Genomic DNA, 219996 nt, shown 5'->3' on the forward strand with positions numbered 1-219996 from the left:
TAGTCGCCATGCGAGCCGCCGTCTAAGAACAACGCGCCCGGTCCCAGCCTTCTACGTCAACGCGAAAGTGTTCAAAAGCGGGAAACGAGGTCCCCACGTTAACCGTATGGGAGGGCCCAGGTGACAGCCGGTGACGTAAAGTGACGTCATATCGGTCTGAAGTAAGAACGTAGTCGCCATGCGAGCCGCCGTCTAAGAACAACGCGCGCGGTCCCAGCCTTCTACGTCAACGCGAAAGTGTTCAAAAGCGGGAAACGAGGTCCCCACGTTAACCGTATGGGAGGGCCCAGGTGACAGCCGGTGACGTAAAGTGACGTCATGTCGGTCAGAAGTAAGAACGTAGTCGCCATGCGAGCCGCCGTCTAAGAACAACGCGCCCGGTCCCAGCCTTCTACGTCAACGCGAAAGGGTTCAAAAGCGGGAAACGAGGTCCCCACGTTAACCGTATGGGAGGGCCCAGGTGACAGCCGGTGACGTAAAGTGACGTCATATCGGTCTGAAGTAAGAACGTAGTCGCCATGCGAGCCGCCGTCTAAGAACAACGCGCGCGGTCCCAGCCTTCTACGTCAACGCGAAAGGGTTCAAAAGCGGGAAACGAGGTCCCCACGTTAACCGTATGGGAGGGCCCAGGTGACAGCCGGTGACGTAAAGTGACGTCATGTCGGTCAGAAGTAAGAACGTAGTCGCCATGCGAGCCGCCGTCTAAGAACAACGCGCCCGGTCCCAGCCTTCTACGTCAACGCGAAAGTGTTCAAAAGCGGGAAACGAGGTCCCCACGTTAACCGTATGGGAGGGCCCAGGTGACAGCCGGTGACGTAAAGTGACGTCATATCGGTCTGAAGTAAGAACGTAGTCGCCATGCGAGCCGCCGTCTAAGAACAACGCGCGCGGTCCCAGCCTTCTACGTCAACGCGAAAGGGTTCAAAAGCGGGAAACGAGGTCCCCACGTTAACCGTATGGGAGGGCCCAGGTGACAGCCGGTGACGTAAAGTGACGTCATGTCGGTCTGAAGTAAGAACGTAGTCGCCATGCGAGCCGCCCGTCTAAGAACAACGCGCCCGGTCCCAGCCTTCTACGTCAACGCGAAAGGGTTCAAAAGCGGGAAACGAGGTCCCCACGTTAACCGTATGGGAGGGCCCAGGTGACAGCCGGTGACGTAAAGTGACGTCATATCGGTCTGAAGTAAGAACGTAGTCGCCATGCGAGCCGCCGTCTAAGAACAACGCGCGCGGTCCCAGCCTTCTACGTCAACGCGAAAGTGTTCAAAAGCGGGAAACGAGGTCCCCACGTTAACCGTATGGGAGGGCCCAGGTGACAGCCGGTGACGTAAAGTGACGTCATGTCGGTCTGAAGTAAGAACGTAGTCGCCATGCGAGCCGCCGTCTAAGAACAACGCGCCCGGTCCCAGCCTTCTACGTCAACGCGAAAGGGTTCAAAAGCGGGAAACGAGGTCCCCACGTTAACCGTATGGGAGGGCCCAGGTGACAGCCGGTGACGTAAAGTGACGTCATATCGGTCTGAAGTAAGAACGTAGTCGCCATGCGAGCCGCCGTCTAAGAACAACGCGCGCGGTCCCAGCCTTCTACGTCAACGCGAAAGGGTTCAAAAGCGGGAAACGAGGTCCCCACGTTAACCGTATGGGAGGGCCCAGGTGACAGCCGGTGACGTAAAGTGACGTCATGTCGGTCTGAAGTAAGAACGTAGTCGCCATGCGAGCCGCCGTCTAAGAACAACGCGCCCGGTCCCAGCCTTCTACGTCAACGCGAAAGGGTTCAAAAGCGGGAAACGAGGTCCCCACGTTAACCGTATGGGAGGGCCCAGGTGACAGCCGGTGACGTAAAGTGACGTCATATCGGTCTGAAGTAAGAACGTAGTCGCCATGCGAGCCGCCGTCTAAGAACAACGCGCGCGGTCCCAGCCTTCTACGTCAACGCGAAAGGGTTCAAAAGCGGGAAACGAGGTCCCCACGTTAACCGTATGGGAGGGCCCAGGTGACAGCCGGTGACGTAAAGTGACGTCATGTCGGTCTGAAGTAAGAACGTAGTCGCCATGCGAGCCGCCGTCTAAGAACAACGCGCCCGGTCCCAGCCTTCTACGTCAACGCGAAAGTGTTCAAAAGCGGGAAACGAGGTCCCCACGTTAACCGTATGGGAGGGCCCAGGTGACAGCCGGTGACGTAAAGTGACGTCATATCGGTCTGAAGTAAGAACGTAGTCGCCATGCGAGCCGCCGTCTAAGAACAACGCGCGCGGTCCCAGCCTTCTACGTCAACGCGAAAGGGTTCAAAAGCGGGAAACGAGGTCCCCACGTTAACCGTATGGGAGGGCCCAGGTGACAGCCGGTGACGTAAAGTGACGTCATGTCGGTCTGAAGTAAGAACGTAGTCGCCATGCGAGCCGCCGTCTAAGAACAACGCGCCCGGTCCCAGCCTTCTACGTCAACGCGAAAGGGTTCAAAAGCGGGAAACGAGGTCCCCACGTTAACCGTATGGGAGGGCCCAGGTGACAGCCGGTGACGTAAAGTGACGTCATATCGGTCTGAAGTAAGAACGTAGTCGCCATGCGAGCCGCCGTCTAAGAACAACGCGCGCGGTCCCAGCCTTCTACGTCAACGCGAAAGGGTTCAAAAGCGGGAAACGAGGTCCCCACGTTAACCGTATGGGAGGGCCCAGGTGACAGCCGGTGACGTAAAGTGACGTCATGTCGGTCTGAAGTAAGAACGTAGTCGCCATGCGAGCCGCCGTCTAAGAACAACGCGCCCGGTCCCAGCCTTCTACGTCAACGCGAAAGGGTTCAAAAGCGGGAAACGAGGTCCCCACGTTAACCGTATGGGAGGGCCCAGGTGACAGCCGGTGACGTAAAGTGACGTCATATCGGTCTGAAGTAAGAACGTAGTCGCCATGCGAGCCGCCGTCTAAGAACAACGCGCGCGGTCCCAGCCTTCTACGTCAACGCGAAAGGGTTCAAAAGCGGGAAACGAGGTCCCCACGTTAACCGTATGGGAGGGCCCAGGTGACAGCCGGTGACGTAAAGTGACGTCATGTCGGTCTGAAGTAAGAACGTAGTCGCCATGCGAGCCGCCGTCTAAGAACAACGCGCCCGGTCCCAGCCTTCTACGTCAACGCGAAAGGGTTCAAAAGCGGGAAACGAGGTCCCCACGTTAACCGTATGGGAGGGCCCAGGTGACAGCCGGTGACGTAAAGTGACGTCATATCGGTCTGAAGTAAGAACGTAGTCGCCATGCGAGCCGCCGTCTAAGAACAACGCGCGCGGTCCCAGCCTTCTACGTCAACGCGAAAGGGTTCAAAAGCGGGAAACGAGGTCCCCACGTTAACCGTATGGGAGGGCCCAGGTGACAGCCGGTGACGTAAAGTGACGTCATGTCGGTCTGAAGTAAGAACGTAGTCGCCATGCGAGCCGCCGTCTAAGAACAACGCGCCCGGTCCCAGCCTTCTACGTCAACGCGAAAGGGTTCAAAAGCGGGAAACGAGGTCCCCACGTTAACCGTATGGGAGGGCCCAGGTGACAGCCGGTGACGTAAAGTGACGTCATATCGGTCTGAAGTAAGAACGTAGTCGCCATGCGAGCCGCCGTCTAAGAACAACGCGCGCGGTCCCAGCCTTCTACGTCAACGCGAAAGTGTTCAAAAGCGGGAAACGAGGTCCCCACGTTAACCGTATGGGAGGGCCCAGGTGACAGCCGGTGACGTAAAGTGACGTCATGTCGGTCTGAAGTAAGAACGTAGTCGCCATGCGAGCCGCCGTCTAAGAACAACGCGCCCGGTCCCAGCCTTCTACGTCAACGCGAAAGGGTTCAAAAGCGGGAAACGAGGTCCCCACGTTAACCGTATGGGAGGGCCCAGGTGACAGCCGGTGACGTAAAGTGACGTCATATCGGTCTGAAGTAAGAACGTAGTCGCCATGCGAGCCGCCGTCTAAGAACAACGCGCGCGGTCCCAGCCTTCTACGTCAACGCGAAAGGGTTCAAAAGCGGGAAACGAGGTCCCCACGTTAACCGTATGGGAGGGCCCAGGTGACAGCCGGTGACGTAAAGTGACGTCATGTCGGTCTGAAGTAAGAACGTAGTCGCCATGCGAGCCGCCGTCTAAGAACAACGCGCCCGGTCCCAGCCTTCTACGTCAACGCGAAAGGGTTCAAAAGCGGGAAACGAGGTCCCCACGTTAACCGTATGGGAGGGCCCAGGTGACAGCCGGTGACGTAAAGTGACGTCATATCGGTCTGAAGTAAGAACGTAGTCGCCATGCGAGCCGCCGTCTAAGAACAACGCGCGCGGTCCCAGCCTTCTACGTCAACGCGAAAGGGTTCAAAAGCGGGAAACGAGGTCCCCACGTTAACCGTATGGGAGGGCCCAGGTGACAGCCGGTGACGTAAAGTGACGTCATGTCGGTCTGAAGTAAGAACGTAGTCGCCATGCGAGCCGCCGTCTAAGAACAACGCGCCCGGTCCCAGCCTTCTACGTCAACGCGAAAGGGTTCAAAAGCGGGAAACGAGGTCCCCACGTTAACCGTATGGGAGGGCCCAGGTGACAGCCGGTGACGTAAAGTGACGTCATATCGGTCTGAAGTAAGAACGTAGTCGCCATGCGAGCCGCCGTCTAAGAACAACGCGCGCGGTCCCAGCCTTCTACGTCAACGCGAAAGGGTTCAAAAGCGGGAAACGAGGTCCCCACGTTAACCGTATGGGAGGGCCCAGGTGACAGCCGGTGACGTAAAGTGACGTCATGTCGGTCTGAAGTAAGAACGTAGTCGCCATGCGAGCCGCCGTCTAAGAACAACGCGCCCGGTCCCAGCCTTCTACGTCAACGCGAAAGGGTTCAAAAGCGGGAAACGAGGTCCCCACGTTAACCGTATGGGAGGGCCCAGGTGACAGCCGGTGACGTAAAGTGACGTCATGTCGGTCTGAAGTAAGAACGTAGTCGCCATGCGAGCCGCCGTCTAAGAACAACGCGCCCGGTCCCAGCCTTCTACGTCAACGCGAAAGGGTTCAAAAGCGGGAAACGAGGTCCCCACGTTAACCGTATGGGAGGGCCCAGGTGACAGCCGGTGACGTAAAGTGACGTCATATCGGTCTGAAGTAAGAACGTAGTCGCCATGCGAGCCGCCGTCTAAGAACAACGCGCGCGGTCCCAGCCTTCTACGTCAACGCGAAAGGGTTCAAAAGCGGGAAACGAGGTCCCCACGTTAACCGTATGGGAGGGCCCAGGTGACAGCCGGTGACGTAAAGTGACGTCATGTCGGTCTGAAGTAAGAACGTAGTCGCCATGCGAGCCGCCGTCTAAGAACAACGCGCCCGGTCCCAGCCTTCTACGTCAACGCGAAAGGGTTCAAAAGCGGGAAACGAGGTCCCCACGTTAACCGTATGGGAGGGCCCAGGTGACAGCCGGTGACGTAAAGTGACGTCATATCGGTCTGAAGTAAGAACGTAGTCGCCATGCGAGCCGCCGTCTAAGAACAACGCGCGCGGTCCCAGCCTTCTACGTCAACGCGAAAGGGTTCAAAAGCGGGAAACGAGGTCCCCACGTTAACCGTATGGGAGGGCCCAGGTGACAGCCGGTGACGTAAAGTGACGTCATGTCGGTCTGAAGTAAGAACGTAGTCGCCATGCGAGCCGCCGTCTAAGAACAACGCGCCCGGTCCCAGCCTTCTACGTCAACGCGAAAGGGTTCAAAAGCGGGAAACGAGGTCCCCACGTTAACCGTATGGGAGGGCCCAGGTGACAGCCGGTGACGTAAAGTGACGTCATATCGGTCTGAAGTAAGAACGTAGTCGCCATGCGAGCCGCCGTCTAAGAACAACGCGCGCGGTCCCAGCCTTCTACGTCAACGCGAAAGTGTTCAAAAGCGGGAAACGAGGTCCCCACGTTAACCGTATGGGAGGGCCCAGGTGACAGCCGGTGACGTAAAGTGACGTCATGTCGGTCAGAAGTAAGAACGTAGTCGCCATGCGAGCCGCCGTCTAAGAACAACGCGCCCGGTCCCAGCCTTCTACGTCAACGCAAAAGGGTTCAAAAGCGGGAAACGAGGTCCCCACGTTAACCGTATGGGAGGGCCCAGGTGACAGCCGGTGACGTAAAGTGACGTCATATCGGTCTGAAGTAAGAACGTAGTCGCCATGCGAGCCGCCGTCTAAGAACAACGCGCGCGGTCCCAGCCTTCTACGTCAACGCGAAAGGGTTCAAAAGCGGGAAACGAGGTCCCCACGTTAACCGTATGGGAGGGCCCAGGTGACAGCCGGTGACGTAAAGTGACGTCATATCGGTCTGAAGTAAGAACGTAGTCGCCATGCGAGCCGCCGTCTAAGAACAACGCGCGCGGTCCCAGCCTTCTACGTCAACGCGAAAGGGTTCAAAAGCGGGAAACGAGGTCCCCACGTTAACCGTATGGGAGGGCCCAGGTGACAGCCGGTGACGTAAAGTGACGTCATGTCGGTCTGAAGTAAGAACGTAGTCGCCATGCGAGCCGCCGTCTAAGAACAACGCGCCCGGTCCCAGCCTTCTACGTCAACGCGAAAGGGTTCAAAAGCGGGAAACGAGGTCCCCACGTTAACCGTATGGGAGGGCCCAGGTGACAGCCGGTGACGTAAAGTGACGTCATATCGGTCTGAAGTAAGAACGTAGTCGCCATGCGAGCCGCCGTCTAAGAACAACGCGCGCGGTCCCAGCCTTCTACGTCAACGCGAAAGTGTTCAAAAGCGGGAAACGAGGTCCCCACGTTAACCGTATGGGAGGGCCCAGGTGACAGCCGGTGACGTAAAGTGACGTCATGTCGGTCTGAAGTAAGAACGTAGTCGCCATGCGAGCCGCCGTCTAAGAACAACGCGCGCGGTCCCAATCCTTCTACGTCAACGCGAAAGGGTTCAAAAGCGGGAAACGAGGTCCCCACGTTAACCGTATGGGAGGGCCCAGGTGACAGCCGGTGACGTAAAGTGACGTCATGTCGGTCTGAAGTAAGAACGTAGTCGCCATGCGAGCCGCCGTCTAAGAACAACGCGCCCGGTCCCAGCCTTCTACGTCAACGCGAAAGTGTTCAAAAGCGGGAAACGAGGTCCCCACGTTAACCGTATGGGAGGGCCCAGGTGACAGCCGGTGACGTAAAGTGACGTCATATCGGTCTGAAGTAAGAACGTAGTCGCCATGCGAGCCGCCGTCTAAGAACAACGCGCGCGGTCCCAGCCTTCTACGTCAACGCGAAAGTGTTCAAAAGCGGGAAACGAGGTCCCCACGTTAACCGTATGGGAGGGCCCAGGTGACAGCCGGTGACGTAAAGTGACGTCATGTCGGTCTGAAGTAAGAACGTAGTCGCCATGCGAGCCGCCGTCTAAGAACAACGCGCCCGGTCCCAGCCTTCTACGTCAACGCGAAAGGGTTCAAAAGCGGGAAACGAGGTCCCCACGTTAACCGTATGGGAGGGCCCAGGTGACAGCCGGTGACGTAAAGTGACGTCATATCGGTCTGAAGTAAGAACGTAGTCGCCATGCGAGCCGCCGTCTAAGAACAACGCGCGCGGTCCCAGCCTTCTACGTCAACGCGAAAGGGTTCAAAAGCGGGAAACGAGGTCCCCACGTTAACCGTATGGGAGGGCCCAGGTGACAGCCGGTGACGTAAAGTGACGTCATAGTCGGTCTGAAGTAAGAACGTAGTCGCCATGCGAGCCGCCGTCTAAGAACAACGCGCCCGGTCCCAGCCTTCTACGTCAACGCGAAAGGGTTCAAAAGCGGGAAACGAGGTCCCCACGTTAACCGTATGGGAGGGCCCAGGTGACAGCCGGTGACGTAAAGTGACGTCATATCGGTCTGAAGTAAGAACGTAGTCGCCATGCGAGCCGCCGTCTAAGAACAACGCGCGCGGTCCCAGCCTTCTACGTCAACGCGAAAAGGGTTCAAAAGCGGGAAACGAGGTCCCCACGTTAACCGTATGGGAGGGCCCAGGTGACAGCCGGTGACGTAAAGTGACGTCATGTCGGTCTGAAGTAAGAACGTAGTCGCCATGCGAGCCGCCGTCTAAGAACAACGCGCCCGGTCCCAGCCTTCTACGTCAACGCAAAAGGGTTCAAAAGCGGGAAACGAGGTCCCCACGTTAACCGTATGGGAGGGCCCAGGTGACAGCCGGTGACGTAAAGTGACGTCATATCGGTCTGAAGTAAGAACGTAGTCGCCATGCGAGCCGCCGTCTAAGAACAACGCGCGCGGTCCCAGCCTTCTACGTCAACGCGAAAGTGTTCAAAAGCGGGAAACGAGGTCCCCACGTTAACCGTATGGGAGGGCCCAGGTGACAGCCGGTGACGTAAAGTGACGTCATGTCGGTCTGAAGTAAGAACGTAGTCGCCATGCGAGCCGCCGTCTAAGAACAACGCGCCCGGTCCCAGCCTTCTACGTCAACGCGAAAGGGTTCAAAAGCGGGAAACGAGGTCCCCACGTTAACCGTATGGGAGGGCCCAGGTGACAGCCGGTGACGTAAAGTGACGTCATATCGGTCTGAAGTAAGAACGTAGTCGCCATGCGAGCCGCCGTCTAAGAACAACGCGCGCGGTCCCAGCCTTCTACGTCAACGCGAAAGGGTTCAAAAGCGGGAAACGAGGTCCCCACGTTAACCGTATGGGAGGGCCCAGGTGACAGCCGGTGACGTAAAGTGACGTCATGTCGGTCTGAAGTAAGAACGTAGTCGCCATGCGAGCCGCCGTCTAAGAACAACGCGCCCGGTCCCAGCCTTCTACGTCAACGCGAAAGGGTTCAAAAGCGGGAAACGAGGTCCCCACGTTAACCGTATGGGAGGGCCCAGGTGACAGCCGGTGACGTAAAGTGACGTCATATCGGTCTGAAGTAAGAACGTAGTCGCCATGCGAGCCGCCGTCTAAGAACAACGCGCGCGGTCCCAGCCTTCTACGTCAACGCGAAAGGGTTCAAAAGCGGGAAACGAGGTCCCCACGTTAACCGTATGGGAGGGCCCAGGTGACAGCCGGTGACGTAAAGTGACGTCATGTCGGTCTGAAGTAAGAACGTAGTCGCCATGCGAGCCGCCGTCTAAGAACAACGCGCCCGGTCCCAGCCTTCTACGTCAACGCGAAAGGGTTCAAAAGCGGGAAACGAGGTCCCCACGTTAACCGTATGGGAGGGCCCAGGTGACAGCCGGTGACGTAAAGTGACGTCATATCGGTCTGAAGTAAGAACGTAGTCGCCATGCGAGCCGCCGTCTAAGAACAACGCGCGCGGTCCCAGCCTTCTACGTCAACGCGAAAGGGTTCAAAAGCGGGAAACGAGGTCCCCACGTTAACCGTATGGGAGGGCCCAGGTGACAGCCGGTGACGTAAAGTGACGTCATGTCGGTCTGAAGTAAGAACGTAGTCGCCATGCGAGCCGCCGTCTAAGAACAACGCGCCCGGTCCCAGCCTTCTACGTCAACGCGAAAGGGTTCAAAAGCGGGAAACGAGGTCCCCACGTTAACCGTATGGGAGGGCCCAGGTGACAGCCGGTGACGTAAAGTGACGTCATATCGGTCTGAAGTAAGAACGTAGTCGCCATGCGAGCCGCCGTCTAAGAACAACGCGCGCGGTCCCAGCCTTCTACGTCAACGCGAAAGGGTTCAAAAGCGGGAAACGAGGTCCCCACGTTAACCGTATGGGAGGGCCCAGGTGACAGCCGGTGACGTAAAGTGACGTCATGTCGGTCTGAAGTAAGAACGTAGTCGCCATGCGAGCCGCCGTCTAAGAACAACGCGCCCGGTCCCAGCCTTCTACGTCAACGCGAAAGGGTTCAAAAGCGGGAAACGAGGTCCCCACGTTAACCGTATGGGAGGGCCCAGGTGACAGCCGGTGACGTAAAGTGACGTCATATCGGTCTGAAGTAAGAACGTAGTCGCCATGCGAGCCGCCGTCTAAGAACAACGCGCGCGGTCCCAGCCTTCTACGTCAACGCGAAAGGGTTCAAAAGCGGGAAACGAGGTCCCCACGTTAACCGTATGGGAGGGCCCAGGTGACAGCCGGTGACGTAAAGTGACGTCATGTCGGTCAGAAGTAAGAACGTAGTCGCCATGCGAGCCGCCGTCTAAGAACAACGCGCCCGGTCCCAGCCTTCTACGTCAACGCGAAAGGGTTCAAAAGCGGGAAACGAGGTCCCCACGTTAACCGTATGGGAGGGCCCAGGTGACAGCCGGTGACGTAAAGTGACGTCATATCGGTCTGAAGTAAGAACGTAGTCGCCATGCGAGCCGCCGTCTAAGAACAACGCGCGCGGTCCCAGCCTTCTACGTCAACGCGAAAGGGTTCAAAAGCGGGAAACGAGGTCCCCACGTTAACCGTATGGGAGGGCCCAGGTGACAGCCGGTGACGTAAAGTGACGTCATGTCAGTCTGAAGTAAGAACGTAGTCGCCATGCGAGCCGCCGTCTAAGAACAACGCACCCGGTCCCAGCCTTCTACGTCAACGCAAAAGGGTTCAAAAGCGGGAAACGAGGTCCCCACGTTAACCGTATGGGAGGGCCCAGGTGACAGCCGGTGACGTAAAGTGACGTCATATCGGTCTGAAGTAAGAACGTAGTCGCCATGCGAGCCGCCGTCTAAGAACAACGCGCGCGGTCCCAGCCTTCTACGTCAACGCGAAAGTGTTCAAAAGCGGGAAACGAGGTCCCCACGTTAACCGTATGGGAGGGCCCAGGTGACAGCCGGTGACGTAAAGTGACGTCATGTCGGTCAGAAGTAAGAACGTAGTCGCCATGCGAGCCGCCGTCTAAGAACAACGCGCCCGGTCCCAGCCTTCTACGTCAACGCGAAAGGGTTCAAAAGCGGGAAACGAGGTCCCCACGTTAACCGTATGGGAGGGCCCAGGTGACAGCCGGTGACGTAAAGTGACGTCATATCGGTCTGAAGTAAGAACGTAGTCGCCATGCGAGCCGCCGTCTAAGAACAACGCGCGCGGTCCCAGCCTTCTACGTCAACGCGAAAGGGTTCAAAAGCGGGAAACGAGGTCCCCACGTTAACCGTATGGGAGGGCCCAGGTGACAGCCGGTGACGTAAAGTGACGTCATGTCGGTCTGAAGTAAGAACGTAGTCGCCATGCGAGCCGCCGTCTAAGAACAACGCGCCCGGTCCCAGCCTTCTACGTCAACGCGAAAGGGTTCAAAAGCGGGAAACGAGGTCCCCACGTTAACCGTATGGGAGGGCCCAGGTGACAGCCGGTGACGTAAAGTGACGTCATATCGGTCTGAAGTAAGAACGTAGTCGCCATGCGAGCCGCCGTCTAAGAACAACGCGCGCGGTCCCAGCCTTCTACGTCAACGCGAAAGGGTTCAAAAGCGGGAAACGAGGTCCCCACGTTAACCGTATGGGAGGGCCCAGGTGACAGCCGGTGACGTAAAGTGACGTCATGTCGGTCTGAAGTAAGAACGTAGTCGCCATGCGAGCCGCCGTCTAAGAACAACGCGCCCGGTCCCAGCCTTCTACGTCAACGCGAAAGGGTTCAAAAGCGGGAAACGAGGTCCCCACGTTAACCGTATGGGAGGGCCCAGGTGACAGCCGGTGACGTAAAGTGACGTCATATCGGTCTGAAGTAAGAACGTAGTCGCCATGCGAGCCGCCGTCTAAGAACAACGCGCGCGGTCCCAGCCTTCTACGTCAACGCGAAAGGGTTCAAAAGCGGGAAACGAGGTCCCCACGTTAACCGTATGGGAGGGCCCAGGTGACAGCCGGTGACGTAAAGTGACGTCATGTCGGTCTGAAGTAAGAACGTAGTCGCCATGCGAGCCGCCGTCTAAGAACAACGCGCCCGGTCCCAGCCTTCTACGTCAACGCGAAAGGGTTCAAAAGCGGGAAACGAGGTCCCCACGTTAACCGTATGGGAGGGCCCAGGTGACAGCCGGTGACGTAAAGTGACGTCATATCGGTCTGAAGTAAGAACGTAGTCGCCATGCGAGCCGCCGTCTAAGAACAACGCGCGCGGTCCCAGCCTTCTACGTCAACGCGAAAGTGTTCAAAAGCGGGAAACGAGGTCCCCACGTTAACCGTATGGGAGGGCCCAGGTGACAGCCGGTGACGTAAAGTGACGTCATGTCGGTCTGAAGTAAGAACGTAGTCGCCATGCGAGCCGCCGTCTAAGAACAACGCGCCCGGTCCCAGCCTTCTACGTCAACGCGAAAGGGTTCAAAAGCGGGAAACGAGGTCCCCACGTTAACCGTATGGGAGGGCCCAGGTGACAGCCGGTGACGTAAAGTGACGTCATATCGGTCTGAAGTAAGAACGTAGTCGCCATGCGAGCCGCCGTCTAAGAACAACGCGCGCGGTCCCAGCCTTCTACGTCAACGCGAAAGGGTTCAAAAGCGGGAAACGAGGTCCCCACGTTAACCGTATGGGAGGGCCCAGGTGACAGCCGGTGACGTAAAGTGACGTCATGTCGGTCTGAAGTAAGAACGTAGTCGCCATGCGAGCCGCCGTCTAAGAACAACGCGCCCGGTCCCAGCCTTCTACGTCAACGCGAAAGGGTTCAAAAGCGGGAAACGAGGTCCCCACGTTAACCGTATGGGAGGGCCCAGGTGACAGCCGGTGACGTAAAGTGACGTCATATCGGTCTGAAGTAAGAACGTAGTCGCCATGCGAGCCGCCGTCTAAGAACAACGCGCGCGGTCCCAGCCTTCTACGTCAACGCGAAAGGGTTCAAAAGCGGGAAACGAGGTCCCCACGTTAACCGTATGGGAGGGCCCAGGTGACAGCCGGTGACGTAAAGTGACGTCATGTCGGTCTGAAGTAAGAACGTAGTCGCCATGCGAGCCGCCGTCTAAGAACAACGCGCCCGGTCCCAGCCTTCTACGTCAACGCGAAAGGGTTCAAAAGCGGGAAACGAGGTCCCCACGTTAACCGTATGGGAGGGCCCAGGTGACAGCCGGTGACGTAAAGTGACGTCATATCGGTCTGAAGTAAGAACGTAGTCGCCATGCGAGCCGCCGTCTAAGAACAACGCGCGCGGTCCCAGCCTTCTACGTCAACGCGAAAGGGTTCAAAAGCGGGAAACGAGGTCCCCACGTTAACCGTATGGGAGGGCCCAGGTGACAGCCGGTGACGTAAAGTGACGTCATGTCGGTCTGAAGTAAGAACGTAGTCGCCATGCGAGCCGCCGTCTAAGAACAACGCGCCCGGTCCCAGCCTTCTACGTCAACGCGAAAGGGTTCAAAAGCGGGAAACGAGGTCCCCACGTTAACCGTATGGGAGGGCCCAGGTGACAGCCGGTGACGTAAAGTGACGTCATATCGGTCTGAAGTAAGAACGTAGTCGCCATGCGAGCCGCCGTCTAAGAACAACGCGCGCGGTCCCAGCCTTCTACGTCAACGCGAAAGGGTTCAAAAGCGGGAAACGAGGTCCCCACGTTAACCGTATGGGAGGGCCCAGGTGACAGCCGGTGACGTAAAGTGACGTCATGTCGGTCTGAAGTAAGAACGTAGTCGCCATGCGAGCCGCCGTCTAAGAACAACGCGCCCGGTCCCAGCCTTCTACGTCAACGCGAAAGGGTTCAAAAGCGGGAAACGAGGTCCCCACGTTAACCGTATGGGAGGGCCCAGGTGACAGCCGGTGACGTAAAGTGACGTCATATCGGTCTGAAGTAAGAACGTAGTCGCCATGCGAGCCGCCGTCTAAGAACAACGCGCGCGGTCCCAGCCTTCTACGTCAACGCGAAAGGGTTCAAAAGCGGGAAACGAGGTCCCCACGTTAACCGTATGGGAGGGCCCAGGTGACAGCCGGTGACGTAAAGTGACGTCATGTCGGTCAGAAGTAAGAACGTAGTCGCCATGCGAGCCGCCGTCTAAGAACAACGCGCCCGGTCCCAGCCTTCTACGTCAACGCGAAAGGGTTCAAAAGCGGGAAACGAGGTCCCCACGTTAACCGTATGGGAGGGCCCAGGTGACAGCCGGTGACGTAAAGTGACGTCATATCGGTCTGAAGTAAGAACGTAGTCGCCATGCGAGCCGCCGTCTAAGAACAACGCGCGCGGTCCCAGCCTTCTACGTCAACGCGAAAGGGTTCAAAAGCGGGAAACGAGGTCCCCACGTTAACCGTATGGGAGGGCCCAGGTGACAGCCGGTGACGTAAAGTGACGTCATGTCGGTCTGAAGTAAGAACGTAGTCGCCATGCGAGCCGCCGTCTAAGAACAACGCGCCCGGTCCCAGCCTTCTACGTCAACGCGAAAGGGTTCAAAAGCGGGAAACGAGGTCCCCACGTTAACCGTATGGGAGGGCCCAGGTGACAGCCGGTGACGTAAAGTGACGTCATATCGGTCTGAAGTAAGAACGTAGTCGCCATGCGAGCCGCCGTCTAAGAACAACGCGCGCGGTCCCAGCCTTCTACGTCAACGCGAAAGTGTTCAAAAGCGGGAAACGAGGTCCCCACGTTAACCGTATGGGAGGGCCCAGGTGACAGCCGGTGACGTAAAGTGACGTCATGTCGGTCTGAAGTAAGAACGTAGTCGCCATGCGAGCCGCCGTCTAAGAACAACGCGCCCGGTCCCAGCCTTCTACGTCAACGCGAAAGTGTTCAAAAGCGGGAAACGAGGTCCCCACGTTAACCGTATGGGAGGGCCCAGGTGACAGCCGGTGACGTAAAGTGACGTCATATCGGTCTGAAGTAAGAACGTAGTCGCCATGCGAGCCGCCGTCTAAGAACAACGCGCGCGGTCCCAGCCTTCTACGTCAACGCGAAAGTGTTCAAAAGCGGGAAACGAGGTCCCCACGTTAACCGTATGGGAGGGCCCAGGTGACAGCCGGTGACGTAAAGTGACGTCATGTCGGTCAGAAGTAAGAACGTAGTCGCCATGCGAGCCGCCGTCTAAGAACAACGCGCCCGGTCCCAGCCTTCTACGTCAACGCAAAAGTGTTCAAAAGCGGGAAACGAGGTCCCCACGTTAACCGTATGGGAGGGCCCAGGTGACAGCCGGTGACGTAAAGTGACGTCATATCGGTCTGAAGTAAGAACGTAGTCGCCATGCGAGCCGCCGTCTAAGAACAACGCGCGCGGTCCCAGCCTTCTACGTCAACGCGAAAGTGTTCAAAAGCGGGAAACGAGGTCCCCACGTTAACCGTATGGGAGGGCCCAGGTGACAGCCGGTGACGTAAAGTGACGTCATGTCGGTCTGAAGTAAGAACGTAGTCGCCATGCGAGCCGCCGTCTAAGAACAACGCGCGCGGTCCCAGCCTTCTACGTCAACGCGAAAGTGTTCAAAAGCGGGAAACGAGGTCCCCACGTTAACCGTATGGGAGGGCCCAGGTGACAGCCGGTGACGTAAAGTGACGTCATGTCGGTCAGAAGTAAGAACGTAGTCGCCATGCGAGCCGCCGTCTAAGAACAACGCGCCCGGTCCCAGCCTTCTACGTCAACGCGAAAGTGTTCAAAAGCGGGAAACGAGGTCCCCACGTTAACCGTATGGGAGGGCCCAGGTGACAGCCGGTGACGTAAAGTGACGTCATATCGGTCTGAAGTAAGAACGTAGTCGCCATGCGAGCCGCCGTCTAAGAACAACGCGCGCGGTCCCAGCCTTCTACGTCAACGCGAAAGTGTTCAAAAGCGGGAAACGAGGTCCCCACGTTAACCGTATGGGAGGGCCCAGGTGACAGCCGGTGACGTAAAGTGACGTCATGTCGGTCTGAAGTAAGAACGTAGTCGCCATGCGAGCCGCCGTCTAAGAACAACGCGCCCGGTCCCAGCCTTCTACGTCAACGCGAAAGGGTTCAAAAGCGCGAAACGAGGTCCCCACGTTAACCGTATGGGAGGGCCCAGGTGACAGCCGGTGACGTAAAGTGACGTCATATCGGTCTGAAGTAAGAACGTAGTCGCCATGCGAGCCGCCGTCTAAGAACAACGCGCGCGGTCCCAGCCTTCTACGTCAACGCGAAAGTGTTCAAAAGCGGGAAACGAGGTCCCCACGTTAACCGTATGGGAGGGCCCAGGTGACAGCCGGTGACGTAAAGTGACGTCATGTCGGTCAGAAGTAAGAACGTAGTCGCCATGCGAGCCGCCGTCTAAGAACAACGCGCCCGGTCCCAGCCTTCTACGTCAACGCGAAAGTGTTCAAAAGCGGGAAACGAGGTCCCCACGTTAACCGTATGGGAGGGCCCAGGTGACAGCCGGTGACGTAAAGTGACGTCATATCGGTCTGAAGTAAGAACGTAGTCGCCATGCGAGCCGCCGTCTAAGAACAACGCGCGCGGTCCCAGCCTTCTACGTCAACGCGAAAGGGTTCAAAAGCGGGAAACGAGGTCCCCACGTTAACCGTATGGGAGGGCCCAGGTGACAGCCGGTGACGTAAAGTGACGTCATGTCGGTCTGAAGTAAGAACGTAGTCGCCATGCGAGCCGCCGTCTAAGAACAACGCGCGCGGTCCCAGCCTTCTACGTCAACGCGAAAGTGTTCAAAAGCGGGAAACGAGGTCCCCACGTTAACCGTATGGGAGGGCCCAGGTGACAGCCGGTGACGTAAAGTGACGTCATGTCGGTCAGAAGTAAGAACGTAGTCGCCATGCGAGCCGCCGTCTAAGAACAACGCGCCCGGTCCCAGCCTTCTACGTCAACGCGAAAGTGTTCAAAAGCGGGAAACGAGGTCCCCACGTTAACCGTATGGGAGGGCCCAGGTGACAGCCGGTGACGTAAAGTGACGTCATATCGGTCTGAAGTAAGAACGTAGTCGCCATGCGAGCCGCCGTCTAAGAACAACGCGCGCGGTCCCAGCCTTCTACGTCAACGCGAAAGTGTTCAAAAGCGGGAAACGAGGTCCCCACGTTAACCGTATGGGAGGGCCCAGGTGACAGCCGGTGACGTAAAGTGACGTCATGTCGGTCAGAAGTAAGAACGTAGTCGCCATGCGAGCCGCCGTCTAAGAACAACGCGCCCGGTCCCAGCCTTCTACGTCAACGCGAAAGTGTTCAAAAGCGGGAAACGAGGTCCCCACGTTAACCGTATGGGAGGGCCCAGGTGACAGCCGGTGACGTAAAGTGACGTCATATCGGTCTGAAGTAAGAACGTAGTCGCCATGCGAGCCGCCGTCTAAGAACAACGCGCGCGGTCCCAGCCTTCTACGTCAACGCGAAAGGGTTCAAAAGCGGGAAACGAGGTCCCCACGTTAACCGTATGGGAGGGCCCAGGTGACAGCCGGTGACGTAAAGTGACGTCATGTCGGTCTGAAGTAAGAACGTAGTCGCCATGCGAGCCGCCGTCTAAGAACAACGCGCCCGGTCCCAGCCTTCTACGTCAACGCGAAAGGGTTCAAAAGCGGGAAACGATGTCCCCACGTTAACCGTATGGGAGGGCCCAGGTGACAGCCGGTGACGTAAAGTGACGTCATATCGGTCTGAAGTAAGAACGTAGTCGCCATGCGAGCCGCCGTCTAAGAACAACGCGCGCGGTCCCAGCCTTCTACGTCAACGCGAAAGGGTTCAAAAGCGGGAAACGAGGTCCCCACGTTAACCGTATGGGAGGGCCCAGGTGACAGCCGGTGACGTAAAGTGACGTCATGTCGGTCTGAAGTAAGAACGTAGTCGCCATGCGAGCCGCCGTCTAAGAACAACGCGCCCGGTCCCAGCCTTCTACGTCAACGCGAAAGGGTTCAAAAGCGGGAAACGAGGTCCCCACGTTAACCGTATGGGAGGGCCCAGGTGACAGCCGGTGACGTAAAGTGACGTCATATCGGTCTGAAGTAAGAACGTAGTCGCCATGCGAGCCGCCGTCTAAGAACAACGCGCGCGGTCCCAGCCTTCTACGTCAACGCGAAAGTGTTCAAAAGCGGGAAACGAGGTCCCCACGTTAACCGTATGGGAGGGCCCAGGTGACAGCCGGTGACGTAAAGTGACGTCATGTCGGTCTGAAGTAAGAACGTAGTCGCCATGCGAGCCGCCGTCTAAGAACAACGCGCCCGGTCCCAGCCTTCTACGTCAACGCGAAAGGGTTCAAAAGCGGGAAACGAGGTCCCCACGTTAACCGTATGGGAGGGCCCAGGTGACAGCCGGTGACGTAAAGTGACGTCATATCGGTCTGAAGTAAGAACGTAGTCGCCATGCGAGCCGCCGTCTAAGAACAACGCGCGCGGTCCCAGCCTTCTACGTCAACGCGAAAGTGTTCAAAAGCGGGAAACGAGGTCCCCACGTTAACCGTATGGGAGGGCCCAGGTGACAGCCGGTGACGTAAAGTGACGTCATGTCGGTCAGAAGTAAGAACGTAGTCGCCATGCGAGCCGCCGTCTAAGAACAACGCGCCCGGTCCCAGCCTTCTACGTCAACGCGAAAGGGTTCAAAAGCGGGAAACGAGGTCCCCACGTTAACCGTATGGGAGGGCCCAGGTGACAGCCGGTGACGTAAAGTGACGTCATATCGGTCTGAAGTAAGAACGTAGTCGCCATGCGAGCCGCCGTCTAAGAACAACGCGCGCGGTCCCAGCCTTCTACGTCAACGCGAAAGTGTTCAAAAGCGGGAAACGAGGTCCCCACGTTAACCGTATGGGAGGGCCCAGGTGACAGCCGGTGACGTAAAGTGACGTCATGTCGGTCAGAAGTAAGAACGTAGTCGCCATGCGAGCCGCCGTCTAAGAACAACGCGCCCGGTCCCAGCCTTCTACGTCAACGCGAAAGGGTTCAAAAGCGGGAAACGAGGTCCCCACGTTAACCGTATGGGAGGGCCCAGGTGACAGCCGGTGACGTAAAGTGACGTCATATCGGTCTGAAGTAAGAACGTAGTCGCCATGCGAGCCGCCGTCTAAGAACAACGCGCGCGGTCCCAGCCTTCTACGTCAACGCGAAAGTGTTCAAAAGCGGGAAACGAGGTCCCCACGTTAACCGTATGGGAGGGCCCAGGTGACAGCCGGTGACGTAAAGTGACGTCATGTCGGTCAGAAGTAAGAACGTAGTCGCCATGCGAGCCGCCGTCTAAGAACAACGCGCCCGGTCCCAGCCTTCTACGTCAACGCGAAAGGGTTCAAAAGCGGGAAACGAGGTCCCCACGTTAACCGTATGGGAGGGCCCAGGTGACAGCCGGTGACGTAAAGTGACGTCATATCGGTCTGAAGTAAGAACGTAGTCGCCATGCGAGCCGCCGTCTAAGAACAACGCGCGCGGTCCCAGCCTTCTACGTCAACGCGAAAGGGTTCAAAAGCGGGAAACGAGGTCCCCACGTTAACCGTATGGGAGGGCCCAGGTGACAGCCGGTGACGTAAAGTGACGTCATATCGGTCTGAAGTAAGAACGTAGTCGCCATGCGAGCCGCCGTCTAAGAACAACGCGCCCGGTCCCAGCCTTCTACGTCAACGCGAAAGGGTTCAAAAGCGGGAAACGAGGTCCCCACGTTAACCGTATGGGAGGGCCCAGGTGACAGCCGGTGACGTAAAGTGACGTCATATCGGTCTGAAGTAAGAACGTAGTCGCCATGCGAGCCGCCGTCTAAGAACAACGACTGTTGAACCTCGGTAACTGAGCGTTCTGACAATTTGCAAACCGATCTATTGTGTGACGACCGTACAATTTGTCTATGTAACCGAACATGGCTGGATGCAACATCCAATTGTGCTTGTCTGGCGTTCTCGACCAAAAATCGGCTTGACCATTCTGTACTCCTGCGATATGAGCACAACGTAACGTGATTCCATGATCGAACGCTTCCGCCCAAATTGCTAATGCCAGCCTTGACAGTTTTTGGCTCGGGCCCCCCATATGGTTTATATAAGTCATTGCAGAAATATTGTCGGTTAGTACTTGCACTACTAACCCGCGTAACAGCTTCGCGAAGGCCTTGATGGCCATCAATATGGCCAACATTTCTCTTTCGTTCGAGGTGAGATACGAGACGCGGCGGTTCCAGTCGTCCGATGCAACATGGCTGCCGTACGTTGCTCCCCAGCCTAGACCACTGGCATCGGTGACCACCTGAGCCTGTATTGTCTCGGAACATATCTCGCGTGAGTTCCAGTAATCTACTGAATTTAACCACCACTGTAGTTCTTCTGCAACTTCCGGTGTTATAATTAAGCTATCCGACCACGATTTACGCGCACTAAGTAATTTATACGAATTTCTCAGAAAAAGTTTGCCAGGTGTGACGGCCCAGGCAACTGACACACACTGCCCCAATACTTTCGCTAACTGACGGGCAGCTGCCAGCCCTTGACCAAGAACTCTCCGAATAGACCTCTTAAGCCTGGCCACGCGAATCAACTGCACTTTTACGATTATTCTGCTGTCGGCAGTACATATTGTATATCCAATATATGCAATACGCTGTGTTGGCACTAGGTTTGATTTCTCAAAATTCACTTCAAACCCTAACTCGTCTAATGTATGCAGTAACTGATCTTTGTGATCTGTTATATTTGACACAGTTGCACAAAGTAGAAAATCGTCAACAAAAACTGTAATTCTCAACCCTACAGACCGTAAATACGTTATAACATGCCTCAAAATCTTATTGAAAAAATATGGTGAACAGCATAAACCAAATACTTACACATTCCACACATAATAAACTCCATCCCATTTAAATCCTAAGAATTTTCTGTGTGATACATGAACAGGTATATGTAAAAATCCGTCTTTGATATCAGTCGTAATAAACCTGTCTTCGGGTTCTATTAACTTCACAGCATCTCGAATGTCTTCATTTCTGTACTTTGGAACATTACAATTATCATTAAAGCTTCCTTAAATCCGTGATAAGACGTAACTTATTGTTCTTTTTAGGCACAACCCCTAAAGGGCTCACACAAACTGGTTTTTCTTCCCTAGGTTCTATGTATCCGAGTAATAACAACCTATGTAATTCCTGATTAACAAACTGACACTGTTTTGCACTAAGATCGTGATTCTTTAACTCGAAAGGCTGTACTTGTGTCGCAAAGGGAATAGGAATACCATTAGTAATCCAATCAATTATGTGATCGGGTGCATCAATCTGTTTCCATGCAGATATATTTCGTTGGAGATTAGAAATACACATTGAAACAAAATTTTAATTAAGTGAAATCTGAATGAAAACAACGCTTAATGTAAGCACACAATGCGTAACTAATCGTCCTTATCGTATGTGTTTGGTGCACCCTCGTCCTTCTGGTGACTGTTGCGGTATCTCGACGACGGGAACTGGCGCGACGCGAAGCTATTGAAAACGTCTCCCCGACGACCTCCGCGTTGACCTCCACGATAACCGCCACGTCCCGACTCGTACGATGATGTTGACGCACCACGTGCTGGTGCTGTCGTACGTCTGGCCGCCGATAAGGTGGCTGCAGACCTTAAAGTATCGAGCGAGTCTGCGTTTAACCCGGATGTGTTCTTTTGTAACGCACGAAATATCCTTGATGTTGATTGGTCAAACTGTCCATTTACAAGAATAGCCGCATACTCGTCCTGAACATATTTATACTGGGCATGACAAATATGAAACAACTGGTCCAATGTTTCTTGGGTTACACTAGATCCTGGTTCAATTGTCGATAGGAGTTTTGCCGTGGTTTCACTGTAACGGCTACACTTTGAAAGAATGTTCAATACAGGAACATCCGAACGCTTGATTCCTTGACGGGATTCGTTGAGTTGTAGCTCTGTCGGCAGCTTAATCCGTGCCAAACTGTCCTTCAGTGCGGAAAAATCCCCCTGGATATCAGAATTAGACCCGGTGGCAGTTAGAGCTGCGGTACCGGGAGCCAACACGTGGCTTCTTTCTGGGTGGTCGTTTACCGAGAAGCACCCTTCACGTGGTGAATTTACAAATCCGGAGGAAATATCAAGTTTCTGAATCACTGTCTGTAGATTTCGTTCTACGCCGATAATCCTTTCGTTCACAGAGTCTTTAAACTCCTGAAACAGTTCCTCCATCTGAATAATTGTCTATAAAATAAACTTATTTTCCTGACTGAACAAATACACGTCCTCTCTCGAGAGTGAACAAGATGAGAACATTATTACGTCATAAATGACTGTATTATGACGTAATTGTATGTCGCGTGACTACTATTATATATCCTTAAATATCAATGTTCAATCTTGAAAACAATTCTTTCAAACCTTTGCTTATATTCAAGATAAATTATCTAAATACAAACAATCTTAAAATGGAATTTCGCGTTACTATTTTAAGATAACAGCAAAGGAAGTAGCCGCTGTGTGTGATTCCATTTCAAACTAATGGTGGTATGTAACCATAGTCTAAAATCAGTTCGTACTCAATCTAGTTCATACCTTACAAAGTTAATGCAAGTCATGTCGACTTTGTAAACAATAATATAAAATCAATATGTTCGTCCCGGCAGAAAAAAGTAAACTGAACTTCAAAGGGTATACATTGATATATGTAAGTTACTATTTCAAGTATCTAACTGACTACGTTAAATAGAAACAACTTTGTAATATATTTTCGCGATATATTGACATGTAAACAAATAGAACAAACCCAGTTATCCCAGCACGAACCATGAGATGGATGTCAAATAACTCTCGGGAATGATGGCTTTACCTAACAATCTGCTTAGTGTACGCCGCACTGGAAATTAACTTAGACTTTGTTTCTTGGCCCTGGGTTGTCGGGCCATAAAGGTCTGGGTCTCCCAAAGGTTCTTTACTAGAGAGGTCTGGTCCATAGAGGGTAAGGGAAGTCTGACATGTATATGCTATGCAAACCTTGAACCATGATCTCAATAGAACTGTTTAGAGGGATTATAATCATGTTTTATGTTCAAAATTAAATTTCAATTCCTGGACGTATGGTCATCAAACTTCACATGAAGGTTGGGCCTGACAAGTAGATGACCTCTATTGATTTTAGGGCTCATTGGGTCAAAGGTCAAGGTCACAGTGACCTTTAATGGTAAAATAATTTTAAAGCTTGTCTGAGTGATAACTCAATAATGCCTAGACCTATGGTCATCACACTTGATATGGAAGTTGGGCCTGACCAGTAGATGACCCCTATTGTTTTTGGGGGTCATCGTGCCAAAGGTCAAGGTCACAGTGACCTTGAATGGTAAAAGGTTGTCCGAGTGATAACTCGACAATGTCTGCACCCATGGTACTCAAACTTGACTTGGAGGTTGGGCCTGACCAGTAGCTGACCCCTATTGTTTTTGGGGCGCATCGGGTCAAAGTGACCTTGAATGGTAAAAGGTGTCGAGTGATAACACACTCTATCCTCAAACTTTGAATGGTCATACTCTTAAAACTGCCTCAACGGCATCCAATGTCAGTGACAAATCAGCTGTCATTTCGGTCCATGCATATTTCATTCAATTGTCCATATAATCCTGACAACATGGTGCTCAGGGGGGGCATAATGTTTGACAAACATCTCTTGTTTAATATTAGACTTTCAAATGTAATTGACACACAAGTTAATATCCCAGCAACAACCTGATATATTACATTGATACAATCAAGTATAATAACTCCATCTTGCATGTGATGCAATTTTTGGCTCTTTATTATTTGACTCTGAAATTCTGGTAAGGGTTTTGCATGTAATCATACAGTGACCTATGCATTTTTCACCAAAATTTTGCAATCCTTATACTTAAAAGCAGTGTAATAGTCAAGAACACTTTCTCTATGACAGCTCTATTGAGTCAGTCAGGGTATTGTGATGGTGTTAGTATCATTTTGATCTGCCTCATTTTGCAAATTTTTATAACTGGCTTCAATAAATGTTGTTTGAATGGAAAAAAAACAATAATTGATGGCTTCTGTATCTTGAAGCTCATGTTAATATCTCGTGATATGCTTTGAAATTCATCAGGATTGAACATACCCTGCTGAACAATGATGCTATCTAGGTATACATACTATACAATGTTACTAAAATGGTAATGGCTATTTTTCAGCCTGCAGTGTCAGTGGGAAATGTTGCCCAGTTGATGGCCGATCTTCTCATCTCCACCCTCACATTGCACCGGGCTGGATACATTCAGCACCCAAGTATTGTGCCTATGGTGGGAAACGATCCGTTCGCATATAAGGATTCGAGTAGCTGTAAAATTGTCACATGCTGTGAAGGTTTGTTTTCTTGGTGAATCAGTTTTATGCCACTAGTCCATTAAAGAAAAGTCGGGTATATAGATTTGCTCATGTCCATTTATCTGTCTGCCTAAGACTTCATATCCCTTTCGTTACAAAATTTCGCTTTTTTTGTTCTTCCGTCACACCCTTGTCCGTAAAAAAACTCAAAACTACTGATGGGCTTGAAATATAGGTAGATGGCAATGAGAGGAAGTGCAGTTCACAGTGAAATATAGGTAGATGGCAACGAGAGGAAGTGCAGTTCACAGTGGAATATAGGTAGATGGCAACGAGAGGAAGTGCAGTTCACAGTGAAATATAGGTAGATGGCAACGAGAGGAAGTGCAGTTCACAGTGAAATATAGGTAGATGGCAACGAGAGGAAGTGCAGTTCACAGTGAAATATAGGTAGATGGCAATGAGAGGAAGTGCAGTTCACAGTGGAATATAGGTAGATGGCAATGAGAGGAAGTGCAGTTCACAGTGGAATATAGGTAGATGGCAATGAGAGGAAGTGCAGTTCACAGTGGAATATAGGTAGTTGGCAATGAGAGGAAGTGCAGTTCACAGTGGAATATAGGTAGATGGCAATGAGAGGAAGTGCAGTTCACAGTGGAATATAGGTAGATGGCAATGAGAGGAAGTGCAGTTCACAGTGAAATATAGGTAGATGGCAATGAGAGGAAGTGCAGTTCACAGTGAAATATAGGTAGATGGCAATGAGAGGAAACACAGTTCACAGTGAAATATAGGTAGATGGCAATGAGAGGAAACACAGTTCACAGTGAAATATAGGTAGATGGCAATGAGAGGAAGTGCAGTTCACAGTGAAATATAGGTAGATGGCAATGAGAGGAAGTGCAGTTCACAGTGAAATATAGGTAGATGGCAATGAGAGGAAGCACAGTTCACAGTGAAATATAGGTAGATGGCAACGAGAGGAAGTGCAGTTCACAGTGAAATATAGGTAGATGGCAACGAGAGGAAGTGCAGTTCACAGTGGAATATAGGTAGATGGCAACGAGAGGAAGTGCAGTTCACAGTGAAATATAGGTAGATGGCAATGAGAGGAAGTGCAGTTCACAGTGAAATATAGGTAGATGGCAATGAGAGGAAGTGCAGTTCACAGTGAAATATAGGTAGATGGCAATGAGAGGAAGTGCAGTTCACAGTGGAATATAGGTAGATGGCAATGAGAGGAAGTGCAGTTCACAGTGGAATATAGGTAGATGGCAATGAGAGGAAGTGCAGTTCACAGTGGAATATAGGTAGATGGCAATGAGAGGAAGTGCAGTTCACAGTGAAATATAGGTAGATGGCAATGAGAGGAAGTGCAGTTCACAGTGAAATATAGGTAGATGGCAATGAGAGGAAGCGCAGTTCACAGTGAAATATAGGTAGATGGCAATGAGAGGAAACACAGTTCACAGTGAAATATAGGTAGATGGCAATGAGAGGAAGCGCAGTTCACAGTGAAATATAGGTAGATGGCAATGAGAGGAAGTGCAGTTCACAGTGAAATATAGGTAGATGGCAATGAGAGGAAGTGCAGTTCACAGTGGAATATAGGTAGATGGCAATGAGAGGAAACGCAGTTCACAGTGAAATATAGGTAGATGGCAATGAGAGGAAACACAGTTCACAGTGAAATATAGGTAGATGGCAATGAGAGGAAGTGCAGTTCACAGTGAAATATAGGTCAATGGCAATGAGAGGAAGTGCAGTTCACAGTGAAATATAGGTAGATGGCAATGAGGGAAAGTGCAGTGCACAGTGAAATATAGGTAGATGGCAATGAGGGGGGTGCAGTGCACAAGAACCATAATCATTTTCTGCATATTGTTGTAGTTATTTCCCCTTAACCTAATATTATTTCGATAATGCCTCCCTGTCCATTCTTCTTCTACATAATTTTACATGTTTGAAATTTTTCAACTTGTGTGCAATAATGCTTCAATCATTCATCTTTTACCAGCACATGGTATTATGATTTCTGCCTTTTCATAGAAAATGGGCATATGGGGAGCATCCATCCCCTCCAGCAATTGTTTATATCATTTGTTCAAATAAAATAGACTTTGTAATGCAATGGTATGAAGATTTATTTCAAGGTGGAAATTTTGATACTGCCTGTTTTTAGTGTCCCCTATCTTTTATTGTGAAGCTGGTAATTTTGATGCACAGTCATCCATTACGAGCAGAGAAACGCCCCTTGTTTTTGTGACAAAGGAACTGGGGGCATCTCATTTGTGTCCTATGTACACATTGCTTTTTAAAAAATTGTTAATGTTCATGGTACTATAGTGTTCTATTCTTTACTTTTTAATAAGATTGCATCAAGAAGACTAGAACATTTCTTAAACACTTTCCATTAAATGTCATTTTTTTTTTACGTTAATTTTTTTTAAAACATAATACCATTTTTGTTATGACATACAAAAAAGTAATTGTTCATGCATTATTATAAACAATACAATTATCTTGGTAACTATTTGTTTCAGTGTACGAGAGCGTTGAACACAATTTCGTTATTGTACAACAGAGAGCGCCATTTGTCAGGGTAATCAGCTGATATAATATTTCATATATATACGTTCAGAACAAAATACTTGCACCTTGAATCATATTTTATATCATATTTATATTTATAATTTCTACATGCAGGGCTTTTTCTAAAGTACCCACGGGTCTGACTATGGGACCCATTCCCAAAGCAAAATATCCGATATTTTTCCCAATCTTCAGAAAAAAATCCCAATCAAAAATTAATTATTTGTTTTTTTTTAGAAAGTCTTTTTACCTGTACTGGTTCATTTCAACATCCTAATAAATTGTGTCATGTAAAGTTTTTTAGATAATTGAACTCGGAAATCATTGATTTTCATCACATTCAGAGATCAGTATGAAATATTATCTGTCATAATTTATTGCAATAGATATTTACACCCCAAGGATTGATATTTTTTGGATCTTTTAAAGGGAGAATAAACTAATATTATATCATTTCTTAATTCACAGGAGACTAGATAGCTTTTTTTTTAACTGTGAAATTTCCCAATTTCAGCATTTTCACGACGCAAAATTTCCCAAAATGTCTAGGGTCTTTTTCCCAAAATGGGCAGAAAAAGTCCTGACATGATGAATACAATTCTGAACAAGTTCCATAATAAATTTAGTTCATAATATTGTAGCTGCATGACAACATTTCTTGTATTAATTATTCATGCACTAAAAAATAATGTATAACATTTGATTGGTGCAGGGAAAACAAGGGTTGTACCGAAAATGGTTGGTGGAGTGGATTAAGGAATGCCAGTTCAAGAAGGTTGTCATAGCAACCAGTAGCAGTTCTGAAGAAAGATTAGACATCCAAATCTCAGGGTGGGTTTGCAAAGTGTTTGTATTCAAATATGTATAAAAAAAAAAAAAAATTGTCTGTTGGTGAAGCTAGAATATTTTTTTAGTAATACAATCTTTGATTGTCGCATCAGGAGAACTACAGGGCACCATCGCCTTTGAGCCTAAAATCAATAGGGGTCTTTTACTGACCATGACCAATGTGTGTTCTAAGTTTAAAGACTCCACAAGTCAATCAAACAGTTAAATATCCAATGTATAGCAAATCCCTCTGGTAAGGAAGAAAAGGGAAAAAGTGTAGGCACCAGCTCACAGTTCTCTTGTAAAAAAAACTTAAAAGTTGATGTTTAACATGACAAAGAGAGTGGTCTAGAAGTATAGAGGCCCACCTCTCACCCTAGAGGTTGTGGTTGCAATCCCAACTAGGGGAACATACTCTTGGTCTCACAAAAAGGATACAGTACTGGTTACTGCACAGGCTATTGCCCAGGAAACATGTTCATTTGTGTCAGTTTTCAGCTACATGTACAATCTATATTAGTATAAACTAAACATTGCAAAAAACATCTTTTTAGACCCCAGTTCAGGTTTGTACTGTCTCCAACCCTGGATGAAGACTTTGGTGACATGTTCCGCAACTTCTATGGGTGGGAGGATCTAGAACGCAGACAGAGCTTCCCAGCGCCCCCGGTAACGGACAGTGGAGACAAAGAGGAGGGACAACTCTACATTCCCGGGGGAGGAATCGCAAAGAGACTGTTTGAAGACTTGTAAGATTATTATTATCTGTCAAAATGAAATTAATGTCTGTGAAAGTATTACAGTTGAACCACTACCCCTATTTCAAAAGAATAATAATAATAAAAAACACCTTAAGGTAAGGCATATTGATTTGTGAGAATAGGACTTAAATGAATTCTTTATACATGAACTTATCATTTATCATGAACATGTACCTGTTCATTTAAGATCATATGATGCCCAATTTAAAAAAAAAAATACGTCAAGTTATGAATGGAAATACAAAACATTAAGTCACTTCAGAAAAATATTTTCGATATTAAATTATACCCCTAAAATTAAGCTGATTGCATTAATAGAAATTAATTTTATTTCAAATTTTTTTTGGGGGGGGGGGTCTTAGGGGGAAAAAGTGTGTCCTATACATAGTGATTTATGGTAGTTTCATTATCATAATGATAGAAATAACCTAATTATTGCACCTAGACCTTGACTAAGAAGGCCTTTTTTTGCAGGTCACCAACTTGTCCAGTGGCAGTGCTGCTGATGTTTTGTTCAGAAGGTGACAATGTGGCTGAAGCAATTGATCTTACGAACAGAATCAACAGGTGGCTCGGACTGGTACTCTTCCATGTAAGTTGAGACTTGTAGAACCTAGCATTTAACTATAGACGACAGCTTGCTCGGACTGGTACTCACCATGTCAATTGGTAAACCTTACATTTAATGATAGACAACAGTTGGCTTGGTCGGTACTCTTCCATTTAAGTAGGGAAACTTATATATCACCAAGCATTTAATGAAGGATTAATTTATTACTTAAGTGTTGTTAAATGTTAACCATGCTGTCAGTTACAGTTACAGCAGCCATCTTATCAACACGGGTTTCATTTAAAGATATTTCTACGTAGTTATACTAAGTGTTACTTTGTATTGCATTTTTTTTTTATTTGTCAGTAAAGGAAATGTTGATTTGATTTTGCAAGGAAAACATTTAAATGAGTTTGTGATACTCACTTCATAATATTTTACCCTAATTCTAACAATATTGTTTTGCATCTTTGTCACTTAAGCTCCATTTGAATTAGAGCTGTTTTAAATGGAAGTTTGGTATATAAGCATTTAGCGTCTTGTAATAATTGAGTCTCAAAAGTTGAGCTTTGCATTGTCATGAATGTACCAAACCTTTAACCTTGGCCCATAATTAACTAAAAAAAGATTAAAGATATTCGAATGAAACTTGGCAGAAATGTTGCCAAAGACATTAAACAAATATGCAGCAAGGCCCATAACTTTGGTTTAAACTATTGGTGAGTTATGCCCCTTTTTCCACTGTAAAACTACAGACAGTTGGCATTTTTTCTGTGCAATCTTAATTTACTTTATACTGCATGCTTAATAAATATTTGAGACAAATTATAATATTCTATTCAATTTTCCATTATTATTATTATTATTCTAAGTTTTACCCTAATCATTAACATTATTATATTATTTACTGTTTTTTTTACATTGTTATGTTACTTATTGTTTCAGTCACGGTCCATTGGCAATGCCTTTGAAGAAGCTGTGGTGAAATACACTCAGTGGAAAATCCCCTCTTCTTGGAAACTGTTTTTCGGAAGTCGTGTAGATCAGTCTCTTTTCCACTGAAAACATTCATTAAACAGATCCTGATGGTATATTTTTTTATTTTAATGAGTACCAATCATAACCTCCTCTGTGGCTTGGAACACTATCATCTTTATCCATGATGATTACTCACTGATCTAAGGCCATTTAGCAGTTATTTTTTTAAACTCTGTTCCTGTGCTTACCGTGTTCCACAGCCTCTTTAGTATATGGGATGATAGCACTGTCTTATATGGCAGCTCACTGTATGATGTGTGTGTTCACTAAGTGCTGTGAGTATCTCATGGTAGACTGGATGCTGTTGATATTTTGTGGAGGACAGTTCACTTAGTGCTGTGAACTTTTCACCAAAAGCCATACCGTACATGTATGCTAACTGATGACTGGCTATTTTAAAGATTGTCAAAGGGAAGTTCTCTGAGTTGTTTCAGTATTATACTGGAACCTGTGTTTGCATGTAAATTCTTCTCTGTGGATATTTTCAAAAGACATACCCCTGGATAATGTGTGCTTAACAAATAATTCAAAGAAGATACCACTGAAAGCTCTGTATTGGATACTGTGAATAATTCCGAAGACGATTGAAGTTAACAAGAAGTACTGTAGTTGAAATTTGCACACACAGTTCACGATATGTTGTGAACATTAACACAGGAAATTTTACAGATTGAAGGGGGGGGGGATGATTTTCAAATGGAACCAGATATTTCTTTTATAAAATGCTGTAATTGTTTGTTTTCATGTGTATTTAAGAAACAAATAGTTACTATGATTTCAAGCAATTAAAAAACTTGCTTGTTCTTTCATTCCTTCTTATTGTATTTGTATTGATATGGTGAGGATACTATTGAAGAATAAATATTTTAATGAAATGTATTCATTTGTTTTATTATTGAACCATTTTTACTAAAAAGTAAAATGTAGGCCTCCCTGTCCATAGATCTTTTATGAACTTTAAAGAAGAAAAGCAATGTGAAGAAATCAGGTTTTTCGCTTGGGCAAACGGAAAATTGTAGCAAATTAACGTGTTGGTTGTCTTCAGAAAGAAAAGAAGAAACTTAAATCTTAGTTTTTTAGCTCACCAGAGCACAAAGTGCTCAAGGTGAGCTATTGTGATTGGTCTTTGTCTGTCGTCTGTCCTTCAGTCAGTCCGGCCGTCCGTTAACAATTGCTAAAAAAATATCTCCTCTGAAACTACTTGGCCAAATTCAATGAATCTTCACAGGAAACTTCCTTGGGTGTCCCTCTACAAAAATACATCAAGGGGTCACGATTGATCAACAACAACAACAAAATGGCCGACTTTCCTGTTTTGCTTTAAAAAGCATCTCCTCTTACAATACCACTCCAAATTCAATTAAACTTTACAGGAAGCTTCCTTGGGTGACCCTCTACAAAAATTCAACAAGGGGTCATGATTGATTAACAGCAACAACAACAAAATGACTGACTTCCTGTTTTGCTTTAAAAAACATGTCCTCTGAAACTACCACTCCAAATTCAATGAAACTTTACGGGAAGCTTCCTTGGGAGACCCTCTACAAAAATACAACAAGGGGTCACGATTGATCAACAACAGCAACAACATCAACAAAATGGCCAACTTTCTGTTTTGCTTTAAAAAACATATCGTCTAAAACTACTAGTCCAAATTCAATTAAATTTTACAGGAAGCTTCAGTGGGTGACCCTCTACAAAAACGCAGCAAGGGGTCACGATTAATCAACAACAACAACAAAATGACCGACTTCCTGTTTTGCTTTAAAAAACATCTCTTAAACTACCGCTCAAAATTCAATGAAACTTTACAGGAAGCTTCCTTGGGTGACCCTCTTCAAAAAATACAAGGGGTCGCAACAACAACAACAATCTGGCCAACTTTCTGTTTTGCTTTAAAAAACATCCCTGAAACTACCAGTCCAAATTAACTGAAACTTGACAGGAAGCTTCATTGCATGACCCTCTACAAAAATACAAAAAGGCATTGAGATTGATCAACAACAACAACAATAAAATGGCCGACTTACTGTTTTGCTTTAAAAAAAATCTCTGAAACTAGCTGGCCAAATTAAATGAAACTATACATGTAGCTTCATTGCATGACCCTTTACAAATATTAAACAAGGTATCGTCATCAGTAAAGATATGTTTAAATTGCAACATATGTATTAATGCTTTATCACAGAGTTGCGGCCCTTTGATCAGGTGAGCGTTTTAGGGCCATCATGGCCCTCTTGTTTAGAACAACCCCAAATTATAAAATAACATTTATTTACATGAGCTTCTTTCTTGACTTTATTACTATATGTCATTCTTAACTGCAGTTATTGAGACGAAAAAGTTTGTCTAGAAACAATGCCCTTGATAAATTCGGCCGAAACGCAATCACAAGATACCTTACCACATAGCAAGATTCAACTCAACTCACTTTCATTTTCATCATTCATTGTGATATTTAGATCATGTACAAATGCGATACGTCTCCACGTGAGCTTATTACATACCATCATTCCAGATATTTCCGTTGGTCTGGTCCGGCCAGTCTTTTATTCCCAACCTCATTTCACACTATTCCGGGCTCGATTATTGAGCAGAAACTGTTCTCAATGTTTTGGTAAACGCATTGTTTACATTAACCGCAAATGCAATCCCAATATACATCTCTATAATAGATTGGAATAAACCAAGTTTCATCAGCATAACTATCTTAAGTTATTGAACATAACCCATTTTTTCTCTATGATCGGAAATAGCTACAATATACTCTGACCCGAAATAAAATACCAACGTATATCGATATTTACTAGAGTTTGTTGAACACCAAGAGTCATCCCTTCACCATTCAGAATTTAAGTTATTGGGACGAAATCATTGTTCTATTTCAAGTAACATAACAGTGACCTTGACCAATATATAACCCAAATGCAATTCCAAGTACGTCTCTACGTTTGCTTGATACATACCAAGTTTGATCACCATACACAACTCCTAACAAAATTTATTGAGCGGATGCATTTTTTTTTAATTTTAGTAACAGTGACCTAGACCAACATTCCAAATGTGGTTCTATTTACGTACCCATATGGACTTAACAAGTTTTTAATCCCAATACATCACTTCTTACTGAAAGTGATGGAGCGGCAATCGTTGCTTTTTTCTATTTTTATTATCAGTAACCGTGATGCTAAATGCAATCCCACGGTACGTGTCTTCACGGGCGGTTGCTACATACAAAGTTTCATCACGATAAGTCAGTCCTAACTTAAATAGTTTTTTATCTATGTTTAATAAAAGTGATTTTGTTCCTTGACCCCGTACATACCAAATGCAATCCGATGGTACATCTCCACGTGAGAAAGCTACATACACATTATCATCACTAAACTTCAATACTAACTAAGGCGTATAATCCGTATTTTAGAAAAATACGGTCAAAACTATGGGATAGGTACATGTAGGTCTCGCTTGTTTTAAGAAAGTTGTGTCTAATACCATTTTCTCGCTAAATGAACTTCGCGATTATGGTCGGAGGCCATTAACGTGTCTTTCTCGAGCAAGGAACTATTTGACGGAAACCAAAAGATTGACCCCCGCCCAACGGCATACTCTTTCTCATAACCAGGTTTTCTTTGTTAACCAGGTTTTCTTTGATAACCTAGTTCAAAAAGGTAAAATACTTGAACTAATAGATGTAATTTACTTCTAGCGGCGTGCTGTGCATATTATTCAATTAAGGTTGAACTCACACGTTCAGAACAGCAGTCGGATCTGTTCATAATTTGTTTGAATAATTTTAATCTAATTTTAACTTATTTTACAATATAAAAGCATTGAGATTAAGTCCAGACTAAAAATCTATATCACATCGTTGAAACGGTAAGATCAATATAATTATGTTTCTTTGTGCCAGCTTCACATCCGACTAAGTCTTGAAATTCTAAAAGGGTTTCAAAATAATTTAACACAGACGTTTGGCTTCTAGGTCCAGATCACACTAAGGAAACAGTAACATAAAAAATGTTCTCTTGCGCCAAACGCTATTTTGTTGTTGCCACCGGATATTTGTTTCTAGCTATTTTTTTCTCATTTGGGGTATATCTTTTCGATAGAAAGACACGGTAATGTACTGCTTTTATAGAGAAGTCTGGACAGCTAACAATTACCCAGACACAATGAAGAATTTAAGTGTGACATGATATCCAGACACAACTATGCCAAAACAAAACAAACAAAAAAAACTTGACATACCGACCATAATTTTGTGATAGTTTAATCGGAAACAATCGTGTGTGTCGAACGTCAACTGTAACCCTAGCTACTGGAATTGTTTCATATACTTTAAATACTGCATTTCTTCTGCAAGCCAAGATGGGACGAAATGTTTGTGCTGCGTCATAGATTAGGAAAAAATAAATTTCAAAACACTGCCGTCGCCGCCACCCAAACACACCCGTCTTTGGTGTGGAGTCGGTAGAGTGGTTTCGCTCATACCTAACCGACAGAAAACAGTCAGTTCATGTTAACAATACCAGATCTTGATCAAGTTGTTTGTGGTGTACCTCAATGAAGTATATTAGGTCCTCTGCTATTTTTATGCTACATTAATGACATGATTATAAGCATCAGTTCTAAATGCAAACTTATACTTTATGCTGATGACAACGCTATCTTATTTTCTTATAAAGACCCTGATATTATTAGACAAGTTCTTGGTCAAGAATTGCAAAACATGTGGTTAATGTGGTTAACTGATAACAAATTATCCCTTCATCTTGGAAAGACCGAATGCATTATTTTTTTGGCTCCAAACGTAAACTTGGAAAAATAGGGGATTTCAGCATTCAATGTAATGGCCATGAAATCAAGTCTCAAGATTCAGTCAAATATCTTGGGTCAATTTTGGACTCTGATTTGTCAGGTACATCTACTGTAAACAATATTGTTAAGAAGGTTAACACTAGAATCAAAATTTTATATAGACAACGTGAATTTTTAAACAAATCTCTTAGGAAAACCCTTTGTAATGCATTAGTTCAATGTCATCTTGACTATGCTTCATCATCTTGGTACTGTGGCCTTACCATGAAGTCTGAAAATAGACTCCAGGTGGCACAAAATAAAATTGTTCGTTTTATTAAATTCATTGTACATAGAACCTCGCTTTCAGTGGCAAGTTTTGCTGATCTTGGTTTTTTAAATGTCGAACAAAGATGTAGACAACTTAATTAGGCTAAATCATGTACACAAAATATTTTATGACAAACGTCCAAGTTATATGAAGGATAATTTTGCCAAATGTAACGAAGTTTACTCATATGGCAGTAGATCCAACTTAAAATTTTATGTCCCACATAATGGTGGTTATACAGTAGCTTCTTTTTATTTTAATGGTATACGGGATTGGAACATGGCTCCAAATAACATCAAAGACACAGAATAAAAGTATGTTTTTAAGAAATTAGTCAAAACTCACCTCTTAAAGGAGATGGAGAAGTTTGAAAAGTCTGTGTTTTTGTATTCATATTTTTTATGCATTATAAATGTAAGTGCGCTTTCTAAGAATACGCACAATTTTTATATAGTTGCTTTTGGTAATTTTTAAATATTCCTTAACTATTTGTATAATTGTGTGGTATTTTATATAATTATGTGATACTGATAGTAGTTTATTTGTGATGAATGTCATATATTAATTTAATTAATATGAGTATATGATATAATATTATATAATACTTGTCACTTAATCATTTAATACCTTAGACATGGACCCCGCTGGAAATAAGCTTTTGTACTTGTGCAAATCTTAACGGGTTATCCTGTGCAATGTCATTTATTATGTTAAACTTTATTTGGTAAAACTTTATTTGGTTATAAATTAGATAGCTTTATCATTAACACCAGAAGTAATACTTGTTTTAGTAGATCTAGTATTATGTATTTCATGTTAAACTTTCTGTGATATAACTTATTAGGACTCTAAATATCATGCAAATACAATATGTGGTATATCTTATATTGATGTAAAATGTACTATTATTGACATAATGCACGAATAAAACTATTACTACAACTACTGCTGCTGCTGCTGCTGCTGCTACTGCTGCTACTGCTACTGCTACTGCTACTGCTACTACTACTACTACTACTACTACTACTACCCATGCCATTATATACCGCCTCCCCGATGTTGCGGAATATATATATATATATATATTTATGAATTACAACACTCTTTTTTAAATAATAAAAGAAATGTTTTCGAATGGTTTTGGTTCGCTGGTACCCAATAATAGTGCATTGGTTTAAAACTGGGACGTTTTGACTCTATATCATAAACCGGAAGCTGATCAATGTTTATTTTCTCTTCCTTGTTTACAAACGATGGCGAAGTTTCTGTTGCTTTTGGGACTTTTCGCATTAACACATAAAGCTGAGTTGTTTGACATATCAAACATATCAAAGAAACTGTATATAGCCAGTCACTTGCGAGAAAACGGATTGACATCAGGCACACGGACCGTCGCTGTTGATTTAAAACACAGCGTGCAGAAGGCAGAAGACACTTTGGAAAATGCAGTAAAAAGTGCTCTGCGCGATAGACTAAATCAAAGAAGTCGCAGAGATGTCAGTGAGGGCCAACACCTGCCTACAAAAAAAGAAGTTAGTTTCTTTTATATATATTTGGTGTATTGCGTAATATAAGTTCAGGAAGTTTTCACGTGCACTAGCAGTCAATGCGAATGTCCATCGGAGAGACGAACATGTCTGGTAACTTTCCTTTTTTACTGATGAAACTTCTGTTTTTGTCGGTCACAATGTCTGGTGAAAAATTTCAGCCAGCATCTTCTAATTTTCGGAAAATTTACCTTCAGTTTCTATAAATGTTACAGTTCAGTGTTATTTATAGCTATCACATCATGATTATTCAGCGTGGTTAATTTCTGTAGCACTATTTGTAAATTTCGTTTTGCACACGATTTCATAAAAGCCGAAAAGTCACGAAAGGTTCTGATTTAAGCCCGTACTCTAATACTTATTTATAGATAGAATTTTACGGAAAGGTTTGGATTTTTTTTGTATTTTTTCGGCGAAGTGGTTCCTGGCAATCATGTGACTATATATGATTATGAATATACCATGGGTTATGCAAACGGAAGACGACTAACAGTTTTTTGGAAGGCAAGGGAGGATGAAAAATGATGACTTTAGGATCAAGGCTTTAATTGTTAAACTTTCTCCAACTTTTTATGCATAAAATTCATGTATTTTATTTTTGCTGTTTTGTATTTCAGTATGCATTCAACGACAGCCATACTCAGATGATTATACACTGGGCAGGAGATGATAGTGATGTTGTTATTGCCCTCACTAAAGGTATTTTTAAGTTGCATCACTGTAATGTTTTAACCTTTCTCATGGTATATCCTTGACAGTCTTTAACTTTCTCTGGACTTTCAGTTAAATCAAGGGGCTGAGAAGTTACATGTACCTACAGACAAAAAGAGAGCCAAATTTACACTGCATCTTGTTTTTGAATATTTATCATTCATGAATCAATTTAAAAGAAAAGTACAAACATTCTTGAAATAAAAGAAATGTAGGACAATACAACAAACATTCTCTTTTTCTGGAAGGCTTCCCATCGGATTTTGATCAGAAAAACAAAGGAAAGTATTGAGTATATAAGTTGCACGAAAATGTTAAGCTCAAAACAAACTAGCTAGACTTATACTTCATTTTTCCCAGTCACAAAAATACATCCTTTATATTTTATTTTGCAGGATATCCATCTTAGGAGATGTGGTTGAAATTTAGTATCAGTGTTAAAGAGATTAGAGTCAGTGAATAATAATGCTATGCCAGAAAAAAGTGATAAACTTTAAATTGAAAATACAAGTACTTATACTTACCTTCCTTGTGAAAGTTGTGCATGTTTTTTTATTGCAGGCCCAGAGATCAGTGGTAGACGTTCTGCAGGGGAAAATAGCAATGTGTTCATATCAAACGACTATGGAAAATCATTCCATTCCATCAGGGATAAATTGAAGACATTAGATGGGCGTAATGCAACTATTTCCCAGTTCATTAGCAACCCAGTCTACAAAAGCCATGTAAGTTTTTTTTTACTTTTAGTGCTTGTTTAAGGCTCTATTACCCAGTGTGTTAGCAACCCAGTCTACAAAACAATTGTAAATTGTTATTGAAAGTTCAGGGTACTAATTGTCAGAATCTTAACAGGAGAATGAAATACATTCCGCAAAATTTCAACACAAATGCTATTTATTTAATCATACCTGTGAAACCTCTTGATCAGCATCAACATATCCTTTACTGGAAGTATTCCAATGGAATAGACAAATGTACCTACATTTTTATGCCCCCATTATTTCTGATTGGAGCAAACAGATTTGCCCTTGTCCTTTTAGCTGTCCTTTTTGTCCATCCATGACAAAATTTGATAAATGTTTCAGGTACAGTAGTTATATTAACAATTTATTTATATAACAAATTCAAAAGCACACAAATGGTGGTCGACATAAATATGCCTCTGCTTATGTTAACATTTGATTTACTGTATTAAGTTTTACAATATTTATATTGAGTGAGTTTAAACCCAGTCTTCCTGACATTGTACGTTTTTTGCCTGCCCGAACAAACATGTTATTAAAATTACATACTTGTAGTTTACAAATTAGGTGTTGACAATTTTGAACTGACCTTGTTGGAAAACCAACTACAAATCAAAAAAGTTGTTGTAAAATGCCATCACGGATGCATCATATATACTCGGCTATCTCCCACAAGCATCATTATGATTACACTTCAGAAATGGCTGACATTTGGCGATTCTTTTATGACATCAACTAATGTGGGATCGACTAACTACTGCTAAGGCAATTAAACTACAAAAATACAGAAGTTTTCTCAAACATATCCTTTTAGGTTCTTTTTCGCTATTTATTCATCTTCAAACATGCCGGTCATCCGGACAATCATTTACAAAAGAGCTGCTTGACTTGTACAAAACTTTCCGGACATGTCTGACGGACCGGCACATGTCAAAAATACTTTTTAATCTGAATAAATATCAATCAAAACATCAATCAATAAATAACTTATCATCACTGATCCAATATTTATATATATATATTATAATATATAGTTGCCCAATTTTGTTGCAAAATGTAAAAGAAATTACTAAATTTGGCACAAAGTTACCAACCTTACACAATGGACTTTTAATATGGAAGTTTTTGTGAAATACCCACAATGCCGATAAAATCTGATTCTGGCCTTTAAGCATTAATGCAGTCCAACAGGGTTTTATTGTTCTGATTGTTTTGGCGTGTAAATTTGTTTATACTTCAGGCACAATTTTTGGCAAACATGTGCTTAATAAAGGTTACCTTTGAAGACTAATTTAAAGGTTGTTATATAAGCTTGTCTGGCTGGAGTCTTGTACTTTTAGCTACATGCACATAGATAAATAGAACTTCTAGTCACTAGTAAATTCTTGCACATAGACAAGTAGAACTTTGAGTTACTAGCAAATTCTCACACAGACAACTTGTAGAACTTTGAGTCACTAGCAAATTCACGCCCATAGATATCAGGGTTTGAATTTAACTATGAGGAGCACTCGCCAAATTTAGCGAGTGCTTTTTGAAGCAACTCGCAAAATGAAAAATGAAAAATCAACTTGCAATTTTATTATTTGCTTTATTCCCTTATAATATTGTCTAATTACAGTAGAAATTTACACATAAGACATATTATGAATATTAAAAAGTATCTCTTGAGTGACTCAACTACTAGAACTTTAAGATGGCTTATTCTTTTTGGGGGGTCAGAAAGACTCATCAGATGCTGGCCGTGTTTTTAAAACAAAGCTGTCCAATAATTTGACATTGTTCTCTTTGTAAAACCAATTTGGCAAGCACACTACAGATTTCATTAAGTCTATAAGTATTAAAAACAATAACATAATAAATTTAAAAGAAATAAAAGCAACAGTAAATGTAGCGTGGATGCTTTGGACCATGAAATATATCGATCGACGAAGTCTATTCACTTTGACAGTTGGGCGGAAATATATTCAAAGGTTGATCGGGTTTACATATAGTGCGCGAAAGCGCTAAATTTAGCCTATGATGGAGCTAGGTGATTATGTCATTTGTATTCACTATGTATTATGCACGCCTCGGAGCATCCCTGAAAGATTCGAGATAAAACTCGGCCTTTTCCGTATTTGTTCTATTTGCGAAAACTTACTAGAGCCTGACTTTGTACTGTCTTCTTTATACTGGTAGTGTTAACATGCCACTTATAGGCTGTTTACACTCGACTACGTAGCGGAGGTACGTTCATGTTTATTCTACATTCCTTTTAACATTTTGTGGTCTAAAAAAAGCCACTCGCAGAATTTTGTGAGCTTGAATAAAAGTCACTTGCAATTTGCAAATGTGGCTCGCATTTTGCAAGTATGCGAGTCTTAATTCTAACCCTGAACTTCAATTCACTAGCAAATTCTCACGCATAGACAAGTAGAACTTTGAGTCACTAGCAAATTCTCACACATAGACAAGGATTATGACGCATTTTGCAAGTATGCGAGTCTTAATTCTAACCCTGGACAAGTAGAACTTTGAGTCACTAGCAAATTCTCACGCATAGACAAGTAGAACTTCAAGTCACTAGCAAATTCTCACACATAGACAAGTAGAACTTCAAGTCACTAGCAAATTCTCACACATAGACAAGTAGAACTTCAAGTCACTAGCAAATTCTCACACATAGACAAGTAGAACTTCAAGTCACTAGCAAATTCTCACACATAGACAAGTAGAACTTCAAGTCACTAGCAAATTCTCACGCATAGACAAGTAGAACTTTGAGTCACTAGCAAATTCTGGCTCAGACAAGTAGAACTTCAAGTCACTAGCAAATTCTCACACATAGACAAGTAGAACTTCAAGTCACTAGCAAATTCTCACGCATAGACAAGTAGAACTTCAAGTCACCAGCAAATTCTCACGCATAGACAAGTAGAACTTTGAGTCACTAGCAAATTCTCACACATAGACAAGTAGAACTTTGAGTCACTAGCAAATTCTCACGCATAGACAAGTAGAACTTCAAGTCACTAGCAAATTCTCACGCATAGACAAGTAGAACTTCAAGTCACTAGCAAATTCTCACACATAGACAAGTAGAACTTCAAGTCACTAGCAAATTCTCACGCATAGACAAGTAGAACTTCAAGTCACTAGCAAATTCTCACGCATAGACAAGTAGAACTTCAAGTCACTAGCAAATTCTCACGCATAGACAAGTAGAACTTCAAGTCACTAGCAAATTCTCACGCATAGACAAGTAGAACTTCAAGTCACTAGCAAATTCTCACCCATAGACATGAAGAACTTCAAGTCACCAGCAAATTCTCACCCATAGACATGAAGAACTTCAAGTCACCAGCAAATTCTCACCCATAGACATGAAGAACTTCAAGTCACCAGCAAATTCTCACCCATAGACAAGTAGAACTTCAAGTCACCAGCAAATTCTCATCCATAGACATGAAGAACTTTAAGTCACCAGCAAGTTCTCACCCATAGACATGAAGAATTTCAAGTCACCAGCAAATTCTCACCCATAGACATGAAGAATTTCAAGTCACCAGCAAATTCTCACCCATAGACATGAAGAATTTCAAGTCACCAGCAAATGCTCACCCATAGACAAGTAGAACTTCAAGTCACCAGCAAATTCTCACCCATAGACATGAAGAATTTCAAGTCACCAGCAAATTCTCACCCATAGACAAGTAGAACTTTGAGTCACTAGCAAATTCTCACCCATAGACATGAAGAACTTCAAGTCACCAGCAAATTCTCACCCATAGACATGAAGAATTTCAAGTCACCAGCAAATTCTCACACATAGACAAGTAGAACTTCAAGTCACCAGCAAGTTCTCACCCATAGACATGAAGAACTTTAAGTCACCAGCAAGTTCTCACACATAGACAAGTAGAACTTCAAGTCACTAGCAAATTCTCACACATAGACAAGTAGAACTTCAATTCACTAGCAAATTCTCACGCATAGACAAGTAGAACTTCAATTCACTTGCAAATTCTCACACATAGACAAGTAGAACTTCAATTAACTAGCAAATTCTTGCACATAGACAAGTAGAACTTCGAGTCACTAGCAAATTCTCGCCCATAGACATGAAGAACTTCAATTCACTAGCAAATTCTTGCACATAGACAAGTAGAACTTCGAGTCACTAGCAAATTCTCACACATAGACAAGTAGAACTTTAAGTCACTAGCAAATTCTCTCTTTAACAGTGATGATTATGACTAGGACGAATATGATGACCTAATAATGGTCAATTTTTTAGTTAATTTTTAATCTATGTACATGTCTCTTCAATGGATTTATTGGATGAAATCAGGGATTATAGTTTGTCAAAAAAATTTAGTCAAAGTTGCGTAATCAAATGGATTGCTTTGATCACCTCTTACAATCTCTGATGCATGACCAGACATAGCGAGACTCCAATTTGCATCATGTTAGTTATGTAAAAAAATGGTACACAAATATACATAAACGTAACTGAATGCATGATTATTGCATGATCAATTTCCACACAAATTACATGTCATTACCATTCAGCTATTTATATAATTATTTTATGTACTGGTAATATGATTATGTTAAGTCACTAATAAGTATGCTTCTCCATATCATGGGTGAAATGTATCTAATGTTATAACATGTGTTGAATATATATGACAATTTCTATCATTTTTGTTTTTTTGCCTACCTTCTTAGATGCAAAGTGTATAAAATAATGTCCTTTAAATTCTATACAAACTTGCTATAATTTGAAGAGCTGATAAAACATTGGAAACAGATAAAGTTTATTGGACTATTTTTCCCCTGCCATGTCAATTACTATGAACAATATCATCATAATATTATAACTACACTTTGATCATATCTGTAACACTGTATCAATGCTTGAGGCACAGGTTATAATCAATAAGATAATATTTAATATTCCAGACATGTTCCTGGCCTATTCACTAGTTGAAAATTACCCCACTCTCGCTTAATAATATTACATCAATGTGCATTTATACATTAATGTTTATTGAATTGTGTTTATCAAAAAATGAAATTATGAAGATGTTATAATGCATGAGTAATGTAACCACGCCCCCCCCCCCCCAAGGTCTGGGGTATACCGGTATAGCGGGGGAAATGAGCGGTGTTTTCACCTTCCAGGTGGCCCGATGGTTTTGTTCTCGCACCGAAATGAAAGCTTGGGATGGGCCTTACCTAGGATGTCCACGTGGTGTGGGGATTTTACCAGCAATTGTCCCCAGGAATTTTGCAAGGGATTGGCTGGACTGTTAGTCAAAGTCCCCGCTATTCCGGGGACCTGGGGAGGGGGGGGGTGTGTGATTACAATTGACTGGTGCATAAGTGAATATGCGAAGTTGCTCTAAAACTTGAACATGACTCAATGACCCTAAAACTAAGCTGTAAGCATCAATCAGGGGCCATAATTTGGAGTTATGTAACCTCATTGTGTGATGGTCCTGAACAACTGTGTGAAGTAGTGAAGTATTAAGTGAATTGAATGAAGGGTCTAGGAGTAATATAAGTGAAAATGCCCGAAGTATTAAATAAATATTACATTGATGTATATTTATTCATTAATGTGCATTTAATTAAGTTTATCGTAAAATGAAATACAAATATTAGAACAAGTACATTTTACAAGTTTGTCACCTTAGTTTATTATACTGTGCTTTTGAATTGAGAATTTTATTCTTAAAGAAATATGATATTACCGTAATGTTTTTATCAATGTAAGTACATATAAATCATGTTGATGTTTGCATCCTGTTTACTCAGTTGAGATATGATACATGTAATTTTGCACGGATATTTCAAAACTAGATGTTTTGTTACAAACCAAACCATAATGCAGTATTGCTGTAGCAACGGTATTTAATTTCAAAAGATAGTTCAGTGTCACACTGTCTGTACCTTTTATATAAAAAAAAGCCATAAAATGGTTCACCCTTAAGAGAGCCCATTAGTGACTTCAAAATGTAGGACATTTTCTGATACGATCATAGTAAAACATTGTCTTTAGTAATTGGTTAAAAGGCCTTATAGCTATGAAAAATGATTAAATATTTTTCAGTTATAAAACAAAATATATTAAAAAGTTAGAAACTATAATCAAAATGATATTATTGTTTGATCATAAGGCTTTAAACTGGTGATAGATTTCATTATATTTTGAGACATTTACATGTAGAAAGCTATAGAGGACACTTATATAAAACTATAAAACATGCTCCACAAGTTCTAATTGATTACTGGTATTGATAGGTAATAGTATTTTTTTTTTACTTTAATTCAGAAACCGCCTGAAGTAAAGCAAAAATAGATAACTTAATTAGTGTCATCCTGGATGCCTCTGTACTTAATGACTAAATGGATATTTAGCAATTGTATTGTGAGAGGCTATTTATGATTAAATCAGAACTTGTCAGGTGAGAATGAGGGTAGACATTTTAAGTGAGTGACTGATCTTCCACTGCGTAAATCAATGTTGAAACAGTTCCTGTAATATTATGCAATTGATGGGACATATTGTTGTAATATTATTCGAACTAGGCACCCAGACACAATGTTATTTGAACAGTAGCAGAATGAATACCAAGTTTTTGGAAAAAAAAATATTAAAACATAAAAAAATACTTGGGTAAATACAGTGCTACTCTCGACTTTGGCAAGTGTATTTGATTAAATATTTACTAAAGAACAATAAATATCAGGAAGAATTTTCATCCTCAATGTTTTTATTTTTTATTTCCCTACTAACTGGTAGCAAAATGAGTCAACACAATTGATACCATTGTTCTTATTAAAGTATTTTAAAGTCACCTAAGCAATAAACACAATCTTTTACTGGTAAATGTTGACGATTTTCATTTTGATGTTCCATACAAGTCTAGCTGTGAAATAAAAGCATTTATCTACCATGGTGCAGCGGATAAGGGGGCCATTTTATGAGCGTAAAAACAATTTGTTAGATCAAGATGTTCATTAACACATATTGCCTATGTCGCAGATCAAATTGAAAGTTGAACCTGCAAATTGAAATAAGGCCTTACAAAGAAATTGTTTGTTTAGGGAAACTGGACCCTACCTAATAAAAGCTGACAGTCCTCCTGCAGATGAACACAATTTTGTTTAAACATAAACTCAATCATTAATTTATGACAGCTCCATAACAAAAGCAATATATGAGTGACATTTGCAAGAAATAGCACTATTTGTTAGTAAAAGATCTTGACAAAGTATATTTCGAAAAAAATAAATACCTACCTACCCTACCATATAATTTTGGAAATGTTCCCCTAATTTTGTTTTTTTTCAGGCCTAAGGCCTAAAAAAAAAAATTGTTTGGTTAGGGTTACATCCTTAAAAAAAATAGGTAGGGTAGGTAGGCTTTTTAATTTTTTTTATTTTATTTTTTTATTAGGTTTTATATAAGAAAATAATTTTCATCATTGGAGAATGGTGTTAAAGCTATCTTCTGTATAAGCATTTAAGGTTAAAACTTAATATTAAAAAGCAATTTAAAAAAAAAACAAGATTTTTTTTTTTAATTTTTAATTTTTTTTTTTCAAACTGACTATAAAAACGGTAGGGTCGGCGCCTATTCCGTAGGTAGGGTCGGGTAACCCGAACCAAATGTATTTTTTTTTTAGGCTTAAGCTGTCTCTTTACTGACCAATAAGGCTGTTAGATTCTAAAAAGTTATTATAGTTTCTCAGAAATATTGATTAGAAGAAGGGATTGTACGATAAATGAGTTGAAAAGGTTGCCCCAAAGTCAGTGACTGCGATCCAAGCAGACCTTAGTTAAAATTCTGCGGCCAGCAATTTAAAAAAAATGTTTACCTTTATATTAATATTATTCATTTTATATCTGCACCTCTGTAACCTTGATTTGTTTTTCAAAATTCTCAGAAATATTTTAGATTTGGTTACAAGAAAATGATAGCTATGGTAATTAATTGATGCATATCAATTAAATGAAATATATTAATAAGATTAACATTTTTTGTATGCATTATAGTGAATCATAATATATCATAAAATGTAAAGAAGATAAAAAAATTAATTAATGATAATCTCACGACTCATTAAATGATGTTTCTGACTGATTCATTTACTGTACTATTGATGTTTTACTCCATTTGTTAAACTGAATTGTCCAAATAGTTTGAAAAAGTACTCTTAAAATTTAACCCCAAAACTGAATGAAAAGGCTTTTTTTTCCAACAAAAAGGGAAAGGGTGTCTTCCCCATAACTTGTAAAAAGACCATGCTGTTAAATCAAGGTACATTGTATTGTCAATGGTATCGACATAGGTGTTTTTGTATGCATTCTTGCCAATCGAAGAGTTTAATGTTGGCTATAAGCCAACAACAGTTTAATTAGTATGGCTAGAAACTTGCATCATATGCTCACTCAATAGTCTATTTCATTACATTTGAAGCCATACACATGACTGTGGCTAAAGTATTTGTCAAGTCATCCATCTTGATTAACTGGAAAAAAACCCATATAGTTGGCATCTGCTTGACAGAATGAAGCTGCTGAAACAGGTTTAAGATTGTGAGAGAAATCAGACAGAGAGGCAGTGTGTGTAAGCTTATTTATACTTATACTCAGGCAAGGCCCATCTGGCGAATGCTACGATAAGCTTATTAGTCATTTTAGGTTTTTGGAGCATAGTGCACAGACAGATTGTAACTCTGGTTAAAGCTACCTTGGCTCTTTAACATATAGAACTGTCACACGGAACATCCATTTAACATCCCTCACGGAAGACGATCAGTATTTTTAGTGATGTGATGGGGAATCGAACCTGCGAGCCCTTGATTGACAGTCAAGTGTGTAACCACTAGAACACGGATCCGCCAGAGAGGCAATATCTTATCTTTCCTTGTCCTAAGACACGCCTGAATGATTCCATTGAGGCCAGCTATTTTAACAGTCCAAAAAACTCTTGGAATCTAATCTTAAACTTATGAAATCTAAGGCTGTAATTGAATACAGCCCAAGGTCATTGAATATATTGTACATTTTTTACATATATTATCCGCATTATACATCATGTATATAAAGTATTTTTCTTGTTCTTCAGTACTTCTTCCTAGATGATGTCAACCAGTATATATTTACCACATATGACTATGGGTCAAGTATTTGGCGGCAGCGTGTGGATTTTAAACCGACCAAAATACTCTTTCATCGATCAAACTACAACTTTGCTCTGGCTTTGAATGATGGGAAAAAGGTATGTGGAGTTGCTTTGGATAATGGGAAAAAGGTATGTGGGCTTGCTTTGAATGATGGGAAAAAGGTATGTGGAGTTGCTTTGGATAATGGGAAAAAGGTATGTGGAGTTGCTTTGGATGATGGGAAAAAAGTATGAAAGGTTGCTTTGGATGATGGGAAAAAGGTATGTGGAGTTGCTTTGGATGATGGGAAAAAGGTATGAAAGGTTGCTTTGGATGATGGGAAAAAGGTATGTGGAGTTGCTTTGGATGATGGGAAAAAGGTATGTGGAGTTGCTTTGGATGATGGGAAAAAAGTATGAAAGGTTGCTTTGGATGATGGCAAAAAGGTATGTGGAGTTGCTTTGGATGATGGGAAAAAAGTATGAAAGGTTGCTTTGGATGATGGCAAAAAGGTATGTGGAGTTGCTTTGGATGATGGCAAAAAGTTATGTGAGGCTGCTTTGGATGATGGCAAATAGGTACGTGACGCTGCTTTGGATAATGGCAAAAAGGTATGAGAGGTTGCTTTGGATGCTGGCAAAAGGTATGTTGGGTTGCATTTGATGATGACAAAAAGGTATGTGGGGTTGCATTGGATGATGGCAAAAAGGTATGTGGGGTTGCATTGGATGATGGCAAAAAGGTATGTGGGGTTGCATTGGATAATGGCAAAAAGGTATGTTGGGTTGCATTGGATGATGGCAAAAAGGTATGTGGGGTTGCATTGGATGATGGCAAAAAGGTATGTGGGGTTGCATTGGATGCTGGCAAAAGGTATGTGGGGTTGCATTGGATAATGGCAAAAAGGTATGTGGGGTTGCATTGGATAATGGCAAAAAGGTATGTGGGGTTGCATTGGATGATGGCAAAAAGGTATGTGGGGTTGCATTGGATGATGGCAAAAAGGTGTGTAAGGTTGCAGCTGACATTCTTTAAAGCACCTGTCAGACTGTTGCAACTTTTTTCGTGACTTCGTAACTATTTTAAAAAGTTTTATTTGGAAAATGAGTTAACTTCTATACCTTAGTACTTCCAGATGTCTTAATACCGACACTTCAAACTGGATGGTGTAATAATTATTTACTTGAAGAGTTCACTAGATTGATCAAGCTGCTAGTGGTTATAATTTAAATGTAACATTTGAATTAAAATCATTTTTATCTCATCTGATTTTTGAAGAAAAGAAGTCTACCAAGTAGATATTGTGCATTCATTAGCCTGGATGTAGGCATTGCTGTGCAAAAACTTTATTCTTGGCCATAGCACAACTACTGTTCAAGAGATTGAAAACCATGGCCTGTTACTCCTGTTTAAACTTAAAAAACAACAACAGACAAGCCTTGGCATTTGTTTTTATCTATTTTCAGTTGTTCCTGACTCAGGACTTTGGTCAAAACTGGCACTACATTGCTAGTGATGTAAAGTCCTTCTACTGGTTAGTGCACTTAACCATTTTGTGGGGTATTAAGGTTGCAATCTTAAAGAGAAACAGAGATGAGCTTTTACTTTGTGTTAATGTTTGTTGTTTTTGAAATTACAAAGCTGGGTGTCATTTAATCATTCAATGGACCACTGATGTTGGGATTAAAATCATTATATTTTGTCAATAATTTATAGGCAGACGTCATAGCAATACCTGACAAGTGACAAGGCAGAGCAATGCTCCAATTCTCATTATGTTATTTCCACAGAATTGATATGGAAAGATTATGAGCATAAAGTGTGTGACTGTATTTACTTTTTTATGTAAAAAAAAATGTTTACGCAAGTATGTTATGAAAGAAATGGAGCTATTTAATATCTGAAAATATACCATTTTAAACTCATTATGCTACTTGCTGCAATGAAAAAGGAGTAAACTGTTTCCATGCAGAAACTAGGTGATGCCTAAATCATGGTGCATGCCTTACAATTTACACTAAATTTGAGAGACTTTGTAATTTTCATTGATTTCAATCATGTATCTTTTAATGTTCTTATATATTTAGGGAAGACTCTCGTTATGGTAATAACGACAACTGTATTTACGTACACCGAGTCACAAATGAGGAAGTTGGAAGTGTAAATAGGGCCTGTAACTATGGTGTACACGGGACACCAAACTTTAACGAGGAGACCATTATCTCGCACGCTCACGATTTCGAGATTCAGGGCCCATACATGTTTGTCACCAAACGACAGGTAATTAAGTTTATATGTTGTGAAGATTGTTTGATTTTATTTATATCATATGAGAATTTCGAATCCTTTGTTTTAAAGCAAAAGTTTTTTCATAAATTATAACAATACAATATTTTATGTTAATGTTGAAATATTTAAAAACTCCTTAAGATGCTACTGTAATAAGGCCTTACTGCTGAACTACTTTAAAACTTATGATTTCCATGGTTGATTTTATTTTTCCTGTGAAATAGTGTGTTTAAACATGTTTAAATTATATGTCACTTGCAACTTCACGTTGTCTGAAATGAGGAAAATCTTGTTGTTGCATACAAGTTGTGTGAATATATTTAATCAATGCAATTTGAGGGATGAAAGTGAAAAGGTTCTACCTTCTTCATTATTTATTAGAACCTTTTTTGCATTCACCACCCGATTTATTGTATGTGGCAATTACTCTTAGTGACAGTTCTTTGGCTTGTTGATGTATAGAAAATCTATCCATTAATTACTTGATAGAAGTTTATAGCATAACTTAATGATTTTGTTCTGTTTTAAGCAACTGTTGGGCGGCACTAACTACACCCACCAGTTTTACGTATCATACTACAGACAGGCCTTCGAGATGGCACGCTTTGACCACAACCTCAAACATCTGGTAATTATGTGTGCTTGTTTATACCCCCACGCCCCATCCCCGACCCAACATACATACATGAACAACACACACTTTCTGGTGGTGCAATAGCAATGAATTGGGAACACAATTTGCTGTCAGAGGTAACTGCTAGGGGGTGCCTTTCAAAAGCCTGAATATGGTGAATGCAGCATATTTGACCTTTGGGATGTCTAGTTAAGAGCTTGAATAGCGTGAAATATGGGACCAAATATATGACACTGGTGATGCCTAGTAAAGGGCTTGGAGAGGTTGGAGTCAGAACTTTTAACCTTTGGGATGTCCAAAAGGGGCTTGAATGGGGTTTTGGTCAGAATACTTTACCCTTGGGATGCTTAGAAAAAGTCCTCAATTGGATGGGGTCAGATTATTTTACTCTGGGGATGCCTTGAAAATGGTCCTGAATAAGTTGGGGTCAGATTATTTTACTCTTGGGGTGCCTTGAAAATGGTCCTGAATAGGGTGGGGTCAGATTATTTTACTCTGGGGATGCCTTAAAAATGGTCCTGAATAGGATGGGGACAGATTATTTTACTCTTGGGATGCCTTGAAAATGGTACTGAATAGGGTGGGGTCAGATTATTTGAACCAAGGCAGACTCAAAGCAAGGACCAATTTGGGTTTACGCAGACTGATGCCTAACCCCTTGACCCATACGCTCCTTTGGTTTTTATTATAAATTCGGGGTTTTGGTATTTTAAAACATTTGACCTGTCAAATTTTCACTACGCAACTGCTTACTTGCGTACAGTCAGCTAGGCGCCTGCAAGGGATGCCTATAAAAAAGGACTCAAACAGAGTTGGGTCTTGTGCTTAGAAGAATAGGTTTGTCCTCATGTTTTTAATGCGTATCATTTATGTTAGCTCGACTTACCAGTTTGATCTGATAACTTTGAGTAAAACAATCATACAACATAGTCATTAAGTGTTTTTTTTCGAATTATGATACACTTCTATTATCGTAGTTAATGCATAGAATTTACATCAGTAAATATATATTACATTGAGCGTTTTTTCAACCACCGATGATCTTTCACAGGATTACTATGTAGTAGACACCACAGAAGATCAGATCCTACTATGTGTGAACCACGGGGAGGGTTCCACACACCTGTATGTGTCCGATGTTAATGGCACGCGGTTCTCCCTTGCACTGGACGATGTACTGTACTTCCACCCCAATGGCTCAAACAAGGATTCGTGGCTAAAGTAAGGACTTTGTTATACCAGACATGTTTTGCTGTAATTAAAATGGATACCTATAAGAAAGACCTTTGTCACCGACAGAACATTTGCAATCTTTGATGGTCTAAGTATTTGTTTCCTTCTTTGCAATTCTGTAACTATTATGATACGGTAAGTATAGTATGGAAAACAACAGGGACTTAATTAACAATTCTGTATAATTATTCTTTACTCTGTGTGTAATTAATGTATGTATTAGATGAGCATGTTGGTTCAGCTTCAATATCCTTTGATCAGGAGACGATGTACAGCTTTATCCAACTAGGAAAGCACATTTGAAACACATTGAGTAAGGGTGAAAGTAGTGGTCTAGTGGTGTTATTGTCTGCCCCTCACCCAGAGGATCATTCCCCTGGGGGCTGTTTCAATGTGGGATTTTATTTTTAGCTCGACTATTCGAAGAATATGTGGGCTATACTACTCGCCCCAGCTTGGGATTTTCACTTATAAGTCCAATGCCCTTCATTCAATTGACTAAATACTTCACACAGTGTTCAAGGCTATCACATGATGAGGTTAAATAACTCCATATTATTCTTTACACAGATTATGGCCCCTGATTGACTATGGAACTTAGGTTAAAGTTTTAGGGCAGGTTGGGATATTTATTAATAACTTCTATACCCTTTGTTCAATGGACTTAATACTTCACACAGTTGTTCAGGACCATCACACAATGAGGATACATAACTCCATATTATCCTTAATACAAGTTTTGGCCCCTGATTGACTTAGGTTAAAGTTTTAGGGCAAGTTGGGATTTTCTCTTCAAACTCCAATACCATTCATTCAATTGACTAAATACTTCACACAGTTGTTCAGAGCCATCACATAATGAGGTTAGATAACTCCATATTATCTCTTATACAAATGACTTGCGTCATTGTTTGGGTGGCTGGTGGGAGGGCAGCATCAAAGTCACCTTATGTATCGAATAATTTTAGTTAGGTTTGACATAAAGAGACCAAACTTGGTAATATTACATCGTTATTGCATTCACTGTTAAGTCAAAGCGGCGTAGTCGAGCGCGCTGTCTTACGACAGCTCTTGTTAACTACAATAATTTCAAATCTGTATAAATTAGGGATGTAAACGAATATTCGAATATTCCATCAAACGTTTGGTATTCGAATGTCAAAATCGGTATTCGAATATTCGAAAAAATAGTGCAAAGAAGAGAATAAAAAACCTTTTGCCTACAACACTATTTGTGTTTATAAAGCTCGCTTGTCTTGTTTTTACAAAGATAGATCCCTAATGCCAGAGGTGTGAATGTGATGACAATACACTCAACACGCGTCATATGTCATTTAGGGACATATCGTCCGGTACTATAAAGAGTCCCCTTGATTTTACAATAACTGGCTTTCTTACACGTAAATGTTTTTTAAGAGGTAATGCAATATCAAATTTACAACTGTATTTAAGACTAGAGAAATGAAACCATATCCAATATTTAGAGCTGTGGGACCTCTCTAGATGTCATTCATCGCAGGTTTCGTGGCATTCTGGGTACAAAATTACTCCTTTGACGAATATCCCATCAACCGATGGGGGTAAAACTCCTCCTTGGGCTTCAAAATTTTGTTTAAGTCACACTTGGGGATGTGACGGGGTCAAGCCATAATGCAGCCATTATAGGGCGCCGGCAGACCTTTATAAACTCAACAACAACAATAACTGACTAGGAATCAGCTTTAACACCAATGTGTTGACTTGGCTGCAAATTAAGTTGTGCATCATAGCTCAAATCGCTGTGACGATATAAATGTGCTGACATACATGTGGTTTAAACGGTTTTCCATGTTTCCAGCATTGAACTGTAAATGTAAAATGTAGCGTTTTAGGATACATTTCCTACATCGTTGTACAATAGATGAGTCAAATCCACATTTGTTTTCGTTTTATTATTTTTACTAGTTACCGAGTTGGTTTGGGTTCTCTATAGTTATATTTAGTTAATTTAGAGGTCAATCTCAGAACGAGGCTGCTCGTCCTACGGAAAGACCCTCCATTGGTGCAAAACGCTATTTGACTAGGAATCCATCTAATTTCACATTGTTTAGAAATATAAAGGCTTCGAAATAGTATTTTTTTCGATTATGTTGTTTGTTTGTTCATAATGAATTGCTTTTTTTCTTCATGATAATGAAAAAAAAATCAAAGGCTCATTTGGGGAAAATCAGAATCTGCCGCGCGTACTAGCTACGACAAAGTAGGGTAAAAAAGCCCCGGCTATTACTTTAGCGAATATTTTATAGTAGTTAACTACATCTCCTAAAATATGTATTTGGGTAATCGAATATTCGATCGAAAGAATTACCGAATATTCGAATATCATTTTTGCTATTCGTTTGCATCCCTAGTATAAACATTACAAATGGCAACACATTGACTTTTTTATTTATTTTGTGCTCATTTTAAATACTTGCTTAAGTTCGAAACACTCAAATATGTATCAAAATAATGGAACTTTGGTAAGATAATACCAATTTACGACTAAAATTTGCTATGATCTTTATTTGAAACAGTCCCGAGACCTCTAAAATAGAACACTGTACTGGGTTCTGCACCAGAAACAGACTTAAGAGTGTTCCATTTCTGCATTCAGAATTGAGTTAAAATAAATGACTACAAACTCCACTAAATACAAATAAAGCAGATTTATGAAAATAACATTCATCACCAGGTACTACTTGAATGAACCGTTTGCGGATGTGACGAAGGTAGCTGGTCTGCGTGGAGTTTACATCGCCACCCAGCTGACCAACCAAACCCTGACAGCAAGCAACCAGCGTACACTGATCACGTATGATAAGGGTGGGGAATGGCAGTTGATCGAGGCCCCAGAGTATGGTACCAACGGGGATAGGCTGGCATGTTCTACGGTATGTTAGTTGGCTGAGTTTATGAGTTCATAAAAAAGTTAAGTGTTCTTAGATTATTTTATCTGATTTGTTAAAACTGCAACTGTTAGCGTATATAAATCTTGCCGAATGTTTCAGTGCCATTGATAATAGCTCCTGAAATATAAGAATGTAAATATTCTAATAAGATAAACTAAAAAAGAATTCAAGGTCATTTTAGCACAATCAATAATTATTACAGGCAAAGCCTGTCACCACTATATAACAAAACAAAACTATATGATTATATCAGTTTTCATGATCATTTTTTTAATGTTACAATTTTAACCTGAAAATAGCTGCGCCCAAAATGATTGCGCTATTAAATTAGAAGTTAATGTGCTTCAGAGGCATACAAAGAGCTTATAAAATTTTTTTTTTGGCAATGCTTAAATTAGGTGACTTGTCTAATCGCACCTCCATTTAGCATGCACCTATATGATTATATCAGTTTTCATGATCATTTATGAAATCTTTTGTGTACAAATTTATAATTTCTTCCCTGCTAATGCTTTCATAAAGGAGAGTGAAGACCAGGTAATGTGTGATAAAAAGATGAGCATTTAAAAAGATTTAATATCAATTTCATATTTACTTGAATGAACTAGCCCAGTCTCTTGCACTACTTTTTGATTTTAAAATGTAACAAGCCCTGTGATCTAATATTTTGACTTGAGCAAGTCGGACAAACATTTAAATCCAGTGCAGGGCTTGTAAGCTACTGCTTATTTTTATGTTATATGACCCAAAACAGATGAGTAACTTGCTCATACAGCTCCAGAATATGATTTCACTTGTTTTTGTTAAAATAGCTAGAAGTGTGAATTCACTTTATACTAACAATTCAATTCTTTTTACTGGTTTTCTTTTATCACAGTGCTTTTAGAGTTCACATTATGTTTGTTGCTAAACATTTATTGTGGTTAAATGCCATTAGTTATGAAGTATGTGTTTTGTTGTCATGTACTTTCTTTTTTAAAGACAATAAAATTTATTGAAAAATTAAAGTATGATTATAGAATCACACAGATTCCAGGTCAAACCATTTAAATGATCATGATGTAATACAATTATGTATGATAAGAATGTATTCCCAAATGATATTAAGAACTTTTTATTATTGTCCGATTGTATATCTAAATGCATGGTCCGATTCAGTTTGATTTTCAATAGCAAATGATGTCAGATTTTAAACACTTTTGTTGATTGTTTTTTCTGTAAAGCAAGGCAGACATATTGTATGGATTACTATGTCTAGCATTTTCATCGTCCAAATAAATGACTTGTTGCAGTAATTTTAAACTTGGTATGCAATTTGTCATTGTCAGTTTATGAGCCCACTTGATTTTGGGGTCAATAGGTCAAACATCAAAGTCATGGTGAACATAACCAGGGAAGTGATGGGCACTTCCCACAGGTTATTATATCAGGCCCCAATATTTTGAAAATTCTTATGCTTAACAGGCCTAAGTAGCTTATTTCAATTAGTCAATATACTTAAATTGAATTTTGAAAAACGAAAAATGGTTTATTGTGATTATCATAAAGATAATGCCTTTCTAAAGTATAAAAAACTCTTAAAGAAGTAAATATTATGCAAATTATTGAAAAACAAGAGTTGTGAGCTTAGCTTAATTCTGTTATAAGAGACTTAAGAGGTTTCAAGAAATTTGGGCCTGATTTGCGCATTTCTAGTGATAAACTGTATATTCTGTACCTTAAAGCATTATTTGAATAAATGGTAGAATAGCTTAAATGTATAAAATTTAACAAGTTTTGTCAGCCTTTTTTATATAAAAGAAACAGCGAAGGAGTAACTTCTCTCTCTCTCCATGTTTAGGCAAGCAACTGTTCCCTGCACCTGTCCCAGAAATATGACCGTCTGTACGCAGGAAGCCGTACATCACCAATACTCTCTGTCAGCTCAGCCCCGGCAATCGTGCTTGGCTCCGGGAATGTAGGTCAGAAGAAATACATGGATGACACTCTTGGACTGTATGTGTCGGCTGATGCAGGAATTACTTGGAATCAGGTTAGATATCTTTACCTGAATATTATTTAAAATAGCTGTGCCAGCTGACTCGGTAGTTCCATGGAGTCAGGAAAGTTGAGTTCATCATAACTTTCCTTACTTTAGGACACCTCTGCTTTAAATTAAACTCTGTTTTTTGTTCGTAAGTGTTGGATAAGGAAATTAATAGGTAATTTTGTATGTCCCTTTTTTTGTACAAAGAATCTTAAACACTGACTACTATTTGGCTGTCGCAGTTGAAAGATTTGAAATATAATGGAAGAGAGGTAAAAAGAGTACTACCGGTAAGCTGATGTTCAGCAAATTACATATGTATTTCAGGCGTTACTAGGGAAGTACCTGTTTGCCATGTTAGACCACGGAGGCATACTAGTAGCTGTGAGATACCAGACCACTACTAACCAGCTACTGTAAGTAACTATAAAGATGTATTTAATATATTTGCATGAACTTTAATAATAAAAATTCCTGGGGCAGTATTTTATATGATTCTTTCCCTTAGGTACGCCTCAGTGATTCCATTCAGTCTATTGGCCAGTTATTTTTGCAGTCCACTCGGACTCTACATTGAAACTTAAGTTAAGATATATCTTGGTTAATCTATAAGGCCCAGATCATGAAAATCTTTGTGTGAATATAATCCAGTGTTTTTTCTCCCCAATTTGGCCCTATTTGGATTTTAAGCATTGACCTCTAAACATATATATTGATAGGTTTGTTGAATAAAACCTTTGGAAACAAGTTGAACATTTTATAAATCATCTCAGTTTTTTCCCCCATTTGGCAAAACAACACTATTTTCTCCCCTATCAAAGGGTCCCGCCACCATTCCCTTGAAAGTGGAAATAAACACTGATATCTTATTACTTCCTTTGGTGGATTTAGAAAAAAATACGCTTTCTTCTAGATATGCAGAATTGTCATCCGTTTGCAGACACAGCTTAAAACCCCAATGAGCTGATTGTCCAGAGCTTTGTTAAAGTTAGCAACATGGTTATCGTCACCATTGTTAACATTCAACTTGTTACTGCTCTGCCAGTTTCATGGATAGACTTGTGCACTGCTGTGTTTCTAACTAGATTTGAGACTTCCTTTTCAGCTGTACTTGTTTATATTTAAATATGTGAGCACATTATCAAATAGTTCATGTTTAAAAGTTAACAATCATGTCGCTTTTCACGTTGTTAACTTTAATAAAGTTCTGAATGATCATCCCATTGTGTAACATCTTTTCAGATATTCGACAGATGAGGGTCAACAGTGGCACAGGTACAATTTCTCAGACTACAAGATTCTCGTGCACGGCCTGCTCACTGAGCCAGGGGAGAAAACTACGCAGCTTTTCCTGTTTGGCTCAAACAGTACAGAACACTCATGGAAAGTGGTAGCAGTCAACATGTCTTCTGTGTTTAGTAAGTTTGTGCTGGTTTATAAATTAAGTTTGTATGCAGTACTAATGAATTAAAACATTTCATTTATTCAATTTATTGTATTTAGTTTTAACAATGATATATATCAACCATGTGGTGGTGGGGTCTATATGGAAACCTCTGTCCATCCTGAGACATTGGTACAAATCCTCTCCTCTCCATAACTTCATATGTTTTAGAGGAATTGACTTAAAATTTTATACCCATATTGACAGTTGAGGAGAAACACTGTGGAAGATAATCATTATTTTGTGTATTGCGCTTTTAGAGTTATTGCCTTTTGATTATTTTTAACCAGGTTTCCAACGAAAACCAGGTTATTAGAATGAGGTTGTCGTTGGGCGGGCGGGCGGGCGGACAGGCGGGCATCAAACATTGGTTTCTGTTCAATAACTTTAGTTGGCATTGATAGATATTGATGGAACTTGGTGTGTAGGTAGCTTATGGGAAGAGCTAGCTTGGGATTGCTTTTGATGGGGGTGGGGTAAAGGTCAAGGTCACTGTTACTAAAAATAGAAAAATGGTTTCTGCTCAATAACTTTAGTTAGCATTGATAGATATTGACGAAACTTGGTGTGTAAGTTGCTTATGTGAAGAGCTAGCTTGGGATTGCTTTTGAGTGGGGAGGGGCTATGGTCAAGGTCACTATTACTTAAAATAGAAAAATGGTCAAGGTCACTGTTACTTAAAATAGAAAAATGGTTTCTGCCCAATAACTTTAGTTGGCATTGACAGATATTGATGAAACTTGGTGTGTAGGTAGCTTATGTGAAGAGCTAGCTTGGGATTGCTTTTGAGGGGGGTGAAGCTAAGGTCGAGGTCGCCTGTTACTAAAAAAAGAAAAATGGTTCCTGCCCTTTAGTTAGGATTGATAGATATTGACGAAAGTTGGTGTGTAGGTAGCTTATGTGAAGAGCTAGCTTGGGATTGCTATTGAGGGGGGAGGGGCTAAGGTCAAGGTCACTGTTACTTGAAATAGAAAAATGGTTTCTGCCCAATAACTTTAGTTAGCATTGACCAATATTGATGAAACTTGATGTGTAAGTTGCTTATGTGAAGAGCTAGCTTGGGATTACCTTTGAGTGGGGAGGGGCTAAGGTCAAGGTCACTATTACTTATAATAGAAAAATGGTCAAGGTCACTGTTACTTAAAATAGAAAAATGGTTTCTGCCCAATAACTTTAGTTAGCATTGACCGATATAGATGAAACTTGGTGTGTAGGTAGCTTATGTACAGAGTTAGCTTGGGATTGCTTTTGAGGGGGGTGGGGCTACGGTCAAGGTTGCCTATTACTAAAAATAGAAAAATGGTTTCTGCCCAATAACATAAGTTAGCATTGATAGATATTGATGAAACTTAGTGTGTAGGTAGCTTATGTGAAGAGCTAGCTTGGAATTGCTTTTGAGTGGGGTGGAGCTAAGGTCAAGGTCACTGTTACTAAAAATAGAAAAATGGTTTCTGCCCAATAACTTTAGTTAGGATTGATAGATATTGACGAAATTTTGTGTGTAGGTACTAGTAGCTTATGTGAAGAGCAAGCTTGGAATTTCTTTTGAAGGGGGTGGGGTCAAGGTCACTGTTGCTAAAAATAGAAAAATGGTTTCTGCCCAATAACTTTAGTTAGCATTGATAGATATTGATGAAACTCAGAGCGAAGGTAGCTTATGTGAAGAGCTAGCTTGGGAGGTGGGGTCAAGGTCACTGTTCCTAAAAATAGTAAAATGTTTTTCTGCCCAACAACTTAGTTAGAATTGATGGATGGTGATGAATCTTAGTGTGAATATAGCTTATATGAAGCTGCAGATTGAACTTGCTCATACAACAAATTAATTGGCTATAATTTCTGATTGCCCATAACAAAAACCTGGTTTCTTCGCATTGTGGCGCTTTTAGTTATACTTTCTATTTATTACTTCTCTTCATAACTTTATATGTTTTGAGGTATTGACTTAAACTGTACAAAAGAATCATTTGGACCAAGAATTGATCTTAAAATTAAGAATTACAATTTTTTTCGAGTGAAAAACATCAACATTTAAATAAAACAGAAAACCTCTAGCCTAGGCCATAACAAATAAAGCATTCAAGATATTCATATGAAACTTGTTTTTACCTTCTCCAAGATACAATAGACACATGTACAGCAAGGCGGGCAATTCTGGTTTAAATTGTAGTCCAGTTATTCCCCCTTGGTAAATACATGTACATCATTGTTATGTTGTTTGTTTCCAGATTACATGTGTTCTAGTAATGACTACAAGAATTGGTCGCTACCTGACAACACCAAGCTTCATGGTAAGTTTTGAATGCGACCATGGTGATCCCTCTGCTGTAATGGAGTCAGGTCATGGTCGTATCAGAGGGAGAGATATGGCCCAAAACTCATTATAAAGACAACAAACAGCTCTTGTCAAGGTTTATGGTGGATCAGTCGTGTAGTGGTAACACACTTGACTATCAATCCAGGGATCGCAGGTTTGATTACCCACCACATCGCTAATAAATCTAATCATCTTCGGGGAGGAATGTTAAATGGGGGTCCAGTGTGACAGTGCTTTTCAATGATGCACGTTAAAGAACCAGTGTAGCTCTTACCAGGGATACATTCTGTCTGTACACTGTACTCCAAAAATCTAAAATGACTATCAATGTTATCAGAGCACTTACCGAAAGGGCGTTGCCCGATTACAGTTATAAATAAGCTTAGAAGTGGGAATAACAACATCATTATTTTAAAAAATAATTAAATTGGAATAAATGATTTCGTCTTCACCCTCTGCTTCTTTAAAAGAAACAGAAAAATATCTTTATATTTTCATTTTGCTTGGTCATTCCAGTTTTAAGCAGTGAAAATCCGAAACACAAAATAAAGAAATCTCTTTGTTTTTACACAGGCTGCCTGCTTGGTCGTAAGCTGCAGATTCAGAGACGTGTCCCGCACTCTAACTGCTATAATGGCGAAGATTACACTCATGTAACGACCCTGAATAACTGCTCCTGCACTCGAGAGGACTTTGAATGGTAGTGTTCATTAAATTTTAATCTATAACAGAATCTTTCAATTTTTAAAGTATAAATGTTATTTACTGAACTTGAAAATGTAATACATGCAAATTCTTCTAATTTTGAAATCACTTTGTTGACCAATATTGCTTAGTGCTTCATACTAACTTAAACGTTAGAGGCCTTCTTTAATTGTATTTAGTGTTATATGCAGGACCTCTAAAAGTTTGGAACCTCAATCGGTCCGGACCCCCCCCCCCCCCCCCCCCTCGCAGATTAACAATGACAATTGCATTTATCTTTAAAACCCTTTTTAACCAGCAATGCTTCTTTATTACAATTCAAATTTAACGGTTTGGTAATCAACAAACAGATATATCATGTAATGATCCACAGTGACATAGCATATGGCCATGTGAAAATATGGACCGATTTTAACACTCAATCAAGCTAGCTGCAAACACATTATTAACACATAGTTTGTTTGTCTGCAACCTACCAATACACATGATTGGACCGATTGCAAGGATCTGCTAATTAAAAGATAGGCTGTAGAGTGTTCAGCGTAGAGGAAGAAGCAGCTGGTTGCATTGTTCTGATGGTAACTAGGACCCTTTATTGGGGGTAATTTTGAATGTGTTAATGACCCAAGGATGTTTGTGTATTACAATTTTTACTGCCTTAGTCGTTTTGGACTGAAATTATAAAAAAAATGAGAACATTTCGGCCCGATTTTTTTTACACTTTTTGAAACTGAAATCGGTCTGGCTTGGTCAAAATCGGTCCAGACCGGCAAATTGCCGGTTTTTAGAAGCCCCGTTATATGGATTGATTATAGGTTTAATTAAGAATACAAAAACTGAAAGAATTTGCATTTGTGTAAGTTTTGAAATATTTGGTACGAAAAATCATTAATTGAGGATTTTCACAAGGTCAGGAAATTGTGAATTAGTTTGATTTAAAGGTACAAAACTAATAGACTCACAAAATAAAAGTATTAATTTTAATGCATTATTATGTTTAACTCATATGTCTATTATGTAAAAAAAAGAATGAGCATATGATCTGTGTACAGTTTTAAAAAATGTTAATGATATTTTGGCACTATTTTTAACTGGGGATTTTGTGGCCTTGTGATTATTTATTGAAAACCCCATTTATAAAGGCTTCTTTTATCTGTACAATACTTTTCTTTTGTGCACCAATGTTTTGTACCTTTAACAAAAAAGTGATGTTGTAAACATATTTCTTTTTTTGATCCAGTGATTATGGCTACAAGTCCATGAGTGAGATATGGGACCCTACGCTGGTGTCATGTATTTATGACAACGAGTCTGCCGCTGAGCAAAACCCCCACCAACCCCGTCCCTGCCCCGCAGGGACCTTCTACCCATATACCCGTGGGTACAGGAAAATCCCAGGGGATACTTGCACTGGTGGAGAGGAACATCGATATTCACCCTTACAGTATGCCTGTCGGGTTGTTGGTGAGTGAGTTGGAAGGCTTAAAGGTTTTTGCTCTGAAATAAAAGAAAAGCTTTTCTATTTTATCATTGCTGTGTGTGTCAGTGGTTCAAACAGACAAAGCTGAAGGCTTAAAGGTTCTTGCTCAGAAATAAAATAAAAAAATTCTATTTTATCATTGCTGTGTGTCAGTGGTTCAAACAGCCAAAGTTTTCAGCATCAGACCAACTTTGAAAAACGCAGTAGGCATTAAATCATGTAATATGATTATTTGAATTATAACAAATTGTCTTGAAACCAGATTTGTTGTTTTGAAAGTGCTATGACATGAAAACTATAAGTTAAAAATTCCTGAGTTGTATTTCATTCCCACATTTCAGATCTTGACGAGGTGCTGCTGTTTGCCACACCAACCTCTGTTAAGCGCTTAGTTCTCCCTGCATCAGCTGATGACAACCCGTCAACGCTTTTTTCACTCGCACGTAACATCTCTGCCATCTCCTATCAGTACTCACAAAATGGCTGTCTCTTCTGGGCAGATAATGCACAAAGGGCAATTCAGGTAAGAGAGTAATAGTTTCCAAACAGGAAAAAAAAGAGGCTGTCTCATCTTTCTATCCTCGTTATTTATTGTTTCAGAGAATAGTTTACCCGTCATTATCTATTGTCCCTGAGAATTGTGTTCCCCTTCTTATACCAGCTTTACAAAATGAAATGGGAGCTATATGGGAATATGCTATCTATTATACTTTAGAATTGTAAACCCCTAGTTTTTTAAAGTCCATAAAAATTGTTTACCACTCATTATCTATTATTCATAAGAATTGTTTATTCCATGTTTGTCTCTTAGAATTGTTTAACCCTAGTTTTCAATTGTTCATAAGAATTGTTTACCCCTCATTATCTATTGTCCCTTAGTATTGTTTACCCCTCATTATCTATTGTCCCTAATAATTGTTTACCCCTCATTATCTATTGTCCCTTAGTATTGTTTACCCCTCATTATCTATTATCCCTAATAATTGTCTACCCCTCATTATCTATTGTCCCTAATAATTGTTTACCCCTCATTATCTATTGTCCCTTAGTATTGTTTACCCCTCATTATCTATTGTCCCTTAGTATTGTTTACCCCTCATTATCTATTATCCCTAATAATTGTCTACCCCTCATTATCTATTGTCCCTAATAATTGTTTACCCCTCATTATCTATTGTCCCTTAGTATTGTTTACCCCTCATTATCTATTGTCCCTTAGTATTGTTTACCCCTCTTTATCTATTGTCCCTTAGTATTGTTTACCCCTCATTATCTATTGTCCCTAATAATTGTTTACCCCTCATTATCTATTGTCCCTTAGTATTGTTTACCCCTCATTATCTATTGTCCCTTAGTATTGTTTACCCCTCATTATCTATTATCCCTAATAATTGTTTACCCCTCATTATCTATTGTCCCTTAGTATTGTTTACCCCTCATTATCTATTGTCCCTTAGTATTGTTTACCCCTCATTATCTATTGTCCCTTAGTATTGTTTACCCCTCATTATCCATTATCCCTAATAATTGTCTTCCCCTCATTATCTATTGTCCCTAATAATTGTTTACCCCTCATTATCTATTATCCCTAATTATTGTCTACCCCTCATTATCTATTGTCCCTAATAATTGTTTACCCCTCATTATCTATTGTCCCTTAGTATTGTTTACCCCTCATTATCTATTGTCCCTTAGTATTGTTTACCCCTCATTATCTATTATCCCTAATAATTGTCTACCCCTCATTATCTATTGTCCCTAATAATTGTTTACCCCTCATTATCTATTGTCCCTTAGTATTGTTTACCCCTCATTATCTATTGTCCCTTAGTATTGTTTACTCCTCGTTATCTATTGTCCCTTAGTATTGTTTACCCCTCTTTATCTATTGTCCCTTAGTATTGTTTACCCCTCATTATCTATTATCCCTAATAATTGTCTACCCCTCATTATCTATTGTCCCTAATAATTGTTTACCCCTCATTATCTATTGTCCGATAGTATTGTTTACCCCTCATTATCTATTGTCCCTTAGTATTGTTTACTCCTCATTATCTATTGTCCCTTAGTATTGTTTACCCCTCTTTATCTATTGTCCCTTAGTATTGTTTACCCCTCATTATCTATTGTCCCTAATAATTGTTTACCCCTCATTATATATTGTCCCCTAGTATTGTTTACCCCTCATTATCTATTGTCCCTTAGTATTGTTTACCCCTCATTATCTATTGTCCCTAATAATTGTTTACCCCTCATTATCTATTGTCCCTTAGTATTGTTTACCCCTCATTATCTATTGTCCCTTAGTATTGTTTACCCCTCATTATCTATTGTCCCTTAGTATTGTTTACCCCTCATTATCTATTATCCCTAATAATTGTCTACCCCTCATTATCTATTGTCCCTTAGTATTGTTTACCCCTCATTATCTATTATCCCTAATAATTGTCTACCCCTCATTATCTATTGTCCCTAATAATTGTTTACCCCTCATTATCTATTGTCCCTTAGTATTGTTTACCCCTTATTATCTATTGTCCCTTAGTATTGTTTACCCTCATTATCTATTATCCCTAATAATTGTCTACCCCTCATTATCTATTGTCCCTAATAATTGTTTACCCCTCATTATCTATTGTCCCTTAGTATTGTTTACCCCTTATTATCTATTGTCCTTTAGTATTGTTTACTCCTCGTTATCTATTGTCCCTTAGTATTGTTTACCCCTCATTATCTATTGTCCATAATAAGTGTTTACCCCTCGTTTTCTATTGTCCCTTAGTATTGTTTACCACTCATTATCTATTATCCCTAATAATTGTTTACCCCTCATTATCTATTGTCCCTTAGTATTGTTTACCCCTCATTATCTATTGTCCCTTAGTTTACACGATATCTATTGCCATTCAGGCTGGCGTCAAGGCAGGTGGGTGGGAGATCTGTGACAAACTTAACTTTGTTACAAAATCATTTTAATAAGGTTAGACACTTAGTGACCAAACTTGTTATATAGGAAGAGTTTATGCAGACTTTTTAAAGATAACTATAAAGAAATCACCAAATTAAAAAAATAAAATAATAAAGTATAATAAATTCCAGGCAAACGCACTGAGGCATAGACCTCAGTGTAAACCAGCATATACCGCCCCCATCCCTGATGGTGGTGGTTTAGGGAACTAGCTAGTGTGAAATCCGTCATTTAAAAAAAATACTTTCAAACTAGCTAGTTGATATAATGCCAAGGATGCGTTGTATCTAAACATTTATTCTTGTAGACTATTTTAAAATTTAGACATCTTCTTTATATAAATTTAGGCTGAGCCTAAAATGTTTGTATAGTATAATTTCCATTTATGTATTTGAAGTGTTCGATTTTAATATGTATGTGATAGATTTTTAAGACATTATTTAAATATTGAATTTTTAACCATAGATTTTTACTTATTGTGAAGAATATAACCTATATATATATATATAGTCCAAAGCATCCACGCTACGATCAAAGAGGAGAAAAATGTTATTAAAATCTGTAGAAATATTGTAAAAAAAGGTATAACCCGATGGCGAGGGTATATAAGCTCCCCCCCACACACCTTTTATGGGATTGCATTTGGGGCTCCTAGGGTCAAGGTCACTGTTAACAAAAAAAAAGAAAAATGGTTGTTACTGAATAACTAAGTTAATGCTGACATATTGCAAGCAAATTTGGTATAAATGAAGAGTTTATGGAGACCTTTCATAAGAATGTGTTAATCCTAGAAACTCCTAGAGTCAAGGTCTTTGTTACTAAAAATTAAAGAACAGTTGAAACTGAATCTCACAATAAGGGCTTAAATACTTTAGTAAATTATTGAAAACCTGGTTTTATCGCATTGCGGCATCTTTTGTTATCTATTGTCCCTAAAAATTGTGAACCCCTTGTTATCTAATTTTGTCAAAATCAGTGCTCCAGCTAGCCCGTTTTTTAATGGTGCAGCGCCCGTGCCCCTTTTCTTACTGCCCTGCCCCTTTTTTGAGTAGTGCCCTTTTCACAAATACTCTATTAGGGCCAATTATTCCGTTAGTGCCCTTTTTACTATTGAAATCATTATGAAAGAGCAGCAGCCCTTAATCTGCTGTCACAATTTAGACAAATTATGTAATACTTATGATAATAGTGTTCCCCCTAGGTGTCACCATGCCCCCATTGTCTGCTTAAAATATGCCGTACTGCCCTTTCATCTTCCCATGTGCCTTGTCTAAGTCATATGACAGCTAAGTTTGTATTTGTGTAGTGTGCAGACGACCTGTGTATTCATAATCGGTCATCTTCTAATCCAATAATTAGGAAGAGCCAAATACAGAAACATCGGCAGGAGGCGGGGCTATTGAATGTCAGCCAATCAGAATTACATTGAGAACTCGTTCATTCAATCATGAAAGTTCGTAAAATGCCATAGAAAATGTTATGGGATGGTGAAAAAAAGTTGTCGAGCACAAATCTTTAAAAATAATTGTTAATTGTATTGTACTGACGAAACTCGCCATTTTAATTAAAAATTGTTGATTTGAAGCAGACGGTCACTGATGATTTGTAAACATAAAAAAGGTGGCGCTGAAACAATCAAATACATCACCTTTTCAGTAAAAGTTTTGAAAGTTTATTTGTAAAATATTCATGATGAACATTCCTTTGTTACCCACAAAAATATGTAGATGTTTTATGTAGCATTTATCTATCATGTCCACAATCTTGTCAAAATTCGCTGAAACCGCCATTTTGTCAGAACGATTTTCGGAGTTATTTTATCAATGCGCTATGTTTTATAAGTGATTTTTTTAAACCAGGGAAGTGATTTTTACTGTCATTTTATTCTAAAACATCAGCATATTAAACATTATTTTACCAAAGACAATTAAATAACAGCCAGGCTAAATGTAACATTCGTACCCAATCCCGATCGTACCAAACTAAGATTTTTCCCCTACATATTTGTTTTTTTTGTGTATCTATTTATTTGATTGCTTCAAATGTTTAACTGTGTTTGTTTTTTTTCTTCATTTTACATACTTTTTAGGAGAAATATGTGACATACACTAAAGAAAACTCCAGACAAGTACAATCATACTACCACAGACAAAAAGACAAATTTTAATTTTGATATTAAAGAGAAAAAACAACACCATTTTGTATAAGTCTGAAAATCATGGAAAATGATTTAAATTGAGTATGTAAACAAAACAAATTCTAGGGGGAGACCCCCCCCCCCAAAAAAAAAACAAAAAACAACAACAACAAACAAACAACAACACCTTGTGACAGGGCTGGACCCTCCCACGACCACCCCCAATCGCCCCTACACGACTCATGTAGCTAATGCCTTTTTCAAAACTCCACCCTGCCCTTTTCAAATCCTGGCTGGAGCACTGTTGTTACATATTAACCCCTCTATTTGAAAGAAAGAAATAACAGAAGTGGATGAAGAAGCCCATATTAATGTTGGGGAAATCGGAAGTTACGTGTTTAGGTCTTTATCATCTTAGAATGACTGACATTTTCAGAAATTATGTGAAGATGGAAAATCAAGAATTCAGGTGCTTCACAACACAAGTATTGGAGAAATTACCTCCCTTGCATATGACTGGAGCGGTCAGAATCTGTTCTGGATTGACCGCAGGGATCGTGTCCTAGAGGTATCACGTCAAGATGGCCGCTTCCGGCGGGAACTCATCAAGGGCCTTTATATGGATAACCCACATTCACTCGTGCTGGATCCGCGACATGGGTATTGTTCTTTTTATACAGTGTTCAACTTGAATTTTAGGAAGCCATTTTGAAGCTGCACTCTCACAGATTAACCATTTTTACAAAAAAAAAAAAATTGTCTTGGAAAGAGCAATTTTTTGCTTAAATATCTGCAAACCAATGATATAAGATTGCTGACAAAAAGTCAGATCATGGATTTTCATATTTCCGTTTGAAAATATTTTATTGCTTAAATCGTTACTAACGGTTTAAGAAAAATGCATAAAACATCAGTTTTTGAATTTAAATATTAAAATCTGCGATCTAATTTTTTGTCAGCAGTCTTATATCACTGGTTTCCATGAATTTTCGCAAAAATTGGCTTGTTCCAAGATAAAAAAAGTTGTCAATTTACCGTTCAATCTGTGACAGTGCAGCTTTAATAATATTGTTCATATTCATAGGGTTGGATTTTTTAAAAACTTTTGGGCATTGCAAATATAGCCAAATAATGACCGCTCTCCCTAGATATTAATAAGATTACAGATTTGAGGGTCATAAGTGACCCTCTTATTTAAAATCAATACATACACATGTATAACAAACTTAAATTTTGAGTGATAAACCTTTCACTACTTATACTAAATAATGCATTAATGGAAAATATTCTTTACTGATAACTGATACTGTTACCATGTATTTAATAGCTGAAAATGCACAAATATTAAATGACTGGTGAGTCCTTATAGGTTTACAGTGATCAACTACCTTCACATAAGGTAGAAATACCTTGTTTGCTGCACCTTTCTTTTAAATTAAATACGGTATCCTCTATAAGAACCATTGTTTTTAATATTTATTTATCCTTTTCTGTAAATTGAATCAATTGAATTAATTCTGGTACATCTTATTTCGGAGTAAGAGTGAATCTTTAAGTCTCAGAAAGAGAGTCCCTGCTACATTATTTAAACAACATGTTTGTGTTCCTGTAGCATGATGTACTGGGTAGATGGCGCCCAAATAATACAATCCTGGATGGATGGCACAAACTCCTCTGTGAAATCGTTTTACCAGATGTCGGGCGGCTCGATAACCTCTCTCGCCCTGGACGAAGTGGAGGAGAAACTGTACTGGTTTGAGGAAGGGTTCTTACATCGTGTAATGTCCTCCAGACTTGACAGTTCTTCACCAAATTTGGTCAAGAGCATGTCAAGTAGAGTCTCTGCATTAGCTGTTTTCAAGGTATATGTGTGTGGTTTGTTTAAATAGGGTTATTATAGAGTTAATCAATCAATCTCTTCAGGCTGAATTAAAATTTAAAAGCTAATATTATATAATAATGATATTTGCTGCTGTACATTTAATGAGTCTTAGGTTCAAAATATCTGCGACATAGCATAAGCACATGCTGTTGGATAAGCTCTAAAACATAATTAGTAATTACTGTTTTCAGAGTTTAGAAACTATTGGTTTACTCTGCGTCCATATTAGAGCTATTTTCATGAAACTTGATATGTCCTTCAGATATTTTGCCTGTCTCTAATTTTTTTGTCAGACAAAACATGGTTTCTACGATATCAAAAAAATTTGTATGTCACCTCCCATGTGGAAAAATGTCTCCTGTTATAACTAGAATTAGGTCAACTAGGAATAAACAACTTGTGTACTAGTGGTTAGTGCCAATAAGGGAATTATTTGCATCATTTTAAAGTAGTTTTACTATGGCAAAAAACAACAACAGGGAATTGCTAGCAATACACAGTGACCTGTTATTAATGCATTTTGATCTTGGAGATTGTATTTGAGAAATTTGTCAAGTACAACCTCCCTGATTAAAAATCAGTACTAATAATATTCTGTATATTTTTATTGTGTAAGATTGTTCATAGTTACATGTTTCATTTTATTATTATAACACACAAGTTCATATTTTGCCCAATGATACTAGTTATGACATGACGTCAGCAGATCTCAGCACTGCCAAATTGCAATAGGTGAAATACAGACATGGGTCTTTTGCTGTTTGTTTTTCTTGCAGTAATCCATATCCATGTAAATTTAGTTTTCATTTTGAGGACCATTCCTTTTAGCTCCCCTCATGCGTAAAGCAGCAACGTTTTATGAGTTGGAATGATTAAACAGCCCATCCATTTGTTGCTCCTTTTTTAAATGCCTGTATGGCCACACCAAATTAATGTTTAGTTCCTCGGATTTTTGCCAAAAAAAATTGGAGCGAGCGAGCGAAAAAGAAATAAAAATAAAAGTTTGTCAGTTTTCATAAAAACCGAAGCGAGCGAAGAGCGAAAAATATATTTTCCTTATATTCAATATAAATAAGAAAGATTGTTCAAAATAATTGCCCTTAAACCCATTTTAATGCCATCTTGAACTGAACCTCTAATGGACATTGGGAAAATGTCAGAAAACATACTATTTATTCATCCGTGTTTAGTACAAACATTATATGGATAAATCTAATTTCTTATATAATAATTAAAACGTACTTTAATATGACGATCATTCATAATAGTAAATAACCCTGCTTTTAGTAAAAAGTTTGAAATGACTTATATAAATCTACCTGAATCAGTTTAACATCAAATTATGCTGTCACAGGCAATGCAATGACATGTGCTTATTAAAACAAAAAGAACAAGGGTATTTTTCAGAGTACTTTTTTATTATTTAGATGTTTTTATGCACCAGCCAATTGTATATGCCCCCCCCCCCACTAAGTCCGGAAGAGCGGGGACTTTGACTTCCGGTCTCTCAAAACCCGGGTAAAATACCCGACCTGCAGGGACACACTGATGGTAAAATCCCTTCCAAATGGCCCCGCAACCCCGAATACCTATGTGAGGCCCATTCCCGACTAATTTCAATATGAAGACAAAATCACATTCACTAGGCACTGCAGGGCCACCTGAAAGGTCAAAACACAGCCCATTGCCTCTGTTGTCCCCGGTATACTCCTGAAACAAGGGCAAGGGGTGGGCGGGGCAGTGGTTACAATTGACAAGTGCATTACAATCACAGATTATGCTGCAAATAAAAACAAAATATAAGAAGATAAACTTAGGCTTACTTATGTTGAGGTATATCCAGACCAGTGTTTATATCGCTATTTGTGAAAAGATATTTGTTCAAAACTGTTGTTTTGTCAGAAATTGATAAAAAATGAGCTTGATACATCAATTTGGACCAAACAATGACTCATGTTACAGTTAAGTTGACCTGTCCGATTTCCATTCAAAACGAGTCACTAATTACGCAATACAATCGCTACCAGTCTCAGAAACACATGCTTTATTGCATAATGATTGCTTTAAATAATGATCCTTTAGTGCATGAGACGATAAACAATGACTTCAAGCATGCTCAAAACATATTTATTGTCAAAAATAAGATTTAATTTCCAAAATTCGAGCCACATTGTTTATACCGGAAGCCGCCATTTTGATTGAAACCCATGCTAAACCGATCGATATACAGTATAAAAACACTACGCATCGGTAACTTCCCTTTACAAAAACACGAAAACTAGCGTAGAAAAATTATACTTGATTATTTTTAGCCTTTTAATAAATTATTACCTGAAAAAAATCTGCTTGGCGATCAAAATGAAGGTGCGGGCGCACAAAAAAAATAAAAATATTTTTTTTACATTTTCAAAAAAATAGGAGTGGTAAATCCGCGGAACGAAATATCAATTTGGTGTGGCCTATATAGAAAATTATAACGCTTATTTTAAAAATACTTATACTAATATTTTAATTTGACTATGAACATTTCAAGAAATCAACTTAAATTAAGGATGTTTTAAAAATAAAGGCCATGAGCTGTATATGTTCAATGATTGATATATATTGAGTTTCGGTAAGACTTTAATTATTAATGTTAATTTAACATCTATTACCCCAATTTAGACTGTGAATGCTGCATACATGTTGATGTAACAGATGGATTAAATGTTATCTTACAGAGTAATCTGATTTATGCAACATCGTCCAGCATCTCCAGCTGTGACAAACATTCATGCATGAGGAGTGACCTCGTCCAGTCGTTCATTTACAACACCCGTAGCCTCATGGTGATGGACAGTACCACACAGAATTGTGAGTGAAACTCTTGTTTCAGGCAGACTGACAAATATGATATCTAAAATCATTTTGTAGGGTGACAGTATCATACAGACTTGAGAGATTAGACATTGTCCTGTTATTAACTTGGCAAGGATGGAATCCTTTTTTTAATGGGGAAGGGGGGTGAAATGCTTGATCTATTTTATATAGGAAATGACCCAACAAATTATTAAACAAGGCTTACAGTTATATGTAGGAGAAATATTACACTGCTGTCTTAATATTTCAGGGTATCTCCTATGAAATACTTCATATGAAAACATGATTATTATTCCACAACTTTACAAATTAAATGTGGTGCTATAAAGGAATTACGTTTGTTCTGACATCGGTCGGTCTCTATGTCGTTCTTTTATGTTTTTGTCCAGTCCATAACTTTCTCATTCATGGTTGGATTTTAAAATTATTTGGCAGAAGTGACCACCATAGCTTGAGTATGTTAATCGCACAAGACATGTGTTCTTTACTTCAAGGTCAGTGTCACAACAATTATCTGAATTTAGTATCTTTTGCTATATAAGCCTTACTGAGAATAGTTTGTGTCCCGTCTGTTCTAATTCATGGTCAGGTTTAAAAATAATTTGTCTTTAGTGACCACCATAGTACGAGGATGTGTACCTTTGAGGTCAAGGTCATAGCAACCTTCTAAACTTAGAATGTTTTGCCATATAATCCTTACTGGTGATAGTTGGCGGAACATTACATTACCAATATTTTACAATCTTACTCATGTCTCTGCATTATTAACAACTTCTGTGACACGTTTACCTTCAGTGAAATACTTTCCTATTGATTTCTTAGATTATTCTGTCCAAGGAGTATTTTAGTATGCTTCGGCATGCCAGGGTATTAATCACATTCTGTGATAGCTCTAGTTTGATATTTAACAACTGATTTTTAAACTGAATAGTTTAAAGCTACAAGCTTACTCTACATTTGATTTGTTTTGCCATAAAAGTAATGAACCACCAAGCGGTATAGTTTTAAAATTTGACAACATGAGAAAAATGTTTAATGACGTCAAATATGATGTAATAGGATATAAGGTACACCAAAAAGAATACAACCGAGTTAATATTGTTTTAAGTCAAATATGTTTCTGTATTTATAAAACATAATTCATATGAGACCGGAGAATGAAGCCCATAAATATATTGACTTTATATTATGATCAGATTGTTTTACAAACATATTTACGAACAAAAATGTAAATTATCGATTTTTGAATGACTTTATAAAAAACCTTAAGTGCATACAATATATACTTTGAATAAAATTTTTTTAATCTTTGTCTATGTATTTCTTTATTGCATGTGACATTGGCTTTTATGATCCAATAAATGGACAGTTATTCTTAAGCAGTTCCAAAAAGAAAAAGAATAATTTGACAATATTAGGATATTCATGATTAACCTTACTTATCAATATTACAGTGAACAACACCGCATGCAAAGAAAATGGAGCATGTTCCGAGTTGTGTCTGCTGAAACCATCGGGTGGGGGCAGTTCAACCTTGACACCGTCACGTACCTGCCGATGTGGAACCAACACAACCCTTGCTGTGTTCGCTGGGGGCAGCAATGAACAGTGCTGTGATAAGGGATTCTCTCATAACGCTTCAGGGAAGTGTGCCCCGCAGGCTTGCGCAGAAAATGAGTTTCAGTGTAGCAATTTGCGCTGCGTAAATAGTCTGTGGAAATGTGATGGGGATAATGACTGCGGAGATTTCTCCGATGAAATGGATTGTCGTGAGTATTACTGGCCCTTTAATGTTTTCGATATTATTATATATTTTGTTAAAAAAACACACAACTATTTCAGTCACTTTCTAAAGGTTTTGAATGGCAAAAAATAAATAGACATTTGTTACCGTCATCATGTATTAGTCATAGATATGCATACTGTCGAGCCCCATTGGCTCGAACTCACAGGGACTGTCAAAAGTACTTCCAGCTTTGGAAATTGGAGCCAAGCGGGAATGCTTACCTTCATGATATAGAAATCGCGCTTTTACATCCAGTTTGACCCAACGAGCAATTCAAGCCAAACAAGTTCAAGCCAGCAGGGTTCGACTGTATTAATTTGTAGGTACCAATCTTGGAACTTATGTAACAGGTGCTAAAGGTTACTTTACAAAATGTAGTAGCCTGTGTATTAACAGCTGGTGGAAATGTTATGACATAGATTAAAAATTTAATGAACATATTGCGCACACTATAACCTGAGTATTGTATTGGTTATTACATTGATACAGCCAAGGTGACATGTGAGGCAGACTATTTCACGTGTGGTAACGGTCTATGTATTCCCGGAATGTGGAAATGTGACGGCGATAATGACTGTCCGGACAGCTCAGATGAAGGATCAGCGTCAAACTGCAGTAAGTCTGCAGCTTAGTTTTCTTCTCCAGTTCCGGTTTTGTTATATCACTAATCAATTATATTTTTTGCTCTACCATAAATTTTGTGCTGTTAAGGATAGGTTTCGACTTTGATTGTGTCCGAAAACATGGAATTTAATATTTCAGTTCTGGCATGGCATATGCATTATTATCTCCACAATGAAATGCATAGAATTTTTTCACACTCCTATTATGGCTTCTGTTTTTAATATTAACTTTCTGACATGCATAAATGTTGTATTAGTCAGCCACATCTACATACTTAATTTTATGTTTGATCGAAGATGCCTGGCATTTCAGGGACAGAAAAATAAATGACATAACCGATGCGTTTTCATAAATGTCTTAAACCGATTTACACTTACATTCATTGCCATTATCAGTTTATCCGACATGTGGTGCGGACAAGTTCTCGTGCAGCGGTGGCCACTGTATCAACAAGAACTGGGTTTGTGATATGGAGGAGGACTGTTCGGATGGCAGTGATGAACGTAACTGCAGCAGGCATATCAGTAAAGAACCTTTTATTTTAGTATTGTAGTAAACATTGTTGAAATACTTGAGACCACACAATCTTCATAATCCTTAGCCATAAACCTTCAAGATGAGTTTATGAAATTTAGAACACAATTGTTTCCAGAGACAATTGTAACATGTGTAGCAAGTCCCATAACTGACGCTTTAAAAAAAATAGAGTTATGCCCCTTTTGACTAAAAAACCCAAAATAGGCTTGGCATCCACTTGCAGTGGCTTGGTTAATGTCCGTAGCCTTCTGGGAATACCTCCATCCTCAATATGGCAAAAAACATTTCTGCTTCATGGATTGGATAAAGATCAGGAAAGTTTCTTTGTCATAAGCCTGTATGTGTGCGGCTTAATACCCAACCGCATGACCTTTCCAGGCAGACCTGACATTGAATGGAGCATATTTCTAGTCTATCAAGAAAGTAATACAAACAAGTTTTACTCATGCTTTACAGCTTGTTCAGGATGCACTTTTCTTTTAGCAGTATTCATTTCAATATAACATTTTTATAAGATATAATAAGGAATAAATGGGGCAATAATAGTACAGCAGATACGTAATATGCACAATACAAAATAATCACAACAGAATAGAGATGGAAGGTTTGAAGATTATGCTTTGACTAGCTTCTGCACCGTGATCTACTTGAAACAACGAATTAACGTGGACAGCAACCTTTTATCCTCCAATTGTGTTTATTACAGATTGCACGGAAAATGAGTTCAGTTGTCCCTCAGGCTTCCCACACTGTATTTTGCGAGACAACATTTGTGACGGCGTACAAAATTGTGCTGGCGGCGCTGATGAAGCCAACTGTACAAAAATAATTTGCCCGTCATACAAGTGGCAGTGTTTGAACTCGACTTCCTGTATCTACCCTTCATGGATCTGTGACGGGGATAACGATTGCCCCGATAGAAGTGATGAGCGGAACTGTAATTCAACCACAAGTGTGTAAAAATAATTCAACATACATTTTTAGCTCGACTATTCGAAGAATAAGGAGAGCTATACTACTCACCCTGGCGTCGGGGGCGGCGTCACACTTTGGTTAAGGTTTTGCATGTAAGCACCTTTAAGTCATTATCTCAGTAAATACATCAGTTATTGCATTGAAAGTTTGGATATGTATTCCCAACTATCGTACATACTAAATTAATGAAGTTAGATAACAATTATTTGAATATAATGCAAATAATAGGCCTTTATTATTCGACCTAGAAATTCTGGTTAAGGTTTTGCGTGGAAGCACACATATGTTAATATCTCTGCAACTACTTGAGGTATTGCATTGTTACTTGATACAATGATATTCACTCATTTCTTTCAAATTAAACTCGGAATCCTTCATAAGAACCATTGTTTACGACATGTATTCATCCTTTCTGGTATATCTTAACAATTGTATAAATTGTGGTAAATCTTATTTGGGAGTAAGAGTGCATCTTTTATCATTGGCATTAGGAATTAATGCATTATGGCCTTTGAACCCCTGAGAAAATCAGATGAGCATTGACTCAAGTATTCATACGTTGTAACATCCCCATATCTCACCACCACTGTTCCCTGTGAGTTACTCATGGTAATGACCAAGTGTATTTCATAGCTTAATCATTGTAACAGTTCTAATGAATTATTAATAAATGCTTTCGTATATCTTCTGCCTTGTATCCAACTACCTTCATGTTATTATGAATGTGCTAATAGCTGTGTATGTATTCTGTAGAATGAACAGGGTGATGGTTTTAGTGATAAAATGATACTTAACAATGCTGTATATATTCACAGCTCCCGCATATCCCACCACCAAACCAACATGTGATTTCCACTGTGCGAACGGCCATGTCTGTATTCCAAGGCATGAACAATGCGATGGTTTTGATGACTGTGGAGACTATAGTGATGAAATTGGCTGCTGTAAGTGTTTGAATGAGTGCTTTGCTTGACATAATGAGCTAAGTTTTTCCCATGTGTTAGCTAGTCTATTTTGGGGGGAGAAAAAGTTGAGGTATTTTTGTTGCTTTGATGTCGTTGTAGGCATCATTGTGCAAAAACCTTAGCAATAGCTCAAAAAATGTATTCAAGATGTTGAAATGAAACTTGGTAAACATTTTGTAAAAACGCACATATATAACTAGTTCCATACCTCTGGCAATAATAACTTTCAGGCTATTAAGAAAAGGACATGATTGTTGGTGTGGGCTCTGCAATGTTTTTTAACCAGGTTTTTAACAAATACCAGGTTATGAGAATGGGAATGACGTTGGGCGGGCGGATGGGCATCAAACATTGGTTTCTGCCTAATAACTTAAGCTAGCATCGATGGATAGTAATGAAAGTTGGTGTGTAGGTACTTCATGTGAAGAGCCAGCTTGGGATTGCTTTTGAAGGGGGGTTGTGTCAAGGTCACTTTAGAAATATAAAAATGGTTTACTGGTCAACAATTTTATTTAGAATTGATGGAAACAAAACACGTGAGATTCTTTACTAAAGTAAAATACTCATCCAAGAAATCAATTGGCTATAATTTGCCCATATTAAAACCTGATTTTGTTGCATTGAGAATTAATGGGAATTTGAATTAACAAAGGCACTGTAAGATAAGTGAAAATATCATTTCTTTAAATCATAATTACGCATTTAGATTAAAATAAATGCAACAAACTTTTCAAATTTTGGATCATGTTCAATTACATTATTACAATTATTAAAGGGACTCGCTCATGTTTTGTAAAAGAATAATTTTATAACGAAATATAGTGTGGCAAATGGTTAGGAGTGTTAAAACTAAGATACTGATGGCTGGAACCTGTCAACTAATGTTGAAATATGCTCAAATTTTGTCTCTGTAAGTCGAAGATTTTGTAACAAAAGGCATAATGGTTAAATTATCCCCCAGCTTATGTAAGAGTCAATGTGGGCGAGTGGTTTTATGCCAGTGTTCTATTGTTTTCCTCACTAAGACCAGGTTGTTTTCAAACACTTTAATAATTTATTGTTTTTTTGTGCAGTTTCGGTATCAGTGACTAAAATAATCATAAAATAAGTGTTTTTTTTAGATTTTGGTCCAAAAACTGGAGCTGGTCCCTTTAAGGGCATTGGTTAAATCTTTATCTACTAATGGAGCGTGTGTAATCCAAATTTTAGACACAACATTTTCTTATAATTTATTTCTTCTTTATCAAGAAATCTTCCTTAATTTGTTTTTACAAATCTCATGAGATTAACAAATTATTTCAGCTCAGAACAACTGTTCAACACGCGATTTCAAGTGTAGAAACAATCGCTGTATTCCATTGTGGCAACGATGTAATGGACGAAACGAGTGTGACGACTGGTCAGATGAACTCAATTGTCGTAAGTAAATAACAGAAGTAAATAACACGAGCTTTGGTGCTTCAACACAAATACATTTACAGAATCATACCAACAAATAAATTCTTATATAAATGTAAACTTTTACTTTTCCTTTTCTGCAATTGCGGTCCGGTATATATCATAATGAAGGAACATCTGTCTAAATAATCATGACAACATGGCACTCAGGGGGGCATTATGTTTGACAAATATCTATTGTTGTAAAAAAAATATCTCTTTATTCTAAACCACTTTCTTTGCAAAAAATATAATTGTAATACCATCTAGTGCTGCAAAAAACATTTGGCTACCGGTATACCTAACTTCATTTGTAAAGTAACTTTAAACTTTTGGGAACTATTTTTTTTAAACTTATTACTTTTTATTGACAAAGAAAATTATAAGTGCCCACATTACAGCCATGATAAAAAACAACGAAATACCAACTTTTCAGAAACGTCAACCACAATAAACCCATTCTGCAGATTTGACGAGTTTGCTTGCACGGAGAGCAGGCACCAGTGTATTCAACGTGGCCTTGTTTGTGACGGGAAACCAGACTGTCATAATGGAGAGGATGAGAATAACTGTCAAGGTAGGGCAACTTGAATTAGATGGTTTTGAGCTCATCTGATATGTTCAAGGGCTGTCTGGAAAGTTTGAGACCCAGCTTATGCTTAACAAACTTGTAATGGTGAGCAATTAAGTGTCTGCAGATATACAATATTTGGTTTTAATTGCTGAAATTTAAGGCTTAAATTACTGATTTTTAAATTGATTACATTAGTAACAAGGGTCTAAGTTGCTACTGTGACTACTAAAATGTAGCAGTTGGTGGTGGTTTAGAAAATAATGATTTCTGAAGGCTGATTACCATTAGTAATACAGTCATGGTTGAGTACTAATTCCCTTATTGAAGCACTTAAAATACTGATGATAGGTTGGGTCTGTTTTAACTGTGTTAGGTCTCAACTTCTTCTAATAAACAATTGCAAAATTAAAATGAATCAACGAAGTGCTTTAAAATGATAGCCAAAAGACCATTATCAGTGTCATTTACGGAGCATGTACAGGCCACATTGCAGTTTTGGGGTGCTTTCCTAGTGTTAGAAAAACAACAATATACAGTTAAAACTTACATTTTTATACTTCCTATGTTGATGGAATAAAACAAATCAGTAATGTAAACAATAATAAATATTATGGAAGGCAATATGGGATTTTATGCCATTGGTAGGTGATCAAAAGATTTTGGCATTAAGAGCCCATTGATAAAAGACAAACACAGAACGATGGCTAAAAGATGGTGAAATTGCATTTGATTATACTGTAAGACATTTTATCATTTAGAAGTAAAATGTTATAAGAGGTAATAATTTGTGCTTCGTTTATGTCTCAAAATCAATACATGAAAATTTGTAGCAAGTCCCTATACTCTGGCTAGTGAGCATGTGAATGCTTTGACAGTGATTACTACATTTGCCATAGAAAAAAACAACTTCTTTATTGATTTTTTTATAAAAACTTTTTTTCTTTTTTTATCTTTCTAAAATTCTGATTTGGAGTCTTAGATTGTGTAGCATGGATCATTTTCAGTAGTGAAAAGGGCAGCACAGTGCAACACTGTGGTCAAAAGGCCTAGATGGAACCCTACTGTATTTTTATAGCAGGGTGGGGCATCCTGTTGCCCTTCTCCAGCACCCTGCTGCCGCTTCACTACATGCTGCTGTGTCATTTGTTTGACAGAGTCTGTTTTCAGAAATAAGTATAAAATACTGAATAGACATAATTTTGACACTAAAGTAAAGACGACAGCTAAGGTATTCATAACAAATTGAAAGTATCGAAAGTAGTACACTCACACACAAGAAGAATTGATCATTGGCCCTTACAAGTGCCCAATTATGGCTCATTGGATGCACATGAAAAGGGCCCTTTCTGGCCTAGCACCCTGCCTTTTTTAAATCCTGGCTGGAGCACTGTCAGATGTGATGATGATCTTATTTTCATATAAACTTAAATATATAGAGGTACAAAGCTAAATGTTACAAGTGACACTAGACAAAGAAGCATTTAGAACCTTCTAGCATTCACTCATCAACATGTACTTTTGTAATCAATAGGTGCATCATGTGATCCAGAGCACTATTTCCGCTGTGACAGATCGTCAGGCTGTATCATGCTGCGGGACAAATGCAACGGCCAGTGGAACTGCCCAAAAGGGGAAGATGAAGTGAACTGCAACTCTACAGGTTGGGTATATTTAATGCAATCACCCCTGTTGGTTCGGTGCATAAGGGATATGGTAGATGACCCCTATTGATTTTTGAGATCGGTCATGACTAATAGATGACTCCTATTAATTTTGAGATCAGTAGGTCAAAGGTCAAGGTCACCGTGACCTTGAGGCGAAGAAACAGTTTCTGCTCAATAACTAAAGAACACTTGCACCCAGGATCTTGGTTTTCTCCTTGGACATGACTAGTAGATGACCCCTTTTGATTTTGAGATTAGTAGGTCAAAGGTCAAAGTTGCCATGACCTTGAGGTGAAGAAGCTGTTACCGCTCAGTTTCTAAAGAACGCTTGCACCCAGGATGTTATGCAGTAGATGTTCACTATTTAATACGGTTGAATAAACCAAACTTCACTGTTGGTTCGTCTCCATTCCATAATTACAAATTCAATGTCCATCATTTATTTTTTCTCAGCTATGACCACACAATCTGGGAGAGAAGTGCTTTTTCAAAAAAGCAATCTCTAGTTTTCTTTGTTTGTACAGCCGTATGTTTTCTGAACTCAGTCTATCGTAATGGCTTATGATAGTTTGAGTAACTGGCCACTGGTATCAGCGGTGTCAGTGAAAAGTTTATTCTGTTAAGATTTGGCATCAGGACTTACTGTAAATTGATGTGTATATGATGCATTAAAAAAAAAGAGAGAAAAATTGTGAAAATTGTAAAAATACTATAGATAGGACGGAGTTAAAAAAAAAAAAATTCTTTCATTTATTTCTTTATTGAAATAATTTTGGCCAGAAATGGATTTTTTTTTATCAGAAGCCTGAAACTATAAATAAGATGCAGGCTTTTGTGATTTGTAATTCTGGGGGAAAAAAAGTGTCATATACACAGTGATTTCAGTAAATGATACCTTGTTTTAGTGTATGATTTTAGAGAAATGTCTATCATTCCATAATTGAATGACTGAGGTTTCCCACAATTTCAGAGCTCAAACCTAGGACAAAAGTGTGCCCCGACCAGCGACTGTTTCCGTGCAAGTATGACGACATGTGTTTGCCGTATCTGATGGTGTGTGACGGAAAGATGCAATGTCCTCATTCCTCTGACGAGAATCTGCCTTGGTGCTTCAGTATGTACACTGATTTTTGATTTTTAAGTGGTCTTTTCATAGGGATTGTATTGTAAAGCATCTTTATAAAATTTGGAATATTTCACTCAAAGGCATGCCATACATAGCACATGGCAAACTGTTTCCAGTGCTGTTAATAATAAAATTACAAAGTTTTTTTATTTCACCATAGGTGGCCCTGTCCATCCATCCGTTTGGTTTTCTGTGTCTTGGCTGTAACCTGTAGCAATGTCATGCATGGAAGTTTTTAAAATTACTTGGCACATGTGTTCGGTACATTGAAGCAATATGTGTAAGATCCACATCCCTACCTGAAAGGTCAAGGTTACCGTTACAGGCTAATCAGTATTGGTTGCAGTATACATATGCTCATAGAGGAAGTCGTTGGTCTCTAGGCTGAAATTTTCTTTGTGATTAGGTTATGCCCCTTAACATGTTCATAATAGAATCATACAGTCGGTCCATCTGTGCATGTGTCCGATTGTTGTTCTGCTTAAATAACTTTGCACATGTCTTCAGTACATAAAGAGGACATGTGGGGTGCACAGGACCATCTCAAAGTGTCACATGCAAGACCCAGGTCCCTTATTACTCTTACTTTTTAACTCCTCTACATCTTTAGTCAACCATCATGGAGTCTTTCATGTACCTATAGTTTATGATACCTGCTCCTGAATGTAGGCTTATAAGTACTGGCATAATTCATTGTAGTAGATGGCACTCCAGGGGCATTCATCACTTACTGTGACATCTCTAGTTCAAACCCTTTTCTTTGCTGTAACGCTGTATTGGATCATTTGTTTCTGGTTACACTGTGTACTCATCTCTCAGACTGTATGATGGAGATTTTATCTAATTTTGAGCATTCAAAATGAAAGGAATCTGCAGCCAATTATATTAAACTTTGGTTTGGTCAAATTTAGTCAAAACAATTATTTAACCATTTATTACTAATAACCAATCAAATAATTTTATGGGTGGAAAAAGGATTTGACCTTTTGAGTGGAATAGAAGTGTAACTCAAGTCTTAAATTTGCAAAAATGACCTGTGGACAACTTATCACAGTATTATGCAACTGCTGGAGGCCAAGTTGGATAAGTGTAGTTTTCTGTTTCAGACAATGTTGCCAGTGACGGCCATGTATCGGTGAAGATTGAAAGTGCCACAGAGGCAAGTGTGTTCTGGTCCCAATATAACAGGACGTCAGAATACATAGTATCATATGCGTGAGTCTACTTCAAATATCACAAATATATTTAGGCTTTCCGGTGGTTTATTGAATTTTATTAATGAGATACTATGAGATGTATAATCTTTATGTCACTATAAAAACAATAATACCGTAAATGACTGGGTATAAGACGATAGGGGGTATTAGAAGCAGGGAAAAAAATCTGTGAAAAATCCGAGAAAAAAACTTTTAATCTGTTTTTGGTGAAAAGACCCATAGAAAAAATGTCAAAATCGTCCGGCATTTTCAGCCACCATGTTTGTTGACAGTGACAAAAAAAAATCTTTTTCGTGAAAATGGCGATGGTTATCTTTAAATCCATACAACCATATTGTCGAGAATGAAAAGTTGTTATGCAAAAAATATTTTGACAGTGCCCAACTTTGCTTTTTTATATGTAAGTTTGAATATAGTTTAATTCAATTTATTATTCAAAATAATATTGAATACCGTAATTCACAAGAGTTCGGACACCATAAATTAATTATTTTTTTCTCTCTCCGAATACATACAAAATTATCATTTTTACATTTTATTTACATGTTTGTTTAACCTGCCTTTTTTCTTCATGTTTGCTTTTTACCACTTATTAATTTATCCGTAGTAATCAATGGTCATAAACTTATTTATTACGCCTATAAGTGTAAATCCTTCATGAAGTTAATTAAAACACCATTTTATACATGCACTGAACTGAATAAACACATTCTATCGGCTTCAGATCAAAGAGTCACACTGTGTGACGTCACATAACTTACAGTTATACCCACGAGGATCTCGTGGAGAGCATGGACATTGCTATGCAGGATTAATGTATAACTGTACGATTATTGCTTCATATAGTCGTGTGGTACAAGTTTGAAAGCTTATTGGCAGATCGTTTTACAAACATGCCATGTCGATGTTTTCTTAATCCCTTGATTGCCCTTGTTGTTTGTTTAATCCTCAAATAAATATATCACACTTCCTTTTCAACAGGCAATAAATCGTTTAGGATGGGTAGTAACTAATTAAATTGTCACAGTGGTGTATACGGTTAGGTAATCTAGCCAGGCATTGATAAAAATCAATAATCTTCGTCTGTGAAACTTGGTAACTATGAAAGTTATGATTGATGTCCTTTGGGTGTCCGAAAATTAAGTACGCAAAATAAATTATTTTGGGAAATAATTATGGGTGTCCAAATATTTAGAGTGTCTGAACTCTTAGGTGAATTACGGTAACTTTAATCGAAAAATATTTTTGTTGAAATTATAAACGTCTTATGATATACCGTATCCCGATCTTCAACTGCCGTTTTAACCCGTATATACTCGATCAATTTGACGCGAGTAACATCCCTTTCTACATAAATCTAAACAAACTCTCGGCTTGAAATTGACCCCAGAAAAAAAGTTCAAAAAATTGTTACTGGGTATTATACGCAGGCATTTTTTTGCATCAAAATCTGAGGGAAAAATAGTGCGTCTAATACCCAGTCATTTACGGTATAAAGTTTTGATGTCATACAGTATTTTTGCCACAAGTAAAAGAAATAAAAAAAAATATTATCAAAATGGTATGACATTTGTCTGGCTTTTCTTACTGCATACTATTAAATGCCAAAAATTATTTGTTTGGTGTTACTCGACCCCCTTTTTGAGCAATAGGCTGCTTCATTTGGTTATATTTTTCAACCCTAGGAAGAAATGTTATTAAGACAAAAATAAAATAATCTCAACAGAGAAAATGGGGTCACAAGTATTTTTTGTGGGTTGTGTATGGCCAAACAAATCATGTAATAAATGTTGCCTGGCTGTGCAAATTTGTAAAGTGCATGGGATACAATGATGGGACTTGAATAGTACTTGAATTTTAGGGCGCTGGATGAAAAAACCTTTAAGGTGCAAAATTCTCCTTAATCTACTTGATTTTTGTTTTATTTTGCCTTGAAAACTGGATTAAAAGTGCTTGCTTTTTCAGACACAGTCCTGAAATTTCCTTGTTCTGCTCCAAATAATCATGCCTGTTATAAAAAAGGTCCATCTTTACAAAAAAAAGTTTTGCTAGTAACAAACTCTTTGCTATCTGAATCTGTTGGTGTTTGTGTAATGGTAAGGCTATGGTACAGGTTTTAAACTCCAGTGGTACAATCAGTATGAGAAGCTGTTAAGTCTTTTTCAGTTTCCAGTTTTGATTTTGCTGTGAATGTCTTTCATGTTCAGCAAAAAGAGTTTTTTGCTTATCCTTGGCTGGTTGATGATGACAATAATCACAAAGCAATGTGAAAACATTGCATAAGGGTTATTGACATCAGTTCAATGGGCGAGTCTGCCCTGAATTCCCATGTAAAGTCCCAAAACCCTTATTTCATAGCTGCATATAAATAAAAGTCCTTGAAAATATGGGTAATGTTATTTATAAAAGATAGTTAAATAAAGGCCTTGAATTCTTCTCGAATAAAGGCCTTGAATTCTTCTCGAAGAAAGGCCTTGAATTCTTCTCGAATAAAGGCCTTGAATTCTTCTTGAAGAAAGGCCTTGAATTCTTCTCGAATAAAGGCCTTGAATTCTTCTTGAATAAAGGCCTTGAATTCTACTTGAAATCTCCTTAATTTGATTGCCAGTCTGGCTGTATAAACCCTGAATGATATCATAAATTGACTGTTTGTTATTTGGTTAGTTACTGCTAAAAGTCTTATTACCAATAATATGTGACATCATCAGTGAAAAGGAAGCCTGATGAGGCTAGTCCCACTATGAACACAAAACGTGAAATATTCAAGTGATCAGAGAAAAAAGACATCTGATCACAATGTGTAGAGTTGAATAAGAGATAAATTTCAAATGTATTTGAAAGTAGGAATGGTTCACATGACGCACATTACATCAAAACTTAATTAAAACTTTGCATTTACCTCAGCAGAACTCATTATTGCAAGCGATGTCATGTATGTAAACACTATATCTATAACATTTGGAATATTTATTAGTTTTAAAAAATACATTAAACTCCTTTCTAGCTACCTGATGCAACAAAACTGGCATTCCTTCAACAAGACAGGAGGTCATCACAACTCCTTGAAGTTGACGGGCCTGCATCCTGCTGAGCACTACTCCTTCACAGTGTACGCTATTCTGGGGAACGGTCGGGTCATGAAATATCCCACAATACAGGAGACAACCAAGGATGGAGGTTTGTGATTAATTAATTGATGTTTATTGAAATGAGAGCTCTGAACTGTGTATTTTATCAACCTACCTGTTAACTTAAAGGAATTGTCAAAACTTTGTCCAAACAATAAAATGAACACAGTTTGACCTAGATCCATAAATCTGTTTTGGTATGTTGCCCATGAGCAATTGATGACCCCTATTGTTTTGGGGGTCAGTATGTCCAAGGTGAAGGTCACTGTCAGCGTTATTATGAAAACTTTGTCTGTGCAATAAATTGAGAACAGTATGACTGAGTATCATGAAACAGTGGTTGGTTGCATTTGACCAGTTGATGATCACTATTCTCTTTGGGATCAAGAGCTCAAAGGAAATATCGCATTCAACAATTTTCTTATCTGGAGCATAAATTAAAAACTCTTGGATTGATTTATTGAAACTTCATAACGTGGTGTAGGACAAAAAGAGGAAATACTGTGAACAAGAACCATAACTCTATTTCAGCAATTTACAGAGGAATTGTCCTTTGTTACTTTTTTTTTTGCGTCTGGACCATAACTTGAAAGCTAAAAATTAAATTAAACTTCATACAATGGTTAAGGACCAGGAAAGAAAGTGTATAAGAACATAAGAAGTGTATTTCAGCTAATTACTGAGTTATTGCCCTTTGTTTTGTTTTCTTGTCCAGAGCATAACCTGAAAACTATTGGATGGAATTTAATCAAACTTCATTCAAAAGTAAAATGTTTTGTAAAGATCACTTGCTGAGAGAAGTTTTGTGATGTGATTGAGTTGTTGTAACTCATGAATGTTAAAGCTTTAACTTAAAAAACTAATGGGTTAACTTTAATCTCAATTTTGTTGTTGTTTTATTGTTTAGTGCCCGACCCACCATCAAGCGTGCACCTGGAGTTCAAAGAGGAACTTGAGCTGGATGTAACTTATTTTTCTCCCATTCTTACAAATGGAAATATCATCAGCTATGAGGTAAATGAGTATTATCATTATCAGCAGTTGCAGCATCATCATCAGCATTGCCATCAACATCATCAGCAGTTATAGCAGCATCATTAGCATCAACATCAGCATCATCATCAATATCAGCAACAGTAGCAGCAGCATCATTACCATCAACATCAGGAGCAGTTGCAGCATCACATCAGCATCATCATCAACATCAGCAGCAGTTATAGCAGCATCATTAGCATCAACATCAGCATCATCATCAATATCAGCAACAGTAGCAGCAGCATCATTACCATCAACATTAGCAGCAGTGGCAGCAGTATCATCAGCACCGTCCACTACATTATCGTCTACTTCGGCTTCTATATCATCTTGATCATCAGAATCAACAACTCTTATAAACCCTTTATATAAGTATTAACGCATATGGAGTATTCTGGCTTACATTGAGTGACGTACGGCTACACCTAAAAGAATAGACAGACATATGGGAACAAAAAATTAGGGATGCAAACGAATATTCGAATATTCGAATATTCGATCAAACGTTTAGTATTCGAATGTCAAAATCGGTATTCGAATATTCGATGTTTTGTTCTTGAATAAATATAATAATAATTATTTTGCCAACGGTTGTAGTGTTTTAGATTCGTTTGTCTTGTTTTTACAACGATTGGCCCATAATGCCAGACGTGTGAATGTGATGACAATACACTAAACACGCGTCATGTGTCATTAAGGGACATATCGTCGGGTCCCGGCGATAAAAAGGCGCCGTAATTTTACAATAATTGGCTGAAAGACAAGTGAGACAAAAAAATATTTTCGGTAGATTGCCTCTACCAATTAAGAATTTCTGAAATAAACTAGTTCCCAAGTTGGTTTGGTTGTTCCATTTTTTTGTAGTGGTCAATCCCAGAACGAGGCTGCTCGTCCTACGGAAAGACCCTCCATTGGCACATAACAACAATTGACCAGAAATCCATCCAAGTTCCCGTTGTTTACAAATATAAAGGCAGAGGATTATAAATTAAAAGTTTTTGTTTCTATCTTTGATCATAAAGTACTATTTTTTGTCTTTCTAAAATGAAGAATTTCAGAGGCTCATTTGGTGAAATTCAGTGTCCGCCGCGCGTAGTGGTTACGACACAGTAGAGCTTAAATGCACCGGCAATTACTTTAGCGAATATTGTAAAAGTTTACTACAACTTTTAAAAGATGTATTTTGGTAATCGAATATTCGAATATTCGTTCGAAAGAATTACCGAATATTCGAATATCAATTTTGCCATTCGTTTGCATCCCTACAAAAAATATATAATTCAACCTTTAAAGAAAAACAGTAAAGAATTTAAACATTTTTGCTTTTTTAAAGAATAATAAATTTATCACCTTACCCGCACCATGTTCTTCCCTTAAAACTTGGATGGTAATATAAATCCTCTCTTGCCTAAGGTATAGGTTCCTAAGATATCCTCTTCTGTTTGCAGGTGTGTCTGAGGGATGATCCAAAAACATTCCAGGTTTGTGAGACTGAAGATGGAGGAAAGCGCAGACATGTCTTTTACAACTCTGGCTCGGTCAAGTTCCAAGATAAGAAAGTCTATGTAGTTCAGGTGAGCAAACCTTTTCTGTTGCATATATTTGGCATCACTTTTAGAGCAATGCAAGCCTATATCAAAGGTGTGAGTCTCATATGTATATTGTTTACCATGGACAATTAGTTCAAAAATGGCCTGCCTATCATATCTGACCCCCCCCCCCCCCCCCCCCCTCCCCTTCATCCCAGCCGGTTTACTCTGTTTTTTTACTTACAGGTTGCTGCAAGCACCATTGGAGGAAAGAGTGGTTATAAATCAAGCAACATCACGTTCGGTCTACAAAAGATAACATCCTACGTTGGAAACATTAATGTTGAAAAAGTGGACACTAACGGGCTTAAAGTTACCTGGACTAAACCAACGTCACCTGTCCCCATTGACAACTACGTAGTACAAATACAGAGCTCCACATATACAGAATCTGTCACAATAACAGAGACTGAACATACATGTAAGTTCTGTCCATTTGAATCAGTTTTAAGTAATGATACATTTTAATGTGTTCTAAAGTCTCATATAACATGCATTAGAGTTTGGATGCTAGAAATTAATCCACAATTGTGCTTTAGTAGACCTGCATTGTATGTTTAGCACATGTTCCTTATGAAATTAAAATTTGTTTTTTTTTTCCAATCCATATTTAATAATTTAAAATATGTATGTCTATTTTAAAATATTTATGATTTTATATTATTTGATAGTTCTTGCTTAAAATACGTATATGAACATTGGACACTTTTCCTTAAAATGTACTGGTGTTATCAAATTAAACGGTTGATAATGCACTAGGATAGATAAAATGCTGGTATAGATAATACACTAGAATAAATAATGCTCTAAGATAGATAATACACTAGGATAGATAATACACTAGGATAGATAATACACTAGGATAGATAATACTCGAGGATAGATAATACACTAGGATAGATAATACACTAGGATAGATAATACACTAGGATAGATAATACACTAGGATAGATAATACTCGAGGATGGATAATACACTAGGATAGATAATACTCGAGGATGGATAATACACTAGGATAGATAATACACTAGGATAGATAATACTCAAGGATAGATAATACACTAGGATATATAATACACTAGGATAGATAATACTCAAGGATAGATAATACACTAGGATATAAAATACACTAGGATAGATAATACTCGAGGATAGATAATGGACTAGGATAGATAATACACTAGGTTAGATAATACATTAGGATAGATAATACTTGAGGATAGATAATACACTAGGATATATAATACACTAGGATAGATAATACTCGAGGATAGATAATACACTAGGATAGATAATACTCTAGGATAGATAATACACTAGGATAGATAATACTCGAGGATAGATAATACACTAGGATAGATAATACTCGAGGATAGATAATACACTAGGATAGATAATACACTATGTAAATACTAAGCTAGCATAGGTTAAATGCTAGGATAGATAATACACTATGTAAATACTATGCTAGCATAGGTTAAATCCTAGGATAGATAATGCACTTGGATAGATATTAGTCTAGGATAGAGAATATTCTATGTAGATACTATGCTAGGATAGGTTGTATGCAAGGATAGATAATACGCTAGGATAAATTTTACGTAATACGCTTGGGTAGATAATATACTGGAATAGATAATACACTTGAATAGGTAATACACTTGGATAGATAATACACAATGTTGATACTATGCTAGGATAGGTTATACACTAGAATGGATAATACACTAGGATAAATAATACACTAAGATAGATAATATTCTGGAATAAATAATACACTAGGATCAGGGCTTCTAAAAAATTCCCCACCTCCCCCCCCCCCCCCCCCCCCCCCTAAAAAAACCTGTTCAAAAGTCTGATTATATAGATGTGTATTCTGTCAATGTTTTTTCCTGATGTGGCAATGTGGCCGGCGGGAGGCGGTCAGACGACAAAAAGTGAAACAGTATTATGATTTATTTACTTAATGCTTCTACAGTGGGTCAACATTCAACTGATAATCTTGAATAATAAAAAAATATATATATATATTTATAATCAGGGCTTCAAGCTATAAGTTTGATATCGACAACAAATTTTTCGTTACTGTGAACTAAAATGATGTAAGCGGCGCACTCAGCTTTTAGACGCTGTAGTTAATCAAGCGTGTCGCTGTTCATATCTTATATATGACTAGGTTAATTAATTCGGGTTTTTAATGCTTTCGTGCATTAACAATGACAATTGTATTTATCTTTAAAAATGTTTTTAACCAGCAATGCTTCTTTATTACAATTTAAATTGAACAGTTTGGTTATCAACAAACGGATAAATCATATAATGATCGACCAAGATGACATAGCATATTGCCATGTGAAAATATGGGCCCATTTTAACACTTGATCAGGATAGCTGCATGCACATAATTAACACATAATTTGTTTAATTGTGTCTTCTGCGACCTACACGTGATTGGACCGATTGCAATCGTCTGCTAATTAACTGATATCGAGTGTTCAGAGTAGCGGAAAAAGCAGCTGGTCACATTGGTCTGATGGTAACTAGGACACTTTTATTGGGGGTAATTTTGAATGTGTGAATGACCCAAGAATGTTTGTGTATTACAATTTTTACTAATTTAGTCTATTTGGAACGAAATTATAAAAAAATGAGAAAATTTTGGACTAATATTATTACACTTTTTGAAACTGAAATCAGTCTGGCTTGGTCAAAATCGGTCCAGACCGGCAAATTGCCGGCTTTTAAGGAGCCCTGACTAGGATAGATAATACACTAGGATAGATAATACGTTGGGGTAGATAAAAATGCTAGGATAGATAAAACGCTTGGATAGATAATATGCTGTGTAGATACTATGCTAGTATTGGTTATACACTAGGATAGATAATACACTAGGATAGATAATACGTTGGGGTAGATAAAAATGCTAGGATAGATAAAACGCTTGGATAGATAATATGCTGTGTAGATACTATATATGCTAGTATTGGTTATACACTAGGATAGATAATAAACTGGAATGGATACACTTGGAAAGTTATTTACATCCATGAATATAATCTTTAGTACGCAGGCAATAATTTTAATTATATTCTAGAGAGAATAACTGGAAGTATTATAAAATTCTGTAAGAATGATGATTTGATATTGCAGTTACCGACTTGTGTCCGGCCACATGGTACATGGTTGCCGTGGCAGCCAACAACAAGGAATCTGGATCTGGCCCTGAAATCAGCACGAGCAGTCAAACAGCAGGTAGGCAGCTGTTGACAAGTTGTCCATGATTATAAAACATAAATAAGTTCAGTTGTATTAAAGAAGGCCAAGCATAACACTACCACATTCATGTATTTCGCAAGTTTGTGTTTTTAATTTTCCAGAATTTGATATTCAGGCAGTTGCAGAACTCTTGTAAACATTAAAATTGGATTTCAATTGTAATTAACATAACTGTCTCCACCCATATTAACATGATATTTGACAGTGTAGCAGGTGTCTGTTTAATATTGAACAACCCCTACCCCATGGACAGCATATAATTCTCTACCTTGCAAAATTCTTAACATCACTTGTTTGCCTTTATTCACTTTCAAGTGACATTAGATGGATTAATCAGGGTCTATTTTACATTTGATACCTGTCCCCTTCTTACAACATCTAATGCTCTTTCTTGCAGATCTCAATTTGAAAATTGTGTTTTATTTCATTTGAAACTGTTATAACTGCCTCCACCCACAGTGAGATTCAATGATGTTACCCATGTTCTTATATGTAGAGTATCACATATTATCATATTATGCACCACTTCCCATCACTGTTGTTAACCATTAAATTTCATTTCTCTAGGTTTGGACGTACCAGTCCCCACACACATTAATGTGACCTTAGATGGTGTTACCAGTGTACGTGTTACATGGAATGCCTCAGACAATTACACAGGGGTATGTAACCATTGATGAAAAACTTCATAGACTCCTTAAAGTAGTCATAGTTGTTGAAATGTTTACATTTACGTGGCATATTTCTCGAAGAGTGTTAAAACATTTTTGTTAATTGTTAACTTCCAGAAAGCAACATTTTAATACACAAAAGTGACATGTAGCTCATATCAGTTATATGTTGTAGTTGCTATGTACAAGTCAAATACATACATGGGGGTTGATTCAGAATTATGTAGACTTTTTGCATCAAATTATAATTAAACATGTATCTCTGGCCCCCATTTCTCGAAATATCTCAGGTTCATTATAACAGAAATAAGCTCATTAGTTTTATGTTTGTATGGTGTGTTTAATTTGAAAGAGTTTTGAGACTATAAAAGGAACTTATTTTTAAGAAGATCATGATGAACTTCATTTGATTCTGAAAAATCAAGTTTAAGCAAGAAAGGTTGAATGATACGAGAGACATAAAGCTGTTATGCTACAGATACTTGGGAAGTTTGAGATACATGAAGCTGTTATGCTTAAGATACTTTGAGAAGTTTGAGAGACATAAAACTGTTATGCTTAAGATACTTTGAGAAGTTTGAGAAACATAAAGCTGTTACGCTTAGATATATTGAGAAGTTTGAGAGACATAAAGCTGTTACGCTTAGATACATTGAGATGTTTGAGAGACATAAAGCTGTTACGCTTAGATACATTGAGATGTTTGAGAGACATAAAGCTGTTATGCTTAGATACATTGAGATGTTTGAGAGACTTAAAGCTGTTACGCTTAGATACATTGAGATGTTTGAGAGACATAAAGCTGTTACGCTTAAATACATTGAGATGTTTGAGAGACATAAAGCTGTTATGCTTAGATACTTTGAGATGTTTGAGAGACATAAAGCTGTTACGCTTAGATACATTGAGATGTTTGAGAGACATAAAGCTGTTACGCTTAGATACATTGAGATGTTTGAGAGACATAAAGCTGTTATGCTTAGATACATTGAGATGTTTGAGAGACATAAAGCTGTTACGCTTAGATACATTGAGATGTTTGAGAGACATAAAGCTGTTATGCTTAGATACATTGAGATGTTTGAGAGACATAAAGCTGTTATGCTTAGATACTTTGAGATGTTTGAGAGACATAAAGCTGTTACGCTTAGATACATTGAGATGTTTGAGAGACATAAAACTGTTATGCTTAAGATACTTTGAGAAGTTTGAGAAACATAAAGCTGTTACGCTTAGATACATTGAGATGTTTGAGAAACATAAAGCTGTTACGCTTAGATACATTGAGATGTTTGAGAGACATAAAGCTGTTACGCTTAGATACATTGAGATGTTTGAGAGACATAAAGCTGTTATGCTTAGATACATTGAGATGTTTGAGAGACATAAAGCTGTTACGCTTAGATACATTGAGATGTTTGAGAGACATAAAGCTGTTATGCTTAGATACATTGAGATGTTTGAGAGACATAAAGCTGTTATGCTTAGATACTTTGAGATGTTTGAGAGACATAAAGCTGTTACGCTTAGATACATTGAGATGTTTGAGAGACATAAAACTGTTATGCTTAAGATACTTTGAGAAGTTTGAGAAACATAAAGCTGTTACGCTTAGATATATTGAGAAGTTTGAGAGACATAAAGCTGTTACGCTTAGATACATTGAGATGTTTGAGAGACATAAAGCTGTTACGCTTAGATACATTGAGATGTTTGAGAGACATAAAGCTGTTATGCTTAGATACTTTGAGATGTTTGAGAGACATAAAGCTGTTATGCTTAGATACTTTGAGATGTTTGAGAGACATAAAGCTGTTACGCTTAGATACATTGAGATGTTTGAGAGACATAAAGCTGTTATGCTTAGATACTTTGAGATGTTTGAAAAACAAAAAGCTGTTACGCATTGATACATAGAGATGTTTGAGAAACATAAAATTTGACTGTTTGCTAGAAATTGACTTACTTTTCAGGACTATATTGTGTATTATGACTACAAAGCCACTGAGCTGTACTCCCACAAGGTTCAGGACTTCGCCTTTAAAAAACCCGTCCCTAGCAGTAAAAATTCCAACTTAAATCCTACCACCAAGTTGACGGACCTACGACCTTGCGAGGTGTACTATTTTAGGGTCGGACACAGCTGTCAGGGGAGTGACCTTTCACAAGCAGTTTCCATAGAAACGGGTGCAGGTATTTGACCTTTGATCTACATTAATATTTGACTTACAGCTAAAATGTTGGGGGGAGGGAAAATGTCGTTGCTTAAGTTTAGTATGACACTTTGTACACGTATTACCGCAAAACACATTAAAACTTTGTGTGTGATTGAATCTTTCCAATTAATACTAAATTAAATATAACGTCTTATTACATTCAAACATACATCTATTTGACTACTAGTAGCTAACTGTACATCTATTTCAGATTTAAATGCCCCACCGAAAGACGTCAGATTTGAGTTCAACAAAATGTCCAAAACCGATGGTCAGCTGCTCTGGAGTGTTTGTAGTAAAGGTCTTCCAGCTGTAAGTCAATGGTCATTGTGGGGAGTGTTTGTAGTAAAGGTCTTCCAGCTGTAAGTCAATGGTCATTGTGGGGAGTGTTTGTAGTAAAGGTCTTCCAGCTGTAAGTCAATGGTCATTGTGATGAGTGTTTGTAGTAAAGGTCTTCCAGCTGTAAGTCAATGGTCATTGTGGGGAGTGTATGTAGTAAAGGTCTTCCAGCTGTAAGTCAATGGTCATTGTGGGGAGTGTTTGTAGTAAAGGTCTTCCAGCTGTAAGTCAATGGTCATTGTGGGGAGTGTTTGTAGTAAAGGTCTTCCAACTGTAAGTCAATGGTCATTGTGGGGAGTGCTTGTAGTAAAGGTCTTCCAGCTGAAAGTCAATGGTCATTGTGATAAGTGTTTGTAGTAAAGGTCTTCCAACTGTAAGTCAATGGTCATTGTGGGGAATGCTTGTAGTAAAGGTCTTCCAACTGTAAGTCAATGGTCATTGTGGGGAGTGCTTGTAGTAAAGGTCTTCCAACTGTAAGTCAATGGTCATTGTGGGGAGTGTTTGTAGTAAAGGTCTTCCAACTGTAAGTCAATGGTCATTGTGGGGAGTGTTTGTAGTAAAGGTCTTCCAACTGTAAGTCAATGGTCATTGTGGGGAGTGTTTGTAGTAAAGGTCTTCCAACTGTAAGTCAATGGTCATTGTGGGGAGTGCTTGTAGTAAAGGTCTTCCAACTGTAAGTCAATGGTCATTGTGGGGAGTGCTTGTAGTAAAGGTCTTCCAGCTGTAAGTCAATGGTCATTGTGATAAGTGTTTGTAGTAAAGGTCTTCCAACTGTAAGTCAATGGTCATTGTGGGGAGTGCTTGTAGTAAAGGTCTTCCAACTGTAAGTCAATGGTCATTGTGTGGAGTGCTTGTAGTAAAGGTCTTCCAACTGTAAGTCAATGGTCATTGTGATGAGTGTTTGTAGTAAAGGTCTTCCAGCTGTAAGTCAATGGTCATTGTGGGGAGTGTTTGTAGTAAAGGTCTTCCAACTGTAAGTCAATGGTCATTGTGGGGAGTGTATGTAGTAAAGGTCTTCCAGCTGTAAGTCAATGGTCATTGTGGGGAGTGTTTGTAGTAAAGGTCTTCCAGCTGTAAGTCAATGGTCATTGTGATGAGTGTTTGTAGTAAAGGTCTTCCAGCTGTAAGTCAATGGTCATTGTGATGAGTGTTTGTAGTAAAGGTCTTCCAGCTGTAAGTCAATGGTCATTGTGAGGAGTGTTTGTAGTAAAGGTCTTCCAGCTGTAAGTAATGGTCATTGTGATGAGTGTTTGGAGTAAAGGTCTTCCAGCTGTAAGTCAATGGTCATTGTGGGGAGTGTTTGTAGTAAAGGTCTTCCAACTGTAAGTCAATGGTCATTGTGGGGAGTGTATGTAGTAAAGGTCTTCCAACTGTAAGTCAATGGTCATTGTGGGGAGTGTATGTAGTAAAGGTCTTCCAGCTGTAAGTCAATGGTCATTGTGGGGAGTGTATGTAGTAAAGGTCTTCCAACTGTAAGTCAATGGTCATTGTGGGGAGTGTATGTAGTAAAGGTCTTCCAGCTGTAAGTCAATGGTCATTGTGGGGAGTGTATGTAGTAAAGGTCTTCCAACTGTAAGTCAATGGTCATTGTGATGAGTGTTTGTAGTAAAGGTCTTCCAGCTGTAAGTCAATGGTCATTGTGGGGAGTGTTTGTAGTAAAGGTCTTCCAGCTGTAAGTCAATGGTCATTGTGGGGAGTGTTTGTAGTAAAGGTCTTCCAGCTGTAAGTCAATGGTCATTGTGGGGAGTGTTTGTAGTAAAGGTCTTCCAGCTGTAAGTCAATGGTCATTGTGGGGAGTGTATGTAGTAAAGGTCTTCCAACTGTAAGTCAATGGTCATTGTGGGGAGTGTATGTAGTAAAGGTCTTCCAACTGTAAGTCAATGGTCATTGTGATGAGTGTTTGTAGTAAAGGTCTTCCAGCTGTAAGTCAATGGTCATTGTGGGGAGTGTATGTAGTAAAGGTCTTCCAGCTGTAAGTCAATGGTCATTGTGGGGAGTGTATGTAGTAAAGGTCTTCCAGCTGTAAGTCAATGGTCATTGTGGGGAGTGTTTGTAGTAAAGGTCTTCCAGCTGTAAGTCAATGGTCATTGTGGGGAGTGTATGTAGTAAAGGTCTTCCAACTGTAAGTCAATGGTCATTGTGGGGAGTGTATGTAGTAAAGGTCTTCCAGCTGTAAGTCAATGGTCATTGTGGGGAGTGTTTGTAGTAAAGGTCTTCCAGCTGTAAGTCAATGGTCATTGTGGGGAGTGTATGTAGTAAAGGTCTTCCAGCTGTAAGTCAGTGGTCATTGTGGGGAGTGTATGTAGTAAAGGTCATCTGTTGATTATATCTCCTTATAATAAAAGTGCTGCTTTGATTCTTGATAAATCAGCCTTAGTGTTTCTTTCCCACAACATACTTGTTTTATAAGCTATTGGATATCCTCACATTTAAACACTAAATTAATTTATATATATTAAGCTTTTGTAATTTATTTGTTGTCCAAAATTATTTTTAGCTCTACTGGCCAAAGGCCAGAAGAGCTTATGCAGCTCTACTGGCCAAAGGCCAGAAGAGCTTATGTAATGGTAATGTGTACGTAGTATGTGCATCTGTGCGTCCATGTGTCCGTGCGTCTGTAAACAATTGCTTGTGAACACGATACAGTCTTCAGTTTTGATTGTATCTCGATGAAACTTGTACAGTATCTAGATATCCATTAGAGCTCAGTTCCTTTTGAAAACCAGCCAGATCTGCCCATGCATGCCTAGAATATGGCCCTTGATAGTATAGAAAAATGCTATTGTGTAAACAATTGGTTGTGAACATGATACAGTCTTCATTTTTGATTGTATCTCGATGAAACTTGTACAGTATCTAGATATCCATTAGAGCTCAGTTCCTTTCAAAAACCAGCTAGATCCGCCCATGCATGCCTAGATTATGGCCCTTGATAGTATAAAAAAATGCTATTATGTAAACACTAGCTTGTGAACATGAAACAGTCTTCAGTTTAAATTGTATCTCGATGAAACTTGTACAGTATCTAGATAACCATTAGAGCTCGGTTCCTTTCGAAAACCAGCCAGATCTAACCATGCATGCCTAGATTACGGGCCTTGAAAGTATTAAAAAAACAGTTTGTCTGTAAACAATTGCTTTTGAACATGATACACTCACTGTCTTCAGTTTTGATTGTATCTTGATGAAACAGTATTTAGATATCCATTAGAACTTGGTTCCTTTTGAAAACCAGCCAGATCCGCCTATGCATGCCTGGATTATGGGTCTTGAAAGTATAAAAAATGCTATTTTAAGCTAAGTCTATTTTTGGCCAAGTCTACATGAGCGAAGTCTATTTTTAGCCAAGTTTACATGTAAAGTCACAATCGCTTGTGAAGGTTTGATTAAATTATGCCCCTGGGATCAGTACTGCCCCCCCCCCCCCACGGAGATTGTCCCGCAAGGGACCAGTGCGGCAAATGCAAACAACCTTGTTGACGGAGGCCCAGGGAAGAGTTCTCTTTTCTTTGTAAGGGACAGACCCCCCCACGCCCCCCCCTGTTAAATTGGGAAATGTTAAAAACCTTTTTGTCTGAAACCTCTATGCAAATCCATGCTATTTTGAACAAATATTAAGTGGTCCACTACCATGGTTGTTCAAATTATGCCCCTTGGGTCAAAACTGGCACTGCCCTGGGTGTAACAATTTTCCTAGAGACTTATTTAAGAAATATTTTCAAAATCTTCTTGTTTCAAACCACAAGGCCCATACCTTTGATATTTGTTGTGGAGCATCATATGATGCAATTGAAAACATTTGACATAATGCCCCTTGGGCAAAAGCTGGCCCCACCCCTTTTGACTTACTTATTAATTTTTAAAGCTACAGTAATGAAATTTTGACCATGTGTACAGTTTTGCAAACAAGCATTAATGTTGTCCTCGGATGTTCTTGACTTTGACCTTTGACCGCTTTTTAAAGCTACAGAAATGAAATTTTGACGAGTACAGTTTTGAAAGCAAATATTTTTTACCCTCAGATTACCTTTACTTGGCACATATTAAAATAGTTCATGATTACAACACTTCCTGTCCTCAGACGTTGAACGAGCAGCCTTTTCAGCTAACCCAAACACTAAAAGTGAACTATATATTTGTTGCCTATTACTTAAACGTACATGCTCTGGATTGAAAATGACCACAAGACCCATGCCAGTAGAGCATAGGCCCTTTGGGGCCTCTTGTTCATTCTGCTGGCTGATTTGCTTACCAATTCACTAGTGTCTATTGCACAAAAAAGTGCGTATGAAAAATAGAAATTAGGAACATGTTTTTCTCTGGTTAATATTTCATATTATGATTTGGTACATCTCAATTGTCTACAGGCACAAAAATGTCACAATATAAAAAAATTCTTCACATGTTTCTAGCTTCATTGTCTTGTTCTTTATTCTTCACATGTTTCTAGCTTCATTGTCTTGTTCTTTATTCTTCACGTGTTTCTAGCTTCATTGTCTTGTTCTTTATTCTAGGGTTACATGGTAAAGTACCAGGAAACAAGTTCCAACAAGACCGCGCGCTACATGAAACCCATTCTGGAGAACCCGGAAGCCCAGTTCCAATCCACTGAGATAAAGGGTCTCCTACGGGGAGCAAGGTACCAGATAATGGTCCGCATGAACTCGACTGGGGCTCAGTGGTCAGAGATGTATGACTTCTTAGTGGGTAAGCACATGTATCTCTCTTGTATTCAATTTTAGCCAAAGAAAAGATTTTAAGTTTTACTTTTTAAAAAGGGTAAAAAACTGTTGTTTTTCTTGATGAGGGTGAGTGAACTGATAGTGATAAAACATATTTGTCCAATTCAATTTTAGTTTTAGTTATTTTCTTTCTACTTACCTGAGTTTAATTTACAAAAATTAATGCTTTCACGGATTAACAATGACAAATGCATTGATCTTTAAAAGTGTTTTTAACCAGCAATAGTTCTTTATTACAATTTTAATTTAACTGGATGGGATATCAACAAACCGATATATCATGTAATGATCGACTACGACATAGCATATTGCCATGTGATAATATGGACCGATTTTATAACTTAATCAGGATAGCTGCAAGCACATAATTAACACATAGTTTGTTTAATTGTGTCTTCAATACCAAAACACGTGATTGGACTGATTGCAAGCATCTGCTAATTAACAGATAGGCTATAGAGTGATCAGTGTAGCAGAAAAAGCAGCTGGTCGCATCGGTCTCATGGTAACTAAGACACTTTTATAACCTATTGGGGGTAGTTTTGAATGTGTGAATGACCCATGAATGTTTGTGTATTACAATTTCTACAACTTTTACTGACTAAGTTGTTTGAAATGAGAACATTTCGGACCACATGTTTTTTTACACTTTTTGAAATCGAAATCTGTCTGGCTTGGTCAAAATCGGTCCAGACCGGCAAATTGCCGTTTTTTTGAAGCCCTGTATACCACATATATATATACATATATTTGTTTGAGCCATAAACCACATATATACATATACTACATATATATATACATAATTTGTATGTGCCAATAACAAAATATATACATATACCACATATATACATATATTTTGTATGAGCCATAAACAACATATATTTTGTATTAGCCATTAACCACATATATACATATATTTCAGAACCCTATGCAGCCCCTACAGACGTTGTGTTCTATCTGACGTCAGTAACCATTGACACTGGTGAAATACATTGGAAGGCCCCTAAAGATTTACCCCCCAAGACTAAGCTCTCTGTAAGTCTTACCCCCCAACACTAAGTTTTCTGTAAGTCTTACCCCGAAGAAAAAGGTCTCTGTTAGTCTTACCCACCAAGCCTAAGGTCTCTGTTAGTCTTACCCCCTTAGAATAAGGTCTCTGTTAGTCTTACCCCCCAACACTAAGGTTTCTGTAAGTCTTACCCCCTCAGAATAAGGTCTCTGTTAGTCTTACCCACCAAGACTAAGGTTTCTATAAGTCTTACCCCCTCAGAATAAGGTCACTGTTAGTCTTACCCACCAAGACTAAGGTTTCTGTAAGTCTTACCCCCTCAGAATAAGGTCACTGTTAGTCTTACCCACCAAGACTAAGGTTTCTGTAAGTCTTACCCCCCCCAGAATAAGGTCACTGTTAGTCTTACCCACCAAGACTAAGGTTTCTGTAAGTCTTACCCCCTCAGAATAAGGTCTCTGTTAGTCTTACCCACCAAGACTAAGGTTTCTGTAAGTCTTACCGCCCCAGAATAAGGTCTCTGTTAGTCTTACCCACCAAGACTAAGGTTTCTGTAAGTCTTACCCCCTCAGAATAAGGTCACTGTTAGTCTTACCCACCAAGACTAAGGTTTCTGTAAGTCTTACCCCCCCAGAATAAGGTCTCTGTTAGTCTTACCCACCAAGACTAAGGTTTCTATAAGTCTTACCCCCTCAGAATAAGGTCTCTGTTAGTCTTACCCACCAAGACTAAGGTCGTAAGTCTTACCCCCCCAGAATAAGGTCACTGTTAGTCTTACCCACCAAGACTAAGGTTTCTGTAAGTCTTACCCCCTCAGAATAAGGTCACTGTTAGTCTTACCCACCAAGACTAAGGTCGTAAGTCTTACCCCCTCAGAATAAGGTCACTGTTAGTCTTACCCACCAAGACTAAGGTTTCTGTAAGTCTTACCCCCTCAGAATAAGGTCACTGTTAGTCTTACCCACCAAGACTAAGGTTTCTGTAAGTCTTACCCCCTCAGAATAAGGTCACTGTTAGTCTTACCCACCAAGACTAAGGTTTCTGTAAGTCTTACCCCCTCAGAATAAGGTCACTGTTAGTCTTACCCACCAAGACTAAGGTTTCTGTAAGTCTTACCCCCTCAGAATAAGGTCACTGTTAGTCTTACCCACCAAGACTAAGGTTTCTGTAAGTCTTACCCCCTCAGAATAAGGTCACTGTTAGTCTTACCCACCAAGACTAAGGTTTCTGTAAGTCTTACCCCCTCAGAATAAGGTCACTGTTAGTCTTACCCACCAAGACTAAGGTTTCTATAAGTCTTACCCCCTCAGAATAAGGTCTCTGTTAGTCTTACCCACCAAGACTAAGGTCGTAAGTCTTACCACCTCAGAATAAGGTCTCTGTTAGTCTTACCCACCAAGACTAAGGTTTCTGTAAGTCTTACCCCCTCAGAATAAGGTCTCTGTTAGTCTTACCCACCAAGACTAAGGTCTCTGTAAGTCTTAGCCCCTCAGAATAAGGTCTCTGTTAGTCTTACCCACCAAGACTAAGGTCCTAAGTCTTACCCCCTCAGAATAAGGTCTCTGTTAGTCTTACCCACCAAGACTAAGGTTTCTGTAAGTCTTACCCCCTCAGAATAAGGTCTCTGTTAGTCTTACCCACCAAGACTAAGGTCTCTGTAAGTCTTAGCCCCTCAGAATAAGGTCTCTGTTAGTCTTACCCACCAAGACTAAGGTTTCTTAAGTCTTACCCCCTCAGAATAAGGTCTCTGTTAGTCTTACCCACCAAGACTAAGGTCTCTGTTAGTCTTAACCCCTCAGAATAAGGTCTCTGTTAGTCTTACCCACCAAGACTAAGGTTTCTGTAAGTCTTACCCCCTCAGAATAAGGTCTCTGTTAGTCTTACCCACCAAGACTAAGGTCTCTGTAAGTCTTAGCCCCTCAGAATAAGGTCTCTGTTAGTCTTACCCACCAAGACTAAGGTCTCTGTTAGTCTTACCCCCTCAGAATAAGGTCTCTGTTAGTCTTACCCACCAAGACTAAGGTCTCCGTAAGTCTTAACCCCTCAGAATAAGGTCTCTGTTAGTCTTACCCACCAAGACTAAGGTTTCTGTTAGTCTTACCCCCTCAGAATAAGGTCTCTGTTAGTCTTACCCACCAAGACTAAGGTCTCTGTAAGTCTTACCCCCTCAGAATAAGGTCTCTGTTAGTCTTACCCACCAAGACTAAGGTCTCTGTAAGTCTTACCCCCTCAGAATAAGGTCTCTGTTAGTCTTACCCACCAAGACTAAGGTTTCTGTAAGTCTTACCCCCTCAGAATAAGGTCTCTGTTAGTCTTACCCACCAAGACTAAGGTCTCTGTAAGTCTTAGCCCCTCAGAATAAGGTCTCTGTTAGTCTTACCCACCAAGACTAAGGTCTCTGTTAGTCTTACCCCCTCAGAATAAGGTCTCTGTTAGTCTTACCCACCAAGATTAAGTTCTCTGTAAGTATTACCCCCCAAGACTAAGTTCTCTGTAAGTCTTACCCCCCAAGACTAAGTTCTTTGTAACTTATGAAACTTCATAGGAATGTTCGCAAGCATCAGCATTTGTGCAATGGCAATCTTTGTGACAATTTCTTCTACAAAGTGCTGCTTGTAATCAAATTTATTCCTTGTGTCAGTTTTATGGAATTGCTGCTGTTTATAACCTAAAAAAAGTCTTAAAAGAGAGGTGCTTGTCTTAAAGCTATTTTCATTTTAATATGAGTTTTGTGGCTTTTTTAGAAGTTTTTGCTGTAAATAAAAACTTTTTGTAGATATTTTATTCATTTATCTTTTTTTTTTCCTGTTGTAAGTACTACAATTTGAAATGCATTCGTATAAACCTATATATATATATATATATGAGAAGATGTAAGTGGAGAAGCAAGCCATGGTCGCTATGGAAACTTGAGTAAAAGAATCAAATAAATTATGCACTACTGACACACTTTCAGAGAAAAAAAATGTTATTTTTGGCATTTTTCATTATGATCATTTGATTGTAATAACTATGTCACAAGCCCAAAAGTTACCAGAACAGGCTCATATATGAGAATATATTCTTAACTTTCACATGCTTGTCCAGGGGTACCAAGTGCTGATGTATGCACAGCCACCATCCAGTGGTCAACAGAAGTGTCCCCAGTTGGACAAGTTTAAAGAAGTAATTGTCACTATGAAGAAGCAGGCAATGATCCGTAAACTGCCTCCTGGTCAATTGGTCTGTGTAGCAGTCAGGTTGAACAAGGTGGATGGATATTATGGGGCAGTCAGTGACATGTTGGAGACCGGTAAGTGTTGTGTTAAACTCACACTTATTCATAAACAATACATACACATGTATAACAAACATAAATTTTATATGATAAACCTTACTTACTAAATAATGCCTTTATGGAAAATATTGATTACTGATTCCAAAATTGTAACCGTGCATTTAATAGCTGAATACGCACTAATATTAAATGAAAAGTGAGTGCTAAAAGATTTTACTGTGATCTTCTTTTGTCTCATAAAGTAGTTATACCATGTTTTCTGCACATTTAAAAACATAAATAAACTGGGAATCATTCATAAGAACTATTATTTTCGACATTTATTTATCCTTTTTGTTATATTAAAACAATTTGATTAATTGTGGAATATCTTATTTTGGAGCAAGAGTGTATCTTAAAATGGGATATTAAGAGAAGTTTCATTTTCAACTGGTCTGTATTTTGAAGGTGACAATCTATGAATTGTCATAGCCATGGTGTTGTCATTGTCATTATAAGGGCATCAATATTGTGCAAAACATTTAATATTGGCCATTCTGAAGAACTGTTATACAACATCTAAAAAGATATTCAAAAGAATGTTGATAGGTATAATGTTGCCATAAACAATGTACACATATATAGAAAGTGCCTTACTCTGGCTTAAGTTATATATTTTACAATGATACAATGTCTCTCTTGTTGGCACAATGTTGTGCGAGAGTGTGGTCTTGTGTTATGGGGGAAACCAGAGTACCCGGAGAAAACCCACTTTTCCGGCTTGCTGATCACTAACCAAACTCACTAGTGCCCAGGCCTTGAATCAAACCTGGATGGCTTTGGTGAGCGCTAAAGACTGCGTTAACCAGACAAGGTCTGGCTTTAATAATGGTTGTGTAATGCATCTTATTAACTGGGGGAAAAAAGATGATTGTTAGTTTTTGCCTTGCTTATTTTTTTGTTGATATATTTTTGGATTAAGTTTTCTGATGAACTAAAGATAACAAAAGATATTTATAATTGTTCACTATTGTGCAAATATCTTAAGTTTGGCCATTACTCAAAAAAAGTATTAAAAATGAAATAAAAATATTGACATGGAATTTATAACATATGTTGCCAGTGACAATATACACACAATTAAGTAAAGCATAACTGTGAATTTAATTGTTGCAGAGTTATGTCCCTGGATTTTTCGAAAATAAAATAAAGGTCATAGCCAAAGTGTTGATAAAGCATCTGCGTCACTTTTGTCATGCAGAAGCTAACATTGGGCATTATTCTAAAACAGTCAAGATATTTAAATGGAAATCAGACATGTTTAGCAAGACCCATAACTCTGGCTTTTATATGTGTTAAGTTAAGACGCTTTTCGACTGGAAACCCCCCAGAGTGTTGTGTTTTCTTCACAGCCCTCGTATTCATTTGAACATTCTATTTATTTCAAAAAGGTGTACCAGGAATCTACCAACCACCTGCAGCTAACACGGACAGTATTGCTCTGAGCCGAACCAATGTGATAGCCATAGGCGTGTCTGTTGGCGTGGTGATAGTTGCCTTGGTTACCGTGATTGTATGCTTCATCACACGTCACCGACGGTTACAGAACTCATTCAGATCTTTTGCCAGCAGTCACTACGAGGCCAGGTCTGGCACGACAACATTCACAGGTGCAGATGAATTAGGTAAGACACAGAAAATAATGATGTTAGCAAGCATGTCCTCCTCAATCATGAACATATGAAAAATCAAATGTGGTGGTGTTAGTAGTTTATACTCCCGGTCCCGGCGTGAGCACATTGAAGGGTCCCAGAGTGACAGTTCAACCACCGCACACCTATCCTGGGCGGTGAACCAGTACTAGGTGCCTTCACTTCTGCAAGGAACTGACAACTTCTGTACATGCCAGGGGCAGTGGTACAGTGCGAATGGTCGTAGAAAGAATTTCATAACCAATCACAACAGAAGTAACCTGGTCCGCCCGGGAATCGAACCCGGGTTGTCCGATTAACAGTCCAACGCTCTACCGACTGAGCTAACCGGGCGGACATGAAAAATTGTGATTAATCCTTATATGTACTATTTAAATTAGTATTTATCATGAATGTATTGTAAAAAGGGTAGTCGTCAACACTTTTGATCATTGATCATTGATTTATTGTTTACCATTGGTTAAATGAAGCCGCTTGTCCAATCAGAGTGCAATATTGAAATAAATAATGATATTCATAAACGAAATACTATAGGAATGCTTATATCATAATATGCTGTTTTAACAATATTTTGTTATGAAGAGAAATATACAGTTTAACTTGCTAAAAAAGACAGACTAGTGTGAGCAATATGTCATTCACTGATGAGCACATTTTGAGCTGCTGCAGATGCGAAATACTGAATTGAATTAAACAAAATTACTCTTATTTTAACAGATGACGGTGATTCCCCATTAATCCGAGGATTCTCCGACGATGAACCGCTTGTGATTGCATAGTGATTTGAGATAGAAATAACGGGGCTTTCACTGTAATGAAGGCATTTTGAAACAGTTGAATCCCCAAAGGGACGTCTGCTGGCAGGCTATGCTCTGAAATCTCTTTATGAAAATTATTGAAGACTGTTCTTTCCTCATGTCAACTGCTACAAGCAATAAAAATGATGCTGAGCCTCCATTGTTTGAATATTTAAACAAGTTAAGCCAATAAAAAGACAATGTCAAATAAATAACTGAACATGCATAATTATATACAGTTTTTGCAGTGCGTTTGTTCTTTATTTCAATTGAAATTGGACACAAAATGACATATTTTGCAATCTTCAAAGACCAAAAAGTATTGTTTTGATATTGTTTTAGTATATTTTTGTATTTAATAAGAAAACAAATCTTTACTTTTGATTCAAAAATAAAGTATTTGAGGACAACGTACCATAAAATGTGAATTATTGTTGTGCTTTTTTCAGAGGATTTGATTACATGTTTTGGATAAAAAAATGTTGAATTATGATGTTGAGGGGTAGAAGGTAAAAGGCTCTAAATAATGTTTTTAATAAATGTCACTTACAACCTTTTACCTTTCATCCCTAAATATGTTATTATATAGATGTAAATGATTGGTTTTGAACCATAGAACTATTATTTCATTGTAACCAGATAAAATCTGTATGTATTAATATTCTCAGCTAATATCTGCTATTTGCTACTCAAAGGGAAAACTAACATATCAGAGGACGTTTTTATGTCATTGTGGTTTGGTTATTTGTTTAATGTTTGTATTATGATTTCTTATGTAAATGATGCAATAATAGGAGAGCTTGGCGCAAAACAGATGTACCTTCATATACAAATAGGAGGTGGTACTTCAGTCATGCGCTTAGCCCTCAAATAGTTCTCACAATGGTATGTGTCAAGTAGGGTTTTAGCCAGGATTGAAAATGGCAGAGTGCTGCAGAAGGGAGACAACTGTTCCTAAGGGTGATTAGGGCGCTATGTATTGGGCTGTGATGAATTTGAATATAATGAATTTGGACAAAAAAGGATAGGAAATGTGTTTAATGGTGAAGTTTTGGGTTTCAACAGCTAAATACATTAAGTTTTTATGTACAAATTTATAAACATGTAAAGTTTTTAAACAAAGCAAATGTTTCAGTATCTGTATCATTGAATTCTATGAAGGCAGAAGAGTGCACTGGCTGGTCTCCATAAATTATGGACAGAAGAATGTTAACAAAAAGACAAGGGGCTGAACCCTTCCATAACTCTAGCTAAAACCCTATGTGTGATGATAGAAAACATTTTAAGTATGAGTGTGATCGTGATTTTGTAATATACAAAGTATCACCATGTTTGTTACAATAATTACAACTATTTTTTGTTATTTGATAACATGTTTCTTATCTGCTTGTTTAATTCCTGCATTCTAAAGTTTTACAGCTCTGATCAAATAAGCATAAGCCCACTTAATGTTTTGGATTTTGTTAAATTTTGTTTAAATTTTTGGCTTGTTTAAGAAATATTTGATTTTGATGACAGTTACAGTGTTATTCAACCCACTGTTGTTTGATTTTAGAAGTCAAATTACGAACATCTGAATACAAAAGGTCTGATTTACAGCAATCTCTTATGGTTTACACCATTCTTGTGAAGAATTTCAGTCAGCTGATTTAATGCATTGGAATCTCTGTTCTACCTATATATTTCGCTCATTTGCTGTACATTTTCTGTCCGGTTAATTTTTGTTTTGTTTTTCTTCCATTTATGTTTTTCTTTTGATATTCATTTTACACATATCTGCTTTAATATTTTAAGAGATTACTCTTATTAATTTTGTTTTTTGTTCTGTTCACTTTTCAGTTCATACTGTTCTGTACAGTACTGTTTTCAGTTCACATTGTTCTGTACAGTACTGTTTTCAGTTCACATTGTTCTGTACAGTACTGTTTTCAGTTCACATTGTTCTGTACAGTACTGTTTTCAGTTCACATTGTTCTGTACAGTACTGTTTTCAGTTCACATTGTTCTGTACAGCACTGTTTTCAGTTCACATTGTTCTGTACAGTACTGTTTTCAGTTCACATTGTTCTGTACAGTACTGTTTTCAGTTCACATTATTCTGTACAATTTTCATTGAAACATATTTCATATGATGTAAATCTTACTGTGTGTTTTTACAAGTCCATGTGCTTTAAGCAAATGTTTTCTTTATCTTTATCTGTACATATCAACTAAACTATCCTTTGCACCATAAACTTACATGTTTGTCTTCTCATATATAATATTACAATGTGTGTGTGTTAAAATTGAAGAAATTTTACGCTCATTTTACCATCATTAAGTTCTATTTCTTTGGCCTGCATTTGTAGGTATAAAACAATAACCTTCACATGCAAGAGACAAATAGTTTATTTGGAAAAAAAGATCACATTATGTATTTAAAAATTGCGAATTGTTTGCTTATACTTTGTTATCATATCACACTGTTATGTAAATTTAGTCGACCTCTTATTGACATGTTGATATAATTAAGCAAAATGGAATCTGAAAAAAGTTTGTAACTATTGTAAGAAATGAACCAATAACAAAGCAACTCGGTATACCAGCGGAAATGAGATATTTGAGCTATTGGCGATAATAATATTGTCTTCTTAATGTTACTGTGTAGTTTAATATGTTATCACAATAATATCTGTAGCAGGGTGAGGAACAATTCTCTTGCCCTCTCTTGAAGGATACAGTATTGGTTTCTTCCTAGGAAACAGACTCTGGAGTGATTCAGATCAGCTCTCATCTGTCTTCTCTATAAAGCTAAATAAACTACTATAAACTAACATAATTATTTCCTGGGTGCCATGATAAACAAACATCATTTCTCTGGGGGGTTTTCAAATTTCCTTTGTCAAAGCAGGAAAATAATGAATTTTATATCTGGACTTTCTAATGGTGTGTTATCAAGCCATTGTAATATTTTTAAAATACTATCTTATGAATAATCAATATAACCACTTACTGTATATAGTTTATAGTTTCTTTTTTTTATTGCATTTGTTTAACATTCAAAAGTTCAAAGCAAAGAATGCTCAATTGTTGCTTAATTTGCCGACTGGCCTCATTGATGGTAATGATTGTATGTTGGTGGAACCATTTTCAGGAATGTTAAGTTCATCTCGTTGTAATGTGATTGTTATTACAGTTGACCCCCGTTGGCTCGAATTCGCTTGGCTCGAATTCATTGTTGGCTCGAACTGGATGTAAAGGACCGATTTATTTATACTTAATATAAGCTTTCCAGCTTGGCTCAAAATTTTCGAGGCTCGAGGTATTTTCGCCAGGCCGTGGGAGTTTTAGCCAATGAGGTTCGACTGTATATTAAAGATTATTTGACTGAAGTATACATGTACTGTGTTTGAATTCTGTTTGTACTCATTTTGTGCAATAGTTCAATGCCGTTTGACCTAAAACACCGTTTTATCTACCATACATCGTTATGTTTAATACATATGCTATTTTAATATATTAGATCTTATATCTAAAGGAATTGTATTAATGCCTTGAGTGTATTTAATGGTATATACATAGTAACCAGGTACTATAAACTGACATTCCAAATAATGATCCATTCTGATGCCTTTAATTACATGTATGATTAAAACTAGACCAAGAGAAGCTTGCTATGTTTCTAAAAACTGATTGGATTTTTTCTGTTAAGTATAATTGTACAAGTACATAAAATGATAAAAAAATATGGTTTACAAATTTAACTATGTTTCAACCAAATTTCTGTCAACACGAAAAAGGTCACGGTAGAATTATTCATTTGAAGTGAGAAAGTTTCTTGTTAATAATTGTTTATAATTATGCACCAAAGAACTGGTTAATGAGTGTACATACAATTGTGTAGTATGTTGTTCTTACAATTGCCATGTTACTAGTTTACATTCCATGTCTATAGCGGGAAGTTTTAATGGTTCTGGGTTATACGTACCAAAATAATGGACCTGGAGAGGAGTGTCGCAGACATTTAGCCAATTAGTTTGGTAAATGGATTAACCAGATTAGTGTTTGAAATTATATTTTTTCTTTAAATATTCACCTAATCAAAATTAACAAAGGATACCTGCTGATTTACCCCAAATAAAAAGATAAAAGTACTGCAATTTGGAAATACTGCCATCCCATTAGAAAAAAATGTAATTTTGAACACTAAAGATAGTAAAAGATTTTAGTTGTGTTGAGTGCTACCATACTTGTAGTGTCTTATAATGGTGTACATATTGTTCTGTTTTCACTGGTTATACTATGTTTTTGTTTGAATTAAACCTTTTCGCTTTTGAGTTTGGTGTTGTTACGTTGTAAATTAACGTCGTGATATTGAAATGATATGAAAGTCTGTCCTTTTTCATTGTCCACTTTTGTATTACGGAGAAATATGCCTTGAGGTTGTTTTTTCTTCTATATGAAATGAAAAGGAGGTATCAATACACCGTAGTTTGCAAGATTAGATTCACAAGTACATGATCGTCATTGCAGCACACTTTGTGAGGCCCATATAAAATCTATTTGAAGATTAACTCATTTGAAATTCATTGGCAGTACACTGTATCAATTGTTTAATAAAAAGATATCTTGATAAATTAGCTATGAGGGCCTCAAATATTTATGTCAGTTTTGGCTGGAGCTAAACAAATTGAGAACTAAAGCTAGACTGTTAAGCAATTGTTCATGAATACTTCGTAGCTTACGATGAACATTAAAATTTTATGAGTTACGTGAAATTGAGGAACATGCAAGAACAGTAGAAGGTTTGAAAGCTATATACATAAAAGATTTGTCACAAGCTGTCATAATTCAATTTTATTCAACAAGATAAGGAAATTTGTTGGAATGTTCTTGCATGTTCCTCAATTTCACTTTACTCATAAAATTTTAATGTTCATCGTTTTTAATGTTTTTATTTCATGTTATAAATTCAATAGTTTGTTATTGAATTGTTTTGAAACATGGTCAGAATACTTATGTGTATGTTGTCTTGAACACAGATGAATATGAATCACCTCAGATCAAAAAGATCTTATCAGAGGAAAAAAATCCCAGTCATAATTTCAGTAGTTTTTATCAAATTGTTATGAAACTTGGTCAGAATATCTGTCTGCATATTGTCTTTACTGAATATTTGTATGGGTCACCCCAGCAGTGAACACAAAATGAGTTCCAGGAGGGAAGTGTGATACCATTCAGTATCACTATCTATCTTTGTAGATCATGCTGTTTCAGTTTGCCTATTTAAATAGTCCCATCTCCATTGTTTAAATCTACACCAGTACGCCAAACTTGACAACTCTAACATTCCTCATATCAGTTAGTAGAAACTAATGGCTATTTCCAAGTTCCGTTTGAAGCAGCTGTGTGGTATGTTTATACCTGTTCTGGGAGTCAAGCACGTAGCTGTGCCCAGCACGTAGTCATTTGTGGAGAGGTGGATCGTTGAGAGAAAGCCAGGGGTCACAATACTGCTCTCTGGGAGACATCGGCACAAGGCGGAAAACACATGCAGTTCTGCCCTTACGAAATAGTGATCAACATTCCATAGAAGGTCTCTGGTGAGGTACGCGGTCGAAAGCTGGGGTCGATAATAGCAATGACCGTCTTGACCACTTAGCAAGAGATGGTACAAGCACATGTACAGGCGTTTGTCGGTTTGACTTTGCCATCTTGGTAAGTATATCATGTGTTTTTGTGTGGCTGACAATTACATGTCCGTTTACATTTGTACTTACGCAATAACCACTTAGTAAATGGGTTCTTTGTACAGAGCCCTCAATTTTGAATATACATGTATGTATGTTTGTCGGACTGCACTATATACCATTCCATACCATATTCATAAAAAAAGTTTGACTAATTGAGTTACTAAAGTTACCAACAGCATGTAAAAGGTGCACTCCATCAAAATGTCAGGCCCATGCCACATCATTCATATCTACAACATCTAGAGCAATAATATTAATTTAATAAATAATTGTTTATACTAGGAGACTGCGTTGCAAATTATGAAAACGACACGATCGAAAAAGCAGATGTTTGTAAAACAGTATGCTTTGATGGTTTTGTTAAAACCATACCCTGGCCCCAATATCACGAAAATACTAAAGTCTCAATTTTAACTCAATTTACAACTTTAAAGCATGGTATGATTCAAAATCTTGTTTATTTTTATACTTTTTGAAAACGTATTTTCTCATAGAATATGCCATTGAAAGATGCTGACAATATTTCAAAGAAAACTAATTCTAGAGCAAAATTTATACTTGAGACGTTGAGTATAGTCTCTATTACGTTAAAAGGCAATGAATTGTACATTTTTGGCTGTGGAAAAGTTTTCCATTGGAATCTAGACCAAAGGTTTTAATCAACATATTCAATAATAGAATGCGGTTTTAAAATGTGTAAAAGCATGTGAAAATAGAGTATTGTTTGTTTAATTTCATACAGATCAACACATACGTCTTATTTTCTAAATAATGCATAATACCAATTCTATACATTATCATCAGTATTTTTAAGCGCACACGCACGCACACACACACACACGCACACACACACACGCACACGTACGCACGCGCACACACGCACGCTGTGTTATGGATAAATTGCCAACTTTGGAGCTTATCAGGGTAACGACGGTCTCTATCGATTTCTCCTCTCATTGAATAGTAGCGTTCAGATACGCTGGATTAGCACTTATTTATCTTCTGGACGCAGTGTAAGATTAAGGCAGATAAGAAATACAGAATTTATGAGGGTCATAAAGTTGACCCGTCCTTTTTTTATAAGTTGCAATAGAAAATTTCAGTTTTGGACGATTTTAGATTTAGCCATATTTAGGTAGAGATGTCCTATAGGGGGAATTATTATCTTTGAATACCCTTATTTATTATGTTTCATAGCCCATATGTATTTACAAAATTGCCAATGAAACTTGAAACAAGTATATATTAGAAAAGTGTTACGTTTTAACTGTCTGTAATAGTTATTGCTATTAAAAATGGGAATATTTTTTGCTAAAGATATTACTTTTTTTACACGAAAACAATATATGACATTTCTTAACTACTAATAATACTAAATGAATAATTGAGTATCATATATAATTTCAATTAAATAATAATGATAAAAGAGGGGAAAATTCAAAAATCTGTGCAAAAGCGCCATGATGTCCCTTAATCGCTCACCTAGAAGTGAAAGTCAAAACCTTTGCTTTTTATGAGAATGAATGAGTTTATTGGTTTGCCGCAATGCAATAAGGGATTGTTTTGTTAGCGGCTTCAGATAAGAAGATTTTCTTATTTTAGTCTACCGCAAACGTGTGACCTCCGTAGCTGGCCAAGTTTTGACATAACGGGCAAGATTTAAACAAACTTGATTGAAGACTACTGTTTTATGATACATATGGAACTATTTTAAACCGACGCATTCTTTAAACATGTCATGTCGAAAAGTAGATCTCACGATACCTGATTTTGACTTGCTGTACTAAAGTCTGTAGGCCTCAATGATAATGAAAAACAATAGTTATTGTCAAGATCCGAATGTAACAGCTAGTGCGCATGTTCAGACCTGATCTGCTGCGGAGAGGCGAGTCTTGAAGAATATAAGTATCTATCATATGTTTCCAGTACGGATAGAAAAATCCGACCCGAGGGCATGCGCGTAAGCCGGTAACGAGGCTTGCCGAGTAACCGGCCACGCAGCGTGCCCGAGGGTCGATTTTTTTATCCGGACCGGAAAAACATGAATATTTTTTCTTGCATATCTAAAAACTCTAAAATTGTGGAAAAATTGACGTAGAAAACACACTTTTGTACATTTCACCAAAAAGCGCGTGCGACGTTGTTTTCTGACGTCATAAGGCGCAGTAATTTAATCACTATTGACGTCAAATAGTTCCTCTAAAATCGTGTTTTTACGATTATTTATTTTCAATTTTGATTAAAAGTCTTGCATACTTATATATTTGATTGCGCTTGATTGAAATGGCAAAATATAATTTTCATATTAAAGCCATACAATAAAAGAAATAAAAAGTGGCGCATTATTGCGCGTGACTCATCTTACATGGGGGTGTAAGACGGGTTTTTCTAGCACTGGTCACATGACCGGAAACACACGTATGCAAGAAAACGCCAAGAAACAATAGGGTCCCAATACTGTTCCCTGAGAAACCGCATACAACTGGGACATCGTTAACTAACTGACCATGTAAAAGTGCTGTCAGTTTACTACAAGGAGGAATCACCTGCATTTCTGCCCTCGTTTGAAATGGTGATCAACATTCTTAAGAAGCCTTATGCGAGATGCCCATTCGAAGATTTTTCTAAGGTCAAGAATAACTAAGACCCTATGGACCTTTTACCAAGAGGTGCTGCAAGTATATGTACAATAGTATGGAGATGCGTTTGTCAGTTCATCTTTGCCCTGAAGGCATCTTGGTAGTCATACGACAAATTGACATGTCAAAGTAACATAAAGGACAATCTTATGTGGCAGAAGGGGCTTTAAGCGGCGTCCCACATCGCATCATTTTTGTAACTGGCTGTGGCGTTTGTCTATTTTTTAGTTACATAGCTTTGTCTAATAGAAAGTTTGTATTAATCATGGAAAAGACCGGAGCCAAATAAATTATCAACGTCCACTGTATCAATGCAGACGTATTGTCAGAGAACCTGAAGCATTTTATGGGTTTAAAGGTTATGTTGTATACCAAGTTCAATATGTTGTGTTTTGTTTTTGTCAAAATCTTGTTCATTCCAAAGGAGGGTTGTCTTGTTCCGTGATTTACAATATTTAGTAGAATTAGTAGAAAAGAGTAGTTGGCTTTTCCTTCTAGTACCCTGTGATGTTTCTTAGCATTTCTGTTAACAGAGATTTGGATCTTTTTGTGTCAATCATTGACATTTGTTTCATATAGCCAATCACGGCGCTGTTTGAGTAAACTAATTCACTGAATAAAATGCGTCTTAAAATACTTCACTGTGGACACTTAGGTATTCATCCTGCAGTTATTTACGTAGATAGCATAAGCAATACAAGCTTATATAGCTCATTACAAAATCCAAACCTCGTCTCTTCCGACTCCCCTAAAGCAGGCTTTCAAAGTACATTCTACACATTCCTTTAAATCTTTTAAGCATTTTTCGAGCATTTTCTTTTTCAATTATGCCGTTTATTGCGTAAACGTTCACAATTAATAATATGCCACATAATTTACACCCATAACTGTCATCATTGTAATCGTTTTCGTAATTGTCATTACTTAATGTCTGTATATCATATCCTACACACGATTTGACATTTTGTTTTTGTACATCATGATTTATGGCTTGCATGTCCGGTTAAATTAGATTGCGGTATAAATGTTATAAATGTAAATAAGTAGTAGATGAGACTATTTAGGGTGGAGATTGAACATAGTTTAATAATTGGCGGTATCAAGGCGGTAATAGACGATGCTTTTAAACATACGAAAAACCGTATACGCAGTGATATTATTATTTCTTGTCTACTTGTGAATGTATAAATTCGGGTTTATGTATACTCCTGGACATAATGTATATTTGTATTGTTAATACACTGTCTATATGAACATATGAATGCACTGGTGTTGTATTCTTGTATATAAATATAAAAAAATATTTTTCTTGCGACAATTTATGGTCAAATTGCCAAAACACTAAACAGAGCTTTTGCCGCGGACTAAAGTCAAACGCGAATTCAACCAAAAATTCAAAACAACCCATGAATTTAATGAACAATTAACTTTGCTTGACTTAGTATTTAGCAGTAATAACTACTTAACAGTAATTGTTTTCTCTGAAAGTAGACCTCCTTTCAGGTTTCCGTTTTCTGAGCTGAACTATACCTGGCTCATAATGTAGTTGCACTAATTGAATTACCGAAGTTATAATACTATTATAAGGTGCAATCCATCAAAATATGATGTTTATGTCATCTTAAGGACGCTTCTTTAACATCTCGTATAATAATTGTTATTTATTAGATATTTGCTAATTTTGTGAAATTACAATGAGAATATTGCAGACAGACACACTGATATTATCCAGCGAAAAAGCAACGACAACACATTGGAAAGTATAGAAAACGTGCATTAAAAAGATCAAATTTATACTATTGAAACCACAACCTGGAGCAAATGAATAATTAAGGAATGAAATGCGGGGTTGGTGTCATTATCGGAGTATGAACTCAGTTGGGTTGGTTAAACTTTTACCAGCCCTACTGCGTTCATATCCCGGTAATGACATCTATCCCTCAATTATTACTTATATTTACACCAAAAGTTCATTATCTCTCATTCAAAAATTGTTGAAAAAATAACTTCATTTTATTTAAGGAAACCTTACAGTAATTCTTTCTCACCTTTTCCGTAAATAGAACGACCCGACCTTAATCGGAAACAGTTTATCAAATGACGTCAAAATAACGCGGGAAAAGATCAACCACTTGAAATCACATTAAACCGTAAAGATGAAACACTAATGACCACAATACAATTAACATGTCATAAATTTGCACATGTTGATTTAAGTTTTTCGGGGCCTCCCGACACAATACAAACATTTTTCATATTTATTGTTATGCGACGATTTGCGATCTGAACATATCCGAAGATACAGAGTTCATCGGATGATAACCACAATTTCCGAAAGGCAGTTTATTTAAGGAATTGAAGTTGAGGTGTAAATATTACAGTGTAAACTACGTAGACAAGCCAAGGAGCCAAACATTTAGCGAAGACCTTGTTTAGAGGCACACTATTAATTCCTTACATACACTTAACGGTAAACGTCACAAACAGACTACAACTGCAAAGAGACATGTGCAACAATACAACACATTGCTTTATTAACAATCTAACGCCTCAAGAAAGGGGAGAAAAAAGGGTCACCGGAATCAAGTCATATTCAAGTAAAAACAGTCACACCAAATTCATCCAAATAACATACATACTAAACTATAAAACTGTTCTTAGTGTCCTATGACTGTCGGTAATCATGAATACGCTTGAAAATACAGATCGTCTGAAACCACTAAGGGTCAACTTAGACCTGTGGTTAGGAAAAATGAAGTAATGATTACTTACAATGTATTCTGATATATTACATGTTTACATAACGTATATCACCGAGCTATGTTGAATACGTTTAAAATATGAACACAATTTGGATCATTTATCTCATACACAAATAACTATGTTGACTTGACCTACTTTTCACTATAATAAAATTGTATACGCAAACATAATTATATGGCGAAAGGAAATTTAAAAAATGCATAAATTGAAAACTTTATTTTATTTATTTGTAACCTTGCAGTCAGACGTATTGGGAATTTAAATAAAGACATTAATTGGAAATTTTGAATTTCGTTCTTTCACCGTGGGAACCAAGTAAGATGTCATTGTATTTCACGCATTTCTTGTAGTCTGAAATGTTGATAAACTGTGACTTTGCCCACGATTTACTCTTTTTTGACGAGTTTGACTTGTTTCACTATTCAGACTGTCGCCGTTAAGTCAGCACTAGAGGAACCACCCCTGTTTTAATACTCATTACGCTATTTTACTTTCATTAAGTTTTTTCTTCATTCGAATTAGTGATTTAATTTCAACTGAATTATACATATTTTGGCCATAAAAATGATATAAATTATAAATTTATATAAAACCATTACAAGAACACTTAAGTTTGTTTTTTCATTTTTCGAATTTGGAATTCAATTTCATTTTATTAATACTTATATTGGTCATAAATGATGCTAAATATATATTAATATAAAACCTTTGGCCATTACAAGAACACTAAGTGTTTGTTAGCTGATGGTATGCGGATCTTGGTTTTACTTCCGCATATCTCATTACTCGAAGTAGTTCTATACATTAGCTATGACCAACAGACACACATACATAATTACTTTATGCCCTCAACAGTGCAAAACCATACCCTTGACTGTCTCCATTGTCCACGAATTTTCCGTTGAAAGTGTTCAGAAAACTCCTAAATGTCATAACTGTATATTAATTAACCTCATTTTTAAATACTGCTTTACATCAAGCATACAAGCGGCTGAATCCGAATCGTTGAAACATTGTCTCTTTATACTCTAAAATTGACATACAAACATTTATATTAATGATTAAGTTAAATGTTTCATACTAATCTTTAAAGTCGGATTCAATATAAACTGTTCCATTTTTTAAATATAACCCCCATTTGTCTCAAGCGGAATGATTGATTTTCAGGAAATATATCTATATATGCGCAGTCATTGTCTATAGAAAACAACAACAAGATTTTGACTTAAGACACAAGACATTGTATCAGCCTCAGAAACAGACAATTTTGGAGGCTCTTTTAAGGTCCTCCATATTGTTAAAACTTGCATTTCAAATGAAAAGTGTAAGTCACGAGAACCAATGGTAAATATTTTTAAAAACAAACAAAACACGTATTGCACATCAGATGAGACGTTAAAATAACTTGGTTCTTAGGTATGTTAAACATACAACAGTTTTCAGAGCACAATGTGTTATTGTGACGCTATCTCGATGCGAACCAACCCTACCAGCCTGATGTCGCTTTACCTGTCAACGATATGACATGCGCCCCTCACTTCTGAATTAATTACCGGTACTTAAAGAGAACTACCAAATGCAGCCGTCCATGAACTGAAAGAATAAGAAGAAAAGTTAGCAAGACAGGAGACGACGACGGACTTGTTTTAATGTGAAACCTTTTCGGATTGATACCAAAATTTTCTGGAGAGAAGTTATGTGCTCGACGTTCTCCATTCTTGTTCTTTCCATCTGTGTTGGTGAGTGGAGAGCCTTCATTCTCGATTCTTTGAGATAGGAAACGAAAATGACTTTTATTTTTAAACTTTGGACCTTTTTATGCCATTTACACGCTAGTAAACGTCTGTTTGTTTGGATTGAAAAAAGAAACATAAGTAGTGTATGATGGTTTCAATATAATTTGATTTAATGAAAAACTTTGTGTAAACATATTTAACTGGATGTGTATTTTTGTATAAAAATGATTTTTTAATGTATGTTGCAATAGTTTCATGTTCAGTCCTTTGTATGTGTATGTGTATGTGTATGTGTGACAATTGTAAGTATTTAAAATTAAAGACTCTTTTAAGTTGTAATATCAGTTCGGCTTTAAAACATTGTTGTACCTTTTTCAAATCGGTTGTGATATCTGGCAATGGAAAATTTCATAAGATACAATAAATGAAACCTAACCAAAATATGAGCATATATGACACTGAGTGCTATTTTTGAACTAACTCGTAAACGTCACTGTCGGAACGTCCGAAGTTATTTGTCCTTGCCTAAACAGGACATATTAACGTGACGAAAATGACATTATCCTCATACCATTCGTTCACGTACACTTATTCACGTCGATCTGTGCTGAGGTTGTTGCAAATTAAGTACGGATTATGATATAAAAAGTGACGTTTTTATTGAAAACGCGCAATATAGTCCGCAAACGCTTTGCTCAAAAAAGATAAACAGTGATAGAAAATTAGATGGCTTACTTATTGTTAAAACAATAGAATAGTTTCTACTAAGAAAAAAAATCAATGTGTAGGAGGTAGACTTAACACCTGATTGCAACCTTCACAATGTATATTTTAGTTTTAATTGCATAATTTCTTTTATTTAAGTTTTATATACATAATTTATTTATTCAACATCCAATTTTATGTTACTTTTATTCGAACCGTTCTGATGTCCAATTGTATGCGTAAGTTGCTTCAATGCCGTTATTACATTAATTTACCATTTCATTTGTCATTTCTGACAGACGTTAAGAGGTAATGCACGATCTAGGAAATAACAGTTTAAATATAAACGTTTAAGTTTATGCAAAAAAAACTGCATTTAACAGACACTAGAAACAAAGAAAACACAACCTTATAATTTTTTTATAAAACTCCGAACCTCTGACAAAATGTGATACAAAATTAAAATTGCAAAATGCCTTATTTTGAGGCTGGAGGTACAATAAGTTATGTGAACGTGCATACTTAATAGAATATAATGTTAAAAAATGTCACCCGGTCCCGTGTGAAATAAACGATGTGTGGAACACCTCTACCCTTGGGAATCCTAGACATGCGCAAAGCATTTGACTAAGTAAAGCATTTTTTTGTGTAATAAGTAATTATTGGTGTATGTTTATAACACAATTTTAGGTTGCATTTTTTAACTTTTAAACACAAAGCTATCTGCACTTAATCATGTATCAAAGGGATCCTTTCTGGCTGCATTTTCATGCGCAACTGTTTTCCACAAGGTGCTGTGAGCTGTGATATGCTCACTTTTATTCAATGATTTTAATCAAAATTTCATGAAAAATTGTGGAGAAAGTATGTAAATAAGGACAGTAGAGTAGAGTGAGGAAAAATAGAATGGAGGTGAGTCCAGTCGAGTAAGTAATAAAAAAGAAAAGAGCTTATTATACTGACATGTTTTACATGACACAATACATTGAAATCAAAAATATTTTTGACAAACGAACAGTCGGCCCTATAAGTATAAGTCACATATAAGTTCAAAGTGAATGATAAATTTCATTATACAACTGATCACTTTTAACAAGATAAAAAAACAAAATATTAATATGACAAATAAAAACTTTTAATAAATTTTCCAATGAAATTAACTCTTAATATGATGCCTTTACATATGCCTCTAAGTCTAACAAAAATAAATAAAAAATACATTTAATGCCCGATTTTTATAATGTGTCGCAAATCAGTGTAACCTTTTGTTGTTATTTTTTATAACCAATGGGAATCGAAAAAGTATATTTAAAAGTCGCTATTTTATAAGACTAACATAGTGGCCAAAAACATTGATAAAAATTAAAACACAACACCAAAATTATTGCAAGTAGTACAAACGATGCAAATCATTTACAATGAATAATAGTAACGCGATTGAAATCTTGGAGCATGTAAAAGTTGCGTTGTTCATGTATCAGATGAATTTCATTTTTTTTAATTTTCCACATTTGAATTAACTGTTTTAATATAGTTTGCAGAAAAAAACATAGAGGCTTATTAATCTTTACACCTTAACTTCCATTCATTCAATCAACGGCCTTTCGTCAATTGCTAATACTTTCCGATGATCGCAACAGCCTCGGATATGTTTGGATCACGAATCATCGCGTATTGATATAAATAGCGTACATTTGTTTTTTTTGTGTCCGCAGGCCGAAAGCAGTTAAGCAACATGTTTAAACGTGTCAAATTATCATTTGTTAAATGTAAAAATATTTTATTTTGGGGCTTTTTGCCCGTTATCTAAAATGTGCAAACTGGTCGGTACGTTCAATCTATAGCATGCATTAAAAGGAATTCATGTAAGGTTTTCTTAAATGAAATTAATTATTTTATTTACAATTTTGAAAAATAATAATGAAGTATTGGTGTAAATATCAGTAATGAATTGCGTGATTGATGATATTATCGAGGATATGAACGCAGTCGTGCTGGTTAAAGTAAGCGCAAAGTCTTTCGGACTCCACACTCTTTAACCAGCCCAACTGCATTCATACCCCGATAAGTACATCAATCACGCAATTTAATCCTTTAATACTACTTCTCTTTTATTTCAATAGTCAACGTCTCTGTCAACCTTAACATTTCTAAAGTCTCATTTTGTGTTTATTATACCATTTATCGTTCCACTCAAAGCAATATTCATTAACTTGTTTTGTTTCTGCCTTGACGTATAGACTTTTAATCCTTTCGAACTTATAAAAAAATGAAATGCCTGGTACGCATTTGACGCCATCAAAATAAAATAAAAATATACCAGTTTTTATTAATAAATCACCTTCCTTTGACCGATTACGTTTTGTATTGGACTTAATATTAATAATAATCATAATGATGTCATTAGAAGTGGTGCCGTTAATATGATGCAGAAAACTATTCCCCAATTTATACCCTTGTCGTCAATCAGTGTAAGGATATGTGGCTACGGACACTGATTGATCTGAAAGGTTAGCCGTAGTCATTGCAACAACAACAGTTTGTGTGTTTGATGAACAATGAATGCTAATAGAAAACTATATATTGCACGTGCCTCTGATAATAAATGACATTTCAACAAAATAATATCTCTCAGTACCACTGTCATTTATTATTAAATCAGAATAACTCAGTTAAATTCACATTAAGAACTTGAGTCAAAACTCCATCAAAATCACAAGGTACTGTAATTATATTATAGACATCGACGCTTTTGTTTTCATGGAGCTCACAGCAAAACATCTATAAAGTCATCGTTTAAAAAAACGGACCATGGATATTTTAAAATGATTTAATGGATATATGTAAACGATTTGTTTATTTATACACGCCCCTGCAAATGCTCTTGCCTTTTATTTCGTTTCGAAAGGCCACTTGCATTATGTTTCACGTGTTTGCTTGTTGTTCTTTTTTAGCTTACTACACTAGCGCGCAAATGCATTTATTGGTAAAATTGTGTTTTTACTCCATTTATTTACTTTATTCGTATTTTCCATAACCAATTACTGCGTTAAAGTATATCTTATATATTTAAAGAAGGAAAAATAACGATCTTGAGTTGAGTTGAGTTAAAATGAGTTGAGCTCTTGTGAACTCATTACTACAGTCGCTCCCTTGGAATAAATTCGTCTAAACATTGTGATACGTGCTCTATCCAAATATTAAAGGCCTAATTTAAGGAATGTTTGGCATGACAATCCCGTGCTGTGCATCTCTTGCTTATTGCACTGATGTCACGGTAGGGGCCAATTTCCGGTTGATTTGTTTATTGGCTCAGGGCCATTGTTTGTTTGCTTATTTTTTGGTGGGGGTGGGGGTCACTTACAGAAGGATAAACTAGGCCTTTGATAACAACCAATTTAGCTGTTTGACTTACAAATTAAGATATTTTTAGAGTAAAGAGATCAGTCAAATACCTTGTTTCAAAGTTAATCTATCATCACTACTCGAAAGTGCGGTTGTATGATATGTTGTTGATTAATTCCGGTCTAAGCAACGGGGCAATGTCTGAGCACGATCTATATACATCCGCCACAATACAAATGTTTTAAAAAGCTCATAAATAATTCAAAGACACGTTGACAGAAAGTCATGTTAAACCTTGTAAATAACGTCGATATTCTTCATTAGCCGTGATAATGACGTTGTCAGACTAACAAGCGCGTTAAATAACAGCCATCATCCTTCAAAATCAGCACGTTTTTGATCTTGTTAGATAACAATTAGTTTGTTTTTCCATGTAAAGGTCACATGCTAAGCGATCCTTTGAACTGCCTATTAGTCATAAATCATCTGGTGAGTGATCTTAGTTTGCTTTTTAATATGAATTGGGAAAATGACATTTCTTGAAAAATAATAAGCAGAAAAAAATATGATTGAACCGATTTTTTATTCCAAGAGAGCATCGGTATATTTCCATTACAATCAGAATAAGTAGATATGACAGGCTCGCCTATTTATTCTTCATTTAGTGTAAGAGAAAACATGGGTATGGATCAAAGTGTCGTCACTGATTCATTTAACACTAGATCCCAATATCACAAAGTCAAAGCACTGCTTAAAGCTGGCATCAGTTAAATAGGTTAAATGTCTTTTTTAAAGATGTATGACAATGTTTTGGGACAACAACCGACACGTAAAGGGTATCACTAGATCTTAGTGTATTTCTTTGATAAGAATGAGACAATAAAAACACAGAAAAAGACAGAAATGCATGCGATAGAAATTTTATTGAAAAAGTTGCAACTGTTTTCCGGAGATTTTCAATTGAAGAATGTAAAACATAATGGGTTTAAACAATGCTTTACTCAGATAGTCCGTAACTGCTCAGCCATTTTTTTGTATTGGCTCTGTTTTCAAATTGGCCATATTGTCATAGACATTGTCATTGCGATTGACAGATGCACACATATTCGGTCTAATATGATTTAGTTATTTAGATATTACACATCACGAAAACAACATATTGAAAAGATGTTTTGAAGTAAGTAATTTTAGTTTTCAGCATATTTTCGATGGCTAGCTTCTTCTTACTCGTAGAAGATAACTATATAATAATTTTGATTTATTGATATTTTTTATATTGATGCTTACAGTTTTTGCTCGATCTGATAAGTGGTATTCTTTGCTTCTTGTTGACTCCGGGGCTAACTATTTCAAATGAATTTGTCTATTTTTCAGCATTGACGGTCGACTATGCCGGAGGCATGACCACGGGTGAGACATAATTTAAGGGTGAAGGTAACAGGGTACTGTCCAAACAAACAAAGGAAAACTTCACGTATGGTATACTATTCCATCGTCAATCGTTTGACATTAAACGGAGTGTCACTGTTAAAAGGCTGACCTATTTATTTTCTAATTTGAGAAATACACATTCCCTACACGTAGTAAATTATTTGATATAATTATGAATCTGAGCATCTTTGAGCTAGATATCGGACCAACAACACCTGCGCTGCCTCATTTGTAAAGAGTCTCATTTGCGTAAATGATTCATAACTTTTTATATTTTCCCATTCATTTTACTTCCCATGAACAACGAAATAAGACTTGAGTTTTTTTATTTGTTTCGGATATTTGGTTTTCCATTTTATTATTTACACGGCAACATCTGTTCACGGTCTTCACGTACAGAATGTACTTTTGTTATAAGATAATCCATGTTAATTTCAAAAACCAATGCAGCTGTAACATCTAATTCAAGATAAGTATTATTCTCTCTCAACACAAGTCTTATTGAGTTACATAAATAAATAATTTTACCTAAAAAAGCATTGATTTTCTTGACATTCGAATCCATTTATTTCGCATTGGTCAAGATTTTAAACCAATCAAACATCGTAGTTTTAGTATTGGTATTGGGCTTTTTTCTTCGATTCCGGTATTCATTGCCCGTGAAGTATGTACTTAAAATCGGGCATGCAATTTTTCTTTTCCGTTGTAAATGCCGTTGCTTCTTTGCAATAGTCATAACCTGTCTTACCAAGGCCAATTAACGGTTTGTCTTTGTATCAAAAATATTTTATGCCATTTATAACAATGACAAGAGGAAATCCAAGTTTAGATTTAAAACAACAGTCTACTGTCTACAGATGTTGTAAGATTTAAACAAGGTTGCATATAAAAGACAAAATTGTCAGTAAATAAAATAAATAACATTCCACAATCTTCAGAAAATGCGGTTAAAGGATGAACTGTTAAAAGGATGATACAAAAACTGTACTTCTGAATTTGTGAAGTTTTCCATTGTTCATCAGCGTTTTCATCCATGCACACATTTCATTTCAAATGATAGATTGTATTTTTCCAGATATCACTTTTGCTAATGCTTTATTTCTAAAAACAATTATATTATAAGTCAAGAATGATATGAGTAAAACGCTGGCTGTATTTGGACTTTGACAGAGTGGTGGTTTATTAATTTAAAACGCATGCACCGTATCTTAGGTTATAACTGGTGGTGGTGTCATATAATACCGTGTAGCTTTGTATGTGTTTTTTTTTCCAATGTATTTTAACATTTGGATCACATATGTTGGCTGATTTGTGCCATTTCGTATTTTCATCTTACCACATGGCGTATTTCCTCCCCGCCAAATGTCGTACTTTCGAATTTTTGCCCTGACATTTGGCGTTAATTCGCCTGCGACATGGCGTTTTTTCTCCCTGCTACTTGGCGTAGTGTTGTACTTTCGAATTCTTGCCCTGCCTTTTTGCGTATTTTCGCCCGCGACATGGCGTTTTTTCTCACTGCTACTTGGCGTAGTGTCGTACTTTCTAATTCTTACCCTGCCATTTTGCGTGTTTGTTTTTGCCCGTGACATGGCGTATTTTTTCCCTGCTACTTGAATATTTACCCTGCCATTTGGTGTATTTTTCCGCGACATGGTGTATTTCTACCTCGCCACATGGCGTATTGTCGTTCTTTCGAATTTTCGCATGCCATTTGGCGTAATTTCGCCCGCGACATGGTGGATTTTTTCCCCGCGGCATGGCGTACTGTCGTACTGTAGAATTTTAGTCCTGCCATTTGACATATATTCAACCCGCCACATGGCGTATGTTTTCCCGCCATTTGGCGTATTTTCGTGTATTCGAAATGTCAAAAATAAGAAAAGGCAGAAATCAGAACCCATTTATTTTAACTTTTAGGCTCGTTTCAATACGAATCTAAGTTGTAACTTCACAAATCGTAAGTGAACAGAAATGAAACAGATGACAACCCATTATTTCATTACGTTTTCTCAACTTACTCAACAAAGGTCAGTTTCATAAAAAATGTATCACAATTACCAAGAATTTTACACTTGGGGTGTTTTTGTTGATACCAAACTAGTTTCAGTTTTGGTATCAAGTGTTTCGACGGTTTGGAAACCTAATTCGAAAGTTTTGCTTGAAGTAACAAACAAATGGTGTTTTTGTACAGTTTCAACAACATTGTGGGGCCTTTGCATGTAGCAAATATTTCTGAATGTCTTCAAAACAATGATACCGCAGATGGTGTCTAACTGTTTTAACTAAATTATGTTTCAACACACGTGTTGTATCATTGTCCGCCATGTTGTTGTTTTTCCTAATCATTTAGTTTTTTGATGGAACGAAACGACGGAACTGCCTTCGAAGTGGGTTTTGATAGTTTCAAAAACCTATTTCGGTGTTCCGACATCAAACAATAAAACTAGTTTTCATTTTAATTGAAACTTTTACAACAAAATCACAGTTCGTGCAACCGATATAAAACCAAAAGTAGTATATTACCAAATAAACGCACTAAGAGTATTTCACTTTACATCTCAGATCTTGAATGAAACGTGTCCCTGTTGTTCATTTCTATATAAAGATCATAGAAGTACTGTATATTTTTCGTTTAAACAATTAAATTCAAAGTAAATTTAAATGTTTATACTTTAAACATTTAAATTTACTTTGAATTTAATTGTTTTTTTGACAATGCTTTGTAATCATGGCGTTCAAGCGTTTTTATAATTCTTAAATTTTAGGTGAAATGCTATTACATTTACCAAAAAGAAATGTTTGTTACTAAATAGCATTCATCAAGTATAAAACAATTTTTTATATAGATTTCAAAGGACTTGATATGTTGTCATTCAACTTCTTTTATTTACTAATATACACATTGCTTTTATATGAATATATAACATGTATAACCTTTCGAAAAAAATCACCAATGATTTACTGTTGCTTCCTTTACAAAAAATATTGGATGAGCGCGACGTCATTTGACAAAAAAAAACTTTCAACTATCAGGTGTTCCTTTTCACAGACGTGAAACGCCAATTTTTTTTATATTGTATTGCATGTAAGTATAATGATTGAATCGTTTTTTTTTGCGCGTTCATAGTATTGATGGGCAGGGAGGGTCAAAAATCTAATCCGCGTATTCCTTAAATAACTCTTTACCATGTAACATGAAAAAAGCATTTTAGTTTAATTGCATTTGCATCTGAATCATTAACACTACCGTTGTATGCGAATATGCCTTGACCAATATGTTTAGTTCAAATAGCCAATACACAAGCAGCATAACAAAACTGTTGGCGCTTTATTGAAAATACGTATGCTATATCTTGATGATATCTACAACAGTTTGAGTTTGAATCAAAATTCACATGGTACATGGCAAAACGTTAATGTTTTGAAAAAAAAATACTCATATTCATCATGATCAATACCATTGAGTTTAAATACAAATAATCATGTAACGTGGCCAATATCTTTGAGATTTGATACAAATTCACATAAAACATGGCCAAAATCTTTCAGTTCGAATACAAATTCACATGTAACATGGTCAATATCTTTGAGTTCGAATACAAATTCACATGTAACATGGTCAATATCTTTGAGTTCGAATACAAATTCACATGTAACATGGCCAATATCTTTGAGTTCGAATACAAATTCACACGTAACATGGTCAATATCTTTGAGTTCGAATACAAATTCACACGTAACATTGCCAATATCTTTGAGTTTGAAAACAAATTCACACGTAACATGGCCAATATCTTTGAGTTTGAAAACAAATTCACACGTAACATGGCCAATATCTTTGAGTTTGAAAACAAATTCACACGTAACATTGCCAATATCTTTGAGTTTGAAAACAAATCCACACGTAACATTGCCAATATCTTTGAGTTTGAAAACAAATTCACACGTAACATGGCCAATATCTTTGAGTTTGAATACAAATTCACACGTAACATTGCCAATATATTTGAGTTTGAAAACAAATTCACACGTTACATTGCCAATATCTTTGAGTCTTTAATACAAATTCACACGTAACATTGCCAATATCTTTGAGTTTGAAAACAAATTCACACGTAACATTGCCAATATCTTTGAGTTTGAATACAAATTCACACGTAACATTGCCAATATCTTTGAGTTTGAATACAAATTCACACGTAACATTGCCAATATCTTTGAGTTTGAAAACAAATTCACACGTAACATTGCCAATATCTTTGAGTTTGAATACAAATTCACACGTAACATTGCCAATATCTTTGAGTTTGATTAAACTATTCATATTTATCACTAACAATATCATTGAGTTGAAATGTAAATAAACATGGTCAACATAGTTGAATTTAAATAGCCTGACCAATATTCTTGAGCGCTTATTTTATGACCAATGCCTTCAAGTATAATCAAATTGTTCACCTGTAGCATGACATATACCTTGAGTTTAGATGCACTTTCAAATGTACGTAACATTGCCACATATATCTTTAGTATACACTGTTCTTATATTAATCAGTTACAATGCGGTCATAATATCTAATTGGCTTATTTTAGAATATCTCTAAGATATTTATCTTGACGACATTGAAGCATTGTAGTCTCTAAGCAATATATGGCTGACATTCCAAAGTTATACTATCAATATATACAACTATATAATGCGTAAAAGACCTCAATAAGTAGCAAATTATTGTGTTTGCGCGCAAAAGGTCCGCCAGTTGGAGGCGCGGGCACTACGGGTGGTATGGCAATGACAACAGCTGCCGGTGCAGCCGCCGAAGCCGCGGAGCCACTGGAGATGGAGGAAGTATTTACCACAACGGCTTCAACAACCACGACGACGAAGAAGCCGCCCTGTAAAGGCAGGGGCAAAGGCAGGGGCCGCTGCAAGGGGCGGCGAAGGGGACGTCCAAAGAACCTCAAACCAAAACCGGGATCTGTGAAGCCGAAACCAAAACCAACACCTGTGACGCAAGGTAGGTTACAATAAGTGAATGGATTCTAAGAAAGTGTTTGTGTAGTTTAAAATTTGTTTGAACACAACCTCATTTTATCAAAAATAATGCATGAGGATAAGCGTATCAAAAGGAAATTCGGCGTTAATGTTTAAACTCTAAAACATTGCATATATCATATGCAAATATGTGTATTCTTTGTTTAAAGTCATAATGAAATAAATGGCGTACGTCTTATTTTAACAGCACCTACACCAGCACCCACCCCAGCGCCAACTCCCGCGCCCACTGCCGCCCCTACCCAGGCGCCTACCTACGCACCAGGTATTAAATTATGTTCAACTATGGTGTACAATAAGGGTCAAACACTCATAAGTTGGAATTCTCTTTACATGTAGAATTAACAATAGCTTTGAGTTGAAATGGAAATGAAAACGAACGCATTATGGTTACATTGCACCTTAATGCCGATATTTAGAAATAAATCGTGTCAATCTTTATTTTCTCTCGAAACGTCATACTTTGGTAACATATTTAACGCCAGCCATGAAGTACCAGCAGTGACACAGATATGCAGTTGTGTTCATAAGTTTCACAATGGTGTAGTTTCCATGTCATATTCTTTTAACACTTGCGCAACATGCAAGTCACATTAGTTCCACAGCGGCGCTACTACTATATGTTATATAATGATGCCCTCGGCTGCAACCTAGTGAACTCATGTTTGCTGGCCGTTCCAAGATGGTGACCTCAATGTTTATTGATATATATATATATATATATATATATATATATATATATATATATATATATATATATATATATATAGATGCAACTATGGTCTCCCTGTATTGTTAATACGCTGTGTGTCTGTTAGGCCTTATCATTACCCTTCAAACAGGGTCTTTGTTAAATCATTGGCTTCTATGTTGTTTTTCTTATGTCTTCCCTTCGACATATTGCTTTTAGCATGGTTGTCTGCATGTTCGTCGGTCAGTCTGTCTATCTGTCCGCCCGTCACAGAATCTTTTGCCGCGCGAATCTCAATAAGTATAATAGCCAGAGTGATTAAACCGAACAGGGTGTTAAGCAACATGTGAAGATGTCCAACCGGGGTTTGTTTGTTTGCATTCAGTTAGAGCAGAGTTACGGCCCTTGACTGAGTACAAACAGCCTAAAGAGCATGCATGTTGCATGTTGTCGCACGTGTCTCCAAAAATGCATTAGCAAGAGTCACAAGATTTATGTTAAAGGACTGTGAACAAGCATGTAAAGTTATGAACATATTGCTGTATGTGTTGCTTTGCATAATAAGTACAGATAAATGGCACATGACTTAGTTGAAAATATAGCTTATAGAGCACGCAATCAGTCACATATCTCCGGTATTTGAGCTACTGACATGTTAGTTTACAGGAATGTTTATCAGCATTTGGTGTGTACCTGGGGTTCTGTTTGTTGCAAGTCCCAGAAACAACAGAGTTATGAGCCTTGTCTTCGTTGAAATTGTCATAAATTGGTGTGAATTTTGTTTCGTGTGGATCTCCGCAACGTATTTAAGCTACAACCATGAACTTTAAGACTAGCGTTATTCGGCACATAAAGTTGTGTGCACCTGGTGTTTTGTTTGAGGGGAAGCCCAAATACAGCAGAGTCATGGGCCTCTCAAAGTCAAAATTTAAAAAAAGTTGTGTGAATTTTGTGATGTGCTTTAATTGTTGAAATCATTTCAATTATGTGTTCTGATGAAATCATTTTTATTATTTATGTTTTGGTATATGTAGTTTAAAATACATCATGTGTTTGTACACTAATAGCATATGGTAGTAGGTTCATACAATCATTCTGCAAACACATATATAAGACAAATAATTTCACGTCGAAAACCAACCTCTAGATGAATTATTGAATTTATGGTACCATTGTCCCTATTTCACACATTGTTCTTCACCATCTGTTTCAACTCACAGATATCTTATTAATCGGTTCAGCACGTTTGTCACAAAAGTATTCATTTCAACTAATGTAAAATCAAGTATGTATTATAAATTTATACAATATGAGCAATGTTGTATTTTTCATTTAATTAAAGGAAATCGAAATAAATATAGAAAGTGCTATAAATAACTTATTCACTGACATATTGATGAAGCGACGTCTGACGAATATTGAACATTTAACTATTGCAGGCATAATACTCATTTTACAACATTGTCAACTTACAATGCCTGCTTGTTCGTTTTCGACGGAAGTCCCGAGGCGGCATTTTGACTTCGCGATTTAAATCTCATGAATTCATTATGCTTACTTCACGAAATCACAATTTCACAATTGCAACTTAACGATTTCACGATATCAACTCAATCATTCACGGAGTTGAAATCGTGAAGATGAAATCGTGACAGCTGAAAATCTTAAATTAATGAAGTTAAAACACCTAAAGAATGGTTCAAACGCACACATGCAAGAACACTTAACGTTTAGCAACACCTGCCTATGAATTACAATCGGCATTGACATAATATCTCAAAACAAGATTATAGGATAAGTTTGCATTATCCCAACTGTACTGACAGCTTCTCTTATTTCTCATGTGATGCTCTACTTCTACTTTGATAATAACATAACGGCATATACGTGCTAGCTAATCTATACATTTACGCATTGTACATTGTTGCATTTTGTCCTTCGCTGCAAAAATGCAAAAACACAGAATGGCAAAAATCGTCCACCATAAACATATGTTGGTATGCATTTAGTAATGCTTATTATTTGAGTGCATGTACTAGTAAAAAAAACTTGTGTTTAAACACGATCACCTCACCGCATTGTATTTGTTTGTGAATGAAAAATAATCTTCTACACATGATATTTCACATACTTATGTCATGGCTGAACCGCTTTGACAATAGACGTACAAAAATATGCTTGATTTTGTTTTACCTACCAATCCGCAAAAATGATGATTGTGTATGCACTTGTCATTCATTGTTTTTTTCTGAGTTATTTGGCATGAATGGGGCATGAAATAAAAACCATACATGTGATACGCTTAATACTCCTTTGTGGTGTATATATCGAAGGGTGGTGCAAAATGGTTCTAAGTGACATTAAATAAAGAAGCAGATAGAATCTTTTCGCTGTCACCCCTCGATATACTGTTCAAGATTTAGACATGCACCGTCCTTGAACGTATATTTATAAACGTCGCCGTAAACATATCAACAAAAGAATTAAAGGGCAGTATTTCTGTTCGGCCATGTACTCTTACTGAAATATGGAGTATAAGCACACTGTATGTACGTCTGTTCAATTGGTATGAATGTCAGCTTCTATTTTGTGATTGTTTGCAATGGGTTTCGGTATGTATGCACATGTATAATTCAGTCGCTTTGTGTATCAGTCTATTTACACGTGTGTTCCCATTGCATGTATTTATATACCCATTTGTGTATAGGAAGATGAAAACTACCATGAGATCAGTTAAGGCTATCTGAATCGCTCAAGAAGGCTGACGTCAGAGAGTTCGTTTCCCGCCTGTAGTGTGTGCGCTTAACAAAATAAAACAATTTCATTACCTGAGCGACTGTTAGTAGGAATTGAACATGGAATATGCTGTGGAAATCCTCAGATTTATGCAAATGCAATAAGTCGTGCAGCATAATAAACCTTAAAACTAAGGTTGAAATTCAAATTTACGAAATGGTAATCCAAATTCTTGGAACAATTAGATATACTAGTAATCTTCATAAACAATATATTAATATTTTGCGGTAAATATTATTAAAGTCTAAAATGTCAAAAATTAAGACATGATACATAACCTTACTGATTACTTACACAAAAAACAAGCCTATTTATTCATTCCTGATATCAAACAATTTTAAAAATCTAAACATTCTAAATTATTGTTTTCATACCTTAGTTAATTCACGTGATTTAGTTTAAGAATGATCTTGAATTGTGAATATAGACTTAGTATTATTTTACCTTAAACAATCTCAGTGCAGTTAAAACAAGCTCATCGTTATCATTATTAATCAAACAAATCACTCTTTGTATTTTAAACAAGCTCTTTGTTCTATAAGATCGCAAACAAAGCGCTCTGTGCATTGCTCGATGTAGTTTAGATAAGGTCTTCGTTTCTAGTTGCTATATATTTTTAAACACCCGATTCAACTAAAACAGCTTGCTTTCCTCAAAAACAATAAAGCATTCAAAATAATGTATGCTTGTACATAATGTGACAAGAAACGTGTTTTTCATTTGTATGAGAAAACACAGTGTTATATAAATATGATAGATAATACATACAAACACCCAAGCATCATTGCATTTGGCTCATGATGTTCGTGTTATTGAAAATATTAGAGTAATACTTCAGCAAGTCTTATTTATTTCTTACCTTCTTGTATACCTCTTATTACAACAACTACGGTATTAGATATGACAGTAATTTAGCCATATATGTACACCGTAAATACTCTTTAATATGGACAATTGTTTCAGATATCAATTAAACAAATATCAAGTATCTCTTCTCTCAACTACAGCGCCAGTTTACAACCAACCGGCAGCACACGCGGGCGGAGTCGGAACTGTAGGAGCAGCAGGTGGGGCCCATGGAGGAATGGTTGGTCCTAGTGTGCACGTGGTCCCCCAGATGAACCCCTACCCCAACAATGTTGTTACCCCAACCCCCACAACCAAACGACCTAACCAGTACCTGTACGAACCCCACTCCTGCCCCAAGATGGACGTAGCCACATGGGAAAACGAGGTCGTCATTTATGACAATAAAAACTGTGCAATGTAAGTATATGATCTACTTCGTGTCCATTGATATTCTTTATTTAGGACAAAAGTGTTTATTATTTAAGCTTGCTATGAAAAGTTTTATTTTGTTATCACTTACAATTACGTTCAACAGTTGTGAAGTTTGGGGGCTTATGTCAGGTATAACCAGTATCGATGGAGATCACGCCATCATGTAATTTACAGGAAAAGTTTTCAATATTTATAACATTCCAAGACGTTGCCTTAACCTGAATGTTTTGTTTTAAAAATGAATGAATTTAGGTGCTCCGAAGTATTTAAAATATCACAACCATATAAAAACAAAACAAACATGCCTATTCTTGAAAAATCGGACGCTTTGTAACCGTTATTTTATGGATTTTGGAACGAAATTGATAATGACAATGAAATCGTTTTTCTCAAAGGTTTGATTTAAATGTTACAATTTATATGACAAGGGATTCTTTATACGACCAACGACCGGAAATTTTACAAGCTTTTAAAATCGCAAAGTTAACCAAATTAATTTTATCTTAGACAGGTAGTGAACTTAAACGCCATTGTTGGTGTATTTTTAGATACGTTTTTTTCATTAAACTGTTTTATGTGCCAAATTAATCTAGCATAAGCACCAGTTTGTTTCAATATACTACTAACAGATAGATTCCCTTGACATGTCGTGTCATATTCTTACCGAAAAGGTGTATATCAAACATTCTTTGGGACAAATTACGTGCATAACGAACGTTATAAAGCGTTAAACAGACAATTTTATTGCAAACGAATATACAAAGACTAGATGGATAGTGTAACTCTGTCTGTTATACTTTACGAATATGCAATTCAATGCCTAAAATACAAACGTTTTAAACTTGTTTGACAAGTTAATTGCAAACAAAAAGTGAACATAGCAAGTACTTTGCTGACCCTACATTTTCTTTCCTGGTAATTGAATATCTGTCAAATGCATTCAAATTCATGACAAGAAAACCATTGATGCAAAGGGCGCCGTGAACGTGCTTGTAGTACAACAGGATATGAAACATCACATATTACAATGATCTTGTTAAGTGAATGACATAAATAAATCCCCCCGGATTTGTTTTAATAAAATACACTTCCAAAATAAGTTGTGTGATTATTTTGAACTGTTATTAGAAAATGCTGATAGCGAGCTTTAAAGTGCTACTGATAGAATTGACATACGTGAACTTTATTTTCTTTAATGGAGAAAACAGTTTGAAATTGGTAATAGGTAATAACGTTTTTAACAACACACAGTTATAAATACTTCATTAAGTTTGCATTAAATATTTGTTCACTACTGGATGTTGTACGTTGTATACAAACATTTTTTACCATTGCATAAACTGTCAAGCTGGGACTATAGATTTCATCATAGTATAGAAAAATTATATTGAAAATACATATTTTCAGATCGATTTGCAGAGTTCGACTTATGACAATTTAAGGTCTAAGTCGTGTGTGCAATATTTAATAAAACATACATGTATGCAATATTGCAATTATAATATATTAGAGATTTAAAAAAAAGTTTATCAATTTTACATAGATCGATTCTGACGAATGCATAAAACTAGTTTCAACGAGTATATTTCAGTCAGTCTTTATCCATCAATGCTTACTTGTTAAACTAGTGTCAGTAGGGAAAGGAAGTACATAGTTGGTGTTTGCATTTTTGTGTGGGCCAATTACAATCGAGGGTTTTTCAAATTTTGTGTGCATTATTTTAACGTAGATCGATTCTGCGAATCCACCAACAAACATCAAATAAGTAAACGTTCAATTTTGGCGATCTATAGAGAAAAGAGCGAGCGTACCTCGGCCCGCCCGGTCCATTTTCTCTAGATTGTTAAAGTTGAGCCCTAACATAATAGCTCTACCTTGCTATAATAAAATTTAAAGACAGTGGAGATACAATAATAAGGGTATATATCTACATAGGCAATTATCTTGATTTCAAACAGTTTCCTACTTCTATCATTACCCATTTTGAAGTTAACATCCACACATTAAAACGCACACGGAGGTTTAAAAAAAACATTCAGCGTATTTCTGCTCTGTGTCATGCGCCAATACATATCCAAATATATTCCCTAAAATTGTTCCTAGTCGCTGCTTATTTTAGAACATGGTTTATCCTAAAATTAACAGGGACTTGGACGGAAATCATCATGTAAATTTACAAAGAGTGCGAAAAAACAAACAATCCAAAAAGCACATTAAGTAATCATATCCATTATAAAAATATGACTGCAGCAATATTTTAAAATGACAGTAAAGCCATGAATTACAATTACATAATAACCCCTCCTAACGTGGTCAGAAAAATATTATCGTGTCATGAGGCGCGCCCACATCATTGTAGTTCATCAAGTAAGCAACAAAGGTGCGAACTGATTGGTTGTAGTCTCATCGTATGGTAGTGACGCAATGCTGACGTCATTCATTTGCTTCCTTATTGAAAAGTTTATTCTGATGTTTACAAACATGTCCAGCTTACTATCAATATTTTCAAACATACAAATATGTAAATGGTAAATGGTGTTGCGTCATTTATGTTGGAGGCGTGATATATAAGTATATAATAACATTAATATTAATACAAGCATAGAATGCAAAATAATAAGTGATATTTGAGAGTGTATTTATAACCCGTATTATAATATATTACACAGGAATGTTGATTGCAGAGTTTCATTCTTTATTTTCCTCAATCAAATAGGTTGCTATTTTGTGTAGTTCGTGTTTTCGTAGTATTTTGCAGATTTACAAATTTGACCATATTTGGTCTTCTCTGATTTTTAACCTGAATTTAAAGTGTGTACGGCAGTGTCGGCTGCCATTTTTTGAACTTCAAACATTTAATAAATATATATCAGATATATTTATACACAAATATGTTCAACATTAAAAAAAGGAAAATGATTAAAACGTCAAACGTGTTTACTGTTTGGTGTACGGCGCCCTTGGTTTTAATAGCCCTTCATAAAACATTGTTTTGACTCTAATTGTTTGTAATTCGCATGCTGTTTAACAGTATTCACACCACATTTGAGACAGTTTTTAAGTATATTTATTATCAATGTCTCCAACAATCTAATAATTTATTCAGTACTTCCAACGACTGTGGTACATTTTAAATGCCCGGATACGGTGTTGTATAAACTTGATTTGATTTAAAGTAATTTATCTTGGACTTCATAAATAGGTAATGCTGACAAGACGATATTAACGACCTACCTAATTTGTTTTCGCAGTTTTTTCGTATTTTTCCATTAAAAATGATTACTTGCAGTAGGTATGTCTACGTAGTAGAATTCATTGCTTATGCGTGATTGGCTAGTTGATGTTAGCACGTTATATTATCAAGTTAGGTATATAGCTTAACTATTCCAACTCTTTTGGGTAAGCCTTCGTAGCACAGTGGATACAACAATGGACTGCATTTTTTTCAAATTATGATAGCAAAGAATAAAACATTTTATTATATAATTGTTCTGAGATTCGTAAAAAACTTTTTTTGGTGCCAATCTGGTGTACAGTCCCTTTAAGATGCACAGCATATTCGCTGCATAATGAATATATCTATTCTGTATAAATTCAGGATGGTCGAAATAGGAAACCCTTCGCCTATATGTTACGTAATTATTGTTCTTATCGTGGACAAATGACCGTCTATTTTTGCTAAGCTCATTATCACTCAAGATCGAATCTGATGTTAGAGATCAGAGTTGCAGTATTTGGAACTGCTGGGCAATTTTTATCGAAAACAACTTCGGATGTATTTGGACGGTTTACCGAAAAGCGGTCCGCTTAAGTCCGCTGCAAGTAGATCGCGTAGTAATTTTATTTAGCAGTAAACTTTATGACTTAACTCTTGGGAATCTTAATTCATCTTAAACCATCCAAATACATCCGAGGTTGTTTTTGAAAAGAAATGGCCGAGGAGTTCCGAATGCACGTAAACTGTTATTGCAATTGTTATATATCGAAAACATATAACGACATTAGTTCATGCTGGTGACGTCATTTGTGATAGATGTTCTACATCATAAATTTAAAAATCTCTTCCAAATATGGATACTGTAATTTGATTTAACTACCATTTTACCTTTTATTTCAGAATTATTCGAATGAACCCAAAACTAAGGTAAGATGATTTATATACTTATGATACATCTTTAATACCGATTTGTGGCTAATGAAACAATGGAAACTGCAGAAACAAGCCTTAACAGTGACCGAGATACCCTATAAATGCACAAAGATCGAGGCCAAACTCACTCAACAAACCCTCAGTAAACAATATGTACAGTTTTTAACGGGCGCTCTTACTCACGCTTGCCCCAATAAGCAACGCGTCTTCCGTTGTAGTGTCAATGAGTGGAAATGGACGTAAACAGTTTTCATTTTTAGAAGTTTATAAGATGAACTGAAAAAAAAATCGAGGAATGTAGTTCCACACAATATTGACTATGTGTTGTGTAAAATGTAAAAGTTCTGAACAAAAAACCCAGATCTGATCGTCTAGAACTTGCATTATTAGTGCTTGATGTTGACAACGTAAACTTCTGGATGTTCATGAAAAGAGGTATCGTTATTTTAGGTTATAGCAATTTATATAGTTCTAGCTTTTTATTGACACAAGGCTGCCTCCTTACAAATTCAATTTGAGCACCACAACCAATGCTGTGACACAACGACGTTCATTTCGAGCCTATGGCTTCATGTTAAGCAAATTATGTTCTAATATCAAGGAGGCAGCCTTTTGTCAAACATAGCTATTCAGAAGAGTCAAGGATGTGCTCTATTGGTAATAATTCGGTTGAAATAGAAGAACACGTGTTGTTTTAGTGTCATGTATACCAGGCCTTAAGACAATAACTATTTTCCGAAGCAAATTAATAAGATACATTTAAATCTATTACTGCTGAGAAAACCTGCTGTGATATCCAAAATCTTAAATATGATACGATATATATGTGAAAAGAGAATTGATGATAGAAAGTTCTACTAACTTTAAGATATTAAAGAAGTTATAAGATATAAACATTCTATGTCATTCTTAAACCTTTATTTATGAAAACCCTGAAAAATGTAGTGGTTACATGTAGTAGTACAAATACCTATTTTAAACTTTATGTTCACAAAAACATGAATTTCCTGAATTTTACCTAGAATAATGATTGTATAAATTTAAAAAAAGTTATTTATATAATATTAGTACACTTATATTAAATAAAAACTAATACTTTTGAAAGGAAATGACAGTTAAATGTATTTTGTGATTTTATACATTGTATATATGACATATACTACATTTAAGAGTTTAATTATACTTTGTATAATTTATAAAAGTCTCCTATAACTCAATTTGAGTGGCAATACTATTTATTACCGTTTTAATATTGGAAATGATGTATGTATGTATTTGTGAGACTGTTATAAAATATGCCGAAAAGCTTGAAGGGAGAAGCTTAAACCTTAGAAAAGATTACACTCTTGAAAACCAGATATTTGCGTTATCAACATCAAGCACCAGCAAGTTCTGCAAGGTCTAGACGATCAGATTTTGATTTTTGTTCAGAACGTTTACCTTTATCACAACCCATTGTAAATCCTACGTGGGAAAACATTCACGATTCTTTTTTTCATTTTTCCCTTATCATTCTCTATTATTGAAAATTAAGAAACAACACTCAATGTTTACTTCCATTTCCACTCATTGGTTTTACAAAAGAAGACGCGTTGGAGCATTTTCAACGAAGAAACAAAACACATGGCTCCAATGAATGGATTGACCGCCATGCAATGTTATGTTATAAAATGGTTTAAAATCAATATATTCAAGTTTATGACATTTATTTATGGCGAAATTTTGATATCAAAAACATGCAAAAAGATTGCATTCTAAATATATCAATGCAACAATTGAAGTTCATTAGCATAATTTATATCAAGGGTCAAACGCAAGCAAATATATTCATGAATGAATGAATAAAATACCATATTTGCAACCATAATTCTTCTTTTTAAATTTACAGCATTGGTTCGGAAATCATTAACGAATACTTTTAGTAGACAGAGTGGATAATGTCAAATTTTAACATTTGCAATTAGCATATTGACAGGCGGCTTCCTTATATCATTGTCTTTTGACATAAAGCATGCCTTCATCACGTTGTCAACCCGCTCAATGTCAATGTGATATAGCTGTAAATTAACATCTGCTTAAATTAAACGATTTTTTATCAATAAGAATTAATTAAAAATTAATAAAGTATCCATCATTTTATACAGGTGTTACTAACATGATGAAATGGCACTCGATGCATTTGACATACTTGTTACAGGATTTCCTTGTCGCGTAATTGTGCAATGAATTAAACAGCATAAAGGTCATGTCGAAGTTATACGGAGTGGCGGATCCGTGGTCTAGTGGTAACATACATGACTGTCAATCCACGTGTCACAGGTTCGCATTCCCCGCTGCACCACTTATACAATTACTTATCGTCTTCCGGGAGGGACGTGAAATGTGGGTCCCGTGTGGCAGTGCTATACACTGGTTCACGTTAAAGAACAAGGGTGGCTGTAACCAGGGTGACATTCTGTCTGTGCAGTATGCTCCAAAAACAATTTTATCGGAGCACTCACCGAATGGGCATTGCCCGAATGCGAGTATAAATAAACTTAGACACCACCAACATAATTGCTTATTGCATAACTTGTTAGAACTTAATATAGTAAAATTTGTTCATCCTCTGATTTATTTAGATTTAATTTCGAACTTGTAACAATATAAGCATATGTGTTGTTGACGATGAACAATGTACAAGTCGCAATAAACTGTCTGTATGTCCTTTATAAACTGTGGTTTCATTACATTTTTCCCACCCATAGGTTATTCATGCGTACAGTCTGTCTTAATTGTTTGCGACGTGTTGTAGGTATTGGCCCTGGGCTGGTCCCTGTAGTTTCCATTGTATTATTATAACGACATACTATTTCCATGCATTGCCATGACCACACGGACATTTCTAATCTGTAATTATGCATGTGATAGTTTATCAACGAAGTCCCGGTAACATGTGTTAATGAATGTTTAAATTAAATAAGATTTAACTGCGTCTGTCATATGAACTCAACCGATCTGAAAAGCCGATTGTCTCTAATGTCATATGCTTTTTACGCGTTGTGTTATGTGTTATGTGTTGTTTTACAGCATTTAATGTTTCATTTTTTATATTATTATATTTTACAGACGACCCACGGTAACATTCCAAGCTCCTTACTGGTGATTCCAGGGACTGAGGCAGCAGGGCGGGGACACTTCGCCTGCTTTTGAACACTCTAGATAGCGCAGAGTCAGTATATGAGATGTACAAACTCATTCATCGGTCCCATGGAAATCCCCAATATTCACATCAAAAACAAGAACTTAAACATTGTAGTGTACACGCATGCACGCTTGTGTCACATGATGATGACGTCAATATTATCGTAGTTAAAAATAAACTGACTCACGTGCTATCTGCGCGAAAGATATTGTTATTATATTGTATCGTATTTATGTGTCGCTCGCAAGCATCGGCTGTTAGCGCTTTTAGTAATAAATGTACGTGGACAAGCTTGTATTTGCTATTCTATCCAAAAGACCTGAAACAGAAGGACAACTTAGTATCTGGTTTAATACAACTATCATGAATATTTATTTATAACTCCGCAAGTTTGAAAATAGTTTTATTGGAAACAAAAAAGGCTTACTTGGTAATATTCTAGAAAAGCATTTCGTAAACATATTTCTGACCTTGTTTTGATAATAAATATCTATTTGAATAGTAGTTAATTTTCATTTACACCATAACTGAAAAATGAGCTATTTCCCCTTATTTATAGTCAACGTTCTTAAAACCTTCGCCACTTTCTGTATCTAAACAGGACATGACATCCTGAGCATAGCTACAAAATTATACGTCATCAAACCGGGTGTTACGTCACAGTTTAAAAGAGGCCAATTTCGTTAAGAGTTTATCGTTTTGATTCTTACTGGATATCATCTCAATATTCTAACTTATGATGGAGATTTAAAGGCTCGGAGTAATATTTTGTTTTAAATCATTCTGCGTACTACAGTTCTGCAATGATTGTAGTTTGCTGTATTCTGCTCATCATCAGCGCATGTGAAACAGGTAATTTATTGTTACTTATTGTAAGAAAAAGGCATGTCACAAACCAATCTGACACTTGTCATCATATAATACACAATTTTATTAAACTTACCGAAGGCTCGCTCACACACAAATTTTCTGACCACGTTGAATAAAATTGTGTAATATATAACGACTCGTGACATATTATTTATCATCGAGAAAGAACATTAATTATGTAGTATGTGTGGGCAAGCTAAAGTCAAACAAAAATACATCAAAATATGAGCAATACAATGAACTGGATTTGATCGAGGTTATACATTGACAGCAATGGTCAAGGCAGACAAGAAAAGACATTTATTATGTGATTTAGGTTCCAGCCAGCGACACAATTAACATTTAAACTGACGAATGTATAAAACATGTATACACATTAAGTACAGTTTTTTTGCAACAAACAATTAGCACATATATAAACATATATGGGTCATTCTATTATTTTTTAAAAACATCTAGGCAAGTAGGAATACGTTATGTATAATAGAAGATGTACCCAAATCCACAGTTTTAAGTTTTTACTAACATGCCCCGTGCAGACAGTATATTCAACAACGAGAAAATGGCAACTTCCAGATAAAATTTCATAACTTTTTATTGGACAACAAGATAAAAATATCATTTCCGTAATTTAATTTAGAATCTGAATTACACCAATACTATTATTACAGTTGATTGCAAACAATAGATTTTAGGTAAAATCTTTTCTACTGAATTCAATTTTATGATATAAAATATATCCTTAATATTTTTAAATCACTAAAATTTGCAATATTTTTGAAGAATGGTCATTTTTTTAAAAAACGTTTACAAAATGTGTCTTTAATTAAAAACAAGTGCGATGAAATGGTCCAAATCAGAACCAATTGTTAAAACTAATTTGAAAGTAGCAAAATGACATATAAGGTGTGAATAATATTCCTAAATGATACTAACAACACTCATAAAACGTCATGTTACGGAACTGATAATGCGTAATGGGAATGATAGGCATATTACGGAGTTGATAAACACATAAATTTTCAATGTAAAATCACCAAAAACTATTTCATTTATCTAACAAATCAAAAATATATACCTTTAAGTGTATTATATGCAATACGTGGATAAATATTTAAAACATAACTGTATTTGACATTTTTTGTTACGGAAATGACAAAACACAATAAACATATGAACTGGAACGCAGTTATAACTATTCTCCAAGAACCATCATGAATATTAAACACAAAGAACATATTTCATCTTTTCATAAGTCTAGAATGTCTTCGATTTGGTGCCAAACGTCGTCATTTAAAAATTCCGCCCAGGCACACTCTCGGGAGCACCGTCCAATAATGACCACAGTCATTTATTCATAAGTCCAGAATGTCTTCAATTTGGTCCCAAACATCCCATGTATGGCAATTAATTAAAACCTTAAGTATTATTTCTATAATAAAACCTCCAGAACTGCACAGCAGGACATCCAGATCTAACATCTGATAAACAGCAGACGGCAATAAAGATTAAGATTAATACACGGAAGTTGTGTAGTATACACGGATTTAGCGGGAAAGGGAGTGGGGGGGGGCAGTTATAGAAAGGCTTAAACTAACCTTTAAGCAATTATCAGAAATTAATGACCATTCGTTTACTAACATTTTCCATTAAGATTGAGTGCCAAGAAAACAACTTAAGTTATAAGCTAGTTGTAATATTGATACGTAATTTTTGCACGTCATTTCATTAACGAACTTTCGTAAGTACTTGTGCGTGGCGTCATATTTAGCATTCAAATGCGCAATACATGGTCTCACGTTTAGGCAAGCAATATAAATAATATCATCATGAACTTTTCAAATACCCCAAAAATAATAAGAGCAAGTATATGTCCGGAACCCCAAAGTCGCGCGGTGCGGCTCATATGATCATTAAGCGACATTGACTTTATTTTTCAACAAATATTTACGTTTGAATAATAACAGAAAATGTTTTTTTTATGTTTTCCATCGCATTGACTATGTGCTGTCCGTTTGTTTTTCTGTCCTGCTGCAAGCTTAACTCCACCGCCATCAATTAAATAACACAAAGCCAATACATTGCCAGCAATGGGCTCTTCTAAAAAAGTTAATGAGGCCAAAGGTCTTAGATCAGAGGTCGTTTCGTCAAGGAACTTATTGTAAAATGGCCATTCAATGTTTTTATTCAATTTCATATATACCACAGGGGCAGAGTGCGTTGTTATGCCACATCCCACATCCCATGCCCCAATCATCAAATACCAAAAAGTCAAAAATATTTCCAGGTTTAGAAATAACGATTTGGGAACTGTAACAAATATTAAATCATAAGAATTTTATTCTTATACTATTATTCAAAACTCTATTTAAAGGGAGTCGACTTGCCCCTGTATTTCCCTATAGCTGATGAGATAACCATGCTCAAGAATCTATAACTTTGTCAAATGTTAACCAAACTCAACCATTTGGGACTTTCCATGGAAAATCACTATGAATATTTAAGGAAATTTACACATTTACCGATCATTATTATACTACCTTGTTTATCAGTAATGCATACTGTTAGGTTAGTTACGTATATAACACAATGCTGCATAATAGTCACACGCATTGTCTGACAAATAGCGTTCATTCAATTGACTTATTACCTCACAAGGATAAAACAATTAACAGGCACATGCTTATATTTCATCCTGTCCCTTGCGTTCAAGTCAGTCCAATAACAAGGTGCCGGTAAATTTTAGTTTATTAGGTTAGATGACCACGTGATGTTTGTCTACAGTCAGTTGGTCAAGTGACCGTGAAACGGACTTTTTTCTATTGTGAAATGTCAGAGGAAAAGCACAAATTATGCTTCAGTGCCTTATTAATAGTCCACCAACAATCACTCGCCCAGACAAATCCGTCACTCTGCATTGCAATGACACTGGCAAAGAAAATCGTTCAAAATATCTACATGTGAGCTTAACCCACCCGTAATGCTGAACAATGTATAACATTTAAAGGTATTTAATTCCATTTCTGTGGCAAATGACATAAACTCACTTACAACATCAATGAATTATCTATTTTCCGGTGCAGCTCTGAACATCCAACACGTTTTTCGTTAACATAAACATGAATTAAATCCTTTAAACATGTGCCGTTTATTTCTAAGCACACGTGATCTTAAAACGAAGACCTGCGTAGTTTGTGACCTGCGGAATAATTGTTACATCATTTGATACTGTTTGGTGACTGATCCAATGTTTATGCACTTTAACAATCCTTCAAGTTTTGCATTGATATTGACGAATCAAAATGCAATCACCTTTAATTTAAACGTATCGAATATAATTGAACAGTTTTGAGAACTATTTTTGTCACATTTAAACAAGGGTACCTAGTGTGCCAATTTCAACAGAGAAAAACAGCTGTCCCCCTTTTAACTTTTCAATGTATTTTTTGATAAACAAAGTAACATGATTAATAGAATAAAACTTCCTCCATCCATGACACTAACTTTATATTCAATATATGCGACTCTTTTTTCTGGAATTCATGGCAATGTATGCTTACCGTAAAATGTCAGGCTGAAGGAAATAAATGGTTACGACCAAAACACCTGTCTACAACTACGAACATGGACCAGAAGCTTTTATATTAATATTAATCTTGAATATTATTATTATCATCATCATCATCATGTTTCATGTATCATCGATGACTTCAAATAGTTATATCGAAGTGGACCCCTAGTAGATAATGGTTTAAATGGACTCGTGATGTTTCTAACGCAGAGCGTCCACTTTTGGTGCGAAAGGTCGCTGGTTCAAACCGAAACACGATAAAATATGAAACCATGCCGTAGCTCCCTTGCCTAACGCTCGATATTGAAAGTGTAGTTCTTAATAAATGGTATATCCGGTATTTGTTTAACCAATGAGTAACTCTCATACCTCCACAAAGTACTAACGGAGCAAAGCTCCCTACTGTTTTCAATGTCTATTGACTTGAGCTACCACGCCTGTTTCTTGAGCGCCCAGGCAAACATCTGTTTGAAATTGTTTGTAAATACCTTATACCACTTTACACTTGTTTAAAGAAGTAATCAATAATTGAATTTTCAAGCATTTCGTAGAATGGTGAAGAAAATATTGTCTTATGCGGTACAGTATTATAATGATAAGTTTTATGCACGAGGATTACGTGCGGGTATGATACTGGCTATTGTTAGTTCTACCGGACGACTTTCTTACAGCTCTCATCAACTTTTTCATTTTTATGTATTTTTCATAAATTACATGTAGACACTAATCTTGTATGTCGGATAGTTCATTTCGGTCATATTATTCACATATTCTGCAAGAAAGGCCGACATGCGTACTTGAAACCTTTTACCGGCGGAATGGGACAAACGGGCACACGTTTCCAGAGTGACTTTCATAAAGCCATTTTTATCTCTGGAATTTCGTGGGCGATTCGAGTCACAGCTGAATATTTTTTGTTTTCATTCTCATTGATTCTTGTAACTAGCTCAATTGGTTAAATAAAAACGTATACTTTTATGAGATTTCGTATACATTTCTGTACAACAAGTACATATACATTACTATCTGTTATTTTGTACATGCCGGTATTGGCACAATAACACGTCTGGTGAAAGCATTTTGTCTTGTTTCTTTTTCTTTAGATAAGTATTTGAGTAGAGCTTAGACTTTACCAAGTATGCTTTCTCTGCGTACGAAGTTTCAAAAACTAATGCGTTTTTGGTTCATGAGGTATTATTTTGCTGCCCTGTCAAACAAAACAATTAGAATGTGCATAATCTCCAAATGGTCAGCTATCCACATATCACGTTTCATGCATATATCTTTGATTTTCTCGTAGTTGTGGCCAGATTAAGTTAAATGGGTATTTTCTCCAATTCCGTTGTCAAAGCAAAAAGAAGTGAAAAGTTTACAAATAACATATATCCAAGAACCTAGTTTCATCAATGTGGCTTTCATTAATTTTAAATAATATAGAAATCGTGTCAAATATTGCTATTTTACTATTTTCGTTGTCATAGAAACCAAATTGTTGGCCCGACAAAAATATAACAAGTATAATTAACCTACTGACCAGTTTCCACATAGCATGTTTCATTAAGGTACATTCCATCCATTTTTAGACCTATAAGATACATTCAAAAAGTATTTCACTATTCACTATTTTTGTTTGCACAGAAACAGCCGTTTTGTCAGAAAACAAGGAATGTGCATACTGTACTGAGGGTCTCTATCAAATTAACGGATCGTCAGACAAAATACGTGAAAGGGTGTGCGTAATTTACTTATTGCCTTTAAAATTAACAATCAAGTTACACAATCCTAGCTTGCCCATTTCTTGAGATCAAGTAAGCAGGTCCCGGATCAAGACATTCACACAGCGTATGTTACCATAGCTGTTTGTTTGATTATTTGAGGTTATCAAGGTCTGCCCGCGCCAATTGGCCGCATTATGGCTTGACCCCGCCGTGACGCCATCGCGACTTATATTGTGTTTAAATGCCATAACACGGCCTCTAAACGCCAGCTCCACCACTTTACGGTGGTGCAAAGAAAAAGAGTTGTCGACACTTCCGTGGTGGCGCTGTGCCCTATGTTTACATGAACAAACGTGAGTATGATTTATATTTTATTTGATAATTTCATTTAACGGACATATTTCGAAAATCGGAGAATGTGGTGAAGTAAACGTTGCCATTTCGTCTTCTTTTCAATCATCAAACTCAATTAAATGCATATTGATACACATATGTTAAAGTGAACGAGCCAATTTTTGCGAAACTCAATGGAAACCAGTTATATAAGACTGCTGACGAAAAAGATCGCAGATTTTTATATTTAAGTTCAAATAATGATGTTTAAGGCATTTTTCTTAAACCGTTAGTAATGGTTTAAGCCATAAAACATTAACTGTTGAACGGAAATATGATAATCTACGGTCTGATTTTTTGTCAGCAATCTTTTATCATTGGTTTGCAGATATTTATGAAAAAAAATGGTCTTTCACAGACAAAATGTATATCTGTGAGAGTGCAGCTTTAACATACGTTTATAAATATGCTTTTAATCAAGTTTGATAATGAAAAAATACAAAATTGCAACGTTTACGTCAATGAACGTTTGTTTAAGTTACATTTAATTGTTATAAGAGTTTTAATTGAAACACAATTAAGGTGAACTAGATGCACTTCAAACTATTTTTAACAAAGTACACCGCACATTGTGTCAGGGCCACATCTATCCAAGCAATAAACAACAGCGACTTTGAAGCTCGTCATATAATGTTAATGTCCGAGCACAGAAATGAGGCGTCAATACAGTCATATTGTAGAGCACCCAGCAACGTCCAGAAGAAAGAGCTCAGTTCAACACTAATCTTCTCACGCACTCTGGCTCTACTTCCGCAAAAGCTCCCATTGCTAAACACGTTACCCCACCCACCGCCACAATCGTTTCAACCGATGTTAAATTCCAAACAAATGACAATACACTTGCTAATTTGTCCAACACCGTATTCCAACATGGTTCATACACCAACTGCTCCTTCAAAATAACGCTAAACAAGTAAATTGACTGGAATTTATCTTCAATTTGACAACTCGTGACTAACAAATGCTTTTATCGCGATTTATCGCGAGATAAAATGAGAACTTTGCATGTGGCGATATTATTGCCGTTTTCTGTTATTGTAAATGTTTCATGACCCCAGTTGTATTTTTCTAGTTGTTATACAGTTATAATACGTATATAATACGTATATATAATATATTTTTTCTTGAAATATAGAAATTAAACCTATAAATAAGGAACTATTTTAACTGCGCATACATTGTTGTATAACATTAGGTTAAGGTAGCTGTTTTAATTTTCCCATCGATGAATACATCGACAGAAAGAAAAAAAATGAAAATGCTCTAAAATGAACATTTAAATTAATGTAGATATAAGTATTAAAATTCGACATTTTGCATTTTATTGGGGTATTGTATGCAATTAGGATGTTCAAAATAGTGGCTTGGGACTCCACCATTTTGAACAGCCCAATTGCAAACCATACCCCAATAAAATGCAAAATGTCGAATTTTTATCCTTGAAGAAAGTCAATAATGTTTTATTTACCTTTATATCAAAGCCATCGCTTTAGAAGCAGTTCATTTTTTGTAAGTTCAGTAAAACATCCTTAATACACACTCATAATCTCTGTTTTAATTAGGTCTGAACTATCTGAACTATAAATGTTGAACATTTTATAACGATTTTTATATACCAGCAGGCAATAACATTTCAGACAGCAGTAGTTTTCGAACAATCGCCAAATTGGACTTATTTTGGATATAAAATATTAAGAGTCTGGTCAATCATGTTCTTAAAACATCTCAACAGTTATACCCATTTCATCAGACAATGCTTATTTGAACATACATATCAGGTTTACTGCTGCGGTTATTGACTATTTATTTTGAAAAAGTGTGTTCGCTTAAGATACTATATGAAAGTATTACTACGTGGTATCTAAAAGTTAAGAGTCGCTTTTGAATCAATCATTCAGAAAACAATAAACGTGCTATAGACACAATGGCTACCGGGACGCGACTTGTGATAGCAAATCTTAAAACAAACCAATCGCGATAAATACAGAATACTTTTGTTGGGACGCTAGCACACTTTGCACACACCGTTTGCTGCTTGTGAGGCACAGTGAAATACTTCTTTGATAAGGGCTCATACATGGAGGACATGTACACAAAATATGCCAATGGCCGACCTATATGTTCCGATTGTAGAACGAAGGGCATGGAGGTAAAACCATGTGGAAAGAAGTTTGTAGAAGAGAAGAGTGTGAACTTTATATCAAACGTGTAAACATACGTTTTCGTGTTGAAAAACCTCATGTGGCTGATATGATTGTAACAGAAACGATTTCTTACAAAGTAACATATTTTAATTATTTCCTTCAGATGATATAGTATAAAATGTTGATCTAAAACAGTTCCTTTTGCTCTTTCTGGTACATATATAAAACATATAAACTTTTCAGGTCATTTTTTAAATACATAAGTGCCATTTAACTACATGTCATTCTGTGATTTAAAAATCTGAAATTTCTGAACGGGAGAAAGTAAAAATGTCCGTTTAGATGATTATTTTACCAAATAGAAAATGAGGATGTTATGTTTTCCATTTTACAACTTTTAAACACTATTAACATATAAACATACCAAACATAAATAGTCAATGTTTTTTAAACTATCTTTCCTTCAACTGAACACATACCAACATTTACGGGAAATACGAAGTGTTCGTCGGCTGCCACATGGGATTATGTTTACAAATTTGGATTACTAAAATCACCAGGGACAAGCCGATTTTTGGAAACATTTCTTACAACAGGTGATAGATTTTGAAAGTTTGTATTACATGCTGTATATACATAGTATACATTCCTGCTTTTGAAGTGTGAATAAAAGTTAGTGTTGCTGCAAATGGTGGCATACAATTTGTCAGTATTCTGAATTGGCTTTCTTAAACCGGACTTCAGCACTTACCGTTAAAATGGGACATACCTCTGGAGATTCATGATTCAACAACAAAGTGTAGTTTAAAAAAACTGTTGATTTTTTCTTTCAATTTGACATACTAACCATATCAACAGACCAATGTAACTGCTAGTCAAAGTGTAACCTTGTAACCTACTAATAAAGTGCACTGGACTTACTATAATAAAATTAGATCGACTGATATCCCTTTCAAAAACAAAAATAGGGATCATTTTCTGATCAAATTGTGTTGTCAAAAGTGTTATTTTATGGTTCTACATTAAAATTTAGTTACATTCTTGTGAGATGGGCATATACCGCTAAAAGGTATCCTACCACTGAATGTCCTTTGGACAAAAACAACCCGTTCATTGAGGTACAAATCTTTCATAAACAGTCGACATTGTTCTTACATTATGACACACTCAGAATGCAGAAACATATGTTTTCTGGACCTAGTACAAGGAACGTTCGTCCTATTGAGTAGGTCGTTTTCAGAGTTCGTACACTTTTATATTTTAAACAAAACGCTTTTCGTTGATTATGGTAAGAATATTACCTGGAGGTCTTTGTAACTTTCTTTCGCCATGGATGCTGAAAAAGATACATGGATCGTTGTTTTAACTGATTTGTAATATGAAATAAGTAATGGCTTTGTATTAACTATCCACTTTTCTCTTATTAACAATTAATCAAAATATATTTATAACAGAATTCGTTCAATCAGTATTTGCTTTTATAAAACATTGCATTTTCGTGGTTCGTCAGACCATTTGTTTTCTTTTCGAATTCCGTGATTCGTAGTTGTATGGTACTCAAGTCATTAACATTCTAAGATTCTATTATTTTATTTCATTTCATAAGGTATCTTAGAAAGCAAGAATTAACTCTCCCATACTACATCCTAAACCCTTGACAACTCTCTTTAACACCAAATTCTTAGATAAAAAATAATGAAAATTATAAAACGTGTGACATTGCTGAAACATACTGACAATAGTCTAGACTGTCTTAAGTTTGACAAAAAAATCAAATACTTAGTACCAGTTTTTGAGCAATACTATAAGACGCATAACGTACCACTGCGATGACCGGCCAGTTATCCAACGACGGTGTATGTGACCTGAAGTGGTGAGTTATGTTTCATATATCGGGCTTAACATTTTATGATATTGCCATTCATATTATATTATTCGTATTATTAATTATTAATTAAATCACAACTTCTGACCACGTTAAAATCCGCCAATTCACGTTGATGTCATTTAAAATATTTTTTTAGTAAAACAAATAATGATGGATGGAACATTTGAAGAACTATTAAAAGATAATGATATCGACTTATTTCGGAATTTGGAATTGACATTTTGTGATTTTAAAGCATCTGAAAATTTAACAAAACATGAAATCAAGGAATTGAAACAAGAACAGAAGGAAGACGGTGAACTGGAGGAAGGACAAGAAGATTTTACTAGGTTTAGAAGGGTTGGCGAGGAAGACATAACGGTTTTTGAAGAGTTCAGCAGTCAAAGAGAACTAGAGAAAACACAAAAGGGGCAGTAAAGCTATTTCAAGGTATGAAAGTGTTGGGGTCTTTTCATCTTATGTGAACATTCAGTGTTAAAAACTTAATTTTGATTCACCAATTGCTGCATAGATAAAACAAATTAATTTTAACACATAAAAAATGAACAAAAACAGTGTTTAAAACTTAAACATTTACAATAAAAAGATATTTTAACACGAAAATAAAAATATAAACAAAATTCATTTAACAGGAAAACGTAATTCTAAACATCTATTGTAATAACATTATTAACACTAATTATTTTAGAAAAATGTGTTCAAAAATGCATTTTCTAACTCCAGATTGGCACAGAGCTAGGTATGCTGAGCCTCTTAACATGTCTTCTGTGTCAGAAGAGTTACTTGGCCAGATTTTGCTACTGCGAAGTCTTCCCGCAGCCATCACAAAGGCACTCAATTGTTTTCGGAGTTGGGTCTAAGGTTTGCTACAAGAATAGTTTGAAGAACATACGATCTGGTCTGAACAGACATCTGACCGACCTCGCAAAATGGACATTGTTCATCGCACATCATTTAAGGCTGCAAAACGTTCACTTGATGGGTTCATGAAAGAACCGGACTTTCCCGACCCTGACATCACAATACTATCAGCGAGGAAAGTTTTCTGAAGATCATGACGGAATTGAGTTTGTCACCCTGAAGCACGACACGCAGCAAAAAAAAAACTGCCAAGGTGGGCTTACCAAGGATGAGGCTCCATCTGACCAAAGAATGTATACGACAGGAGGCCGGTGTTGTCCTGTAGCAATGATGAAGTTACTCATTAGTAAAACCGACAAATCTGCATCGATGATGTTCAATGCCTGCTTCAAGGATGCCATCACAAGACCTGTAGCAAAAATTACATTGAGTTAATCAATGCGCCTCTAGTACAAGCATTATATAACATAACCTCACTGAAATTGCAACATACTACCTTTCAACGGGTTTATCTTCATTACTATGTCTTATATAACATACCAAAAAGTCCTAAGGAATCCAAGTGGTGGAAAATATTGAAAAGTACGGAAATCGGTGCTGGTATTTTTCCCAGTATCACCCATGTTAAAAGAAGTTATTTGTGCATGTCAGCTTGGCTGATGCCCACATAAATGGTTCAGTGCTATCAACAATCTACCAGAAAACTTTGGATAATATGCAATATGAAATTGGATGCAGTACAGTGCATGTCCCGGTTTTATTTTCATTCTTTTACACTAGTCTGATTTATTAAAAAAAATAATAGCACGAGAAATAAGATTTTCATAGCACTTTTAATAGGCAGCAATGTTAAGTTCATATTTCCTGCATTTAATACATAAAACTGTTGTTACAATATGTTTCTAGCTATTTTCATTGCATTAAGTTGTAAAAGGTAGATGAGTCGTTACAACACATTGTATTTGTTGTGTTCGTTTATTTGGATAGCCATACTTTTCGAATACATTTTTAATAGTAGCTTCTTGTACAGTTTCAATGTTACATTGTCTTTTATATACAATTTTATATTTTTTATTGCACCATTCACAAAATTCATTTTGGATGATGGCAATACCTGGCAACTCAACAAGTAATTCGAGAAATAAACTTAGTAACTGTATGAATAATCATCCTTTTCTACTCAGATCTATGTGCAGCAAATGTCCAAGCTTCAGGTGGAACATTCAAATGTCTACCAGAGATTTGAAGAGGGAAACCATGTGGTCAGGATAAGCGATCGCCTTTGGTCTGGCATCTCAGTTAATCTCCCAAGAGGGCGAGGGATGACAGAGCAGCAGCTTGTAACATGGCTCCTCGCTATGCCAGCTTGTGCTGACGTCAAAAATAACACGTCAGAGCTAAATTCAGGAGTCAAGTACAATACTGATAAACAAGGACATGACAGATGCATGACTAAAACGAGACATGAAGGACATACACATAGTTCAGAACCCTCGCATTGAAAGAAACCCCTTCTGCCCAAATCCAAGCTTGCGAAGTAGTGTCTAGACTGGCTGGAGTCCATGCACAACTTAGTGTGAATGTATTAAAATCAAAGACCATCGGGAACACCATCTTGGCTAGCATGTATTGAAAATCTACTGCTTAAAACACATTCAAGAAAAAGAATAAGGCAACCACCTTTAACACTCAATCCTCAGTGATGATTGTTGGCGAAGCAGTTCAGGTGGATGCTCAATTTCTTTTCCAGCGACTCAAAGTTACTGAGAAAAAATCAAGAGATCTGGCATCAGTGTTCAAGAATGAGCTGTGCAGTCACCCACCAACACTGCTTGACACCTAACTGCTACTTCGATAGCCACAGAAACCAGTGCTAGCAGATGCCATGTAGTCCCTCCTCACATCTGACCTTCCAGAGCTCACAGGCCAAGTTATATATGTGCTGAATGGAGGAGCACTTGTTCGGCGCATCCCATGGAAACGTGGATCCACATGCAATTATAAATGAATGTTGTTCACTGATTACGTCACAAGAAGTATGGAGAGGCACTTGTTGTGTTTGATGGTTATGAGGACACATCCATGAAGGTCATGACAAACCAGAGAAGAGCAGGTGGAAGGACTGGATCAACCGTGACTTTTGAAGATGACATGCCTGTTACAATATAGAAAGATGAGTCCCAGAAATAACACAAACAAGCAACAGTTCATCAACATGCTCAATGGCCACCTGTCGGACCTTTTATGCCCTCTTCTCCAAACTGAGCCAAAGAAGAGCAGAAAGAATCGATGTGTCTGGAACATCAAAGTTTTCAAGCAGCAGTTGCGTGAGTATGCACTCACATCCTCTTCATGCATGCGATCCTTTGGTGTGACACGACACAACATCCCGCCTGTATGGCATTGGTAAAGAAGCCTCCCTCAAGAAATTCATAACCGTAGACTTCCATGAGCAAGCTACAGTGTTTGGCACACTGTCAGCATCCACAGCAAATGTTGTGACAGCAGGAAAGAATGCGTTGGTGTGTTTGTATAATGGGAAGCCTTTGGACTCAACTTACTACGGTTAAACCGTGTTTGTGAGGACGTGGCTACTAGCATTTTTCATGTACAGCCACAGAGCCTACCACCTACCTCAGCAGCAGAAAAAATGTCACAGTCTCCGTGTGTACTACCAAGTGCAGCAGTAGAAGGGAACCGTTGATGACCTCCTGCCACAGGACTTGGGATAGAAAAAGAGTGATGGGTTGATTTTTCCTGTCCAAACTGACTTACCACCAGCTCCTGCAGGTCATTAGATGCAGATGCAAGACAGATTGCAGCAGCCTGAGGTGCTCATGCAAGAAGCATAACATTGGGTGCTCTGTTGTATGTAGCAACTGCAACGGATCAGGGTGTGCTAATTCATTTCAAGAGGCTGAACGTGTAAACGGTGAATTTGATGATCATGAAAACAGCAACCAGACAATGTCTGACATCTTAACAATTTATGTTGCGCTATTAATATAATCTTTCTTCATGTCATTTTCGTCCATTTTGATACATTTGTACTCAGTGTTTGCTCTGCTATCATATGTATAGTAAGCGCAATAGTGATGTTTCTTTAAAGTATTGTTTTAGGAATAAACAACTTCTTATCGTTATGCATTATCATTTTTGTTGAACATCAGGCCCCAATTACTAAAAACGTCTTATATCCCTTATAACAGGATTTCGCTTATTTTGTGTTTCAATATTTTGCTTAATGTTTTCTTCTATTTAGACTTTAAATAGCAAAATTCCAAAGAACAACTTTCTATTATCAAAATAAAACTGAAGTATGTGTTAAGGCGCTAATTGAAATTACCTACTTAAGACTGTTAAGATTAAGAAGTTTCGAGAAATTTGGGCCAGTGCATGTACTATGGAAGTATATGGCAGGCCATTATAAGTGAATGAAGGTCATCAAAATATCTTATCTGAAGGTAATGATCATCTCACCTGATCTTCCTATGAACATATGTGTTTAGCTATAAATATATTGTCAGAAAGTCCCTAAATATCCAATTATAAAGTACCAAAGTAGGGTTAAGATTTTGTTTGAAATACTTTCCACCTCTTGGAATCCTTAGGACTTTTTTTGGTTATAGATGACACTTTTATGAGTAATGAACACTTGTCAGATGCTAGGTTGCAATTTGTTGTAGGTTCGGCCCTCATTTGTCACAAAATGACTGTACTAATTCCCGGCCATTATAAGCCGTATACTGGAGGCGAAGGTTAAGTGCGCCTGATTCCCGGCCATTTTAGCGGTATCCTGGGGACCGAGATAAGGTTCAACGGATTCCCGGCCATTTAAGCGGTATCCTTGAGGTAAGTTACGACTAATTCTTGGCCATTATCAGCGTAATCCTTTAAGCCGAGGTTAGGTAGCCTGATTCCCCGCCATAATAAGCGGTATACTGGAGGCTAAGGTTAGGCTAAGGCCTATTTCTCGGCCATTTTGGCGGTATGCTAGAGGCCGAGGTTAAGTACGCCTAATTTCCGCCCCTATTTAGCGGTGTCCTGGAACAATATAGAGATTTTTCGTTAAAGTGTCTTTATATATAGAAAACATTACATTTACTTGTTTTCGTTTACAATTATCATTAAACCATAAGGTAAGCATTTTGACATTGAGAGTTTGACCAATTTGCACAATTGCTTGTTTGAACTATTTATGAGACATATTGCTGATTCTGTGACATACTTGTATTTAAACATCAAACATTCCAACTGTTTGATAATTTGCTCTGAAGAAAAATTAGTCAATAAAAACATAACTACTTTTATAATTGTATTAAAACATCCAACAGTCTGGGTGTTTTATATTTTGCTCTCAAGAAAGAATCAGTAAATATCGTGTTGAACTAAACACTCAATACACCAATATCAGTTACAAAGTGAACATGCTTTTTATCCTTTACCTCGTGAAGTGGTTTATAGTTCCTTATAATATCATTCCTTACTATGTGATATTACCTTATGTCTTGTAGTTGGATTAGTTTAAATGTATTTATTTGTCACAAGAAACTATGCAGGTTACGTGAATAAAAAGCATGTATAACTAACAAAATGACTCTGCGTTTGTATTCTAATAACTTTTCCTTGACTGATTTGTTTGAAAAATATTTTTTATGTTACATTTACAAATTAAAGCGTGCTTTGAAGTTTATTAATGCTACTTGCAAGTCGAGGGGTGAAAGCGAAAAGGTTCTATCTGCTTCTTTATTTAATGTCACTTAGAACCTTTTCGCTTTCACCTCTCGAAGTGGAGCAGTGCGTTTAAGTTCAGCCCTAATAAATAGGTCTTTAAATCGATATCATAAATCATGTTGCAAAAAAACAGAAGATATTAAAGGTAAGTGAATACGAATATGGTCAAACTTTGACGTTCATGTTTTTCATTACTTTTTTTTATCAGTGTTACACGAATCTCTACTTTTTTTGGTCATTTTGTTCATAATTATTACGTATGAAATGCATTTGGCTTCAAACAAAATAGCCTTTTTTCCACAGCTTTGTTCAATAAAGTGAGGTATATGCTATAAACACTATTTTTTGTATGACAAAACTTTCATTAACTGGTATCTGCACCAATTGTAAGAATCTCCGGTTGTCGATTGGCGCATTGACGGCAGGTCTTTATTGCGGAGCATTCGATTGCTGACTGACCGTGGCTTTCTCGGACTCGCCGAAGACATGGTTCTAGGTTTAAGAGGGAAATCATGTTTTGCCTAGCGTTGTCGATATAGTGGCGAAATCAACGGTCATGAGTGATCTGGTTAACTTCACCATTTCTATAATCCATTAACAGCGTGTTGTTACTTTTTGTGAAGTAGCGAGAATGGCCGTTTGCAAAATCGTCTTAAGCTTATTGTTGTACATCTTGTTCATTTTGTTCGGCACTTTGAGTGGTTTTGACATTACAGTAAGTCTGTTCATATTACAACAATTGGTATATTTGCTTTTTCTGAAATAAATAACACGAAGGCAAATTGGTTCTCATGATTGATTTCACTTCAAAGAAATAATATACATTTTTAACAAACGGATATATTTACTTTGAATATAACGTGTGTTCATCCAACTACATTAAACCTGGATTTCATTTTTCTGCCATATTTGAACTTCTCTGTTTAAGGCATAGGCCTCTTTCTCACACACTGCCAACACCTTTTCTAGACATTTCACGCACACTGGGTAACTATTCAATGCTGAAATCATACTTCCAAAAAATGGAATAGATATTTTAATCACCGATTCATCAGCTTCTGATGCCAAAAATATCGCTAGAAATTTCACCAATGATTGTGTTGATGCAAACAATATGTTGGACTTGATGTCTGCGTTCTGTCTTAACTTTTTCAAGTCCACACCTATATTTTTTGCCAATTCTTCCAAACTTTTGTCATCAATTTGAAGCTGCCTTCGATAGAACTGGGTTTCTTTGTAAATTGCCATAATTTCGACTGCTCCTCCTATTCCTGGAATTGGCACAAGTGAACCAAAGGATCCAACCAACGCTGTTCTGTTTATCCGCTGTCTTAATGCTAGAACCTTCGTTTGGATGATTTCATCTGAACGAGAAAATAATGCAAATATGGCGGCTTCCCGTTTAATGTCAGGAGCATTTTTTATTAATTCATTCATCAAATTTGAAAAATCATGTTCGTGTTTGTTGTGACTATTTACGAGTGCTATGAGTATTTTCTCCTCATTCAACCCGGCTTTGAGTAAATTGTTTTTTATATCTTCGCGTATTTCAGCTATTAATTTTTGATGATTGTGCGTTTGTGGGTGAGCTTTTTTGTCATCTTCAATGTCGTGGTCAATACATGTTCTTACAAAATAAAAATGCAAGTTTTTCTCTTGTATCTTTGTTGCAAACCATTTGTCGTTTTCTCTGAATCTCCTCTGTGAAACTATCAGGAAAAAGTCATACATGTCAAAATCAATTTTTTTTAAGTACTCATCTTTCGGGAAGTTTGGCGTACCTATGCCAGGCAAATCGTAAAATACCACGTTTTCGTGTTCAGGTAGAACATACTTTTTAACTTCTATGGTAGTTTCTTTACTCCCTACTTTTGCTGCTCCATTGTCGTCGGCTGTCAGGCCAAGAATAGCATTGATTAAGGATGACATCCCAGAACCCGCCTCGCCGATCAATGCCACTTTTAACTCCATATGCTTCCAACTATCCAAATCCTTTTGAAGTGCGCTCTGCATGTACTTTATTCCCTCATTTTTGTATATTGTTATGTACCGCATCACGTCTTCCATCGATTGACGATTATAGATGGATATCTGATTTAAAAATAAAACGACCAGTTTAAAGAAGCAGCATTATTAAAATGATAACAGTAGTTCAGGATATTAATTCACTAAAATGCGGCTTTTTATTCTAACACTATGATATGACTTTGGTGACAACCGATTAAATACTTGTATCAACATCCTCCTGAGTATTAAATCAACATCTTATGTCGCTTTAAGTGAAAGGAAAATGGCAACTGTAATATTCTTATTAATATTACAACTAAATCAGATAGATGACTTTTGAAGGTCCTTTTAATCAGCGTTTGGACTGTTAAACTAGCTTAAATGCCAAAAGTTCAATACTTACGTCTGGAATTGTTCCGCGTAACCAATTTGGTGTACCTAAAATGTAGAATATTTCTATTATCACCTCATAGTATACAGATTTACCTTCCTGGTTGGGTCATCTGAAAGGTATTGAAAAGACAATGCATGGATGAGTCGCAAGTTCAACAAAGACAAGAGTGCTGCTTTTGATGAAAGATAATACTATTTTAATAACATGAGCATTGACAGCAGCGAGTGGTTCATAAAAGGGGACTTTAATCAAACTAGCGTGCGGCAAATATGCATGAAGCATATCGATTTCTCAATGTCAGACTTAATGTTGGACATTTATCAAGGGATTATTACAAAATTCAGAGAAATAATTTTTTTGAAGACATGTACAAACACACAGGTCAGGTGTGTGTATGATCTTCTCGGGAAGAGCATAGTTGCATGCACATATAAAAACAAAGGGATGCAAGTCAAAATCAGTTTAAATAAGATTCTAGTGTCTAAAGTAGACGGCAAGCATGTAGAACACTGGTTTCAGGCTAAAGTTTAACCTTGGTAGTAGATTACATAATAAGTTTTCATTCAAGGTGCCAGCCTATTTTGCACTCCTGTCTTTAGGCTTCTCTTCCCTAGGTGGCGGAACAATAGTATATACATTGAGCGAAAAAGTACCAAATTCTATCCACACAAACGCATATGTCGTCCTGCAGGTATAGAAAATACATTTTAATACTGTACCAGAAAGTTATACCGAGATTGTCATAAATAAACGGCTATGGGTTTGGGCTGCAGATTAGATCAATTAAGAATATTATTTACAAAAAATACATTATCATAACACATGTAATAATAGACTATATATATCCACATTATTTAGAACATTATAAATTAAGATTGAAAATGTAGTGCAATATATAATCATACCTTACATTAATATTGTGTCTTTTTAAAGTCCATGTGCATAACTGTAATTCGTCAATATTTAGAAAAGCTTGAGTCGAGACTTTCAACGACTCGTTTTGATTGCAAAATATTTACGCTAAGGTATTACAGTTTCAAAGTGAGTAGTGCACATAATGAAATGTTGCACACAGTGTTGCGACTTTTACTCTTTGCGATGATCTAAAAAACAACAACATTATTTCATTTCTAAACATGTAATATGTGTCGTAAAATCTTAAGCATAGTGAAAATGAAACCAATGCATATAAGTCATTTTTTGCAAACAGCGTTTTGATTCACCGCCGAAATATGATTGATACACTATTTTACACTTTTAATTGCTGTTTTTTGTGCGTGCTTAATATGGTTAATAACAATACTAACAGGAGGTGAGGTGAACAGACATATATGTTTCGCTTTGGGATGTTCTTTACGACGAACACATGATGGACTGATTGTCTTTGATTGTCTGCGTCAGAATAATTTGTTCCTGCATTTGTCAATGAAGTATTGCGATTGTGCTTGTCCTTGCAATTTCCGTTAAACTATTGCAATTGATATACTTACCAACTGCGTTGAACGTTTGTTGCTTACGTCCTCCTGACACTGCGGAATCTTCATCCTATAATTGATATAACGAATTGGTTTGTGAAATGCGTATTATACAAATTTATAAATTTCAATATTCGAAAAACCATTATCCAATCCTTTGTAGTTGTTTAAATCTTATCAAAAATTACTAAAATTGAGGTTTGTCATTGATAAATGTGGTGATTGATTGCAAATATGTATTATCACATTCGATGTACATTCTTTAACTTTGTTATTGTGTTTAAGTTGCTAATAATAAACACTTAAATATTAATAAAATGAATGAAGATGACAAATGCGTAGATTTATTGAAATATAAGAATTGAAAACCTCTGAAAAGCTCTCAAGTCGGCGTCCTGTCACTTCATCACTTTGAATGCCTAAAACAACCGGTGAACGTTTAATGTGAAACTACCATATTTAAGTATTTTCTTTGCAAATGTCAACAAATTGTTTTACACTTTTAATTGCTGTATTTACACAGTTGCATACTATGTATTTTGTGCGTGCTTAACATGGTTAATAACAATACTAACAGGAGGTGAGGTGTACAGACATTTATGTTTTGAAAAATAAAAGAAACACTACACACCGCTTTGGGATGTACTTTACGACGAACACAAGATGGACTGGTTGTCTTTGATTGTCTGCGTCAAAATGATTTGTTCTTGTATGTGTCAATGTAGTATTGCAATTGTGCTTGTCCTTGCAATTTCCGTTAAACTATTGCAATTGATATACTTACCAACTGCGTTGAACGTTTGTTGCTTACGTCCTCCTGACACTGCGGAATCTTCATCCTATAATTGATATAACGAATTGGTTTGTGATATGCGTATTATACAAATTTATAAATTTCAATATTCGAAAAACCCTTATCCAATCCTTTGTAGTTGTTTAAATCTTATCAAAAATTAATAAAACTGAGGTTTGTCATTGATAAATGTGGTGATTGATTGCAAATATGTATTATCACATTCGATGTACATTCTTTAACTTTGTTATTGTGATTAAGTTGATAATGATTAACACTTGAGTGTAAATACAATGAATCTAGATGAAAAATGCAAAGATTTATTGAAATATAAGAATTGAAAACCTCTGAAAAGCTCTCAAGTCGGCGTCCTGTCACTTCATCACTTTGAATGCCTAAAACAACCGGTGAACGTTTAATGTGAAACTACCATATTTAAGTATTTTCTTTGCAAATGTCAACAAATTGTTTTACACTTTTAATTGCTGTATTTACACAGTTGCATACTATGTATTTTGTGCGTGCTTAACATGGTTAATAACAATACTAACAGGAGGTAAGGTGTACAGACATTTATGTTTCGAAAAAATAAAAGAAACACTTCACACCGCTTTGGAATGTTCTTTACGACGAACACATGATGGACTGATTACCTTTGATTGTCTGCGTCAGAATAATTTGTTCCTGTATTTGTTTATGTAGTATTGCAATTGTGCTTGTACTTGCAATTGATATACTTACCAACTGCGTGGAGCGTGTGTGGCTCACGTCCTCCTGACACTGCGGAATCTTCTTCCTAAAATTGATATAGCGAATTGGTTTGTGATATGCGTATTATACAAATGAATGAATTACAATATTCGAAAAAACCTTATCCAATCCTTTGTAGTTGTTTTTTATTATAAAAAAGATACTAAAATTGTGCTTTGTCGTTGATAAATGTGGTGATTGACTGCAACTCACCGTTGGTGTACATTATTTAACTTTGTTATTATGTTTATGTTGCTAATGATAAACACCTAAATGTAAATAAAATGAATGTAGATAAAAAAAATGCGTAGATTTATTGAAATATAAGAATTGAAAACCTCTGAAAAGCTCTCAAGTCGGCGTCCTGTCACTTCATCACTTTGAATGCCTAAAACAAACGGTGAACGTTTAATGTGAAACAACCATATTTTAGTATTTTCTTTGCAAATGTCAACAAATTGTTTTACACTTTTAATTGCTGTATTTACACAGTTGCATACTATGTATTTTGTGCGTGCTTAACATGGTTAATAACAATCCTAACAGGAGGTGAGGTGTACAGACATTTATGTTTCGAAAAAATAAAAGAAACACTTCACACCGCTTTGGAATGTTCTTTACGACAAACACATGATGGACTGGTTGTCTTTGATTGTCTGCGTCAAAATGATTTGTTCTTGTATGTGTCAATGTAGTATTGCAATTGTGCTTGTACTTGCAATTGATATACTTACCAACTGCGTGGAACGTGTGTGGCTCACGTCCTCCTGACACTGTGGAATCTTCTTCCTAAAATTGATATAGCGAATTGGTTTGTGATATGCGTATTATACAAATGAATGAATTACAATATTCGAAAAATTGTGCTTTGTCATTGATAAATGTGGTGATTGATTGCAAATATGTATTATCACATTCGATGTACATTCTTTAACTTTGTTATTGTGTTTATGTTGATAATGATTAACACTTGAGTGTAAATACAATGAATCTAGATGAAAAATGCAAAGATTTATTGAAATATAAAAATTTAAAACCTCTGAAAAGCTCTCAAGTCGGCGTCCAGGCACTTCATCACTTTCAATGCCTAAAACAAACGGTGAACGTTTAATGTGAAACTACCATATTTAAGTATTTTCTTTGCAAATGTAAACATAATAGCTTTATGTACTTTATCAGAACCGTGTACGAATGTTAAACAGAATCTAACAGAATAAACATTCTTTGGAATATATGAGCATTACTGTAATTGTCTTACCTAAATAGGTTTATATCAACACGCTACATATCTAATACACATACCAACTAATTCTATCCAATATGTTAGCATGTTTTCCAACATGTTATTGGAATTCACAAGAGAGTGACCATTCAAATTATTCAAAGACATGATACGTCTTATTACATGATAAATAAAATCATTAGGGTAGCAGCTACAAACTTGGTATATATATACAATTTCCAAAGACATAGTTGAATCGGAACAAAGAAATGAGGCCAAAATTGAATTTTCTTTGCTTGAATGCCTGTATATTTGGTAACCTTGTTGTGGTCTTTGTGGATTGTGATTACCTTCAACCTTTCTATCAAGCGACTCTAAAGCACGAAGATCCTGAATAGTGTCGGCGCCTCTGGGACTGAACTTTAATTCGGCTGGCTGCACAATATTCGCCATGTCAACGTCATCAAGTTGCCGGCGTAGCTCCTCGATCTCTTTCTGTAGTCTACGTGTTTCCGCCATCTTGCGACGCTCATCAACCAGCTTTTGAAGTCGCGCTCGCTCACGCAAAAGTTCATCATGATCTTGAATGTGTGAAGCCCTTTGCGCCATATTTTCTTTGGGACGGGCCCCAGTATCTGCCAATTTATCTACAAACAAAGAAAACGAACATCTGATCCGGATTTAAACTCAAGAACGAATGAAAAGTTGCCAAAACGGGAGGTCAAATTAATAGTGAGTAGTCCAACAGAATGCTCTCCCCTGATGACTATTTTTGTTTTAATTGTGTTAAAATGACCTTGAAAGCATAGTGCAATCCAAGTCATATCAGTACAGTAAGTGCTCCATTAAACTTTTAGTGAAGAGTTAAAACATTATAGTGTCCGAATGTTAGACAGAACTATAACAAAACGACTCTTTGAAATATATGACATTTCTATCATTGTTGGTTGATATTTTCTGTAGAAGGAAGGGTTTTATCAACACGCTACATGTATATTACACATAAATAGTAAGTCAGCAATAAAATACTATTTCAGTCTTACAGCCAGCTTGTCTATATGTTGTTAGTGCTCACGAGAGTTGGCACTGATCATTTGAATGCGTGTGACAAGATGCATCATGTATATTGTTGAGTAAAAACAGTTGGTTCCTCAATGATCGCTACATTAAGAACTGGGGAATTGTACAAAGATATAAGCCATATTTTTGAAACTCACTACGTGTATAAAAGTATGCTTGGCTGAAATTAAATCCTATCTATATTTGTGTAACGTATAAGAAAGATACATATATGGAATGACTTATCTTAATGCGGCGCTGATTCGGTAAATACATCCTTTATAAAGAACATAAATCTAGAAATGACACAACTGTGGGTTCAATAGAATATAAAGTTTGCTGTTCAATATCTAGCGATTACATTTTCTTTGTTGCAATTCAACCGGTTATTCCAAGATGTGTCTTGGCATACATTATCTTGTCACATACAAGCAACAAAGAAGCATAAAAGTGTCCGAATGGGAGACATTTCCTACAACAGAAAAATAAACATTAAACTATATGACCTTTACTTTCATTGTCGGTTGACAATCTATGTTGCTGCCCATCATGACTGTCCATTGTATCAATTGAGTCACTTGTGTCACCAGTCACTACACCTTTTCTACCAGATATACTTTATCTTCCCCGTGTGCGGCATTTGCATTGGCCAACATTTCTCTGGTTTTCCTTCCATATCTTTATCTGAATAAAAACAAATGAAATAAAGGACAACGAACTAAGGTTTATTGCTAGTAAAACTAAAATACCAATCCTATTTAAATGAGGTGTTCATGATCATCAAAAATACGTCAATATGGTTTTCATGATCTGATTATCAATACTTCTTCTACATCTACAATTCTGACTTCAGCTCAGCTAGCACTGTTGCTTCTTCTTGATTATTTCGTTTGTATGGGTCGTTAAGTACTTGAAATTACTTGATCAGTTTAATTGTTATTCTTCTTCATTTTGTCACGTTGAAGATTGCTTTGATAAGGTTTATACTTGTAATTTTGTTATAATTGATAAATGTAATGGCATACCCCATAATATTTTTGTATCTAAGGGATATTATTTCATTTGAATTTATCGTCAACAGTGTATCGTACGCTGTTGTTTTATATCATAAATGAGGGCGTCGTTCATAACCAATACCGCCGTTTATAACGATCCCAACGAAAAATCTTTCTAATGGGAAGCTAGCATGCTTCGGGCAATCTTGTCACGTGCCCTCCTGTATTTTAACAGCATTGACACATGACAAAATGTGAATCATCCTTACATAAAATTCTTCATAATGTAGAAATATATAAATTACTGTATTGATAAATGTAGTAATACATATAGCTATTGGGTTATGTACTGCAAACAGAATAACACAGTTATGCCTGTCTTAGTTAATTAAATAAAAGAATTGTATTCCCAACAGTTTGGTCATTGATTAAAAAATGATACTTTGCTAACAGAGACTAGCAAAGCATCGTCCGATACTTTCGTATCCATTCAGATCGCATTAAATGAGATCTGACAACAATTGTTTGCATGTTTGACAAGTATAATTAAGGCTTATCTACATTTTTGCATACCAAATATCTTATTTCATATCAAGTTTCAAATTTCAAGTTTATCTAATACTACTCATGTTCTAATTCATGACAGAACACACAATATTGAGAACATTTGCATAAAATAAATAACAGTAATTGCACTGATAGCTTGGAACAGAACGATTCTACGATTTAAAACTTGTTACATGTATAATACGCATCAAAATAGTTAGGCATGTATGGTAATAAGTATCTTCCATGGCCGAGAGTGTAAGATAGGTTCATTCCGACACGAGCGTAGGGTGTTTTGCGGAAACGAGGTTTACCGAGTTTCCGCAAAACACCCTGCGCGAGGGTCGGGATGAAACTATCTTACACGAGCGGCTATGGTAGATGCTTTTTCTCCCACCTCAGTTAAACAAAATTAAGTAAAAATGTATTTTTTGTTAGAACTATTTTGTGCTTAGTGAAAATAATTGCGTATGGATATGCGATAGCACGAAAGATAACATATTTATTTGAGTCAACACACAGTTTGGATATGATATTTTCTTGATTGATTTACCAAAATCATTGCTAAAACAACAACAACTAGTAAATTGTTCGTGTTCGCTCGATGTAATAAAGCGTTATCTTACGGTAAAACGAATAGGTATTCCTAATGTGAGCTATTAATCCCTCGGGAATAATTAAATACTTCTTAATCCATCCTTCTCATTATTAGGTTTATCACAGACTGCGCACTATGCTACAATTTTGTCCAATACACATGCGTGACACTACCGAGTGGAAATAAAACTTCAAACTTTAGAACAATGCGCTTTGATACCGTCTGCTGAATACACCGATTCTTAATCTTTGAAATCATTGATTTGCCAATTAGGCATTTTATCGTAACAGATCAGTATTACTTCTAATAATTTGTTATTGCGTATAAACGAATCAGTATAATCTTTGTTACATGAATAAGTTTATTTCTAGGCCAAGTTATAGTGATTTGAAATCAATTAATAACGGCCATACGTATGAATTAGGGATGGCAACGAGTACCCGAGTACTCGAGCACTCGATCAATCATGCGAGTACCCGAGTATCAAAACAATACTCGAGTACTCGAAAAAAATATTTATTTATTTTTTTATAAAATTCACCAAGATCACAATTACCGTAATAAACGTAAATATAAGATATTTTGTGTTTCCAATTTACGGCCCTTTTAATCCCCGCTATGTACACACTTGACCCTTATAAATTATTTGACAGTTGTGACTTTTTATCTTGGAATATTCAGGGTTTAATTTCAAAATAAAATGATGCAGATTTTCTAAACTTTATATACTCTTATGATGTGTTAATATTTTCAGAAACTTGGTCTTCTAAAACTACTAATCTCAACTTTTTGAAAGCTTTTCATGTCCTCGTCCAAAATCGAAAGGCTAAACGTAACAGTGGCGGGTTATTATTTATTACAAGAAATCATATTCGAAGGGAATAGAACTTGTTAAACTAAATAACAAAGGTATTATATGGTTTAAACTCAAAAAGACTTTTTTTGGGACGGATAATGATATATTTGTCTGTGCATGCTATATACCACCAACTGATTCAAATGTTTATACGAACGAAAACTCTCTTTTATTTGAATTTGATTTCTATGAACAACTTGCTGTCGATATAAGATGTTATAGTCAGATGGGTGATATAATGTTAACAGGTGATCTGAATTCAAGGGTAGGTCAACGATCAGATATAATTGAGAATATTAATCTTAATCGATATGTTGATATGCCGGAGTACGATGCTCCGCTTGACGTACTACCGCCCGCTCGTCTTTCGATGACCAGGCTAATCCTTTTGGTAACAAATTATTATCACTTTGTAAAGAAAATAGTATATTTATCGTCAATGGTAGATTAGAGCCAGGTCATTTTACATGTCATAACTTTATTAGAAACACATTCGCTTCTAGTGTTGTTGACTATGTGATAATTTACTTGCTTAGATAGTTTTAAAGTTCTAGACTCTACAGAGTTTTCCGACCATTGCCCGATTGATTTTTCTTTGAATTGTAATACTCTTTATAATGATACAAACTTGAATTCTACTTATGATAAGATTATTTGGGATACCTGCGATGCCAATGTGTTACAACATGCGTTAGACGGTAAAAAACGATTATTTGATGAAATTACCAATAATTTATTACATGACAATGTGGACTTTGATGTATGTATAAATAAACTGTGTGATCTTATTTATGATATATCTTTTCAGCTGAATGGAAAGTCTTTTAATGTAAACCCTCTACGTAAATGCAACACTAGAAAATCATTGTGGTTTGATGTAACTTGCAAAGATCATAAAAATATATTTTATCGTTGCAAAAGGGTATTTAAATATTCACCTACGAATGAAAATCGTTTAGCTTTTTTAAATGCTAGAGCTAGCTTTTGTGATGTTAAACGCAAAGCAAAGCGTGTTTTTATACTAAGAAACGTAATACATTATGTACATTAGTAAGTCTAGCCCAAGAAAGTTCTGGAAATATATAAACAAATATAAGGCTAAACCTATTTCTAGTAGTCACCATGTCAATATTGATGATTTTATCAAACATTTTAAGGATATATCAAATACTCCGCACTTCAGCTCATTCGACAACGACGATTTTTTAACCAGAGAGGAACCAATAAATGTTGATGATTTAGACTGCCCTTTTACGATCACAGAAATTTTAAAAACTATTTCAAATTTAAAAAGACATAAAAGTCCTGATATGCAAAATAATGTTGCTGAGTTTTTCGTTGATTCTAAGCGTTTTATTTCTCCCTATCTTGTTAAGATTTTTAATTTTATCTTTGACAAAGGAATTTATCCTGAGGCTTGATGTAAAGGCGTCATAGTTCCTATCTTTAAGAAAGGTGATCGTTCTTGTGCTGCTAACTATAGAGGGATAACTTTAATAAATGTTATTGCTAAAATATTTTCAATTACCTTACGGAATAGAATAAACGAGTGGTGTGAACGTGAACATATATTAAACTCATCTCAATTTGGGTTTAGAGATAGCCGTAGCACAACTGATTGTATTTTTATATAACATACTATTATTCAGAATGTTATTAATAATAAATCCAAGTTGTATTGTGCCTGTATAGACTACGAAAAAGCGTTTGATACTGTCATGCATGAAGCGCTTTGGATTAAACTTTTGAAATCTGGTATGAGTTGCAAAATGCTTAAAATGATTCAAGCTATTTATCTCAATGTTAAGTCTTGTATTAAAGATTCTGCTTGTATGTCATATTCTGAAATGTTTAATGTTACTCTTGGTGTTAAGCAGGGCGAACCCTTGTCTCCATTTTTGTTTATATTATTTATAAATGACATTAAAGATTGTATAGATTTTATCAACCTTACGGAAAAAGATTTACGCCTGCTATCCATATTTATGCTACTATTTGCTGACGATATTGCGTTGTTCACTACCAGTGCAGATAGTTTACAATTACAACTGGACACTATATATCAATATTCATGCGAATGAGGCTCAAAGATAAATGTAAATAAAACTAAACTTTGTGTTTTTGAGAAAAGAAAAAGCAATTGTACATTCAATTGGTCTATCAATGGTGACATTATTGAAATTGTCAGTTAATTCTGTTACCTAGGTATTAAGTTTTATTACACTGGTAATTTATCACGGGTAATAAATACTTTAAATGAGCAAGCTTTGAAAGCATATAACCATTTATTATCGATATTTAGTCGTGTCAGTATAGATGTTAAAACAAAACTCTCATTGTTTGGTGCGCTTGTTGTACCAATTATTCTATATTGCTCTGAGGTATGGGGGATTTACAACACAAATAACGTCGACAAGTTGCACTCAAAAATTTTTAAATTGCTGTTAGGAGTACGCCCCCAGACTTCAAATGCAGCTGTTTTTGGTGAGTTGGGTAGACTCCCATTGTCTGTCATATGCAAACAAAGAGCTTTACTGGGGTAAGGTTATAAATAAGCCAGATTCACTTATGTTTAACGTTTTTACTGAACAATGTAATTTATATAATGGTTTAAATAGAAATATCGCTAATAACTCATATATAAACCTATGGTGTATATCAGTCAAACGGGTGTTAGATAATCTCGGTCATGGTAATATTTTCTTTGAATTTAATGCTGATATCAATTATATACCAAATTTGGTGCAAAGACTGAGAGATCAATACGTACAACAATGGAGTGATATATTGTCTAATCAACCCAAAATGGAATACTATAAAACATTTAAATGCGAATTTAAATACGAAAAATACTTAGATTGTGTTTATAATACAAAATTTAGACAAAAGTTGTCACAATTTCGATTATCTTCACATAATTTGGAAATGAAAGAGGTAGATTTAATAATGTTATTAGGGCAGAACGTAAATGTAAATTATGTGCACAGAATACTGTTGTGTCAGAATTTCACTTTCTACTATGTTATTCCGCTTATAGTGATATACGAAGAAAACATGGAATAAAATCACACTGGCCTAGCTTACTTAAATTTAAGAATTTATTATCCTGTCAAAATGTTAAGGTTATTAACAATGTTGCTAGTTTTATTTCCGATGCAATGAAATTTCGAGAGGAAAAACTCCAATTTTTGGCTGCTTCTTATTTTACTTAAATAATAATAATAGTAATGTCAAAAATATTGATTATAATTATAGTTATTATGAAAATGACAGAAATGACAATAATTAATCATGATAAAGTTTGTATAACACGTTAATTACTTAGCATATTGATTATTTCAATTGTCAATATATATACATTTTCATATGCATTTTATATTATATTTGTAATATTTGTTCATGTACGTTTGTGTCTTGGCCATATCGATATTTATGCAATGTGTAAATGGCCAAAGGCAAGATGCCGATTTGCCAATAAAAACTTGTAAAAACTTGTATTGAAAAATGAATATTAATAAGGAAAACAACACTATTTCAGTATGAAAAACTTTTAATTTAAATAGTATTTCGTAGAGTAACCAACTGTCACAGGGTGAGAAAAGTGTGCAGCCAGACCGGGGCTCGAACCCGGGACCCCTGGCTATCAGGGCGAGCTACCGGACCGCTTACACACTTCCTCACCACTTGTGTAGGTATCGGTACCGTGACATAATTTCCCGCAAACTGGAAATTCGTCCTCGAATTTGAGGAACACCAGTGCTAAGGAATTCACATAATTAACACTGAGAGCGCGTTATGCTGCCAAACAGTTCTGCCACGGTCCCTCGTTGGGCGCCAAATGTCACACGGTGAGAAAATCCCACGTAATTATTAAAGAAAACACGCAAATTCTTACTTCTTTATATAAACTGAATGACCTCAATAAAAATAAAACAACAAAACAAACATATTTAATACCGACGATCCTGGCGATGAATCTATGTCTTTTTTGCGTTGTACTTTTCGCGTGTTTTGTCGTTTTCACCATCACCATCGGAAAATAGCGGGTTATTTGAAAGTATATAATTTTACAAGGTGGAAATACCATGTGTTTTTTAATTCGTTTGTTCCTTTAAAACACAAAACACAATGTTACCCCAATTCGGGGTTGTGGCACGTAGGATGATTTCATTTTTTTCTAGTTGATATCAATAATGTCTTGTTTGACGCGGGAAAAGCAAGAAACATAACCAATGTTCCTACCAATTAATTTCAACACATGACTCAAAAAGTCATCATTGGAAAATATGCGACGACACAGACAAATATCATATCGATCATATTTCAATAGAAGCGTTGTGCAATAATGAACGGAAAGATACGATCAATAATTAATTACATGTGTTTGAAAAGGGCATTCATTTTGTCACTTTAATCTCTTAAATAGGTACTTGTTATACAAAAGCGTTTTAAATGACGAACATGTTTTGCAATCAAATATCATGTTATAGTTTAACGCTCAATATCGACAGACTAATGTTCTCGTTCCACCATTCTTTTGTCTACAATACGTTGATCTTGATACCAAGGACTGCCATTTTAATTGTAAACAATGGCATCGAGAAAAGTTCAAGATTTAGGAACACATAAAATGCTTTGGTTGGCTTTTTACCACAATCATTATTCATTTAACTGTTTAAACTATGTTTAATAACGCGTTACCTGTGTTATAGAGCGACGATACATTGTTTTAGCATACCATACCTTTTAAACCGTCTGGTCAGGAAAAACAACAACAACAACAACAACAACAACAACCAAACATCAAGATAGATAAGATATAGCACACATTTTGAATTAAACATTTTTTATTCATTCGCGTATACAAACATAACATTAAGGCAAGATACACATGCATAATCTAGAGAAAAGGATTTGAACGAAATATGAAAATATATTTTACTAATCTCTTTTATAAACTTCAGCAAAAGTTTGCTTTCAGAAATCGAAAACAAAATACGTCGTTTTGGTTCAAGAACGGAATAAGAAAGTAAAACATTGAGCACACTGTTAAAAACGCAAGCGATGAAATAAAATCAATTGACGATATATGAAACTGTTCTGCTGACATATTCGAACGAAGGACGGACGGACAAACAGACAATATAATAACACAAACAGAAATAAACAGAAACAGTCAATACTATTACTAAAAGACAAAACGAGCTTAAGAAAATAGCGTACGCCATAAAGACATGTCTCTTCATAACACAATAGATATAATATAGAAAATCAATCTGGTGATATCATGATAAATCGGTTTTGAGGTGTATTGGTATACAATTATCGACTGATGTTGAGATAAATGGTTACACAATTATCGACTGATATTGAGTCGCATAGTTATCGACTGATGTTGAAGTGAATGGTTATACGATTATCGATTGATGTTAAGGTGAATGGTTATACGATTATCGACTGATGTTGAGGTGAATGGTTATACGAATGTCGACTGGTTTGAGTTGTATGGCTATAAAATATTGACTGGTGTTGAGTTGTATGCTTAAACGATTGTCGATTGATGTTAAGGTGTATGGTTATACGATTGTCGACTGGTATTGAGGTGTAAGGTTATACGATTGTCGACTGGTGTTGAGTTGTATGGTTAAACGAGTGTAGACTGGTGTTGATGTGTATGACTATACGATTATCGACTGGTGTTGATGTGTATGGTTATACAATAGCCGACTTGTGTTGAGGTGGTTGCTTTTACGATTGGCGAATGGTCTTGAGGTGTATGATTATACAATATTCGACTAGTGTTGGGTTGTCGACTGGAGCTACGATATATAATTTTAAGATTGTCGATTGGTGTTGATTTGTATGGTTATTTGATTTTCGATTGTTATTGAGGACTATGGATATACGATTGTCGACTGGTATTGAGGTGTATGATTATACGAGTGTCAATAAGTGTGGGTTTGTATGGTTATAATCTTGTCGACTGGTGTTGAGGTGTACTGTTAAACAAGGGTGCACTGGTGTTGAGGTGTATTATTAAACGATTGCCGAGTGACGATGAGTTGTATGGTTTAAGGATTGTCGACTAGTGTGGGGTTGTATGGTTATACGATTGTCGAATGGTGTTGAGGTGTATGGTTATACGATTGTCGACTAGTGTGGGGTTGTTTGGTTTAAGGATTGTCGAATGGTGTAAAGGTGTATGGTTATACGATTGTCGACTAGTGTGGGGTTGTTTGGTTTAAGGATTGTCGAATGGTGTAAAGGTGTATGGTTATACGATTGTCGACTAGTGTAGGGTTGTTTGTTTTAAGGATTGTCGAATGGTGTAAAGGTGTATGGTTATACGATTGTCGACTAGTGTGGGGTTGTATGGTTTAAGGATTGTCGAATGGTGTAAAGGTGTATGGTTATACGATTGTCGACTAGTGTGGGGTTGTTTGGTTTAAGGATTGTCGAATGGTGTAAAGGTGTATGGTTATACAATTGTCGACTAGTGTAGGGTTGTTTGGTTTAAGGATTGTCGAATGGTGTAAAGGTGTATGGTTATACGATTGTCGACTAGTGTAGGGTTGTTTGTTTTAAGGATTGTCAAATGGTGTTGAGGTATATGGTTATACGATTGTCGACTAGTGTGGGGTTGTTTGGTTTAAGGATTGTCGAATGGTGTAAAGGTGTATGGTTATACGATTGTCGACTAGTGTGGGGTTGTTTGGTTTAAGGATTGTCGAATAGTGTTGAGGTGTATGGTTATACGATTGTCGACTAGTGTGGGGTTGTTTGGTTTAAGGATTGTCGAATGATGTAAAGGTGTATGGTTATACGATTGTCGACTAGTGTGGGGTTGTTTGGTTTAAGGATTGTCGAATAGTGTTGAGGTGTATGGTTATACGATTGTCGACTAGTGTGGGGTTGTTTGGTTTAAGGATTGTCGAATAGTGTTGAGGTGTATGGTTATACGATTGTCGACTAGTGTAGGGTTGTTTGGTTTAAGGATTGTCGAATGATGTAAAGGTGTATGGTTATACGATTGTCGACTAATGTAGGGTTGTTTGTTTTAAGGATTGTCGAATGGTGTAAAGGTGTATGGTTATACGATTGTCGACTAGTGTGGGGTTAACTGGTTAAAGGATTGTCGAATGGTGTGGGGTTGTATGGTTAAACGATTGTCGAATGGTGTTGGGGTGTATGGTTATAGATTGTCGAATGGTGTGGGGTTGTATGGTTACACGATTGTCGAATGGTGTGGGGTTGTATGGTTACACGATTGTTGAATGGTGTGGGGTTGTATGGTTACACGATTGTCGACTAGTGTGGGGTTGTATGGTTACACGATTGTTGAATGGTGTGGGGTTGTATGGTTACACGATTGTCGAATGGTGTTGGGGTGTATGGTTATACAATTGTCGACTAGTGTGGGGTTGTATGGTTACACGATTGTCGACAAGTGTGGGGTTGTATGGTTAAAGGATTGTCGAATGGTGTGGGGTTGTATGGTTATACGATTGTCGACTAGTGTGGGGTTGTATGGTTACACGATTGTCGACAAGTGTGGGGTTGTATGGTTAAAGGATTGTCGAATGGTGTGGGGTTGTATGGTTACACGATTGTTGAATGGTGTGGGTTGTATGGTTACACGATTGTCGAATGGTGTGGAGGTGTATGGTTATACAATTGTCGACTAGTGTGGGGTTGTATGGTTACACGATTGTCGACAAGTGTGGGGTTGTATGGTTAAAGGATTGTCGAATGGTGTGGGGTTGTATGGTTATACGATTGTCGAATGGTGTTGGGGTGTATGGTTATACGATTGTCGAATGGTGTTGGGGTGTATGGTTATACAATTGTCGACTAGTGTGGGGTTGTATGGTTACACGATTGTCGACTAGTGTGGAGGTGTATGGTTACACGATTGTCAAATGGTGTGGAGGTGTATGGTTATACAATTGTCGACTAGTGTGGGGTTGTATGGTTACACGATTGTCGAATGGTGTAAAGGTGTATGGTTATACGATTGTCAAATGGTGTTGGGGTGTATGGTTAAACGATTGTCGAATGGTGTGGAGGTGTATGGTTATAGATTGTCGACTAGTGTGGTGTTGTATGGTTACACGATTGTTGAATGGTGTGGGGTTGTATGGTTATACAATTGTCGACTAGTGTGGGGTTGTATGGTTACACGATTGTCGAATGGTGTGGGGTTGTTTGTTTTAAGGATTGTCGAATGGTGTGGAGTTGTATGGTTATACGATTGTCGATAAGTGTGGGGTTGTATGGTTACACGATTGTCGAGTAGTGTGGGGTTGTATGGTTAAACGATTGTCGAATGGTGTGGAGGTGTATGGTTATAGATTGTCGACTAGTGTGGGGTTGTATGGTTATACGATTGTTGAATGGTGCGGAGGTGTATGGTTATACGATTGTCGGCTAGTGTAGAGCTGTATGCTTACACGATTGTCGAATGGTGTTCAGGTGTATGGTTATACAATTGTCGACTAGTGTGGGGTTGTATGGTTACACGATTGTTGAATGGTGTGGAGGTGTATGGTTATACGATTGTCGGCTAGTGTAGAGCTGTATGCTTACACGATTGTCGAATGGTGTTGGGGTGTATGGTTATACAATTGTCGACAAGTGTGGTGTTGTATGGTTATACGATTGTCGACTAGTGTGGGGTTGTATGGTTACACGATTGTCGAATGGTGTTGAGGTGTATGGTTACACGATTGTCGAATGGTGTAAAGGTGTATGGTTATACGATTGTCGACTAGTGTAGGGTTGTTTGTTTTAAGGATTGTCGAATGGTGTGAAGGTGTATGGTTATACGATTGTCGACTAGTGTGGGGTTGTATGGTTACACGATTGTCGAATGGTGTTGGGGTGTATGGTTATACAATTGTCGACTAGTGTGGGGTTGTATGCTACACGATTGTCGAAAGGTGTGGAGTTGTACGGTTATACGATTGTCGACTAGTGTGGGGTTGTCTGGTTATACGATTGTCGACTAGTGTGGGGTTGTATGGTTACACGATTGTCGACTAGTGTGGGGTTGTCTGGTTATACGATTGTCGACTAGTGTGGGGTTGTATGGTTACACGATTGTTGAATGGTGTGGAGGTGTATGGTTATACGATTGTCGACTAGTGTGGGGTTGTATGCTACACGATTGTCGAATGGTGTGGAGTTGTATGGTTATACGATTGTCGACTAGTGTGGGGTTGTATGGTTACACGATTGTCGAATGGTGTTGGGGTTGTCTGGTTATACGATTGTCGACTAGTGTGGGGTTGTATGGTTAAACGATTGTCGAATGGTGTGGAGGTGTATGGTTATACGATTGTCGACAAGTGTGGGGTTGTATGGTTACACGATTGTTGAATGGTGTGGAGGTGTATGGTTATACGATTATCGGCTAGTGTAGAGTTGTATGGTTACACGATTGACGAATAGTGTGGAGGTGTATGGTTATACAATTGTCGACTAGTATATGGTTGTATGGTTAGACGATTGTCGAATGGTGTGGAGGTGTATGGTTATACGATTGTCGACTAGTGTGGGGTGGTATGGTTACACGATTGTCGAATGGTGTGGAGGTGTATGGTTATACGATTGTCGACTAGTGTGGTGTTGTATGGTTACACGATTGTCGAATGGTGTGGAGGTGTATGGTTATACGATTGTCGACTAGTGTGGTGTTGTATGGTTACACGATTGTTGAATGGTGTGGAGGTGTATGGTTATACGATTGTCGACTAGTGTGGTGTTGTATGGTTACACGATTGTCGAATGGTGTGGAGGTGTATGGTTATACGATTGTCGACTAGTGTGGTGTTGTATGGTTACACGATTGTTGAATGGTGTGGAGGTGTATGGTTATACGATTGTCGACTAGTGTGGTGTTGTATGGTTACACGATTGTTGAATGGTGTGGAGGTGTATGGTTATACGATTGTCGACTAGTGTGGTGTTGTATGGTTACACGATTGTTGAATGGTGTGGAGGTGTATGGTTATACGATTGTCGACTAGTGTGGGGTTGTATGGTTAAACGATTGTCGAATGGTGTGGAGGTGTATGGTTATACGATTGTCGACAAGTGTGGGGTTGTATGGTTACACGATTGTTGAATGGTGTGGAGGTGTATGGTTATACGATTATCGGCTAGTGTAGAGTTGTATGGTTACACGATTGACGAATGGTGTGGAGGTGTATGGTTATACGATTGTCGACTAGTGTGGGGTTGTATGGTTAGACGATTGTCGAATGGTGTGGAGGTGTATGGTTATACGATTGTCGACTAGTGTGGTGTTGTATGGTTACACGATTGTCGAATGGTGTGGAGGTGTATGGTTATACGATTGTCGACTAGTGTGGTGTTGTATGGTTACACGATTGTTGAATGGTGTGGAGGTGTATGGTTATACGATTGTCGACTAGTGTGGGGTTGTATGGTTACACGATTGTCGAATGGTGTGGAGGTGTATGGTTATACGATTGTCGACTAGTGTGGTGTTGTATGGTTACACGATTGTCGAATGGTGTGGAGGTGTATGGTTATACGATTGTCGACTAGTGTGGTGTTGTATGGTTACACGATTGTCGAATGGTGTGGAGGTGTATGGTTATACGATTGTCGACTAGTGTGGTGTTGTATGGTTACACGATTGTCGAATGGTGTGGAGGTGTATGGTTATACGATTGTCGACTAGTGTGGTGTTGTATGGTTACACGATTGTTGAATGGTGTGGAGGTGTATGGTTATACGATTGTCGACTAGTGTGGGGTTGTATGGTTACACGATTGTCGAATGGTGTAAAGGTGTGTGGTTAATCGATTGTCGACTGGTGTTGTGGCTATTTATGGCTTTATGATATTTGACTGTTTTTGAGGTGTATAATTTTGTAAAAGTTTTGTATAAAGATTTTGGTGTTGATTTGCATGATTATACGATTGCCGATTGGTGTGGAGGTTTATGAGTATACATTTGTCCACTAGTGTGGGATGGTATGGTTATTCGATTGTCGACTGGTGTTGAGGTGTAAGATTTTTATTGAGATATAATATTTTTGGAGATATATTATTTTACGGTTGTCGACTGGTGGTGAGATGTATGGTTATACGATTGTCGACTGGTATTGAGGTGTATGGTAATACGATTGTCGACTGGTGTAAAGTTGTATGTCTCTACGATTTTCGAATGGTGTTGAGGTGTATGGTTTTAACATTGTAAACTGGTGTTGAGTTGTATGGTTATATGATAATCGACTGGTGTTAAAGTGTATGGTTATACGATTGTCGACTTTAATTGGGTTGTATAGTTATACCATTGACGACTGATGTTGGGTTTTACGGTCATACGATTGCTGACTGGTGTTGAGGTGCATGGTTATGCGATCGTCCTCGTGTGTACTTTTAAACGATTGTGCGTTGGTGTTGCGGTATATCGTTTAACAATTGCCGATTGATGTTGAGTTGGTTGGTTATACGATCTTACACAGGTGTAAAGGTGTATGGTTATTCATATGCCGACTAGTGTTGATGTGTATGGTTATATGATTGTCCACTGGTGTTGAGGTGTGTGGTTTTACGAGTGTCGACAGGTGTTAAGGTGTATAGTTACACGATTGGCGACTGGTGTTGAGGTGTATGGTTATACGATTGGCGACTGGTGTTGAGGTGTATGGTTATACGATTGGCGACTGGTGTTGAGGTGTATGGTTATACGATTGGCGACTGGTGTTGAGGTGTATGGTTATACGATTGGCGACTGGTGGTGAGGTGTATGGTTATACGATTGTCCACTTGTGTTGAGGTGTATGGTTATACGATCGTCCACTGGTGTTGAGGTGTATGGTTTTACGAATGTCGACAGGTGTTAAGGTGAATAGCTGTACCATTGCCGACTGGTGTTGAGGTGTATGATTATACGATTTTCGCCTGTTGTTGAGGTGTTTGAGGGGTATGGTACACGATTTTCGAGGTGTTTGGTTGTACGATTGTCGCCTGGTGTTAAGGTGTATGGTTATAAGATTGTCGGCTGGTGTTGAAGGGTATTGTTAAACGATTGTTCACTTGCGCTAGGTTGTATGGTTATACTATTGCCACGGTGTGATAAGGTATATGGTAACACGATTGTCGTCTGGTGTTGAGGTGTATGGTTATAAGATTGTCGACTGGTGTTGAGGTGGTTGAGGTGTATCGCACACGGTTTTCGAGTGGTGTTGAGATGTTTGACTGTACGATTTCCGACTGGTGTAGAGGTGTATGGTTATACGAGTTTCGACTAGTGTTGAGGGGTATGGTTACACGATTGTCGTCTCTAGTTGAGGTATATGGTTATGCGATTGTCGACTGGAGTTGAGGGGTATGGTTATAAGATTGTCGACTGGTGTATAGGTGTATTTTAAAACGATTGTCGACTGGTGTTTATGTGTTTGGCTATATGATTGTACACTTGTGTTGAGGTGTATGGTTATACATTTCTGGACTAGTGTTGATGTGTATTGTAAAACGATTGTCGACTGGTGTTGATCTGTTTGGCTTCACGATTGCCGACTTTTGTTGGGGTGTATGGTTATATGATTGTCGACTGTCGTTGGTTTGCATGGCTAAACGATTGTCGACTGGTGTTGAGCTGTTTTGATTCACGATTGCCGACTTTTGTTGGGGTGTATCGTTATGTGATTGTCAACTGTCTTTGGTTTGCATGGCTAAACGATTGTCAACTGGTTGTATGGTTATACGATTGTCGCCTGGTGTTGAGGAGTATTGTTATACGATTGTCGACTTGTGATGAGTTGTATGGATATACGATTGTCGACTTGTGATGAGTTGTAGGGATATACGATTGTTTACTTGTGATGAGTTGAATGGATATACGATTGTCGACTTGTGATGAGTTGAATGGATATACGATTGTTTACTTGTGATGAGTTGAATGGATATACGATTGTCGACTTGTGATGAGTTGAATGGATATACGATTGTTTACTTGTGATGAGTTGAATGGATATACGATTGTCGACTTGTGATGAGTTGAATGGATATACGATTGTTTGCTTGTGATGAGTTGAATGGATATACGATTGTCGACTTGTGATGAGTTGAATGGATATACGATTGTCGACTTGTGATGAGTTGAATGGATATACGATTGTTTACTTATGATGAGTTGTATGGATATACGATTGTCGACTTGTGATGAGTTGAATGGATATACGATTGTCGACCTGTGATAAATTGTATGGATATACGGCTGTCGACTGGTGCTGTATGGATATACGATTGCCGACTGGTATTGTATGGATATACGATTGTCGACTGGTGTTGTATGGCCCTACGATTGTCAACTGATGTTAAGGTAAATGGTTTTACGATTGTCGACTAGTGTTGAGGTGCATAATTATACGATAGTCAAATTGTCTTTGTTTATATGATTATACACTTGTCGATTGAAGACTGGCTTAAAGGTGTAAGTTTATGCATGTGCCGACTGGTGTTTAGGTGTAACGTTATACGATTGTCGACTTGCGTTGAGTTGTATTGTAATATTATTGTCGACTGGTGTTGAGGTGTATAGCTTTACGATGGTCGACTACTATTGAGGTGTATGAATGTCAAATGGTGTTGAGGTGTATGGATATAGGATTATCAACTGATGTTGAGGTGTATGATTATACGCTTGTCGACTGGTGTTGGGTGGTACGGCCATATGATTGTCGACTGGTCTTGAGGTGTTTGATTGTACGTTTGTCGATTGGTGTTGAGGGTATCGTTATATGACTGTCAACTGGTTTTTAGCTGTATGGCTTTACGATTGTTGACTTGTGTTGTGGTGTATGGTTATATAACTCTTGACTGGTATTCTGGTGTATGATTATAGGATTGTCGACTGGTATTGGGCTGTATGGCTATATAATTGTCGACTGGTGTTGAGGGTGTTGTATGGCCCTACGGTTGTCGACTGGTGTTGAGAATTATGGTTATACGATTGTCGACTGGTGTTGAGGTGAATGATTTAAAGTTGTCGACAGGTGTTTAGGTGTATGATTATAAGATTGTTGACTGGTGTTAGGTTGTTTGGCTATACGATTTTCGTCTGGTGTTGAGGTGAATGGTTAAACGACTGTCGACTTGTGTTGAAGTGTATGGTTTGTTAATAAATGAAATAACTGACACAAGACAAAATGAACAGCCGAACGCAAGAAACAACTTCTAAGACAACAAATATGGATAACCTAGATGTTTATACAAGCAACGGAGAGATATACATCTTTAAAATACTATAAATGTGGATCACCTATTTCTGAATATTTATGCGAAAAGCTACAGAAACAAGCTCAGTAGCAAACAGTTTAGACATAAACCCAGTTTAATGTGTCTGGGTAAACGCCAAAGACATAGGACATAAACACAAAAAATCACAAACAAGAAAGATGAAAGAACAGTACAAAACTCCACAAACAGCACAATACATAAATACTGTATATATATATATATATATATATATATATATATATATATATATATATATATATATATATATATATATATATATATATATATATATATATATATATATATATAAAACTAGGTATGTGTATCAAGGATTGTAAGGTAGCGCCTTGGAACGGTCAGTAAAATGTTACTGGGGGTTTTAACCAGTTAAAGTGCACAAACCTCACACTTATCCCAACATTCCTACATAAAGAAAAAACGCAAACGGTAAATCTTATCAAAGTATGCATTAACAAGAGGAAACTTTACAATACAATTAATAATAAATAACTTATAGGTAAACCCCAAGTACTTCTATGATCAGAGATCCCAACTCTTATCTGCAGACGGACGAATACAATTCAGAGCACCTACTGCAAAAAACTCAAAGATACGGTGCAGTCATTGTTTGAAACTAAGACCATTACACACAGTCTGCCTTAAAATAAAATGTTTAAAACTGTGTGCTAATGGAGTTTCATAATGAAAAGCATCATTGTTTTAAAACTGGGAACAAAATAAAGAAAACATTATTAAGAATAAAACGACTTGTTTTAGCTTATCTTTTCTTCCAAATGATTACCCATGTAAAATATTTGAAGAAATGACGTCACATGCCAAAACAATCCGAGTCAGCCAGAAAAGGTTTTAAAGACAACATAAATTAGCAACATTTTCTTAAAAGCAAAGGACTGAAAGCTTAGTTATGTAAGGATGCTATATTCACATATGCATACCATGTTTATACTACTGCATGAGAAATTCAACAGATCGCAATACAACCGAACGAGGGATACACAACTTTACAAGACAACGAATAGAGACAACCTAGATATTTAAACCGCCAACGTTTGCCCCTCAATTTCACAATAGCACAATCAGAGATAACGTTGAAGTGAATTCAATCGAACTGGAAACAGACAATTTCGCAAGACAACAAACATATGTATATAAAAACAATCAATGAAATTATAGTTAAACCCCATAATGTTTAAAAGTACTTCCAAATGACCTTGACCTTGAACAATAATGCAAGAATACCTTACATCATTCATGTAGAGCGCCCATCGTCACTGCAGTTTGCTTTACACATGAATATCTTAATTGCCTATATACTTTATGGCTTTAAACAGTAATAAATTTCAAATTCAAACTAAGAAGTAATTGTTTTTGATGTTTTTTTTAAAGAAATAATAATATTTTAACTATGTTTTATACAACATTCGATTTTAAGGCTAAACTATATAAATTTGAAGAAGGGGAGGGGAGGGGGGTGTTAATAGGACACAGAACAGAACAGAACAGATTTTATTTTCACTTAAACTTATACAGTTTTACGTGATAAACATACATATTGCATACAAATACATAAATTGTATACAAATACATGAATTGTACAATTATACACACATAGTTGTGACGGATAAAATAGGGTTTTATTGCTTAACAACATTGATATTTTTTCATTCGAAAATGCTTGCGTCAAATTTATTTTAAAAAAGGAGCATAATATCCCAAATGTGAAATGTAATAAGAAAAAGTTTGGTATTTTTTCCAGTTCCTTGTGAAAATAACACCGAGTCTTCTGTTTAGGCCGAAATAGACAACTATGTACTTTTTACAAGATATATGCTCCGCCTTTAATAGCATATAGTGACTCAGTGGTCAGTTTAGGTTTACGTTGGACATTTTAATACATTTCTGTATAATTGAATATAAAGTGACCTCGCGGTTTTATCAGACATTAACTAAGACTCTATGATAGCTTTATAAGCTTATAATTCTTGTCTTTCCATTACACAAAATAACAGGGTTATCTACTTTGAATGTAGGCCAATCGTGACATCTAAGCTACCCAAGCCCACACTAACTTTTAATGTCAACCTATATATAACTGTGCAGTTGTACACAATCAGTTGACAGAAACATGCGCATAAGTGGACAATAACATATTAGTCAAATATGCCCTACAATAATTAAAAAGGTGTTAAAAATGGAAAACAAATTCATTTTATAAACATCCAATTGTTTCGTAAAAGTAACGATAACTCTCTCGTTACGTTACAGTGAGTAAGATGCTCAAACAAATACGGACACAATGTTGTAATTATTTTTTTCTGTGAAATGTTAATTTTATTGCATCTATATTGGTTGCCGTATTGGTTAAGAAAGTAGCCTAGCATTCACTAAACAGGGTTAAACTGAAGTCATCTTATGTGTATTTCACAGGCCCAGTTTCCTGACTGCTTTATGTTTGTTTCGAGGAACCTCACAGCATTTGTAAAGGTCGAATAGTGCAACGAAAACTACAGGGAAAAGCCCAGTAACCTTGGGAAACCCTGTTTAGATGCACAGATACGGGCCCAAACAACAATGAACTAGAGACACAAACGTATAAACATCACATACACAAAAACAGTTACAACAGACAGATACTTTTTTTCGATCAATGATGGGCTTACCGCCTTGAACAGTGAGTGCGAGTTATGGACAACTGAACCTGAAAGAATGAAACTTGGGATCGTGAACTTTTCAAATGACGTTCATTTTAGCTGACAATACTTCGCAATGTAATGGGCGCATACTCGCCACAATCCTTGTTTTTGTGTGTCAGGAAAAAATATTCCACCTTACAGATGTCCTCCCTTAAGTATAATTTCCGCGCATTGCCAGTAGCTTTTTCCCGTCCATTAGATTGACGTCAGTTATGGTCTGAGACGTAAGACTAATGCTTTCGACGATTTGTGTTTCCATTTGGGGCTTCCCCGTCGTCATCTCTTATTCGGCGAACAATTTAAGTCCGATATAACGCCACTGATCCGGGAAAGCCTGAAACGGACAACTAAACATTGAAAAGAAGTGTAGTAGTAGTAGTAGTAGTAGTCGTAGTCGTAGTCGTAGTCGTAGTCGTCGTCGTGGTCGTGGTAGTGGTAGTGGTAGTGGTAATAGTAGTTAGCGGTAGCGGTAGCGGCAGCGGCAGCGGCAGCGGCAGTGGTAGTGGATGTGGTAATAGTAGTAGTTAATGTGTTGTTGTGACGAGTTTCAAATTGATTCAAAGATAATCCTCTAACCACATACATTTAAACAGATATTTCTAGAGTATGTATAATATATTGGGGATATTACGAAAGGACGCTTTTCTGGTGACCTGTATCACGTCGAGTTCGGTGTGTTAACACGTATCCGTCTAAACCGCAGGTCGATACGGATACGTGTTTACACGCCGAACTCGACATGAAACAGGTTATTAAATGTCACAGCACAAAAGAATAACAACAACAAAACGGTACTTATTTTACGAGTATACACTAATCGTCATTTCCTGTAGACGTAACGCGGCCATTTTTAACAAAGTAAATATTCGTGGGATTTTTTGACGATCATAATATGCAGAATTGAGGGAAGTTCGTGAGTCAATCGCTATTTCTTTCGATGACGCGAAATCGCCTTCTTCTTTTTATTGACGAGCTGCTCATATTTATGATAGTAAACATGAATAATGCAACAATTTATGAATTTCGAAATGGCAAACAACTAGTTCACTGAAGTAGCTGTCTAGATAGATTTGAAGTGTTCTCTGCTTCATGCTTATCCTCATGTTGTTTTGAAGAACATGAGAACCATGAATATTTACATGCTTCTGGAGCGTTTGTAAAGTTAGATAATTTTTATGTATTTTAAAGTTGACAGGTTTTACCAGTGTTTCTGGTCACGCAATTTTTAGTTATGCGAAAGTAGTTCCGAGATTACACACGGTACTCGCATGATACGGACTCAGAAAACGACAGTATCATGATACGGATTTTTCAATACGGCGTGATGTATTTTCACTGTTGGATTTGGAAAAGGAATTTGATAAGCATATAATAAATGATTGTATTGAAAGCATTTAAAGTCCGCCAGTATACCTTTGTGTTATTTAAATATATTCAAAAGTATGTGTATTCATTAAACACCCTACTTGAATTCAACTCTTCCTGATTAACACAGTAGTTTAATGCTCAAGTAGTTTGGAGGATATATTTGCTATCAATATCGTACAAATATGCAGCTATGTTTAATGTAAACTTTCGGTGCATCTTTATGATAAGGTTAATGATTTGGACATATACAGGTGAGTTTAAGAACATATATGTGTACAAATTCTCTACTTATACTGCATTAAAGACGCTGATCACTCTGACTCATTATCTGCTGCAAGCAGGGGTGGCTCAATGATTGAAGATTAGAGGGAGCGCTAACTAATAATTTATAAGAAATTACGTTAAATAACTTAATGAATAAATAAACACGTGAGTTAAAAATGAAACATTTAGAGGCAAATGAAGGTCTTAAATCAACAGCCACTGTCTCTGTACCCAAACATGCGGTTAATTGAACGTCATGGAGATTGACATTGACACATTCACACTCTTCTGCTAGTCCATATAAACAGCCGCTTCAGAGTCTTTGGCGATTTTTGTTTGTTTTCCTAGCCAAGAATGACAGATTCCAGCGCTAAGTATATTGAGATGAATGATAACGGGCACCTGCTAGAAAGTTAAAAAATGACGATGCTTTGTTGACACATCGATCTGAATTTGCGTTTCATAAAACACTTAAGTGTAATAAGAGAAAGGTATTGGCTAAAAATAAATTATATTTAACTTTTGTGTTTTTATATAACAAACAGTGTTAAATATTGTAGAGTTACAGTTGAAGAATATATTATACATTGTTATGAATCAGTCGACTTGTGGCATTTAGGGAAGAAAATGAATACCCAAATGTAAAAAATGTCCCTATAAGCGCTTTATTTTGGCTTACTCTTCTTCTTGAATAAGGACAATGGTTCCTTAGAAGTCTTCGTAAAAAAAGGCGGATTACCTGCTTGTATAAGAGTTTGAACAGCTCCTGTATTTCTTAGCATAGTAAAAGCGGTGAAAGTGTCACCCTTAAGTGTCAAAAAACATCGAAGAGGAATGGTCATAACATAATCAGACTTTTGCTATTTGATCAGCGTAAAGCACTCAGACACGACGGTATCTTTTTTTCAAAAAATAAGTGGTTTAAGATAGGATTTTTATTTCTATAATAAAAAACACAATAATGCATGTACCTATTTTAGCTATTTATTTAAACATAAAGAACCCCGTAAAGTGCCCACTTGAAGTGTACCAGCCGTCGAAAAGAAAAGATGCATTTTTTTTTTATAAAATAGGTACAAGAATGGTACCCTTTGACTTAAACCACACTTTCAAGGCATTCAATTTTCTATTTTCACTTTGTAAACAAGCGATCGTTCAGCATATACTTTCAAAAACATTTTTGTTAAGACATCCAGAAACATAGGTTAAAAATCCCGAGAGAAGCTTACACGTCTGGCCTCCGGGTTGGCGTATTTACATTGCGATCAAAGTGATATAAACTTACTTAACCAGGTCAAAACATCCTCCGAAAACACCAAAATACTTGAAAATATCACCAGTTTGTTCCGCATCTTACATTTCATTCACTTAAGATTCCGATAAAAAAAAACGTTGGACCCCCCTGGGTATCAAACATAAACCTACGTAGAATTGCACAATTTATAATATGGTGATTTATTTTTTTTGTGGATTACTACGCTTTATTTTTGTTACATTTTAATTTTACCTTGTAGATAGTGTCACTGACTTATTTAAAGAAACATGGGTACAGGGACACCGTCTATTTTTCAAATGATAATCAATCACCTTTATCCAGGTTCCGGTAATACATATGTGCACTTTTAGTGTTTTTGTCATACTGGCACAACCTTTAGTTGCATTTATTTTAACAGGACCGGTCTTAACTGAAATATTCTTAAAATTTATTAATTGAATGTATCATTTCATGTAATGTATAATTTTCTTTAAGACATACATAAGTTAATAGAATAAATCCCAAATATGCATTGTAAAATTAAATTGCAGGTACCGAAGCCCAGGTGGTCACGTTGTCTCCGACCTCTCCCACCGTGACACAGTACAGTCCTCTGACACTGACCTGTGAGACACAGAGCACAAACACCGAGTATATAATATGGGTTAAGCTTGTAGGGAATGGTGTTTTCGCCGTCGGAACCTTGATCATTAAAGGGGTCAACGACTGTTATCCTCCATTTGTTGGTTTTGAACCGAACTCCACATTGTACACCTACGCTTGCCCAGCTACAAACAGACTGACACTAACAATAAAAAACGTGTCGAGAACAGATAACGGAAGCAGATGGAAATGCCAAGTTCAAGTCGACGGGAAACAAGAAAGCAGTCAGGTGGAAGCGATTACAGTGCATGGTACTTCTTTTTAGATTCGTTTATGCCATTCATCTTATTGTCAGTATAAATAACTATACGTTTCATACATGAACATTGTTTAATCAATGTTGTATATAGATATAAATTGAAGGTAGGTTTTTCAGGTAAAACACTGATCACGCAAATCACAGTTTCATTTTAGTTCATGATATGTCCAGCACAATTGCAATTAAAGGCTTGACCGTGTCTCGAAATACTATTTAACAGCAAAAATAGAATGACAGTTATACTTCTAGTAGAGAGTTTTGAGGTGACCATTCGTATACGTGTTATAGTACACATATATGGATTAGGAATAACAATCGACGCTTTTTTAATCGTTATTTTAGTGTGCCATAGATTTACCAGATTTGGGAGAAACCTGAGTTCTAAAATGTAAAGAATGTACCACTAAGCATTTTTTAAATGTGCCGAATTATCTCCAAAACTTGCGATCTGCACTCTGAAAACATTAACAATACAATGAACAAGGCATTGGATTAGATTTGCAGGAAAAGAGAAACGGTTTAAAGTCGTAGTTTTTCAGAATAAAGTGCATTGGGTGAGTCGGTAAGCCTAGTAATTAGGGATGAAAATCGGATAGCAAATTGGTATTCGGATATTCGTATCAACTATCCGAATACTATCCGGATACTCGTATGAAATTGTTGTCTAAGAATGTGTACACCTTGTTATATAACGTTTACCCTCTACTATGTACACCCTTTATCATATCATATGAAATAATAGTACACTTCAGTTGGTATCCGTCGTAAGCTTGATGTGTTTTTACTAATCTGTTTTACGTCATTATCGTTTTAAGTCGTAAACAAATACGTTACATCCATTGTGCGTCATATAAATGTGTCAAAAGGAATGTGGAAGGCAGTCACGTACGACCCAGTCCGTCACCGCTCGGGTAATCCTCTCCGTCGTGGCAGCCTGCATCCTCGGAGGGGTGGAAACGGTGACGTCAAGTGTCGTCTGCACCAGGGGGGTCTTAGACGGAGTTGATGGCGGACTGCACACAGGATGCTTCTTCATGTGATTCCTTAGATTTGAAGTCCCGCCACAATACACAAGTTTCACACTACACAAGTTACACACAACACTTTTACCATCCTCAGTTTTAGTGAAATACTTCCAAACACTAGAAGTCACTTTCGGAGGCATAGTTCCAGTTTTGACAAGATTGCTCAATTGATAAACTTTAAAACGATGTTAACTGATTGGGAATAAAATAGAAATGAAACGATTTTTTTCTAATAATTTTATTCAGACATCAATACTTGATTTATGCATATTCATTAAGATAATTGATTGGTTAATAATCTACTGATTGCATGACGTTACTTTGTGATTGGACAGTTAAATCGTATGGATTAATGCACATATCATATACGTCATCATTGATGTCAACTACTGCCAATTAGTGCCAATTAGCCACTTCAGAGACCATAAACAACACTTGTTTTCATAAACAGGACCATGGACCCTTCAAAAAATGCAATCTCGCGCCTTGTGCAAACAACCAATTAATAGCAGACGGTTTATGACACCCATCACGCTTCGCCAATCAGTCTGTGCAGCACCTGAAACAGTCTAAACGCTAAGATGTTTAAGACCTACACTAATTAATCGACCATTTTAACCGCATAATTTATACAAAAAATATTAAGAAAATTATACGAATATCCGAATACCAATATTAGTATCCGAATACTAATCTAATATCCGGATATTCGGATATTCGCTTCCATCCCTACTAGTAATAGATGCATTGTTTTCATGAGATATTTAATACAAATATGAATTGCATCTAAAACAATCAATTTCTCTTCATTCGGTGCACAAAGTCGTTTTTAAAAAATACCATTGAAACATGTAGAAAACACTGTTTATACTCACGGAATCGAAGACGATTTTCATCTCAAACAATGAACCAGAAAACCTGGACGCACCATACATTACTGCCCTTGTAAACGTTCAGTTTCGATAACGAACGGATGCCGATTCTACATTTAGAATACGAGAAGTATAACATATTTGATGCATACCTGATAAGGTTTACCTACATAGATACTGATTTCTTCAATAATTGCACCTGTAGCTTAGCCATTCCATGCAGAAACTCAAAGGCTGATATGTTCATGTATTTCATTCAACACAAAATGTTGTTTGTTTTGAAATTCAAGCATAATAAAAGCTGTTAAAATGTTGAATAATTCTAAATTGTTCAGACATGTATTACCTTATAATACGTTAAGGATACGAAGCAATTTAGATACAAAAGAGAGATTGTAACCAGAATTTTTCATTTAACTGTCATAATTTTTTAAATAAGGCAGCGAACTACATGTGTTTCATTAGCGGAGAGGCATAAAACAATAAAGTACCAGCTACAAGGCTTGGATAAGGGTGTAACGCTATATGAGCCCCTTCACGATCGGTTAACTAAACGCAGATTTTTACTCGAATGAAACAATAAACAAAATGCAAATATAATGATTGAATTTAATTTCGACGGCATTTATTCGATCTAGAATGCCCAACCCCAAGGTCAAACTGACAACTCTCCTAAGAAGCGCCACATGGGAGTTGGCGGTTTGACATAGGGTATTGGAAGATCACATGAATGCAGCCGAAATTAATTTCAATCCTGAAATATGCATTTCACAGCATGTCAGTTTGTTAGCCTGAGAGTAGACTATGTTATGAAAAAATGTTCTCTCTGTTATTCAGAAGAAATCTTTATTACAATATATTTCCATGAAATAAAGATAGTTTAAGTTATTTCTTTGAAATAATGATATTTCAAACAATGGCGTGTTTACGATCGATTATATTTTTTTCGGAGTCGCAGTATCGGAAGTGAGATGTCCTTGTTTTAATAAAATAGGAAATTGTATTACAATCAATAATCATATTAAGTTAATAGGGAATAAAAAAACAAGATAAATTACCTATGTACATTATGTTATAAGGTTACTTGTTTCTTTAATGATCGTTTCAGAAACTTGCATTGGTATTAAAACATCAGCATTTTACACTTAAAGCAAGGGTTCGAACATAAGCCATGTTAGTTGATTTATATGTTAACACAGTGTACCAATCAGTATATGCACTCGTCGGGCATGTGAATATGAGTATCTTGGAAAGCAAGGGTGATTTAAGGCATTTTTAAGAAATGTACAACCATTTGCGCTGTAGATGACAAGCAGTTTAGCTTATGAAAGTTCTAAATGGAAGTTTTACTATGATTTTATCATAAGCATGGGGTTTCATGTAAATAATCATAAACTGCTTATGATAAAATCATAGTAAATCTGTCATTTAGATCCTTTATAGAAATACAATACTTACATAGACCTGTGCCTTTTAAATGGCTTAACATGAACATTAACTCAATTCATATTGCACTAATGAACTAACTAGTTTTTTATCATGTGCATAGGGTAGGTTAAAAAATTTGATTTCTCCAAAACTGGTTACTTTTTCTAATCACGGTTTTCGCCCAAATATTCCACGTGCATCCAAACACTTCAATGCAAATAAACATGCATGAACGTGCCAATTAACTTTGTTTGATAACATATTATTGAAAATTCCATGCGTATTGGGGCGAGGTGGCATACTTGTTTCAAAAGTTACTTAATCGACCGTCTCTGACTGATACGAACACATATGATCCCACAAGTATAGTCATACTGTTTATGCAAAATACCATTAATTCTAATCCATTGTCTACACAGATATGAAACCGGCTGGAACTCTTGGAAGGCTTTTTCATCAATTGAAGAGTAAAGACTTTAACGTTATTAATATAAACGCTACTTGCAATATATTCAAACATATCCTATGGAAGTATCATTAGTTACATAGCTATTGACCGACCAAAACGAAACATCATTAAGCGCAAAAAATTAAAATTGTTTATTAGGTTATCTTATTTGCAGTTGATGAAGTTTGGATTGTTAACATAGTGTTTGATAGGGAAGCTATTGAATACTGTACTGATTGTACTAAGATCGCAACAACATACTCTATAACATAGGGAAAATGGCATACTATCGTTTAAGGTTAGTTCAAGTGCAATATTTGACTAATATTCTGTGCATAAAAGCCTTTTAAACGAACATAGATACAATATGAATGTGTCTTCAAAAACATTTTAAACTATAAGCATCTGCTTTTATCTGGTAAGTTCTAACTCAGGAAGCTTGAATTGATCAATCATGATATAAACATTATGAGAAAATCATTTCCCACCTAATTGATTGTTTTAAACGTCCGAAAACACATACCTCCAGGAGAATAAAGTCTTACCAGTAGAAACCTCTATGCAAAGCTTATGTTTTGCAGTTGGTATCACCACAGTGACATTATCTCCCGACGCCGACCCTATCAACGTGAGAGAGAATACCCAAACGACACTGCAGTGCCGAACATCGGGCGGGATACCGGCTGCCAAGGTCAATTGGTTTATCCAAAGGTCAGGACAGGTGCAAGACGTAACGTCGCTTTCCACGAACACGTACCAAGAGGAGGGAGACCTCAACGTGACGTTGAGCACACTTAACTTCACCCCGTTAAAGTTTGATCAGAGTGGCCAGATATACTGCTCAGCAAACAATGTGGGAGTGGATAGGATTTCCACAAAGCCATCTATCAATGTATTATGTGAGTAACATGAATAAGGCATGGCCTTTATAAGACAAAACGTATTCGATTTATTATCATCTAACACACGAGATTTAAGAACATTTTAGAGACATACTAGTGATTGTTGCACACCGAACTCGGAACGGTATTTAGACTTCAATCTGATCATTGAGCATCACCGGCTCAAAACACAGTTTTTATTTCCATATCTACCAGTATTATGTACTGGTTCGTTATTGCAAACAAGGGGCTAAACAAAAACCACGGTTTCACGAACATGTTCGTAGGATATCAACAATTTATTTATATATCCATATACAAATATAGTTTTTTTCGAATACTTATCAGGATATTAACACATCGCTATTATGCGTTATAGAATTAAAACAATACAAGCAATTTATACTAATACACATCTCTCGAACTAAGAGAACTAACAGTAATATCAATAATTCAAACGAAACCCAAATTTCGTTCAAATATATGCACGTAAAATAAAGCTCAGAATTAGTAGGAAATATCGTTAAATATGCCGATTTGTAAAGAAAAATACCAGTTGATGTGAAAAACGAAATATCAAACTGAGGTATTCGATCTTTATGGGATGCCGATCGATCTAGTGGATCGATCAGCAATAATGTGAAAAAGAATACATTGCCAAAAGTTTTAATTTATTTGATATATATGTAAAACGCATCATCTCGTTGAATGTACACATAATCAGCGATTCGTATTAGAATGGGTATATCTGTTGTTACTTGTCCTTACGTATAAATTATCTGTTATATTTTAGTAACATTTTATTTATTTTTTTATTAAGCATGTAACATATAACGATAAGATGCACATAATTCAAATACTAATTCGGCTGCATTTATTTCACTTTTTAGAATATGTATTGTTGACGCATTTCACACATAAATAAATCCCGTATGTTTCATTTTAAAGTACATCCAATACAGTTTGGATTTAATTACACTATCTTGATCTGATCATGTGTTCAATTTAAATTATAATTCGGAAGGGGACCGTTTGTTTCTCAGATCCACCTCTTTTACCTTCATTCAAATATGGAACTACCACTGGCCCAATCATTACCAACAACAACATTGCCATTGTCCTGGGAGACGGACCTTTAGTGGGTGGTGAAGCCGACGCCAACCTGGCTCCTCATACCTACACCTGGTCTGGTCTGTATTATTAACCATGTTTTGGCTTTAGGACCTCCGTATGATGTTACATTACGATACTATTATGGTGTTACTGGATCCATGAGTATAACAGAAGAACTGAAGATACTAGCCGGCGAGGCCTTTTGATTGTCTTGCACGGCGGATAGTTCTCCGCCATCTACGTACTCATGGTCTGGCCATCCTTTGTAACGGTTTGATGGAGTGCTGAAAGCATTCTCATACCGAAGGTTAAAAAAGATTTTCCTAAAGCCTTTGGACGGATGTAATTTTTATTCTTATCTGTGTGTGCAGGTATTCGTTGAATATTTCAGATGGTCCGAAAACGGGAATATTGCAGAACGTTAGTAAAGTCCGCGGGGAAAACCTTGTTTACCAGTGTTTGTACACACCGGGAAACCCTCCAACTGTTGACTTTGAGTGGACGAGGTCCGGAACAGATAATTCCTGGGTCAAACAGAATACACAGAACTTGACCATTCCAAACGTACAGCGAAGTGATGAGGCCAGTTACACTTGTAACGTGTCCAGCCTTCTCCGGCCCACTTTGATATCAGCGATGATCACACAGTATGATACTGCAACATTTCATCTGGATATTCTTTGTGAGTTTATTTTGTAAGCAACACAAACATAAAAAATAACGACATTGAAACTATTGTCCAATCTGGTAAAAACAAATATTAGTGACTGCGAATCGGGCGAACTGATTGTATTCATTATTTATTTTTTTATTCAGAAACAATTTATAACAATGCACTAACTCAAGATACTGTACTAGTGAAATTATAATCGTGAAGAACGAAAGGGGATTGGGGTGGCCATCAAGAGTTTAAAAACAAACAAACTATTTTTATGTAAAACTGTGGACCACTAAAAAGTTAAATAATGTTTCTGTTTTTCATGAAGATATACGTAAATCTTAGGCATTCCTGAAATAACATACGAACAAAACATGTATTAAATATGTTTTGAGAAACATCCGATTTCGTGTTAATATGACCGTTGATTGCGCAGCATATTTAGTAGTAAAACTTAACAAGTTGTTGCACAGAATAACGATACGCTCAAGCATAATTGAGATTGAAAATGAGTAAAGAACAAACTGATTCCTTCAACTGCTATTGGGTCTTAACTTATAAAAATACACCAACATTTCAGACTTAAAAAATGTAAATGATATATAACAGAGGAAGACGGGTTTTAAATTTGTTACACACCGCAAAATAAGGGAATTTGAGGCAGCATGGTGTTTTCTTTTTTCTATTCACTCAAATACAAAAATATAAGATTCAGGCACTTTACTTTGATGGTATGCTTATTATTTCGCAAAATGGTATACGAGACACTTAGTTGGAGGATTTCAAGATCTTTTTAAAATGGCCTTTTCTTAATTTTACTGTAACTGAACTGTTTATATACATTCTGATTTCTGAGTTTCTCGCTTTCCCTTTTTTACTTTTTCATAATACAAGTTCTTGTTTAAGGTTTCAACACTGTTATTTAGTCTTATAGTCATATACTTAGACAAACCAAAGTTATTATAAATTGAATAAAACAAGCTTTTATTCTGAACACAGACACATTAAGCACATGCCACTTTAGCCTCACATTAAATGCAATATACACAATCAAACGGTATATGAAAAAGAGTGATGTAGAACTTTATACTGTCCATTTTAAGTAGTTCATTTTAAAAGTCATGTGAAACATCATAGTATAAACAGTCAACATATTGTTTGTCAACTGTTATTTATTTTTAGATGGGGCGGAAAATTTGATGTTACAACTCAACAACGTATCCCACGCATCTGTAGAAGTTGATGAACATTCATTAAACCATATGCAATGTTCTCTAGAAAGTGATCCCGTTTCGTATATGACGTTAACAAAAGACGGTAAAATAATCATTGCAAGATCTGGTGTACACCAACTTATATATGTACTACGGGCTGAATGTTCGGACGCTGGAGTGTATACATGTTCAGGATACAACCAGTATGGAGAGGCGAAAAACGCGTCGGTGCGCTTATTTGTAAAATGTAAGTTTACAAGTTTACAAGTTTATTGGTACACTTAGCACATACATACATGTGATAAAAGGTTATACAACAATATACTAATAACTACAATAACCAGGCTGTGGGTTGTTACTATCAGATGGAAGAAATAATGCGGAAAAGTAGCTACACATTTATAAAAAAGGGAAAAACATGCTTCTATGATTATCTTACGTTTTGTGTGTTTGGAATGCCAGGTGGGTTTTTAAAACGATTTAATATAAAAGCCAAAAATTTGCCTAATTGACGAAGTGTTTGTTCATTGTTTTCATTCATAAGAGATTCGAAATTAAGACAATTTGTGTTTCTTTGGAATCGCTCTGGAATTTGTTTTTTTTCGTAATTGATTAAAAAAAACTACATTTGAATAAGTAATGAAATTCGTCTCCGACCTCTCCAGAATGACAAACATTGCAAATCCTATCGTAACGTTGGACATTTGCCCATCTAAGTTTTTCAATAGGAAGATGGTTGTTACACATTCTAAAATTAACTAGTTGTTGTACAAGGTAGGGTGACAATTTATCAAAATACTGTTCATATTTATGTTCGTGTTTGTACATACGGTAATTAAGGCATTTACTGGAATCAAAGACCTTGCTATGCCATATTTGTGAGTACTGATTTTGAAGACTTGATTCTGTTTTCTTTAACAACATATCTCTAGAACCATCAAACATTTGGTTTATCCATACATAGCTTAAACCACATTCATCTAGAATAGACTCCACAAATGTTAACCATTTTAGAATTATGAACATAGTCTGAGTACATGAATTTATAAAACAACGAAGAAAGTTTATTAGTATTTAATATCATATTATACCAAAAGCCAATAATTCGTTTCTTGATAACAATAGAAATGGGATATCTCCCAAGGTCTCCATATAGCATAATATGAGGAGTACTACGTTTAACATGTAATATATTTTTCATAAAGTCTGTATGCACTTTTTCTAACAGGTTAACGTCTGAATACCCCCAAAGTTCGCATCCATAAGTAGGAATTGGAAGAATAGTTGAATCGAACAGTTTGAGTTGGCAATCCATAGATAAATCTAGATTTCTTATTTTTTTGTATAGACTAATTAAGCCTTTCCTTGCCTGTTCAGCTATATGTTTTTTAGCAGATGTAAACTGTCTTTTTTTTCGAGAAAAGAATTCCAAGATATTTAAATGTATCCACCACCTCGATTTGGTGGTTATTTATGATAAAGTTTCTTTTTCTACGGAAACGATCTCTAATTACCATTATCTTAGTTTTGTCAAAATTTATATCTAATTTCCACTGTGTGCAATATTCGTTAAAAGTATTAAGCACTGAAGTCAGATCCTCCTCTGTGTTTACAAAAAGTACTGTGTCATCAGCATATAATATAACAATCAGTTTTATATATATGTCGAAATTGACATCAGCTAAGACTAAACTTATGTCATTTTTTGTCAATAAGTAATTCTCTAGATCATTTAAAAACAGAGAAAAAAGTATCGGTGAAAGATTTTCGCCTTGGCGTACACCTCTAGCACGGGGAAAAAAGTTTGACATCTTATTATTAACAGAAATACAAGATTTGATACCACTATACATATTTTTTATAATAGCTAACATTTTTCCATTTATATTATAACACATTAATTTACTCCAAAGGCCGGTTCTCCATACAGAGTCAAAAGCTTTCTGGAAATCAATAAAACAACAGAACAACTTTTTATTTTTACGTTTACAAATTTCCGCTAATGTATGTAGTACAAAAATGTGGTCTTCTGTAGAGTGATTTTTTTGTAAAACCCGCTTGATTTTCATTTAGAATATTATAGCATTCTAAGTATTTAGTTAGCCTATTGTTTAACACAGCAGTAAATACTTTTCCAACACAGCTTAAAATTGTGATAGGTCAATAGTTTAGGGGATCATCTTTATCTCCTTTATTTTTATAAATTGGTTTAATGGAGCCAATTAGCCAAGATTCAGGGATACAACCCGTGTCAAAGACTATGTTAAATAACTTATGGTACAGGGGCATTAAAAGATCACAAGACGCTTTAATATATTCATTTGGTACCCTATCAAGACCCGTAGCCTTGCCAGACTTTAATTTGTTTATACAAACTATAATTTCATCAATTGTAATTTCATTGTTAAGATTATGGTCTATGCTCACATTTGGAAATTCCGCTTCAACATGCTCATTTGCATCAACGTTATTAGCATTTAAGCTTTTAAAGAAATCAAAAAAATCGTCAAGGTTAACATCATCAGTCTTATTTCTAGTGTTTAAACTGTTTATGTAATTCCAATAATCTTTAGGAGATTTACTACGCATAGATCGGATTTTTCTCCGCATGTCTCTTTTATGTGCTACTACAGATTTTCTAATGATAGCCTTGTATGTTTTGGATGACTGGACTAGATCATGTTTTGTATTAGTATTCTTTCTATGACTATATATACGTTTACAGGCATGGAACTTATTTCTAGATGATCTACATTCATTATTAAACCATACTTTATTATTTCTACTAGTATTCTTACTTGTATGTGGGTAAGTTTTATACACCCCGAATGTGGTTCTGGCAGACTCTACTAAGGCGCTTTCAACAGAATTTACTATTTCATATAATTTAGTTTTATCTAGATTGCCATCATTTTTAGATAGATTCTCCAAAGCATCGTCTATAGTATGCATATTGATATTATTAATAAATTGTTGCTTTTTGTCGCCATCCCATTTACGACTTTTTTCTCCATTTGCATCGTTATCAGATGAGTTTAATTTTCTGTGACTAGTTTAAAGTTGAGACAGCAATGAACATCAGAGAGAAGGGGACAATATTCACTTACACTAAAATCTTGAAAAAACGAAAGTAAATCGCGCGATGCGATTACATAGTCAATAACCGATATATCATTGCATGTATAATGACCACTTTTGTCATTGAAAGCTTTGCCATTGATAATAACAAGGTCGTTAGTTCGACAAAAGTCAATCAGCTGTCTACCTAGACGATTTACAATGTCATCTTTAGAACAACGTTCAAAATTCATATTGCTGGTTCTAAGCTTTTCTCTCAAATTACTATCAAAAACATCCGACGTGTCAATATTTACATAATCAAAAAGGTGCTGATCTACATCTGTAATATCCATTAAATTAGAAGTTCTAGCATTAAAATCACCCAACAGTATCACATATTTGTTATTACAATTAAACTGTTCTATTTCAGTATAAAAGCAGCAAGTAATGTTTGATTAAAATATTTTGAACTATCCGGTGGTACATTCACTGGACCAAATATAACATCTTTATCAGATGTGAAAACAGATTTCGAAAGCTTAAACCATTGTATATACTCACAAGCTGTAGGTATTATTGAGAAATAATTTGAAATATCTTTTTTAATAAAGGTAGCTATTCCACAAGACTTTTTCAGTGTTTTTTGGGAACGATTCTTAAGAAAACAATCATAGTCCTCAATCTTGATTAAATCAAACTCGTCACAATGGGTTTCGAAACAAGAAAATATATCGACGGACTTAATATGATTAACTAATTCAGAGATATTTAGTTTTGAAGTTAAACCACAAACATTTAGACAAGAAAATGAAAGTCCACCACGGCATCCCTACAGGTGCGTGGATTCGGTGTCATATCCGGCGCCGATCGGTCGTCAGTATGCGGGATTGTTAGCTCGTCCTCTTAGGGACTGTGTATAATTCCCACGTTGGTGTTGGTAACGTGCGCCTCCACAGCCACGGATGCCACTTCCGGTCGGTAGCCCATGGTCTCCCCTTCGGTCCTGCGATGTATCGATTTCCCCGGCTCTTACTTCCCTACCGTCGACAAACAGTCTGTCACGCACAAGAACAGTATGCCTTTTCTGGGCCCTGAAGTGCCTCACAAGGGGATACAGTTCGCGGCACTTCATCTCAATCTCCTCTGGGAATTATTTACTTATACCAAAAGTTGTCCCTTTAAGCATGTACCCGGAGCGACGGACTTCCTCCCGTTCCTTGAAAAAGGAGAATTTGGCAACTATTGGACGGGGTGTATTTCGCTGTGGGTCGCGATTCGATGGCATTCTGTGAACACGCTCAAATTTTATTGAGTGTAGATTTAATTGTAGACAAAAACTCAGTTAAAACAGTTTCAGTGTCTTCGTACAATTTACCAGTGGAACCGGTTTTCATGACTTCTGCTATGTTGGTGAATACCAAATTGTCTCTCATCTCTCTACACTTGCTGTCAAGAAGTTGGGCCTGAAGACCTGAGTGTAGCTCTCTGATATCGTTGAGTGAGTTATTTAAGTTTTTATTTTCAGATGTGAGAAAATTGATAGTTTTGTTATGTTCATCCAATGTCTTTTGGTGAGTATTTTTGTTTTGCATTTAGTGTATCATATCCTGAACTGATGAAATCAGCAGTTTGTTGAGCTCTATTCCATTCGTTTCTACAGCGCAGAGCCTTCGTTCCATGTCGTACAACTTAAGGTTCAGATCATTAACATTTGTCTAGCTTGTCAAGTTTATTGAGACACTTGTCTAGTTTATCACATTTATCAAAATTTTGCTGGATTTTATCAATTTTGCTCACTAGATTGTCAAACTCTGATAACGACAGCTTTACTCCGTCTTCTTCACGAGCGGCTGAGAGTATATTTCAAGTATCCAAATAAAGATATGACAGGTCACCGACAGAGGATTCAGAGCCGGGTTTTCGGACCTTTGAACGTTTAACGCCTCGCCTCATAACGCCCCAGTTTGAGGGGGTCCTGGGGTCTTCCGCTTGGTCCGGTCTGGGTTCCATATCTGAAAGGTACTGAGAGAAACACACAGAAAAACGCAAAGACAGTAAAGCTTCAAAATAACACCGGGAAAAATCAGTAGCAATATTTGTACTAATTAAACTAATATAATCACATCTAACTAGGCTGTCTCGTGTGCTTTGGCTCTCTCTCTGTTACTTTATATATATGTATATAAACTTTTGCGTCTAATTCTATTACATGAATTCAGTTCTGTAAACCTTATACAAAGAGATGCAGTCTTAACCTCTGAAGACCGGGCAGTAACTGAGTTCACATAAATCTAAAAGGCTGTGTTTAGCCTTAAACAGAATGAAGAAAAAATAATTGAACGAAATAAAACTGTCGAAAAGAAAATAATATCACTCTGCTAAGTACCGCTAGACGCACAAGCTTTCCTCGAGGAAATTAGTTTATACCCTGAATGATTGACAATAGGGATACGATATGTGGTCACTGGACTGTGGTAAAATGTAAACAATAATGGCCGATATCGGCAACTTATGTTGTCACAATGGGAAAAAGAATCTTGGACCAAAAAGCCTTTTCTAGTTCAAGATATCTACGTGTTGACAAATACTAAAAACAATACAATATGTGTTTATGTTTTGGTCATTTTAGAAAGTAAACTCAAAGAGATAGATTGAAAAAAACAATGAAAAGTTGAGAGCCAAAATAAACGTGACCAACCTCACAGCCTCTGTCTGTTATGTTAATATCTGGTGTGCAGACAGTTTAACCCACTGCATTGTGTTTGGATTGTTCTGCACGTCGTGTAATCAAGATGATTTATACAATTGAAAGTGTATGTCCGAACAATCTGACCTGATTTTATGGTTTCCGTTGGGTGGCTAGCATATTGATGACGAACTATTTCATTTTATTACGTTTAACAAATATGTCTGAATATTTCGCCCTGCAACTGGTATCAAACCCTGGATCCAAACCTAGTTTTTTCGTCTTTTTTTTAAAACAGGTACGGAACACTGTTGCCATAACTGGTTTCAACATAAATCAAAGCAACAAATGCTTGATTTGGTAATATGTTAAGGCGTTCCTTTTTTGTTTATTAGAGTTGTAAATCAGATATGTATCAGTTTTCAATGATGAAATTTGAAGTACATTGTGTGCAAAGGTGCTCGTCACATTGCCTTGATACAGTAATACATTTATTTTAAAAAAAATTCATTTTTTTTTTATTATTATTTTTTTTGTCAAAATAGTGAATATATGTCATTTCAAAAATTATTCCACAATTGTTCATGAACGAAAATTAGTATAATATATAAATAAATATAAGGTGAACATGTGCAAAAATTCATTTAAAACAATTTACAAACGAACTATCGCATGTGACAGAATATAAGATACACATTCAGGTAGTACTGCAGTCATCGTAAGGTTAATGAATTTCTAATTTATTCGAAATATTATCATCAATTGTTTAGATTAGATTTGATAATGTTTGATAAAAACATCAATATCGATTCAAACTGATTTTCTTTCTTTTTTAATGCGTAAATGTTAAATTCTTGAAATAAAACTTAAACATTTAAAACAATAAGGTTAGATAAAAGTATATTTTATATGTGTAACATTTGTTGGTTCATAGTTTTTCATAACAAAGCCATGTTTAACAATAATGCTGATGCTTGTCAAAGTGTATTTAATTTGCATTATGATTTTAAACTAAATAGTTTACTGTTTGATATGACGACTCGTGACGGATTCTTGTTATCTCATGCTTTTAACAGGTAAAATATAACAGAAAAGGCATACCTGTTTCACCTGCACTAATGAAAACACAAATGCCACATACTGACAAAACAGTCCCATTTCCCACGCCAAAGGCATTTCAGAAATGTAGCATTATTTATAACTAAACATATTTCAGATCTTTTAATACCGTTAATGGATAGATACTTTGATGATATCCAATCAGAATCACAACAAAAACACTTCACTCGAAATTTGATTATGGTGACGTCACACCAGGATAAATGACTTTATAATTATGTTATATATTCATGACGTTATTTACGGTTTAAATACAAAAAGTGACGAACGTGTTAAGAATGTTTTTCATGAAATCAAGAGCATATATGCTTTTATTTATTTCTTTGTTTGAATTAATAGTATGTTATTCAAAATAGATACATTTTGAGATAGTACAACCTTTTCAAAAGACAGTGTCATCATAACCATCCATCCGTTCTGGTTTCTTGTCTCGCCCATGACTTTGTCATTCATGGTGAGATTTTGAAATAATCTGGCTTAGGTGGCTCCGCTAAGATGATGACTTGTCGCGCGTATAATTTATCCGCTTTAGGTCGAGGATGCGTCTCAGAACTGTGTCTGTTTGCTATAAACGTCTACCTGTTTGTATTAGCTCGTGTTCAGTTTAAACATCCTCGTAATTCATGGTGAGATTTCGGGAAAAATGCATTTGTGACGAACATAAGATGACTACATGTCGCGATTCGTAAACTAGTTTCAAAATCAGGTCACTGCGCAACTCTTAACATTGTCAGTTTTTCTATATAAGCCTTATTTCGATTCCGGTCCATAACTGTCATGCAACCTTAAATTCCGAAACAATTTGGCTAAAGTGACCACCAAAAGAAGACAACATCGGGTTCTCAAGCTATAGGGTCAAGGTCACTCCCATGAGTCAAAGTCTCTGTGCTTGTTTGTGTTATATGTCCTTGAACATAACTTCGACAATTTTCCTTTATTGAAGTTTTTAGATTAATATTGTGGCATATATGAATTGTTTTCCTTCATATTAGAAGTCCGGTAATAACATCCTGTGTCAGGACGGCGTGCGGAAGTAGTCATCAATTCTGTTAAAGCTCTAGTTAATCTTATTCGTAATCTATTGTTTCATCTGCATATCAAAGTATATAAGCATTTTATAGATGCATATATTTCAAAATTCATCTGTACTGTAGACTACTGTCTACGCCTTCTACGCGCACTTTAAGCAGGGATATGGCTTAACTTTAGAATGCTAGGCCTGTTCCAGAAGTATTCGTTGTATAATCAGTGCTGTCACTCAGGTATGTTTGCTCTGTAGAACCGTACATTCGGAACAAAATGGTACAAATGTACGTTTTTGCTTTAACGTTATGCATGTATGAGAAGGCTCGTATACACAAAACGACTTTTAAAGAAAGGCTTAATTCTTTATTTTACACCTCTAAGCAGGATTATGTTATATTTTTTGACAACCTGACTTGTCCTTGTACTTTTCATTGTACTATGGTACAAGGAGAAACGTAAGTAGTGTTCGCAGTCCCTCTATTATTTCAACAGTTTAAGCATCTGGGCTTATTCTCGTAGCTTCTGTTATATCTCTACTTCTTAGAAGTCTTACACGAAATCAGGTTTCAAAAATAAATTGCTGCTTTTATATTCAAAATAATTAGCTCGGAATCAACGAAAAGTTTGTTTATGTTTATTAAAATTATGGTCTTTTTGATACTTGGGTTCATTACGCACAAGAGCTATGACTGTAAACTGGTCATCAATCGGATGTATTCGGAATACTTATTGTTAAAAGTGAAACGAACGGTATTGCCTGTCTTTAGTTCAACCAAATGTACGTTATTCTTTCAGGTTCCGCGAGGCGACCCCCTGGAGTGGAGGTACAGCTTAATTTCACTGCACGCCAACGTGAGAATGCAGCTCTAGTCTACCAAATAGTCGCCTACCCTACGCCCAAAACTTCACAATTTGTTTGGAAGAGGTGTTCGAATCGTAGTTCTTGTGTATCTTTGCCGTATGAAATTAACAAATATCAAATTAACACTGAAGGTCTATCAAGTAACTTATCGATTATGGATGTTCAGATTCAAGATTACGGAATGTACCAATTGTCAGTATCGAACGGAATCGGTGATTCACTAGTCGAATGGTTATACCTGAGACCCATCGGTATTTATATATTTTCAAATGTTACTCAATGTATATCAATGTATACACGATTAGTCATGTTGTGTTTATATATACGTGAATATCCTGATTCATTCGTTTTCGCTGTTTCTGTTGGTTTGTGATATGTTTTTATTGAAGCACTATTACATTTACACGTGTATGACAACTACACATATATTATCATATATAGCGCGTATTATAGACACAGAGTGTCGTAATTATTATTTCATTAAGTTCAACAAAATTTATATATAAAACAATAATTATGAGCATGTGTTATACCAGGGTTACAACGAAAACCGTTAATGTAAGACTAAAATCGTTGAGTGAGCGGGTGCATATCAAATTCATTTCGCTCAACAAAGTTGAGTTTATATTGAATTGTTGTGATGATGGTGACAAGCTCATACAACTTATATTTACACCTCAACTTCAATTCCTTAAATGAACTGCCTTTCGCCAATTGCGTGAACGCAACATTTTTGGATATATTCGGATCGCAATTCATCGCATAACAATATAATGAAAACTATTGATCTTGCTATTGTTTGTATTGTGTCAGCCGGTCCCATAAAATATAGATCAACATCTTAGAAAATCCTAAGTTATTATATTTTAAACGTTTTGTTGATAAAAGTGTTTCAATTTTACGTTTAAAAGTGATTTCAAGTGGTTGATCTTTCCCCGCGTTATTGTGACGTCATTTGAAAAAAATGTTTCCGGTAACAGTCGGGTCGTCCTATTTACAGAATGGGTAAGAAATGATTACTGAAAGGTAATCCGAAATGAAATGAAGTAATTTTTAAAAAACAATAAAAATAATGAACTATTGGTGTAAATATAAGGAATTAATGGCGGGGTTGATGTCATTATCGGGGATATGAACGCAATTGGGCTGGTCAACGCACGCTTGCAGTCCTTCGGACTCCACACACTTAGACCAGCCCAATTGCGTTCATACCCCGATAATGACATCAACCCCGCAATTCATTCCTTAACCCATTTCATTCTGAGACCCAGTTAGATATGATACCTTGAATATCTGGGCATTTTCCAATAACTGATAAGCCATCTGGCAGTTTATGACCCATGTGTTGTATAAACACTGATAAAATCTTTATTACTGGTAAAATACCCAATAAAGTATACATTTTTAGAAAGGAAATAAAAATCTGCACAGATTTATGTAAATTTTATTTGCAAGTTATTTTAAATAATAAAGTAATTGGAAGTTGAACATGTGACAATGGATGAAAAAAAATAAAAAAAATAAATAAATAAATATTTCAAAGCAAAATATCACACATAATTACAACATAAAAGGCACATGTATGATGAGGGAAATATTTTAAATTCATTTATCTTCATTATGCAGAAAAAATTATGAAAATATTTAAAATACGACAAAAGTTATGACAATTTATATCAACTGTGTCGGATTTTTTTTTCTTCTGAATTTGACAAAAAAAAATAAAAAAAATGTTGGGGTAAAATTTAGTCAATTGAATATATTTAATTGTCTATGAACATAGTATTTTTCATGAATTATGCAAAGTAAAGATAGATCATCTCAAAAATATTTAAAAAAAAATTAAAAAAGGAAAACTTAGAAAATTATTAACTGTTTTAGACTTTTATAAAAATAAACCATTATGTACAAACATTTCTATAAAACACAAACTAAATCAGTTCTCCACATGAATATTTACAGCACTATTACACACGCTGAACATGTCTCGCCACACAGTCCTTACACACAGGCACATTACATGTTGAGCATCCGCTCTGTGTAGCTCGTACGCGGATACCGACGGCTGCCCTTGAGCGACATTCCATGCAGGACTTTTTCTTTTCAAACAGTTTTGATTTGATTTCATGTTGTTCCCGTGGAACAGGTGGCAAGTTTTCAATGTTCGTCAATGGGGCTGCACGAGAAGCCTTATAATTTCCTATCAAGTCCTCGGCAAGGTCTTCCACGAAATCCTGGAACTGAGGCCATTCCCGCTGAATGACCTCAGGATTGCTATCATGTGCAATGATGTAGGCGTTATGTGCAGCAGACATCTGCATGTGGTGAAACAGACGCCGCCACCACTTCCGTGATCGATGGTTGGGCATATAGTATCCCACCATCTGATCAAACAGATCCACCCCTTTCATGTGTCGCTGGTAGTCCTCGATGGCCTTTGGAACCCGCACACGCTGTTGTTGTGGATTCCCCGATCTTCGATTGACGGTCCCAACAGCATCTGGATCATGGAATGAAGAGAGCACCATCACTGGCTTGGTGTCCTGCCAGCAGCAAGCCATAACATCATCCTTCTGGGCCACTTTGAACTCATGCTTGGGAAGTTTGACATTCTTGGGGAGGAGTTGTGGAGGCAGACCTTTCCGATTGGAACGTACCGTCCCACATGCATAAATTCCAACATTCAACAGTGAAGTAAACAAGTCGGGACTTGAGTAGAAGTTGTCCATGAAAACACGTACATTAGAAAACCTAAGATGGCTTGTGAGTTCATGAACTACTCTGTGGGAGAGCCCTTTCCCCTGCACACCTTCTTCTCTCCCTGTGTATATCTGGAATCTGTGGAGGTAGCCAGTGGTACTCTCTGCCAGGGCCCAAAGTTTAATTCCCCACTTGATTGGCTTTGACGGAAGGTACTGGCGAAACCCCAAACGTCCCTTGAACTTGACCATACTCTCATCAACTGTCACATTTCCATAGGGTGTGTATGCATTCATGAATTTGTCGTTTAGGTAGGTCATCATTGGTCTTATCTTTCGCAGTTTGTCAGGAGTTTCTTGTGGTTGCTGGTTGTCCGTCAGGTGAAGGTAGCGCCAGATGAGGTTGAAGCGATCCCTCGGCATGATGCTGTTGAAAGAGGTTGTAAACATTATCTTGCTAGTTCGCCAGTAGTCATTCCTTGCTGGCAGCCTTAGGATGCCCATTACAAATGTCAAGCCAACAAATGCCTTCATGGTGGGTCTGTCAACTGGTGTCCACTTTGGTGCAAACCTGGATGGGGGATTTTCAGCTCGCTGTTGGTCGGCGTAGCGGTTAGTTTCCTCAACCAATAAGTCCCAGAAATCTTGGCCCCATAACAAGTCAAAGTAGTGTGCTGGCCTGGCTTCCTCAGGGTGAAGTTCTGCTGGACCACCACGCTTAGTATACCCGTTGGGCAACCTTGGGCTGAACATCTCCGTCACCCAATCATTTTGAAACCCCTCGAAATCATCCTGGTAGTCTTGATCGTCATCAAAAAACCTCAACCAAATGTCATCATTCAATGTTTCGTTGTTGTTACGATCTCTATCGACGTCTTCCAGGTTTGTACCTAACAAGTTCACATCATCTGCATCACTATCAACTTCTATGTCACTACCATCACTCAAGTCTAAAGTCCTATTCATTTCCACCCGCAAATCGCAACGAAATCGTAAAAAAACAGCTTTAATTTAAGTCAATTTCTAATTTTTTCGATCACTTCCGCATTATAATTTTCTGCGCATCTTGCTGCGCATAACTTCCGCTAATACCGGAATACGTTTAAACCGGAAACAATTAATCGAAAGTGAAAGTAAATGAACTTGAAGTTGAGTACGTCAAAAACTACGCCTTTTGGTGTATCCCGAATGTAAAGGGTAACTACACCAAAAGGTGTATCCCGAATGAAATGGGTTAAATAAAACATTGGGATGGCATTTGGGGTAAGTAGGGTAATGTCATGGTCGCTTATAGTAAAATGAGTTCTCCTCAATGAGTTAAGGATAAAAACACAATTCTGAAACTTGGTATGCAGCAATGGAATGTGAAGATGTATCTTTTGATTGTATTTGGGGTTCGTCGGTGTATTATCTCTGTATTATGTAGCAGCCAGCTCGTCTGTGTGATTGAAAATAGTGTAACACTGCTCCCACTAAATTTTTAAAATTGCACAAGCACAACTTAGCCAATATGTGCCGAACCTGGTTAAGCTGTATTCAATGGTATAACACATCGGAATCGTATGACTAAGTTCCTGACTATGTGAATTTTGACTTTTAACTGTCAATATTGGAACGATTAGACCTTGTTCACTCTCAAACCCCAACGTTCTTTGTCCAATATCTAAAATATATAGGACGAGCCTTATTACAACGTTCAATCCAGAATTGTGTTGTTTTACCAACTGTCGAAATTGGATTTGTTTACCAACTGTCGAAATTGGATTTGTTTTGGTGAGAAATCGCAACCTCTTACAAACTTTTACTGAACGAAAATCTCAACAGTATTTCTATCAAACTTTTAACTTGTAATTATAGATCTTCTGTTCTCATCAATTGCAGGAAGACCGGAGTCGACAATGGACTTTCACGTTATTCAAGATACAATACGGGAGACAAGTGCTGTATTGACCTGGATTCCCGGATTTGACAACGGATCTCCCCAGGAATTTCATATTTCCTATAGAAAACTGTTTGGTGTCACCGGTTTTATTACACAAACAGTAACACATGACAATAAAAATGAGATGAATTACACAGTTGTAAATTTAGAACCTGGAATCGAGTACTTTGTTTCACTATTTGCTGCAAATGAAGTGGGTTCTTCTGCATCGGTGAATGCCACTTTTAAAACTCTTGACCGTATTGAAGGTGAGTGCAATAACTTATTTTGTTCAACATTTTACAACCACCTTCTAAGATCAATGTATGGAAACATGCTGGAACACAGAAACACTAAATAACAAATATGTAAGATGTTTGCATGTTTCCCTTTCTTGATAACAAAACAAAACTAAATAACTTTTTTGAAAGAAAAGAAATGAAAATTTTAAAATGCAATCCATGGCCAAAATTTCAACATAACAATCTTATGCAGAACGATGGAACGCTGAAAATTTGGCCAAGGATATCCTACTTCCCCTTATAGCAAACGCTATTCTCTGATTCAAATTGTCCGGCTTCGCGCATTTGTTCAAATATGTAGGGTTTTTTTTTCATTCTTATGGAAAGCGAAACTCAAATTAATGAACTTTACACCATCGAAAACTTCTATTTTTATAAATATAAAACATTGTATATAATTTCAGATCATACTGACCCTAGTCCAAATATTGGTGCTGTTGTTGGCGGGGCGGTTGGAGGTACTGCTGTAGCGATCGTGGCAATAGTTGTCGTGGTTTTCATTCTAAGGCGGAACTACGCTCTCATTTGCAATGTTGCCCTAATAAAGAAAAGTGGTTTGTATAGTCTTGCTCATTTAAACAAATTAAGAAGACGTCGCTTCCGCCACACCGCCAATTTTTATTCATTGAGATTTTAATTCATGTCATCCAACTATTACACAATTAAAGCAGTCACTTTCTCTATACGTTGAATGTTGAATTACTGTAAATCCGATATCTTATACTGTAATTTCGATTCAAAATATTCCGTCTGTAGCTGTCGATTGTCCTTCGTTACCGAATTGTATTTATTTTGCCTGACCTGTTAAATTTATACTGCTTTAGGAACAATGTTTTATAAGCTTTTTATCATTACTCTTATATGGCAGTCACAATTATGTTTTAGTTGTATCAAGTTAGTACATAGACGAATACAGTTGGTTGTTTCTTTTTGACAATATTAATTTATATATTAATAAAAACATTTTGACGATATTCCTTAAGTCATAAACTAATTAAACAGAAAACTTAGCGTAGCTTTAATTTTTAGTCTCGCAATAAGGCACCCAATACGATTAATATTTCAACTGTTGTCAAAGTTGTTTTTCATTGTCCTTCAACCGTATTCTTGATTTCAGCTGATCCTGCTGAGCGATCCATGTGAGTCTTTACATACATATACAAACTCATCAGACACTAGCTGCCTCATTTCAGTTATTGAAGCCAAAATGAAAACTGGCGCCATAGTTCTACATTTTAGTAGATTTTACATGTATATTTTTAGTGGAAAGTATTGTTTTCCTTTATTTTATATAACACTTTACATACTTATAAGTATGGAATTAACGGCGTAACAAATATTACATTGTGAAAATAAACGTGTGTATATATCAAATTCACAACAGATTTATTGAATAAAATATTACTTCAACATTGTATGGGGTTTATGTTGAGGCTTTTGACTTATGAACTTGTTTCTGTATTTTTCATATAATAATTGTTGCTGTTTACCATGTTTAGATTAAAAATAAAAAGTAAAATGATTGGCACAAGAGTTTATTTCATGTTAGACCTGGTAAAGACAACCCCGGATATAACGCAGCCCAGACATACGAGGACATGTCCATGACACCAGATACATCGGTCTACGATACTCTTAGTTAGTAATACAATTTAGTTTGATAATTTAGTTTTTTTTCAATCTTTGATAAGTGTGTCACTTTTCTGTAATCAGTATTTAATCTGGGCATTATAAGTATTGACATGGTATTCTGAAAATCATATACAAATATATATTGAGATTGTAGTTATTCTTAAACACTGATATACATGTATGACTTCGTTATTTACTCTCCATCGTGTAACCTTTCAGAATCTGGAGACAATGGGTAAGTTAAAAACATGAAAATAGTATATTGAAACTGTCATACGTAATAACTTGATTACATTAGGTATATTTATAATACATATGAATTCTAATGGTCAGCATCCAATATTATACACGTTTTATAAGTTGTCCACAGGTTAATTTTTTTATAAGTTTTCTCATTGAAATATTTTGACAGGTAAGTTGTTATCATAGGATTACTTTGACGGCGACCTTTACAACTTTACAATTGTATGTGTACATTTTGGTAATACATCATGTTCTTGTCATTTTTGTTTCTCACATTTATTTTATTTTGACTAATCTTTAATATACCTATTCACCATGAATGACATTGTTGGTAAAATACAGGTTACGTTATTTTTCAGACCTGATAATTTACACGTGTACACGCCGTTGGACGAGTTAAATTCAAAGTCGCACGTGTACTATGAAAATACCAAGAAAGGTATAAACAATGTATACATTATAACAGACGGCGGTGTGTTCCTGCATATTTGAGTAATCTGTCTATGACTGTATAACAATCAAATTATGCAAACGAATCAAAACGACATATAGTTACATGTATGATATAGTTATAACAAACACGTTTGTCTTGAGCTTTAATGGTGACAAAGTATTAATCACACACTACTTTGTATATATTGTAACGTACGTTTAATGTGATATTACCATTATTTTGGGTCTAAAGCACAATCAAAATCACCATATCTTTATTAAAATTCATGTGATTAACTAACTGACATCTTTTTTTCCTTAATCCTTTCCATTTGCTTGCAGAAGATCACGTTTACAACAATACGGTACTGAATAATCCGGTACAGACAGGGCTCTAAGTGGATAATTGCAACTGTAAACATGACAACAAGACGCCGCAAGAGGATGTGAAAACTTTTAACAATACCAATTTAATAACATATTCAATGATTTTGTTTCCCCAATACAGTCTGTGAACTAGCGATTAATCGACGGACAAAGTATTGCAATTTGAGAAGAAATGAAAGGACATTTTCTGTGTTCATATAAAAGATGTATAAACATAAAAATATCGCCATAATGTGTTGGGATTAGATATATTAATAAGAAGTCACATGAGGAACAAGACATTGTGACATGATTACATTAAGGTGACGTTGAACTGATACTTGTATCGGAATTAAAATTAACTGAGTAGAAAGTTAAATTACACTAGTATATATTCAATTAATAAAGATTATTAGCATTTTAAAAGTTTGGTCCGTAAAGCATTAAGCATATGACTTTATGATTAATAGAAACATTTCACAACCCAAAGCAAAACAAGTATATTTAAAAAGCATGTTATAAAACCTACCTAGATAATTATTTAATTTACAATTACGCGACATTTCAAGGATATATTCATTGTATAATTTCTGTTTTGTTCTAAACAAACCTATATTGGTCTGTTGAAGGTGCAAAAACAGCAGGGAGATGTTTTTGCTTCAAATGTTTAAATGAAGAAAAGAACCAAACATCCGAAGAACCATTATCTACCTCTAAAGGAGAGCATAAATTATTGTCATTACCTAAACCTCAAATATATATATTCTGAGACAGAATATAGGTTTTGTTATACAATTACTTCTCTATATATACATAAACAGGTTAAAATCACGCCTGAAACTATCATCGCATACATAGAAATGTAATGGTGTTGTTATGATAGGTAAGTAAAAACAATTATCTATCCTGACTAAGCACACTTTTTATCAATATATTCTGACAAATCAACTTTATATAACCAGACTTATCGCATTTAATGCAAAAGGTAAGTTTTTACCCACAAATAGTATCCTTATTTCAGCGTGTATTTCAGACATTAAAAGATTGTCAAAACACAATCCAGCTTGGAAATTAATCAAACTTCTATATAGCATAAAAGCTTCCTGGCAGGGTAAAATATACAGAGATGTTGTATATTATTTTAGGAAATATTTGAGATTGTTTAAAGCAACTTTGTTGTTGTTTTTTAAATTTCTGGACATGATCACCTTGTCTAATGCTTATTATATATCATCATTATAAAAGTTGTTGTTTTTTAGTAAAACTCGGGCTTATATATATATAGCTTATATTGGGAAATAAACTACCTGAGATTAAAATAATAAAGAGTGCACATGCGACACTATTGTCATTTTATTTAAAAAATGGTCGTCATAAATAACCGATAACGATTAGAATGATACATAGGGAAACAGCAAAGACAAGCCGAAATGCAAAAAAAAGAGACAGAAAGGGTCTCATGCTAAACGAGAGACACAAAACGCCACAAAATAATCAAGTGAGACACTTCAAATATCTTTTCCTGAGTTTCAAAACGAAACACCTCTTCTTGTTTGCACAGACACCTCTGCCTGACACAGTTTCCGATTTCATCACATTTGCTGTTCAAGAAAATTGTTCCTGTATCGTGAGTATGGAAGCAAAGTTGGAAAATCATAAGGTAATAGTTGACTGGTCAAATGACTGTTCTTAACTTTAGTTGGAGATAACGTTGTGTTTTAATCTAATTACGTTATTAATATCATATCGCAAAATAGCTTAACCATCAAGCAATAACGTATATATACGATATATATGACTCGTGCAATAAGTTCTAACTTGACGTTTTCAATGAATAACGTTGAAAAATATATGATTAAGCATTGTTTATACATTGAACCCTAAAATTCATAAAATACTCGCTTTGATAAATATCAGAACACTAATAAATTCCGTATTGAATAACCACTTCTATGATATCCGCTATTTCTCATTCAGATGTGAGAAAATTGTTTCCTGCTATATTGTTTTATACAGGGGATTGGCTTGTACTTTCCTGGTGACAATCAGACAATGAAGATGGGTATGGTTTCCGTACGATCCTCCACAGATCAAAGTGCCAAACACTTTTTAAAAATAATGCTGCACTTTGAACTCGAAAGAGAGGTGATATTTAAGATTGGTTTAAAAAATGATATGCAATATTAATTGTTTATTGCGTATATCAAAAAACAAATATAGCATATAGAGGTTAGCAACATCAACAGCAACAACACAGTGTGCCAAAATAACCTTTTTACCCTGGTAGCTACATACTTTGAGATTTCTGTAGCCCGAGCCAGATTTCCGTAGTCAATCTTTTACATATTTTTCGGTAACAACGTATTTAAAGTCCTTTTTAAAAATCAAAACCACATCAAATCTTGAATATCTCTCAAAAACAATATTGATAGTCAGAAGTATTATTTTCCCAAACATAATTATATTCAAGCTTGACCAGGTAGATCACTGTTTCAGAAATTATCCGTAGCGATGAGAAATTATCCGAAAGTCAGTAAACGGTGTCGAGGTAAACATTGTCAACACCAATGTCACATCCACAATGAACACAACCAACTACACTACCCTCACTACCATCAACAACAACATCATAATCATCATCACCACCACCAAAAACTACCTTTAAATCATTGTAAAGCATTGCCTGTAAATATTATGTTTTCGTTGGAATTTAGACCAAGAAAGGTATGATAATTCCACACTATAAGTACCTTGACTTGGATACAACACTAAATGTTCTAGGTCGACAGAAAACATTGTTGCCTTCATCAAAGAATTTGAAGAATCATCAAAATCATCTCACCTAAAGCACAGATACTCTTACATTGTCTGTCCATACAAACTTTGATTTGGCTCCCGTTCTTCTTCAAATGGTATCGTTGTGTAATTATTAAGAATAAGTTTGGTATCACAACAAAGAAAATATCTCTGAAATACAAAGCTACGCTGTCTTAAGTATAACAAATATAAAAAAGAGAATTGTGCGTAATTCGAATATTGATTGGTATAGAAAAAATGTAAATTAACCATCCAAAAATACAAAGTAGATAAACGAAGAGATAACGTTTTATTTCTGTTATCTTTGATACCACTTTTGACACGACCATTTTAACAGGAACGGTGCGGGTAAGAGCGGCCTTTTCTGTGTTGTCTCCACAGTACTTGAAACATTGCGTGAAGATAATGAAGTCAGTGTGTCAATGCGGTGAAGACAGTCAGAGCTAGACGACCGCTCGCTCCTCCAAATAAGGTAATTTAAAACTAAAGTCCTCTATAAATGGGTTAGATTGTATATGTAGACAACGCTGCTGAGTAATACTGTTTTACAATGGTACAATAGAAACCACAGGGACAGACTAAGTAGCGAAACAATTAACATTCACCATGTAAAAAGGCATAAGGTGAAAGGCCCAATACTCATTAAACGAAATACTCAATAATGCCATTTATGACGTCGGTTATTCAGCTGTTCTATTTATCTCTCACCTGATAAAGACTGATTGAAGTAAAATAGTGTTTTGATATTTTGGGTTTGACTTGCTTTTGTATATTGTAAGAAGTATTATAATGATTATAAATATTGCATTTTAGTATTATTTTATCTCTTAGGAACAGTTTTACTTCTGTCACGAGTGTATTCTTCATTCAATGAACGTAACAGATGACGCTTGATTTAACAACACACTTGGAGATATCCTTAGATAATAAACAGTTCTGTATAAATTGGAGCAATAAAACAAACACATGAAGATATACATTTGACAGATATATGATGATATGTTAAGTTATGTTTTCATAATTTGCAGACACTGTGACAATTACACATTAAGCATGAGTGCAGGTCTGCATAATCCTTATCCACAGAACTTCAAATGTTAATTTAAACGTTTTTTTGTTTTTTAATCTTTGTAAATAATTTCATCACTTATAGTTTTTCTATTCTTTATACCATATATAGTGTTTTATTATACCTGAACGATATCCAAGAGGGAAGGCCTAACATGCAAGCGTACCATGCGATAAAAACAGTTGATAATTAACAGCAATAGTTCAATATATATTCGCCAATAGCTGCATGTTAAGCATGCCGAAATGATACAGAAATTGTATAACAAATATGTTACCGATCGTTTGTGATTAAAATTGTTTGGCCGTCTACGCTCGTTGGTATAATTTGAATTGTGTAATGGATGTTATGGATGCAAAATATATTTTCATGATTTTTTATGAACGCATTTTTCTGTATCATTATTATTCAATATATATCAATATTATTATAACTAACTCATTGTGTATGAGTATGTTCTAGAGACCTTTGTAGAAAGCAATTGCTAAACAAAAAGATTTGATATGTCTATGAAAATGCATTAAAGATAAAACGTGTTTGTGTTGGGTTTGTTTATAAAAAATTGCTGTAATTAATCGAGCCTTAATGTACTTTCTAGTGTTATGGGCTTTGTTAAGTATGTCGATAACGACATGTATTGGACGAGAAGATCCATTTATTTGCACGTGAGGTTATAATAAACCATTTTTTGCTATTAATTTATCATGTAAGGGGTGCATTGTTTGAATATGCAAACGCAAAATACAAATTTAATAATAATACGTGTTGAATCACCAGAACTAGATGCGATGCAGGCAACCAAACGCTTCCTATTGTAATAGTACTTTTATTATACACCTTCTCATAATTTATTTTATATTTTTCGATTTAAACTTTATTAGAACTGATCGCTATCTGTTATGTGTCCATATGTGTAATAGCTGGCGCGTATGAATATGATATGTAACTTTGTTTTTAGAAAGGAGGCTACTTAAGTGATTCGGCGAAACCAGTGAGTAGAACCAATTTATTGAACGAGTGGGATGACTACACTCTGGCTGGAGTAAGATGAGTACACTCTAGCTGGAGTAAGATGAACACACTCTGGCTGGAGAGAAATGATACCACACTGGCTGGAGTAAGATGAACACACTCTGGCTGGAGTAAGATGATAATACATGTATTATGGCTGGAGTGATCGAAATGATAAACCTCAATTGGAATGAGATGATAACATCTGGCTCGAGTGAAATTAGAACACTCTGGCCCGGAAGAGATGATAACACTCTGGCTTGAGTGAAATTAGAACACTCTGGCCGGAAAGAGATGATAAAACTCTGGCTTGAGTGAGATGATAACACTCTGGCTTGAGTGAAATTAGAACACTCTGGCCGGAAAGAGATGATAAAACTCTGGCTTGAGTGAGATGATAACACTCTGGCTTGAGTGAAATTAGAACACTCTGGCCGGGAAGAGATGATAACACTCTGGCTTGAGTGAGATGATAACACTTTGGCTGAAGTGAAATGATTACACTCTGGCTTAAGTGGAGTAAGATAAACTCACCCTGGCTGGGATGAGATGCTAACACTCTGGATTGAGTGAGCTGGTAATACTGACTGAAGTGAAACGATAACACACTGGCTGGATCAAAATGATAATGCTATGGTTGGAGTGAGATGATAACATTCTGGTCGAAAAAGATGATATCTCACTTACATGAGTGAGATCATAAGACACTAGGTGGAAGAAGAGATGATAAACTCTAACTTATGTGAGAGTATAACAATCTGGCTGGAGTGGGATGATTACACTCTGGCTGGCGTGGGATGATAAGATAACTCTCTGCCTGGAGTGAGATTATATCATTCACTCTGGAGTGATATGTTAAGACACTGCCAGGAGTTAGACGATTCCACTCTGACTGCAGTGAGATGGTATCACTCTGAATGGAGTGAGATAATACCACTCTGGTTGGAGTGTGATGATAATACTTTTGCTGGAGTGAAATGAGAACATTCTTGCTGGAGTACGATGGTAACACTCTGGCTGGAGTGAGATAATTACACGCGGGCTAGAGTAAGATGATAATACACTTGTTGGAGTGAAATGATAACACTGTGACTGGGGTAAGATGATAACACTCTGGCTTGAGTGATATTATAACACTCGAACTGTAGTGAGATAATATTACACTGGCTGTAGTTAGATGATAGCCCTTTGGCTGGAGTGAGATAGTTACACTCGTGCTTGAGAGAAATGATATCACTCTGGTTTGAGTGAGATGATAACACTCTTGCTGATGTGAAATGAGAACATTCTTGCTGGAGTAAGATGGTAACACTCTGGCTTGAGTGAGATAGT

The 219996-nt window shown here is 37.2% G+C and overlaps 6 protein-coding genes across 8 annotated transcripts; 5 read left to right on the forward strand and 1 right to left on the reverse strand.

The window, feature by feature from the left end:
* Window positions 1-22179: 22179 nt before the first annotated feature.
* Window positions 22180-30608, forward strand: LOC128234803 (proteasome assembly chaperone 2-like). Its single transcript, XM_052949323.1, has 7 exons — window positions 22180-22308; window positions 23828-23999; window positions 26504-26562; window positions 27265-27383; window positions 27935-28129; window positions 28616-28733; window positions 29637-30608. Exons 1-7 carry the CDS (start codon window positions 22252-22254, stop codon window positions 29751-29753), a joined length of 837 nt encoding a protein of 278 aa, XP_052805283.1. The 5' UTR covers window positions 22180-22251; the 3' UTR covers window positions 29754-30608.
* Window positions 30609-36077: 5469 nt separating this feature from the next.
* On the forward strand, window positions 36078-110917 carry LOC128233810 (sortilin-related receptor-like). The gene is made up of 42 exons (XM_052947667.1): window positions 36078-36392; window positions 37025-37106; window positions 37680-37843; window positions 46986-47138; window positions 48489-48556; window positions 49110-49302; window positions 49841-49939; window positions 50997-51166; window positions 53892-54090; window positions 55949-56140; window positions 56462-56550; window positions 57377-57552; window positions 59804-59866; window positions 60466-60592; window positions 61838-62061; window positions 62419-62600; window positions 67619-67842; window positions 68795-69044; window positions 71785-71917; window positions 73378-73692; window positions 74199-74324; window positions 74729-74857; window positions 75577-75822; window positions 76661-76789; window positions 78113-78229; window positions 78684-78824; window positions 80353-80481; window positions 81456-81599; window positions 82718-82826; window positions 85833-86005; window positions 86864-86970; window positions 88440-88565; window positions 88767-89001; window positions 91734-91835; window positions 92427-92521; window positions 94504-94723; window positions 94958-95058; window positions 99600-99792; window positions 100750-100862; window positions 103924-104128; window positions 105544-105777; window positions 106522-110917. Exons 1-42 carry the CDS (start codon window positions 36114-36116, stop codon window positions 106581-106583), a joined length of 6618 nt encoding a protein of 2205 aa, XP_052803627.1. The 5' UTR covers window positions 36078-36113; the 3' UTR covers window positions 106584-110917.
* Window positions 110918-119284: 8367 nt separating this feature from the next.
* LOC128233411 (uncharacterized) lies at window positions 119285-142397 on the forward strand. Its single transcript, XM_052947077.1, has 7 exons — window positions 119285-119474; window positions 124896-124931; window positions 129701-129967; window positions 130193-130270; window positions 134500-134758; window positions 138891-138917; window positions 142032-142397. The coding sequence occupies exons 1-7, from the start codon at window positions 119432-119434 to the stop codon at window positions 142066-142068; spliced, it is 747 nt and encodes a 248-aa protein (XP_052803037.1). The 5' UTR covers window positions 119285-119431; the 3' UTR covers window positions 142069-142397.
* Window positions 142398-159068: 16671 nt separating this feature from the next.
* On the reverse strand, window positions 159069-168274 carry LOC128235067 (interferon-inducible GTPase 5-like). 3 transcript variants are annotated; one of them, XR_008261113.1, is made up of 12 exons: window positions 168154-168274; window positions 166493-166670; window positions 165278-165574; window positions 164044-164093; window positions 163697-163751; window positions 163301-163350; window positions 162947-163001; window positions 162532-162581; window positions 162178-162232; window positions 161220-161790; window positions 160697-160731; window positions 160293-160377 (listed from the first exon to the last, which is right to left on the reverse strand). XR_008261113.1 is itself a non-coding variant. In XM_052949775.1 (11 exons), the coding sequence occupies exons 2-11, from the start codon at window positions 166545-166547 to the stop codon at window positions 159166-159168; spliced, it is 1914 nt and encodes a 637-aa protein (XP_052805735.1). In that variant the 5' UTR covers window positions 166548-166670; window positions 168154-168274; the 3' UTR covers window positions 159069-159165. The 3 variants fall into 3 exon arrangements, 1 of the variants encoding a protein (XP_052805735.1); XM_052949775.1 differs by lacking the exon at window positions 161220-161790 and having other exon boundaries at window positions 159069-160377; XR_008261112.1 differs by having other exon boundaries at window positions 161220-162232.
* Window positions 168275-194112: 25838 nt separating this feature from the next.
* On the forward strand, window positions 194113-197448 carry LOC128235681 (cell adhesion molecule 3-like). Its single transcript, XM_052950483.1, has 3 exons — window positions 194113-194452; window positions 195939-196194; window positions 197388-197448. The coding sequence occupies exons 1-3, from the start codon at window positions 194113-194115 to the stop codon at window positions 197446-197448; spliced, it is 657 nt and encodes a 218-aa protein (XP_052806443.1).
* An 8663-nt stretch (window positions 197449-206111) lies between these two features.
* LOC128234945 (uncharacterized) lies at window positions 206112-215088 on the forward strand. The gene is made up of 8 exons (XM_052949596.1): window positions 206112-206423; window positions 210753-211061; window positions 211499-211648; window positions 212212-212233; window positions 212644-212732; window positions 212946-212961; window positions 213329-213408; window positions 213744-215088. Exons 1-8 carry the CDS (start codon window positions 206327-206329, stop codon window positions 213797-213799), a joined length of 819 nt encoding a protein of 272 aa, XP_052805556.1. The 5' UTR covers window positions 206112-206326; the 3' UTR covers window positions 213800-215088.
* Window positions 215089-219996: the final 4908 nt, after the last annotated feature.

Source organism: Mya arenaria, chromosome 5, assembly GCF_026914265.1.
Source record: "Mya arenaria isolate MELC-2E11 chromosome 5, ASM2691426v1".
Lineage (NCBI taxonomy): Eukaryota > Metazoa > Mollusca > Bivalvia > Myida > Myidae > Mya > Mya arenaria.

Bases quoted from the DNA above. Each gene is read 5' to 3' on its own strand.
- LOC128235681 (XM_052950483.1), top strand. From the start codon at position 194,113: ATGCAAAGCTTATGTTTTGCAGTTGGTATCACCACAGTGACATTATCT. The intron at 194,453-195,938 runs GTGAGTAACATG...TGAATATTTCAG, and splicing joins GCCATCTATCAATGTATTAT to ATGGTCCGAAAACGGGAATA. The intron at 196,195-197,387 runs GTATGATACTGC...ATTTATTTTTAG, and splicing joins ATATCAGCGATGATCACACA to ATGGGGCGGAAAATTTGATG.
- LOC128234945 (XM_052949596.1), top strand. From the start codon at position 206,327: ATGGATGTTCAGATTCAAGATTACGGAATGTACCAATTGTCAGTATCG. The intron at 206,424-210,752 runs GTATTTATATAT...CATCAATTGCAG, and splicing joins GTTATACCTGAGACCCATCG to GAAGACCGGAGTCGACAATG. The intron at 212,234-212,643 runs GTGAGTCTTTAC...ATTTCATGTTAG, and splicing joins GATCCTGCTGAGCGATCCAT to ACCTGGTAAAGACAACCCCG.
- LOC128233411 (XM_052947077.1), top strand. From the start codon at position 119,432: ATGTGCTCGACGTTCTCCATTCTTGTTCTTTCCATCTGTGTTG. The intron at 134,759-138,890 runs GTAAGTATATGA...CTTTTATTTCAG, and splicing joins GACAATAAAAACTGTGCAAT to AATTATTCGAATGAACCCAA. The intron at 138,918-142,031 runs GTAAGATGATTT...TATATTTTACAG, and splicing joins CGAATGAACCCAAAACTAAG to ACGACCCACGGTAACATTCC.
- LOC128235067 (XM_052949775.1), bottom strand. From the start codon at position 166,547: ATGGACAGTCATGATGGGCAGCAACATAGATTGTCAACCGACAATGAA. The intron at 163,002-163,300 runs GTTTTCAATTCT...TATCAATTATAG, and splicing joins GACTTGAGAGCTTTTCAGAG to GATGAAGATTCCGCAGTGTC. The intron at 160,732-162,177 runs GTAAGTATATCA...TCTACATTTTAG, and splicing joins ACAAACGTTCAACGCAGTTG to GTACACCAAATTGGTTACGC.
- LOC128233810 (XM_052947667.1), top strand. From the start codon at position 36,114: ATGGCGAAGTTTCTGTTGCTTTTGGGACTTTTCGCATTAACACATAAA. The intron at 62,062-62,418 runs GTGAGTGAGTTG...CCCACATTTCAG, and splicing joins GTATGCCTGTCGGGTTGTTG to ATCTTGACGAGGTGCTGCTG. The intron at 86,006-86,863 runs GTTTGTGATTAA...TTTATTGTTTAG, and splicing joins GGAGACAACCAAGGATGGAG to TGCCCGACCCACCATCAAGC.
- LOC128234803 (XM_052949323.1), top strand. From the start codon at position 22,252: ATGTTCGTCCCGGCAGAAAAAAGTAAACTGAACTTCAAAGGGTATACA. The intron at 22,309-23,827 runs GTAAGTTACTAT...GCTATTTTTCAG, and splicing joins AAGGGTATACATTGATATAT to CCTGCAGTGTCAGTGGGAAA. The intron at 28,130-28,615 runs GTAAGATTATTA...CTTTTTTTGCAG, and splicing joins AAGAGACTGTTTGAAGACTT to GTCACCAACTTGTCCAGTGG.